The sequence below is a fragment of the Pholis gunnellus genome (genome assembly GCF_910591455.1).
Source record: "Pholis gunnellus genome assembly, chromosome: 20".
In the NCBI taxonomy this organism is placed as follows: Eukaryota; Metazoa; Chordata; class Actinopteri; order Perciformes; family Pholidae; genus Pholis; species Pholis gunnellus.
The window spans coordinates 16,105,013-16,393,370 of NC_136547.1; the positions used below are offsets into that span (position 1 = coordinate 16,105,013).

Sequence of the window (288,358 nt, forward strand, 5' to 3'; positions counted from 1 at the left end):
TAAAACGTAGATAAGATAATTGATGTCTTTTGGTTAGAAGCAGTGATTGCTTTGTCCTTATTCAGTGTAGGCAATGGCTTGAAACAGGACATTCAGTGTGAACAGCTGTTACAATATGGTTCTTCAAACATTTCACGCCTATTTCAAACAAACTGCAGTTGGTTTTTAAATAAATGAAAGAATTAACTGTTAGTGTGTTTTTTCCTAGAATATTGTCTGTAATGTTCATCAGCCCCCCCCCCCCCCCCCCCCCCCACCCCTTCACAATAAAGGCCACACATCCCTCATTTTCTTTCCACTCCTACTTTAGAAAATAGCACATTAGGCTGTCTCCAGATTGATGATGAATGTCAAGAAAAGAAAGTTAATTTGCTCTGAACTCCCAATGTTCAAAGTACACAGTCAGTCTGGCAACATGTTGAGCCCTCATGTTCATGACCAGCCAAAGTGTTTATAAAACACACATTCAAAAGAAAAGCAAAAAAAAAAAGTATTTTTGACACTGTAGGATAAACGAATGGCTCAAATATAGGATAGAGGCAGTTTGTGCGGTTGAGAAATCCGATGACATAAAGTTCTCACTGGTCTTATTGGGAAACCACATTAATGGGTGCGGTGACAGCGGGTAGAGTTTGACATTAGAGTGACATTCAACCACTGGTAATTTAAAACAGCGTGGCTCCAGTGATGTGGCTTAAAAGTTAAAAAGTTACACAACAATTTGTAGTAGCTTAATTGGAGAGCAGAATATAGTATTTTCTTTAATACAAAGACAAGTATCAGACTGTTCCGAAGCTCTTAGGATGCAATCTGGAAAAGAGATGAATCATTTGACTAACCCTAGTCCCGAAGAAGTCGCACAGCAGATACAAATGAGAAAATGTAAATGCAGCCTATGTGAATTCACCACGGGCACCCTCTTTATCTCCCTCCCTGGCCCTGGTGCACACTTTCAAAAGTGTGCAACCCAAATGAGCTCTGTCTTCTTTCAGTCGTCGCCTAAATTAAAGCAGCCACAACTAAGGGCTGAACGCCAAAGCTTTGCAGTGGCAGCACCGTGTTTAACACAAGTTCCATTAAAAAAGAGCCCATTACTACTACTGAAGGAAACGATGCCCGGGGCCTCTCTAAAGTGTTGCGAAAACCTCATTGATAATTAAATGTTGGTTACCCCCGGTATGCATCGCTCCCGCACTTTGCTTACCAATCAAACCTCCGCCCACCACCACTGCTGCCATTCGCTCTCTCTCCTCAGTGTTTATCAAGGAATCATACAGCTCTCTAATAGGTGCCAATTAGAACCAATGGGGGCTCTGGGGTTAATTATTCCCAACACATTATTTGATTGAGCGTATTTAGAGCAGTACAGTGCAGGGGGAACATGGTGAGAGGGGTAACAGTAGATAACGCCTTAGTCTGTGTTGATGTACACTTACAGACAGTGACAGACGTGCGCGCACACACACACACACACACACACACACAAATCCTGTTCCTAAGCAGCTGGAATAACTTCCTTCCTCTTCCTGTACCATGAAGTATTCTTAATTTGACTCTGTGTTGTACAACAGTGCTCTGTGTCTTGTGTAAAACAATATAAAAATGGCGGAAGGGGTTGAAGTTGCACCTCTCTTGTTCCAAAACCGCTGCCAATTGATTAGATTAGCATCCTCACATCATTCAAAGTCCTCGCTCACAACGGCCTCGTGTTGGTCTCTCAAGGTAGCGTGAGAATACAGACAGCAGGATAAAAGAGGCGACTTGTTAATAATTTGTATCGCTGAATAATCTCACTCACACAAATGAGAAATGCCCCCAAATGTATTAGATTTAACTGCTGAAGCAAACAAACCAAAACAACAACCAGTGAAAAATCGTTATGCAGGTTCTTTCAAGTGCAACGCAGAGTGTATCGCCATCAATAATACAATAATATGTGAAGAGGGAGAAACAAATGTGGATTCAAGCGGCTCTCCTTGAACAGTAAACACTGGCAGGAGAAGAAAGTAAAGAAAGAGCAAGACAACAAAAAAAAAAAATAGGAATATACACAAATGAGCTGTAGGTATCTGATTTATGCTGGGCAAATAGATAATAATCATTATGCCCAAATAGTGCCTCTCCTCAGTCACACAGCAAAGAAGCAAAGACATAAAAGTAAGTTGAGAATAAAGCGTTTGACAGGTTGCTAATGGATAGCTGTAGGCCCATCTGTTTCACTGCAAATAGAGAAATGGTGGGGTTTTGATTTGGGTGTTGAAACTGTTACCACTGTCACTGTAAACAATAATTGTCAAACATATTTACCTCGCAATCGCTTTAGCAGATGTTCCGCTTTTTGTTTCAAGCGGCTTTTTTGTGTGTTGTATCTCCCCTCTGCAGACACACCACATGCCCCGCCGCCACCACCACCACCACTGCTGCACCCCCAACTGGAATATTGAGCAGGTATTTGCGAAAAAGGTGCTCCAGGGCACGGAGTGCGAGGGATTGGGTGGGGTGGGTGTGGGTCGGCGGCGAGGGGGGAGGTGAACGGAGAGGGGGAGGAGGGAAAAGGGAGAGAGAAGGAGGGAGGAAGAGATTATCTGGGCCCTTCATCAGTGGTTCAGCCCCCCCCCCCCACCTCCTCCTCCTCCTCCTCCCGCTCCTGCCCATCGTGGAGCCCTGAGGGCCCGTGGAGGCGGCCCCCATGCCTTGCAGCCCTGCAACCTCTTTATCACTCTAATCTGTTAATTGTAGGCGCTCAATTGGCACATGGTGGCTTTTTATTAGAGCCTCCCGACATTAACTAGACAGAGAATGTAGAAAGGCTGGTGTGGCCCTCGTCTTTTCTGTTTTACTCACCATTTAAACCAGAAGTATACTATACCTAGCATTTAGCAGGACTCATGGAGGTCTCACTGTCTTCACACTTAGACTTTTAAAATTGGATCTATAATAAATAGAATAGACGTTTGAATAAACTATGAAAAACAGCAACGGAACAATAGCTTATCTCATAAATTGCAATTTGACCCCTCGATGTCTTTCCCTCACAATGGAGGCTTGGCTCCTTAAAAGGAGAATGCATGCAGAGATGACCCTTTACTGCAGGCAAGTGATCAGCAGATCTGATCTCAGGTGTTCAGCTCTCCCCCCTCTGCTCCTCCTGCTGTCTTTGTGCAGCTTGTTACAGTGAGCGGCCCCCCCCCCCCCCCAGTCCAAGGAGACTCTGAGGGAGGACCGGTGGAAGGCCAGAGGTCTTCCTCCTGTCCCGTCCAGGCTTGTCTGTGGCGACTGCTCTTTTTAACCCCCCCCCATCCATTCAATTCCTCTGCCTCCTCCTTTGTTTGTCAGACATGTGCGTTTTATCACTGAGACGACTGAGACCTCCACAGGTTTATTTAAAAAATAAAAGGGGTGGGGGATTTGCTCAGGCTGTCCAGGTGACACAGACGTGAATGCACTCATCACACACACATTCAATGCTTTCTGTGGCCCAAACAGCTTGTGTTTGTTGTGAAAAGACTGATTAGGAAAAAGACCCCTCTCTGCTGGCGCTCCCAAGGCCTCACAAAAGGTCAACAGCAGCTAAATTCTGATAAATCAGCATGGGGTTTTTTTTCTGTGCAAACATCAATCTCAATATCAGCATTCGACCAAAAAGCGCCTGATAAATAGCTGTGACTAATTTAAAGTACAGTCGAATGGTGTTCCATAAAAGACGGAATTTTTTTAATTCAAATGAATGAAATGTTTTACGTAGATTATGTGACGGGAACCAAATGATTTGCAAAGACGTTGAAATTCAAAAGGCGTTTTACATGTTTCTGAAAGATCACGGCTCAGGAGTTGGTATTTTCCAGTTTCAAAGGTTTGCATAACGTGCCAGGCTATTGATGCTTTAAAATGTTTGATGTAAAAGTAACAAACGAGGGGGGGGGGGGGATATACTTTCAACGAAGTTTTATCCCTTGAATCCCACAGAGAAAAGCAGGCCCACAACTTGGTGACAGAACAATGGAGTGAGCGATTTATGGCTGGCTATTAACAACTCCTGCTTTCAGGCCTCCATACTGCAAACAGGTGTTTTATGAGTCCGCCTGCTGTTTATTTCCACCAACTTTCAGAGTTTCCATTTTGACTCCCGACCGAGGGTTCAAAAACCTTAAACAGCTCACTGGATGACAGCACCAAATCACATGGTTTGGTCTCATTTATGAGATTATACACTGGTCCCTTTGCAGCTGAACGATGAATATTTTCTTTGTCATGACTGATCGCTGACTGACCCTCTTTTAATCAGTTCTTCACCACAGAGGCAGAATAATTAGTGCGTAAAGAAGTGCAGCCGCATCAAAACTGCCATGAAGGTCACACACTGCATGACACTGCCTCAATGGCGAAAGTTTTCATTTTGATTTAACCTTTATTTAACCAGCCAAGTCCTTGGAAACAAATTCTTATTTACAATGGCGGCCTGGCAAAAGGCAGAGCATCTTGAAGGAAAAAGAAATATCTAAAAGTAAACAAAAACTGCAGCACACATCTAAACATTTTCAACACACCCAGGACTAGCATACAATCACAACAAGCAGTACATGTGACAACAAGCATTTCCTAAATGTCTTGCAGTCTCGCACACAAGCATCGGGCAGGTAGCTCGCAGACAGCAGCATCGGGCAAAATACAACAACAGGACAAGATACACCAGCAGGGAGACAAAGAGAACAGCAATATGTATGGGACAACAGCAAGCAGCAGACAGACAAAGGTGAGGGAATATTAGTGGGCTGGGAAAAGCTTTTGGTTCATTGGGTTCTTTGTGTCTGTTTTAGAAGAAGACGAAACACCAGGAGAATCGATTTGCGACTGAGCATGTGTTAGCGTTTGCACTTGTACAGTATGTTCGAGCATACTGTAGCATACTGTATTTTTTTTTGTCCACACATGAATGCGTCTGTGTTTGACTTTGTGCTTCTCTTAGAGGAATGACTTGTGTGTTTGAGCGAGAAAGCTTATCAAGAAGTCTTTGCCGTCGCTTTTTATCTTGATTCTGTGGCCTGGTCACAAGGACTCCATGCGGCAGACAACAGAGGGTATGATACAGAACTAAACACAGCATGAATCAGTCTATTTTGGGTCAATAGAGCCACAAAGTGCATCTGCAGAATCGGTCTGTGCCCTGAACACTCCCCACTCACAGCTGCTCATACTCTGCAAAGTTAAGGATATTGTCATTAATTTGTGGATTGACGTCGAAAGTCAAGGTACATTTACATTTTAGGTTATGTTTGAGTGTCCCAAGGTATCACTTTTTTTTGTAAAATGGAGGAGAAATCTGTGTGAAATGAGAGGGAGGTTGTCAAGCGTTTCCTGAATGGATACATTCTCAGGTTACGGCAGAAGACAGGGACTAACTCTGCCATCCAGCATGGAGTGAAACTAATCTAATTCACTTTGAGGAATGTAAGTGGGCCAATGCATACAAGGTGTGAGGCGACAGCCTGTAAACAAAACTCTCCAAGGGTTTAATTAGAAACTGAAACACATACAATATACCTTTTGAAAAGCTAAATATAACCTAAAATTACTACCTTGGCTACTTTAGCAAATGTCTGCGATTTCACTGTAATGTCTATGTAGGTTAAGACAGGTCTTAACAATACAATATGTCCCGCAGGCTTGTTGACTGATTGACTTGTAAGCCAGGATTCGTGCTGCGGGAAGAGAGAACTATTTTGCTCTATGTCTAGTTGCTTAAAAGTGTCTATGCATGCTCTCATTGTAATATTCTCCACAGGTGTAACAGTTTACAAAGAGGAGAAACATCAATCTTGAGAGTTGGAACACATGCTACTTGTAAAAATCCCTTTGTTCCTTTGGGACTCCTCTCGCAGAAACAAAAAAACATATATATTCTGGTGGAGGAAAAACAGCACTGAAGCATTACAGCAAGTATAAAGTGCCTGTATGTGTGTTTGACAGGCTTAAACTAATTGTCTGTGTAGTGAACCATTAGCTGTTTCCTGTTGTGTTGACAGCTTTGTCATTGGCGGTCAAACTTTGCAGTGGGCTGAACATGCCACGCTGTAGACCGCACTCCAGTTAAATAGCTTTTATTGGGTGACTTTTCGCCAGGCTAAATGGGGATACGCTTTATTCGCAGTGTTTGGGGAGAGCCCGAGGTGTGTACGGCCAACATAAGTGGAAAGGCTTTGCAACTTAAAGGAGCCCTTACCTTCCGGCACTGTTTTATTACAACTACTGTTTACATCTCCCAATACATCCTAAGTATTTCCATTATTAAGTTTGGACAAATCATTTGCCTGGGGTTCAAGGTAGTATGCCATTGAAACATGATCCTACTGTTGATCTTATTACTGCCAAACCAAACAAGCAGAAATCAATTTCAGCAGGAAAGGTAAAGGAAGAAGAAAAAAAAAGAGGAAATTAGATCAAAACGATCGGGGGTGATGGTTGCAGCTGTGGGTGCAGGAAAGGGGTTGGGCTAGGAGGTATATATATATGCCACCAGTGTTTGTTCACTGCCCAAACAAGTCGACAAATAGTGAGTGGTAATTTCTAAAGCATTAAAATATTGTACCTCTCTACAGAGCTGCTTCCCCACCTCCTGCCCCGGAGGTGAAATCAGACACCTTGGATTACAGTTTTTTTTCCCGTATTCATCACATACTGTGCTTGGTTGTAAAGACTCACTCCACACTGTGAGAAAGTGTGTTCCAGCTGCTTTGGTACTAACGAAGCCTCGGGTCTGATTACTTGACAGTTTAAAGGTTTTTATACACCGGGTTTTCATTTCATAAATTGACTTAATGGAGTGTTAATGAAAATGCAGATGCTGTTTCTCTAGACTGTACATCCTGTATTTATTATTTGTTATTGGGGAAGAACGTGCGAAGAGTTAATTAAACGCGGAATTGATGTCCTGTGACCAAATATTGCAGATTATACTAACATATTTGAGTGCAGCGTTCACTCTATACCTTCTAAGGAGGTACAATTTGGAGCTCAAAGTCTAGTCCTTGCTGCTTTTATTCATAATCAGCCTACGAAACCAAGACAGGGTTCAGTGCAGTGCTGAGTTCCACTAGACACTAGTGCATTGGTCCATCCCAGTAGAACTCACCCCTGGAGAAGAATAGGTGAGGGAAGCAGGTGATAAATAAGCCCTGGGAGGAAATGCAGAGGTTCTAGCAGCAGGCCACTTGGAACCCCTATAAAACAGCCACATACTGTACATGGTCTCTCTGCTACATTCCTCTCATTTGGGTGGCACGACAACGCGATAACGTCGTCAATACCAGATGAATGATGTCATGGAAAAGTTAGCCATGTTTCGCAGCTTCTACCGACACCCCGTCCTCCGTCACCTCTCCCCTTTCATTGCTCCGCCTCCTTGTTTGTCCACGCATGGGATGACCGTTCACAAATACACCCACTAACTGCATGCGCAATGTTTGTGTGCAAATATGCATGCACGCTAATGCAATCAAGCTTGTGTGCTCAAATGCGAATGCACACAAACACATACACATACAAAGAGTGAAGATTCCGGTGTAGTCTTGAAATGGTAATAATTAATAGACATGAGATTTTAAAGAAAGTTAACTGTGCTTGCACCTATATTTACAATGTGTGTGTGTGTTTGTGCAGACATTGGCGGTGGATATGGTTGCGACTATGATCTGACTAGGATGAACGTGAACAGACAAGTCCATGTGAGAATTCCATCGCAGACCCCTTTCTAAGCTTCTGATATTAATATTACAAAATAAACGCGGCAATTTGCATTCTGCTTTCACATGGTTAAACCCACGGTGCAGGGCCTGCTACTAACATATGGCATATTCCTTAAAGATCATACATATTTCAAATATGTTAATATGGCGCAGAATATATGCAGTACGAGGTTACAAAACGCACATTAGAAAGCCATGAATTAATCTCATGAAAGATGCAAACCTGTCTAATTATTCTTTGGGACAATCATCAATTGCAAAACAGCCTTTTGCATTTAAAAAGGGAGAACAAATAGGGGGAACTGCTGGCATTAGCATTTTTGTATTAAGCGCTGCAGTGTTTTTAGCACTGGTCAGTCGTGCAGGCTGCTTGAAGCGAACGATAATCCTGGGGACTTTCGCCCTCTTACATCATGTAGCAGAGACAGTAATGAGTGAAGAAGCTCTTTCTCCCTGTATGCAAATCCTTGGGAATGTGCAGGGGCCCTTATTGTTACACGCAGATGATTTTCCAGCTTTGCTGCTTTAAATAGCTCCGCGAGTGGGCCAAGGTTCACTAGCATACTCCTAAACATGCACAGACACAATTGTGAACATGAGTGCACACACATACACAGAGAGTTACTAGAGTGTGAGCACCATTGCATGCTTTCACTGTGTCTCTGTCTGTCTCATTTCCATCAAGTTTAGCCAAAAATGTTTGAACACAGGACAGCAGGCCGTAAAACAGGTGCAACAATCAAAGATAAATACAGAATGCTAAAAACAGGATACGTTCAGCACCATGCTAACGACTCAAATGCTGTTCCAAGGATAAAACAATCAGAACTGATGTTGAAATGAATTGTCAAACGCATGCACTGAATAGCAAAGCTCTGTGTGCTGTGGCAACACTAATTGCCTGTTATCTTTGCAGAAAGCTAAAGCCTGGCTTTGATTACATACTCTGTTCTATAAGCGCGCCACTGTGGAATTGTCAAGGCAGTCAACCTGTTTGTCTGAATCTGTCACTCACGGCGGTCAGTAGAGATGATGGCATGTCAGCGGAGGCTCCACCAGAAAAACAACAATAAAAAAACTCCTCTTGTGTTCACACCTAACACGTCCATAAAGCAGGAATGTACCTTTACTTTTTGACAACACACAACTTTCAGGCATTGAGGCCTCACTGTTTATTACACCGCTAAATAAAACATAGCACCGACTTGTCAAGCTAATGTATCTCTCTACGCTCAAGTCAAAACATATTTATCTTAAAACTTTAAAGGAGCTTGGCCTTAAAGACAGCGCTCTCACCACTCCTTTACCGCTCACAAATCTAAGAGAAGACAGCATTTCTTTGATGCTAGACAACCCAAACAGCAAACATAATACTGTCTGCAAAGTGTGAATATTTGTATCTTTTTTTTCTTCTTCCTCTTCTCTCTTTTTTTCCCTGCGTGCCCTGCTGTCTGCCTGTGTTGTTTTGAAGCGGTGAATAGATTTAAAAGATGCAGGATGACAAGACAAAGAGCTGGGGAATAGCCCCCGGGCTCTTGTGCTTTAAGTCATGCCATTTCCTTGCATGGCAGGCAGCCCTAAATAAGTTACTTATAAGCATTTATTGATGCACAAGTGTGGCATCTGTTCCTAGGCTGCGGTTCTGGATGTAATTAGCTCAGAACCTTACGCACTTCAATCAAGCGACACATTAAGAGATACAACTCCCCCACACCCCCTCCCCTTCGATGTTTCTTCCTCATTCCCTCTTTCAATCTCTCTCGCTTGGGTGTTTTACTCATTCACACTGCGCGGAATCCTCCATGCACAGTAATTACTCCACGATAACCTCCATCATCATTATCGTTATCCTTTCCAGCATTCAGCCAGCATTGTGGGGATTGCTTAACTGTAAAGCCAGAGAGGTGCTGCTGTGGTGAGGGGACTCGTTTTGATGACATCATCGCCGATAAAGGGACACCAAACAATCAAATAGGCACATGAAATCAGTCTCTGGTTCAGGCGTGAGCTATTTCACAGAGCCAGTTTTGAAACGACCCCTGAAATTCTTTTAATAGGGTTTGTTTCACTGTGTAGGGATCGCTTTGTTGCCTTGTGTGTGCACACACAGACATACCGTGGTGTGTGTTTGTCTCTGTGTGTCCATGTGCATGTACTTAGGCACGGCGCAAAGAGGAATTAAATTTGATTAATTTCAGACGGATTTTGAAAATATAAACTATTCATTTTGTTGCATAGAACACAAGAGAAGGTTTAAACCTAGCCCAGGGGTAGAGCCTTTGTGTTGAGTCTTCTTTGATATTACTGAAGGCTTTTTATTGAGCTCTTGACATGATAGATAAACCATACAGTGGATTGAATGGCCTTCCTCTGCAGCACCCAGTAAATGCCATTTGCCATTAACAATGCTGCAGTGGGGTACATAAACCATTAATATAACCTTTATGACCATGCGGTCTAACTGAGCATGTCTCCTATATGCAGCTCCTCTTCTGATGGACGTGTTAGCTGAGGCCTCCTTTCAATACCACTAAAAGAAGAATTTAATTGCACCAAACAGATGAGATGACAGACATTAGCTTTTTAAAGGCTGTCGTAAAAGGGAGACGGGATGAAAAACATAAGAACGTGCACACCTATCTCCTGCAAACTCAGCTAATAAAAACTGTACCTCACCGTGGAGGAATAAAAAAAAAGAAGCTCTATGTGGTCTGACAAAGCCAGCAACCAGTAACAAGGAGTCTATAACCTGCTGTGTGGGTTTAATTGAAGGGACAGGACGAGTGCCTCTTCCAGGCCAGGGGTGTGGAGAGGGTGGAGAGTGACAGGCGATCAGTCACAAGATGAGTGGGCCCAGTATGGAGACCTGTGGGGTGCCACAGACCCTCAGCCACTCCAGCAGGGCCTGACCATTGATCATCACTGGGGGCCTATCGAGGAAGGGATGTGACTAAAGCAGGCAGGCGTGGAACAATGGTCCATAGTTTGGCCGACGTGCTTAAGCAGCTGGGCGTCAGTGCCTTTAATAGAAGGGGTAGACTCCCTCTATATGGTCCACAAAGCATTGTCTGTTTCCCCCCTCAGACAGAAAAGGTGGTTTTCTGCGAGGGGCTGGACCCACTATCATGTGGTGGCTTTTTACCCCTCAGCCAGCAGTCTCCATCAGCTGAATGGACTTTGTGGCTGACATGGTCTATATGTTTGTGTGTGGATGGAGGGGGGAAGCTACAAAGGAAGAAAGCAGCCCATTGAGTCACATAGCAAGGGGGGAACACACACAGCATATCACAAGGGAGCATCTGGTAGGAGGAATGTGTACATGATGTCAAATGATATTCCAAAGATAGGCCTCCCTTCATAAAAAACGGTGAGGGTGATAAAGGGCAGCCCTGACAAGAAGAGTCAAGAGCAAGAGAATCTTGTTTGTGTTGCCTTGTCGGAGAGTTTTCTTAATGGGGTTCGTTGGCAACGCAGCGGAAGATTCGGGAGGTCTTGCCGTCTCGTGACACATGAGTAGGAATGTTTCCATGACCAAGTAAACTGTCTGACTCAAATTGTGTGGTTGGCTAGAAGAACCGACCAGACAATAGTGTCTTCCCCTCCCATTCCCTTCAACTTCCACACCAAGTATGTCTGTCTGGAAAGATAAACAAGTTTTGAAGAGCATGCGTGCAAATCCACCTTGATCCGTCCCCTGAATGCACACTTACCGTCAGTGTAAGCCAAGGCATGTCCAGGCACATGGGAGCAATTACGAATCCTGCAAACACCTGCCATAATGCTCTGCAGTTTGACTACGGCTACCAAATCACCACCTGTCTATGCACAGGTATCAGGAAAGATAAGACCTTACAACAGAACATGTGTGTATCTGTTATTGGGGAACAGAGGTTACCCCATAGGTTGAAGAACCTAAGTCAAATCCTGCACAGCGCTGCATTAAAGATTAATGACATTTTATGAGATATTTCATTGGAGAATTAGACATTGGATCATTAGAAAGGACCATGTTCCCAAACCCCCCAAAAATGGGCTGTGGTCCCAGCCACCCAGCCACCCAAACACAGAGCTTCAGAAAGACCAACTGGAAGCGGGAAATAGATGCTCAAGCAGCCATTTATCATGAGCTTGTCAGATCTTGACCTTCTTACCATTGGCAGGCAGATGTCGCCCAGCATTCGTACGCACTCTGTCTCTGCATTCAGAATAAACCCAATCAGTTGTTATGTACACACACATTCACACACATAAACACACAATTGTGTATGTCGGTGGGGACAGAGCCTGGGTAGGGTGGTTGTGAGCAAGTCACGGGGGAACACTCAGCTCAGCTCTGAAACCCCTCGCTGGTTGACCTACCCACCTATCTTTTAGCCTCTCTCTCTCCGTCCCTTGGGGTCTGGCGGACGGAGATCTTCCCAAGGGGGTCCTCCTTTAAGCCACCTGACTATTACCTGTGGACTGAGCTGTCACAGTTAGCTACCTGCACAGGGGAGATACAGCACACACACATTAATGCACGTACACACACACACAAACACAGACACACACTCTGGTTGTGACACCCTGAGGGAGAGTTGTGGCAGGGGGGGAATGAGACTACCAGGGGACCCAGCAGCTCTGGGGAATGAGAGCATGCCATCAGTCAGGAGCTGGCCATGTGCTGGCTGCAACATAAGCAAGATATGGGAAGCAAACAAACGTACATACAATACTTTGTCAGTAATTAGCATTGGGTATGAGACACAATGATAACGGTGGCAACAAACAAAACAGAAAAAAGGTCAGTTGATAAACTAATAGCTGAATAATGTTTTTAATGCCAGCGAATCAGTTAATGTTATGTGAGATTAAGTAAGCAGATCACGAGCAATGAAAATGTCACAGATTATGTGATATCAGAGGAAGTTGCAAGAATACCCTAGTTGTGTATACAAGTTTAGTTTGTCTGATATGTATACAAAGTGTATGAAATGGAAGGATCACATGGAAAGGGCAATGAAAGAAAAGGGCACTTTTAATTAGTCCCTTTGTTGCAAAAACAAAGGCTGGTTTTGACTTAGTTTACATCATAAATCCATTGAAATCCATTTCCAGTCCATTCATTTCTGCAGGTTTTCTGTGTAACAAGAAAGGCGTTGCTCACAACAAAGACTTTTTCCGGGACATTTAGGTAAATTTGCCACAGGTTGGTCTTGAAACCCTAACCCTCACCCTATCCATCATCGTCAATGCGCCACACATCACAGCCCTTTCGCCCCTTGTCCTATACTGAGAGTGTCAATGAAACAACCGCTTGGGAGCTAATTTGATAATGCTAATCATTTCTTCCTGCACCCTTTCATTTAGACTCATTTACCTTGTTTACCAGCCTTCATCACCTTGTATTTGCTGACAACAAGGGCTCTGCTAACGTCTCTGCAGCTCCTCACCCCCTCAACCCCCATCCTAAAAAGATGTGACATGGGGCACGTGAGGTCATAAAAAAGCCCAAGTGAATCATTAGCTCGGTTTGGTGCCAGCCAGCTAACTCATTAGCTATGTCGATGATCTGCCCTCCAGACAGAATGTCCTTTATTTTAAATACATCAGAAATCCACCATCCTGCTAGTTTTTTTTATGATAATTGCATCTCATGGCTTGCTATAACCTCACTGGACACTTTTATCCATAGTCCTGCTGAGCTACCTTTGGCCTGGCTGTGGCAAAGTGGCAGTTGAGATCTTTTGTCCCAACTTGGAACGCCCCAGATGTGCCGGCTTTGGCTATCAACGGAAGTCAGACGTCCCAGGGCCACTGTAACTTTATTAAGCACAATGCCAACCCTATGTAGCGCCCAAGACAGGAGGGAGGTGAGGTGGACAAAGCACACCATTGTGGGTGAGGTTGGAGGACTGGTGTGGAGAACCACATGCTCCTTTCCCACACTTATCAGTTGGGGCCAGCATCCGAAAATAACAGCTGATGGCTAATAACAGCAAGAGACAGCAGGAATTAACAGTTTTGATAAAGAGAGCATGCCACTGTTGTCTGTATTTAAATCCTATTATTACTCAATAATATTCTATACTTTTTTCCTTGTGACATGTGTTTTTCATAGACTCCTGACAGATTGACGGAAGTGAATAGAGTCACTTATTTCTATGGTTTGATCATTCTTTTTTTGGAGCCTTACCCTAACTGTAACCCCTACTTCCCTAATCCTTACCCTAACCTTAAACTAAGCCTTCACTCTAAAATGTAATGAGGTTATGGGGTTGTGCATCTTGTACCCATACGGAAGGCGAGCCTCCACAATGTGAATCTGTTAACAGAATCATGTCCCCACAACACAAGTACTACACACCCCCGCACGTACTTCTGCACAAACACACACACACACACACACACACACACACACACACACACACACACACACACACACACACACACACACACACACACACTCACATCATTTTTAGACAGCTGATAATTCTGTACAACAGATAATGGTTCAATTGATCACATTGCACTGTACATTCCGGCATCAGTTTGGTTTAAAATGCCTCCCATTTAGTGGCATTTTAGTCTGCTGATATTTGTTTTGGCACAGTACATTTGCACAGAAACAAATTGTCTTCCCTGAGCTGAAAGGTTGTACCCTGGCGCAAAGCACTGACCAGCGGGGTCTCTAGACAGAGAAGGAGAGAGAGAGACGCAGAAAACAATCTTCTGCTTGTTTCTGCTTTACCTCTTCTGACATGACCTGACCCCTCCATCGATCTCCTCTCCGCACAATGGGCTTCCTCCTGAAGAGCAGACCGTGTGTGTGTGTGTGCGAGTATGTGTGTGTGTCCTCTTTCCTGGCAACATATTTTTTTTCTAACCAGCATGCCCAGAATTCTCCAGGACAAGTCTCCAAGGTATTTTCCAAAAAGGCTGATTCTGATGTTCGTAAAATGTTGCAATAGCTTGGAAGTTGTACTAACGTGCTGATATACGTTCTATACTTTACTGAAACTGAACATGTAAAAAGATGGAGACGCACATATATTTATTTGAAATATAGTGACTTTTCTATTTTTTATTCCAGTGATCAGCAGTCATCACCTGAGGTGTTTGTGTTTCTTTTCTGTGATTTTCAGGAACATTTACCAGCAGAGAGAGCAGGTTTCTGTTTATGCTTGTCAACATCAATGACAAAATGCAAGTTGAATCATCTCACCACACACACACACACACATACTCACGCAGGCTTGTATGCATATAAACACTGCCCACTCATCTTATCTTACACTGCTTGTTAGAAGTAAATACAGTACAGTGAGTAAACCAGGACCCCTGCCAAAAATGAGAAAATCAAAATGAAAATAAAGAGAGGAAGAAGAAGAAATTAAATTGAGCGAGAGCGAGGAGAAAGGGATGGAGAGGGAGCTGTTTGGGCCTAGAAAGTGACTTGAGATAAAAATAACTAGTCACACGACACAGAACAGATCTGGGCGCTGCTTCTCTTGCCCCAGGGCTCGGCCTGCCCAGCCACCACTGCCAGGAGAGAGAGAGAGAGAGAGAGAGAGGAGGGTGAAAGAGGGGAGGGATGGAGAGGTGATGGCAAAAAAAAAATGAAAGAGAGGGTTTGGGGGATGGATGGGTGAGGGATTGGATATAGTGAACAGGGGAGACGGTGGTGGTAAAGGGCAACAATCCGTAAAGCTCACAGAGGGAGGTAGAAAAAGTGGAAAATGTTCCGGGGCGACTGGAAGGGTAGCGGGAGTGTGCGAGTACTGGAGGACAGGAAGTGAGAATGACAGAGAAAATGAATGGTTGAACAGCAGAGAAAAGAGGTAAAGGACAAGAGAGTGCGAGAGAGCAAGAAACAGAGAGATAGAAATAATGAAAGAAAGAAAAGGGAAGTTGTGTTTGATGTATAGTCAGTCCTCCTGAATATGCTGCAGGCAAAATAAAAAATCTTTTGTGATTAATTGAAAAAAGGGGGCTATTATCAACTGACTGCACAAAAGCCAGTACATACAGTAATATGAATACTAAATGAGCACCATACAATGCGATGCAAATAGCTGGCAAGGGAGTTAAAAAACACGGTAGGGCTGTTCAAAGCTCTTAATGTGTGTTCAGCTGACTTAATGTATTATGTATGGCTCTTTCCCTTTGTCTTTGGGAGAGATATTTAATTATTTTCCTTGTACTTTGATCACATCGATAACATGGGGAAGTCCGTGGGTCAACTTCTGGTTTCTTAAAACAAATTCTGGCTTGTGGGAGCACATTTGCACAGACTCAAACCGACTAACACTGGTCATTGGCCGGTAAGACTTCTGCTGCCACTCAAATATAATGGGGTTGAATGGTATTTGGGTGCTTAAATCGTCTCAAAATGACATTTGAAAAACTCTTACATCTCTTTCCAAAAAAAATGTTGTCGTTACACGTGATAACACATGCCAAACATTCTTGGTTAATACAATTAGTATAGAAGCTATAGTTTATAGTACAACTGCCAATGATCTGAAAACCCTGCCAAATAAAACTAAAACTCTCTTGTCTGGAGTGAGTGGGAAAATATGCTTTTTGGTATTTGAAGTGACCCTTTATATTGAGAAAATCCTATCCAAATAAACCTTCAACAACTCCAACAGCACAGTCTCTGGCAGTTGTCTTTGCCTCTGCTAATGTACTGTAAATCGTGTGAACCAGCAGACGGTGTCGACCTGATGAATGGTCCAAACAGCCTCGTCACTGAGGGGGATCCTGTTTTAAAGTCCACGGCGAACAAACAGCTGGAGCGAAACGTCGTCAGTCCCGCCTCTGCAACTATACGTAAAAACTTGTATTTTTCTCTTTGTCAATGTGCAACTGACTGACAACAGCGTGTTTCCATCCTGGCACCATATGCCCTCCATGCTGCTTAACAACCTCGTCAGTGGAGTCTGCAAAGGACCATAAAAAATAGGCGACCACGGATAACGCCTGATGGCCATTCTTGGCATCAGGAGGGGGGTCCCCTCCTCCTGAAGCAGGGCTAATTAACCAACAGGCTTATCTAATGATACCCCTATCTCTCTCTTTCCGTCTCTTTCTCTCTCTCTCTCTCAGCCTCGGCCCCCCTTTGACACTTCTCCCTGCACACTACATTGTTTTCTATTATTATTCAAGCACTGATGCCTCTGTAAGTAGTAAAAAGCCTGTTGACCATTCAGTGGCCAGTGGAGAGGAGAGCTGGGCCTGTGGGTAATTAAAAGTTCCCCAGGTCTCTGGCCCTCAGGGGTTAAAAGGAGGGGAGGAGCTGTGGGTTTGAGGGGCTGAAACAGGGGCCCTCAGTGCTAGTAATGTACGCTCTTTTGGGTATAGCTGCACCAGCAGACCTGAGAATCAATCTGATTAGTATACGAAGCCCCATTCAATCTGTCCCCAACCCTAAATTCACCACCTGCTAAATTCTGATGTTCAGTTTATGTGTTTATAGTTTGTATATAAGAAGAACTGGATCGTTAGCATGAATAGTGATGACCACTGAGGCTGCACATAAAACCGTGCCCTACCTGCAGAAAATGTATGGAAAAAAGAGCAAAACTGAAACAAAACATCAAGGATGTGCGCATGGAAGATATCCACACAATAAAATGAAACAACAAAGCAAAACATTACAGATCTCACGGATTATCAGTTTTGCACCCCCTGGTTCTTGCAGGCTTTTGGCTAATGTGCGTATCACTTATCTTTTAAACCCTGATATTGTTAATCTGGCTGTGGCTCTAATATGAAAATTAAATATTTTTGTTTTGGATCTTTCATTTAGACAATTAGCTTTGTATTTCTTTGTTTTTCTTTTTTGTGTGTACCGACATTATGTGACATCTGAGCGTCTCTTATCTCAGTTAGTTTCATATTTACAATATGAATATATTGTTCACTATTTTCATTTTTTGAACAATATCCTCAACATCACTCACCAAACTCCAACACACAACACAGGGAAGTCATTGTGGAGCTATAAGGAGTGTGGCCACAGAGACCCTCTTCTCCGATCGATCAGCTGATTAACCCTCATTACTGATTGGCTCTGAGCTGATTGCGTCCCATCAAGAAATCCCCTCTAGCCTCAAGGCTTGTGTGTGTGTGTGTGTGTGTGTGTGTGTTTTTGTTAGGATATATGATGGGGGCTGTCACAGCTCACTCGATTACTTGGAGGTGAGGAGGAGAATAGAGGGGGAGGGTTTGACCATCACAACACACACATAAATGCACACTCTATCCAGGGTCAAAGAGGTGTAAACGGAGGCCCGGAAATCATATTACAGGAGATTTTTTTATTTTTGTTTGCAACAATCTCCATTGGCCGGCCTTTCCTCCGTCTCTTTCTTCCCGCCCTCCTTCCCCTCCTCCTTTTTTAGGAGGCAGATTTAAGCTGGGTCAAGCAGAAACGCTAGCCCAGTTTCCGCTGCTATGGCCGATAAGGCATTGTACCTTGGCCCAGTAAACAATGGGATGCCATCTGTCCATTAGTGAGAGCACAGCGTCAGGAGAGAGCGAGGGACAGAGAGAGAGCGAGAGAGAGAGAGAGAGAGCGAGAGAGAGAGGACCCATTAGTGGGTCCAATGTGAGCAGCTTGAAACACATGAATGGGAAGGCTCCTCAGCGAGGGGTCAAGCAAGTTGCTGCTGTAACATTTGGATGATGAAGAATGAGGAGATTTTTCCATTAAAAGTTGTTGATGCTTTTGGCTGCGATTCCTTCATACGCTTACTTTGATGACGCGCTACCAATGGAAAGAAAACTAGCCTCATCTTGAAATTCACAGGTCTGGTTGTCGTGGAAAACATCTTTGATTCATCACATCCTTTATGAGGGTCCCAAAATAACTTTGATATCAAGATCTAATACAACATTTGCTAAAATCCATTCAAAAATAGGAATTCACAACATTACAACCATGTGGGCCTCTGAGGCTTACTCAGCTAAAGAGGTGAACACAAATATAGCCTGGGGGCGATGCGTGTCCGCCTCCAGCCATGACCCCAAAGACACCACTGCAAAATATCCCCAGAGGGTAAATTATGTCTATATATAATTCATGGAAAATGAAAGTCAAAGATCTTCCATCACAATAATACCAGATATATCAAAAAGAAGTCTCACAGTATTCTAATGTGAGAAATTACCATCAGTCATGTGTTTCTTTGTCTTTTGTGATGGATACATTGCTTGTATGGGGTCAAGGGCCTCTTTGTGTTGGAGTGCATGCTGTAAACTGACTGAATGGGTGCCAACTGTAAATTACATGAAATCATAGTTACACAAAAAGGCTGTTGGCTGGTGTAATAAACCACTATCCACTAAACCACTAATTCACACATATACAGGTAAAAGGTGTGTTCTTTTGTTACAGTGCTCTGCACTTTATCAACATTTCTCATATTTCTGTAAAATAACTTAAATGTAGAAATCTGTGTAAAATATGGGTTTTCCCCATAATAATGTGAAGACTCATCTTTAGAGCCCGATCACAGGCCTCTCCGTCTTCTTTTCCCCCTTCTCTGTCTCCCTCTGTCTGTACCCATCGTCTGTCTTCCTCTTCTTTTCTATCCACAACCCTTTTCTCTCTCACACACACACCCAGGGACCGACTAGAGGTGGTAGCTTTACAGCTTCTCATCAGAGCGAAGGAGTAACGGGAGCAAATGTCTGCTCTTTAGATGACACTGTGCGGCGCCGTCCTGACACTCTAGGGACGCTGTGGAAGTGCGGCAAAGGAACCGACAACTGTCGTGTGTGAGACTTTGAGAAAGTGTAGTGTGCCGTCTTGGGTGTGCAAGTAGATTCGTGCATGTCGCAGATGTCTTTAAGTATGTTGGTGTGTTTTCACACACATGCATGAACTTGGACATTTGTGCATAGGTATAAAGGTGTGTGCATGTGCCTACTTGTGCCTTGGACTGACAGTGGGGGTGGGGGCCCGCAGCGCACACACACACATCTCAGTTCCCTCCCTTAGGCAAAGAAGCTCTTCCAGAGTGTTTTCACAAAACAATCCATTTCTCGCTTAGGTTGTAACTCTCCCCAAAAAAGTGTTGTTTTCTGATGCTAAAATTTGACAGGGTGTAGTACATGCTTGAATCATGGCACACGTCGACAAGGCAGCAGTTGTGAACGAGCAGACCTGTGTTAATGACAAGCTGTGGGGCACTTTAGAGGAGCATACACGCTCCACACATGGTAGAGTTTAATAAAAGCTAGGGTTCAACGGCCAGAGGTCACATCACTTTTTATCCATTTTAAAGAACAATGCAATTTGAATGGAAAACAAATAAAGGAGTTTTAAAATTGGAGATATGTGGAGTAAAAATGTAATGATGTGCTGTGGACTTTGTGACTAAAAGGCCAGCACCTTATTTTCACCTGTCAATGGAAAGCAACACAAGTCATGCTAGTTACTCAAGCAGGATGAGTAGATGTTCGGAGAGAAAGAGAGAAAAAAGGGGGATGAATATCTGTTGAAAGTGAGGCTGAGATAGACAGACCGACAGTGAAGGGGGGGAGTGTGTGGAGGGGGGGGCGCAGAGAGCCTGAGGGAGGATGGGGAAGGAGGGGGAAGTGGAGGGCTACCTGCTGCGAAACTTCAAAGTCCAAGCTGTCACCTACATTATTTGACCTTTCACCCCCTACAAACCCCATCATCATATTATTGTCCCAGTGTGTTCTATGTCTGAACCACTTTCTGCCAAAAGGCGGGTGTAGAAATGTGTTTGAGGAAAATGAAATTGTACCAAAGAAAAAAACTAGAGGACAGGAAGAGGACAGAATTGGGGATCTGACGGTTTGCCTCATCCCTCTATAGATTTACATTTCTTTATCTCTTTTTCCTCTCTCTCTCTCAGTCTGGGCTTTTCTTTTGCTCTATTTTCTCTCCCTCTCTCAATCTCCTTCTATCTATCTTCTAGTGACGGTGGTAAAGAGAAGATGCCTTAAAATGATTAGAGTTAAATAAACGGTGGTTGGGCCTCAGGGCCTGGAGGCAGAGCTGATGTGAAATCAGATGCTATCAGCCAGGTTAAGCCTGGCTCACCTGGCTCTGCAACAACAAGATGAATAACTGCCACGCACGCCGCTAAATTATCAGGATTTACATACATTTCTTTTTAAAACCGGGACAGGGACCGGCAACCCAGAAAGTGTGAGAAAAATGATGCAGCTCAGAGTTCAACTCCTCCCAGAGAAACAGAAAGAAAAACAGCCAGTGAAGAGCTGTGCCTTTGCTCAGATTCTAACCTCGCACCTTCACGCATACCCTCTCATAGGTAGAAAATACACCGTCGGTGCTCATCTGACCAAGCTTTCGGCCGGCTTATCAGTGCCAACCGCATGCGGACAGATTACCATAATTGAAAACAATCAATCTGCTGCAAAGCTCTATTTTTCTCAAGCTCAGTTTGACGAAGAGATATTAAGAGATTGCCGATAAACGGAGCAACAAAGGCCACGCAGAGCCCTTCAGACGTCTGGGTACATTAGGATACTGCAAAGGCAACTAAAGCGTTCCCCATATCAACTGTGAGCAAGTGCATTTTTATGATGCAGACTGGAAAAAAAGCGACGCATTCTTACGTGCACCGCAAAGGATGAACACACACTGAACCTCTCGTGGTTCAAAACAGTTACTTGCGCAAACAAACAGGCATCCACTTCGACAGCTTTGAAATCCGTCACAAAACCACAAGAGTTGTTCCGTTTACGCTTCTGTTTAATCTCAGTTTCTGTAAGAAGGTAATCACTGGTGATGTCTGACGTCATGCCTGCTTTGTAATCTATCTACTGTGTGTGTGCGTGTGTGTGTGTCTTTGTATGTCTGAGGTCATGCCTGAATAGCTATCTATCTTTTTGTGTTACGGTGCCTTAGGGGAGATACTGAAATCTGATAAGCCAAGCAGGAGCGTAAATACCTGGCTACTTTAACATCAGTGCAAGGAGGACACACCTTGTTGTGTTTGTGGTGTGTGTGTGTGTGTGTGTGCATGAGTGTTGATCTGTATAATTTCAGTCTGCGTCAGTAGCACTTTGCCCCAACATTGGTGCATGCAAGGTGTGGGTGTTTATAAGCATGTGAGAGATTTGACCTGATTCTGTAGCTATCGTCTTTCGTTCTTCAGTTGATACTCATCAGCGACCCCACAACGGCACACCTGCCAACCAGCAGTGTGTGAACAGTATCCCTCCGCAACATATCAATTCTGCCTCTTATTACACTGCAACCATGTTCTCAGTGTAACCAACTTACAGTTTTAAAGTCTCCGTTTCCGCTTTGCAAAGCACAAACAGAGCAAAAACCTTTCAGCACAGCTCACGACGAAGCTTCGCCGAGCCCGGCGTCAAAGGAAAACAACCATGGACGCAGAGGGTTGCAAGCTTCGAAAACGCGCTACGGCGTGGTGTTTGCACGTAGGTGGCGGTCAACAACTCTGCCTCTGTGAAGACACTTCACCTCCAAACTGCTCCGGCAGATCTGCTCTGCGGTGGATAGGACATGACTGGGTGTACTGGGCAGCTCTGAGGTGGGAGTTTGAGTGCAATCTTTCCTCAGGCTATTGCTATGAATGAAATAAAAAAACGCTTATACAAACAAATTTGTAGTTATTGCTGACAATACATACTGGTATTTCATTCTCTTTTATATGTTTGAAAATGCAGGCTGTTTGGGCGGACCTGCACGAGCACACGTGTCTCTGTACGTGCACATGCCGTGACACACGAACACGGGCAGCTAAGAGTGTACGTCTAGGCGTGTGAATGAAGGTGTGTGTGTGTGTGTGTCTGATTGTGTGTCCAGGAAGTAAAATCCAGTACCTTTTGTTTATCCCCTGCTAAGTGTCTAAATCCAGGGGAGCAGGCTCGGGCAAGGTCTCCCGTCTTAAGACGTTCAATCATCATTGGCCGCTTTGATGTGTGACCCCTGCTCCTAATGCTGGAAGAGGAGAAAATAGGCGCTCGGTGAGTTCAGCGAGTGTGTCACAATAAAGTGAATATAAATACGTGCATCTACTCACTTATACACCCATGTAGATACAAACACATGCTCGTACGATCCCATGGACGCATGTGCAAGCAATCACATGTATACACTCACACACACACACACGGCTCTGTCTGCCGTACTCTTGACAGAATCACGTTTTTATATCTTCAGTCAGGTGGTTTATCGGCCTGAGAATAATCTGGGAGGCTAATTCTGTTAAATCACGAACACGAGCCATGAGGGCAATTAGACATGTTGTGTAACTGGTCAAATCCCCTTAAATGAAAAATTCTAGCTTTTAAAAAACAAAGATGGTGAGCAAAAACCTCGACTGAAATGTGCTGAGGTTGCCCCTTTGACTCTCTGTCCTTTAGAATCAGTTCTACCTGAACGTCTTAATGGCTCTCTCCAATCCAGTCTTACCTGGTTCTCTGACCCCTCTAAGGTCAAAAAGTCAGATGACTGCTGCATGAAAGAAAGAGGAAAAAGAACAGGAATTATCCTCTAAACCCTCTGCAAGACTCTTTCAAAGCTGCAGTCATCAGTGTCTATCCAACAACTAAATACTTCCATTCTTCTCTAAGACGTGCAGATGCAGTTTGGGTTTGGAGACATTAAGTTAGTGCTGAGGAGGAGGATCTGTGTTTCTTTCTTTACCTGACTAAGGTAAATGGGTCCAGAGTATTACCGCAGCACTTGAGCGTGCGATGATGCTGATCCACTCAGAATGTGAACCCGTGACCCCGACCTGCACCTCTCACACCCAAAAGCAGCATCCTCCCTATCGAGCCTATCCCATGACACATTCATGCGCTAAAGCCGCGCTATAATCTACCTTGGCGCGGTCTTAGACAATAACGATGTCTAAAAGCGTTTTGTGCCGAGCCGCCCTCCATCTCCAGTCATCAACTTTTTTTTTTCTTTTTTTTTTTGCAGTTGACGGCTTTGAAGGGCCTACCTAATCACCCGCCCGCCCCCACCTCACCCTTTCTGGACCGAACCATGTGCGTGCCAAGTGTGCCTCTCTTTGCCGTTGCAAGCTGTGTCTTTGTATCAGCATTACTGAGGATTTAGGAAAGAACTCTGGGATGCCAGCGCACTTGATCTGTTACGGAAACACATGTGGATAGTCCATGTGGCAAAGAGACACCGCTGACTTTTGTTTACATCTCTGGCGATGCCGTGAGGAACAATGAGGATCTATTAAAACCACATTGTCGATATATGCGAATGTCTGGCATGAATCTGGGGAGGATATTTTCAATACTTACTCTGTGTTTGCTTTTTACCCCGCATCTTTTTTTTTTTTTTTTTTTTAATGATTCCCATGTCTGGCCCCACATAAAGCACTGAAACTACTTTTCTGTTGAAAACCTTAACTGCACAGTACTATTTAAGGGCATTTAGTGGTTTGTGGGAACTGACTCTAAATTGCAAAAACATTTGCACGGCAATACTCCCTCGCCTCAGAAAGTAGTTTCTAGATCAGGGTTTTATTGTGTTTGTTGATGACTGCCGTCTTTTTATGTGTTTTGCTCCATTGCTTCACTCCCTGCCCATTTTGGAGGAAAAAACAAAGGGAGGGGGGAGAAAAAAAGCATTCCACTTGTTAATACGCTGATCTCACCAGCAATCGATTGAGATGTGTTTGTCACTGTTACGGCGGATTGAATGGCCCAAAAAGGAACATAGAGGCAGTAAAAGCAAGGAGAGTTTAATCTGAACTTGTGAATGACAATATTGATTTGCCTTTTATTTTTTGACAGGACAGGATAGCGACTCAGAATCAAAGGTAATGGGGATTGCAGCTGTCACAATACGCGGTTTATCTTGTCTCCTATGCCTTTCACTCCTTTCCATGTCTTTGTCTGTATCTGCTTTTTCTTCCGTCTGAGGTGTGATACATTTTCGATAGCACATTTAGTCTTGTCGAGAGGAGAGAGTACATATGAAGGAAGACTTAGGAACTGTTCAATATCATGTGTCACATGTGGAGTTTGTGTGCGCAAGAGAGATACAAATGGCAGTCAAGACAACGTTTTGTTCATCCGAAGTAACAGTGTAATAATTCAGATATAAGACAGCATCGACTAAATATCTACTGTACATTCCCTGGCTTGTCGTACTTTAGATCTAGTACAAGTGCATCACAATAATCAATAAAAATAAAATGTCCCCCAAGTCTACGTTAACAGGCATTATCTTTAATTCGAAAGCACAAAGAGCTCAGTGCAGCCTGCACCAGAAGGAAGCTCATCGCTGTGAGTGAGCGTGGAGGTATTTGCCTTTAGAGGGCCTTGTGGACACATTAAGGCCTATTTACATGTCCATAACGCCAACAGAGAACCCCATCTCTGCACTTAGGCTCAGTGGAGCGGTAGTTTTAAATATTGCAGGGAAGCAGAGCATTGAACGTTGCCTCACTCTTTTACAGAACAAGTAATGAGTCCCCTACAATAGCTTGTTTTGGATGATTTAAAACACTATATTAACCATCGGCATGAGGTTTCTTTGCAAATCTACTCTTGACAGGACTTATTGCACCCGGATAGCAACTTGTAAATATATATTTGCGCCTATTGGCCTTTTGAACACAACCGTCTCCAAGACATTTTGAAAATGTGTTTAACAGGAATAAAAGACTAACCTGTGATGTGCTTAATTGACCTCAGCGTGGAATCTCTATCTCTTGTTTGCACAATTATGCAAAGTGATGGCCTTTCTTGACCATTCGCTGAGCCCCTCCCCTGTCGCTTTTTAGAAAAATGTTCCCTTTTTCTTTCCCTTTTGTCCCGACCACCACAATTAAGGGCCACGGCTCTGAATAACAAAACAGGGGGCCCCTCCTTGCAAGGTAGCCTTAGGTTGTGTTTACACTCCAGGACATCAAAGGCATTGCTGAACTTTTCCAAGCCCCTCCTGCTCAGGTAGTAATCCCAAAGTATAATCTCTTTAAAAACTGTAAAAGCCATTAGAGTGACACCATCTAAATCCTCACAGAAAGAGAGCGAGAGGGTAAGAAAGTGAACTTTGTGGGCCTCTAAATTGTGACAGAAGCCTATCAAGTGGCTTTATCTACGTGGCGAGGAAGTAGAAAGATTGCATGTTTACGCTCAAAATTTCCTGGGACATATTTGCAATAATTGCCTAGATGGATGGTTGCTTCTTGAGCAAACATGCTATAGGTGGTTTAAACAACATAATGTGTGTTTAAAGAAGAGATGTAATGGTGTTAATTTGGCCTAACTGACTCTAAAACAACAGCCAAGCCAGTAAAACAAACAAAGCTCTTTAGCTGCCCTGCCTTTAGGGGGGGTTACAAACATAATTCAAACTCAAATAAATATTGTTAAATGTTCGCCACCAACCATCCCATGCTAGTAACTGCTGCTGCAACTTTAGGATCTTATTAGTTACGTGTTTATCTTTGTTATCTTACAACGCAACAATAAAAAGTTATTACCATACGGTAATAACTAACTATTACCATAGTTACAACCCCCCCCCCCTCCCCGTCACCTCTCTTCTCCCTTCTCCATCTCACTTTTTTTCACTGTTTTCTCTCCTTCTCTTCTTCTATCTCCCTTTTCCTCCTCTCCTTACTGGCACATGTACTCAACCTCACCTTTACCACACATTTCCTCTCGATTACACCATGCAGACAAATATACAGCACATCCACTCACACACACACACACACACACACACACACACACACACACAGACACTGTCCAATCATCCACTCCACATGCAGCGAGCAACTTTCTCAAAGCCATAAATCCTGAGGTGAAGAAATATTCCATTTCTACGGCCCCTTGCTGTGTATAGTCCCCTGGCCCGGGCTCTGCCGTGCCATATCACAATCAATTCCATAAGCTAAACTGGGGTGTAAGGTGCTGTATGAAGGTCAGACAACCCACTTTGACTGCCATCTGAGCGTGAAGCACTTACCCTCCACACCATGTCCAAGCTCGCTGCCAAGTGAAACCTTAATATACCACCTTCCAGCACCGTAACTCTCTCTATAGCACAGGTTTTTGAATGCCAGATACTGAAAGCAGATACTCTGTGCATTTATGTACCGATTTTCATTTTGTGTATCATTAAATTTGACCTTTTTAATGCCAAACAATTACAGGATCCAGCAGAATTTTATTCTCATCAGGGTGAAAGCGCCTTCCACCGCAGCAGACTAATGAAATGATTTTAGGTGGGTTAGCAGCTGCTTTAGGCAGGGTGACCCACCCCATTTATTCAATCGTAAGGGAAACTCTGGGATACATTATTGCCTTTAGATGGGGAATTAATTTACAAAAGACATTGTTGAATAATAAATGACTGGATGAAATGTGGATAGAAAATTATATTTCATTGCAGGTTTTCAAACTTTGTATGCAGCTGTGGTCAAGAAGGAAAACTCAACAGGTCAGAAGTGTGCAATTTAAACTAACTGATTGCAACAATAAGAGAAAGGTCACTACTGGTCTGAAGCATATGCTTTCTCTTTTATCTGTTTTTATTATCCCTCCTCATTTTTGCCGTCTTACCACTGTTGTTACGTCCCCTTTGACCCTCAGCCTCTCTGCCTACCTGTCTGCTTCTATATCCCACCGTGTCCCAGCCTGGTTACCCTGCACAGCGCAACTGTATGTGATGGCGAGACGCACTGTTTACCTTCACGTTCTTGATTAAACACGGCCAGAGAAAAAGAGAGTATTTCATTTAATGAGCGTGACGAACGCAAAGGTGTTCTCGTAAATCATCACATGGTTTACAAACTCAATAAGTAAGGGCTTCCTGCCTCAGCCAGCTAGGCCAGCGTGCACCTAAATTATTAACGAAGCTGGGGGCCCCCAGAGGCACAACTTTGATGATGTTATAAACAGGGGAGAGGACAAGGTGCCTTCTCAGCAAAAGATTATAGGACCTCCCAGCCCCCCCCCCCCACCCCTGAATCCCCGACCCCCACGCTCTCACTCCTAATTACCTACCTCCATTGGTGAGATGGTGGGGGAGGCGGGGGAAGCATCTAAATAAACTTGACACATTCCTTTCCTCCACATTGCTCTGTAAACTAATTGAGACTGTACAGTGCGCTGGTGCTTGTGCATGCAACACAAGTCAAACTGTCTGCACTTGTGTTAAGGAATAAAAATTGCATCTACATTATTATTTTCATAACTGTCATATCTGTAGATCATGGATATGTTCATGATAAGTGTGTTCCTGTAGATTCTGGTCTATTCAGGAAACCAGGATGATCACACCAAGTTCCTCTGCCAGGATTTACCCCCCCCCCCCCCCTTCATAGGATAAATTTGTCTCTGGGCAATACTCCATTTTTAAATCTGTTCATCAAGCCTTGATGATAGCTGATGCAGCTTTTCTTTAGGTTTAGGTCTGGGGAAATGCTGGAAGAGGATTGGGAGAGGAGAAGGTGTAGATAGAGAGGAGAAAGGCGTTGGGTCAGGAAATACGCTGACGCAAGTTAAGGTAATGAAATAATGTGAGACAAGCTGGCAGACTTTACTGTACGGAGAGACGGTGATAGAAATAGACAGAGAACATGGAAAACAAATGGGGGTAAGCAATAAAAGAAAGAGAAAGAGAAATTGGAAACCTAAAAGCAACTTATCAAAAACACTTGATGCACGGTGATATCCAAATTGCTGTTTTTGTTTTATTACAGAAATCCCATCCAGCACGCACAAGGACAGAAATGTGTGTGAAATTATGAAATACTGCATCCGTTCATTTCTTGTATTATCCTCCCAAATAAGGCCTACCATCATAGGCCCGGCTGTACCGTGCCACTGTTAGTAAACTAAAAAAATAAAAAAACAGCAGCGAAGTCTCTGGTGAGAATGAGACAAGGAAGTATGATTTCCCGAGTGAAAATATGCTCCAAATTAAGAACCAAAAAGAGGTCCCCGGTGTCTTTGCTCTGAATCTGATAGCAAGTCAGATGAATTTGTCATTAAGCAGATAATAAAGGCAACGGTTTCAATATGAGTGTTGATCTATTTTTGTGTCGTAGTGGAGAGAGAGAGAGAGATGGAGAGAGGATACAATATCCATGTCAATTATGAACATAACATCATTATAGCTTGTTGGTAAAGATAGTTTGGATACACTTAACCACATCTTTACATGGCCCAGGATCAAGTTGCACCAAATCCCATTAGTTTATCTCCCCAACTCAGCCTTGGTTCTAAATGTATATGGACTCTAATGTAGGAAATTGAGGAAATCAAGGTCTGTATTGCAAATCTCTATTCCGAACAGAACAAATGTACGTTGCATTTGGTTGTTTGTTGGGAAATAACCAGCTGAGATGGATGATTCAGATTCAAAGTAAATCACAGCACTTGATGACATAATAATCTGACACTGAACATTGTTGGTTCATGAGTGTAAAAGGATCCACGGGTGGAATTTACCTTGAAGGCAGCAAAGCATCAATCACACTGAAACAGACTCAGGTTTCATTGTGCGTTTCCATTTCAAAACTGTGCAGAAGTGCTTAATACAAAAACACTTTTAAATTAAATCTGGAGCAACCAAAAAAAAGAGGTTTGTCTTCAGTGGAAATAAACTGCAAATATATCAACAGATGTCTTTGATAATGTTAATGACTCATATTTTCACTCTCTCCTCCTGCGACCCTCTTGCTGTTCTGCTGTGCTCTTTCAATGTCCTCTTTCACATGATTAGGCCCTAAAACTGGTTAGTGTTGGGATAGCAACTAGTGAATACAGAAACACAACATGCGTGCACCCGAATAAGGAGAACAAACATGAGATTCCGTGTGTCAAAATGACACTGACGCATGAAAGGCGATTTGTTTATTCTAAAACTCTCTCATATGTGACATTTTAAGTCCAAAAACCGGGAGCGAGTGCAGGCCCTTCGTTCAAACACCGCTGACATTTTCTCCTTTTCGTCCTCCATCTGTGGGGCATCAGTCGTCGCTTGACACAGAGCCATCTGTGATGGGGATTCAGCCACCACGCACCGAGCCTTTGGAAAACGCACAGAGCGTGCTTTCATACGTTTCCCACTACAGTCAAGCAGAAAATTGAGAAAATCGTGTCAAAGACGAGCGAGCTTCCCAACCTCTGGTCTTGAACTGTGGCCGAGCAGGGGAGGCAGCGTCGGGGAGTCATGGTCACACACGCGGCCTGATCGCTGCATCGCTCTGGAACGCCAAAAAAGCACAGACGCCCCAAGGGGGTTTGATGGCATACGCGAGTCTCTGTCTTGCTGTCCTTCCCCTCTCCTTTCTTCTTCAAAATACACGTGGTTCTTGCATAATGGCATCAGATCAGATGACTGTCGGCGAAGTAAACATCTCCCTCGCTCTGGTACTTTGCGTGTTGCCTCGTCTTCATGCTTTCTCGCTCTTCAGAATTTCTCTCGGCAAACTGCGTTGACTCCATCCCCTCCTGTGGTTTATATGCTTTAATCCGAATTGAACAATCGAGCTCTCTGTGTGCATATGTGTGCAAATGAGTTTGTGTTTTCACATTTGGGGTGTCCGAGTACCTTTTTAGGAAGAGTCTCCAGCTCTAGCTCACATAATAGAATACTCTACATTCATCACTAGTGGTCATAATGATCATTGGTATGACAGATAATGAGATATTTTGAGAAAGACTGGGGGATTGGAGCAGAGGGGGTTGACTGATCAACGGCACCGTTGTCCTACATTAACACTTGTTTCGGGGTTTCGGGGGGGGGGGTGCACATTACAGAAGTTATGCTTGACCCCGAGACGTGTATCCTCAACTCAAGACACACAATCAGACTACAATAAGTCATCTGTTAAATCCCCAAATTAGGCTGATGACGCAGATGCCAAAGAATGCATACTGAGAGGGAAGTGATGTCACCGCTGCCTACTAAAACTGTATCTGTTCAAATCAAATTAGATCTGCGGCGCCCTGGCACATGAAATTACCCAGAATACCACCAAAGACGCCATGATTTGAGATCTGCAAGAATAAACGGAGTGCTAACAAAGTCTCTTACACTGGCAACAAGACTTCCTGTCTGAACGGAGCGGCAGATGGTTTCCTTCATCATTGTCTGGGTCTGAACAACTGTACATGCCATGGATATGATGAGATCGCTTTAAAAACAGAATCCAACGAAAAGTGGCGGGGGTGTTTCCTCGTCTGTAGATGAAAGGGACTGTGCTTTCACTCAAAATGTGTCGAATCTAACCACATTTTCTTCATAATGACAAGATGGATTTTTATCATATATTCCGTACGTATTATCAAAAGACAACAAAGACAACAGTTTGAACATTGACATTGATTGAACAAACAAATATCTCATCATGTCCTGCTACAAAAAGCCAGTGACATCAAACAGATAAGTCGAATCCCTCCCTCAATCATCTATAGCTCAATGCATTGATCAGATGTCAGTGGGGTTGACTCGACTTCCCAGCAGTGACACTGTGTACCTAGGACAGGGTTAGGTGTGGGGGCGCCACGGCCATAATTAGCTTGCCATCCAGGGGAAAGTTAATATTTCTCAAGTTGAAGTGAAGCTTATTGGTTTCCTGGACAGGCTGTAATGGATAACCCAGCGTGTTTGTGAGGCCAGCATGCACAAACACACATGCACACAGCAGCACACAGATGAAAACACACACACACACACGTCCACTCCCCGGGAGGCCCTGCAGTCAGACGGACAGTGACACACAAATCTATCCCCATTCCCCTCATGACAGACCCGGCCGGCTGGCTGAGCAGTTGCCTGATCAATAGTCATCAGTGACCTCGTCCTCGTGGTCGTCACTTAAACCAAAACTATAAGACACAAACTCAGCAAACACTCTACGAATGTGTGTTCGGCACACAATACGCACAGTTATGCATGCGCATGTTTCACAATCTACAGTTGCTCGTGTGCTTCCTCAGGTGTCATGCATAAATCTAATGAAATAAAATGTGTGGGCTTGCGTGCGTTTGCAAATCACAAGTATTGCTAAATATGCATTTTCACAGGAAAACTAACAGGGTGTCAAAATACAGTAATCAATCGTTTTCTTGGGTCACTGATCAATTGTCACATATGCCAATCAAAATCTAATTATTCAAATTTACAGTTATTGCATGGACAGTCAGGCACGCATGTACGGCACCAACTGCTCAGTCAACCAGAGATTCCATATGATTTGCTTCACATTGAGACTGTTGGATTTTTTGAGGCAATCCTATATGTAAAGACTATTTTTTGAATCCAGACTTAAGGTAATACTCGTATTACCCATAATCTTGTCACTCTACACCTGCCTTTGCAGTAACTGAAATAGAAGATAATCTTATTTAATTAATTAACATTACCAATTAATTTGTTTCACTGGATTGGATTTAACCATTGTACAAATTCCTTACGTGACAAAATAAAAATAAAAATTGTCAAAAAATGCTGCTATGTATGTGTATGTAAGTATGTTTTTTCAATATGTATCAAGTGAACTGTTACATGTGAATATATTAATGGGAAAATAGAAATAAATACTCCCAATTTCATTTCGAAACCAAACACGTAGCTGATCGAAATCAACAGGCAGCTGGGACCCAGGGAGCTGGCGGTGCCACCACAACAAGAACAACAAACAAACGTTTGCTGATAAATAAAACATATTCAATCAAAGCATAAATGCTAATGAAACGAGGACCTGCAATCGCATGAGCTGAGAGTGTGAGAGCTCTGGCACACACAAAGTGTGAGAGAGAGGTGTTAATTGCTGTGCTAATTAGGTCCTGATTGCATTGCTCTTGTTTTGCACTTGCAGGTGATTAAAATTTCAACAGAGCACATTATTTGGCACCGTTAACAGGTGCCAAGCTCAGCACACAACACAAACACAGAAACACACTGTCACGCAAATACATAAACACACACGTGGTCACACACATAGATGCACTGATACAGTGACGAGCATGTGCACGCATGCACGCACATAGACACAAATGCTGTAAAGGGTCATTACTAGTTCTGCTCCTTGTTTCTCTAAACTGCTAACTCCAAACCAAAGTCATTTATTTATTTTATTGAGGATCAGACACGGATTTTAAGTGAAAAAAATATCTTCCAAAACACAAAGACAAGTGAGAAAGCACATGCAGGAAATGCTACACATGCTCTCTTTCTGGGCAAAATGACTGTTGTAACAGATATTTTTGTTCATTTATAGCATTTTGTTCTTTGTAGCTGACCATACGGTTCACATTGAATTTGTCCCAAATTGTCATGGGCCACATTGTCCTCTTTTATCCTTTAGGAAAGTTGCTCATAGCCGTTATGCATTTCTCCTCTGAATTGTAATGGATTTGACCTTGGATATGAAGCTTTCATTGCAGATTCCACATGAAAAACAAATTCACCAATGTCACAAACCGGACTGCACGGCCATGACAGAAGAGGGAGAGCCACACAATCGAGCCATTTAACAAATTATTTATTAACTAAACAGTGGCGTGTGGAGTTCAACGGTGTTCAACGGTGTAAGTGCATGAGTGGAAAAGTGTGTATGCAATATTGTATGGTGTAGAAACACAAACGTTAATGTCAACCAAAAAACAAATGGGTGTCTCAGGGAGGAGAAAAAAAAACCCACTGAGCTCAGAGAGGCTTTTTAAAAGGGTGCGATGGCACACGGGGCCCATGTGTTACCAGTGTAGCTGATGAGCTCAGGTGTTTCCACTCATGTTGATGACCCTCTGCCACAGCCACCTCCAATACCTGCAAGGAAAGCAGCCACCAAAACAAAATAACTGGCAGACAGGGAGGAGAGGGTAATTAAATGTAATTTATAAATACAGCCACATTGTAGTAGTGACCAGTCATATCTGCATCGTTTATTGCCTCAACAGTCGATAACCTATGGCCATCACAAGAGCCGGGTTGAAAAAAGAGGGCATTTGTCTTTAACAAGCAATTATCATTGTGCATAGTTATTATAAATTCCAGTTACTGTTGTGCTTAAGTGCTACATATTCCCATGCAAATTTGCATTTAGTCAAATAACCCCAAACCAATTTACACTGGGTGAACCCGCGGCCTTTGAGGCCCTGAAGAATAATGCAAAAAGTAAAAACAGTCCAACATGATTATGTTGCATGTTAGGAAGCTGGGATGTACTGTTCACTTTCACCATAGTGGGTAGCAGGAGGTAGTCGATCAGCGACTGGCTGGCTGGCTGGCTGGCTGGCTGGTTGACAAGTATGGGTAGGAACTGCTGTTGGGACTACTGTTAGTAAAATGACAGCGAGCGGAGAGCGTGTGATGTGTTCTGTTCCAGAACAGTTGAGCGGCTGTCCCCATTGAGGCATCAGTGTGTGTGTGTGTGTGTGTGTGTGTGTGTGTGTGTGTGTGTGTCCCTATATTGACGCGGGGCCTGGGAAAATCTGCATCTGTTACTTGAATAGGATTGCAGGGAGATCTGAGCTGTCAGAGTGACAGGCTAGCGTCTCCCCTTTCTCTATGATGCGTCATCTATCCATCTATCTATCTATCTATCTACCTACCTACCTAGCTACCCATCCATCGGTCCATCTATCCATCTATCTACACAGACATAAAGGCAGCAGCGTGAGCAGATAGACAGACAAGCTGCAAGGCAGACGGACAGACAACGTGACTTAATGAATGACATTTGTTTGTTTTAAAGGACTTAGCCTAAAGCAGCAACCTTCATCACTGGTGACAGAAGAGTTACTCACATATGAAACCTACCAGGAGGCACAAATCCCTGAACTTCAGAGGCATTTTGTTTTAGTCATCATATGTCAGTGCATGTAACGTCCTTCATAACTCAACCCTTAAGAGTGAAACCACGTTGGAGAAACTTTAATAGAAAATCTCTGCTGCCTCAGATGCGGTGGGATTATTGCCATTATGAATATTGATTGTGATATAATCCAATACGTTAGACAAACGTTCAATACCCAGACATTGTGTAGCTGGAGCAAGGACATGAAATTCATGGCACTGAGAGTATTACAATAAATATAACATTTTGCTAATCAGTCCTAATTACTTAATGTGAAGCCTGTTATTGGGGAATCGATGAAGAAGACAGCGCTAAGTGTATGGAATTCACTCAGTCACGCAATTGTATTCTGCTGAGTAATGTGAATGGATCAATCTCCTTTCCATTTGTAGCATAACGTCTTTTGACAGTAGACGTTTTGGTTATGTAAATGCGTTTGGTATATTACTGTAACAGACAAAGAAAATGTGCTTTTTTTGGTTGTTTTTTTTCATTATGTAACACTAATATAATGTGATGACTTAGGCCGCAAATTGATCATTAGCTTGGGGGCTAGCAATACCCTTTGCCTTTAACGAGCAATGCTAGCAATAGTAACAACACTGAGTTTATTGAGAACCTTTTCCCCTAAAGGTAAAGTGTAGTACAGACATTAATGGCAAGACTAAATACATACAAAGCCAATGGAAATGCGCACATGAACATCCTCCACTTTATCGTAAAATTGCGAGTTTATGTACCGTAGTATTGTATCGACGCATACAAAATGTAAAATTGATATATTCTGAATGAAAACTGGCCAATCCTTGAGTGTTACAAATACCGGATATTCTGAAACATGTTGAATAGGAAAATGAATGTTTGAAGCATGGGATTACTCAGACTAAGTTCATGGCAAGTGATTGCCAGTTTATGCCTCTGTCACTGCCTCCAAGTCATGGCATACAACATCTGAGTCTCAGGGCTTAAACTAGTTATAGTGGCGCAAAAAGCCTCCTTTATCTTATTGTAAAATATGTAACCCCCAAGTCTCTCTCTCTCTCTCTCTCTCTCTCACACTCACACACACACTCACACTCACACACACACACACACACACACACTGCCCGAGGTCCTAACCAGCTGCTTTGTCTTCCAGAGGGGCCACAGTACAGGACCAGGACACCTGTCATTCTCCCACGACTGAGAGAGGCAGACGGAAAGAGTGCGAGAGAGAGATTTGTGTTTTGCCTTGGCAACAAACACTGTTGTATTTCATGCCAATAAAGAACGGAACGACCAGAACTGAACTGTGCGTATATGCACACATGCAGTTAAAACAAACAAGTCTTGCTTCGGGGATGGGATGCCATGTATGTAGGCTATAGCGGTACCATTCATTCTACTTATCGAGGGTTTTCTTTCAGTTCATTCTCAAATGCTGTTAAATGAAACCGAAGAGCCACTTTGAAATGTCGCTGAAAACAAAATCTTTTGTTGCAGGAATCTAACCGGGCCAAGTGCACCAGGCCATTTCTCGGGCTGTCTGAGGCCCAGCAAAAGCTCACAACGGTACAAAAATCAAGTCAATCTCCTCCAGAACATCATTTGCAAAGGGGTACACCTAAAAGTCAGATGGTGAGTGCATCATACAGTGAACATACCATGGCTGCACACAATATCTGAGCAGATTGGTTATGCTGCAGCTTCTAAGAAAAGCAGACTAACCACTACCCATGTCTTTTAGAAGAAACATTATTTCTGGTTTTACACAAAGCGACATGTGGGCAGATAAAATAAAGTTTTGCTACCAAATGAAACACTGTGATGTAGAAAGTTTCTGTTCCTGAATGGTCATTATATGTCTGTGTATTGCTTGTGTTGCTCAAAGAAATGGAAGAAGCTATGGGAAATAGCTGCCCTATTTTTGCCCCAGAAACTTTTAACTGCTGATAGAGATCAATGGCACTGGTGATGATATAAATTCTGAACTGCCAGTTGGTATTGATCTGGCTGTAATGCGTTTGGCTCTCAGGATGGCTGATGGAGCCAGCAAAGAACTTCAGAAAAAAAAAAAAAATGAAATAAAGATTAATGTTATAGGCCTACATATCTATGGTTTTGATAAAGAACTCTCCAAGCCCAATTTACATGGCTTCAGGAAATATGGGCTCCAGAGGTGTGTGACCCTTTCTAAAGAAAAAATTAGCTACATGTTCAGGATTAGGAGTCTGGATTAGGAGATTAGGATTAGGCCTGGATTAGGAGTTTGTGCTTGGAAAAAGTTCAAACCGTGTGCAGGTGTACCAGAAACAGGAAGAATAAAAATGTCATTTTGTAGGTCTACTGCTGATTATATTTGTTATTCCAGGTGGAGGGGGCACGATGGGAAAACACAAACAAACACAGTACTTTCATCCAGCAGACCTCTGTTCGTGTCCTGTTCCAAACTAAAAGCAAAGCGTTGACATTTCGTCACGTAAACCTGACTGACTGTCACTGACTGGATTGTCACTCACTAGTCACTTGAGTTGTTTGTAAGTCCTACGCTCTTTACCTCAACCTAAGAGCTACTGTTGCCTAAAAACAAAGTCTATTTTGAAAATACACTATGCATGTCACGAGTAGAAACTGACACGCCATCCCTGCCAAGTCCAAAATTGATGCTAGAGGAGTGCCTAGAACATAATAGTTTGAAGCTATACAGTATATATGACGAGTTGGGAGTGAGAATGTGTTGTGCTCTTCCATCAGTCAACCTCCACTGGGCACTCAGGTACTGGAAAAGGGTTGGGGTCATCATGTAGGACACAGACAAAATACCTCGGGAGAGGAGTAGCTAGAAGGAGTTTTGGCCCCACAGACTGGACCGCCACCACCATACTCCCTTTACAAATTAGCATTGTGTCATTTGGTAACATTACCCCCCTCACATAAACTGTTACATCCCACCCATAGGTCAATATTTCTAGTGTTGTGGGCAAGTAATGGGAACCTATCACCAGCTAAAATGGTACACAGCATTGTCTAATTATGGCTCCTCGGCAGAACACGGGGCTTTTATCTGCAATCGGATAAGTTAATTGGCGGCAATTACCCCACCATTGCCTCACAATGCAGATGTAGAAACTGTAGAACAGGGCCTGCACCTGGCTATTCTCAAGAGTTGAGGATGTCAACTTCCCAGCACGCACACACACACACACACACACACCTGAAAACACACCTGAACTGTCAGCGCTGAGGTAATCATCACCGTCACAACCCCCTCCCTCCAGCTCTCTCGTCTTCTGTTCGACTTCTAAAACTTATCCAGTCATTATCCAGCATTTGATATTCACTGTCTTCTATTCAACGTAACAGGTTGAGTTTCCCCTAATTGGGGCTGAATAATACCGAGACGATTTACGAGCGCTTTTCCCCCCTTGTGTCACGGCCACTGCAGCACAGATTCTGGTTTCATTCCGCCAGTGGTTTTTGAAGGTATCATTTCTCTTGACTGGAAAAGGCCCCTGTTGAGTTGTCAGGCCCATTGCTCAAGGTGCGCCCAGGGTTTCAGTAGGGCCCGTGCTGACACATTCATAAATATGACACCTTGTTTTGTCCTTCTGGCGTCTTTTTGGTTGGCGATGGCCTTTGAATTGGAAACAGGTAAGCTAATAGGGCTGCGTCTGATGCATGGGAACCGTGGGCTTTGGGAGAAGGCAGGGTGGCCCCGGGCGACACATGACAGGCAGATAATGACTGTATAGCTGTCAAGTCAAGGATACCTGTCTGCCGGTAAATACAGATTTGCCTTTTTGACATCATTCTTCCACCTCCTGGAAGATCAACTGAATGCAGCTTTCAGACTATTTCAGACTAGACTATCAGACGCGTTCACATTCACACACACACACACACACACACACACACACACGCACACACACACACTCGTATACACATGCATGTTCCTGCACACACAAGCAAACGCACATATACATGCTGACAAACACACACGCTCACACTCACAAATGCAAGCAGAAACAGGAACAAAGGCACTTTAAATGTATGCGCACATAATTGTGATTTTCTGCACCGTCCGACGTACCAACGTAATGCTGTATGTTAGGGAATGCACGGAGCGAGTTAATATGATTCTATTGTAGTCAGGCATGGAAGATAGAGAGAATGTGCATGTGTGAGTGTGTGTGTGTGTGTATGTGTGTGTGTGTGTGTGTGTGTGTGTGTCCATGCATGAGTGTGTGTGACTGGCAGGCCGGCTGAGGCCTGTGTTTTGCGCGTCGCCCCGGGGAATGCAGGTGAAAGCAATCTTGGTCCGTGAAAGCCGACGAGATGCGCCTTTCCGCACCCAGAGAGCTGGCGAGCTGATTTCTTTTTGATAGGCTAAAGCCCTGACACCACCCCCCCCCCCCCCCCCCCGCCCCCCCCAACCTCAACCCCCCACCCAACCCCTACATCACCATCAAGCAAGGCCACGGCCCTGGTCGTTCACATTTCAGCTATCTCTCCGTTAGCCGTAATATATTCTATAGTGCACGTGTAACGCTATTCACTCCCATAAACTGAACGTACTATATACCGCCTATTTCTGTCTTTCCCATGAACCGCACCAGTTTGTGTGAGCACTTTACTGCTCACGCACAACATAATCTCTTTCACTCCCCGTCTCCCTCCACGGCTGCCCAGAAGCCAGAGCAGCCAAACCGTTTGGTGCATGGCTGAAATGACGAAACGAAGCCTAAATATACCTCATTTGTTTACTATTCAGTTACATTCCCTGCATGCAGAATGATTAGGGACAAATCGTGCTGGGTTTTAATCAAGAGGTATTTATGGCTTGATGTGTGCGCTGGGATGGAGTGTACATTGGGCCTAATCTCATAATAGACCAATTGTATTAATTCTGCCTATGGATCCAGCACTGGCTGTAATACAAAACACAAGTCTCTCCAGTGAGCAGTGGGCAGCTCTCCATGATAACGTGAATGGAACTTATCTTGCTGGGTTTGGTCTTATGGGATTTATGATTATGAATTAATGCTGATCTGTTTAGTATTTAGTACCGTAAGCAGAGCTTTGGATAAATGATTATAGCTGTAATCAAGTTGGGGATATCGTGTCTGAATGTGTGGTCCGTGGGTACTCCATATTCAAACTGGTAATTTGGTAATCCAGTGTAGTCTGTATGTTTTGTGAGCTGTGTGTGTGTCGTTGTGTAGCCTCTCTCTCACACAAACGCACATACAAACAGACATGGGCAGTTTTGGTCACACACACACACACACACACATACACAGATACAGAGAAAGGCACTCTCATGCACACACACACACACACACACATACCGTGTACATCCCCAGGGGTGAAGAACACTGACACTTATGACAGTTTATTATACAGTGACACGGCCAGTGAGCGGGGCTAAACAGATTACAATCTGTCTGAATGCTGCCAGTATTCACACAGCTGCTAAAGGCCCACTCTTGAATCCAATGAATCCCAAAATAAAGAATAAAGGGTTGCCCCACCACCAACATGATGGTTTTCTAGATTCAACCGTTAATTTATATCATTTTAAAATCCTAAACTTGAAATAGTATTTATTAACATGTAAATACCTAGTGACTTGGGGGCGTTGAAGCTGTAGAACTGCATTTTTGAAATATTATTTGTAAAACAAATTTAAAAAAATTGAAGCGCAATTTATACTTCAAACAGAGGCTTTAATACAGTTTATTAAGAGGGACAACCTCGCACTCTTCTTTCTTACAGCCAGGGCAGTCAGTCAGTCAGTCAGTCAGTCAGTCATCGTGCTGGCCAGCCAGTCATACGATATCAACCTCTCTAGCCGGCCCGCTAGCTAAAATGGAAATGCGTGTTAGAGCCAGCAGTTGGAGATTGTAGAGGGACTTAGCCTTCACACCGTTGAGATAAAGTAGCAGGCCTGAGCCTCGCCTGGTGAAATGACACATCCCCCCACCTTCCCTTTCCTGTACAATTGCCATAATATTGTGTTTCTATGCCGGGCCTGTAACCTTTGATTAAATTAGTCCAGTATTGCCTGGGTCCTTTTCTAAACTGTAGGCACTGGAGAGCTACTTAACGGACCCTGTCCCTCGGAGGGAAGAAACTGCTTGAGCTTACAAGTGTACGGCCACAGAAATATCAAACCCCTCTCACTCAAATCTCTCTCTCTCTTTCTATCCCTCCCTCTCTCCTTTCTCCCCCTTTCGCTCTACATTTACACCCTTTTGCCCTCTCTCCTCGAGTTTCCTGAAGTGTCTTTCCTCCCTGTGTGTATATGTTTGTGCGAGTGTGCGTCTGTAAGTCGATCCATCATGCTCTGTCACTCTCCAGGTGAGCCACGTATTATGGGATGTCAAAGAGGGAGCCGCAAAATGACATTTTGTTGTTGTTATTTTTCAAATCTATGAACTATTGGTACGGCAGAGTGAATGACAGCATAAATGAACAGATCAGAATTGCATTTTGTTCAAGGAAGTGGGATTAATGTGGGGAGAAGGCAAAAGAGACATGGCATTGGTCAAACGTCAATCAGTTGTGGGCCTCGGTTAAATGAAATGGCACTTCTGCTCCACAGTCAGGGTGTTATTTACTGTACAGAGGCAGCAAACCTTTGCTCAGGGCCCCCGTATTTTCCTCTCTGATGTGTACGACTTCATAAATTATAGAATGTTTTTTTTCCATTAGTCTTTCACAAATCCCATCACATAGTTGAAAGGAATTTGGAAAACTTTTTCCCCCATTTGTTTTCGAAGCACGGTGCCCTCTTTCTGTTTTGTGCCATAAGCCTCACTTTGTGCTGTACAGCAAATCATGTACAAACTGGAACCATACAGCACCAGCTTAAATATCCAGACAAAAATCACTGCAAAAAAGAGTTCAATTCAAATTGAAATGAAATTTAAGACAGTAACTTACTTGATTTGCCTAAAGAGGGGACTTTACAGAAAACATTTGCATTTCAACAGGATCGCAACAAACATCAGTTCACCACTTTGATTCATTCTTTAAAATACCGTTGAGGGTTTGTGTTAATCTGTGTACAGTTTCAGTCAAATGTTACTCCTGTGAATTCTTCACAAAGTTGACAAATGGGCAAATCTCCCATTCATGAGTTAGAAACTAATACTGACACAAAAATCAGACATCCTGCATCAACCTACAATTTGGCTCGCAGTAATCTTCTCCTGATTGACTTTGAGCTTTTTTCTCTCTTTTTGACCAGGAACGAAAGCTCATGTCTGTCATTGCGGTTACCTTCCCACAGTTATCTCGCTGCTTATTCCTTTCCGGAGGCCAGTTGATACAGGAAGCAATCACTTGTCAAAAACCCTCCGAATGACTGTACTGTGTGTTAAAAGGGTGTGTGTGTGTGCGCAGAAAATGTATTTGTGCATCTCTGATTAGTGTTTTTATATGTATGTGTGATTAAGGGGGGTGCGGTGAAATCCAAAACTCAGACAGGATGCGCAAACAAATGACTTGCAGCCAGTGCTGTTGTCTCCAAGTGTAATGAATCACCCTGTCAAGCTTTGGTGGAGTATGGCTCTGAGTGGTGAGAGGATCCACTCATTTGAAGCGTGAGAACGGGGCGGAAGCATACAGAGGTGAATTACAAGTTAATCAGAAACTGCAATGCAGGATATCTCGGGGAGCCGTATATGCCACAGTAAGATCCTTACCATCTGAAAAGCGTGACATCCAGTCTTGCAAAATGATTGAAAGCACAAATGTCTTCAGTTGACACATTCAGAGATAATCATTTTATGGGCTGCATACCCATATTGAATGATAGACTGAAAAAAATGATCGCCTGCAACCTTGTATCTGGATTTTTCTGATAACTCTAACAACCTTGGTAAACCATTGAATATGTATTCTGATACATCAAACATGCAGAACATGTTGTTCTTTCTTCAACATCTAAAAATTTTAAGGATTCAACATTTCCACAAACCCTGCAATGCACTAGTCTCACTCGTGACATAACTCAAAACGCATCCTCCTACAACGGTTCATATGACACCCAAGGAAAAGTTACTCCAAATGTTTTGTGCGTTTTTCTACGATAGCCGGCAACGCGTGTGAATACTTAAATAATCACGCAAGTGTCGTTATTGAAGTATGCACCTTAGGCGACAAAAACATCAACATTGCCTTCTCGTGTAACATGGCTGTTGGGCCCATCCACTTCCCCTCCCGGCCACCCGTCCAGTATGTGATTTAGTGGTGTTTACACTTCCTTGTTCAAGATAACGTGGCTAACATACGAAAAATATTCCTGGGGTATCTACGAATTACGGCACTTTTGTTTTTCAAAGATGTTGCTACGAATGCTGGATGAGACCAGCCTGCATAACTCCCGCTACTGTTTGTGCTACGCAGGTGTGTGCACGTGTGTGTATGTACACCAGGGACTGGATGGAGTGAGATGGAGCACCACCCGCCTTCAGATCCCTAATGGAAGGTCTATGCACCTGGGTCTACACACACACACACACACACACACTGCTCCCACGTCATATTTCATGTCAGTGGGCATTTGATTGTAGACATGGGATACCACAACATGACAAGGTGGAGCCGGCTTTTTCTACAAGGTGACATCACAGCACATAAGGAGCTCTGCTGTGTTAGTGTGTGTCCATGTGCATCTGCGTCTGTCTCCATGCCCACACTTTTCACACATGTCAACACACAAAAGCCACATGGGAGGCCATTGAGAGCTGCAGCAGCTGTGGAATATGTTATTCAAATGGTGTGTTGCTGTTTGTGTGCGTGCGTGTGTGTGTGTGTGTGTGTGTGTGTGTGTGTGTGTGCGTGTGCTTGTGTGTCACGGTATTAATATGTGTGTGTGTGTGTTCGCGTGTTATCATCTCTGCTTGCAGGAATAAACGGCACTGATGTGTCTCTGCGGGGAGCTTATAGAGAATCACTTACCTCTCTGCTCTTGCTGTAGCGTAGCAATGAGTGACTCAGTTCCTCACTCTGCATAGTATTAGGACAGGACAGGAATCACATAGCTAAAAGAATAATGATGGCGGTTATGCCTCAGATAGTAAATACAGGGGAGTGATGTGACAAGTGGAGGTGGTGAGGATGGCCAAGGCCTTATTTTCAATTTGCCCCTCCAGGACACCGTACAGTCAGAACCTGAATCTAGAGTAATGTAAACTGTTCTTCCAGTTTCTCCACTGTCTGGACGGATAGTTTAAATTACACTGGTTAAATTTGACATCATGCATATATGGTGAGTAGATCTGATGAAATGAAGATTTTTTTTGTCTTTCTTTTAGGTGGCTAATACGTTTTGCTGCTGAGCCTGTCTACAGCAGCTTTGCTCCCATGTCGGCACTCCTGCCTGTTTCTCCAGACTAGGGGCGTGCCGACAACAATCTACGGTTGGAAATACACTGACTCATAAGACCCGACTCCAAATAATCTGAACTAGCCCTTTAATCTGCTGTAAACAATGAACCGCCTTTGACATTCAAACAGATATTGCACAAACACCAGCACCTAAAAAAGTAGGGTGGCATACTTTTCATTAGTTTTGCCCTTAAAAAGGCTTTAGTTTGCACCGGCCTGGTTTGCTTCGTATTCATATGGGATGTGTGTGTGCATGGGTTCCCAGCCCTCAGTGTGTGTGTGTGTGTGTGTGTTAATGTTTGTGTGTGCATGGTTGGCTCCCTAGCCTGTGTCTAGCCTTTGCGGCACGGGCCAGGGCTCTGCGGCTGCCCCGGGGCCACCATTGTCCCCGGTCTCCACAGCCCAGTGGCCACAGATGTTCCCCGTTTGATACCGTGCTCCTCGCACATACTCCCCACTCCCCAAGATGTGTGGGTGGCCAAGCGGGGTGCCCTGTTGCGTGCGAGTGTCGCACGCCATTGGACGCCTGGTGCCTACACGTGACACAGAAAGGGGGAAGCCATCGCGTCTACAGTTTTAATCCTGCCACCATGCATAATGGAACAGAAGTAGCCCCAAGTGGAGAGGGAAGCTTTGCATGAGGAGGTGTTCATAAAAGGATCACGGGAAAACGGGGTGCAAGAGGATAGAAGGAGAGCAAATAGCACGCTGAGATGTTGTTCAAAGCACCTCGAGGAAAAGAAAAAGACTTTGGAAGACAACTGACATCTCTCCCCAGTTGTGCTTTCCGTATCGTGTGTGTGTGCATTGCATGTAATGCATGAGGAGGGATTGATCTGGTGGCTCAGTGCGACAAACAGGCCGTTCAAATTAACGACAGATGCAACAACGAATGTCAAGAGAACCTTGGCATCACAGCTGAAGAAGAAACTGTTACGCCTGCTTTCTAAGCACAACACATGCATGTAGATGTATTTTCCACTTCCTCTGTACCGGCATCTAAAGATCAGTGAGCTTCTGTTCTGGGTGTATGCTCAGATGACAACTTTTTTAATTTTGAATCATCAAGTTTTACCAAGTATATATGCAAAGGTTTCAGCAATGCCTTATTTTCTACTGTTGGCGTTAAGGGAGGAGTGCGCATTTTTTGTTTAATTCATCATTGTCAGTGTTTCATCGCAGAATTACGAATTCTCACAGGTTCCTTGTCACAATCTTACAACCGTGACAAAAGTATCACCTTTCAACACTGCTACATAAAAGTAGCCGATTTCTTTGGGTTGAGTTGTGCTGAAAAAGAAAACACAGATAAGACATGTAATGCAAATCATACAGTCACTCCGGAGGCACATTGTTTCAGTTTGACCTTATCTCTGCAACAGTCTTTAACCGGCCGGCTTGCTCACAAACTGAACTGTTTGTCTTGGAGTTTCAGTTTTCCAGTTAAACAACGGACAAACGCGGTTTGCTGATGTACCATGACAGGAATATTAAAAAAAACCACACAGTACTTCTTTCAAAGTACAGACTCAGTTCAAAACATCTTATAGAAAGACAGGTGACTTTAGTTCAGTGTCCTGGCAAGCAATAAACCCATCACCGGCTAGGCTTTGTCTGAATGTGTCAGACGTGAAACATGCCACAGTTTGGTTATATAACAGTGTTCAATAAACCTGTCACGTCAAAATTAAGATGCATTCCAAAAAGAACTGAACTGACAAATGGAGTGTAAATTGACGAGAGGCCTTAAAATGAGTTACACTGCCGATGATTCAAAAGGTTCGAAGAACGACCACAAAAATCTGCAGCGATGTCTCTGATGATGTAATTATTGTAGTTTATGTCTCTTAGTAGCAGCATTGGCAAAAGAAATTAATAAATGCTGTGGAACTTACAGTGAGATGGCCGTTTCATTTGCGATCTGCGGGAAATGAGAACTGATAATGCACAGAGACGAACGCAGACAGAAACACAAGAAAGAACAAGTTGGATAGAGAGGAGAGAGACGCCATTTTCTCCTGCTCCAAGACACAGCTCAGTCTTAATCAAAATCCCACACAGGAAGAACACTTGAGTAGCTTAATCAAAGATCAGCCTGCTCGGTATTAATAATAGAGCAGAGTGCTGAAATGGAGTTTTACTTATTCAAGACTGCACTTATTCGCCTCATATACCTTTAGAGTATATTAGGCTCTGGGTGTGGCAGGAGGGGGGACTGGAGCTAATAGAGCCAGTAGAGGCCTGTACAGTAGGCAGCCTCCCAGCCATACAGACTGCAATGTATAGTTTAGCATGCTGCGTGTATAATATATGACAATGCTAACTAGCATTCTTTTTTTTGCTTTCCTTAATCTTAGCCAAAGTGCTTTTGTTGCTTCACCCTAACCACACTCACTGGACCCAGTCTCCGGTGTTAAAGCTTGGTGCACTTGTGCAGTGTGGTGTGCATGCGGTACTAAAAAGCAGCACTTCCCAGTTTAACGAAAGTTGCCTGTAAACATATTCCAGGCAGCATGTACATCTCGGTCCTACATCGGAATTAAACAAAGCAGAAAAATGCAAATGTCATTTCGACAAACCTCTGTCCCGACAGCCGTGCAAAGCAAACGCAAGGCCGAACAATCGCTGTTATATGAATACTGTATAGAAGAAGGTGATATGTAAGCTGTCATTACATGATAGTATAGAAGGCTTCAGCTGTAATAGGCACCTGGCTCGCATGCAGGCATGTTCTCTTGCAGGCAAGCCCAGTACGAAGTATTTCTGGCAATAAAACTGCAGGCCGCAATTAGCTTTCATAATGATTGACAGGTGTGTATGTCACCTGCGCAGGTACTGTAGCTGGCAAAAAGCAGCTGTTTTCACACACTCTCCCTCTTTCATAACTCATGCTATCAGATAATCTGTACATCTTCAGGTTAACCCCCACCTTCACCCCACTCCTAATTCCCTCTCAACTGCTCCCGGAGAAAACAGAGGACACTTCGCAACATCACACCTGCCTTCCCCAAGGGCAACATGGCTTGGGAAAATATCTGAGGTAGGCTTGACTTTCTCTCTCTCTCTCTCTCTCTCTCTCTCTCTCTCTCTCTCTCTCTCTCTCTCTCTCTCTCGTGCTCTCTCTGCTCGCTACTCTATAGGTGGTATGTGTTTTTGGAATGTAACTCGTCCCGAGGTCAACCCCGGCATCCTGGAAACTACTTTGTTTTAAAGATCTCACGACAAATTTTCCCAGCCAATAGTCTGACGCAAAGTATCGGATGTTGAAAATAACAGACTTGCCCTCCAAATTGACGCTATTTTTAAGAGGGTGACCTACATCTTGTCTGGGTCAAATAGGAACACTTTGTATATATAGCACGCTGTTTCAAATCAAAACAGGGTTTTCTGGTGCGTTTTTAAGATAATCTGTCAGACGTGGCTTTGAGATATGCAACCGTCTTATTTTAAATCGCAATCCTGCATTTTCCTTGAAGGTTATTTTCGATAACTTGAAGTTGTGAACATGAGGCTTTACCTCTTAAGGCCTATAATTCCTTTGAGACAAAAGACAAAACGGAGGAATTTTAAGAGGCAATCAAATATGGTCTGTAAAGCCATGTCTGGTCATGTCACTTCAGGACTCAGATCTAGCACGCTAAAGACAAAACATGCAAGCGTTACATCGGATTATTGAAGAGAACCTGAGCAGACAATAGCCTGTACAGATACAGTGAGACGGAGATTCTTGCAGTGACAGCAACAATGGACATGTGTGGCGTGGAGATAGGCAGGCGTCAGCTAATTAGCTCAGTGGGAACCCCCTATTGTCTTGGTTTCGGGACGACAGCACTTCAATGGCACCTCACTTGTAGATTGGTGCGCTGCAGCCCGGGTTCCATGTGGCTGGGCTATTGTTGAGCTAAATGCTATTAACTTTTAAGCCGTGCGACACATAAAAGTGAAGCTGGTGTAAATTACAATTCCCCTGCACATAATCCACTTGCTGATGGTAGACATTACAGCGGCCTTGTGTCTTGACAACAGATTACGGCGACGGCTTTACCCTACACCGCTCGCAAACAGGAGAAGCCACAGGATTTCTGTTTTTATCCGCCCCATCCCTTCTTCATCTTCTTTCTCTCCCTCCCTTTCGTAACTCCCTCCTTTTCTGTCCTCCCGTTCTCCCATTGATCCCTCGGTGGTATTCAGTATCTGCCAATGGTGCATGCCTGCAGGGGGGCCACCAAATCCATTATCAGGTATAGGACAACAGTTTCCACACTGTTTCGCTCACACTGTATACTACATGGAGGGAGGGCAGGAGGGAGAAAAGACAGGGAGGAGAAGATGGGGGGAGCTTGGGGTCTGCAATATCTTTTCAAAACAGATTATGAGCCAATGGAAAGATAAATTATACAACTGTTACCATAAACAAGTGTATTTTACACCACATTTTTGCTACAGTGGCATCCCGCACAGAGCTTAAATACTCACAAATACCCAGCAGGGATTCACATACATCCTCTATACCGCAATGTTCTCACCACTCTTTCAGGCGTAGGTTAATTACAAGTGTGGTACAGAGTCATATATTAGAAACATGTCTGCACAAAACGTTGAATAAGGTCAAATTACTTCAAAGGTGCGTGATTTATTTTGACACCTGAGCAACTCAAAGTGTTACCTGCTTGACTACAGACAGATGAAGATTAGATGAAGCATAAGCATAAAGTATGTCAAGTGAGTCACTTTTTGCTTGCCAATAAAAACATGTTATAAGACATTCTTTTTTGAAGAATCTTTGATGATAAAACAAGGTAGATCATACAAATAGTTCCTGACTTAATTACTCTAGTCTACTCTATCCAGGTGTGTGTGTGTGTGTGTGTGTGTGTGTGTGTGTGTGTGTGTGTGTGTGTGTGTGTGTGTGTGTGTGTGTGTCTCTGGGGGACAAGCCAGACTTCTGCTAATCTCAAGAAATATCTCTTCACCCAGGTGGAAAGCTACATTATAGTTTGATGCTGGGTTGTGCTTGTTGAGACTGGACCAGATACTGGGGACACTGAAACACCACTGGCAACTGGCAGCATTTTCTAGTTCTCACACACACACACACGCACGCACACATACGGTTACACTGTGGCCTAACCAAGGGGCCATTGCAGCAGTAGCGATGGCCAGTGTGCCAGTTTGAGCGTGAGTGTGTCTAATTCCCGGCTAATGCTGCCTACCCCCCAGGTCCACCGTCCTTGGCTGCCTGCCACTCTCTCAGTACTCACTGTGCTCCTTTAAAAGCCTTTCAAGGAAAAGGACAGGGGCATGAAGCAAGTTAAATAATACAAATAAAAAAGACGATGGAAAGAGAATGACAAAAGTCCACTCTTTTTTTTTCAATATAGATATGAGACAGGTATACTATCGGAGCAATGTTTAAGGCAACATTGCTTTAGGGGGGCAGAAAGTGGAGAATGTGGCAGATGGGTTTTTATATTATCATGTTAAACTTTAAGGAATAAAAAAAACCGTGAAAGTTCCTTAGTCGTAGATGTTAGTAAAATTAGAAACGACTTTGCTTAAGGATACTGGCCGCCGACCGGGAAAAGCAGCGAACTAAAAATAAATATAAGAAATCTATGACAAGCAGAATTCTCAGCTGATTTCCAATAAATGTGCTTTGGAGCAGTCTTAGCAGGGAAAGTGCTCCACATCTCTGTCATAGAAAATAGAAAGTCAGCCCCCCCCCCCCCCCCCCCCCCCCCTTGTATGTAGCCAGTAGGGACATTTCAACTTTCAAGCATGAGGTCTAACCTGAATTGTACCACCTCTGACCCCTAACCTTTGACCTCTTCTTCCATTTACCTCCACCCACTCTCTTTCATGACCGACACACAACATCAAAGTATTACAGAATCTTTCAGAAATCCCGTCCGCTTTACTCTGCACCTATCTATGCTTTACCTTCACGTTGCAGGTAGGCTTTGGCCCCTGAGTGCATACATGCACACATTTGTATGAATGGCCTTCAGGGCCTGTGGCTTAGTGACATTGTGCTGGAGGCTCTCCCTTTTGAAACCCGATGCCTGGAGCAGAAGCTCACAGATAGTCGGGTTGAGTCAGCCTGAGGGCGTATTGCCGTCCACAGCGGGGTGAACCAACCAGTCGGGCCTGTGTGTCTTGTTGCTATGTTGTGTTTTGCTGTGTGAGTGCCTGTCTTCTTGACTCCTAGCTCTCATATAGCCACCCCTCTGTCCGGACGGAACGTGCACACACACACAATGAGCTTGCACACACATGCATATGCACAGGATATTTCTGTACACATACACCGTACACACACACATACACAATCCAGATGATGTATTCTTTTACTTGCATCTGGCCCGGTGTTAACAAGACGTGTCCAGGAGCACACCTATCAAAGTGTGTCATCTACGGCACCCAAGGCCTTTTCGAGTGCCTCGCTCTCCTCCCTCTTTTTCACTGGTTTTGTTCTCTCGAGAAATCCAGAGTAAATATGCCCTCCACACTATTTGAAACATATTGTCATCACATTCACCCCCCAGATATGCATTTGAAGCAAAGAACCACAGGCATTTTTTTAAGGAGATGCCAAAACATAAGTGCTGCGCTTCAGGTAATGGAATAAGAGGGATATTTTTAGAGCAGTGAGATCCTCGGTGGAATTTCAACACTTGACTCATTCATTTTTTTTCTCTCTTTTCCTCTAATTTGAAAGTGTATTATTTACTATTTGGATATCGGTCGCCTAAACACACTGTCTACAAAGACAGCAGTACTTTGTTGTTTTTTAAAGCGACAAGCTAATTTATCCATGATCAATGTAGTTGGGCAGAGCAAAGCGAATGTAGTCCTTTTTAGACTTTGGGTCAGATTTCCATTATTTAAGAAACTCTGAAGTGTCAACATATGAGACACCTCATATTCCAATAATCCCTTATTATCTATGGTGAGATTTTGAGCTTATAATATCATGTTGTATGTCACAGGCTACTTGGTTATTGTTAGTGTGGTAGGAAAAACTAAAGAAATCTACACATTATGTTAGTATTTCATAATTTTATATTTTTAACAGTTTTACATTTTTCCACCTGATTTCTGCAATAAAAAAGTAGAAACCTATTCTGTCAGGAGTGTTGACAGATCAACAAACTATTCTGATCTAACATGTTGATACTGTCCATGGGACAGGAGGAATTATGATGATTCTGGAAAAAATGGGATGATATCAAGATTCATTCCCAATCATTATACTAACATCCCTGAGCATAAGTCATGTCTTGAAGATAAAATACTAGAGTCGTATATTTAAAGGTTAATGGCCATGGGTGTTCATGTGCATGTGCATGTGCATGTGCATGCGCGCTTGTGTGTGTGTGCGTATATATGAATTTGTGCAAATGTCTGCTGACGAGCACATATCAGGCAAGACAGATGAGGTTGACAGATGTGAGTGTATTCGTGCATGATTGTGTGCGGGAGGAGGAGGAGGAAGAGGGGGATTCATGTGTGCATGATGGAAAAATGTCGAATAGACATGGGAGCACAATGACTGCTCTTTGAGTTTCATCCTTCTCCTCATCACTGCCTTCATCCATCCTTCCCCCCCACTTTCCTAAAGGCACAAACTCTGCCAGTTGTCACCTTAGAGTATTGCAGGCCCTGTTGAAGCACTCCACTCCTCGGGAGGAGAATGTCAGCCCAGGCTCGGGGCAGTTTTGACAAACAGAGTATATATTGATACATGATAAAGTATGCTAGAAATCACCCGACTGCTGAGGGCTACTATAGTTTTAATATCATCATTTGAATTAACAAGCATTCTGTGGAGAAATAATGAGCTTTCATTATTCAGAACATCATCCTTACCCCGGCGGAGACTCGCAGGGCTATTAGTGCTTGAGAACTTAATGAAAAGAAGATAAAGAAGGTTTGAGATAAAAGTTTGAATGGCCACACTCGGTAACCAGAGTTAAAATTTAATGCGGTCCCAGTGGATGACGGATGAGCTTCTTATCTGGGGCCTGGGGAACGGGTAGACAGGGGATCCGCTTTGGAAGGTGCCATTCTGGGGAAGGTGAAGAATGTGCACCCCTCCTGCTTTTTCTGACAGGCCCAGTGTGGTGTGCCAACCCGGGTGGACCCCCCACCTCTCACTCCCTACCCCACTGCTCAGTGATTCATGACAACTAATAGATAGTTGTATGTCCCCTTCACTGAAAAGAGCACTTTTAGATTTAGGACCCAAAACATTGTTCCTTTGCCGAAATTATACCCCATTAAATTAACTTTGGATTTGATTGCAAAATATGTCTGACTATCGTTGTGCCCAAAGTTAAGTCTGCTTCACTTCCCTTCTATAAGCTACGGCTACAGTGTATTACATAATTAATGATTAGTTATCAACAAGAAAAGATAATTGATGCCCACAGGAGTTGATAGTTTAAGTGAAGACACATCAGCAAAGACTAGAAAAAAGTAAAATATTTCAACAAATGAAAAAGTCTTCTCATCTGTTCTATCTCATTTTTCACAACTACAATCTCATTAATACATTCAAGACTGCCTTAGGATAAAATATCGTCATTCAGCCAACCCTGTGGTGACGCCTTTCCTCCAAAACAAGTGGCGTGTGCTTCATTCCTTCAGTGTGCTTTGGCTGCAGTACATTACATAACACATCAATATTTTTATAAAATAATAAAGTGTATTATTACAAATTTGACTACCATCTGGTGGATGATGTGTTGGTAGGGCAACACACAGGTGCAACAGTACAGTAAGACACTTGTAAACACACAAAACACATTGAGAAATACACACACACACACCCACACACGGGAAGAAAAAAAAAAGACAGCAGCAACCACTCCTGGAGTCCCTCCGCTTGATGCTGTGTTTGTCCCAAGGGCCTTAAGGGAAGTATGTTTGCTTGCTGAACCATTGTGAAGTCTCCAACAGACATGTCTAGCTTGCTGCTGCGCTGGGCTGTAGTGTGCTGCTCACTGCTGGAGGAGATCTCTGTGAATGGGAGGGGAATGCATTGATTTGATGAATGAGTGCATATTTGTGGGAGTACTGGTGGCCAATGTGCAGTCTGGTGCGAGGAGTTGTTTTTGTGGCTAGAACTTGACAACAAAGCCTTTAGCTCTAAACGCAGACTGCAAGAATCACAGTTCAGTGAAATGCTTGCACAGATGTGATTTTCTCACATTGTCTTTATCTTGAGGATAAGAGTCTCTCAGTTTGGCATTTCTAACATTTTTGGCATGCATTAGATATTTAATATATTATGTGTTTTCATGTTTTTGTGCTTCCAAATCGTTGAAATAATTGATCGAGCTGTTAATTAAACATTGGGACTGACACATGCCTCAAATATGGAAGAGAAAATAAAACCAGTGTCTAATGCAGACACAATTTGGATTTTACAGCATCTTCCCTTAAACTCAAGTGACTGAACCCGAAGTATTTCAGGCTGTGTTTCCATTTAGCAGTGTGCTGCACCTTGTCCCGTTCCCATACATCAAAACACTTACATATGCTGCCAATGTGCTTTTCAGTTTATAAAACTCTTAACTTGGCCAATATAATCTTTTTAAAATAACCAATTAATACTTCTACTAGGACAATAAAGTTTGACATCAAACCTAGGTGTTTTATGGGGAAAAAGGTAAATATCATTTGAATGTGTCTTACACCACAACTTTTACTATTCCGAGCCATGATGTGGTTCCCACTTCAAAGAAACTGCTTAATTTTTTAAGTTCCCATAAAGGTTCCTTATCCATAATGGCAACCCCATTTATGGTGGCTATATAACTTTAATTAAACACACCCATGTGTCGGCTGGTACGAGTACTTAACACGGAACAGCAACAATATGACCTGGTAAAAGACATGTGAGGGAGAAGCGGGAGGCTGGGACCTCTCAAGGGTTTCATGCTGGTTTCCCAAAAACACTGGAGCAGTGAGAGAGAAAGGTTAATGCCAGTCAAATTTGGAATCCAAGTTTTTTTTAATGTGTTTTTTGGCTTCCCTGAACAATATATATAAGAATATATTGTTACAAATATCAGTCAGTTTACGAATCCATGTTATTCCAATGGCTATGGCTGTTATTAGCACTAAGAGCATAAACGGTGGCGTCCTTTAAGGAAAATAGTGTGATAATTCATGATTCAGATTTTATGCTTTTACCGAAACAAAGAGAGGAATTGATGTGTAACAGAAAACTTGTATCTTGCAGCTAATATTTGACTAGCATTGACAATTAACTTTGTTGTCCTCCAAGGCTGATAGCCTATGATACAAGGGTCTGCACTGTATATTGCTAGTATTGGTGTTTTGCAGTAGATATTTAATCCTGGTGTTCACATCTGTACATTTTAATAAGTCCTGGTTGTCAGATCTACATTAATACATATCTAGCCTCCTGCTATAAAACGAGTTTCACAAGGGTTAAATGTGACACAAAACAGCAGACCTGTATTAAACGTACTTCGCAATCTAAAGGAATTTATAGGGGGCACAATACTGCTAGATTTACAGATTATCTCAGCCTCTTTCATTTAGTTCTATTGCATCATTTTTATGGGACGGGGCAGGGATAGCTGGAGGGTAAGGCTGGGGGATGAAGAGGAGCGTGGTATAAGTCCTGTGCAAGTATCCACATGCCTAGAAAGCAGGCAAGCATCATAAAAAAAAATGGCTCGCTAATCATTTCAATACAGCACCGAGGCTTGGCAAGGAGGGTGTCTTTATGCACCCAATGCATGACAACATGCAACCTGAAGGGACACTGGGACATGAGATAGGATAAAAGAGAGGAGTGAGGTGGAAGGAAGCAAACGAGCGAGAAAGAGAATAAGTTTGGACAGTTTGCGTTCAGATCCACCAGGGAAGGAAAGACAAAGGGGAGTCTGAGCGATGGAGTGATGTAACAGCATCAGAGACAATTGAGAAGAAGGCAGTGTGTTTTTACAAGGTGAGCGTGCCTGAGACGTCGAGACACCTCATTTAGATAACTGGAGTAGTGAGTCGCTGTCATCTCAAGGGGAATCTTGCTCCTAATTTCCCCTGGAATCACAAACAGCTGTTGTTTAAACTAGATCACATCACTGTCACATGGCTGCGGGGGCCTGGAGTAGTAGCGCTGCCGCTACTCCCGACTGTCACCACCCGATAGCCATTTTTAACGCTGATCCCTTTCAGGTACTTTAATGTTCCCGCCGCCTCGTGAGACAGTGGGGGTGGAGAGCGTTCTCTATTTCTTTAATAAGCTCTGACCTGAGCCCAAAAGGACGCGTAAGCCTGCGGTCCGAGTCCTGCTAATAAAGATGGGATCTGTTTTGTCGTCTTTATCCTTTTTCCTTTTCCTTCCCGACCCAGGATGTATGGGCCCCGTCTCTCTCCTTTCTTTCCCAGGATCCCACGCTCGCGCCATGTGTTGTTGCTGATCGCAAACATATGGTTTAATTTCTGCAGACGGCAGGCAGACATAACAGCAAAACACAGTCAGACAAACTGTGATGATATTTTTTCTACATTCTTTTTTTTAAGAATGTACCCCAAAAATACTATTTTAATTACATAAAACGTGAAATATGATACTATTGTTTGTACTTGTACACGTAGCTCTGCAGCATTTGAACTCAGCAATAACAACACTGACTCTGGTAAATCATGACTCAAGATACCAGGCATGTGTTACTCCCCACAAGGAATTTTATAGGGATTCCATTATGCTATCTTTACACATTGCCTTCGCTGAGGTTGGCTGACTATAGTGAACACCTATCATCATAGTCAGTAACTTCTCTCTGCAGATGTTCACCAAGTCGTGAAACTGGTATTGAGAGTGATCTTCAGCCTTGTGCTTTACTTGGACAAGACATGGTCTCACTTAGTGTTGTGTGTTGTACAGATTGTAAAGCACTTTGAGGCAAGTTTTTGTGGCTTTTTTTATATTGGGCCATATAAATAGAATTTACATCACTCTACTCTTTCTAGAAGCTGAATATATATAGAGAGGTCACGTCTGATATCATAGCTGATTATGTTGATAGTGCTCGTACAGATTAAGCATTAGTTTATAATGGTCGGTTTTAGTTTTTAGTTTTTATTATGCCTAAAAGGGCACATCTGTTTTTTGGCCTCAAGTCTGATCTGAAGTTGGAAGGTTAATTTCCCAGGACTACCACAGGTTGAAACCTGAAATGTCAATTGAAACAAAAGTAATCAAATGTCCTTAACTTCCACGCACATCGAAAACGTTGTCCCTGTGGAGATCTGTCTGACTTACCTCAGCCAAGTAACAGTAACCGTTCTAACAACTGTGTCCTCTAAATAATACTCCACATAATTAGGGTGTACTCTAGCTAGCCTAAAGGCTTTACTGGAAGCATGGCTTGTATTTACACATCTGACAGTTGAGAGAGAGCAAGACAGATGCAAAGAGACAGACACAATGCAAGTGTGCGTGTGTAGGTGTGTGTGTGTGTGTGTGTGTGAGAGATGGCAGCACGCGGGAGAGACCACGCTTCAGAAGACAGACACGAGCGTAAAGAAGCAGAAATGTAAATGAGCGCTTCCATCCATCCAAGGCCGCGCACAAAAGCTTTTACACATGTGAACTTTAAATACCACCCACCCAGCTCTCTCCCATTGCCCGTCCGTCTTAAGAAAGGGCAGCGGACTGAACTCTTTATTCATTGATTATATGATTATACTGCTTTAGAGCACAACTACGTCGTCCTCCAGCAAGTCTCACGAGGAGTTCTTTTTCGGGACTGTGATGGACTGTGTGTGGGTTAGTGCGAGTGGGTGTGTTGTTTCACATGTATGTTTGTTCAGCTTCTGTTCGTTTCACACATGTCGTAATTCATCAGTATTGCGTGTAACGGGATCAAGTACTTCTTTTCCACTTTATACAAAGTCACTATGTTGTGTTTTATTCTGGCAGCCCACTAGCTGATATCTTAAACCTTATATTATTCAGGGGACAATTTCCGTCTTTGAATTTCAACCCCTGAAATGACAAACACTCTGTTGTTGTGTGTTGCTCATCGCCTCCCCATTGTGTGGGATCTCCCCGCCGCGCTGTTCACAACATAGGAGACAAATCATCAGGTGAGTCAGAGGGAGCAGCATTCCTTCATCAACAGTTCCACTGTGAGCCTGAGAGTTACCACACAGTTAGACCCACAGATATCAACACACACACACACACACACACACACATTCTCTCTGCAGGTGTTCCATAAATTAAGTGCATGAGTAACTGTCTAGAAGAGGGAGAGAAAAAAAGTGGACCAAAGAGACATAAATTGCCAGCACTCACTCATAAACAGATGTCTGAAGGTCTCACTCACAAATACACTCCTACATACTTATGCAGCAGGGATGTGTTTTTATAGTTAAACGTGTGTGTGTGTGTAGGTGTGTGTGTGTGTGTGTGTATGTGTGTTTGTGTTGTATGTGTGTATGGTACAGTACAAAATATGGTGAATACACTTATTCAGTTCTATTTTAAGATCACCCAGAATTGCATACAGGTTATGTCCTGTATAAATAATTATCTAGGTCACTATCTATCATGGCACGACACATTTAGGAGTTCAGTATCTTGCTACAAGCATAACAAAAATATGTTTTTCATTCAGTTTCCCCCATCTCAGTTTTAGTTTTTCTTGAACCGGTGGCCTTACTCACCTGTTCATTTCTACCCATCTGCATGGAAGGCTATTTGTGCGTCTTTATGTAAGAGGGCTCATGCACGCTCCAGCGCATGGCTCTGTTCTGAGGAGGCCCGTCTATGCCAGTGACACAGAATTAATACAGAAAATCGCTTGCCGGCTGCAGTCACTGTGGAATGTGGCAGAAGGCAGTGGCAACTTGACAGTCCGGTTCTGCATCGGCGTGTGACGAGCCAGACCAAAAGGTCAGAGACTTCAAAGCCTGGAAGCAGCTTCCGAACAGAGCTCCGCACCTCTGACAGCGACATAATATTTGTGTATGAGTGTACCTGCGTGTGTGTGTGTGTGTGCGTCATGAAGCGGAATTTTGATTTGTGGGTTTTAGTGAAGGGCCTGCCAAAAAGAACAGGTGCTTTATGTTGATGGGTCAACAGTAAAAACACTCAAGTGTTACTGTAAGGGGGTCGGTTAGTGAAACAGGCTTGAGGACAGGATGCTGTGACAAGAATAGTATTCAGTAGTGAGTTTTTCCATCATGTGAGCAGTCATTTTGTCAAAGCTGCTATCCCAATCTTTGCATGTGCATATTTGATTTTGGATCGAAAACTCAGAGGGAGGAAGAATGAGAGCTATGGTGTACTTGACATCCGGTGACCTTCTGCAGGTTTGGCGTGCACTTGCTCTTGGGAAACTTGATTGAAAGACTCAAAGGAATGTGAATCTGTGAGTGTGCGTGGGTTTGTATACGTAAATACTCATGGCTGCAGCCAAGGAAGCTATTCTTTGCTGGCGGATGCAATCGATACAAACACATCTGCACTGACTTGCTTTGTCTCAAAACTCTGCAAAGTCACATTTAACTTGGGCGCGCACTTTTTTTTTTGGAGGACTCTGAGAAATTAATTTGTAAGCCTGACACAAATAAACAGCTCATGCATAAATATGCCCATAACTTTTAGACAAAAGGAGAACAGCTCTATCTTCGTTGCAAGGGGGGATTTCTTTCCTTATCAAAGCAACACAGGGCAAGATTAAAGAGTCAAAATCCTCCCCACGTGTGTGTGTGTGTGTGTGTGTGTCGTGTGTATATTCGCTCCTGCATGCCTGCCTCCGGACGTTCTCTATCCTTCTCCTCCCTCCCTCTCGTCCCTCTCCCTGTAGCATTAGGAGCTAGCTGCCAGGCTCTCCTCTTTAGCATCCATCCATCCCTCCATCCTTGCCCCTGGAGGAGTCTGCATTAATCAGTCCCTTTTTCGACGGAGGGCCTGCTACAGTAGCTGCTGTGTTTCCTCCCATTTGTTACAATGCAGATGTGGCCTACAGTGAAGCCACATCAATCCTTATACAGTGGAATTACACGGCCAATCAATAACATTCAATAACAACAGGCCATTTGCCCATCGGGCTGTCCACTCTTTCATCCCACCCACTGACAATGGCCTCTAGTTTCTGTGCGCACTGCATTGGTTACAGATTAGACTTGGAAAATAACCCTAAATACAAACAAAACAAAGCAAAGCACTTTTTCTGTCACTATTTTGCAAAAGAACAGCACGGATCTATCTGTATGGAAGTTGCTGTAGTGGAGAGATGTCATCTGAAAAAAGCTGAAAACCTGTACACCCATGATAAGTGATTCAAATTAAATATCAGCAAGGGAAATGATGACATTATGAAAGGTAAATAATGAAATTTAAACATATTGAAACTCTGATCAATCTTACTATACATGCAACAGCATTGGAAAGAAACGTTTCAATCCATTCTGCAATGATAAGACACACAAAGGTCTTATGGGTTTTTAAGGTACTGAATTGTTTAGAAGACATGCAGGAGCTTCAAACTGTAAGTTCATCAAAATTGTTTGGATAATGCTCTTAATTGTGTGCTAGTTTGTGACATTTCCCGTAGCATCAGGTGCAAGCCAGATGCAGCAACATCAGGCTTCAGTGGAGCAGTGACAGTGTTAGGTTTACAGATCACATTTAGATTTTAGATGGTAGTTTTGTTCTGTAGCAGTCAAGGTACTGCCTAATGTTGCCTTCAGCACATGTAGCTGAATGTGAAACTAAAGCAAACTAAATTATCTTATAACAAAGTAGCACACATATAATGGAGCTCTTTTGAAATAAATCATCAGTGTTGATTTGCTTCAACTGTTGAAAAAATACATATACACAAGAGTTTGACATCATTTTATCACCAACCGGATATCATTCAATATATCACTTTCACTTTTAACTCAAGTCATCAAAACAAACATGTAAAATATTATTAATATTGCACTCATATGTAGATTCACAAGCTTCCTAATACTAGCCTGCTACTCTCTGCTACACTGGGTCCAAATCAAGCTGTCAGCGAGCGTGCCAGCGTGTCCAGAGGGCGTCGCCACACATACGGTACTGAGCTACGAACAGACACCGCTTCATGCAACGGGTTGACAGTGGCTGCCAAAGGCCAGAGAGGAGAGGAGCATGGAGGGTAGGCGGAGGGAAAATGTGGGACAGAGAGATGCAAAGAGAAGGTGAGGAAAAGAGAAAAAGGAAAAGGGAAAGTGGGAAAGGGGAATGGGTGTACAGAGGAGAGGGAGTAAGAGAGAGGATGAGAGAGTAGGTGGAAGATGGCAGGAGGGCAGCATGCAGATTGCCCAGGACCTGACTGGCATATTCTTGGACGGCTAACAGACGGAGAAAAAGAGAGAGGAGGGAGGGGTTGGGGAGCCGGGGAAAGTTAGGGCCCTCAGGATGTTCTGTCCCACTGCCAGCCCCAGAAGTGTGGCTGGGAGATAGCAGGCCCACGTGTAGTGGTGCACCATGCACACAGACATACACACACATGCACTGACAGTGAAAAGGAGGGGATGGAGCAATGCATGTATCAAGATGGATAAGAGAAATTCTGCTGAAGAGATAGGATATACTGTAAGAAAAACAACAACAGAGACCCGGAAACGAAATGAAAGAGAAAAGAAGTAACAGAAACAATGTTCGTGTCTCTTGGAAGAGTTTTCAAGGCCTGCTAAGTAGCTGATTGACTGCATAAGCAAATGAAAAAAAACTCAGTGTAAATTTATTGTAGTGAGGTGAGCATGCAGCGTCATTACCTAGAATTTAGTAAACCCAAACCCCATCCTTTCACAGAGACCAATATGTAGCTGCATTTTCAGTCAGGTCAGCTCTCTTTCTCGGCTTTACTTTCTCCATCTGTATCCTCCACTCTCATTGGCAATGTAGAGTGGAGGAGCTTGAGGCCATGTGTGCAGGTTTCGGGCCAATTATAGGGATTCTCATCAGTGCCGGGTTGCCTTTTTGCTGCAGGCTCAGAGCACACAGACCAGCCGAGGGTCCACATGGGTCAGCCCTGTACCCCTCACATCTCCACACAATGAGCATACCTGGGAGATGCAGTGCTGCTGGTTTTGGCAGATCTGAAATATAAAAAAAAAAAAAAGTACAAAAAAAAATATGTTACTACTTTGCAACATAGGACAAAATGTTATATTAGAATTCAACCATTGTCAAAGACTGTGCAAACAGAAGCAGCATCAAAATTAAACTAGAAATGATGCTGATACAGCTAAATAAATACTGTAGCCTTTTGGTATATCCAGCCATATTCATATCACAATCAATCACAGGCTTGTCCAGTGAAACTGGACTGTTAAACAAATCTGGGTAAAATAAATAAATAGAAATAGTGGCAGGGATCTCTCGAAAATTTAAATTTAGGAATGATAACACTAACATGCAGCTGTTGAAACACAGGAAAACAGGCTGACAAGGAAACAGGCTGTTCCTTTTAGCCTTGAAGGGGAAATACGGATACCTGAGTGAAGCGTAACATCTGCAGACGAAGTGATCAAAGCTCTGACGCCCATGAAGGCACCAGTCCAGTAATGTCAGAACTGCTTGTTGTTGGGCTTCTTACCACTAGTGTAAGATATGCCTACTGTCACTGCTGCAATGGTATTTCCACATCCACAAAAGAGATGCTGTACGCAAACCCAAAAGCACGTCAGCTATCTGGCTCACATTGAAAACAATTAACATACAGGCAGGTTTGATTGTTAAATGGTAATAAAATGTAGTTTGCAAACTTTTTTACGTGTTCGGTTACTTGTACATTGTCGTCTTTGCCGTGCCACAGCGGGGACTAACTAAGTCGTTTGACTATGCTCGTGATGATGAAACACTAGATGAGAACAGTGAAAATGCACAACAAAACTTCAGATGTCACAGTGAGCGGCTTACGGCTTCTTCTCCAGCTTTGAAAAGTGAGTTGTGACCAGCCGCCAGGTAGAAGGAGTAACGCAAATATTAATAAATTGACGCAAAGCTAAAGTGATACTGGTAATTCCCGGTATAACAATATTACATTGATTTCTTCATAGAACTGAGAAACTTAATTGCAGAAATGTACCTAAAGTGCGGGCTCTTAATCCACTTCATCAGGTTGGGTGATAACTTCCTCAATTTACCTGCGGGTTAACAAGGGGGGTACTACACCAGAGCTATAACAACAGCAACAACAGCAGCACTTCAAATATACACTTTATTCAGCCATAATTACCAGCTTGGAGGGAAATTCGGCTGAGAAACTGGATTAAGCATGACTGAATCTTCTTAAGTGGTTATAAAATCAAAGCACACTGAATGTTTGCCCCATACACATTGGCTTCGGGATGAAAGGCTTGGCTGGGGTTCGTGAACCAGCGCCGACACCAGGAAGCTTGTTTTTTTTTTTTGGACAAATGATCTGCTTTTATACTACCAGAACTTTGAACAGTGCTGGCCTGTGTTGTTTGCTGCTGAAACAGAATCTCAAACATGGCCTGGAACTGTGTGTCTCGGAGAACGACCCAAACTTGTGGCCTGTTTGGCGCGGTCGCAGCCCTGAAAGTGGATTGCGCTGGTGCTGTGGATTAGCAGAAGGCAGCAGCAGGCAGCGTGTGTACTTGTGTGTGTGTGTGTGTGTGTGTGTGTGTGAAACAAGTATGTGTGCGTGTCTGTGTGTTGGCGCTGGAGGCTAGCGTGTGGTGAGGAGGGAGATTCGCACCTCCATGCACGCTGCTGAAAACCTGCTAACCGTTGCATTTACAACTCTCAGTATGGTGAGGTAAACACATTTTTAGTGAACCCCCTCCGCCCCCTCCTCCTGACGATTTTTAAAGGAAAAGCAGCAAAGACATATCCAAAATAGCAATGCTCCAGAGGAGGGATTGTGTTTGCCCCTAAAACAAACATTTTGGATTGCCAAATGATGCTTGTCATCCAAATGCAAACATTCCCTGATACCATCGCATGGACTTAAGCCTTTTGACAAAATGGAAATGAAATCATGTGAGGTCACCGTCCCCACAGAAACCTGCACCGAAATAAAAGTTACCCACCGAGAACTTGCTAATCCTTTAAACACTAATTTAAGTGCTCTCGGTTTTATTAAAACCATATCTAAATACTCTTGGGTATTTTTTTTTCTCCTGACAGGAGAAAAATGAATATCAGACCCAGATTTCTATCCCACAATGCATTTGGGGTTGTAAGTTGAAGAGGAGGAAAGGCAGACAGAGGAAGCTTTAAATCTGTGTCAAAAAGAAAGACATTAGGCCTGTGCAAGATGTTCATTTAGGAAACCTGGTGTGAAGGTAGGTACGTCGGTGGCCCATTAATTACAATAATCACATCGTAGGTGTTAGAATAATTCATTAACTCAGATTTAGTTAAGGCTTCATTTAATAAGTCCTTGTTGGTCAGGAGAAAAGAGACAGGAGAGAGGAAGGTGGGAGGGAGACAGAGATAGAAAGAAAGAAAGGGAGGGGAAGCTGGAGAGAGAGATACAGGGTGCCTATTAAACCACAAGGCCTGGATTGTCAATTTGTGCTTGAGCGTTCCACTGGGGGAACTTTTCCATCCTTTTTAAGAGATATATCATTTTATAAAAGACCAAAGGGAGGGAAAAGGAGACAAAAACTGGGGGGGGGGATGGAAGATAGTGGTGGTGGTACAATGGAGGGATGGATGGAGGGAGTTACGGAGGAGGGGTGGTTGGTTAGGGAATCAGTTTTGCCTACTATATTTAACTGACCCATAAATCTGTTTTTAAATTCCCCTCCATTTAAAAAACGCCCAGAAGAACTGCAGAAAAGACAAGGCGAGTGAAGGGAGGAAGGGAGGGTTTTTCTTTTTCGCGCCGGCTGTTAAGTACCACAATCCATGCATAGCCGACGCTACATTTATCCTAACAATGTAATTGGTCCAGCTCCCTTGGCTGGTGGCTCAGTTACTGGCCCTCCCTCAGGCCCCCCAATGTGTGTGTTTAGGTGCGTGTGTGTGTGTGTGTGTGTGTGTGTGTGTGTATGCGTGCGCAACAAGGCCCTCCCTTCAGCCCTCAAATGAAACAAAATCCCTGCCTTCCATTGAGACAGAGACTCACTGGGGGGCATGGCGGCTAGGCTAACATAGCTAATGCTAACATAAACTAAACACACCTGCTAACAACCTCACTGCAGGGCTATGTGTGTGTGTGTGTGTGTGTGTGTGTGTGGGCAGCCGGTTGGGAGTGGGGTTGTGGATTGCACCATCGGCAACAGATGAAAAGCAAAGGAGGCGGACTCACACAAATACAAGCGCATACACACACACACACACACATACACATATAACCCAACGCCCCCCAACCACCCTCCTCTCTTTTTTGGTGTTTCTCTCTGACACACACACATACAGTACACACACAGACAGACACACACACACACACACACACACACACACACACACACACACAGACAGCCGCACACGCTCTCTGCATTGAGCCTTGGTGCAATTACGAGGAAGAGGACAAAAGCTTCACAGACAGAAGCAACATAAGGGTCGGCTTGCTGTTTCACCTGGAGCTAAATATCTAAAGCGGAGGGGAGTCAGAGAGGAGAGGGAGGTGTGGGAGATGAGGGAGAGCAGGGGGAGGAGGAGAGGGAGAAGCATGGGGGAGGACAGGGTAGGGGGACAAGCGGGGAAGAGTCGAGGAGAAGGGTGAAGAGAGGGGAGAGCAGGTGCTTTTCGGCAACTATTGTAAGGTTGGATAGAACATTTTTACAGTTTTGTCGATCGTTGTCTGATCATCACTTTCGATCATTTTCCTTTCATTTTTAACTTGAGATTGCTCAGGCGCAGGATATTTTTTTTTTAGAGATCACAGACATGGCTGAATTGTTTTGGAGGTTACAGCTCAAATGAGGGGAGCTAGATAAAAGTAAGAGTGGAAAAATGGTTAAAAATGAGATGATGAGAAAGGAGGAGGATAAGGATAGCTGTTGGGGTAGGGGGTGAGGAAGAAGAGGGAGGTGAGAATGTGGAAGAAGGGAGAGTTGGGGGAGGTAAGGTGGGGGTGAGGGAAGAGGAGGAGACAGGAGCCGCATAATGAAGCGCTGGGCTAATTTGGAGAACTCCAGCTGGCTGAAGCCAGAGGCCCTGAGCTTCCAGAACATCTGAAGCACCTTAATGCTGCACACACACACACACACACACACACACACACACTGCAACTCATATACAAACGCGCATGTAACATCATTGGAGCTGTTCAAACATGCACACTTTATACACTGAACATCACACACTCTCTTTGACCTGAACCTGTTTTGCAATTTAACCTCAGCCACACAAACACACACACGGACCTTATACGCTACAAACACCATAAAACATCAATACATTGGTATGGTGTGGCTCTGTGTATGCCTGTGGTGATGTTTGGGTTGGGGATTAATAAGGTCGAAGACTCTAACATTTTCCATACAAATCCCTATTTTTGAATAGCTTACTGTCAGATAAAGTGCACATGCTTTTTCCAACTGTTGTATTTGTGATCGTGCCGAGCTTTGTAGAACCGAAGAATAAACTTTCAATTTAAATTCCTTGTAATTCCACACAAACAGGCCATCGTTTTATGCTGCTTCTAATGCATGTGTGTGTAACATGCCAAGAAAATAAGCCAGTGATGGCTAGTAAGCAAGCATATTAGATCCACTGGATTTATGATAAAGGCTACACGGTTATAACACAGGAGGGTGATGCCTTCTGTGTGTTTTACATCGTCAATACAGACGTCAATTATGTTGTTCTGGGAACACCTTTCAAACAGTGTCAGGTCCCACTCCACACGCTGTTGGTCCCCTGATGAAGAGAGTTGCCAACTGCCACTGTTTGCCTTCATCATATTATCAACCACATTGTGAATCTTTGAGCAGAACCCGATTGGCTGAAATGTTGGAGTGAAATTCCTTTTCTCTCAGGCTACATCACGGTAATGGCTTAAAACACAGCTGGATTAGAGCCTCTCTGGTTTACAACCATAAGGTTTCCCATCTGCAAACAATGCCCAACTATGTTTTGTTGCCCTCCTCCATTTGGTTAACCTCAAGCCTTTATGGTTACCTACGGGTGGCTCGGGGTGATGGCATTTGACTTGAGACTAGAGCCAAAGTGAAATGCTGACTAATCTGTAACATCTGGCAAATTTTATGAGAGAAGAGAGGGAGAAAATGATGCCAGGTTGGCAGGTGGAGGAATGAGGAGCACTCATAATCCATTTATATAGCCACACACACACACACACACACACATGTACACACAAGACTTTCCATTGCCAAGGTGTGGCGGATACCAATGCCAAGCAGCGCGTCTCTGCACTTTAATGGAATTTTACGACCCAGAAAGTTAACCAACACACAATCAGGCGCTTGTCTCCATTATCACATTGAAATACACCAACAAACATACTCTTTCTTGACCACAGTCCTTGTCTATGTCACCTGCACACACACACACACACACACACACAAACAAATACACACAACAAAAATGTGTGAGGCGTCGATTAGTGAGAGCCAGGCCTTCACTCCCAAAGCACCGTGAGCATCAGACCTGGGGAGCTGTCAGCAACTCCTACACTCTAATAAAATGCTACTCAGAGTTGGCCTACAGCACAGGTCCGCTCAGTTAAAACCCAGAGGCCATTCTAAAAAGTACAAACAGACCCACAAATCAATGCACAACAGTAATTACTGTTGAAAGTAGCACACAATAACTAATTTGCTGTAATAATAGGACCATCTCTTCCATTTCAACCATTTCAAGTGTTGTGAAAGAGTAAATCACCATTATACACAGTTGTTGAGCAGTGTTAAGGTGGCCTGTGAGTGCTCAGGGATCATTTGGAGATGTTTGTACAGATCAGACAACAAACTCCAGGTCTGCAAAAATAAATGCAGAAGTGCAGTAATCTTGCATTATTTCTAAAGGTCAGCAGGGAGTGAGTCCTCTGATTGCAAAACAACGTATATAAGTATATAGGAAATTGACCCTTCTTCTCACTTGATGTATTAGTTCAGTAAACAAGTGTTTATGGTCTCAATCTCTAGTTTCAAGTTGTCTTCAATACAGCATGATGTTCATTTAGTAGATCATGGTCCCATTTAGAGTAAAACAGACGCTGGTTATGCATTGGGGTGTGACTGCCTTGGGATTGACATGTCACTACCAAGGCGTTGTCCGGTCTGGGAGTTGTCCATGTTGTCGTCTTACAACTTTAACCCTTTCACAGTGTGTTTTCAGTTTATCAAAGTGAAATATCGTATTCAGCGTTCTGTTGCACTTAGCTGGCTGCAGCCTCTTGTGTCGCAAAAAGCCAAGATATGGGAACAGCCAAAATGCCGAACTTGCTACACAATGAGCATACAATTTTCTTTATAGCTTTTAGATAAATAAGTTTGAATGTGCAGTTGGAGTTTATGCTCTTAGATTAGGGTTGCATCAAGGTTCCCACACACACATGCAGCCATGTACATGCTCTTCTTCAGCAGAGACCCTCTACCTTTACCAACACACTGAATTACTCTGATAATCACTAGAAAAATGAAACCGTTATGACACACAATAGAACATAAAAAGGGAAAGAAACACATGCAAGACACATTAACACAGAGTTTACTCCATGTTCTAAGCTGTACCATGTAGCAATCACACGTGTGGTGCGCACCGGGGCGAGAGGAACAGCAACAAATTGGATTTCCCAAGGATGATGGTGTGATGAAAGATTGTGTGTTTTTCTCATCTACCGCCAGTGCTGTTAGAGAGCAGCATGATTAAATAAAACCTTGCCCAAGTTTCAATAAACGCATTATAACAATTGCATTTCCTTGACAAAGATTTAGGGACTGGTGTGATGCGATTGGATTACTGGGGAACATTGAGCTTTTTTAATGCTGTTTTTGCCCTGCCTTAAGTTGAACGTACACCTCCACTTGAGCAAGTTTACGGGATTTCTCTCCTCTCAACATGTGGTTAGGGACACTTTGATGAAGATGATGGAGGTGGCTTTTGCTCAACCCTCCCTCTTCCCAGTCTTTATGCAATGGAGAAAAAAAAATGTCCAAGCTTCTGCCTTTTTACAGCAGTGGTAGATATGTAAGTGCCTTCATCTAATGTTGGTGGTGAGTGCATGGTTTTTAAAATAATTCCTCTTAGGAACTTTTCTTTCAGCATTGTTGCTCAATTGTGTATGTTGCCAAATGCAGAGAAACCAGGCTCACTCGGTGCTATGGATTTTGTTTTTTGAATTCCCATACTGCGTGGTGCTGGAACACTGCCGCACAATTGCTTGCGAGGCCATACTCACATACTCAATACTGCCAAACATGAATTATTTAACCAAATAGTAAAGACAGATCTGAGTCATAGCAGACCTAAAGCCGCATAGAGAGAAGTCTGATACGCTGATGACTAACAGGTGGAGGTGACGCATCACTGGAGAGCGAGAACATGAGAGCAAGTCAAATCAAAGGTGGAGACTAGTTTGTGTGTGTGGGTGTGTGTGTGTGCGTGCGTGTATGTCATCCATCACGGTGGGAAGATTGCACAAATGCGCATCTTCATTCGCATTCGCAGTTCAACTGTCAAGTCTTTTCAATGATTTAACCTTCAGTGTCAAGTGACACATATAAGCATACTCAGGTATGGCCCAACGCTACCCATCTGTGATTCTGGCAGGTGGCAACAAGCCGGTTAATGGCGCCACACCTTTTTTTTTGTCCACCCCGCATCACTCACACCCTCCACACACACTCACACACAAACAGATCACACACCTATACAGAGGGCTCGTTGGAACACAGTATGAAAAGTTTCATGCTCAGCTGCATATATGTTGCTCTCTGCAGATATTAAATCCTGTATCGATGACTGCGCATGTGTTGAGCTGTAGCATTTCTATAAATCCTGCATGTTTTATTTAACTGTTCACACTGAGTTGACATACAACAGGGTCGTAGTAGGAGAAGAAGAAGAAGACATAATATTTTCATTCCTTTTTTTTAAACACACACATAGAGTTTACAGTAGATGACAATGTTTCCTTAACATGTTGCGCCCCTGTCATCTCAAGTGCCAATAAATCACCCAACAACACTAACACGCACTCGAACATATTGACTTTATAAGTGCAAATATAGTGTCGGGCAAAATGCCCATATTGCTGACTCTTTGCAAACAAAGGTAACTGTACAATTAGCTTAAATCGCATTCACCTTTCTGTCACGTGAAGTGCAATTACAATGGTTAACCAAATCCAAAAAGTAATTCTGAGATACATGACTTACTTCCACAGTCAATTCAATCACCCCCCCCCTTATTGTGATGACTGTGTCTGTGAAACTGACTTGAACTCAGAGTGTCAAAATAACCCCAAGGTTCTGTATTAATATCCATCAACGGCCTGGCGCAAGCTGGCACCTCTCCTTGATCACCAAAGCCTTGTCAGCACGCTCGCATCGCGCTCTTTACTCATTCAATCAAGGGGAACTGTTGGATGCCGACTGACGAAGTGATGTGGCATTGACAGCCAGGCACACAGAAAAACACAAGGATGATAACAAGAAGGACGGAGAGATGGGTGTAGAAATGGATGGATGGCGAGTGGACAGTTTCTTAGCCCAAAACACAGTGTCGTTAATGGTGCAACATACGGACTGATGGGCAGTTGACCAGCCAAATACAGCAGATGCTGAAAGGCCAATAAAGGGTTCAACAAAAGACCAGATGACGGCGCTAAAAGAAGACCTTCTCTGTTACCCAATCCCCAAGGAATTATTTGGAAACATGCCTGCCAAGCTGACAGGAGCACAGTTAATAATCTGAATAAAACGCTTTGCTTCTACGTCTAAAACTGACTTGCTAAAAAAAAAAAAAAACAGATATGCAACTGTTATTATCATTATTTCAACAGGCAAATATATGACATTATGGAATGTCATAAAAAAAGTGACATTGAGTAATGACAAAAACATGCAACAATATGCCACTGTGGCAAAGTGTTCTGTGTCAAATTCATTCCCAACTAAAGTGACATGCAGGTTCCCCAACGCAAAATAAAAATAGAAAGCCGAACAGCATTATAATGAGAAGAAATTGTTTTATTAATGTTTCCCCCTCTTCTCTGCCTTTACTCTCCGTTAGAGGCATCCGGCGTTCTCCACAGCATAGCTCACAGAGTTTCTCCCTGCTCGCACTCTCTCCTTGGAGGGAAAGTCAAAAGGTTTTTCATTTATCTCAGACCGAAGACGAAGCACAAAACATAACTCCCCTGAGAGACCCACGAGGAAACTGTGAACACCTTGCCCCAAATATCTGATCTTGGAGGAGCAGAAAATAGCATGCACGTATTTGTTTGCCGGGACGAAGACTTCCCTCATTCCCCAGACGCTGTGTTGTCATTGAACATGCTGCCGCTGTGTGTTAGGCATATAAAAATACATTTTGATTTCTATTGGGGAAATAAAACACCTCCCAGGAACAAAAGATAATTGTATTGATTTGTTGAGCTTGTGGAGTAGTTCAAAAAAGTGTCTGTTGGTAATGTTGAGCACCGAGACTGTGAATGTGTATTGTTATGAGTGCACGCAAGTGTGCGTGCATTTGCTGGCTTGTGTATCTGGATTGCGTCAGTTTGTGTTCGTTGTATTGACAGAGCTCTCACCCATGCTGCAAACAAAGAGGATCATTGGGCTTCTTAACTTGAGTTTGAGAAGAAGCTTAAAAAGTCCCAAAAACTAAGATGAAAGATGCAGACTTGCAGGCAAAAAGTTTTGAACACATTCGGTAGGAGTTGTTTGTGTAAATGTGTAATAATGGTGCAAATATGGATTGTGTGACAGAGAGTGAGAAGGCATGTAGCTTAAAGTCATAGGATGGCCTCCCTGTTGTTTGGTTCATTTGAAGTCGATTTAGTGTTGATAAAGCGTTCTGCGTTTTCAATGCAATCCAGTGAACAAGTGCACAGCAGGGGACTTCAACGACAATACATACCGTGGTTGCGTTTGGTCTTTTATTACGGAATAAAATGGCATTTCATGGTCGCCTTCACCGTAAAGCATTTCAGGGCTGCGTCTGAACAAAGCCAGTGACGACAGTTAATCAGGCTCACTAAGAGGAACCGGAAATGTCAGTTATGGCTGATGGCTCAGGGAAACATTTCCTCATCTATAGGCAAGCTACTCTCTCCCTCTGCTCGCTCTCACTCTCTCTGTAGCTTGAAGCTGTGCTAAATCGGATAGATTTGTGCATTGATAAAGGCAGCTACTCGACTGGAACAGTGTGAATGTCCGTAGAAGAGCCAAATAGCAAAACAGTATTACGCTCTATTTGCCTTTATCGTATGTGCACATACACGCATGCAATAACAGTAATTCAATAATGATTATGAATGCATATTGATGCATATTACAACTTAGTGCTGTACTTTTTTAAAATGTATTTTTATATTTATTACCCGCTTTATTTGTAAGTACATTTGTTAGGTATGTCCATATGCATATGTATGTGATATTACTTTCACATAATTGTATTTACATGATCACATGGAATGGCTGCAGTAATCATTTTTCTTTGGACCCCGGGAAGAAGAAGCTGTTGTGCTGGTAAAACCATAAGCTTTATTTCACTCCTTTGTTTGTCCATCTTTGTGCAAGCGACATAAAAAGCAAGAAAAGTGAGAAACTGTCTTTGCCTTTTGCCTGGAAGGGTGTATTCTGCAGAGGCAATGGCAGGCTCTGGCTGTGTCCAGTGAACACAATGTGCAGTCTAGCACAGTCGTCTCAGATGTGGCAGTTATGTAGTCAGTCCTCTCAGACACCTACGGGTGCACTCACACCTAACCTGTTTGATCTGGTTAAAACAAACTCAGGTCCGTTTGCCTGATTAGTTCAGTTTGTTTGGACTACGGGAAAGGAGTAGACAGGATGTGATGATAGTATTTGTGTGATTTTAGGATGACTACTAATAAATCCACGTGATGATCACAACATCTGTTCAGGATCATTGATCTGTTAAAGGCCATGTCTATAAACTGATGTGCTTGTGTTTGAGACTGTGTACTTTGTCAGTTCATTAAGTCCATTAAAAAGTGTGTGACATTGATCCCACTGTAATAAGCACCTCATCATTACGCTACAAGAAGCCTCCTTTATGTCCGGTCTCTACCTGTTTGTCATTATTCATAATATGGGTTTGATTTGCTGTCTAATAATACTAATACTGCTTTTAATCACTTATTTATTCATGAGGTCTTTGTGACACCAAAGAACATAAATATGTCAGAAGCATTAAATTGTCACCGTAATTTTATTTCCCCAAGTGGCTCCTGATGATCGCCAAAACTATCCGATCAACGAGTTACTGTCAGTCCGTAAAACATCATGTTTACTCCTTTTGGTTTCATTCGGGTAAAGAGTCATTGTGAACCAGAACTAAAATGCGACAATGTATCTTTTTTTTTTCCTCCGGATCAAATAAACCGAACTACAGGTGTGAAAGCACCTGAAGGATTCTGAAAGCATTCCTGATTCCAACCCCAAGCCAGCCCATTACAGTCTTGAAAGAGATGTCAGATGTCTGCAAACATCAATTTGCAGCCGCAAAAAACATTTAGACACAGATGGTAATAGAATAATTGCTGCAGAGGAGATGTGTAAAATCCTTCTCAAGCGCTTTTGAAGGAGACCCCCATGTTGTCCGGCCTTAGGGGGCAGACTGCTAACCTCTTCCCAGAGACGGTGACCCGCAGACGGTTAGGGGAGCAATAAGACTGGGCCTGCAAGCTCAGGTTAGTGGGAGGGATTCAGGGAGCCGACACTGCCATATTAATGCCAAACCCACATTCATATGAAACAAGCAGAGGACTTGAGCCCAGATACATCATTTAGTGCACAACCACATGTGAACACAAAAGCTATACAGTCCTAATCAAGAAAAAAACATTACGCTTTGTATACCTGAACACCAACACACCTAGGACAGAGATTCTCACTTATAGTCTGCACACTTAGCAAACAAAACAACTTACTCCTTCACCTCACACACACACACACACACTCAGTGAGGGCGAGAAAGTTTCAATCTGGTTATCAGCCCTGGTCTCTTGGCTACAGGGCTTGTGGGATACCCCTGCTTCTTGGCAGTCATTTCTAACACAAGCCGGAAAAACAGGCTTTGGGTTTTTTGTGTGTGCGTGTCCGTGCTTCTGAGTCATTTTTGTTTTCACATGAGTGCGAGTGTGTTTTTGTAAGGCTTGTGCATTTTATCAGGGCTTTTGTTTGAGTGATAACTTGTGTCTGCATGCCTCTGCGTGCATGCACATTTCCTCGTGTGTGCAGATTGTAGCGGGCAAAAACAGAGCTATAAATAGATGGATAAATTAGAAATATGTGAGGACACGACAATCAGTTGGACAATAAGAAAAGACGGATCCAGCTCCAACTTGACATGCATGGTTTCTAAAAAATGGATCCACTCCTTCTGACGTTTTGTACATGCAACAAAAGGATTTCAAAATGTTTTTATGCAGGACTTTTTTTGGTTGTTACTTCATTTTTAATCGAAGGCAAAAAATACATTTTAGATTTTTATGTGAATGCATCAATGATAGAAGGGCAGAGTCTAAATTTTAAACATGTTCTATTCTTTCATTTTATTTGGGCTAAATTGCCTCAGGGGCAAAAAAAAATCAAAAAATCTTTAACATTTCATATCGTGTTACTCAGACACTGTCTTCACACTGTACAAAGAGCTTTCATATCTGAGTTATTCTAATTCTGTGTTTCAATATCAGTCGCTTTTCGGCAACTTTGAGAACGTGCATTGTATATTCCTAATACTACAGAAAAGGCAGAGTTCAATTTGTGCCATCAGACCACAATAACACAATTTAAATGATCAGGGTCATGATATCATTTCTGAGGCAAAGTTTAAAAGAAGGATTCTTCCGTTTACATCTCACTTACACGCTTTCCTAAGAAATACCACATGCACTTCTAACTGCTGTTTTTACTGCCTCCTGTCTGGGCTTTCAGGTCACCTCTTACCTTTAATTACCTCCATCTGTCCATCCCTGCATCCCTCCATCCATATATTCATTCTTCCAATTCTACCTTTTGGCTCCTTCGTGGGAATGGTTAAAGTACGAAAGACCAGCTTTTTTTTTTTACATTTGTTGCAGCTCTCTGGTGTTGAGTTACAACTTTTTTTTGAAGCACAAAAGGCCTGTGTGCGGCCTCAACCACTTTGGGTGAGTTTTGACTTCCTCACAATGTGTTAAAATGTTGATAACATAAGTACTGGCTTTTTGTAAACCTTATCACCAGGGAATCCAAATGTGCGATATATTTTCTGGTTAGGGCATGTACATGTACGGCTTTGTATCGATACATTCGGCATCGCCGGTAGAAAAAGATTGCTGTGAACTGTGGGATTTGAAGGTTGAGTTGTTATCACAGGTTAACGATTCTGATCCAAATATACAGTTTTTGTCTCTGTCGTGTATCTAACCAAAATATTTGTTTGCTTCCTGTTTACTCCCTCTGTCTGTCTCCCTCTCTCTCATCCACGTCATGTCTCGTCTCTCTCTCTCTCTCATAATCCACGCTGTCATCAACAGATTCAGATTTAAGCTTGCATTTCCTCCTAGAGGCCACTGGAGATGAAACGTAGCTGCTAGTTTGGCTCATAAATGTCTCACTAAGTGCTGATGTGCCAGGAGCCCTCCTTAACTGGTTGACTGTTGCCTTAGCAGCCTTCTTTGCAATACCAACACACACCCTCTACCGTTTTCAGTGCATTTCCACACATGACTTGTACCCCCTTAATCCCCCCCCAAAAAAAGCAGATGTGTTGGTTTCAGATTTGATTTATCTCGAGATAATATCATTGGCATGCATGATGTTAAAGGAAGGGTGAGGTAACCTTCCTGCCAGCCAGCCAGCCAGCCAGAGCGCTAACATTGCTGAAAGGCAAAGAGAGGAGACTTACTAATCCCCACCTGCTTGTCAGGAGATTTTCAGTTACCTGCTAAGGCAGCCAGGCACTGGAAGAAATCTTGGAACTGAGTCAATGTGATCATGTGCGTGTGTGTGTGTGTATGTTTGCATGTGCATGAACAAGCTAGTGAGTAGAAAAGAAACAACTGAGGGTGCATGTGACACGGCCTGAATAAAAATGGCCTGTGTGCTTGAGAGCAATGGTGTGTGTTTGTGAGCGTGCAAAGAAAACAAACGAAAATATCTTAAAGGAGAGACTTTTTGGGTGCATGAGATCTGGTATTAGACAGAAACGGCCACACATAAAGCTCACAATACAGACATACTCTGCAGCTGTGCATCTGAGCAACACTCATGCTGACTCACCTGTAGTTCTGCACGATAAAAATACATCACATCCTTTCCCTGTAATAAAAAAAAAAAATGTCAACACTGAGCGGGCTCCAAGAAAGCCGTTGAAGACAAGCGCAAAACAGTAGTAAGAGCATTATTATTTTGCGAAACAATCGTCAACCACCATTAGAAGTTGGAGTTGGTGTGAAGATCCTGTCTTTTTAGACATCCTGTGTCCTTCTTTCTGCCGCTATAATGTTTACTGGGCAAGCAGAAGGGTATAGACACAGGCGCACAGGTGGGAACTGATGCCGAGTAGAAGAAGAATAGCTGTTGCGCACATCACTAAATAAAGGCTTATTTACATGACTGTGTGCCTATATTTACCACCTTCATTGTCCAAACTCGAAAGCACTCAATTAAGATTTTGTTGTAAAATATGGTTAGAGAATTATTGCAAACAGCTCTGTGCCGCTGCCCTCCTCCCCTTTAATAAACCAGGTTAGTCTTCTTCTTGACTCAAGTTGTTTAATGACCATAGCTAATGCCGCTGTGCTCTCCCCTCTCTTTGTCTTGTCTGTGTAGCCAGCCTAATCGCTGCTGACAGTCAGCTTTGCTCTTTTATTAGCTCTGCGTCGCTTGCAATCAGTGACAGTGAAGTCAGGCAGCAGGAAGGGCTTGTGTGAACTCAACACCCACTCGGACTCGATGTTTAGATTTGCACACACACACACACACAAATGTGTATGTGCATTTTCACAAATAAACTTGCACTCTTCCTAAGCCGTGTCAACAAACACCTGACCTCCTCAAGCGCGTGTATACATGCACGCACTTTGACTCACATGCATAAATTCACAAATGCAAACGCAGAAAACGCATGTCGGCACGTGCACACGTTTATACGCACACATCAAAAATAATGGAACAACCTCGACTGGGCAGCCACTGGCCTCACTGTATGTGGGTCAGGCCCATGCAAAGCTGTATTGATTTTTTGGGCCGTGTGTCTGACCGTGTGCCACCACGTTAAAAAGGGCTGACTGCTTATATGACAGCTAGCGAGCATATCTAAAAACACACACACACACACACACACACGCACACACACACACACACACTCACTCACAGGCGAGAGGTTCCACAGTTTGCTAACCTCTTCTTGTCAGTGCCCCGCGAATTGGCAGACAATGGACTTGTTTGATAAAGAGGAGGGCTGACATTCGAACGGGCAATTTGTGAGCGACGGGGCGGGAGAGAGGGATGGGGGCGGGAAGGGAGGGTCAGGAATTTGCCTCACTCCCTTTAAAGAATGTAGCGTCACCCATATGTCCGTCTGCCCTGGTGCATACTCGGTGGAGTGGAAGGGCAGGGATGCGAGAGTGCTCGCTCCCTTTTTCTTTCTCTCTCTCTCTATTTCCAGTCTACTTTGCAGGGCTGACAAGCCTTTCTCCCCACTCTGGTGCAGAGCTAATGCTGTTTTGTCTATTGCATTAAACCATGCAGCGGCCATTTAGGACACTATGTAGGCCACGGCAAGGGAGTGAGGGATGGCTTTAAAACCAGAGCCATCCGTAGTTGAGGTCAGAGCAGCGCATAACTCAGTCGCAGTGAAATATTTCTCAACATTTTAAAAGCTGAAATGTCGCTCATCCTGAATGGCCGGCACCCATCCCTCCTTCCAGTAAACGCGCCGCACGCTCCATTTAAGTGCTTTTGAACGAGCCCTTATTAATCCCCCTAACTGCAGGTTTGCACCTCATATTTACCACAGCTGACCTTTTGACCTTAGCCACTGGCTAACATCTAATGTTGAAAATTGGCTAATTTGTGAAATGGCAGAATTTGGGGGTAAAGACCACTTAGAGCTAATGGCTGGCTCATCTGAATATAAGCGCCATGCTTAGGGGAGGGCAAGCGCAGGGCAGCAGTGCTACCAGTGTTGGTGAGGTGTATTTGCGAGAATTGCCCATCCGAAGGAAGCCAGATATTTCTCCCCGGAACATCAATCTGAATAGCTAAGACTTTCACTGCCTCCATTATCTCACCATTCGTTATCCTTGTATGCTGTAGGCTTTTTCTCAATTACAGCCATTTATGGTTTCTGGAGTAATTACATCAAACTCAAGTCAGTTACCTGTAAGGTGTGTTCTACTGTAAATTAATTTGGAAGTTTCTGTCTTACTTCCTTTTCATTTGGTAGTAATGGGCTGTACTTGTTCTTATGCAAGACAACCAGAGGGCTGAATGAATTCTGAGGCAGGAAACTGACCTCATGAGGGAGGGAGACAGAATTTCAAGAGTTCAGAGCTATTTCCATTAAAGCCGGGAGACAGAACATGATATGTGACAAACGATGCCAGACAAGCATTTTGTGCCAAGCCGGTACATGCATGCAGAAAAGCTTACACATAGATTATTGCTGTTTGACTCTCTGTCATGTACCAAAAAGTTCAACACATCATTAATATAATAATTTAGCTGTAAACAGTCGAATATTTTATTTTATACGTTACATCTTTTTAGTTGAAGTGTACTAGATTGTTTTTGTAACCCATAAGTTAAACATGTATACGGTACAGTTTCATGTAATGGATTCTGCAGCTTACAATTTGTATTAAAGTCTGATCCTATTAAACTGTTTTGGTTGCCAAATAAAGACATTTTCATAAAGCAATTAGAAAATACATACGAAGAGTTACTTACATGTAAAACATGCATGTAAAATTAACGTTTTTTGACTTGATTTTGCTTTTTTTTTAACTCGATCAGGCAATGATGTGTTTTCCTGCACGATGGAAATAGTTACAAGCAAATAGCAAATTGTTGAAATTATTTTTCAATTGATGCAACATATTTTCTCTGAAATTACACAAGGAGTGTGCATGATTCCAGCAATACCTGAGAAAACTAATTTGTTCCTCTACTCCCTGTAATTTGAGTATTGGATGTTTCGCTATCTCTGTTACCTTCAGCATATTTAGCCAGCCCTTCATTTGCACTCGTCGTTAAGGCTAACAGCTTATTCAGCCTGTTTATGGATGGCCCCTCAGAGCTAAATTAATAGAAGAGGCTTTGGGGACCAGAGAGGAAAGTCATAAGCAAGACTGTAATGCTCATTTGCAACGTAGAGGCTAATTACCAATTTGCCACTCTCCAATCTTGTTTCATAATACGTTCACGGCTCAACTTCTTCTGTGTTTCGGTGCCTGCGAGCAATGTATGACTTTTATACAACAGAGGATGCTTTGCTTCTGTCTTTATAACTTCATGTGCTGGAGATATGGAGCTCTTAGACTTGCCCCACGCAGGCCCACATCTAACACTCGCTCATGTGAGAATGGTGCTGTGATTGCCTTCAGCTTTGACTGCGTTCTCTATTTTTTTTTTTTTTTTCATGTCTCGCAGAGAAACAGAGAGATAGAGAGGACAACAACATTGACGAGAGAGCGCATTTGAACGCCAGTCATCACTCTAAGATACCCCCCCAATGATGAAGCTGCAAAAGGAGCTTTATTGAGATTCAGAAAAGAATTGAGGAAAAAAAAAACTCGGAATTCTGTAAATCTAAACAATACACTATGAAACCTTGACTATATTGTACAGCATACATGAAGAAAGGGTGCAAATATGATTATGTCATGTAATCTAAATCATTATTTACAAAAAGCAGTTATTATGTCTTCAGGAATAATAAGTACTAACAACTGAAAAAGCAGTAAAGGCCTGCAACTGCTTTGAAACAGTTACATAACCGCCCCCCTTTTTTTAATGCTCCTCTTGAGTGTTTCCTTGTTTGTATAAAACACAGACAGAAACAAAATCTAATGCAATGTGCAGGATTTACACTATATCAACAAATCCTTTGGAAAGTGTGATCTCTGACAGATGTTGTACTAAAATGTGGAATAAGACGCAAGCAATTAAAGACTCATGCTGACATCATGCATCACCTGGATTGACATTGACTTTGCCTTTCATGTGTATTTCATGTCTGGTTTAAACAACTTCCTGTTAATGCTGTTCATCTCACAGCAAATAAAGTCAGTGGATTATCTGGCTTTAAGAACCGCATTCTTAAAAATCCAACAATGAGTTTAGGGTGTGAACGTTCAACACTTGCGCTCAGTTTTATGTGTACTATAAAAGAGAGTAATGAATAATATGTGTGAATACTAGACAATTATATTGTCAAACGGGGCCTTTTCACACCTTGTTTGGTCCGGACATTCTGACTTTTCAGTTTGATCAGCCTCTCTCTTTATCCCTGAAGTGAATAGAGATAATCTCATGAACCCTACAATGCCAAAACAAAGATTCATTGGTAAACTTGAAAAAAAAGTATTTGTTGGTACTTGTCGGTAAGAACAACCACGCCAGGAGTTCACAGGTATATGCCGTGTTCTGGATGTGTACTTTATTCTGAAATAAAATAAGATAAGAAAACTAAAAGAAATATGACAAAAATACAGTGGAAAATATTCCTTCTCTTCAGAATTACTATATTGTTACCAACCTAATGGACTGTAGCAGGTTTTAGTGAGTGTCACAGTCCCTCATCAAGTTCCTGATAATGTGTAAGGAAATGCTGCAACTGTCGTTGGGCACTTTGAGCCACATTTACAACAATCTTTTAAATGATTTCAGGTTTAGCCTACAGCTTGAATTTATGGAACCTTGGTGAGTATTTATACTGTTTTGCCCAAAACAAATAGCCTATTTAGCAAATGCTAAAGGCAATAATTTGATTGCCTAAAGCTCATTTAATTAATTCTGGGAAAACTGCAAAAAACTGCACTACACCTGTTCACCATATTGTGTAACAATACAAGGACAGTGGATTATTTGTGGGAGATAGCATTTGGCAAAAACTACAGACAGTCCTATACGGTTTTCACTGATGCGTTAGATCTTCTGCTGACAAACGTTAATTCGAAACATAGCCTAAATGTTGAAATATGAAATATCCAGTGAGTTGAATGAGGCAAACACAGAACTACAGTGTTACCTCAGTTAACTTCTACATCATAATGTGTCCTTCCTTTGCCTGTGCGTTAATATGTCAGAGCACACACAGTAGTAAACTTAGTGTTGAATCATTAACTGTAGGAAATAGATCATTAAAAGTTCAAAAGAGATCCAGGTTAAACTCACAGAGTGAACATTACACCCTTTAAAAAACTTAAAAGGAACGCGGCAGAGGACACAGTCTATGAATAGTCCAATGAGCTCGCTACTGCCCTAAGGGTCAACGTTGCATGTCCATTGAAGGCCGGCTGAGTGGAGTTGGTCATTGAAGGCATTTACATTTCAAACATTCTCCTAGATATTAAGACAGATGTGTGGGTTAGCCAGTGAGCTGGGAGATCAGGGTTGATCTCATTTCAGGCTGTTATAGCAGGAATCCAACAAGGACAAACAGGCTTACATTCTTGTGACTCATCAGTAAATGAGAATTTTTTTTGTAAACAAGCCCATAAAACCTATCTTTAGTGTTTACTATATTTTAATGCTTACATCCTGAAAGTAAGCACAACATATTGAAAGTTGTTTTCCCCACTGTTGTACATGAGCTGAAACTCTAAATCATTGTTGGATATACAGTAGTTGTTACTGATCACACTGATGCTGCAATGAATAACAGCTTTATCAAAAAGTACCAGTAAAAAAAAAAATAGACTACGTAGCTGCTTCACAGTAAATGATGTCAAGGCATATGTTTTGCCTTTGGCAGTATCAAATGTTTTGCAGTCAGAAAATGAGAGTGCAGAGTGACAGGAAGTGTAAGGGCAAAAAGACAACAAGTGTAACCGGCAAAACACCGTAAACCAAAATCCATATTGCCAACTAGGAATTAAAAATTAACTGCAAACTATATTATACTTATATTCCTGGACTACTTTATTGCCTTTATACAAGCCCTGTAAATAAATTAGTCAAGTATTCAATGCATTATTAAGAAACACAGCTTGAATATCCTGGAAACAATTTGATTTGGCTGCAAAATTACATCCTCAAATTTAGATTCGTAAGACTTTCCCTCTCTAAAGCATTTAAAAATCGAATTTGCCTAAAATAGTCGCGCAAAAGGATCGCGCGCGACTAAGCTACGCGACCGCCCTTTTGTTAGTTATATCAGGGGAAAATTACTTATTAGATCATTTTAACATTTATTAACATCATTTTAGTCATCTAAAGTGGTTATTTGCATAACACACACACACACACACACATTCAAATGACTAGGAAATAAATGATTGTATTTTCCTTTAAATACTTGGCAGTTGTAGTTTTACGTTTGTGTAATAATCAGCTTAGAGCCAGTGTTAGGAAGTTTAAGCAGATCATAATTCCCTCCATAATATCTATTTAGCTGTACTTACTGTGCACACATTTATTCAAACAACTGTATTTACTCAAGTTTCTATTCTAGCTGCTATTGAATGCAGCTTGAACACATAATCACGTAATCGTGTCGATGCAACCTCAGTTAATGTTGGCTGTTTGCTCTGTTGTAAGCTGGACTGTGTGCTAGGGAGAGACCCTGTGCTGTTGGCAGACGAGCAGGTCACTGCGGTCTTACTCCGAGCAGCATGCATGGGAATGAATTACAATATATTTACCGTCTAAGTTAGTTTCTCTTCGTGTTTATTTTTTTTCCTCCTTCGCAGCTTATTTTGGCACTGCTTTTCTAACAAATTGCAAGCTTTATGTCGTCTTCACTCGCGCAGAACAACTTCCACACCAATGACATGATGTGTGCGCGTGTGTCGCTGTGACGTTACTGTCTGGGCCGCTGTGTGCCAAGGTACAACTATTTAGTATCAGCGGTTCCTCAAGCAGCAATGCACAAGCCAAAACTAGAAACCAGAGAACGTTTGAATTAACCTCTCACCCATGACTCACCTGCCTTGTGGCACAGAGTTTCTGAGGTAAAAGTCCCACTCACTCTTTTCTGTACACAATGTTATGTCACTGACAGCTGGGGCACTATTAAGACGATGGGTATGGAATTCCAGTTACACAAAAAAATCAACTACCGCTTTACTGTATGCATGGAAATGTAAAGATAAGATGTTGTATACAGAAGCTACAGATTATGCTGTTGAGAAATCTGCAGTTTAAATCCCGGATTCAGGGTCGATTTCGGATGACTATAGCCTCTATGGCACCATTTTTTTTTGTCATTTTAAGTTACTAAGTAACAGTAAAATCCGAACCAGCAGCTCTTCTTACTTTACAACTGATGAATGGCAAAGTTTAGTTTGCAGATCAAGTTGTTCACCATCATCAAGTCAATGTGGTCACTGGTCAGAAAATGACAGAATTTACTTCAAGAAGACACACGGCCAGGTTTTTATAAACTTCAACTGCAACTTCTGCCGCTATTACAGAAATAAACTGAACATGTCATTACACCACCTCTAGGGAATTCAAACTGTTAAGTAGTTAGGGGCGCCTATAATCACCCCGCTTTTCAGCAAATGACAGGCATGAAACACAGGCTTCATTGTCAAGTCGAAGAAGACGAACAGAGCTGCAAACTAATTGAATTAAGTTGGCTGGAAAAACACTTACTCCAACTGTAAACTTTTATTTAAAGGAGAGAAATTGCAGATCAAATTCCATCTTATATACAGCCTTATTCTTGAAAAATGTCTCAAACCCAGTGGACACACATGTTTGAGGCTTTGGTGCTGTTTTAGCAGTCCGAATAAGAAAACTATGTATATATATATTGTAAGCATTACCAGAATATAAATCAATGTATGAGCTCAACAAAGCATCAGAATGCCAGTCAATATCTCCCAGTTTTACATATTTCTTTTCATGTGTCATGAGTCACCAAAGTGTGGTTCCTGCAATAGATAGAGTCAAACTCATCCGTCCGCTCATGTAGTTTAATGCCTCAGACTGCACTTAATATCTTGTCCTATACGTTCCGACCCTTTGAGCCACTGTCGCTCCACTCCGCCTGTGGCCTCTTGATCTTTCAAAATGGATCACACGACCTTCACTGTGCGATGACATCACCGCGCATTCGCAATGAATGACAAACGCGAGACAAGAAAGTGTATTTATAGTGCAAAGTTTCATTCCGACAATTGTCTAATTACCTCAAGCGGTTCATGGGTGGAACTCATCAAAGGGGCAGATTCACTGCCTGTCACAAGGCGCATAATAAATCCTAGTCATAGAGGAGTCACACTCACTGGCATGCAAGATGCCCCTTGTTGGTCAGCAGGATGTTTCTCAATCCCCCCCCCCCCTACTCTCAATTTCTCTGAGATCATGCCTTAATGATGACCCTAGGCCCACTTTTAATCACTATTTGCGTTGCCCTTTTAACAATTATTCCACTCCTCTGCACAATGTAACTCGAGAAGCATGAGATGGATTCCTGTGATTGTTAAACGCCTAATAGACACAATCTTTAGGGGGGGGCCGCATTCTGTTCATTTTCCTCACCAGATATGATGCACTGAAAGGAAATGTAGAAATATTGGCTCTTATGAATTTTCCTCTACGCCTTTCTGACGCTGTAGAAGGCGAGCTGACTTCCACAGCACTTGCTCCCAAGTTTGATTGAAGCAAAGTTGAGGCTCCGCATAGAAGCCTTTTTCTCTTCTTGAATGTCACTCACTCCCACTCTTACGAGGCCGCGCGAACTCTGTGGTCAAAGAGAAAGCAAAGCAAGTGCGATAGAAATAACTTTAACCAAAAAAAAGTCAAACTAAATGACACCGACTCCTGATTGGAAGACCAGAATCCAGAACGCTTGACGCGGTAGTTCTTCCCACAGAACTACACTAGTGTGTTAGTAACACACAGGAACACACCTGATGCTGTTATTAGCAATCGTTTTAATGACGCGTCAATTGTACAATTGTACTCTTGAAAAGAATGGCAGATGTTGATCTAAATATGCAAATGAATAAATGACTTTTGATTTGACCTTTGCCCTTTTGAAATAAAATCTTAAGATTCAACACAGACTCACTCTCTGAACTCAGAGATTTCTATGCTCACTATGTTTCTAGTGCTGCGGCACCGCATTCATGTTTGAGTAATCCACATGTGAATAATAAAGTAGCCTTCAAGGTTTATGTATTTTCCCCTTCACAGGCGGTGTTATTAATAGCCTCATCTTTCTTGCCGCCTTAAATACAGGATGAAATATTTTGACATGTTCATAGCAGAGGGAGGGAGGTCCAGGCCAAATAAACATTTGTTTTAATTAATCACTAGATTGTGAATTAAAAGGTAGCTTTTACAGCCCACTGGCTTTTCTCTTTCAGTTCTGACATCACCTTGAGTCAGAAGTCTGCCCCCGTTAGTCACATCTGTATCTATTTAAGGAAAATCTTTACGGAGATAAATTATTATTTTTTTTTTGGAGCAACGAAGGATGAATCTCCTGTGTTTTCTTTGACCTTGTGAACAAACTACAAAAAGTGGAGCAATCGATCGCTCCCCTCTGAAGATGCCGCAATATTGTATTTTGGAATGAACAGTGAAAAAAAGAAAAAAGAAGAAAGAAATAGAAGTCAAGCCAGATGAACAGCTGTATTGAGATAAACCATCACCCCATATGCTGAGGAAAAACAATCTCTGCACATTATGGAGAGCGAAGATGAAAAAAAAAAAAAAATACACTTAATCAACTAACATTGATATTACTTCTGGCAATTAGGAGCATGCTGGTAATGATATGAGTTTTCAGCTGTAAATAATTATGCTGCCTGCGGGCCATACTTTAATTCTCGGCTGTATCTATAAACAATAATCAAACCAACAGCAGCGGGCTAAAAGTTTGAGATTTGCGCTTTGCAGAGCAGCGGCGGAGGAGCTTATTGGAGCCCTGTGGTGATGCCAGCAGTCAGGGTCACCTTCAGGTGCTCTCTCATCTGTACACCAGCGCGCTAATGCGCAGCTCTATTGATCAGCATGTATGCGTCGACACACAACAACACACAACAACACACACACACACACACACACACATGCAGGTACACACAAAGCACACAGATATGAGCTCACATTGAGTAGCATGGACATAGACAGAGGGTTACATGCATGATGCTTCATAAGCACTTACACACATGCTGTATATACATACACATCAGGGTACTGGGATGGTAGAGATACGCTTTGAGCAATGCATTCATGTATGAATGTATTTATTCATTTATTTTAGGGCTGTCCTGTTTTAGTTGATTAGTCGACTAATGTGTTGTTTTGGTCTTAAGATTTCTTTAGTCGATTAGTCGTTTTTTATGCTTTTTTTTTAATGCTGAATGACTTTAATAAGTCATGAACTTCCAAGAATCTTATGAGCACAATTTTTTGGTAAACAGAATATTTAGAGGGGAGCTTTTGCATGTTTCTTTGTGGAGGAATTCAGCTCTACAGATCTGTCAATCAAATCAACTAATCGATTAGTTGACACAGTCCTATGAGTGTTAATTGACGAACTTCTTAAATTGAGGATAGCCCAAATAAATATCAATATACGTATATGCGCTGTTGGTTTGCGTGGTTGCATTTTGTGATCTACCAAAAAAATAACACTGCTACAATTGCTAAACTTTCAAGAAAGTAACTTTAACGTTGCTTCTTCATAGCTGTGAGGCAATGCAAGTCGCATGTGCCAAAGTTAAAGCTAAACATGCCTGTTTACTGTGCGGCTGCTGCTAGCATGTGACAGTTTAGAAAGAGTAAAGACAGAAAATAAACTTATAATACAAGAGTGAGACTTGACAGCAAACTACTCACTGTCAAACGGGAAGCGACAGCCCGCTGATGTACAAGGACTAAGACGAAGTGCATAATTAAGGAAACGTATGAAAGCCGGCACTGGGCCTGAGATTAATTAGGAGCGTGTCGATAGCCTCATCAATATCCGATTAACTAATGACACATGGCCCAACGAGGGCTATCGATCGGCTCCGAGTCTGCTGTGTTAATAGGTTGAAGCCGACATTCAATGGGAGAGCTGACAGAACACTGCGAGGAGAGTTTCGCAGCGCGCGGGACTCGGGGCCCGGAAAACGTCCCCTCAGTCATAAGCAGTCGAGTCACAGCCGCGTAACGCGTTCTCACGGGATTCCAGTGATTGCTGTGACCACAACTGAACTTAAATCCGGCTTTGCCAGAATTCCCATCCTTTTTAGTGATAATTAAAAATGACCCCAAAGGATCCCCCTACCCAAAAAAAAAAAAAAAAAGGGACTCAATCTAGATTAATGGGGATAGAATGGCCAACATCATAAGTTAGCCCCTTTATGATAATGATTGTAATGATAATAATGAACACGTGGATGAAGGATGAACAATCCCCTGTCCTGGAGTTGAATCCCTATACAGGTTAATTAGGTAAGATAACATCATTAGCCACTCTCATGCCTGCACGGAGAATTAATTGGATAAAATGGAGATTTAGGTCTACATTTAATCGCATATACGATCAACGACAGCTTAGCCATGTAATGGGAGGTCCAAATCGGTGGGCATCTTATTTAGATCACATTTTAGCAGCTTAATGAGCAAAAAAAATAAAATAAAGATCCCAGTGGTTTGTAACATAGATGCGGAAAAGATCCCCTTCGCATGCACCGTATTGATTAAAATGTGCATTAATGAGGTATTATTGTGCCTTGTTAACTCCTGATTGTTTTCAGCGGCGCGGGATAATCAAGGAGACATCGTAACATGGGTCACTTGAACGGAACAGAATTCACAGCACCAATCACAAACTTGACACAAAACAATAACTTCATCTTTCAAAGCGAGGACTATTCATTTCCATTACGCACGAGCAATCTCTCTCCCTCAGTGGAAAAGGCCACCAATGGCCTGATGGCTTTGCAGTCATAAATAAAGCCCAGTCTGGCTTGTTTGTTCGGAGGGGATGAATTAGGTGTAGTCCATGATCTGTTCTAAGGGGGACATTAGTGTTAATGTGCCGGATGCCGAACGTGAGCGGGCCAATCCGCCGGGCGTTCTGCACCTATACTTCACAGCCGCTGCAAAAGCTTGCTGGGTTGTCTTTGGCTGGGGAAATTCGTTTGTCTGCAGTTCACTCTAAATAATGCAGTTTGGGGGGGGGGGGGGGGGGGGGGGGGGAATTGTCATATCCTGCATAATGGATGTTTACAAAGCAGTGTGAGTACTTTACCTTCAGTTTGGGGGAGTTCATCGTGATAGGCGTAATATGTCTGGCTCATGGTGAGCATCTCTTTGAAGGGAAGCTATCCCACGCTCCCCATTAATAATGGAGGCGCATTTAAAACACCAAAGCAGTGATGCCTTCTGGGAGAAGAGATTGACACGGATGAAACTTTATCTTGGCACAACTCAACGGTTATAGTTTTGGTCAGATATCTCGCCTTCCCCCGGATACACACACACTTCCTGCTTGTATCCATAAAGTACCATTTTCCTTTTGCTCAAGTTAATGTAGAACATACGGCGTATCTAACAGATACTCGGGTAGAAACCTGAGCTCTAAATGACGTACTGTATAAATTTTTGAGGTGTATAATCTAATTCAGACTGTCTCTTGTGCTTTCTGTTTCAGTGAGTGAAAGTGAACATGAGGCGGTTACCTGAGACGACGAGTACGTGTGTGTGTGTGTGTGTGTGTGTGTGTTGTTAGGGACCGCGTCGTCATCACCTTGACGACTGAGGTGTAGCTGACCATGAAGAGGAAGAATTCGGGCCTCACAAGGTAAAACGCCATTTGATTCTTAACAAAAACAACATGCATGTGTACAGTTACTAATATAATGTGCCAGTTATTGGAAATAAATGTGTTGCTGCTAAGCCAGCAGGACGAAGTTACATTCTGAAGTGTACTTAGAAAGGCATTACCTGAGCAATGTACCCTTTATTCCCATAAATACAATGTAAAAGACTTGCATGAATTCACTCATAAATACTCCACTGCTGTTCCCTTCACAGTGCACTGCTGATAAAAGCATTTGTTGAGGACATTTAGAGCGAATACGCATGCAAAACGTCTCCACTGCCCAGCGAAGTAGAAAGAGTCTGCCCTTTTTCTACCCCTTATCGTCAGCTGTGTGAACTCTGTGTCTTCAGGGAGACTGGCTGTTGTCAAACATTAAGAAAAGGCCTCTGTCCACAAGCAAATAAAATAGTCTTTGGTGTGCGCGGTGGCCCCGTCCCTCTGTGACTATTGAATTACTTATCCATGTTGGTGGGGAAGAAAAAGAATGTCAAGCAAAGATTTCAGGTCGCACTATGCCATAGAAAAGAGGAAGTGCCTCGTCTGGTGCAACACAGACCCCACTGTCATTCTGGATTAAGGGTCGATTGAGCTTAGCTGACTAGATGACAGAGGAGATGGTCATTCTCAGGGCAGGAGAGGGCGATGGGGTAAAAAAAAATATAGTCGCAGGTCAAATATAGTGGCATGTTGTTTTGGGGGACCAATGTACACACTTGCTTTCTTTATAACTATTGTGTTTTTTGGAAAGTAGGTCAGTTTTTTGGTTCCCACTGTCATTATTTGTAGACTCTGTAGGGATTTTAAATAACTTCATCATTCATTATACTCATTTAGAAGGATGAGGGGGTTTCACAGAAAACCCTAAAACTGGTTTGTGCAGAAAGTAGTTCTACAAAAAGTCATGTACAGGCATATTGCTGAGATAACAGCAATCAATTGACGGCGGTTTTGTCTTTCTGCGGTTAAACTCTAACCACAGACGCTTATTCCCGGCATGTTGCTCAAACATCAAACGAGGAAACAGTGCTGTGGCGTATATACGGGTCAGAAACAAATACATTTGCAAGGAAAACCCTGTATTTTGCTGCATGCCGGCTGGGGTTGGCAGTGCGTATACTTGCATGGGTGTATTGTTCAGTAAGTCTGTGAGCGAGTTTTACACAGCAGTGAACTCAAACACGGCTCTCTTTGGATCGGTACTAACTGACGTCCAGCAAAGTCCATCATACTGTGCAGGACTTTAGGGGTTTGTTGCACGTACTGTAAAAAAAAAATCTGCATACGACTTTTTGACAGAAGGCCTGAACCTCGTGCTGAAAAGTGAGTCAGACGTTTATGTGGTTAACAATGATGTTGGCAATCTCATTGGTTAGGGAGCCAGTATTTGGCAGGAGGCGTGCAGTTTTAACAACTTATGTACTTATTTTTTCTCACAGCATCACGATTTTACAGCCTGTATAAAACATTCACACACACACACATGCTCACACACACGCTCACACACACATGCTCACACATCCCTATTAATAACGAATTAAAAACAGGAATTTAAAGCCGTCTTTAATTCAATAAAATACACATGTAAAGGAAATGCTGCAAAGTACCTCTTTATCTAAAAGTATTGTCCTTCTTTTGTGTCGCTGGTGATAAGCGCCATTGGACACAAATAGACACAGCTGGAAATACAGCTCAGGCATTTTTAGTCTCCACAGTTGTTTACACAATCAAGTTTCTCCGTGGGCCGCGATAAGGTGCGTGGATATCCTGTGGTCTTTGCCTAGTTAATGTGTACGGACCGCACACTGGCTCTGCTTTCACTGAGTTATTACGCCGAGTGTAATTTGAAACAATTACAAAAACACTGGCCCACTTGTTACAACACTCATTTTCCCCTCACATATACAAACCACAGATTCAATAGCTTTACATGTTTTTCAATCACACCCAGTGGAGCAGTGTTCAGTGTGAAAAAGTATAGCGTTTCATCGTAGCTCGCATGGTATGGGATAATCTTTCACATTTTGCCTGGGGTTTGTTTTGCTATTTCAGCAGAAACTTGTGCAAGCCATGTGAATTACCATTGGAAAAAGACGATCAAAATACCAAATGATATTGTATCGGATGTAAATGAATAAACTATTTGAATAATCAGGGCAAATAATTTGTTATCTGTGATAATAAATGGTGTTTATTGTCCTTTTTATTCTCCGAGATGCATTGCAGAGATAACAGGTTTAAACACAGAAGCAGGGGAGAGATAGTGTAACGCTGCATGGAAGGAAGGATTTAGTGCTGCACAGTAAGCTATTGAGAGAGCTGTAACTATAATGACATGAACTAACTTTGAATTGTAAGGCAAATTTGAAGTTTGGGTTGTATGTCAATAACATATTCTCCTCACGTGCAGCTCGGATTATCGTATTTATCGTAAATGTTCTGTAAATGTTTTGCAGGCCGTGCCATTGTTCAGCGGTCCGGGTCAGCCAGCGATGATCTTTTGCAGTGTGTGGAGATGGACACCTTCAGCAGCGTGAGTACAGTTTTCACTTCTGGCCACCCCTCATAGCACTGCGTAGCTGAACGCAAGGGAGGTCAGGCCTCGTACCTCCGTCTCTCTCACTGAAGGTGCTGGTGCAGTCTGACCATTGACATTCAGCATTCCTCTGCGCTGCCTCTGGGTTCTCAATGGGGGATTGAAGGGTGCAGAGGCCAGAGCCTGGTTCTCAAGGGGAAAAACAAAAAGGCTCTTGAAAATCCCAAGGAGTTCCCATGATCCCAGGAAAGACCTTGATCCGACCTGTGTTAGATTTCCATTCCAAGGATTAGGGCACACAAAACGGTACATATTTGGCTGATATATTTTATCTTTTGCTCTGGATTTCGGACAATGAACTGCAACGTTTTTTCCTCGGCACATAATGAGAATTTGTGCAAGTTTCACAGTTTTTATTTTTCATAATCATTCCTCGTTCATGGTCTTCACTGACATTTTTAAGTCGGTGCAGAAGCCTGTAGTGACATTTTATGGTGGAAAGTTTTTCAAAGTCATTTTTTTCAAGGTTCTTTTCCAGTAACATACATAATCTGTTAGCATCAAAGGAGCACACATGCATAAATAATTGACTAATTCACTTAAAGGGGGCCAGCGTAGATTAATTAAGCTTGAATACTAATTATGTTTTCTGTCTACAACAACTGACGCAGTTGTTGTTTAATAAGAAACTGTATGGTGGGTCACAATTACCGTGCACATATAAGGCTTTTCCATAAATTAAGAGGGCGTCACATTTTAAGGGTAGAACTGGCTTTGTGTGCCTTTTGAAACAAAACGCTGACCTTATCTGCAGGGATTTAAATAAGGACGCTTTGTAGATGTTTTCATTATTCCTGTGACATTTTATTGATATGGTCATTGCTATTATGTTGATAGATAAAACAAGACTTTATAAACATGGAAACAAAATCCACTTTTATGTCTATTGATTTAGCAAGGCAGTCAGTCTCATCCTTATTATGTCATTTATCATTTTATTACCACCCCATTATGACATTTAGTCACACGTATATTTACATTAAGCCAACATGATTCTACTCACTTGCACATTCATTTACATTCAAATTCTCATCAATGCCACTCTGCTGGCAGAATAGCCTGAGAACAAACACAAACCTAACATTATAGATGTTTTGTTTTTGTTTTAAGGGAGAGACAAAACATGTGCAGGGGTCTCTATGTGAAGCTCTTAAAACTCTTTGTCATTTCCAGAAACACTCATGCCCTTGACTCCTATGCCTAGCGCACAGGGTGCTTGTCCAGAAAGCGAAAGCTGCAAGTCGCTCTGTGAAGACGAGGCAAGCAGCGCGCACGGGGACGGAGGAAGACGGCTCAAAGCTGGGGCCTTGTTTACAGCTGCGTGGGGGAAAGAAAACAGGCAGACGTAAATGAGGGCTGACGGTTTCATGAAGCACAATTGGTTGACGGCAGATTCAATGTGACTGGGCTGAACTGGGCGATGATCCGTACAGTATGCAAAATTCACTTTCTAGCTGGTCTGTGCCCACCAGCCCCTAGCAGCGAGCGGTCTTCCCCAAGCCCTTCTAGCTATGCCTTTGAATGCAACAAGAACTGAACAAGGCATTGTTGTGCTCAATTCCTTTTGACAACAATCACATTTAAAAAAAAAAAAAGAAAGAAAGAGAAAAAAGAAGTCATGATTTTTATTTATTTTTGACACCAGTTATAAATGATTTCTTCTCTCTCATGTTGACGGCAAAATAAGCAGTTTGTGTGTCGCACAGTGAAATGAAGAAAGTGTGACGGCTTAAGGGGGCACGCATGGATGCTGTCAGATGACACCAGAATGAACTCAGGGGGCTATTGCGTTACTCTATATGTATGTTGTAATGTACCCACAGTTCTTGGCACTGGATTTTGGCGCAGCACCGTGAATTTAACATTAATGTCGACAGGGAATGGGCCCCGTTTACACTGCTGCTATCACAGTGGCATTACACTGCCATCCTTACCTCTGACAATCCAGTTTCTCTGATCCTCTTCTTTTTTTCTCCTCAGGATTGAATTGTTGTTTATCTTTTCAGAAATGCAGCATCTGCATGTTCCATCCGGTTATGGCACATTAAACAACAGTCCGTGTATTACAAGGAGCATGCTGTCAATGTCAGTGGGGTCTAGGGAACGAGATGAGAACCAGGCATTTCTCTTAGCTCTCTAGACGGAGAGGCTCACATGGCGCTGTGTGGATTAGATTTTTAGTGACAATGACCCAAAGCTTTAGGCCTGGGGTGTATGTACTGTACTCCTTCTGTGTACTTTCACTTGTGTGTTTACTTGTATGTTTTTTTTCCCCCCCCCACCACTGTAACTGAACTTAAGGCAAGAATACATTCATAGTAATCAGAGGACCTATTGGCATTTGCAGGACATGGAGCTCATTTACTCTGCACAGTGAGAAACATGTGCACTGTTAGAAATGAGACCAAAACAAAAACTGCGCCTCGAGGAGAACTCGTGTGAACTGATATCAACGCTACATAAGCGAAAGAATAAAAGGACTGTAACAACTTTTAAAGAGAAACATCTCAAGTAATATTCTTGAACATTTGTATGTGAAATTGGAGGTTGAACTATACATATGTACAGGCAGCTATTCATAGCGTTTTTAAAGTGGAAGATGATATTCTAGATTATTATGTTCACTAATTGCGGCGGTAAACAAAATACATTTGAATAGCCTAAGACAAAACTTAATGTGATTTCTCCTTTGATCTCTCTAAGTGCCTTTAGTCCTCAGGGCAAGAGCAATAATTTACCAAATAAGGAGTGTTCTCCTCCTTCATTGTTCTAATTTGATGATTAATTACTTTGGCAAAATCATGTATCCACTCCGACTATAGCCTAGACAGTATGTGCAGTAAACATCGCATTTATTAAGGAGGAACATTATTTTAAAAGCATTCTTTATGGTTTTTCAATAACAGTCAAACTTTAAGTAACATTTAATGAATGCAAATGTCATGTAGCTTATTTAAATAACAGCTTCAGTTTACAACACAATAACGTTAAACTGGCCTGGTATCACACAGAGCAAATGGTGATTGTTTGCAGTTTTTTCTTTTTAATTAGTAAAATTACCTGATTCATTTTCCCATAATTGTTTCAGGGAGTTTCTCAATTTGCATATGCACCCAAACAATATTTGTCTTGCAGAAAGGTGTGTCTGCTGAAATGAAAATAAGAAAGTGAAGGAAAACACAGGGACACAATCACCACTGATGTCGAATTTGCCCTGTCTCACACGCCGCATGTGAAACTCAGAAAAACTGATTGGTACCCAGTCGAAATGAAAATGGTTTTTAAATAAGTTACAATTAGATAAGCATTAATCTCAGTGGTATAAATGAATGTCTTGCTGTAGGGCTTGTTGAATGTAAAAACAGATTTACAAAAACTCCTCTTACCAGATTGGTCTGGAAGTAGTCCTTCTCCATTTTAATTGCTCTGTCATTTAGAGTTGAAATAAGCCCCCCCCCCCCCCACCCCCCCCCACCCATTCTGCCCCTTGATTTTGCCTTTGAAATTAAATATTGTATACAAATACATGCTGTTCATGGGCATGAGCACAGTTCATCATTGAAATCTGCATAAAACGATGCTTAAAAAGCTCCATACGCTTTGAGCAACAGAGCTCTTTCATATGGCGCATTCTTATGTAAACATATCCATAACAAAAACAACTACTTATGCCTTTTTACCTCAGCTTTCTTATTGTTCGGCTTGTCCCCAGAAATGAGAGAAATGTGGGTCTGCAGAGTTTGTTTCCACGTACTCTTGATTTTCAAAGGAACCCATACTTGCTTTCATACATTCCTCCTTTTTCTTTCCATTCATGCCAATTTAGACCACCTACAAGTCAAAATAGTGTCGACTTTGCATATATGTGTATATATATATGTGTGTGTGTACATAGATGGACAGAGCGATAGATGAATCACCTTTATGTTGCATTTGTTTTAATCATGCTTTAAACATGAATTCTATATTGAAATGACTATACTCAAAATCTTCCAAGCTGTACGGCACACAAGGAGGCCTGACATGGTGTTACTTAAAGACTATTTTTGTCTCTCCTTTGAGATTTTTTAGCTTGAGTTCATGTGAATGGAAGTAATGAGAAGTGTGCCTGGATTTCCATACTCATTTGCACACCAAGACTGTGTACTCTCGTGCAGCCTGTGCAAAAATGCATAATTCTCCAGGAGAGAGTGTTGTTGCCCATTCATTGTAGGAACAGGGAGGAAGTATTTTAATGTGACCTTCATTACACATTCATGTCAACTTTTCTTATCTATTTATGATTAAATTCTTTTCCACTCCTGTTGTTCAATTAGTGCTTGACCCCTTTAGCGGCGATGTAAATTAAATGACATTTTAGTGTCGTCCCATATTTAAAATACTGCGTTAGTTGCGGATCATAAATGATGATCTTCATTCTGCAGCTAATTTATTCATTTAACAATTTCCCTCCAGAAGTTACAGCAGAAGGCTCTGCAGCAACCTAAGCAGAAGAAATCCAAGTCGGCTGAATTTCTGATGGGTGAGTCCTGCTTGATGAGTTATTGCTCATAATTTGTGTAAGGATTAATTAACTAATTACAGACAAATGGCTTTGGGCTAAATTTTGCTCTTGCTTGTCAGGGCGCAATTTGTAATTATTTTAATCATTTCTTCTTCTTCTCTTTTTTTTTTTCCTCCTCCTTTGCAGGATTCTGATTTAATTTTAACCTAATTGTGTTTTAGTGTCATTCTAGGAGGATGCGCTTGAACATTTTGGGGCAGACAAATCACCAATAGAAACATTTTTGTTGCCAATAAATGTGCTTTGTTATTTTTTTACGAGTCACTTTGACCTAACGGTTGTATTGCCCCTTCGTGTCAGTGTTTGTATTTGTATTTATGTTCTTACTTATTTTGTCAGGGAGAGCGGAGAGAGTGGCTCTGGTGGGCATAGAAAACCCAGCCTTCGATGGAGGAGGAAGCACCGAGCTCTCTGTTCCTCCTGTTTGGCTGGGGAGAGAAATTCGAGGTGACAGGCCAGATAGCACCCTTGCAGCTCACCCAAAAAAAATGGAGCTGCAAGCCCCTGCCAAAGAAAGAGGTGAAGCTTCATTTTTCATTAGCCTCAAATTTGTTGACAGTAGTTGTGTTCCTGATCTAACCTTTTCTCTCGCTCCCTCTTTCTTCTCCTCTTTCTCTCTCTGCCTCTCTCCATTCGTGGGGCCCTTGGTCCCTGCATTCCAAAGCAAGCGTGTCCTAACAAGCAACCCTCGTATAACTTCTTCCTCCGCTGGAGAACGCTACAGTAGTGGGTGTTCTATCTCTATCTAGAAGTACCCTCGACACAATCAGCCTTGACTCCCACTCTCGGCTACATGCCTTGTGGTGGGCTGGAGTCATAGGAGAGTGCATTTACATACGCTACTACGCTACCAAGCCGATCCGCTGTCTGTGTGGTGTACTCACAACGCCCCCGAAACACGGCTTAAGGCCAATCAGGCATACGAATATGCCCCCTTATAATTCAGTATGTCAGGGAGAACTCTTGAGGAATGGGATGGTAAATTAGGATGCGTTCAAGGTTGCGAGCGTGCCAGTTTTCTCAGAGATGAGTCACATGTAAGATTCTTGATTTTAATGTGGTTTATTTTGCTTTTGCTGTGCATGGCGAGTAAATTTTATCAATTATTGTCACAACGTTTTTAATGCACAAGAGGTAGGATTGCACTCCACCGTGGTGCGTGGAACTGTCCGTCATGGAAGCCAAAAGATATTTTATCTCAGGTCCAGAAAGTCAGACCATAAACGTATGATATAGGAGACTAATGTTAAATCTAAACCAGTAATTTAAACGTCTTTTTCATTGGCTGAAGATACTGGCTTTAGCAAAGCGATCAAACATTCCAGTCATCATCTTTGTTTCTGTTTTGTTTATATATGAGGTACTTTTCCATAGTCTGTGTATTATCTACAGTCAAGCACGCTTCCTTTTCATATTGTTGTTGGAAAACCGCACTGAAAGTGAAACTTTACTGTATTGTTTAAGTCTCGTGGCTTTGAAGAGAACACAGATTCACTTTGAGTTCAGTTTCCCGTCGGAAAGGGCTGCCTGACGGCAAGATTAAGTGGTAGCATGCTATTAAACATTAAACATTTAACATTAAATTATTGTTTTTTTCTTTAGTTTACACTGATTTTGGATAAGTACCTCATACGACCCCACTTCAAAAGATTGAAACTATCCCTTTAATGAAGGAATACGGTTCATCAAATCAAGAAAACACAACTAAGCCTAATTCTATAAAGTTAGTTTTATTGGGGAAACAGGATCCACCGTCTCTCTGTGCAGCGACACCGACTCTCTCCAAACATATATTGACAAGCTGATGCTGATGAAGGAAGTCACTGATTTTCCTCTCTTCTTTTTTGTTCTATTAATTGGAAATGCTAATTAGGCCACTCACCATACCCTTAAAGCATACAAAATGAACTTAACCATATGGCAGTTTAATGATATTGGAACTCAGGAAAATATGAAATATTTCACATCAGCACAGTCACTACATGAATATGTTTTTGTTATTAAAAGGGCTCTGTCAAGTCCACGGACACCCTCTTATTACATGCATGTCTCAAAGGGCATTTTATATATATATATATATCACACGCTATGTGTTTATAACTTCATTTCTTTGTGGTAATTACAGTGACTATATGATTTACACAAACAAACTATAAATCTCCAGCACAAAATGAGCAACACTTCTTCTTCAGAGTGAATATGCAGCACAGTTCAGTGACTCGTGTGCCTTTTTATTGGAAGATCACAAAGGCAGATTGTTCCATGTTTGTGACACTTCTATTTGGCCTTAACCAAAATCCCACATCGTCTCTCGTTCTCCGTTAGCAGTAACTCTGGCTGCCAAGAGGTTCTAGTTACTGATAATGTGCATATGAGAACAGAGAATTGAAATTTTCATTAGAGAGACGAACTGGAGGACAGCCAGACTATTTAGGTAAATCACAGATATGATTCAAAAGGCGATCCACGAAGCCACCGCCATTATGCAAATTTGTGTTTGAAAAAAGGGTTTCATAACCTCAGAGCTATTTGCAGAGAAATTGTTCAAACTCTTTGTTAACGATGTAGAGGGATTTAACATGTGAATTTCACAGTCAATTTATGGCGCCGTCGAGGTGTCATGCGGCTCCTCCTTTTTTAATAATTTCTTTCACTCTTGACTCTTTAACTTAGAGTAAAGACAGTGTGTGGAAACCTCCTGCAAGATATTTAATATGAGCACCGAATAATCCCAGTGAGCTTGATTTCGGGTAGTGGCCTAGTGGGCCAGTGGTGCGGCTGTGCAAACACGCTTACTCACATTTTTATGCACACAAGCGCCGATACCCACAGACTTCTATAAAGGCGATCCTTGTGTGGAATATATGACATGATTTAATGCACCATGCATTTTTTTTTTTTTTTTTGCCGCACAACCTGAGAAATACAAGTAAAGCAATTTAGATTGGAGTGAAATATTCAAGGCCTGTAATGAGAATGATTTGGGGTTAAGAAAGCTGCTTGGTGGGGTGTACCCTTAATAGAAAGAGCCCTGGAGCCATTGGATTCCCATAAACTCTGCAGAGCAGACTTGATACCCATAGGTCAATGATTGCTAATAAGAAGTCAATGAGACATGGGCTCAGGTTATTTTCCTTTGGATCTGCTCCTCCAAACTTGCCCGGTCCTCTGGGCCGCTGACCTCGGAGTATTTAGAAGGTATTGTCTTTGAAATTCCAGGTACTTTTGAGCTTGTAGACTTTCTCATTAGTTCCTTTTGAACACGGCAAACATATGGCAGTTGTATTTAAGAGATTGCCTGCCGTGACCTTTTGCGGCATGCTAATTAGGCCCCAGAGCACCGCAGGCCGCTCAAGAGTCGCACTGAGAAACCCAGCAGTCTCTTACCCAGTCCTCTCCTTCTGCCTCTGTACTCCCCGTCTCATCACGGCTCTGCCTTATCTGGTAGCAGCCGCTGCCCCTGCCCTTCGACAGTGTGGGTTTCAAAATTAACATTTCGCTTCATGTGCTTCTAATAACCACTAACCTGAACCTGTTCAACTCCCCCCCCCCCCCCCCCCCCCCCCTCCACCCTTGCCAACTCCCAACCCCTCTTTCTTTCGCCTCTCCCACTTTCCATAGGAAATAAATGTGCCCAAAATTACTTTGACCCGCCGTCGGCTGAGCAGACGGACCCAAGGCGTTGCAGGATGGCTGGGGTCAGCGCTGAAGATGAGCTGGAATTAAGTATGTCATTCTCCGTCATAATGGTTCTCCTCGGTTCATTAAAGCGAGGTGAGAGAGATCACTGGTAGCAGGCCGCCAATTGTGACGGCAGGACAGTCGCTGTAAATACACCGAGCGATGGCATCGCCAGATTGGCTGCCCGACTCGCTGTCATTGACGAAGGTCACGTATCATTGGTCAGCTTTCATTTCACCAATGATTCTTTTTTTTTTTCTTTCCCCTGTCAAATGACACACGCAGAGCCACATCAATAGTTTGCAGCCCCCTCCTAAAGCAGGCCTATTAAAAACGAGCTCTTGGGAGCCAAGTAATATGCATGTTATAATGAAACATGGCTATTAATGGAGAAGCCATTTCACCTGTATCTTTTGGATATCACTGCCGTGTAATATCAAAGGATTCGCCAAACCAAATCTCATCACATGATGAAAGGCCGGCTAACAGGCATGTTAATGCTCCTATTTCATTACCCCTCTGCATACACTTGATTTTCACCCCTCTCCAGCCACGGCTAATGTCTCCGGTTTGCATGTTAAGGTGTGGTTTAGATTGACTTGTCTGATAAGTGGAAAGTAATTTTAAAGCACACAAATGCATGTCATTTTCCCGGCACCTTTTGAGGGTGTACTCATTTTATAATTGTTTTGACTTGTAGCAATATTGAATGCTGATGAAAACAGACTGTATCAAAGAATGTCTGCATTGCTGGATGAGGAGGATACCTTCATAAATATACCTGGTATGTACCCACATATAACTGTACTCCTGTATCTTGGTAATTAGGACACAGCTGATTGGTTGCCAACAATACACATTTTTACAACTTTAACTCCGAACAATTACTTTACCTTTTATATTGCGTTAGTTTAATGTAGAACAATTGCTTTACTTTTGCATTACTTAAATGAAGATTTTTTTTTTACTTTTTGGGTCATATAATGTTCATTACATTCCTTGTGAGCACTGTTTACCTAAATCTCCTGATTTAGAAAAATGTATCTGATTTCAACATTTTTCCATATCTGGTCACATGTGTAACTGCTGGTTAATGCTGTTAAGATTTTGTGTATCAATTCACTTTCCTAACTTCAAAACCAGATGTACATTTTAATTTGCATGGCGATGTATTGATACAACTTCACGTTTTAACATCATGAAACAAAATTGCAAAAGTCCCCATTTGAAACAGTGACAGTCCCAGTGAGACAGAAGTTAGAGCAGCTTCGTCTCCTCTACTGTGATGTATCTCACAGCGAAACTAAATATTTTAGCGGTGTACATTTACAAGAGGGATTTAAATCAAATCCTTTGCATTATATTTGGTAACTAAAAATGGGCGTGCTTTAGCGTGATACGGAGCGACAGAGAACTGTTGGTTTGCCACACATGCGCACACACACACACACACACACTCACTCAACTGTTGTTAGATGCAGGAGGAGGACGAGGGAGAGATGAAAAGTGCACATAAGGTGAAGTTTTTTTTTTTTTTATGACCATTGTGGCTAGCCAGTTGCCCAAAGTAAACGCCCCTGAGTGCAGGATGAGTCATCAAACATTTGACACCGTAACAGAAACCAAAAGACGTTCTAACTTCCATTTTAAGTGGGACTTTAAAGGCTCAAGACAGTGAAATCATAAACAACCCAGACAAAAATGTGATGCTACCAGCACTAAAAGCAGCACTAACGTAGAACAAAGAATAAGACTAGAAATGGACCGTCACTTGTAGTCAGCTTTCCAAGCACAGCCATTGTCTCACAGTAGGCGTGCCTTTTCTCATTAGCTCAGTTTTATTTAAATATGTAGCCAACCAGGCAACATTGAGGTGGTTTAAGCTCAGCATTGTTCTGGCTTGAAGACAGTCGCACCAGATCCTGTTGACATGACGCACATCTCCCTTGTAATTCCAGCGCACAAGTGATGGGTTTAGGCCCGCTTCAACACGGTAGAATTTAGCCGGCTTGTATTATTTGCCATTGTCTTGGATTTAGCTGTACCACCGAGATTAGCAGCCCCGTCCATTGTCTTGGAATGTTCATGAAATCCCACTGAAAAAGTAAAGAGGATCTTGGATTAACAGTTCCTCCATGCAATAGGCTGAGAGTCTGGGAAGAGAAGAGAGAGAGGGAGAGAGAGAGAGAGAGAGAGCTCCTACTTCTGTACCGTTGGAGTCCGACTGCGGTGACTGCCAGTAAGCACTTCACCGAGCTACAATAGGCTTCATGACAATCACCTTATGCTGTTGTATGGATGCCTCCCACCGGTGTAGGCCCCATGTCTTCTTTGCAGCCGCACAGCCAGCGCAGTGTATGTCAGCACTGATCCTGACATTTTGTGACTGCTTCTCAGGCTTTTGTCTTCGCTTCTATAGCCCGCCATAAAGCACCATGCACATTTCACAAGAAAGAGCATGAATACGACAAAGTATTAATGAAATGGACAGTGGCCAGTGCTGTAGACATTTTCTCAAAAAAGAAATTCCTCGAGAAATCCCTTCTGTCTGTCTGAGATCTTCAGTTCTTCCTTTTTTTTTTATCTTGATACATTTTATTGCCTTGGCTTGGAGATGAAAGAACACAGAATGGTATTCTATTCATTCTAGTTCTCGGTAAGACGTTGGGCATTGATATCAGTTTCTATGTGGAAAGCATTAGTCAGTGATAACGGCTTTGGCTGTTGTGTATATTGGACTGCACACGTTGAATACACTGATGCTCAAAAGAATACCTCTTGCTTTCTACCGAGGCGGTGCGGCAAAACTGAAAAGACACAAAGCAAGCAGGTTAGCTGCTGTAAATGATGCTTCCCTGCTTTCAGTAATGAATTTTAGGTTGCTAACTAAAAACTAGTTCACATATGGTGCAGAAGACAAACTTTCTTTCAATGTATAGGCCCGTTGTTCACAATTTAACTAGCTTTACAGCTATAAGCAACACAAACACCACATCTTCCTTTTCATTCCTTGCCGAGTAAAGCCTCAGTTCAGCCCCATGTATCCTATTCTACATCTGCTCTTAAGATTAACAAACCTTCCTTGTATTTGGTCAAATGTTTTTGCATGAGTTCGATTAAATGTTAGGAGATATTTCTATCTAAAAACCACAGACTTTGCTTGAATAAACAACCGCGATAATATTAGCAAAAGAATAGCCAAGCAGGCTAATGTGGTTCTTGTGCAAAGCCCTTGCAGAGCTAAGGTCTTGTCTCCAATATGAATATGTCAAGATCAGGATTCAAGGCTTGAATATGATACTTTGGTTTTGTGAATGTTCATATTGTATTCATGCGAGTTGCTGTTTCAGAGTACACCACTGTCCACCTGAATAAATGTCTGTATATACATGTGTGTCTGTTTCTGGATGTGGTAAGTATGCACATCCATCAGTATGTGTATGCATGTGTGCGTGTGTGTGTGTGTGTGTGTGTGTCTGTGGATGCCCACTGATGCGTATCTCTCCAGGTACGCTGCCTGCCTCCAGGGATGAGGAGGTGTTGGAGGTGAAGGCGGGTGATCCGGTGCTTCAGCGGCGACTGCTGCTCCACGGTGGTGGTGATGCCTCGGGCTCCAGGCCCTCCCAGGCCCATACCATTGCCAAAACCCAGGCTGGGGCGAGTAGCGCTGGGCTGGGAGGAGAGGCTGGACTCAAAGCGGGGAGGACGGTAATGGGCAGAGAAAGCACTGTAAAAAGTAATGCTATGCTTTTATTTATGTTTTATATATTGTTTCTTATTATCTTAATATCACACTATTAAGTTTAGTATGATAATAACATGTATTTCCTTTGAACGTTCATAAAGCGAGCAGGAAATCATTCCAGGAAGTTGTGTACATTTTCATGCAATTCTTTGTCTCTGGACTCTATTTTATTCCCTCAGATTTTATTGGTGGACATGATAAGACACACAACATTATACTCCAAGACTTCCGCATAATGCTGCAGTTGCATTATATATTTTTTTGATAAATATTATAAGGTTTGTGATGCCACTGTATTATTTCTTGCAGCGAGCACAGCTGAGGAGGTGATCCCCCACTACGCCCAGCAGCTAAGGGAGCGTGTGCGGCCTGACATGATCACGCTTGGCAGCCTTTCACTGCAGCAGGTCAGGGCTACAAAGAGGAATATCTGTGTCATCATCCCATATTCACCAGCACATCAGCCATGTCCATTATGCTGTGTATCAGTGGCTTTGGCTAATGGACATTGTGTGTGTGTGTGTGTGTGTGTGTGTGCGTGCATGTGTGCGTGTACATTTATCCATTTTGTCTGTTCACATGCCTATGTGTATATGTGTATATGTGTATGTGGGTGTGTTACGTACTCTGCTTACTCATTTTCTTTATTTTTTCCTTCCACATTTGGTCCGCTTTTTGTCCCCAACCTTTTTTTTTCCCCCCACCACCGCTACTTTTGTAAAAGTTCTGCATTTCATTTTCAGTGCACATGGTCCCAATCTCAGCTGAATGCACTCATTTGAAATTGCCTTTTGTAGAACACGCATTCATTCAAGGTTAGATAACTCATTCATCGTCAGCTCAGAATGTGCGCACGGATTTCAACTGTATAATCTATGCTACATAGGATATCCTCACACAATTAACTTATTTGTGGAGACAGTTTTGTTCTGTCTTTGAACTTTGTTGTGCATTATTATGCATATTTGTCTCTGACAGTAGCTGATTTCCTTCTTTCTTTACCCGTCTTACAGTCTTTTCAGGAAAAATAGAGCGTGACTACTTTTTATCTCCCAACTGGGGAGTAGGGATATAGTGAACTAGCGTTAAGATCTGAAGCTCCTTTCAGAACAAGTGTTTGTATTCCCGTCAGTCAGAAAGGAAATGGGAGAGGACAACAAGAACATGGGCTTTCCATTGTGTTGGCAAATGATTGCGAGGAAACCCGACAAATTAACGCATTCGTTAAAAGAATGCAGAACTTCGATCCACAGTATTTTTAGTTATAATCTCGCTTGAAAAGAGAGTAGGAGTATCAAATTATATGAATAGAAAGTAAACATAATTGGGGGGAAAAAATGGTTCAACAATGTCTCACCATCACTTGGAAGCCACAGCAACAGTTGACTCATCCTCCCCGACTGGATAATAGTAGCGTCTACTGTGTACTGTATCAGTATTGGGATCAGTGTTATCTTATTCTGCCATAATATGTATGCGCTCTCCTACTGTTTCCACACCCACCTCCCATTGAAAGCACATTATCCACCAGAGATTTCACATCTATTTTAAAAATAATAGCGTTTTTCTTCTTTCTCTATTCTGTCGTACAAAGCCTCTACAGGGCGAGACGCTGTCACTTAGCAGTGTCAATGCGTCTGAATGGGGAGTGCGAATGTGCTGACTGAATGTAAAACCGGCAGAAATACTCATCAAACGCTACATGTCTTTAGGGCCTGGCTCAGTATCGATTGCCTGCAGATTGCATTACAGTTGCTCCTTGTGCTTAATTCTGCCATTATGGTTGCACTGCACTGTTTCATAAAGCGGCATCCAAAGAAAGTGTGCACGTGTGTTTACACGGATTTTCAGCGAGCGGCTCAGAAGGGACCACTGAAGAGGAGGGAGTGGGCAAAGAGAAAGAAGAGACTGATGGCCTTCTTCGCTGGGAATGTTCAGGTAAAGGCCTGTGTACTGTTTATATGCTGTGTGAAGGAGTCGTTGCTTTTTTTTAGTTAAAAGGCATAATAGGCCCACAGGATATTAACTTCGGGACTGTGTGCTGTTTAGAGATAATTTCACAAGCTCAACATATTCCTCCAATCGTTTTCTTTCTTGTTACATTTCTCCATAACATTACCCGCCAAAAATTCTTATTCCTGAGTGCTCATTTTTTAACAATATTTCATTACAATTAGTCACAAATTAATAATATCTTACATTGTAATTTAGAGTGATGTGGTGTTTACACGAAATTGTCAATTAGCTGATGATGTTAATGACGCTTACCACATAAACAGTGTTTGTTAACATATCCACTTTAATATTTAAAGGCGCCTCATTCACAAAGAGAGTGTGACGAGGCAGCGAGAGAAGCCCCACAGCCCCGGCTGAGCACACCGCTGCAGTGGTAAAGTCCAGCCCATTTTCACATTTCTCTCCAAATGTACAATTGATGTCACATGACTGTAATCTTTAATTGTGCGAAAAGCATTTGCGATTCCACGGACATTCGCGAAAGGAATGTAATTCGTACGTCCTCTGCATGGCTTCTCCTGTTGACGGGCATTGCATTGTGGGTAGCGTGTCTCGAGGTGACAGAAATCTGTCCATGTCATTGGGCCTGGAGGCGCATCAATTCTCGGTCCCTCCACTTTCGTCGGAGATCACACGTCAAATCTCGTAGCGGGGGCGCCTCGGGCGATCGGCTTAGCATGTTTAAGTTTTTAGCAATTACGGACTACCATGCCGGCTGACATGATAAAATCAAGGAACTACTGTACACATCAGTATCTTCTCTTGTGTTTGGTTGTTTTATGGGTGGGTGGTAGTCGGACACCAGCCCTGTCAGATTAATGTGGTTCGGAGTTTAGCGCGATGACCTCCTCTCGACAGCCTTGAACCCTGTAAATTCCTTCTGATATCAATGGTGGGTGGCTATTAGACATGGGAGACTTTCTATGCATCACCTAGGGCTACATCTGCCTGAAATTTAATGAGAAATGATTTCACTTTTTCTCTCTCCCTACGCCTATGAAAGGGAAGAAAAAAAAATAAAGAGGAGAGACGGGGAGCTGACTTGTGGTTTTTGTAACAAATGTGTAATTCATTTGTTTCCACTGTTTCTGATTTAATGGAGGTCGAGTAATTGCATTAGGAAGCACATTGTGCCTTGTTGTGAACTGATGAAAGCACATGTAATACTTTTGATAGGCGAACAGTAAGGAGGGAGAGAGGGAGGGAAAGGAAAGAAAGACCCAGTGCCTGCCTTTGATGCCGAGCATTTATTTGCTGAATTATCCTTCCTTTTTACAAGCATCTTATCCCCAGTCACAGGCAGGCCAGGGCCCCTGTGATATTGCTTTATTTTGAGGAATTAAGAGAGGTGGCGAGGACACAGAGCGAAGCAACCGCTTATTACATTACCACTGATAAGATTGAATGGCAGAGAGAGAGAGAAAGAAAGAGAGAGAGAGGGACCCAGTGGAAAGTGTTTTGTTGTGTTGTTATTAGATTGAGCCTCTGTTAGCTACAGAGTGGAACAACAGAGAGTCCAAAATGCAGGTGGCTGTTAACAGGGTTAGCTTCTTGTATTCTTGTGTGTTGTATACGTGTGTGTGTGTGTGTGTGTGTGCATGTAGCAGCAGAACCACTGAAAACCCGTCACTCAGAGCGCTGGGGGAAGGCCAAGAGGAAGCGATGGCCAAATACGGGCAGATGACAGAGCTCCCAGAATCCTCTTCTTCAGCATCACGGCCCCCGTGGCAGGTAAGCTCCGCTAGCCGCTCAACACTGTGGACGGAGTAGCACACATTCGTTGGAAAGAGAAAGCACACAAACAGGAAGTGACATACCTTTTAAATCTCTAAGCGGCTTGTTTCACGGGAGGAGACACAAGAGGAACGTATTGATCCCAAAAGTGTTTACAAAATCTTAAAATACATGCAGGGTTGTTTGTTGAAAAACATGTCCAATGATGTAATAATGTGAAATCATGTGATGAATGGGGAAATAATACCGCATATTTTCTACTTTTGTATATTCCTGCATGCTATTCATTACACTAATGGGTAGTATATGTGCACATACCCACACAAAGGCACATTCACATGCAGGCACCATACAGATGCTAACTATTCAGCCTCACAAAGATTTTTGTTTTTTTTCCTGCCTGCTTTGTGTGGATGTTGTCTGTGGTTTTAGGAATCTAAGTAGGAGGAAAAGGGAGTCTTTGGAGATGAAAAAGGGGGAACAGAGGGAGAGGAGAGAACAGAGAACCAAGTGGGAAAAGAGAGAAGGAAGCTGCAGCTTTAGCGGTAGCATCACCAGCTGTGGGAGGAGTGTGCTGTTGTGTTGCATCTGGGGATGAGGCTGCCATGCCACCGTGCTGGCTTAAAGATGTAATGAATCTTCAGTCGGGGGCTTTCCTTCCAGGGTGACAACTGGCTTTGAGGAAGGTTGTAAATGCAGGGGAGATTGTGGTATAATTCCTCAGACTGGCGTTTGTGCCCCCCAGTCACCATTCGATTATCTCCCAAATTGCTGTGTTTCACTGAGATAAAGATTTTTTATGGCTTGCTGACTTGAAACAACCGGCACAGGCAGAATAGGGGGCAAAGAGGGAGAGGGGAAGAGAGAAAGCGAGAGAGAGAGAGAGAGAGAGAGAGAGAAAGCAATGGCCAAACCTGCCACGCATAGTAATTTCCTTTGGTAAATGACAAAATCTTTGTTTATATGACATTTCCCTAAAATTACTGCAGCGAGATGAATCTGAAATATAAAATGTCACATTTGGCATGCAAAACTATGAAAATATATTTCTGTGCAAAATTCATGGAGGCATTTAATTTAGAACGTGTTTAATAACTAAGGCAGCCTGCATCAGTAATCCTGCCCGGAGGTCCCAAAAAGATTGTCATATTTATTCTCTCCTTTCTTCACCCCCCTCCTTCATTCCGAAGCCAAAAAATTTTAAGGGTAAATGTTCATTGTTAATTAAGATTTACTAATTAAAATGAAAATAATTAACGAGAAAGCTTAATCTCTGAATATTAGCCCATACTTAGAAAGAAAGGAAGTTTTTGTATGTGGCATTTCCTGTCTCTATTAAGAGTGCATTTTGTGTGATCAGTCAATGTGTGGAAAGCCCTGAAAAGATGTTTCAGCGAAAGGACGGCTGCTTGCCAGCAAAACCACGGAGGATCCCTCGCTAGAGCCTTTGATCTCATCTGTAGGAGTGCTGTAATGTTATGGCACTTTAGGCACAACTCAGGCTTGGGGCAAACAAACCACCTCTGATATGGAAAATTGGCTCACTTCACCTTTTACCTTCGCCTTGCTGTCTTGACTGTCTCTCACGTCGCCTGTTCGTGCATGTGGGCCGGATAATAACAATACCTCATAAAAAACATACATAGTGGAAATTTGACACCGGTTTGATGTTATTGTTTTTTTTTGTTTTTTTTGCTTATTTTTGTCCTTTCTCATCTTCCTCCTCTTCCCTTTTTCAGTCCTCATGCACACATCTCTTTCCAGTGTGGGGACTTGGAGGCCTCCATCACCTCCCCCCCAAATGTGAGATGTGTGGGCTAAACCGCTTTGCCACCAATTATACTAATTTCACTTCTGCCTAAATTGTTTTTGTTGTTTTGGTATGCAAAGATGCGCACAGTGGGGAGATTGAGGGGCATTACTGCAGGGCTCAGCACACACCTTCCCCCCCCTCCTTCACAGACTAGCAGAGCAATGGGCACCGCCAGCCGGTGTTAGGTTATTATGTGAAGTGTGCGAAGAAGGATAGGGATAGTCTCAGTTTTTTGGTGACAACACGGCACACAGTATACTGTAAAACATGTATGAATATGAGTGTGTGTGTGTGCACATGTAGCCCTGAGTGCTACTATGTCATTGATTACAATTGAGGGCTTTAATTGCCAGACACTCAGAACTAGCCCTAGGGAGATGGTCAACACGGTGTAAATTTGAGTACATAAAATGAATGCGCATTAAGTTGAAAATGAATGGGCATTAAGAGAAGCAACTTAGATGATTAGAGAAGAAGAAATACCGGCATTTAAGAAAGGAAAGGATAGGGCAGGACAGCATAGGATGGAATAGAATAACATCAGATATAATGGGATAGGATTGGAAGGATGGGATGGGATGGAATGGATAGGATATGGTGGGAAAAGATGCGATAGGGTGGGATGGGATGGGATTGACAATATAGGATGGGAAAAGAAAGGACAGGATAAGATGGGATAGGGTGAGGTAGGATTGGGCAGTATAGAATAGGATGGGATAGGATACAATAGGAGAGGGTGGGACAGGATAGGATTGGATAGGATAAGCTCGGATTGAATGGGATAGGAGAAGAAAGGGAAGGATAGGAAAGGTTTGGTCGGGATAAAAATCTGATAGGATTTTGTAATTTGCTGTACACAAGTGGAACTTTTGGGTTTGATGAAAGCGGTGGAATCAAGGTGAAGCATTCATCAAAAGCAATCACATTCTGGGGAACATTAATATCCATATAGACAATAGCACGGCAATCTGCCCGGTAGTATTTGGTGAACAAATGGATGGACAAAAAAAAGCAGCATCGCTTTTGAAGTTTAAAAACATCTAAATGGTGATGAAGACCAAGTGGCTCTGTTTAAGCCAGATTGACTTTTCATTCAGTGCTGTTCAACAAATGCCATAGGGGACAAAAGACTGAATTTGTATTTCTATTGTTCTCCGATTATGTTTCATCAAAAATAAATAAAAAAATAACTTAACTGTCTCACCAGCTTACCCTATTACTCATCCTAAGCCCTAAAAAAGAGGCACATGTCACCAAAACAAACAAGCAAATAAACAACAAGTGGGCTGATGTAGCCTGAAGGTTAGTGGGATGAGCGTGCTACCAGAAGGTTGGCGTTTTGAAAACCATCCTGCCCATGAATGGGCAGCGTGGCCAGGGGAAAATAAATGCCACTCTCAACTTTCGATAACAAGGAATGCTGATGTGCCCTTGAAGCAAGGCACTTAGCCCCTAAATGGTTGAATGGAGATCACCAGATGAAAGCCTGCAGCTGTACTGGCCATGTCTTACATATATGACTGCTTGACTGCAATTGGGCGAAAACACTTCAGTTGTTCAGCAAACATACATGAAGTAAAAAAAAACAAAAAGAAAAAAGATGACTCCCCCAAAAAATGGGGGAATTACATCATCACATTTAGATGTTGTGCTACGACAAGAACCAAGCCTTCCTCTACTGTGGCCATGCTGTCTTATCTCCAGATGTGCATCCTGATTTTCTATTTATTGTTTGGTGTCGTGGCCTGCATGCAGCAAGGTCATGCTGTTTCTCTCACTTCCCTCCGTTACCAAATGACATGCAATTTGTGTAAATAGAGTAGTGCAGGGATGAGTCCTAAAACCTTGAAAGGATTTGGCATGTTTGCACCTCCGGGACTTTGGAATAGATTTTTTTATTAGATGCCCGAAATAAGATCTGTGATTAATACAAGCCAAAGAGATTTTAACAATTTGTTCTAAGACATAAAATATGTAAATCCCCCACCTGGGAATTTTTAAGTTTTTGCGTGTCTTAAATAAGGTTAACAAGTAGTGTAATAAGACAACTGAATGTCACTCTTGAGCACTAGTCGGCTAGTCAGCGTAGCGGTGGTCACGTGAAGTCATGCGATCATGGTGTTGCTCTTTTAATATAATGCAGTCCAGTACAACTACAACCTCAATAAGGAATATACAATTACATCAATTTAAGTCTTTACAAAGTCGAGGTCTGTAAACGTTATTTACATAGCAAACAGTAGTTACACATGTAGATTAGATGACATATTTGCTGACAGCATTTACAACGTTGGCCAATACGGTAGCGTCACACTGTCAACAAATTGTTTGTTTTAGAGGCAGGTTGACTAATTACTGCTAGTTGATGATTTAGTGGTAAATTCCAAAAGCAAACAGACAAACCGTCTTTTAGCTTGACACAGTTGATTATCAATTACACCCTGGTTACCAACAAACACTTGACTGAATGGTCTTACTGTAATTATAAGTGTCAACCTCTAATATTGGGTATAATTGTGGAGTTGACAATGCAACATCTCTACTTTGTTCTGTGAGGTATGAAAGCTTTACAAAATAAGAGCGTTAATACATATAATTGAGATCAATAAGTGTAATATGTACAGTACATTTACAGTTCTACTATGTGTCCGTCATAATATGTAATTGATAAGATACTGTAGTAAAATCGTATGTTCTGCACTTTGTGTCTTGTAGGTGACCCAGAGCACAACCCCGCAGCCTGTGGAGGTGTGTGTGTGCTGCCTAAGAGCCACCAGAGACAAGCTGCCAAGGGGCCTCTACGCTGTCAGTGTGGCCCTTCACAGCCGTCTAGGGGGCCCAGCTCTGGCCTGGTGCAGTCAGAAAGAGCAGCAACAGTGGGCGGTGTCCACCGAGCCGATCGAGCATCGGGGGCGCTTCTGGGACACCGACCTGCAACTCAACCAGAGCCTATTCATGGTGAGGAGATGTTGGACAGAAGCACAACATGAGTGGCGATGATATCCAGAAATCTGAAAAAGTCCACAAGGCATCCAAAATAGGAGTAAATACATTCATATGGATTTATTGAACATTTAAGATAAATGTGTCAAGAGTCATAACTTCAGTTTGTGTTCAGCTTTGTTTAAATGTTGGATTGTGGCAAAACATAAATGGTGTACTTCTAGAAAAAACTAAACATTTACTATAAACTCCAAATGTTTTGTTTGCAGTCAGCATTGACATTCACAGTTAAGGTTGCAGATTTGAAAGAGAACATGCAAGAGACGCTCTATTGACACTAATGTGTTTTTATTCAACGAGGACAGGACAGAATCAGGCTGTGATTTGTGACTGTGCATTTCATTTAATAAGAATCCCCTAATTCATGTGATGCGTGGGGAAGCTGCTTTGAATATTCCTTTTATTTCCAGCGAAATATTAGAATAAATATAAAACATCTCCTTATCTGAAAGCAATTTTGACATTAAGGGAACCTGAATTAAATCACGCTAAATTCCAATGACATGGACGAAGCCTTTGATGTGAAATTCAATGGAAGATTTTTTTTGTAAAACGCAATCTTAAAAACCAACAGTCCCCTCAGATAAAAGCAAAGAATAGAACATGCTTTGCTAATATGACAGAACTCGCCACAGTGCGTTTTTAGTTTTTGTATTTACCACAGTAATTCCAAATTCCTCTTTCGGTTTCGCTTGGTTTCATCAGTTGCAGTGAAGATTGAAAGGGTTATGAGAAGTTATATTGCTGTAAAAGACGGCATATGAAAATATGCCACACACAGCCTCTGGGTCTTTCTCCGGGGATCTCCATATGAATAAAACAACAACTTTTCAAACATGACATTTAATCCATGCATGTAAATCAAACCCAGGATCAATTATTCATTTATATAAGGAAGTAATGTTCTATTGGAATGAAAATGTACAAATGCAGTGAAAAATTTAGTTTCTTCTCTGCATGTATTTGAGCGTCTGTAATATGGTCGAGCCGGATAAAAGAAGAAATGGAAAAGTTAGGCAGTATTGACTAAAACCAGTATTAAAAAGCTCAACTTCCATTTCCAATGTATGGTCAAAAGACTAAACGTGTTTTCACATTTGCTTCTTCTGGTGAAACAACACAGCAGATTACATTTGATGCACATTTCACAACCACTTTGTTAAACCTCCTGATATGAGGGAAAACATCCTCTATAGAGGCTGTACTAATCTTCAAAACCTACATACTCCTTTTGGATGCTTGATATTGACCAGTGGATTAGAGATCCCTGTTCATGTGTATTCAATGACGATGTGTGCACAGTGCGTAAGATTCACAAGAGAAACCTTAAAACAGAAGCCACTAAATCCAGTGTGTCCCCCCCCCCCCCCCCCCCCCCTCCCCATATAGTTTTGTACAGGCTGAGAAAGGGCTTCTTCAGTGTTCTGATGGCAACTCTAAAGGCCTTAGCCGGAGCATTTAGCACATGTGGACACTGCCAATGTGCTAGTGGGCGTATTCACTCAGCGAGAGCATCCTGATAATATTGTCTGCAGCTCCCGTCAAACATAAAGGACGGGGGTAAAAACTGGCATAAACTGAATGCGGACCTGGGATCTGATTCAGAGGTAAAAAAGGTTTAAGTACGGCATGGTAAATGCCTCGTGTCACTCTTCCTTAACTCCTCTCCTCCCCAAACCCTCGGCTGTGCTTTATAGACAAACCTGTTGTTGTTGTTGTTGTTGTTGTTGTCCCCATTGATAGTCTCAGACAAATCTGATCAGCGTTTCCACCACTATCAGGATTGGCTTGGATGTTTTCTCTCTCTCTCTCTCTCTCCCTCCCTCTTGCCCACACTGTAGCGTGCGATTTTAGGAGTGCTTGCAGTGCCTTCTAAGAGGAAATGAGGAATTAGTGATGGTAAGAGGAAGCCAGGAGCTTATTTTCCTTTCCTCCCTCTCTCTCCTTCTTTTTTTTTTTTTTCAATCACCCTTTGCTTTGTGCGTCTGGGTTTGGATTTAGACAGAAACAGTGCAGTTCAGTTGGAGATGTCTTGGATTTGCTGGCAAGTGGGAGCACACAAGAGGAGTCGGGCCCACGGTCTTTGTGCACCGAATGGGAATAGGCATAAGATTCCACATTTTATTATTGAAGGGGGAAGAAGAGGGACTGAGGAAGAAAATTGAAAAAAAGATAAAAGGTTAGAGGAAGTGATTTTGGAGGTCTTTGATATATATATATATATATATATTTTTTATTAAAATCTTTTGTTTCTCTTTTTACGAATGAGAAGACATCAGTCTGTTTTGAATCAAACAGGCTACTTCTGACGGTTTAAGCAGCTCCGCTAGCTAACACAGGAAGTGAGAAGACCTCTGAAGCACATCATCCAGCCTCACAAACCTCACAGCAACGCTTCCCACATACACATATATGCAAACAAGCGCACGTCTCCCTCACACATATGCACTCGCACACACAAATTACTATTTATGCAGGTCATATTTCTTACAGCAAATGAATAATATGAAATATCCTCAATATCCATAATCCGTGATATTATGCCATAAATTTGTGTCCTGAGTCAGACACTACTCCCCATCATTTCACAGGTGCATACCAAAAGCAGATTATCAGGGGTGGGTGGGAGGGATACACATGATTTATGTGTTAAAACAAGTCCCCTGCGTTTCCCATTACAACTAATAAAGGGATAAAATATTTCCACCCAGTGATGGATGAAGTGGCACACACCTCACTGTCAGTTCATTTTTTAAGCAAACCCACCGTTCTCTGGGTAAATAAGAATGTTTGCCATCGACTGCTAACCGCTAACGCTTCTTGCCTCATGCGAGATACCCTTAATATCATCAGTTTGATTGATGGCGGCCTCACTGCATCGGATCTGCAGCAACCGTCAGCTCAGAGACTACCACGGCAATCTCAAGTTCTCCTCCACCCTGCATTTGATGCCGACAGCCTTTATCACTCCCAACATCTCCTTTTTCGGCAATTTGCCGAGTCGGACGGGTAAGAATGGCAGTTAAGAAGGTTCCTGAAAAGAAACTGGAAAAAAAAGTTAAAAGAGGATTCAAGTCTAGGATGTAGATTAAGTGCCTCCCTGAGGGCTCCTGTCCTGTTTGTTACTCTCTGTGTGTCTGTTTGTCATTGGCCTCCTGGTTGTGAGCAAGTCCATGCCTGTTTAGTACTGTAGTATTGTCTGTGCCAATGTGTCGATGTGTCTGCATATGTGTGTATCAGTGTGTGCGCCTGTAGGCATGTGTGTTCCGGTGAGTGGAATTGTGAATTGTTGCGCCTTCCTGTGCCTGCAGATCCTACCTGCAGCCCGTGAGGTCGTCCCCTCCATGGTCCTGGTCTTCCAACTGATCGCGCTACCGGGAGACAGCAGCCACGTCAGCTCTGTGCTGGCTTGGGGGGCGTTTCCTGTTTGCGGGCCGAGCCTCGGCCTTGTCCAGGGCAGGTGCGTCAGTGGCAGATCAAAGTTAGCTGATGGACCTCAAGGAGTTTGTGTATATGTACATAAGTATTATAGGTCGCTAAACTACAATGCCTCTCAGCAAAACATCACATGGAGTGACACGAAATTATAGTAACCACAACCGGTTATGTGTCATTGACCCAGGTTCAAAACCCCTCTGCTCAGGGGGGAGCCGAACACACAACTGGACCAGTTCAAAAAGATTGAAGCCGTCATCTCCTCTGATCTAGACCACTGGCTGTGCAACCTGTACTTTCAGGTGTGTGTGTGTGTGTGCAATGACGGAAACATGTGCATGCACATATCTGTTGTTTTTGTTCATGTTATATTCATAATTGTGTGCAGGTATGGGTATATATGCTTGTGTGTGTTTTCCCTCACTCTGACCCTCCCCTTTTATTCGGGAGGCAGGTTGGCAGATCTGGGTAGATGGGGGTTGGATTTTTGGGGTTTTCTATGATAAAAGCAATTGGAAATTGGCCCCAGAGAGCAAACAAGAACCACATCTTTACCCAACAATTCCGGATGCATTTGAGCTGATGCATTGATTAGATTAGTAAACATCTTAATTGAATTAAAAGCCAGAACAAAGCTCTCTGGCTCGGGTTGGTCTCTTTATTTGTCCCTTCGACTGTGACATGTTGTTCGTATTACTGCATTATCATCACTGCTTTCATTTCCGAGGGATGAAAATAGAGGTATTTGTGTACATCTTTGCAATAGGATGTGCAGTATTTGTACTAGGCCCATTTATGGTCTTAATTAAATTATTTTATGCCATGATGGCCCACTATGACAAACGCTAATAGTTAGCTACGTCTGCAGTTTGATCACGAACACCCGTAGTGTAATTACACACACGTGCTGTTTTCCCCAAAAGCAATGGTGATGCAATGGAATGATATGAACATGACTGCTGATTACATTAACTTGAGGTTACATTAATGTTCACTGATCACTGAGACGTCAAACAAACGGACAGACCCCCCCCCCCCCTCTTGTTTGTGGTGTTTCAGGTAAAGAGGCTCCCTTCCGGAACGTCTGGGGGACCAGAGCGCTGCATCACCCTATCAATACCCCCACCTAACCCCCGCCTCGTGTCCCACCCTGAGGTGCATCGTGACCAACCGCAAGGCCAACTGCCACTCCAGCCCCGGCTCACTACTCGGCCCATTCATCCCCAGTCCCAGTTATACCCTCAACAGCAGCCGCATGCGGGCCCCAGCAGCAGAGCAGGCGAGCCCGCTGTGGTGCATTCTCACCGGGGGTCTCCTCTCCACCTGTCAGCTGATTCCGCTTGCTCTTCCTCATCTCTGCCAGGTAGGGGTCCAATGTTAAAACCCCCGACTATGCCACAGTGGGGAGAAAATGTCACCCTAATGTCACAAGCACTGGGATGAGAAGAATGGCAGGCCTCACTTACAGCAGTCCTCCACTGAGGTGAATGTGCTCCAGGGTAGGGTTGGGTGTAGAGACAGTGGGCCAAGTTTGACAGACAGAAGTTCAATCAAACAAAGGTTGTTTTTTTTAGTTGGATTAAATGCAAAAATCCAACAGATGCACTGTAGTCTTAAGTGCGAGTTAAAGCAAATGTTTAAGCAGCAAGCATAACACTGATAGGCTTCTAACGCATTCCGATAAAGCATTTTGATAATACTTAAAAAAGTAAACATACCCTCCTTGGCAGGATGACATGGGAAGCATTATATAAACTAATAAAATGACAGTATCCGTACATTTAGATTTGAAGTTTCTTGTGTTTCTTTAATTGTTAAAAAGAAACGATGAATGAATGAATATCCGCTGCAACACAAAACACATAACACTCACATGCTGAAAACAAGTTTTTTTAAATGAGCGGTGGGTACTTGTACTACTTTTGAACTTTTCTTAGCAGTTAGATGTTAAAATAGTACATTATAGAAATATTAGCGGTCACTGAGTCTCACATTCACACCGTACGGCATTATTTGTATCCGTTTATTGTCTAACTAAGCTAAACTAAACAAAGCATTTTGACCTGGCAGACACATGTTCTATTTCTTTATCATTACATATACGTAGAAGTTCTGGCTTTAACAGACTACTTTTTTGAATATCATAATGCATACATAAGATATTCTGATGTCTGAGTCCCATTATCCATCATGAAAGCATTTTAGATAGCAGCGACTGCTTCTTGGCTCGGTGGTTAGTGTTGCTTCTCAGCAAGAATGCTCTTTCTTGTGTGAAGCTTGCATGTTCTTTCCTCGCTTGTGCTACTTTCCTCCGGGTGCTGTCGTTTCTTCCTGCAGTCCGAAGATATGCAGGTCAGGTTTATTTGAGACATTCCCAAGTGTGACTATGATTATGTTTCCGTGTTTTATGTCTGTGATGGACTGGCGCTGCTTTGCTTTTCTTTCCATACGCCTGATATGATCCTGGGTGTGTATACGTGTGTCCATCAGATGCACCGATGAACTGTTCTCATGTGGTTGCCCTGCTGCTTTTCTGGTGTTCCAGGCAAGGTCACACCGCAATTGTAACCACATCTAGAGGTGACTAATGACCTCCTGTTAATAGCAATGAGAGTCCACTTCCAGATTTAAAAAAAAAAAAACTATTCTTGTTTCCCACCTCAGTAATCCAACATCCTGGCCTTTGCCAGGAATCAAATCCAGGCTCATTTGGTATTGATCTACTACAAAGGCAACTGGCTAGCTTCTTTGTTATTAATACATCCCCCCCTTTTTTTTTCTTTCTTTTTTTTTTGCACGCACAGCTCATCTTTATTTAACAGTCCTCAAAAGTTTCTGGGGTGCTCTGCTTTAAACATCACACAGGCTTTTTAATTACAAATGAGTTGTGACAGGTCTGCTGGGTAGCACCCTGGCCCATTTTAAACGTGATGCCGGCTGACAGCTTGGCAGTGTTCTCCCAGCACTGAAACATGTGGAAGAAATTGGTCTTTTACATTTCACAGCTTGTCGCTTCCTCCGCCTACTGACCTGTGACCCCCCACAGAGATCCTAACGCCCACAAGGGAAGTGTCCCCAACGAACTGACTGCCTTTCCAGAGAGAGAAAGAGAGAGAGAGAGAGAGAGAGAGGGAGGCACTCAGTATGGGAGATTTATGTTCTGCCACACAAGGCAAAAGGTACCAGGTCTCTTCAACAAACACGGCTGCGTACCTTGGCTCACACACACAGACATGGACTTCAGCACACACACACACATTCTCGCAGCTAGCCGAGAAGGTTGCTTGGGAAGTGAACCCGATCCGTAAGTGAAATAACGGATCAAAAGGTGTCCTGCACAACACCTCATCCACGCCGATCCCTAAGCCGACCTGACGTTTGCGCCTCATTTGCATACAGATCTGTTCATTTTGCATTACCTCTGGAGCGAATTATGGCCTTCAGATGGCGAGATTACGTCAAGGTTGAAGGGAGCGATCGGACGGACAACTTTTAACCCAGCTAAAAAAAATGGAAATCCAATTCAGCGAGGAGAAGAACAAATTATCCCCTTCCTCAGTCCTCTGTCAAGTCTGGGAGTTTCAGACATTTCCTTCCCATTTCATGCCTCTCTGTTTCTGATGTGTGCTGTGTGGAGATCACTTTCTCCGCGCGTGTGACGCCTGGATTTTCCTCATTACCCGTTTGTCTCAGAATCGGGACAAGTATTTGGAGACCTCTTGTCACTGCGATAACGTACACACAGCAGAGCTTGACAGTGAGACTGGAAGTTTATATTCCTGAGGCCTTAAGTTAATTAATCCCCGTTGAAAAATCAGTTTGTGGTGAGGTGTCTATTACAGAACCAAACCTGACATCACAATCCAAGATAAAAAAAGTTTTGATCAAGAAATCTGAAGGTTGCTTTTCTGCTTTAGTGCTGTTGTGTTTGCGTCGACATTGTTGTCTTTGTGAATAATGTTTGATTGGATGATAATTATCCTGATTTACCTCAGTAGAGTGTGTTTGGGGTTTTAACGTAGAGATAAGCTAAAGGCACACAGGGTTAAGTGACCTTTCACATTAACTGAATGATCCAGTTACATTGGGTTTGTTTGAACCCAACTGACTAATTAAATTAGCTTCTTGTTTCATGATCGCTTTTAGTGGATCACTGTGAGCACGCCGAGGAGTCTGCCATAACTGAATGGCTGCTTCAGTTCCCTGCCTTTTTTCCAGGACTCCTCATCTAATGTCCTCTTTGGAGCGCTGCCCTGCACATTCAGGATGCGCTCCCCTCCGGGCCGGTCCCAGTCATCAGAGTTTCTAACCGCAACGTTACATCATACCGTCCCAATCAGTCGCACTCCGCATCCCGCCGATTAATTCAACAATGTCCGGATTCCAAATGGATGGATTCAACCTTTTGAATCCCGTTTGCAGAGATGCTCATGTAAACCCTCACAGTGGTTGCAGTAAACAAGCCTAAAGGATTGCATGTGGGGAGCAAATACAGAGCATGTGGGACAAACAGACCCAAAGGTGACAGTGTCTTGCCTCCAAAGCACACTGAAAGTTCCCAGAAAAAGACGAAGACAAGACAGAACGTGGTCACGACAGATTTAACTTTCAACAGCAACAGAACGTCACCGGGCAGCGTGAAAGAGTCTTAAAAATGGCACATTTGTACATACCAGTATACATTGAGCGTCTGTTATTGCCATTGCAATGCTGTGGATTACAAGAAAATAACCTCTTGTGTGAAGCGACACCGAGTCCTCAGCGTATCCTAGCAACCTTAACACGAGATCCGGACATGGACTCGGGGGTAATCCGTGAGTCGATGACCTCCGATCCCTCTGTAACTTCGGACCAGTCGACAGGCAATTAGGGGCCTAGGTGAGCAAGAACCGCCATCCCAGCCTGGTTGCATCTCACCGGTAACACAGCGGTGGGGTCTCGACAGTGTTGCGGCCCTCAGGCTTTTCTTCTTTCCTCGGCCTGTTTTTTTTTTCTGTGTGCGAGCAGGAGAGAAAAGAGGTGTGTTGAGTTATGCAGTTGCGAGGTACACTCATTTGTATTTCTACCCTGGAAAATGTTTGTGCATGTATGCAAGTGTCTACATATTAATATCTTTGTTTGTACGCCTTCCTGTGTGTGGGTGCGTCAATGCAGTGCACTGGATGAATGTGTGTGTGTGTGTGTGTGTGTGTCTGCTGGTCTTAACACAGCTCAGAGCACGGGGGGGGGGATAACAAGGAGTTTGTTGTTGGCCTTGAGTGCCCGGAGAGGCTGGAGTTGTGGCAGCTCCAGCGCTCTGAGTTCACAGACGTAGCCCTTAGCTGTCGAAGCTGTCGATGCTGCCTCCGCGCTCATTCTGGTTCCACGGCGTCTGCGCATTAGCAAGTGGGGCCTTGTGTAATGAGTGTGTGTGTGTGTGTGATTGTGTGTGAATGTGCAGTCAAAGAAAGCATCTTTATCCACCTCAGTTCAGTTCTGTGAGTCCACGGCTGCTGTTGTTGTTGCTAATAGAGATTGTGATGTGTGTGTGTGTGTGTGTGTGTGTGTGTGTGTGTGTGTGTAAAAGCAGCTGGCTTTGCTCGGTCTCATACTGTTTAAACAGCAACGCAAACATACTTTGCTGAAATGTGCTCAAGTGCACATATTAGCGATAAACTGTTAAAACCATGCACTACAACTTAAAATGAACAATAGCTGATTTGGATGTTTTTAAAAGTTAGATCTGCCACATGTACTGTATTCTTCTTTCTGCTTGAAAACTGTGGTAAATGCAAAACTGACAAAGTTCCAACATTTCATATATTTGATACAAAGGGTCTCTGACATTCCCATCTTTGACATTTCTTCATTGGCAGTCATTTTTCAATGCACTTTGAAAAGTGTGTAAAAAATATTTTCTCTCGGCATTAAGATATGATTAATGTTCAAACAAAAATATTTGACTGATGTGAGATTATTGGAATCTTGGCACAACAGTGATTTTACAGTTATGTAACGTCATGGAAATGTAGAAATATAAATTATTTTATCCCTTGACGAGAACAAATATAACCTTATTACCTTGTAACTGTAGGCACTCCACCTGTTTACCAGCAAAGCGCTGGTAATTAAAATCTACATCTGTGTTAGGATGAAATCTGATTTCAGACTCGCTTAAAAATAGCAGTGAGCAGACTCTTCCTGCCATTTAAGCTGTCAGAAGGATTCCTGATGTGTCGCCTATATTTAAGTTATTATCACTGATATATTTAATCCCGCAGCGAGAAAAAAAAATTATCATCGCAGAGGTTTCCATATGCATCATATAGATGTGACTGGTTCGACGGGGGAAAAAAAAGTTTCACATAGTGAGATTTTTACATGTATCAAGCTAAGGTTTACTTAATTACATCCTCCAGGCAATGCAGGAACCCTTTTTTAAATTCTGTGAATGTTAATATGCTAAATAATGCAGATCTCCAACTCTTCAAGCATGAGACACACATCTGGCGGCTTACCATTTAAATTACAGCAAAAAAAAAAAAAGAGTGAGACAGATAGAGAGAGAGGAGAAAAAAAGAGGGTAAGGATGAAAAAATACTTTAAAAGTAATTTTATAAAGAAGAGAAGAATGGGTGAAAATGTATTACAACCAAAGTTAATTTCTTTTTCGATTTTTCATCATTTCTAATTGCATACATTAGAGCGTTGAGGCTGGGAAGGTTCAGCTCTGGGATTGTGTGAGACAGAGATGATGTGCAGTGGGAGCCCTATAAGTCAACACTCCTGCTTCTCTCTTTAAAGAGTCAAATCAGAGTCACCGGAATACCGAAACACCTTGTACCTCAGACTACCTGCCTCACAGTAGAACAATAAGACAAAGGCAGCAACACTTCCAGTGTGTTCACAAAGACTATTTCATGTCTTGGTACTGCAAAGAACACATTTTTACAACAACAGGTATTCTTCTTATTTTAAGTCTCATTACAAACCTGGACACTTTTTTTTTTTGTAATGAAACCGTACTTTTTAACTTATATTATATTATATTGTATTATGGTGTATTCAATTAATTTATATGATTCAGAATGCTTTTTTTTTTGTCAATTTCCCTTATTATATATTTTTTTAATATTTCATCAGCAGTTCAAGTGTATACCCGTAATCATTTGGATTCCGTAATATAAATACCACTCAACCACCCTTGATCCTCACTATGATTGCCAGATGTGGTTTGCAAAGGAAAACAAACATGAACCTTTCTTTCTTTTTCACACTCACTGCACATTATTTCTTTTTTTTTTGGGGGGGGGGGGATGCAGGGAAGAATTCCTCCTCGGGAGCCATTTCTGGAAACACGGGAGAGAAGAGTGATCCATGCAGGGAGAAAGCCGAGGGTGGGACTCACTACAAGGTAACGTTGGGATTCAAGGGAAAGTGTTGCCTCCCTTGCAATGATCACCCTCTCCGCTTTCCCCTTCCTTTCCCTTTTCCTCTCTGCACCCCTACACACACCTCCCCGGCTTATTATCTGAGATTTGTCAAAATACATTTCACACTAACAGGTATTTTTCAGCCTTCAAAGCCAGTTTTGATCTGCTTGACAAGCCAAAGCAGCTCAAATTCTGTGAAATCAGCAACGCCAGCCAGGGCCTCTCTCTTTTTTTTTTTTTTTTCTTCTTCTCCAAGCCGCTCTAAACACGCCTCTTCCTGTGCTACAGAGGACTTAAGCTAAATTAATCAAAGCCTGCATGTTACCTGCCATACTTTGAAGTGGTAATTGCAAAATGACTTTGTGTGCTGATCCGGCATTGCTGCCTCCCGGTCCGCCCCGCCATTGTGCCTCGGCTGCGGCCTTTTGTTGTTGTAATGTTATTGTTGAGGTAGTGAGAAGCCTATGAACGACATCAAGCCTCCGTCTGTCACACACACACCCACACACACACACACACACACAGACATATATATACACATCCTTCACTCCCGCCTGAGCTCTATCCCTTCGAGTCTTTATTCTTACTAACTTCCCTCCACTGATGTACAAGAGGCTCTCCAGACCACCATTAATCAGTGATGACCTGTTAAATAAATGAGTTTGTTGATATGAGGTTTTATTTCTCCGCAGCCTCTGTAGACTGTGTTTTTCTTTTCCCTTCTCCTCTTGGCCTTTAAAACCTTGCTAACTCTGTCAAATGTCGTGGTGTGGAACCCAGTTGTCTAATGATTAAGTGGAGTGATCTCCAACCTGCACCAGCCTGGGAGCGCAGGGGATCAGATTTCAACCCTTCAACCTGCAGTGCAAGCCTAATTAAAATGAATTTTCTCCAGGCGACCACTTTGCCCACAGGGCAGGAATCCAGCTATATACGGAATCTGCTCTTAAGGTATTGCATTAAATTTATTGTGGGGAGACACCGGAGAACATTGTGGTTTATATATCTCCTGCATTTCTTTTCCTCTGTGCTTTCTTTCCCGCTCCTTTCCACCTTTTTATTGTGATCATCACTCTGGAATCCAAGCTTGCTTTGGCAAAGATTGCCCTATGAAAACGGATGGAGCTTTTATGGGGCCCTGCCCATTTACTACTTCCTGGGCCCAGTTCATCTCGGAGGGAGAGAGAGAGAGAGAGAGAGAGAAAGAGAAAGAGATGGAGGAGAGGAAAACATGAAAAAAATGGAGGGAGGCAGAGTGAGACAGGGGCGGAAGAAAGGGAGAGGTTGCTTATTCCAACTGTGGATCTCATTAACATACATCAGTGAGTATTTCACAACTTCAAGCAGAAAGGCACTAAGCCCACCCAAGGGCAACACAGGCAGGGCTGACAGGGCCAGGGAAAGCAAGCCGTTAACATGTTGGCGGCTTAACAAATAATATCTGCTCCCAAGTACCTTGGTGAAATATTTAAAACCCCACTTCCTAACTCCATTTGACTGTGTTTATGACGATAAAGGTAAACGACTTGTGTGGAAAAAAACAGTGCCAGCTGCTCAAATATCACATATTTAATGCCGCCGTCACTGTACGCACGTTTCCCCAAATGAACTCGACTTGAATGATGGCCTGCCGTGTGCGATTTTGCCGTCATTCACGTCTCATGTCAATTGAGGCGCGGCTGAGATATAGGAGAGGCTCCTAAAGTGCCGCGCACACTGTCACTGTCACCGTGTGCATCCCCCAAGATAAATTCAGAGGCCTGTTTCCTGCTTTGATTACAAATGACATCCGCATGTGTTCTCCCCGATTCCTGCTCCTCACAGAAGAAGCCAATCAAGAAGACAAATAGCTGCGGCCCCAGCATGAGCGGCGGCAGCGCACCGCCTCGGCAGGCAGACAAACAGAAGATGCAGCCTTCAACGGAGAACCTCTCCACGGAGGAGATGGAGGAGTATACATTCTCCCTACAGTAGGTCTCACCACTCATTATCCCGCCTCAGTCTTTGTGAAATTCGAAACGTTGGGAAAAAAAATAAATAAAAAGAGAGAAGAAAAACGCGAGTGACAACGGGTTCCTGTGCCTCACAGACACAGTGATGTGCACGGCGTGAACCAGACAGACGCTGACAACAGAATGTGCTTACTACAACACCTCCTGTATGGATGTAGTTACAGTAGCCAAGTGTCATTCAGAGTTTGCATCTGCTAGTGCTTTAATCGTGCATAGGTCATCTTTAATTAGTTACCATAAATAAGTCACAGGCAAAGTCATTTATGTGAGAGCTTTGCAAGAGCGCGGGGAATTTCTAACGTCAATAAGAGCTTACATTGATGCATCATATCTCCAAACTCAAATACAGAAAAATGTCTTATTATATGATCACATTTTCATTTTGTCATTTGCAGTTTTGAGACAATAAAAAAAAATATCTGTCTTATTCACACTAATTTGGTTTGTAACAATATTACATTTAGCCTGTTACGTCACTATGTGTTTTTTATTTGTTTCCTCTGCACAACAAAATGCAACAAAGGAAGTTTGGGAAAATTTGTTTTCCTCTCTGCCGTGGCTTACAGCATTTGATTTTAATGAGAAAAACTGGGGATGTATTAAATACAAACAAAGCAGGAAGAAAAGCATTTCAAACACCTTGGCCAAACGCGTTAAAACGCAACAAGGTGCACCACCGCGTATGCCCACGAAGCATCAAAATAGGCTAAAAGCGAAATTGCTTATTTCAACAAAAAAGTCACAGGTATTTGTTTTTATTTGAACGTCAAATAAATTAAGGGGAGGGGATTACCACACACACTACTACACTAGGGGGGAGAGAGAGAGAGAGAGAGAGAGAGAGAGATGTAGAGAGAGGGAGCCTGTGTGTGTGTGTGTGTGTGTGAGGGAGACAGAAAGAGAGCTCTCCCTGGAGATTTAAAAGTACCCATGTTTCCTCATTTCTGGGAGTTGGTAATTTATAGCTGCTGGTCACATATTAAACAAGATCAGAGACTACTCCCTGACATCTTCTGAACATACTGGGGGAATTCAAATGATTACCAGCGTATCCTGCCAACAAATGACGACACTGGGACTATCTTGAGGGAGAGTGAATACAAAACGAACACAGAAACCCAGGCAGGCTGCACACAAAGGGACACAATTAAATGGTTTTCACGATTATTCATAGTGCCGCTTTTTACCTCTGAGCAGTCGCCGGGCTCCGTGAGATGAGACATTTCCGTCAGTTATAGGTACGGATTGTATTGAGTCGGAGCCCTGGCGGTTCCCTGGTGCCCTGTGAAGGTGCTGCTGCTATTGATTTTATCTTTTACAAGCACACACATTACAGTATCTCTGAGCTGAGGGCTGCTTTTTTTTTGCCCTCGCCTAATCAGAACATTAGAAAGATACGGTGCCAGTTTTGGCTTTCACAGGGAAGTTAAAGACACTGCGGTCTCAAAGTCAGACCCTCACCCGTCTCTCCCACTGTGCCGTTTGACTTCTTCTGGGATTCTCTACATTACCTGAGGACTGACAGAGACGCAGACGAAAGGAATTGTTACGGATTTTTTTTATTTTATTTGCCGTAATGATGTCATCTCCATCTCCTCTGGCACCGCTCTGTTTGTATCTTCGTGTGTTTGCATGCACTTGTGCACGTGTGTGGGAGTGTGTTCGTGTTTGCGTGTACATCATCTCTTGACTGTGTCTGTGCACAGTGTGTGTGTGAGCGCAAAGGAATGCCTGCGTATACATGCATTTCATGTGGGATCAGGATTCATTCTGCAGTGATTGAGGGATATTACTGCCATCTATTGAGCCACAAGAGATTGAGCTCATTGAAATTTTCATAGGGCGTCACAGTACAAATGGGCAAATCGGATGCACATGCATTATTAAGCAAACACTTAGTAACAGTAAGATTCGGATAGTCTCGGAATCACACAAAATATTTAACACAATGCATCCAGAACGTCACAGTCAGGAGCACTTTATTCACTAAGTAGAATGAATGGGATGAAATGTATTGGAATGAAGCAGGCCGGGGTGTTACAGAGCTCCACAGCATGTACAGTACCCATACTCACTGCATTACAGCATTACATCTCATGTATGTAGCTGCAGGTGTGACCTCAAAGTCTAACTTTATGCTAAGAACGCAACCAAACCGTCTGAAAATAAAAAAATGAAATATTGTTACTAATATTGTTATTGTTAACTAACTGTTTATTTGCATCAAATGACATTAGTCATTAGCCAGTCACATACAAGTTGGCACAATTTATAATAATGACACCTTTTTTCTGGCTTCAGAACAAATAAGAAGTACATCTTTTAAGGCAGTTTAGGTTTCTCCATTATGAGTATTTTTACTTGTATTTAATTTCAAGTTTTTGTTTCAGTGGGGCCAGGATCAACTTCATATTTTGAGTTAGAGTATTGATTATGTTCTTTTTTTAAAAATTATTTTAACTAAAGCTCCTGGTTGAACCTCAAAAGCTCATCTATCCCCCTAAAAAGAACTGCATGATATATGGAATCATAATAACCGTAAACCATAAATTACAATTTCAAAGACAACACGGAACACTTTTTACTGCAGGTATTGACAATGCAAGTCAATTCCGGGCAAATAAAAAAAAAAAAAAAAAAGGAAAGAAAGCCAGGAATGATTCTTCTAAGTTCACATGCTATCTGCTATCTGTTTGAACACGCATAAAAGGCTCCTGCCGACCTTCCATCTTATTTGATGTCTACAAATGTAATCTTAACCACCTTTTTTTTCTCACAGAATAGCACTGAGCAAAATCAAAGCACCTGATTCAATACAGCTGTTGTAATTCGATAGGGCCAATTTAATGCTTTTGGATTGTGCGGCAACAACTTCTCGAAAAGGTAAACACACCCCGACTAAATTAATTTCACAGCTTAGAGAGTACTTTAGCAGTACTTTACACTAAGTGTACTCAGCACAGTGATGGGTTACTGTTGCTAGCTTGCATTTAAGCTTTACAAACATTCAGCATTTTCAAAAAGAATTACTTGTAACCTAACAATCACTTATCGGTTGTTGTTTTTAGGAAAACATGTCGCTTCTATTGGTTGTTGCTTCTACAAAGTTTGATTTTCATGCATCCATGATTATTGCCAATTAGCTTTGTGTCTCACCAATGTCACCCAACTATTTTTTTTTTTCTTTCTCTGGTTTTGAGGAGAGAAACCTGTTTTAATCAAAGTCATTCTCACATAGCAATTAGATCTAATTAGTCCAATTATCAAGATTCTAATTACATTGAAATATACCCCCTAAATCTCATATCAATTATAGTATGTGTGACTTGTCCTGATCAGGAGACATGAAGAGAGAAAGTGACAGAGTAAAGACAAGGCTGTATGGGAGGTAGAATGAAAAAAAAGAGCATCCACATCCTCCAGAGGCTAAATGACTGCAGAACTAAATCCATCTGTCCCAAAAGCTTTTATTCCAAAAGACTCTATGGCCTTTTGGGGATAAATGTCACTTAACCTTTATTCATTTTTTTCCCTCCATATTCAGAACTATTTTGTTACCGGCAATGATGTTATGATTAGTTACATCCTAGTGATGAGTCAAAATAAATACAGTTTTAGCATTTAGCTTTAGAGCTAAATATCAAACACTATTATTAAAGGTGGAAATAATTATCACCTGCATTCAAAACTGGCCCGACCTGTGGTTGCACAGTCCCTCATGTGCCAACGTGTGGCAGGCAGCAGTACACAATGACACACACACACACACACACACAAACGCGCACAGACCTGCACAGTATGTTACGGCGCTGTAGGTGCACCGGCAAAACACGCGTGCACACGCACACACACGCACACACACGCACAGCCTGTTCTTGTTGTGGAGTCAGAGGGAACACACTGACCTAATTTCCCCCCAGTTAGCTCGCCTCGTTGGGGACCAACAATCCTCTCCGCCCGTTTCCCCCAACCGAGCCTATCAGAGCACTCACTCACTGAGTGTCTCTGTCGCTATCTTCCTGTGCCCTCCATCTGTTTTAGTCTGCACGCCGTACATGCTCAAGTGTAAGGTTAGCAGTAAAGTCTGCCGTTACATTGTTCACGGCTGCTCAGCTACACGGTATCGTGTGCGGAAGACGATGATAACACGCACCCTGCAGTGTCACTCCTCTTCTGAAGAAGAGCCATTTGCTATCATGGAGAGGGAGAGAGAGAGAGATCGGCCTCCAGTAACGGACAGAGAAAGAGAGAAAAAAAAACACCTGAAATAACAGCTAGTTCCAGGCTGTCAATCCGGAGCATACTGCTCCGAATCACTACTCAGTGCAAGGGTCAATCAATTCTGATGTAATGCTGGTGGGAGAGGTGGGTGGAGATGGCAGCGCGGTTCACCCCTGGGTCTCCAGTGCTTTCCTGTGCTGAAGGGGGCAGGAATGCGTCTCTGTGTGTGTGTGTGTGTGTGCATGCGCAAGTGCATGTGTGAAAGAGAGGGCCCCTGGCTACCGCGGCCCGAGTGCACATGTTAGGGTTTTTCTGCAGCCAGACGCGCCCTGGGTCACTTCGGATCTCACAGACACACACACGCACCCATACACAACCTACGTGCTGCTTCCTTTATGGAAATCGGAGCTGTCAGCTCTGTGACAGGCTAATGTTGCAATATGATTGGTTAATCTGCAGTGATGTGGCTGTCAGTCAGAGCTGACTGTAGTCCCATTGGTGGTCTGGGTCAAATGTATGCCTTTCCCACAGACACGGAAGAGAAAGTAAGTGTGTGTGTGTGTGGGTGGGGGGGGGGGGGTGCATTTGAGTGATTGCTTGCGATTTGTGCATTATTGTGTGTGTGTGTGTGTGTGTGAGAAAGAGAGGTAGACCAGAGGTGACACTTCCCTCACGCTCTTCTTTCTGTCATCTGTAATCACTGGATCAACAAACAACTCCCCAAGATCTTAAAAGTGGATTTGTGCATGCAGATACATGTAAGCTAATGCACTGTAGCGCAAACATGCACTAATGCACTCTGCCCTGTGCAAATAAATATGAACTTTTAGATACACACCGCTGACTGGCAGCTCTAATAATATAACTGACAAGCCGTAGATGTGGACGCAATCAGAATTTGATTCTCACATTTGTGTGTGTATATGAGCATGATGTCATCCGCACCTAAGCTATTGCCCCTTCAGAACCAGACCATGCTTGATTGAATATTGCACTGACGCCACGGTTAACATTTTGCGTTTGTCTCGCACTTTGTTTGTCGTGAGGCACACACACATACAGTATATGACATAAGAGTGACTCTGTTAAAAACACACTGCCCGGCACCAACATGTGGCCCCTTCACGCTGTGTTCCCAGCCTCATCAGAAGTCAACTGGTTTAACACGACTGATGCCTAATCTGCTCTGTGATGCTTGGTGGCATTTCAAGTCATGTCTTTGCACAGAACAACTTTCTTCTCTGTCCATCAGCCACTTAATTGCTCTCTCCGTGCACACATATAACACATGGTTAGTCTCTCTGGCTCGTAATTATTTCCTCTCTCCCGATGGTTCTTTCTTTACCTCGCTTTCTCTTAATTTACTCCGTCTTTGCCTTGCCGTCCTCTCCTCATTCTCTCTCCGTCTCTCTATCTCTCTGGTGACAGTGTCCTGCAGTTATGAGGCAAGGTCAGAGAAGTGAAATCCATTTAAATACTGATGCAACTCTCCGGAGGCCCATGCTCAAGCCTCCACAGCACTCTTCTCTGTACGTCTCACCCAAGTTGATGAATGGATGTATTACACATCTACTGGCACCATGTTTTGAGTATTTTTCTCATTAAACCCCACCAAAAAAAGGTTTATAGAGGGAAAAACAACCTGTTCGTCATTGTTGAGGACTGTGGTGGTAGCTGTAGTAGCTGTGTGTGTGTGTGTGTGTGTGTGTAACGGATGCCTGGGAAGTCCCTGTGTGTTTGTTGATCCCGGGTGCATCTGCATTTGAAATGTTTCCACCCTCGTTTATGGCGCACCAAGGGACCTGCCATTTCCATGTTTTAATCCCCTCTCGTGCTAAGTCAGGCGCTCCATAAAAACGGCACATGTTGCACGACGGTGAAACCGCTACCCCATGTACACTGAAACTATTCCAAGGTGTGTGAGGAGGCCAAAACACATTCTTGCACATTCAGCAGGGATTTGTTTGGCCGGTGCAGGAGTCGCACAACTGGATTATCGCTCACCAAATTTGTGTTCTTGAATGGTGCTTTAGCTAGCTGCTTTAAAAAATTAATAAAATGTGATACCTTTTCTCTACATTTAAAATATAAGTCTGTCCACACTGCCTTTTTGTTTTACATAATATCTCAATCAGTACGAGAACGCAAAAACAACTGGAAAGGCTTGCCAATAGGTGGCGATAAAGGCTTCCTCGAATACCAGAGAAGAAGATTCTGAGCATGCTCAGTGAGTTTCTTTTCCTTTTGGCGATGTTAACAAATAGTAAAGCGATAGCTAAATATTTTTTTATGTAGTAACATTTGTTGCATGGTAAAAACAAAATGTTAGTCAAAATCTACACCTTTAAACAATGCAGTGTATTGGACTGGTGACAGCTCGCCTGGCTCTGTCCAACAGTAACGAAATCCTCCCATCCGCACCTCTAAGCTATTGAATTAACACATTTGTTGAATCCATTCAAAAGAAGTATAAATGAGGGGGTCATGTGCCGGACTATTTCGTGATTCAGTACTTCCTGTCTTATCTTTGTCGTGAGGTTGCCAACAACTAGATTCCAGGAAGTTACAGGTAAGGGAATGGTTGCAACAATCACATGCCAAATTATTGATCATAAGCAAAGAGTAGTAATTTAGTATTTTTATCTGAGTCGATTACATATAGCGGATCATTTTCATGGTCATTACCTGACAATGTCATCCTCCAGCATGCACAACCCCAAGTTTTGGTTGCCCACATAAAATGCCCCACATGCTACCACTCAATTACCACCATGGCACTGACGTGAACGTTTCTTTCCAGTCCACTTAGATCCTCCATCGCATTGTAAAAAAATGAGCTGCCAACTATTAGTCAAACATGGATTCCTAATTTAGTGGAACATTTCTTTTTTTCACTGCTTCTGAACATGCTCTCCTCCGCTCCCTGTCAGCTGCAAATAATTCTGATAATTTGGTGGTGCGTGGTTTTTTTGTTTTTTTATTACATGACTGACTCCAGTTCTGCAGCTGAGTCACTACTCCAGAATTCTCTTTTGACTGCACCCTGAATACCTGCCATTGTGGTCCCATTTTGTCAATGAAAGTCATTTATATGTATTCTTGCTTTGCCAGAGTCTCTGTAAAGAGCGGTGCTTATAAAGCCCCCAAATGGTAAGGTAATTGTCCTTGGAACAAATAAAATTACAAGAGAGAGACAGAGCATGCACAAAGTTAAATCTGAAGCATTTTTTTGTGTCTTTTTGCGTCTTTTTTTTTCCAGTATAAATAAAACTTCTCACAAGATGATATAAAAAAGGACTCAATTATCTAAAAGCCTTGCAGGCATATACTGCTGCTTTGTTCAACTTGTTTTTATGCACACACACATTCAAGGTGCTTTGGAAAACGATACCAGCTTAGCAACCAATGATTATCATTTAATACATCTTGTGGGAGCGGGTTTCTTTGTGATTTCCACTTTGTGAGGTTTCATAGCTTCCTGTATTATATTTGCCCCACCTGTGCAAAGCCCCGCTAACATGCCAATCATTACGTAAGCTTATGTGCTTCTGCGTAAATGCAATAAATAGGCCGTTAAAGTTTCTACTGTGGGAATTACTGTAGCATCTGTACATGATTTATAAACTTGGATTGGCATTCATAGTGTGCATTTGTTCATGTTTATGCAACACCGAGTTAACTAGAAAGGTGCAATCAGCAGAGTGCAGATCTCCGCCAGGTGTGTCGACCACTGCTGTAGTGTTTGACTTTGAGCTGTCACTAAAACTTATTTTCTATTGATTGATCTATTGGCTATTTTTGGACTATTCCAAACGATTCATTTTACTTTCAATATCTCCATTTTATTTCATTTTGACAAACAATATGTCGTTGAATAATGTAGCACAAGAAACAATTTAAACTAAGGTTTCTAAATTAAAGTGCAAAGCTGTAGGTTGATGTCGAGATGTGTTACTGTACGTGCAAAGAATACGCTCCCCGTATTCGTACAGTTTGGAGTGTGGGGAAGCCTAATATAAAATGATTCTCTCATGGGTGCAGTATTTGATATGAGATTTTCAAAATATGGTTTTATGAGTATTTAGCAGCTACAAGAACAAAAGATTAAAGAAAACAAGGGTTGGTTTAGAATATTGATAGCGACGCTTTTTCAGACTAAGCCCTAGTTTGATTAAATGAATACAACCCACAAATGGCCAAACGCCCGGTCTAGACTGCAAGGGAATCGGCCCGTGATTTTCACTCGCACGTCTCACACAACAGATACGCTCTCATTTCAATCAATTCACATGTCTGCACCATCACCTGTTTGACAATACGTGTGCAAACCTGAGGTTTTGCCCAATAAAAAGACACAGACTTTTGTCTCTGGCCGCAGAGCAGGCAGCGATGAACACAGCAGTGTGTACTTTTGTTAGCTGATAGCCAAACACAGAGCCTAAAACAATGCAACTGAGCAAACCCCACTGTGTCTGACCTGCAGCTCCTACCGGTCGGGGGGGTGGGGGTGGTCAAGAGTAGTGAGTGACGAGTCAGCAGTCAATCAATGTGCGTATCGAACAGGCAACAAAAGGCATTTTGAGAAAGTTTGAGTCACTACGACCACGAGAGGTCCTTGAGCATGCAGCCATAAATGACAACATATTATGCAGTTGCATAATGCAGTTGACAAAAAAGTTGCAAATTAAGTTTCACATGATTTATCTTTTTCTTTTTCAACAACAAAAGTCCTTATAGCGCCTCAGAAAGGAGCTAGCTGTGTAACCTACAGAGGACAGATGACTGATACTGTCACAATCCAAAACAAATGCATCATTAGTGTTCTTCAAAAGCGAAATGTAAACAAAGATGTGGTATCTTCAGGTCTATCTCTTGACACCTAAGATAATTCCATAATCACCAAAACACTCGTGCATCTGGGCCACTGAGGAAACAATCACGTTATCCGTCAATCTTTTAAGTCTATTTTCACACTATTTCTTTCCCCAACAGCAAACCATTCTTAGACTATGTGGGAAAGGATTTGGGGTTTTAGTGCATTTATAAACAATGCCGGTGGCCCCAAATAAGAAAGTGACAGAAAATAACGTAATCCTCAAAATAAAGGGATAAGTCCAATACTTAAAGTGGCCTTAGACTAGAGGGTTTAAGCCATCAGGGCAATGCAAAGGGGTTCTGAGGGTTACCTTCGCTCTCCTCAGCCCTGGAGCCTCCTCAGCATAAATCTGCTCTTTAAAATGTAACACCCAACTGTACTCTCCTCTCATCAACCCCTCCATCTCTCATTACTCACAGCGTCTTAGAGGTTTAATACGTGTCTGTGCTCGCTATTCACGTTGCGCTATTTTTAAAAGCACACTTCCCTTTGTTGTCATGCCGCACAACACCAAGGGACACAGCCTGGGAAAACCAGTCCAGGAGATGATTCTTGCTCCAGTGGTTGACAGATATATGCTAGTTAAATCTGATTTACAGGCTTTGGCACTCTGTGGCAAGGTTTAAGGAGAACGATGAGTCCTTTTGCGACGTGCTTTGATGACATGGGAATGAACAACAGACATATCAAGACTGAGATAATGAGGGAACATCTTCTGGCCCAGATTTCCCCGGATCATATACTACAATTAAAATACAGTGTTATGTGCCAATGCATGCCTGTTGAAATGGTTAGTATCATCTCTGGGCCGCTACGCCACATGCTATCACTCGTTCGGAGGACAAGCTGTGAAACATCCTTCCTTCCTGCAAGATTAAAAACAAAGCCCACACCTCCACCCCCTTCCTTGCCTTACCCTCTTTTTCTGTATTGTACTTTTGTAATTGGAGGTGCCATAATTAAATCAATTCAGTGGCGATAACAGATTTCACATCACGTTACCGGTTTCCTTTGGAAGAGAAGCCGCTACATGAAGACGGCTAAAAATATTCCTCTTTCATGCATCATCAATATCTTCATTATATGAAAGATGGGCGTCAGGTTGTATTTGCTGTTTTCCTTTAATGTCACTTGACAGGGTAGCATCTTGCCTGTGTCTGTGACACACTGCTTTTTTTTTTTTTTTGGTGTACTCTGTAATTCCACTTTCGCAGACACGCAGGAAGCAGTTTTCGTACCACCACACAGTGAAGCGCGTCGTGAGAAGAGCTTGGAACAGAATGGAGGAGCCTTTGTCAAAATCATAATGGAGAGGCAGAGACACGCATTCGCTCGAACATTATCATCCTTTGGTTTGCGTCACACTTCAAAATCTTGTATAAACGCACACTTGACGCCAGAATACAGTCAAAGCAAAACTTATTTTTGTTGCAGTGACCTCAAAGCCGACATATTTATGTTCGCAATATCGTCTGTAATTCAAAAGTGTCACGTGTGGCTTATTTATCTAAATCTTCAGGGTAGTACATTTTTTCAAGTTATCTTTATTGCCAGTGTCATTCATCAATGTGGAGGATGTAGCATCACGTTACAGAGAGCTGACACTTTGTCCTTTTACCACAGACTGCTGCTCTCATCTAACATGAATAGTAGAGTAAAGAAACCACAGTAAACAAGGCCATCAGATGATTTCATTTACATGTAATGAAAAAGCAATAGATGCCACGAATTCTTCCCACATCCCTGCTGCATATATTATCTTGAATGAACAGCATCTCACTGACCTCACACAGGAAGTCTACAGTGTACATCCAGTGGGACGCTTGGAACGCATGCTGTACTTTACAATCTCAACCTGTAACTGACTTTTATGCCAGATGTTTATCCTCTCTGCTCGAGTTTACTTCAGCCTGAGCTATGAATATTTAGCAGCCCAAACTGTTGACTGAGCGTTTTTCTGAATGAATCTCGAGTTCTCCCACGTGTACCGTGCGCTTCGCCGCCGCTCTCGTGTGCATCCACTGAGGAACTCGATAACTTCAAATAATTTAACACTTCAGAGAGTGTACCCACCTCACAGGAACAGGAAAGATGATCTCTTTTGTTTTAAATGCGGCTGTGTGACGGTTCTCACTTCAGCAGCAACACAAGCAAAAGACAGCGCAGCGCTGCACTTTGATGTAAGTCTAGCCTAATTATTTGGTAAGGGGAGGGGGCGGGGGGATGGGGGGATGTAATACAATTGATTCTGTTTTTTTTCTCATTTTTGGTCTTTAGGCAGTGTACCATTTTCCCTAGATACACACTACAAAGTGAATTCCAACTGTGCTCTGGGACACGGTGGTGAGACACAGGGATGTCCACAGGCAAAGGCCTCAAGTCACACTCTGTGATGCTAACCATAGCTACCTACTTTAGCCTGCGTCTAATTACTGCCAGCCAGACGATTGGCGTCATCAACGTCTGCTTGTGTTGACATGTTCAACCTATAATAAATAGATTTCTGTGCACTTTGTAACTGTACACACTCATTTACTGTACACTCAGACACACACTGTACAGTGTTGTACATTGCTGTGTATGGAGTGTTTTATGCTAGGCTGTTACCAGCCCATTGTAACATATTTTGAATATTTCTCTCCTCTCCACTGTTCCATCTGTGCCCTCTATTTGAAAGGGAATAGTTGAGCAGGCCTGACAAAGGGCGGCACAAAGGAGGCAGAGGTGCTGAGGGAAGCCGAGCACTGCTGGAAGGGATTTCTATTTGTGTTTGTGTGTGCACGTGTGAATGCGTGTCAATTTGAATACTACTATTACCCTACCGACTTCTTATGGCATGCATATGATGATCGCAAACAAATGCTTTTGAATACTACACGTAACGCACAGACAAGTATACGTATTTGCACTGTGAACTGCAGCATATGCTTGTGAACATAACATCTAGTGTGGAAACTCACCTTTATATTTGTTACTGTTGAGGTCTACAGGCTGCGAAGCTGGAAAATGAAAAGGAGAGAAGAAACTTTGCACAGTTAGAGGACAACACTGATACACAATATTGCGTTTATACAGCTATTTAAATATCTGTTGTATTATTTTTGTCAGAAGAAAAGAAAAATACATAAAATGTGTCACGTATAGTGCATCTGATCCTCCTCTGTCTGAAAACAGATCAGCACCGACTGGATCCGGCTGCCGCCCGTCACGCCTGTCCGAGCGAGCCCGTCTGGCCCTCCGCATGCTGCCGTCCGAGCTGGGCCTGCCGTTGCCGCGGCAACAACAGTCGCATAGTAGCTGGCGTTGCTCCGCTCGGCAGCTCGGCCTCATTATGCTGCTGCTGGCTTTGATGTGGTTTGTGAGGCTCTACCTGCATTACTGCAGCCAGTGGCTCTACCTCCAGGCCATAGCAGTTCCTGTCAACAAGTGAGTTTGCTTGCTTTGATATCACCCCGCACGCACGCACACGCGCACACACACACACACACACACACACACGCACACATTTGTGCGTGAGGGTGGGGGGGGGGATTGGATATACTCGCATAGAGCAGGACTACATGAGCACACGCATCGCTGCTGACATAAATCCTTTTACGTGGAGGCCAGGTACATACATAGATAACTGAAGCAAATTGCGGATGCTCACATGTGCACTCACCCACGACACATTCATGCAAGCTCAGAAGCACACACACACACACACACACATGCAAAGTACGTTTGTGAAATGGGATGTGGAGGGGTTAAGGAGCAGAGGAGAGAACGAGGATGTGCAGTGTGAGTGTGTTGGCAAACATGCACACACACACACACACTGGATACGCCCAAATCATCTGTTTGGAATCCCCCCATTAACATTTTAACAAGACTCTCTCAATATTAACAAACCATTTGCTGGGGGAGTTTGTTGGTTTCACCGCACGGTTTTAAGTCCCAAAAGGCTACATTATTTGGAAGGAATTTATTGTTATTATTTGGTACACAGTATTGATAATAAACAGCAATAAGATACCACAGTACTGTTAAATCACATCTCAATGGCATATGGTGCTGATTTAATTCATCACAATAAAACAAGCTGGCTGCAAACATGCATACAACCCGGTTTTTATTACAATAACATGGGGGTGCAAGCATCACGCATTAAATCATGGAAAGTGATAGAGAGAGGCTGAGGGAGTAGAAAAAAAAACAAACGTGGCAGAATAAAAACAAAGGATGGACTGAGGGGGTGGATAGGAGGTGAAAAAAAAAAAAAATGCGAAAGCAGAGGGGGTCAACGTCGGATGACAACTTCCACATGTCCAAATCTGCTGCTCTTCCTCCGAGCACTTCTCTCTCCATGCAATGGCCAGTGAGAGAGAGAGAGAGAGAGAGAGAGAGAGAGAGAGAGAGGCCAAGTGACAGTCAGAGTGGCTAGTGTGATGACAGGCCTCCCTCCCTTCTTGTTTTTATCTCACTCTGTTTTTTCCTCCTCTCTCACTCGTTCTCTCTCTGTCTCTCTTTGCCTTCTTCTTCCTCACCCTCGGACATCAGTGGACAGGAAAGTGTGCCCAGGGGCCCCAATGTTGCTTCAGTCACCCATGAGCTCTCCTTTCCTCCTTTCTTTTTTGTTTTTTTAATATACTGACATAAGTAATACAACAGTCTATAATTACTCTTGTACTAGTCCTGTGTTGGCTTAACTAAAGTAAAGGCCTGTCAGTGATGTATATCATTAGATATTATATTATTGGCCTTTTATTGCTTATGCGTCAATATCTAAGCGGAATTTTTGCTGCTGGCTCAGGTAGGGCCAACATTCTTTTTTTGTAGTTCAGTGTACTTTATTACAATGTAGAATACAATGTATTTTCATTATAGGTTTTTCAGATTTCTTTCGTAGTGAAGTGGAAGTGGCATAAAATTAAAATGCTCACATAAAGAACTTGTAACCTGTTGTCTTTGAGTAAATGTTAGTAGTCTTAGTTTCCACAACCGATCAAGATCCACATTGCCTGACAACAGCACTCTGCATGCTTAGACCATTACATAAGTACCTGTACATGCAGGTTTGAAATTTCAAATATCACATTTGAAGAGACACCGAATTTGATTTAATATGGAATGATGCTGCCAATGTCAAAACGCTGTTAGAATTTATTGGACTGGAAAGTTTTATTGTGTTATATCAAGATTCCCTATAAATGAAATATTCCCCTGTCATTCTTTGAATGAGATTTATCAGTGCAATTTATCTGGAATATATAACTCTACAGTGTTAAAAATAACAGTGAACTCTTCTGTCTGTACCGGTCATTCAGTGAGGTAACCTCAACAAGGTGCTCTAAAAGGACTTTTGTAGGATCGAATCTGTGCGTTAGGCGTTTTTTCGCAGATAAAACACCAGTGGGACCTCCACTGTCAGATTAATGGACAGTATCTGAGAGAAGCTTGACTCTTGGAGCAAATCAGATGGAAATTAATGAGCAAAAACTGGACCTCTCCCCTCCCAACACTGGCTCTACCTCCTCCTGACTGATGGGAAGATTAAGAAACTCATGAGGCTTGCAGTAAATGGGGAGTCAAACTTACAACAGGAGACTGAGAAAAGCTCTCTCAAGTAACGGCACAGGTGTCAACACTGTTACTTGTGGCTTCTGTCAATTTTTGATATACGTAATTTTTTTCGTTTTTTTGTTTAATTTATGTATCGATATATACAGATTGTCTTATATTTGTTTTCTTACATTTCACATGTGACCAGTAAGGCAACACATGCTCGTAAAACAGAAAATTCCAATGTTAATTGTCATCAGACTAATTAACTATGATTGAATCAACCACAACCAATACAACGCAGTGTGTGAACCGCTGGAACCAGTTGCCCTTAAGCTGCAAAGCGTCACAAACGCAAATATACACTAGATGCATATTGACACATACACATATTTCACACTCACACACCCACATCACAGCACATCACCCACCTCCGTTTCCTTCCTCCTCCTCCCCCCCCCACCACCACCAGATTCCAGTTCCACGCACACACGGTGGACCTCGTTTACCAGAGTTCTCTGCTCCACACCCGGGAGGAGCTGGCGATGGTGGTGGTGGGTCCCCTGACCTTGAACGCAGTAACGTTCCTGCTGGTTCTGATCAGATGTGGCTGTCAACAAATATTTGGCTCACTCCCTTCCTTCACGTCAAAGTTTATCATGGCTCAGGGAGTGTGGACAGTCCTCGACCCCCTGGCAGTCTTTGCAGTGGACGCCGTCCTCGGGGTAAGTCACTTAAAAATAACTTGGACACTTGTGCACTTTAAATAGGAGTTCACTTTATCTTGGCAAAGTGACTTTAGATTACAAAAAAAGGGGGGGGGGGGAGGGGGAGAGGGTGAGAAAGAACATGTGCAAGGTTAGATGGGTGTCTTTTTTTGTTAGTGGCTTATATCTAGTCAGCGAGGAAGACTGAAATGATTTGGACGGTTCACAGTCGACCAGAGGTGATATCTAAATCAAATCATAGCTAAATGGCATCGTTACGGCGTCTGACCAAAATAACTCTTTATATGCTGTGCTAATTACTAACAAATGAATCTAAACCTTTGTCAAATTTCTGATTTTAAAAAGTCAGCCATTTAGGTGAAAGTCCTTGATCTGTCATGAGATCTTCCTTTGATCAATCTCTGTCCTGGGCGAGAACTTCCCAATAGTGTAAACGTCCAGCCCTTTTTAACAGTTATAGATGTTTGTTTGTTTTTTCTTTCAATCTCTGTCTCCTCAGCGTCTCGCCTACAGCCCAGACACACCGGTGGGTGACGCAGCCAAGCTTTACTGGCACTTCTATCGGGTTGACCAATCAGGTGCAGCAGGAGTGATCATCACTCTCTTCCTCTACGCAGTCCTCTTCCTGCTCTCCATAACCGTCCTCTCCATTAACATCCTCAGGTGAGACACACAGGAAGACGATGACCTGATCCAGTTCCTGTCTTTTGGGCAAACTGAGAATATATTTGCTGACCATGATGAATGACCACCTTGCATCGGTCGGGCACAGCCTTTGAGAAACCTTTGTCAATGGCAGAAATTGTCACCAAATCGAATGTAAAATATATTCAACCGTTAGAAGAGAAGTAAAAGAGCATTATTTTAAGACCCAAAAGGGATTAGGTTGCTGTCTTTGTTCACTCTATATGACAACAAAGCTACCTGCTGTGACCCGAATCTTCTGGAAGAAATTAAATGCACCAAATTTGGCTCTTGCTGTAAGAGCAACCAACATAATGCCAATGCATGTCAGTACTTGGGTTTACATTGAGGCAAAACAGAGCGGTGAGCATGTTAAATACAATCCATTCTGGTTCCAGTGGTTCCGGTTTCTTCTTTAAACTATATTGCTCATTCAACCCTAACTTTGAGCTCTGTGTCTAACCTTCCTGATGTCCAAAAAGCAGCTCTAGCTGGGAGTAATCATTTGGGTATTTTTGAATTGACGCAGCCTGTAGTGACGAAAAAAAACAATAAAAGGGGAAAACCATTGCTGAAAACAACTCCAGCCCTTACCAGCCTACTACTCCCAAGCACCGGTTCATAAATGACTGTAAACCTCTCACCCCCGCAGCCTCGTGCCATGTTCCACCCAATCTACCAAGTCCTCCCCTCCTCTGTCCACAGAAAAGCACATAAAAAAAAAGAAAAAAACATAAAATGAAAACAAATGTTGATCTAATCCATTTTGATTTTTTAGTCGCATGGAATTACTTATGCGGCTATGCATCAACCTCACACATCTACACACGCACACACACACACAGAGTTACCAGACACAAACCCAGAAATACACGCGCCACACAGTTTGCCTTTTTTGAGCACACCATACTCTGCAATTGGTTGGAAAACCGCAAGCGTTTCTAATCCAAAAGTTAGATGTGTTTTAATATAGCGTGAATATGCATATAACCCCCTTACATTATCCGATTAGGCTGAATGTTTTGCATGGCTGATATCATTGCAGGTTTCATACATATTGAAATGGACTGCATCTACATGGTGGTGCACACACGTACTCTATTTCACTGCACTGGGTGTTCCACTCATGTCTTGCAGATTGAGGTCACACATTTTGGTTTGTATTATGTTTTAGCACCTCAGCCTGTTTTAACACATTATTTCTACTAAGCTCTTGTGTCCTTTTTATAGAGCTGTTAGATGATTCCAAACAACTGTGGTCACTAACTGTTGAGTCACATATTGCTTTTTTCTCCCTCTGTTTTAGAAAATGACAGGAGGTTGGCACTGCATTGCAATGGGAGGGCGGACTTAAACATGCACAGCAGAACCCCCGATTCTAAATTCAGAGCTTTAAGGATGACTATTGCACTTTTTAAATAATAGAAGGACATCCTTTTTTCCAGGATGGAAGGAAGAAAAAGCAAAAGGGTGGATGATAAATTACTGAATAATGTAACTCAGTGTTCGTCCAAGGTGTGTTCTCCCACCCTCATATGAGACCAAATCCCATTAACGGCTCAAAATGTAAGAAAACCCTTATTGAATTAATCAGTTTGAGATTGGCGGCCGAGGAGAGGGTGCCATCTAATTTCAGTAAGCGGGACGCTTATCGGGCTCCAGCTAAATGGACAATATTAAAACAGCAGCCGGGAATAATGACTTCTGCCACTCAACCGCCACACGGGTTTGTATTGAATGTAGGCCACGAGGCTGAAGCAAGGCTGATAATTTTATGGGTTACAGTTTCCTATTGGCTGCAAGGAAGGGGCTCTGACACAGAGCGTGACCTATTTCTAAAGAAATCCCCCAGGCTATATGTATAGATAGAATGGACTGTTATCCTTTTATAATTACATTTTAGGCAGCCTTTATTCACTGGCTGCAAATATACACATCATTGATGTGTTTTGCTTCTCTGTCCTCTTTGAAACTTCATAAACACAAAGTGAGTGACGTTACCTTGATATTGGTGTCGTTACATTCCAACGATTACGAGGTTCAAAACCAAAAGAAAAAAAATACTCGATTTGCATTCCCTTACATAATGTCTGTCACGTTTATAAATGTACATAAAGCAGACAGTTTTAGCATGGACTCAGAGGTAAGGGGGCGGTAAGACCCCATAGCTATACAGTAGCCAAATCACTCAATGATCATCATCAAAAATGCACTGATTGGCTATAATGTCTTGTGAAATTCATGTGTATTGGCATGCGATTGGGAGGTTGGCCACTCTTTTACTTTTTTGCAATAAAAGAGTAATAATACACAACATATTCATTGATTTGATTTGATTTAGTCAAAGACAGAAAACACTGCATGAATCTAGAACTTCATTTGTTTAATGTACTTACGCTTCCCATGCTAAAATACCCTTCCCTTTTTTATGCCGCCATGGTCATGTCATGATGAATATTCCGTTAGAATATATTCCGTGAGTTTAACACGTGTCCTTAAGGTGACCCCGACACCGAAGAGGAGCTGATGAGAGCCTTACCATCCAGGTCGAACCTCAGATGTAAGTAACACATACTTACATTCAGGGCACTTCCAACACCAAGGAAATGAGCCTCGTTTTGAAGCACCGAGATGCAAAGATGGAGAATTCCTCCCAGAGAGAGACCGCATAAATGAATGAGAAGCAAGATTCAAGTGTAGGATGAAAATGAACACATGCTATTCCTGTGTCTGAGGTCAAGATTCTACAAACAGCCCTCTCCCAAGAGCGATGGGGAATGATGCTGAGTTCAAAGCTCCGTACCAGCTTCTTGTATAAATCCCCGTCTCCTTGATGTTGGTTTTATTTGAGAGTTGATTACCCTCTGACAGACTAGAATCTCTATGGAAGGGCACAAGGTCTGCCGGTTTTGATGGTCAGCCAAGGCATTTGTATACAGACATGGTGATTCTTTTTAGGCCTTGGCTGCATGCACCCTTCTGTGCAAAGGAAAACTAACACTTTGGTGATGTGCGCTCATCTGGAGGTATGAATCGATATGCCTTCTGCTGTGCCGAACGTTTTCTTGTGACTCAAGCCGGTCTCTCCAGACACATCTGCAACCAGCACGTCCACTGCTTCTGCCATCTTTGAAGCTCGGCATTAACACTGAAGAATATCCCAGGATCTGACTCCCACACAGTAACAGATGCACAACCACGCAGACCCACAGCCAAACACAGACATCGCTGCAGCTTGTGTTAACAAAGTGCTTCCCACTCACAGGCCAATTTGTTTGATTCCTTTTGCTCTTTCATTGTGTTTGTATTGATGTATTAGACTTTTGTAGAGCGTCACACTGCAAACATGCTTTGTGAAATCAATGGAAGATTCATGTTGTGTACCAGCTAGTTGGGACCGTTGGGATTTGACCAGTTACATAAAAGCCGGCCATTATAAAAAAAGGAGGACATGTTTAACATGAAGGTTTTCTTGCTTTGCCATTTGACCCCATGCGACCTTTACAGGGCAAAGACAGTGATTCAGGATGGCGTCACCCCTGCTACCACTTCCCCCCACATCCTCCTCATTTCTTCTCTCACACCACACCTTCCAGATTCCACAACGATGGTCGCATGCTGGACGTCTTTCAGCGGCTCACAGCCGGGGACGGGACGTACTTCCTGCCTCAAGACCTGGAGCTGTCCAATCAGGAGCTGAGCTACGTTGTGAAGAAGGCGGAGCAGTGGAGAGGCTTTAATGGGGAGAGGCGCAAGGTAAGCGTCTCGCCACTCTGCAGCCTCTAGAAAATGGTCTCCCTCTCAAACCCCTGCCGTTTAATTGGGCTAATTGATGTTTTTCCCGATCAAGAGAATGAGCCCAAAAGGTCACTGATACTTGTCCGTTAGATTGGACTGTGTATAGCCGAGGAATTACAGTTAGGTCTCTGCCATGTTGCGGCGCTGAAGGAAAGACTGGCCGTGGGATCGTGAGTGCGATACTTAACGGAACATTTAACGGCAGCCGTGATGGCATCGCACGGTTCATCAACACCACGTCCAGTCCGGCCACTTAAACAAAGATATTACGTCCGAGAGGATGTATAGGATAGGCTCATTTTATATCATTACATTTTCTTTAGTTACATTTCAGAAAGCTGAGAATTCATCTCAGAGGTCTTTAGCTTCATTCTAATTAGTACAAGATAATTACCAAAACAGAAACTCGTCTAGCGGGCTGCCTGATTAGTCGGTGGAAACCAATTTCCGAAGATATTTCATTAAAGAAAGACTGCTCAATCAACACACACATACTGGGGCGCATGGGCATATGCTATGCCGGGCATTCTCTTAAACGTGGACAACTTGGTGTCATGGGGAATGCAGGCCCCTAGTTTGCATAAATCCCATGTCCCCATGAAATTACTATTGCTTGGCAGAGGCAGTCGCATGTGTGACAGCCCAGCGTAGGTCGATGGTGATGACACAGGGAAGGGCAGTGTATTAGCACCGAGCCTACACCCGATGTGAAATCTTTGCATAGTGATTGAAAATGTGACTTGTTGAGATAAGGGAAATGGAACACAGCGATCAAACTGCAGCCCCCTTTAATTTATTCCGCAGGATTTGTTAGTGGCACGCATCGCTCGGTGTTCGCAAGGGTGTTCATTAACACCCTTGCTCTTTGCTCGCACAAGTTTATGTGGCTGTAAAGTGGTAAAATGGAAGCAGAATCTACAGTCGATTCTCGGTTTTTAAACTGGCCGTTTAAGAACTTATCAATCATTTTTGGCATACCGGGGGAGTAAAAACTGTCCTGACTAATCCAAAACATGTTTTGTGAGAGTTAAGGTAGTTCATGTTTGTATGATTGTGAAAATCGAATCACCAGAATATGTACTTCCTCTGTGGAACCCCCGCATCGACAAAGTAGTCCGCACTTTGAAGGTCTACTCCCCACAGTGTGAACGGCAGCAATCTGCATCTCAGCAAACACAATTAGAAGCAGACACTTCACAGAAAACTCCCCTGGTAGCGGTTGACATTATTCAATACCTGATTACCATTAATAAATAGTGTATCTCTTGGAATGTGTCACACAAATGAAAATAATGATTGCAGTTCATCAGTCGGTGTCTATACAACGAGTTAGTTTTGATCAGTGTTGATCTGCCGCTTTATTGAGCACTATGACGGCAGATCGTCGACATCTTAAAAATGCTAGAATAGCGACCGTCATTTTGCCTAAACATAGTACCAGTAGTTGACCTCCTGAAATAGACAGAAGATGAATAGTGTTGGTCACATCCATCTTACTGTCTTACAATCTAATATGACACTCACAAGATAAGATGTGTGTTATCTGTAACTCACTACATACATAAAGTGTTCAACTGCTTTTTTTTAACACCTGTCTGGTGAGCCTTAACACACTGCAACCCTGGCTGCCAGAGGTGACTACACTACTGCTAATGGGATGGTGATGGACCTGTTTCTTGGGAGAAAATTGAACCTCCCAATGTTTGGAGACTTTGAAGGGAATTACACCCCCAAAGTTTGTGATTAAGAAAATGCTTCATTTAGCCACTGATGGCCTCTTGCTGTGGTGGCACTGCTAAATCATCCTCGCATTACTGCAAATCTCCCTCCAAAGCAACAATTACAGCATACTTCATATTGTCCCTAATTTGCCGTTATTAAACTGCTAAAATGCTATCACGTTAACACATTCTCCAGCATGATGAAAATTTAGGGTTATTGCATTTTATGATTTTTACATTACTCAAGCTGGCCATTTTTCATCAAAATAAGATGGGCCGTGCCATTATTTCATAATTATTGTAACACTTTCTCCTGTGAAAAGGGTCACTTTCCTAACTCAGCAAAGACATATCCCTATTAGACTAATCTGCCTACATGCAAATTTTTGTCATTTTCCCCTCATTAACTATTTATCATAGACAGGAAAAAAATATATTCATGAAGGCGTGCAAAGGAGCAGCCCGACAGAGCTGAAGCTAATATTTTGCAACTCTAATGATTTTTTGCATCCTTAATTAGATAGAATAAGGTTGATATGATTAGGTCAGGATGTAGTGTTTTTCATTAAAAATACATTTCAGAAACTGTATTCCAAATGTGCCCTTGCAATTAAATAATGAATCCGACGCATTCCTTATTACGGACCCAATTAATATCGGAGGCAAGGGCGTAATTTTAATAACGGTAGGCCACGAGGCCTTCATTAGCGGAGTGAGAGGAAGGAGGAATGAGGAGAAGCAAAACAAGGTACTCACAGGAGCAGCAGCAGCAGGCTGATATTGAGCCAATTTTAGAAAGTTATTGAACAGTATGCTCTTGAAAGGAAAAAGAATGACATTTTCAACAAATCAGATCTGGGCCAAGCAGGAACTGCAAATGCTTCTTGTTTGTTTTAGACTAATTTGATGCCAGTTGTATGTCAGGTGCCAGACAGGGCAACTGCCAAATGGAAAAATGATTTTGAGAGAATCACGAGTGAAAAGTATTTGAAGGTTAATTTAGCAGTTTGAGGCTGCAGTCATTTTAGAACCTCTTCTCTTGCACCCTTTAGAGGCATTTCAGCTGCACTGGATCACAGTTAGTAATTTGTTGCTTGACTGTGCATCAGTCAGGAAACCTTTAATGGAAACAAGTTAGAAATCTGTCAGCCAGTTAGCACTTTGCTTGACCGGCCAACCCTCTTTTTACCCGAAATATCAGGGACGCGTGTACCTTAACTGTCACCACTGGTCACATCACGTGTAGACTCAACTACACGTGATGTGACTGAAATCACAGGCTATTTATGGAAACGGGCTATAAAATGTGGCTTTGATGAAGGAAATGCATTTGTAGTGTGCAGGGCATCAGAGGTTTCCCAAAGTCATGTGCGATTTCATGACCTAACCACTGATAGTACAAGTCAGGAACACCAAACAGAGTAAGGTTGAAGCAAGTAAAACGAAATGAAAGATGATTATAATCAATTAAGTGAAAACGAGTTTTCCGGATGTGCTGTGCTGTAACTCAGAAGTCAGCAAAAAGAGTCTGTATCTCCCTCCAGCACTGAAAAAAAAGAAAAAAAGAACCCACGTTCAATAACCAACTTGCAAATGGCTTATTATCAAACTTGTAATTTTCACAAGGCAGTAATAAAACATAATCTAATTTAACTTTCTCACCAATTACCTTTAGATTCATCCATGCCATATGATCATTTGAGTTGCTTCAAGGTTTAAATATGACTCTCGGGTGAATGAGTCAAGGATCTATCTACCTGTGTGTTCTTTAATTTGATCCCAGGAAGGAAGGAAAAAGAACGAGTTTCCGTCAAAGCTCATTAGCCTCAAGTGTTGTGGATAACAGCTGAGAGAGGAGGCATTAGCTCACACACCAATTATGGCATTTTTCATAATTGAAATTCTTTAAGACTTGCCTCACACTTTGATTCCCCACTGCTATTTACATAGAGCAGAAGTCACACCTTTTTACATACTTTATGTGTAGTTGTTCCATTTTTACTTTACTTTTTTATTTTTTATTATTCATGTAATGTTTAGGGTTCTACCGAATAATGTTGACATTTAAATTCTAAATCAACATTTAAATTCTGGACAGCTTATTTTTTTTTGCATGTCTTCATTCTTTTTAAATCCGGTCTTTCTGCACAGATGAAGGACACATATGCTACATGCACTAATACTATTGGTAGAGTAATCTATTTGTATACTTAGATTCCAGAAGTGATGCATGTTGGGTGGGTTCGGGCTGGCGGTTGACTGACTAAAAGTACCTTGCATACAACAATCCACCTTCTCTTCCCCTCTCTCTGTTACTCGCTCTCTCTCAAACACACACAAACACACACACACACACAGCGAGCTCCGCAGCGCTCAGTCTGCACCTACATATATTCATGTGACGAAACTGACAAGCTTAAAAAAAACAACTACTAACTCATTTATTCCGATGAATCACTATCTTCAAATTAAGTAAAGTGTACAGTTTTTTTTTTTAAGGGTGATGACGTCATACAATATGATGACATACATTCAAAGCCTCATTCCAATTCCTCAATCCAAGCTTTGAAAGAAAAAAGAAGTGTTATACATGTATAATATATGTCCTTATATCTTCCTTTATAGTTGAGTGGGTTGTCACTGTGCAGCTATAGTACAATCAAAAGCAAAGTAAACGTCTTGGCATTCACTTTTCACCCAGTACCGTTTCTTTTCTGCTGCTCTGGTTTAGCATTGAGACCAACAAAACCTTCGGAATAAGCCAATAAGAAGTTGTCATATTTTGTTAGGAAACTGCAATCGGCACTGCAGATTAGTCAACCAGAGGGCAATTCATACAAAATGAAACAAACAAACAGAAGCCTTCACTTTCCGACTGCTTTTGATGCTATCGTGCTCTGAGCTAGTGAGCGTGCTAGCGTGCTCCACATCATACTAGTGGTGCAGTAATGAGCCCCATTAATTATGTAAAGGCAGTGATGCAGATGGACCTAATTAATTGTCTCCCGTCACCCCGTTGATTACTGTACCTGGAAGGGAGGTGTTAATTTCTGTAATACTTAAGCAGGTACGCAAACTGTTTTGTCAGAGCCACAGCTATGACAATGACAGAGTGGAGCGCCGGCTCACCCGCTGCAAAGCTCTTTTCCTCTTATATCACCGAAAAGGAAAGTTTCCCGGTGGTGGTGGTGGTGGTGGTGACATTGTGATAATTGAAGGAGAGAGGGAGAGATTAAAAGAAGTGGGGAAGGAGGGGGTGGTGGTGGGGTTGTGCGGTGGCCCTGGAGATGTTTTCGCAACCTGATTGCATCAACATTTGCGTACCTTCGCGCCGTTTGTCTCCGTATGTCTAGGTAATGGGTTACCGGCGGGCGAGTTTGGGAACACCCAAGGTGCTTTGCAACAGCAGCGTGGTTGGTGGGGAGTAAACCTGTTGAGAGTCAAGCAGCACAGATTGGAGTGGTAATGATAACCCGAGTCTGGGAGGCTGGCTGTTAATCATGTCAGATGTGTTCTCCATTTTAATGTATGCAGCAGCGTCACGATGGTGCCATCTAACCAGAGAGATACCGGGGTCATCCCTTTTCCTACCAATTACCATGTGACAGGAAATAGCATGTGTTACTTTAATCTTATTGCACAAGTTAATTCAGAAATATTCTATATGGCCTTGCCTTTCAAAATATTATGATGTATAGCTATACAGCATAAACTTGCAAAACACTAAATAGACCTTATTTACCATAATTTCATTGCTATCATAGTCAGCATGGCCTCTTAACTCTCTGCAGTAAATCAGTTGAAACTCTATTTACAAGACAACAATGCCGTGTAGCACTTCACCTGCTTTATTCATCAGTCTTGCTGTGCCAATGGTACAGTAAAGTGCGGATGAGGTCACCCGAGATGCAAATCTAAACTCATGCAAAGGAAGAGGAGGCTTTAGAGAGGAAGGCGGACAGAGGGAGCAGTAGGCCGTGACATGGTACACAGGAACCGCTGTCACACAACAATAGAGCCCTCAGCTCCTCAACAGGAACCCATAACAGCAACACAGGAACACCGGGAGAGGAGAGGAGGAGCTGAGTGCTTCAGGAGGGGTCGTCTAGAGTCAGAGGGCAACTATTGGTCTATGGTGTGTGTGTGTGTATGTGTGTGTGTGTGTGTGTGCGTGTGTATAAACATGGGATCACCGGAGTCCTACCAACCCCCCTAATAACCTCTACCAAAGAGCAATTTGGTCAGTGTGTGCGTGCATGTGTGTGCATTCGTGTGCTTAGCCGCCTGTGTATGCGTTCAAGCCTGTGCATGGTGTGCATTTACACAGTATGCCTGTGCATGTGCGTCTACCATCATGCACATTTTGGAAGTGTGAGCACATGCATGCAAAGCCTTCTGCGAGCCCGCATGTGCGTGTCACATTAGAGTGGCTTCTTCAATTACAGCGGATGGGTTTTTCTTTTCTTTTTTTCTTTCTTTCAGTGGACAGCACTGAGGGCCCCGATGGCCCGAGGCGATAGCAAAGCAGGCAGGCAAGGACAGGAGCGACGTAGCAGCAAGCACAGCATCCACAGTCTGAGCATTAGGGAGCTCAATATGAGATATGACTGCAAAGGCTACATGCCTGTGTTCATGAAAAGGTCACGGACTTTGCTGGGCAGTAATGTGTGAAGGCGGTACATAGCGGTTAAAAAAGGAGGGGGGGGGGGGGGGGGGGGGGGGGGAGACAGATAAAGATCAGACACGTGTACCCTCTCACCTCCTTCCCAGTTCACACATATAAGATTTTATGGTAACAAATTACTTAAAGAACAACTTTTCACACAACAGTTCTTTTAAGGGCTCTTTGTGCACATTTAACATGAACCCACCTCTTCCTTAAATGAGCTACGGGTGCTGCGCTTTCCTCCATTAGTCCGTCCTTGTGCACTTTGCCCAATGTCTGCACCTTCGTTTTCTCTAAGGTTTATCAAATGTAAGTATTTATTGTATATGAGTCGTTTTATTACAGTGTGTGTACTTTGCCAGGTGTTTATGTGTCTGTCTGTATGTCTGTAGACAGATGTCCCCGCGAAAGCGTCTCCTTGGTTTCAAGATGCTGTCATTAAACTTTACAGGTGTGTAGGTGAGATCAAAATGAAGGCTGCTTTTAGAGATGGGTGTGGTCTCAGCAAGAGCACTGGAAGTAGGGAGGTATAAGTGTGGGAGGAGTCATTGGCCCTCCCACTTTACAACCGTGGCCTGATTTGGCATTACTGCTGTAGTTTGAGGTGTTTCTTAAAAAGGAATTTGTTGTTTGAGGTTTGTAAATAGAGATGCAATGATCCATTTTTGTTCTTACTTCTGATCTTATTCCAACACCTGCATTAGGATATCTGCTGATACCCATATCATTCGGATATCTTTTTGCATACAAATTTGCATTGCAATTTTGCATTTAATTTCAATGTATTCCAAAGCGATTTATTGGAACTATAGATTAAATAGGCATCACATAGAAACAGGTGTGGGAGTGCAAATTGTTATGGCAAATCCTGTCATGTTTTGCCAGCAATGATCAACTACGGGTAGATTCATCGAGTTCAAAAGTAACAGGAATTTCAAAGAGAAGTCAAATGGAAAATTTATAAACTCCTTCACAAGGTTTTCAAAGTGAATATTTGAAATAAAAGTGCAAGAACTGTGTGGAGAAATAAATATCTAACCATCAAAAAAAAACTATTAAATAAGTTAAAAACAAGAATGTGCGTGAGTGCTTCTTAAAAGTGCTTTGTTACAAAATAGTGTGTGGTGTAACCAGATGTTTTAATACAGACAAAATCATTTCTGATCAAGTAATAAAAGGCGAGGCCAGAGGTCTGTTCATGTCGGATGTTGAACGACACGAAAAATCATCACTATGATAAAACAAACGGCATTCTGCCTTTAAAGCCCAAAATAAGAGGGAGGTCATCCTGTAATCAGGGTTAATTATTCTGGTCAGTATGGTTATTCTAGTTCTGTGAACACAGGCAGAGCCCACAAATCTCACAAGGTGATGCACTCTCTTTCCTCACAATCACCCCACTATAATGTCTCCTCCCATTTCTAAACAGGCCAACAGTTCCAGCAGCACAGAGAGAGAGAGAGAGAGAGAGAAAGTGTTCCAGTATGAACTCGTCGGTGTGAACAGTTTAATTACAGGGAGTGTCAGCCCCATTGCTTAATGTGTCCCTCACAATTAATCCAGGGAGAGGATGTCATTATCTACCAAAGCCTGGGCCTGGGCAGGCTTTTCTGTCAGAAGGGAAAGAGGGAGTGAGGGAGTGAGGGAGTGAAAAAGAAAAAGGAAGAGCCTTTGGTTAGCAGCCTATATGGTCAACCCCTGTCTCACACAAATGGATCAAGCTAAGATTCTTGGAGGCTGTATTTCAAAACATTGTGTTCTTCGTATGTTTCGGACACTCGCCTCTTGTGACTCCGTTAGCGAGGAAGAGATTTTTTTCCTTCCAATGTCTTCATAATACGAACTTCGCCCGTCAGCTGTCAAAACATTTCCAGCTGGAGGAGGTTAAATTGATGGCAGGTTTTCACCACTTTTGAGATGCTTCTCCGTCTTTCCTTTCTTCCTCTCATCCTCCACCTCCCCTCCTTCCTCCTCTGTCCTACAGAGTCCCGGCTTGTTCCCTTGCCAGCCCGTGATGTGAAACAGAAGGCAACAAATTGGGACCGTTGAAGAGTGAGAAAGGAGTTACAACACATGGAACAAACATGAATAGGAGTTATGTCTGTTCCAGAGGTTTTGTCACCAAACCACCTGATATAAAATGTGGATGAACCAAAAGGTTTCATTGATTAGTGTTACACGTGTTGACCAATAGGATGTAAGTATTATTGTGGAAGAGAATTATGTCAGCTGGAGAAATGTTACAAGGGATGCACCACATGAAAATCCTACTTTGCGTGCACACATCGGCAATTTTTGCACGTACCGCTCGCTCAAACACACATACGAAGATGCATTTTCAGCCTCTGACTCCACAGAGGTTTTACAGCTTGAACTTGACAGATCTGATTCTTTGTGACTGTCCGTCGTCAGTCACTTCTTTCCCCCTTTCTCCCTTCCTCTCCTTTTAAAGAGTTTGACCTTGGCCGCTTCCTGCGGCCCGGAGGGGATGAGGAAGGTCTGGTGATTGTGACAGGTGTCGCATCTTAACAGACCCAAATGACATCCCGAGGAGAAATAGACATTTGGAGATTTTTTTTTTCACAAGGGTTTCACTCATAACCTTAAAGAGACAGTGTGTGCGTGCATGTGCACATGTGTGTGTGTGTGTGTGTGTGCAGCGTACCACTGATTCTCCAGCTCTCATTTCGGTTATTGGCTTATCACCTCCAGCCTCCGAGGCCTGATTAGGTTGAAGCTACTCCAAAGTCAAATTTTGGATATCAAAGGCAATGCTCAACTTTGACATCTGTCTGCAGCATCTTAATATGAAGCCTGGGCTCCTGAAATGTTGAGAATTGAGCTCAACGTCTGAAAGTACATGTACCAGTGAGAAAGGAAAAAAAATGTGTTTTCAAGGATTTACCAGAAGGGGGCTTGTCTACAAACACTGTATTGTTTGGTTTAAGGTATCAACAAATACTAAAAAGTAGGACCTGTATGGTTTTTGTGTGATTGGTTTCTGGTTGCAGGCTACTATTGAGCTACAGTATTTGCAAATATAAGTTTCAATAGAGGCATTTGACTTAATGTGCATGGCTGCTGCATATGCTTCATTTATTCTTAAATGAATCCTTTATTCCATCTTCTTGCTAATATCTTAACTTGCGCAAAAGTGTAGTCACTTCATTTTGTGTGCATCTGGCTCATGTGTGCTCGTGCGGCAGGGTTGAGGTTACATACTTGCAGGTTGAGTCATTCGTTTAATCATGTTTTAATCATCATTGTATATTATCCCTGAGCGCACATCATTTCCTTTGTTAAATTAAAGTTGCAGGTAAACTTTAACGTGCTCCAGAACAAACCTGGAAAAGTGATCTCCTTCGGGCCCGGGGTGAGTCAGACATGGTGTGGAAGTAGAATGGGTGACTATCGGAGTTGTTTACTGTCGGCTGGGAGAAGGCTTTATTTTTCTGCAAAGAGATTAGTAACAGTGAATTATGCATATCTTATTTTCTGGATTATCTCAGGCACTCAGAGATATTATCTCACCGGATAATCTCTTTTAAAGTTGTTCAGTTCTGACTGTAAATATAGTCATTGTTGCTTGTTTATCTTTTCTCGAAGTCCAATTTGGTCTCTGCCACTTTTGGATGGAGTGTGTTGTTGCACACGACCGTGATTACTCAAGTTGAAATATTTATAGTCAATGATCTTTGCTTTAATACGCACGGTAATGAGAGGAGGGTGGATGAAAGCCACTGTAGCGTACTAGCCATTTTATCACTCTGTGTGTGTGTGTACATATGTGTGTGTCCCTGCATGCAAATGTGAATGGGTGGCCTGTCTTGTCCAGTGGTGCGGTTAACCAGACGCAGACCTTTGCTTCAGCCAAATCAGGCCCAACGCAGACAGTGTGCATCCATGCCATTTTCAAGCTGCTCCAATTATATCTGCCGACCGTCCACATATTGGCCAAATTTACAATAATAGCATATCTATTTCCATTCTAATGGCTGACATTGCTTGGCCTATCCATGCATGTATGTCGTGGTCTTTTATGCTTTGTGGTTCGGTCTGTTCCCAGCCATGTGCAATGTGCTGTAGCCTGTCCTGACCTTGTATGTGTTGCATGAAGCCAGTGGGTGTGCATCTGTGTGTGTGCGTGCGTATGTGCACATTAATATCTCTGTGAATGAGCATGTGCATTTGCACAGTGTGACCCCTGACGTACGAAGCCTGTGTGCCTATTATTTCAAAATTGGCGCGTGAACCCAGTGCACGTGTGCGTGTGTCCATGAGCTCGGAGTGGCACTTGTGTTTTATGTGTGTATGTGTGTGTGTGTGTGTGTGTGTGTGTGCGCCTACATGCAGTCTGTGAACCCAGTGCTCAGCAAACAGGCCTTGAGCCCAGGCCAGCTCTGACAGACAGGGTGGTGGTAGTGGGGGTGGATGTGGAGGGATTGTACCTCTATAGCTTAGAGAGCCTCTGCACAGTACACACTCCTCACCCCCATTTCCCCTCCCTCCCTCCCTCCCTCCCTCCCTGCCTCCCTCCCCCCACTCCCTGCTGCCTAGCCCCAAGCGCCCGCAGGCACTGGAGATGCACGCATGCGTTGCCTCGCACTGTGTGAGGCTTTTGTCTGCTTGTGAGCGTGAATGTGTGTGTGTTAACATGTAGATGAGCGCGTGTGTGTGTGTGTGTGTATGTGTGTGTGTGCGTGTGGATGAGGATCTGTGGACAAAAGAAGCAACCATGTCTACCTCTTCTCTCACTTGGCAATAATCATTGATGCTCCTCTCTTCTCTATCTGTTCTAGTGTGCCCACTTTATGTTCATGTTATGACTGCTTTCTGTTTTGGATTGCACAGAAAAATCGGTGTCAAACGGAAAACGCCTAAAAATGTTACAGTGACAAAATATATACAACGGATGGAAAAAGATAGGCCACAGAAATCAACGGTCCGGTTTGAATTAAGATACACTAGCTTCCATGCGGTGGTTGATGGAGTTGTTATGAGCATAAATGCCATTTCTATCAGGCATACAACTCAGAATGCTGATCTATTATCACAAAAGAATATTTGGTTCAACAATCCAGCATCCCGAAACAGTTTCCATTGTCCTGAGATTGTTTTTGATTTACTTGATACAGAAGAATGCTCCTTTCCCTCTTAATCTTAAACCAGTCATTAATGAAAAAACATCATGGACACCGTTAGGCCTCATCCATTGCTGTGTGAGTTGACTACCTGGTTCCTCCACGTTTGTGTGAGGCAAGCCTGACACTTTTGTGACTCAGATTTGGTTAATCTTTGGCTACAACATCAAAAAGTATTAACGGAAGATTGGCTAATAAGCAGGTGACTCGTCACCTTATAAAACATTCAAAGGATCTGTGTGAATCAAAATGATTCTTCCTACATAGGATGCTCTACTTAAGATCTAGAGTCATTATAGCCCGATAGTACCAGCGTATAAATCCAAGTCCAAAAACAGATAGCACCATCCAAACACCCATGCCCAAACTCAGCCTTCCTTCACTTCCTTACTCTAAATCCAGCCTCCTCCAGGTATTAGTACTTTGCCGCATTCAGCCCTCTCCTCACTACAGCTATGAATCTGTCCTCAGCCACAGCACGAGCAGCACATCCAGCTCCATTGCCGATACCACCGGCCACAGCCCCATCCCAAGTACCAGGTGCAGAACCAACACCATCCTACATCCCCCCCCACTCAACGGACCTCCAATCTCGTCCCTAGTCTCGGTCCCAACCGTAGTCCCAGCCACAACAGGGGCTTCCATGTGCGACTGACACATAAATAACCAAGCCTGTCCGCCACCCAGGCAAATTCAAATGCACCTGTCAAAGTGATGAAGCACCCGCCCGCAGGGAAGCATTGTTTACATTTTCACTCCAGTCTTCGCAAAAGTGAGATTCTAATTATTTTCACACTGTAAATTAAAGCCAAGTGGGACAGAACTACAAACCAGAATGATCATGGAAGTGGTAGGAGGAGAAAGCCCCAGCCGGTAAAGGGTTGGAAACTGAAGAGAGTGTGTGGAGGGATGGTCAGCAGCTTTTCTTCTTTTTTTTTTAAAGAGGAGAGATAGCTAGAGAGACAGAGAGGGGAGAAAAGGGAGGCATTCACACAGGCAGTGCAGCAAGTCTCACTTCTGTTGTGCTCATTACAGACAGGGTCTGGAGAACTTCAACCAACTGGAATACATTATGCCCTCACATTTCATACATAATAATGTGCCAAAAATGTGCTGCATTATTTTTCATACCAGTGGACACAGAGAGAGAGAGAAAGACGGAGAGAGAGAGAGAGAGAGAGGTAGAGAGACGGAGAGAGGGGAAAGATTTAATTAGTCCATGGGAACATGCAAATGGAAGGTAAAATTAGACAGAGGAAGGGAGACCTGGGGAAGAGAGAGTGCACGAATGGTAATGATGGCTATCTAGTTTGGATCAATCATTAAAGGATCGGGGGACTGACAGGCCTGTTCGTGCCCACGCCTTAGGCTCCTGTCCTGGACAGTCGCCAGCCTGGCTCAGTCTGCCTGGCCATAGAGACTTCTCCTTCTCTCCTCCCTTCAGTTCAGTCACACACACACACACACACACATGTACATACAGTGTGTGCTCATACATCACACACACACACACACTAATGCATTCAAACACACATGTATACTCACACTCCCAATAAAAGCTTAATATTTAATGCCTATGGATAGCTCACTCTGGGGCCTTGTTAGTTTGTGTTTATTAATCAGCGATGCGTCCCCCCTTCTGGTAGTCTTCTCAAAATGGTGGATTAAAGCGCGCGTGAGTTAAATAGGGGTGAGTTTGCTCGCTAGGCATGTGATTGTTTTCGCATTTTGACACAGTGTTTTGATTACCGTTTGAAGACGGGCAAAGTTTTCCACATGGGGTCAAGTTTTTTGGAAAGCTGTGGTTGTCAGCGGGGACGTGCCGGACGGCGGAAATGTCCTCTTTTTAATAATGGTCAACTCTAGACACCGTGTTTATGTCCGACATGTAACACGATGGAGGAAAATGTCAGACATTGATATTTGTGACAGTCAAGGACGTGTGAGACACGTATATAAAATGCGCTGAACCTACCCCAGACACAGCTATTACTAGACCAGTCTGTCACCCAATGAAAAATGACTATTTAATTCCCAGAAACTGTCTGCCCTCTTTTTTAGCTGTTAGTTGCAAGCTAAAATCCTAATTTAGGTATGAATATGGGTCACTTTTTTTTGAATATATAACACAAAAGAATATCCTGTTTAAAATGTAGTGCATTTATCCTTTTGTCTCTGAGGCAGTGTTGGCCTCAAACTAACAAAACAGCAAAGGAATTCCAAATCCATCTCATGACCGACATGTGCACACACTTGAATACAAATGATTGACAGGTCAGTCAAATGTTATTACAAGTCACAGTGCATTTTTAGAAATAAAAGCTATCCACAGACGCCTCTATTTAAGTATTGATTGCTTTTATTCCTGCATTCATATGAGGTATGTTATGATTTGGTTGGTGTGAAATCGCATCCTCTCCCAGAAAGACAGGCAGACTATATTTGTGAACCGTGGAGCCATGTCTGCAGCTGTGCCATCTCCACTTCCTGTGCCCCTGTCCCTCCCTCCCCATTATTCATGTGCATTTGCGGTAATGTCTACAAATCCTGAAATTTATGTCCCTGCTGGAAAACATGGTTTGCCGTTTATAGTCCCCCTCTAAAAGAAATAAGGCCCGTCTCTCCTGATGCAAGTCAAGGGACTGATGCAGACTCTATCAGATTTATAAATACAGACCCCAACAATAAATCCCGGCTTGATTGGGTTTGAATTGGGTTAGCTCACTTGAATGCTATCTGCTTAACCCACAGCTGGCCTGTCTGCTCCATGCAGGCATTGGACCTAAATCAGTCACTTAGTGCTATCAAATGGAACAATGGTGGAGTGGAGAGAGCACTCAAGCTAGGGCTAGAAGCCAGGCTAGCACCATAACGCAACACAACAGACCAGAACAGAGTAGTGTAGAGCAGACAGGCCCTCTAATGCTCTTTCCTTTTTTGTGTCTCAGCAATGATGCATCCTGAGAGCCATGGTGCATTGCATGAAATGGCATCACCCAAACCGAACACACAAACACCTTTTCAAGCTTTTGTCTAGTCTTGTCAACTGGATTTCACGTGCTAATTAGCGTAGGATGGTGGCATGGCTAACATTGAAGAAAAAAAAAAATCTATTTTCATGCAAGCCAAAATACATACACATGCACAGCACACTGGGGTATTTAAGCAGGTGTGTGTAACCAAAGTGACTTTGAGTACAGAGGCTGAATACGTGGTGTTTCTATCACCACTGTACAGCTTGGTTTATGAAATCCAGGACTGGGGCCTTAACCGGGTCATAGGCACACTTCCTGTGACCAGCACAGCGGGAAAGAATGTTTTCTTTAACTCAGTTCTCTCCACATTTGTCACTTTAAATGTTTATGATGTCTGACTTTACCATGAACAAGCTGAGAATCTCCATATAGGAAGACATCTAGGATTTTCTGCACACTCCTATTTGTGTTTCCTCAAGAAGAAAAAAACCCAGCAAATCAACGTACACACTATCCAAACAGAGTGATTGCTGCCTAGCAGAGGTGCTGATTACTTAAGGAATTCAGGTAATCAGTTTCCCCCAGTGTGAGCCGAGGCCAAGCTAGAGGCAAGGCGCAGTTGAGGCGATTTCACTAATGAGCGTCTTAATTAGCGTTGAAGAGATGCATCCCCGCGTCCCCCCTTACACACATGCACACACACCTTCTTTAAATGTTCTCAGCTGCTCCCCTCTCTCTCTCTCTCTCTCTTACTCTCTCTGCACTCGTGACTCTTTGACATTTTGACAATGAGGTCCTTTCTACTCATGGGGCTGCCTGGTTTGCAGTTTATGCAATGTCTCTAATTACGAGTGGGGTAATGGCTCCCACTGTTTTCTCGGTGAAGTGCCTAGAGTTGTGTTTGGCTAACCGTTTGTAAGTGTGGGTTGACAGCGATACACCACCAAATTAAACCTCTCCTTCAGCTTGACCCTGCTACTCACGGCCCCCTGAATGAGTTTGCCTTTTTCCTTTCTCTGTATTTTTAGACGAATCATAATTACGCAGCCAATTAGAGGGTCACCTTGAATTTTAGAAACTACTTGAAAAATGTCCTCTTTATTGCTCCAACTTTCTGTGTGTGTGTCTGTATGTGTGTGTGTGTGTGTGTGTGTGTGTGTGAGAGATCGTGTGACTTAGTGGGTGTGTGTGCATGAGGTTTTCACTGTTCCGAGTCTGTGGTGTAAAGGTTAAAGTTTGCATTGTGGCCCATGTGGCTGCCTATAGCACATGCAGGTACACATGCAAACACACACTCATGAAAAGTCTTTTACACACACACACACAAGTGAAACCATGCTCTCACTCCATTGAAACCACTGTATGTGAGGCATTAAAACAGGGAACTACCTGTGCCTGGCAGTCTGGAGCATGAATTGGGATTTACGTCGGGCACAAAGCAGTTTTGTCATATTGTCATTATATTTACTCCCGGAGCATATGGATTTACAACTCTGTGTTTTAGTAAGTACGACGATGCGTAAGCTCTACCGTGATGCATGTATCAGCACACATTCAAGCGTTCACTGGCAGACACTATCGGAGAGGGAGAGAGAGCTTCCATGATCTTCACACATGGATGACTTCGAGTTACATGACCTATATAACATGTTACACGCTCCGCTTGCTCCCCGTGTCTCACCCTAATACAGAAGGGCAGCGCATTACAGGTGTGTAAGCTTCCAACACACACACACACACACACACACACACACACAAAGAGTCATAAACAAGCCAGCCAGCTGGATTATACATATGTATGCATGATCACAAAACACAACCTGTCTCTTTACCTGCCACAGATCAGGCCCCATAGGACTCATGCACTGCTAGGAATTAGCGTGCTGATGTACTGTACGCGAGTGGTGCTTATCTGGTGGCTGCAGTTGTATGTAATTAAATTGAACATCTCAGCAGTTTACGAGGTGAGGTTCAGGCTGATTTTAACATGATGTACATGGGTTTTCTCAATGAAATTAAGATACTGACACTTATATTTGTGTAGGATTTTGACCGACTGTATATTTTTCACTCACACTCGACATACACTGTTTCATCCCTCTTGCTTAAGTTATCCAATTCTATTTCAAAGCATTTCTTTAATATCCTCTCCGATTTAACAAAACTTGTCAATGCAATACTATTCAGCAGCCCACCTCGAAGCCTTGAGTATCAGAGCTTTCCACAATCCTTTTGGACAAACCAACAACAAAGAGTTTTCAGTGCCTGCTCTCAATATATCGTTATCTCCCTTTGTGTGTGTGTGTGTGTGCGCTTTTAGGTGGCAGTCTATGACTATATCTGGACAGTGGAAGACCCATTGGCAGGCGCTGCAGCTCCTACCGACCTCCCAAGGGAGGGTGCAGCTCTACCCGAGGGCGAGACCAGCACCCAAGTGGCAGTCTACACCCTCTACCTAAGTGGGCTGAAACAAAGATACAGGCACTTCCTCCGACAACCGGATGGGGCTATCATTGAGGTGGGATATGAACATCTTGTCTACAAAACATTTTGACGATATACTTTCATTCATTGCAATATGAAAAGGGTACTTTTAGAAGTACACTGTATGAATTATCTGGCCACATATAACATTAGATAGAGCACATATCAGCTGCACAATCCTCTAAACTAGTTGTTTTCGTAAAAGAAAATAAGCTTTAATTTCTATCTGCGTCTGGATCTGCGTCAAGCTGAGTTTTGTACGAGGCCCTTCTCTAACTGAAGTTTGCATCTTAAGATAAAGACAAATGAAGAGTGGAGGACAAAGAAAGAGAGAGGAAAGGGGTGGAGAAATGAGTTGGAGGTTCAGAGAACACTCCCTCCTTTCCTCTCTCCTCTCTCCTCCGTCCTCCTTTCGAAGAAGGGGAGGGCAGAAATGGATGCATAAAGTAGTTCCTTATTCTGCTTTCAGAACAATAAAAAAGACAACAGTACAGCTCTGTGGGCTGAAAGGGTGAACAACCATGACAGATTAGATTTTCTTTCCTCGGGTAAAACCAGATTTGGAAATGATTTCTTCTTTTCAAACCAAAAATGTCAGGATTTGCCCTGAGAAACAAATCAAGACTCAGTTCATCATGTGAATGCAACTGTTACTTACTACAACTAAGTCAACAAAACTCACCTTTTTCTCCGTCTCTTCTGCCAGTAACAACCATGTACAATCTATAAGGCACATTAAAGATCCCAGCGCCTCATTCTACGTAACATTCTATGCGCCGTGCGTTGTAATTATTGCCACATTTATTACGCTCCTCGTCCTTCAAGCACCTGCAAGACTGGCAGGTCAGAAACACTCGGATCCACCGATTGTTGCCTCATTAAAAGTAGCGCTTTGTGGCTCCTGCTGCAGTAGCAAGACGTCATTCCTTTCCTCAATCATTCTGTCAGTCGCCCAAGAGCAACCTGGTTCATCCCAGCAAAATTAATATTTTGATGTTTGAATGTCAGAGGAGTGAGGAAGGAGGGGGGTTATAGGCGCTAACAATTAGCTCTGAGGCTCTTTTGCGTTCTAATGGTTCTCCGTCATAATTTGAGTGATGGCGAGCTTATGTGAGTAAACACACAGCATGGTATATTTATTACTGGTGTCGCACTGTCTGGGTGTGTGTGTGTGCACATGTAGCCTCTAGACCTGTGCATAGCAGATGAGACATCTGGGTGGATTGTTCATAGCCAAACAGCACACAGTCATTGACACAGACAAACAGCACACAGATCTTCACTTCTTGTGGAAAAAAGACCTGTTATATGAAAATATACAAAATTGCAGACGGCTGACGCAAATTCAGTACACGCATAACCCCGACACCCGAAACATTACCTAACTGCGAGTAAAAGGATGAATTCCTGCCATTTCTGCTATCCAAAATCATTACCGCTGTGCTGACTCTCTATTCTTTAAACTGTGAAGGGAGTTTCAGAGAGGCCACCTTAAGTGAAAGATAGGTGTTACTGTCCTTGGAAAAAACACACACACACACACACACTCTATCGCTCTGTTGCTCTCTTTTCTCACACACACTGTGTCCCTTGGGTGTTGCTGTCTGTTCCATGCAACTTAACAGGCAGGGACCTCCAGTAGCAAGAGATGCCGATGGCATCCTCTTTCACCCGCTGGTAGTGGGGAGCGATAACACCGATGCGCAGCATCGCCGAGAGAGCACTATGCCATTCCCCTTCGCCTCGCAGCGCGGACCCCCACTTTACATATTCAAAACTAATCCTCTCCTGAATATATAGACTGTTTTTTTTTTATGTATAGAGCAAGATCCAGGAATCACCAAAGGGCATCCCCAGCACTCGGAAGAACACTTGAGCTGATTTTATTAGTGCTTTATATAATTCTGGCAGCGGTACGCACAACTGCGACAGGGTGCTGTGTACAAACTGGCCTTCAGATGTAAGGTGACAGCTCCTCGGAGAGAAATAACAGCCGTGCAGGCACTTCTACAAAAATTAAATAGATAAAAAAAAAAAATATAGAATGAAATAGAAAAATGCTCTACAACTGCATGCGATGCAGTGACCATAGTGATGCAGAGAAGTTGCTCTCTGTTTTTTATTTATGACATTTTAAAGCAATTTTATGGGTTTCCCTGAATAGGCTTATTACTATATTCACTTATCCAATAGCATGTTTCATGGTGATGTATTTACACTGCTATGTTACTCGACTAAGTATTATATACCATGAATCCAATTCATTTTGGCAATAAAAAAAGAATGAAATTTGTTTTACTTTCAGCCAGATATGCTGATGTATGTGTGCATATAAAAGCCGGTGTGGAAATGTCAAATACACCTTTCAGTATCATTACTTTTTTGCCAACATGTCAATTTAGAACATGTAGCCTACTATGCACAGATTTCTTTTCTCCTGCTTATCATTATTAGTAGTAGTATCTACAATATGTTCATTGTTTTCTATATTCTGTTGTGAAATATTGATTTTGTCTGCGTAGATGACAGTTGAAATAGGAGGACGACAGTGACAAAAAGACGTCATTCTACTGTGTATCAACGTGACTCCTCTCTCCCGGTTAAGTAAAAAAGACTAATCCTACTTAAGGAGTCTGTTTCCATTTACTGAGGAAATATTGACAGACGGCTCATTTCCTTTAAAGAGCTCTGTTGTCTCAGTGTCCTGGCCGCCAGTTCCCCCGAAGGACTCGCTCCTCCCTTAGACTAACATGACCATAGCTCAAGGGGCCAGCTGCTCTGCAAAATACACGCAAATTTACATCCAAAATGTGTCTAAACGAACACATTAAAAAAGGCAAGTCCTGGAAGAAGTGCCCCTGAGCTATAGACACTCTTAGACACTGTTTGAACGTAACGGAACAGCGAGGTGTGCCCTGTTTGATTTGCTGGAGAGTGAGAAACTGAGCAAGAGTCATGAGAAACTAAATATTTCTGTTGTTTATTCAGCCATTATTGAAGCAGCAATGTTGACTGAAAGTTTTTTTTTTTGGGTCTTTCGGTGCATCGTTAGCAAGAAGTAGGAGCGCCGTGGAAGGAGTTGTGGCTGTGTAGTAAAAGATATAACGATAATGAAGTCTTTATTGACTTGCATATTGAATTCTGTTTAAAGAAAGTTAATATTAATGATCCATCATATGCTCCCATTCAGCGCGTTGCCCAGGGCAGGTGTTTGTAATATTGACCATGTTGAAGGAATCTTCTCGCTGATTCACAACAATACAAAAAGTTAAAGCTACGTTCCCATCAGTGTGCTCCAATAAAAGACATTAAAGGTAAAGTGAGGTGTAGCTTTTCAAACACTCATTACCTATAAACAGATGTTCCCCAGCTGCCAACTCGCAAAACGCACTGCTGACAACAACTGTTAGGGCCGAAATTATGCAGGGAAATGCATCTATATAACCTAGGACCTTCAGAGAAGGCCTCATAACCACTCTGTCTGAGGAAACAAGATGGCTGATGTAGAAATTAATGCAGGCAAAGTCATTATCTTCCCTCCTAAAACCACAGTGGGTTTATGTCCCCCTGTGTCGTTTTTTCTCCGGGGCTAGCATTTAAGTGTCGATGGACTTATAAAAAGATAGGACAAGCCAACTGTGCCCCTTTTGTCTCCTTTCCTCCATCTGGGAGGCAGCAGCATATGCAAGAACTGGCTCAGCTTCTGTAAAACTTCCATTAAAGATGCACAACTAAGGCTCTGCCAGCTTGAATATTACCTCTCTCCGCAAATTATTTATGGCTCGGAAAAAACGCTGATGATGAGCATCTCCAGCGACTTGTATAAATAAAAACACTATTCTCTGCAATTTCAGCTGTGTTTAGTTTTTTTTCTCCCTTTTTTGGAGGGGGGGGGGGGGATGTGCTTAACCATTTGCAGAAACAAAAAGTATGCAGTTTATTCACATAGTAAGGTTTTAAGTGTATGGTATTTCATTATCATAACCTCAGCAGGGAGGACTGTGTTGTATTATGCATGTTTTGTATAATTAAGGAGAGGATATCCCCTTATAGTTTGTAGATTTTTATAATAACGGCGACAAAGCTGATAATTGCGATGATAATAATGACGGTTGGTGATGATCAGAGGAAGGTGAAGCACAGAGGGTTGTGCTTTCATGAGGGACACCTCATCACCATGATATGCCATCAAATCTCTCATTAACAAGGAGCCTTTGTCTTGTCTTTGCATGACTCAGCCCACCGCCTCGTCTGCACGTGGCCACGACTCTTCCTCGCGACCAATATTGACCTAATTTATTATGCGGAGAATATGAAGAAGTTAACCTTTTGGAGAAAGAAAAAAAATAAAACACCTTGCAGCAACATTAATTGACAAACCGCATCAATTCTCCCTCCTACCCCTCTTTTGTAATTACTCTGCTGCACATTTGATTGCCGCTGCGGAGCTGAGGACCCACGCTTCATTTGCCGTGAGGTCATCGGCAGCCCTCAGAAATATGAATATGATTTATACAGGAAGTGAGTGTGCTCTCTATGCGTTGTGAGTGATGTCTTTTCTGCGTGTGTGTGTGTGTGTGTGTGTGTGGTTACGAGAGACACAGAGAGGGAAAGAGAGAGAGGGGGGAATGTCCTTGGCTTCATACTGTATGTTGCATGAGGAGATTAATGCCTCCCTGGCAGCCATATCTGCTTAGCAGGAGGACTTCTCCAAAGTACATTGCATGCAATTATCTGGCAGGTTTATACTAGTTTTAGATAAAGAAGCACTCTGTGGCACATTTTTCAAGTTTGCTCAATCGCTGCTCTATCTTTGTAATTTGCAACTTTAGAAAAGTGCCAGCCTACCTTTTGACTACTTGATGCTGTTATAGAGCTGTTTAATGTCTGCTCATTAGTTATTTGAATGTATTTCCTTATATATTTATAGTTTAATCTTTCATTTTATCACGGCTTGTACCAGTGAGATTTAAGTTGTGTTTCATATCACTGTACATACAGTAAGTAGGCCAACCCAGAGTTGTGGGAGCTGTTTCCCCTCTGGGACTGGAGGTAGTGTGTCATATAAAGTCTCCATTTCTGCTTCTCCTCCCAAGTTCACTCTTAAGCACCAGGACAGAGGTAGAGACTATGCATGACAACACTACTCGCAGGCCTCGAGGAAAATAGCAGTTCTCCTGCCAATCTCAGTCACTGTCATCCAAGTTCAACCTGTGCTTTGAGATGCTTGATGCATACGGCCCCCTTGGGTGTCCGGAAAACAGTCCATGCACTGTTCATTTGTTGCTTAGCTTCCGTTCATGTTGCCTTGCTGACTCCCGCGGCCCGTGCGTATTTTTTTTTTCTCTGAAGGTGATTGGTGACGTGGAAGGGTCGGACAGCGCAACCAGGATGGTGCCCTGCCCGGGTGAGGCCTCGGCCATTCAGAGAGAGGACAAGGAAGGCACGAGCAACCCGCACCAGCTACGGAAACGGAAGAAAGTATTTGGCCGTGAGTGTTACATTTGAGAGCACACAAAGTACACATTCAATAGTCCTTGTCACCTCATCTCTCACACAAACACACACACACGTGACCCTTTTACTTGTGTAAACCTTGTTCCTACCTGCTGTTTGTTCAGCAGAATTTGCACAGTTTCATCCGGTGTTTTCCTTCCATCAGGGTCCAACCGCGTTGAGCCGGTAGGAGGAAGTGGGTGTGGCTCCAGTTTTGCACTGCAAGACCTCAACCAATGAAACCAAAGCAAAGCAAGAAATAGTTGGACCCTAAACTAATGTAAGTCATCTTATCAACCGTCTGTTTGACTCGAGGCCTCTGCAATGTACTGCAGTAGTTGTGACATTTCTTGAATCATTTTTTGCTTTTTGTATAGTTGTAGGATTTAAATATCAAAAACTTTAATTTAAATTTGCTCTATTGCTGCCATCAGCTGGAAAATGTGGTACAAAAGATCTCATAAACTTTTTTCAAAAACTTTCCTGGGAACAACACCTTTTTTCAGCCTCGTTGAAGGTGGACTCATCAGAATAACAGCAACCAAAAACAGTATTGTTAATTATTTTGTTCTGGCATCCCCCAGCAAGTAAACACAAATAGTATTTGTGAACTAGTTTGTAACCTAATAAACAATGTCCGGCAACACTTCAGCAGTGAATGCAGGTCGTTGGGTGTTCAGCGCTGTCTCAACACATTGAAAAATGAAGATTCTAAAATTCACTAATCAGAAGACGAGTGATAAAATATCAATATTGTCCTCACATTAAGCAGGATAATATTCAGGCCAGCTTGATTTGTATTGAATATGTGTCTGCTAGCCGGTGCTCAGCGTAATGAAGTGGCTCACAAATCAGGCCATAATGGCTGCCTACTTACACATATTGCTTAATTAAAGGTTGTGAGCTTATTAGCATGTGTCTCTGGCACAGGGCGCAGGGAGATGGGAATCGGGACTGATGTCGTTGAGGGCCAGGCTTTAAAGGTTTTATAGATGGCTAACCTATCATACTAAAGCCATAGCCCCCACCCCTTCCCTAAGATCGGATCTTAATAACCTGTCATTTTCATTGACGATGATTCGCCTTTATGGGCGGCCATTACAGATCAAGTTCTTGGTCTTGTTGGACGGCGATAGCGACCATTCGCGCCCGTCATTATCAGAACACACACCTTACTTTGGCCTTGAAGTTGCTTTTCACCTCCATGTTTTAAACCATCCCAGCCATGGCCCGGGGGGGGGGGGGGGGACGACGACGACACACACAGTGCATGTGGACACACATTCTCTCTCTCACACCTACCGCCTCTGTTTCTGATCATCAGCCTCCCCAGCCTGAAACATTTAGATAAATTAGACGACACGGCTCTAGATTTATCAGTCCATCTGCGGTACAAAATGCGGAAAGCACAACATGTAGGCATAATTACACCGGGGTTTCACTGATTGTTTGTGTCCACTGTGTGCCAACGCTCAACAGATAATGACGTTTTGTTTAATTTGGTGTATTTTCAGCATTGGCAGGACGTGTTAGTCGCTGGTGTTGCTTCCTGTCCTTCTGTCTGCCTTTGACACTAGCCAGAACCTATAGAGCTAATGCGTTCCAATTAGAGATCACTCCATTAACAGTGACAGTGCTACACCCCCCAATTCAATCAGCCCCCTAATGAACATTAGGCAGAGACGCTGGCTCTCAGAGATGACAGGAAGCTCTTCTCTCTCTCTCTCTCTCTCTCTCTCTCTATTTGTCCTACTTTACTACCTATCCCTCTCCCTATCCGTATTTTTCTTATCCTCTTACCCAACTCTCCTGTTCTTTTTCTGTTTTCAATAGTACAGTGTATGTGCAACACGATGTTGGCCTCAGAAGCAAAATCAACACAGCTGAAACGCATACAAATAGCTCTGGTTTGTTTTGATATGTTAATAAATCTGTAATATTTGATGATTTTTTTTTTTTAATATACTCCTGCTTTTTCTCTTGTTTGATGTTTTCTGAGAGTATCACCAACTTTTCACTTCATCATCAAAACAATGCCCTCTGCAATAGTCTCCAACTGGGGCCAGACGGTGCAGATACAGTGGGGGCAAAGGTATTCCAACGGTTCAAATATTTGATTGTTAATGACAAACACCATTTCACCACAATTTAAATTTCAAATTGATCCCTGGGAGCAATTATTTCTGGGGGAGAGAAACACGCCGCTAGGTCTCTGCTCCGCACATTTGCTGATTTAAGTTAAAAGAAAAACCTTTTTGCAGAGCTATCATAAGGGAGCTGCAACTTTTTGAAGTAAGTGCCTGCATCTGCTTAGAGCCAACCCAACCTGGGGACGTTGCTGGAGAGTGTGAAAATAGGGGGGAAAAATAAAACATAAAAAGAAAAAAAAATAACACTTTGTCTAATTCTATATTTATGTAGCCCTCAGCTTGAGGTGTTCACATAAAACAGTTTGTATTCAGAAGTGCTGCGGTGATCGTTATGCTGCACGTTGAGATCGGCGACTCTTCTGGCACGGTTGGCGGGTACAGCTCAGCCTGATTCATTTGAATTAAAGTTACCAACTAAATAAAAGGAATTCAAATTCCCACTTTTGCTGCTTTGTGGGTTTTTTTTTTTTTCTTTCCAGACCTTTTCTGATTGTTTTTTTTTTTTAAGGCAAATACTAATGCATTTCTTTTGATGAAGAACTTTGTACATTTACTGTGTTTGCATATACTTCTACTCACCCAACTTTATTTGTGGCATCTTTTTGTTTGATGTTGAAATGTAATTATGTCTTGTACGGAGTGGAGGGGCTTGCTGTTCTGATGTTGTTTGATCAGAGAAAGCAGAATAATATCCATCAGGGAAGTCTGATAATTAAATGTGTGCAACCTAATGTATGTCTACTAGACTTCTTTATTTTTCTGAAAAAATCTCAACCGCTGTTTTAACATACATTATTTAAAAATGTCAAAAAATAAAGACTTTGACTTGTGATTTTCAACTTTTGACTGTACATATATGTGTGTTTTAGGGCTCTCTTCATTCTACCAGCTTTTATTATTAATAATAATTTACACAAAGAAAACTCACCTCAGATTTAAGATTAGACCGAGTTACACGAGAGAGCCGGTCTCATCAGCTCAGCAACACATGACATGAATTTGAGTCGGGCCCCGACTCTGCGTAACCTGCAACACCAGTACTACGGTGGCATTCATGTCACTGTGGTAGAACAATAATATGCAAACCAGATTTACATTCCAGACCTCTTGTCAGGTTTTTCTGCCCAAACTGTATTCTTCTCCACTGACCCCGAACATGATTTCCTGGTGCTTAAGCCGTGGAAAACACACACGGTCGGGGTGTGCGGAGATGTCAACATCGTGCCATATTTCTGTGGCATCTGGATAGATCATGTGCCTCTCTGCACACATATTTATTTATTTCTCCTCTTCCAGAGCAGTGTCAGGGAGGCAGATGTCCTGCTCACAGGGAGAAAAAAAAAATAATTTGCGGTGGAAAAAAAACAGGGTGGGGAGGTGGAGGGGAAAAATATATGAATATGCAAATCTTGTCACAGTGTGGAACCTTGTAATGAGTGGGAAATGTTGTCGCCATCTTTCATTATGCAGAGGTCATTGCTTAATGCCAGGCAGCTGGGCCCAGCTTCTTCTCTCTGCACTCCCCCAACACCCCCAACCTCTCCTGTCATCTCACAGCAACTTGAACCAAACTACAGCCTGGCACGAACAGACACAGAGGTCACAGACACACATGCAGACACACACACACACACACACACACACACACACACACATCTCCATGCAAAAAACACCTGCATATTGCTGTTGGAAGAAAAGCCCTCAGTTTTGTTGATTCTTATCGTCACTTGATGAAATTTAAAAAGATTGTCTTAGCTCTGATGTAAATATATACTTCACACATCACTAGTCACAGGATGGATGTTCAGTAGCACATTGCGCACACAAGCTCACTGGCTCTGACAAAAATGAGAAAGTGAGAAAAAGGAAAAAAGAAATGGACTCGCATCAATCCTCCCGGTAGAACTTGTATGGATGGTTGTGTGAGAGTTCTTTTGCTGTTGTTGAGAGCTCAAAAGTAGGCACAGCCATCATTTTGTAGTTGTTGTTGTTCCTTTCCTTTTGATCAACCCGTTCGTGTTTCGTAGATCGCTGAGACAGCTCGCTGCTGTTCTGTCTCCTCTCGCAACAGCTTTCGTGAGAATTTCCGCTGGCGTCTGCCCGACAGTGAGCTATGGGGATAATCACTAGGTAAACTCCGTCTCCCTCTCTCTCATGCACTCTTCAAATAATCCCGGGTTTGAATGCTAAAAATGTAATGAACTTCACGGTTCATTGTGTTTGACATTGCTTAATTAATGGGTGCATTTAAAGTACATAGGGCCCCAGTAATTGATTTATATGCATGATTTGCACATACAGCTGTTGGTTCCTGTAGGAGACTCATCACTCAAAAAGAGGCCGTGCTGATGATAATATCAGGATGTTCTGTCGGCCAATCCAGCCTTGAGAAAAGAAGACCGTCCTTTGGGATTAACAAGAACTACTTACAATTTTGATTTGGGCATTTTCATATACTATTTAGAACCAAACATTTATACTAGACTCGGCCCGGCAACTTTTTTTTGATATGGAAACCAGTTGACCATTATTGAGATCCTATTTTCATCCGGCTATGCCTGATGATGATGAGGGTTGGGCACAGATAGCTTCCTGCCTCACAGAGCAGCTAAACCTCCTCACACCAGCACCGTGTTTCGGCTTGGCTGTCTCTCTCTCTCTCTCAGTCGGTCTATCTGCCTGCTCGCTCTCCACACAGACAGCTTGTGTTACTGCACCGGTCAGGGCCGAGCTGGACACGGGCATCCCCAACAGGAATGCCAAGAGTCTGTCTATGGATCTGTGACATAAAAACACATCATGCATTTGATTTCGATCTGACTCGAAACACACATTCCTCCTCTTGAACAAGTCTTCTTTATCTGATTTATTCATAGAGTAGAAGCACTGTGTGCAGATCTGTTGCTCATGCATTGTGCAAGGTGCTGGAGAGCCAAACCAGTGGCTACTGCAGCCATGAATACGTGCATCCAACTCTGCTGAATATTCATTATGTAACCAGACGCTGGTTACAGGCAGTATGGAAGGATCATGATGCAGGTTGTTTTGGCTCATTTCATCCCTATTTTTGGAAGACATTCTGTATTATAGTCGTCAATAAACTCTTTAAAACTCTCTCGGCTTAATCACTTAAAGTAAAAGTTGAGTAGTCTTTGTATTGATTATCGCTAATGTTAAATGGGTCTGTGATAAGATGGTGGTAATTTATGTAGAAGCTGGAACTTTAATTCAGTTTTCAGGAAGGCCGGGCCCTATATAGTGTAGACATAAAGTTCCAAACATTAGAGCCATGCCCTGTTAATGGTGACTTTATTAAAATGAACAGTTTTTGTTTTATTTGCTGCAAACAGAAGTACTTTCTACCAAAGAAATAGTCGCGCTGTGAGCACCACAAATGAAATTCCATTCATCTCTGTTGTATTGTGGTGGCTCGGGGGGGGAAAAAAAAGTTGATAAATGGATCTCAAAACCTGGATTAATAATAGCAAAACTTCCTGCATGACGAGTTACACGCAGAGAATCCTTTTTTTTTTTGTCATCTGGGTGAACGGACGCTTCAAAACACCAATCTAGACAATTACAGTGTGGACCTAATTATTGTTGAAAGCTCCAGTTTTTGTTCTTAATGCTGAGCCACCACCTTTACAGTGTTAGCATTTAGCCTTCATTGATCGTGTCCTTTATGCTTAGTTCAGGCATACGCGGTGTGGTTATAATTATTGTTTTCTGTAGAGATTCTGGAGGTCGCTGGCCCCTAACCATTATTTGGTTTTGGACAGACCCTCTGTGGAGCTCAGATCAATCTCTCACCTAGAGAACATTCTAGCATATTTCTATCACCAGCATATTGATTTTTCCATGAGCAGGCCCCCGTTGTGTGTGTGAGGTGTTTTCATGCACGGCACATAGGGGATGCAGCCTGCAGCGTGCACAAACACACACGCTTGCATGCTCTGTACATGGGCCGACACAAACAAATAGACACACACACACACACACACACACACAGGCACACACATGCTTTTTCATATATTCATTTCTGTAGACACCCATAGGCATTTCTTTGTGTAAAATGCACGCATCGGCATATTTAGTGGCTTCAGATCTCAAACACACACTCACACACTCATACACTCCTTGTTAAAGCAGACACCAAGTGAACCATGTCCTCTCTGGGGCCAAGTGTCTCGCTTTCTTTATTACACACACTAATCAATACGGACTGGCCTGGTGTGGAGGCCTGCCATCTTTCCGTCTTCCTCTGCAGCCTCCTTCTCTCCCTCGTCATCCCTCCTTCCCATCACTCATCTCTCCCATTCCTTCTCTTTCATTCATCTAACTTTCTGTCTCTCCATCCCTGAATTCCATCCATCCGTCCATGCATCCATCATCGCATATCCCTTCACCTTACGCTCCAACCATCACTCCATCCTTATGATTGTTTTGGTCCTTGGCATCTCTTTGATTCCGAGGGAAAAGACAGCTAAAGACAGCAAGTAAAGGGATAAAAGAAAGAAAGAAAGAGAGAGAGAGTGTGTGTGTGTGTGTGTGTGAGGCAGCGTCATTGTCATCTATAACATGGCCGGACAGGGGCGGGTGATTTGGATTTAAATAATGTATTAGATTTTCTGAGCTACCATCCACAATGCCTCACACCACTATGAAACATAATAACTTAAAGGTACGCCCGTGTGTGTGTTTGTGTGTGAAGGTGAAAGAGAGAGAGAGAGAGAGAGAGAGAGAGAGAGAGAGAGAGAGAGAAAGAGAGAGAGAGGCACACTATATGAAATTGCATGTCTTTTAGATGCAAATTGAGTTGCGTGTAAAATGGTTTGATGCAGACGGATCGGTGCAAATTGTATTCCTGCTGTTGTTTGGCAATAAAAAAAAAGAGTCTTTTATTGTCCAAGTGCGTTACAAACACACACACAAAGTCGGGCTCGGAGTGGAATTGGAGCTTTGGCAACGGTGATTTGAGACAAAAGACGTGGCCCGGCAAAGCTGGGGAATAAAAGATTGTGCTGGAATTTGTCTAAAGCCAGTAATCATTCTGGCGCCGAAGAGGAGTACTATATCAGAGCGCCAAATCAATATCACATTACTTTGAGTATGGGAGTATATACAAGACTCATCAAATTGATTATTTTTGATGCTACAATAGCGGTTTCATTTGCCCAGGCCCTCGACAACGACTACTGTTCAATTACTGGGGCTGGTGTGTGAATTGAAAAAAAAGAAAAAAGAAAGAAATACAACAAGACAAATGGATATTTATTTGACTAAAATAAAGCCTTGCCTGGAATAGAAATGAGGAATGGTATGTCACAGTCAAGCTCTGGTTAAAAGATGACTTGTTTCGTCGGACATTGAAATTTCATGAATATATTTTTCCGAGGGCCCTGGAAAAACAGAATTCATCATGAAGTTTGAACAGGCCATAATGTCACAGCAAAGATTAGTCAAGTTCCTAATGTGTTGTGCATGTAAGTGTGGTATTGTTAAACATACGCTCCCCCCCCGACTTGGTGGTTTGTAGACAGACTGCGGTGGCTTATGTTGTCTTAAAAAAAAAAAAAAAATTTTTTAAAAGCATCATCAAAACTGCATACTTTACATTTTAAAGGGATAGTTTGGGTGTTGAATGAGGTACTTTTCCGTGGTCAGTGTGTTACCAACAGTAGATGGCGTTCGGCACGCCCCCCGGTTTTTGAGAAGCTTCCACAAAACACTGAGAAAAACGTAACATCTACAATTGAGCAGTGAATCATTTTTAAATGATCTAAAAACAAACTACTCTCTGTCCAGGTCAGACTAGTCGCACCCTAAAAAGTTGTCTCTTTAAGTCACATCAGTCCAACTGTTGCTAAGAACGGCCTCCACCAACACTCCTTCTCCTAATGACTTTCAGTCTTCAATATGGGGCCATCAGGAGAGACAAGGCGCAGCGGCTCCTTGGATGATTAAAAAGTCATTTCCTTAACTGTCCTCCAAGGATTTGCGAGCTTTTTTTTTTTTTTTTTTTTGGTTCGAAAACATTAAATTGCTCCAATCAAGCATAAACGTCTCCTGCTTGTGGTGTAATTTGTACTGCTGTTCGCGTGGTGGGCGCTTATTTGTCATCCTTTTCCTTTGGCGCTTTTCCCAACCGCCTTGATCAACAATTAATGGTTGAAATTGCTTCCTTGTTACTTATGGCTGTGGAGACAGATGCAGCAATGTGAAAAAAAACAGAAAAAAGAAAGATAGTTTAATTGAACAGCAAAAATGTGTTAAGATTGGTTCAACTTTATTCATACAGTATTGAACTCATTTCTACTTGTCCTTTTACGTTTTCTAATGGCTTTATAGTGCACTCTCACAGCGTGATGCATTCTCCTATTACAGAAATAGTATCACAACAGCAGTAGTCCACTCTTTCTTTCCTGTCCACTCTATTCTATTCCTCTCTACCTCTGTGCTCTTCTGTCTCTCTCCCCCACTCTGTTCTTTTTTACACAATGACCTTTAGTGCTCTTTCCTTCATTGCGGGGACAGGCCCGGGCCTGGCATCTGATAGAATCAATATTCTATTATGATAGTGCGTGGAGCGTGTGGGGCTTTACAACTCCGCTGTAATAGTCTCTCTATTTCATCCCGTGGCAGCCATGGCCTGAGGGATCATCCAGGCCTCTCCAGGCTCTATGCTCCCAGCATCGCCCCATTTCCATTAACGTCGCAGGGCCTCTGCCGACCAGGGGACAATCTGTGTGACCGATGGATGGGGTTGAGAAAGAGCCCAACCCGGGTGCAATGTATGTCAATAGACTGTGTAATGGCCAGACCTGGGTGAAATGTTAGTTAAATGTCTTTCCAGTTTTAAAAGAAACAGGAGGGGATACTGGTGCTATTTCTCTTATTTTATCTCGGTGCTCTTTCCACGATTAAAGCTCCCCGGAGGTGGAATCAAACTAAATCAAGTGAAAACATTATACGACCGATAGGTGGGAAATATCTAACCCCAATGTAGATGTTAACTCACTGGACATGTTTTGATAAATTGTCACAACCAAATGAAAGTGTCTCTGCTCCTGGTGATTATTTTTTTTGTTGCTTTCTCAGACAGATTTGGACCTTACTGCCACGCTGCCCCCTGCATCACGCTCCAGCTTGTAAAACAGTTGTTGATTAGAAGAGTGTACTAGCATGGAGGGAGTGCTAAAGTGAAATGTTAAGCTATTAGAGATCATGGCACCAGGCAGACCCCCATAAAAGATTCATGCCATTCCAGCTGCCTCTGTCGAATAATTAACTAACGTGGGTATTTTACTCAGCCTAACGCAGCTACGGTTTAAAAATCCTTGCATTTAAATGTCATTTGGGCGTGGAGTTTAGATGTGAATTCTTAATCCCGGGCAATAAACATTACGAGGTTAACAGGGCGCGCTGAAGATGGCAAAGCAGTGTCGTCCTGGGAGGCTTCCATCAAACCTGCGTTAGAATCCATTTCGCTCTAAAATGTCAGCGTCCGCAGTAAAATACATTGCAGTTTCTGCCGAGGAGTTGCTGGAATGCATAATATTTGTAAAGTCACAGAAGTCAAGAACAGGCCCTTTAAAGCTTACGGTCAGTGCAGAAGTGCCCCTTTGCAGTCATTTGAAATGCCCTCTCACTCCCACCTTTTGGAGAATACCTGCAGTTTTCCTCCTCCCTCAGTCCCTTTTATTCCTGATGCATGTCTTTCTCTCCTGCAGAAGGGTTGTCCCTGACAGCATTCATGTTCCTCATCCCCCTAAACTCCGCCCCGGCCTCTCCATTTGATTGAGAGTTGGGGCGACTTGAGGTGCGTGATGAGGCCCCGCTCGCCTCATATTCATCATGATGTAACCGTGAGCAACCCGGATCTAAATTACCTTCGTCTGGCATCATTCCAGCACATGCTATAAATGAGGTAATCGTCCTTGACTATAAAATTTGCATTTTCAAGACTTAATTGCTATCATTACATTTTTTGCGTAATTCTATTAATTTAACAGAATGGGGGATCAGAGGCTTTTTATGGTTATAATTTGCAGTAAAACAATGCATTCGCAAAGTAGAAAAAAAAAAAAAAAGTCTTGAGTAGAAAAAGGGTGAGCGAAGGATCAGGACCACTCTGGCCTCTCATCATGAATTTCCATTATCCCTTTGCATTTATAAAATGGTGAAAAAAAAATACTGACAAAAAAAAACTTCCACTAAAATGCAGTCGGACACAAGGATGTTTGTGGAGGCCAGCATGAAAAGCTCTCTCGGGTTGAAGACAAGAAATGCATCAATTACGTCCCGTCTTCACATTGTGTGGGCTAACTGAAGCTTGTGTCTTAATAATAATGTCGGGTCAGGCTCTATTTCTGCAACGCTTTTTTTTTTTAATATCGCCTGCCTCCTTTGTGTATGTATGTACACAATGTCAGCTGCGCTCAGTACTGCCGTCCCCAGATAGTATGGCGGAGAGCACGGCGGATGACACGGAACAACGGAGCCATCAACTCCCATTTATGCTTCCTGCGATGACCTTGCCACAGACGTCTACGAGGTTCAGAAGTGCGCCAAGCTAAGTGCCAGCAACATTCTGCAACCCGCTGCACTTCCTCGCACTCTGCTGACCTTAAAAGTGTGGCCTCAATGTGTGTGTGTGTGTGTGTGGGGGGGGGGGGGGGGGGGTGAGGCTGAAAACACACACAAGCTTTCTGCTCTTCTTTATCTTTTGCACTTCTGTTTCGATGCCCTACTTTAATCATACCGCAATTGTATGAACGTTTTGGATTTCGCGATGTAGATTTTCTGCGGAGGCTACGAATCGACTACAGCAGCTTTGCATAATTGTTTCAGTGGTGTTTCTTTAGTCGGATCGAGCCAGGAAACGGCAACACTGAGAGGAGAAAAGACTCCAGCAGGTACTTCTTATATAATATTTCACTTTCTTTAAAAAAAAAACTACAGACTGACGCTTTACACATACAGCTGTAACTTGACCCATGCACCATGTTTACATGGTATATATATGAACCTGTTATATGCACGAGGCCAATGGTCACGTTATGATAGCCGATTATTATTCCTCAAGCTGGTACACATGTATTGGGGCATGTGGCACAACTTTAGTGATCAATAAATAGTGGGTTGACGCAATGAATACATTTAATGTATTTATCTTCTTAAAATGCATCAGTAGCTCAATAAATGAATAGATGCCCCTGAAGGCATTACGTGGCTCTGTAGCCTTTAGTGTGTAACCATTTGACAACAATGCATCCAAAAGAATAAAGAGTCGGCTCAGGAGATGAATGGATCTTTTTATCAGGGCTTTACCTCGAACGGGTGTCCCGACACCAACTGCCTTTTAGTCCCCGTGAACGTCATCATGCTCCGGCTACACGGCAAAAAAAATTATGCTAAATTAGGAAGCTATTTATGATTCCAATCCTGAGTGATTTACATTAAATATTATAACATTTAATTCCACAATTGTCTGAATAAAGTGCAAAGGTCAGTGTTTATGCCAACAGTACAGCATGTTGCTGTTTCAGAACAAAATAATCAATATTTGTGAAATGGACAACAGTTTCCTGAAGCAATTCAGGAGAGTAGGAGTACACGAGGATGGCGCGCCTTTCTTCCAGGTCCCCCCTCCTCCCTTTCTCTCTTCTTCCTATGTACCTCATGCTGACTTCTGCCGACACTGACCAGGTGGCGTCGTCACAACGGGTTTCCATGGAGCCCTCAAACAGGAAGCAGGTAAGGCCTGACACTCCGGCCTCGATGCCTAACGTAGCGGCGGAGGAACACTGAGCTCTGTTTTTGATCATGTCAAGCGACATCAGCTCAAGCTCCGGCGTGAGGCGAGGAAGACCGTTTCCGTCTTCGGTCTCTGTTTCAGCAACTCGGGTGTAAGTGTGTGTGTGAGTGTTGCATCTCCATTGCAGACGTGGTTGGGAGAAGCTGTCAGGCGCTTACGTACCGTATATACCTGAGCACTACTGACAGGGACACTTTAGTGTGTGTGTGTGCGTGTGTGTGTGTGTGTGTGTATGAAAGAGAAGAGGGGTGACTCACATCTGGACAATGCTTCATGGCTGAGGTACAGTTAAGAGCTCGAGCCTCAGTCTAGTCGACAAATGTTAAAACACTCGGCAAACGGCACAGCATGCGGGATCATTTCTTTTGTTTTAAAGTTATTGTTTTCTACCTACAAGATCAATTTGTGTATAAAATGCAATACAAACTTGGGCTTGTTTCAATCCCCATATGAAGCAGGGGCTTGTAACGTTATATAGTAATATGAAAAAGATAAAAGTAAAAGTTCAGTTCAGTGCCATAGCCTTGCAGGCAAAAAAAAAAGAACTGAAAAAGAGAGTGTTCCATCACAATCAAGGCCTCCATAAGGCACGGCTGAATCTTCGACGTTGTTTGAGTTTGGATTTGAAATTCTCAATCGTGTGTTGAGAGGTACAACCGTTCACAACCGCGGTGATAATCTCCATCTGTCAGCGCACTAAGCTGGCTGCATTAAAACGTCCTATCTCCAGTGATTTGGTTTATTTTGTGACATTTGTCAATAACGGGTCAACACTCTCCAACGTCAACACTCCGCGCTGTGTGAGCAACCACCATTAGTCACTCCTGGCCTGTGGCCAATTCAAGCTGTTTGCCCAAGATTAAGTTCTAAACAGGAAATAATTCTGAGAAAATAGAGAAATCTTGAGTTGATACAAGTGGCAAGGCAGCATTGTTTTGATGATCAAGTGTTGAGTGTGAGCCAACACGTTGAATCATTTTGTGCTTGGAAAGGTGAGGAGTACTCATTCTCCCCTACTGTGCAGCTCTACGTGTGTTACTCCTGTGTGTGTGAATGTGAAGCGTGGCGTTGAAGAGGAGGACGACTTTTAAAAAACGTAATAATACAACTTTTAAAAACTTAATAATAAATGAGTTTCAGGTCTGTTAATGCCAAAATCAAGAGCTCATTCGACGTGGCGAAAAACCAGCTCTTTGCATACTGAAACAAGAGGGGCATTTTGTTGATGAAGCACTGTACTTGACATTCATCTGTTGTGCAAATTAACATTTAATAGCCATACACATTTGAATATGTTCTTTCTTGACACACTGAGAGGCCCGCGACGTCGACTACATACACAAGCTGAGGAGAACGAGAGATGGGTTTTGGCCGCGAGCGATTTTGCCCACCGCAAGCGACATTAATTGTTTTTTTGCGAAAACTAACTGCGGCGCCCATTCTTCAACATTGTTTCTTGTTTTGTTTCCTCCTGTAAACAAATCTGCCTCGCAATTTGTTCATCATAACGCGACGTTGGACGGCGGAAAGGAACATTTTTTCGTGCCCCGCAGTTACCGACCTTGAAAAATGGCTAAATAAAAGGACCAGTGGGGGGGATAATATAGGCAGAAAATTGTCAGTTTTATGACTTAAAAAGAGATGTTTGTTGAGTTATTGTTGCACAGCTGACCTGCAGAGACTGCCAACATGTGTCTCTGTGAAATACAGGAGTGCTTTTTCTCCAGCCAAGTCACTGACACCGTCTTTGACTACTGGCGGACACACACAAACATGAGACTGACAGCTATTAAAAGCCCGTGCACACACACATCCGCATTTTCCATGGATGGCGTTATACCATAACTGGCAACCCTGTTATTTGGCGGAGCCTGTGCTTCAGCTCAGCAACGTGACACCATCTGTCTTCTAGTTGCTGTTTGTTTGGTGCTGCTTGACTTCAGCTTGAGAGGAAGCCACGCTGCCACTCCTCAGGTGGTGCACACAATGTTTTAGAGGAGTTGACGTGGGGCGTGCAAAAGCTGGCAATAAGCCAAGGTGATGTCATCAACAGTGTTTTGCCTCCGAGAAGAGGCCCCGGCGATGTGTTGCTCCAAACCTGATAGCTCTCTCTTCTTCAGGTGTGACAGATGTGACAAGCGTGTGGGAGCAGTATTTAGCGCTTGCAGATCAGGAAGAGTTAGACTCAGCGAACCCGTCTCCTCCTGGTCAGGATCAGGTGCTGTCCTTGGGGATGAGACTTGTGGAAACACTGATACCAGCCCTGACCCTGTTTTAAGTGGTGTGTGTGTGTGTGTGTGCGTGCGTCGGCACCAGATCGGGGGCATCTCCTCCTGATTGAGACTGATGCGTGCCGATTGGTTGCAGCACTCGGCAATGTCAGGTGAAATTAGCGGCCGTCAATGAAAGACCCTCAGACCTGGGGGATTCATTAGGGACAACCTCCCCCACGTCAACGCACTGACAGTCCTTCACACTTACACCCTTGACACAAACACACACACACACACAGCAGACGCACGCCATTCCCGTCTGATTCCAAAGCTCCAAATAATGACTCCCAGCTAAGAGTCTCCCCGAGTCTTAAAGAGTGGACATTCATGTGTGTGTTTGTGTTTATCGGTGCATGTGTGTGTGTGATCACGGCCATTCTAGCAAACACAATGCCAACCACAAACCAAGTATCTTCTTCTATAATCCAACCAGCTTGCTGTCTGGTCTAAAAAATGTTTTTCCATCTGACCAAACATACATACAAAAATCCACCAGTCATGAAATTGGCATCTATGTTCTCACTTGAAGAAATGATCATACGAACTCATGATAACTCTTAAAATGTGTTGTGTTCACACATTTGCTTAACTGTGTTTTCACTTTGCCCCCTTTACTCTTACAGGTAGCCTATAGCCAGCGGTGGCATGTGGCATTGCACGGTCCAGCCCAGTAATATGCTAAGGGTCGGTGTATTAACACATTATTTGCATGGGAGGGGAAGCCTGCTGTCTCCAGCTGGACACAGCGCTCATGCTACCTGTGAGTTTGGCCTTATCCCAGATTTGCTCTGGCAGGTGCGAAACTGCTTTCAACTGGCCAAGACGACTCAGTCACCCTCCTTTTCCCACCATTTTCATTCCCATTCACTTTCCTAACTTCCTTCTTTCCTTCTTTTTTCAGTCCTGAATTCCCTCCATAGATCTCCCCTTTCTTACACATTATAAATATCATTCTTTTTGGAAAAGTGTCAAAGCCATATATATATATATCCGAATGTTCCCAAACTTGCTGTGGCAAATTTCATGACATTTCTAGTTTATCATAATTATTTTTTCGATAGGATGAAAGGGAGTGTGTGTGTGTGTGTTCAACCACACACAGAAGAAGTAAATCAGTGGAATCGTTTGATACAGGCTTTCCTACCAATGTGTACATCTGCATGCCTGATCAAAGCCGGAGACTTTGAACACTGGTCCATTTGCCCTCATGAGTACTTTCTTAATACAGTGCTTCCCAGTTTAGGAGCATGTAGCTGCAACACAGAAGCTCCGCTCATTAGAATTAGAGACATTAGTTACGACCAAAGGAACTCTATTTCACGCACATCTCCCCGACGGACTAAATGAAGCTTTGCAAATCCTCCACAGCTTTTAATAGCTGCCACTAATATTACAGGTCACAACTGATTGCACCCTCAGACTCAGATTTGGCTGATCAAACACAGGCTGAGATTATCAGTGTTATTTACGCTTGTGTATCACTCTGGCATAAACACGCACTTATGGAAATGCGATCCCTCTACGGTAATGCACTTTATAATGATTTATGCTAGAACGATTCATGTAAAATGTGGCAGCACAAGCCGCATCAGCCCGCAATCCAATGTTGTTGTTTTTTTTTTCTACCCGGCATTTTTCTTTTTGAGACATTTCACTTGTAAATGTGTACATTCACATACATCACTGGAGTCACCGAGCCTCAGTTTGTGTTTCGGAAAAACACAAGAGCGGTCTGCACCCAAAGCGCGATGGTTCCACCTTTACAAATCAATTATAAAGTCTCGAGTAAATAAAACGATGCACGTCTAATTACCCAACAATCCAGAAGCTTTTCGGGGGCCTGGCCAAGAAGAAATGAAGCTAACACATGTATTACCAAACGCACAAACATATACACAAACGCAAACATGCATCCACACCTGCGCACACACCTTTAAAACCCACAACTCAAATAAACACGGAGTCACAGGTACTCAATGTATCGACCAATTCAAATAAGGGATTAGTATGTTGACTGCATGTGTGTGTGTGTGTGTGGGCACTGGTGCCACGCACGCACCCAGGCAGGCCTCACATTGCCCACAGCTACTCGGTAAGGATTCCCGATAAGGAGAATTAGTCAAAACTTGGGAGCTGCCAGTCAGCGCCAATTAAACTTTAATCTTAGGCTGAAACAGGCACAAATAAATTAAACCCTTGTGAGCGGCAATGTGCGCTCTCCTGATAATAGGGGATTGAAGTCGTCTCGGAGCGAGGCTGCATGTTCCCCAGCTCAGCCACGGCAGGCAGCGGTGCAGGGGGAACAGTGGTTAGGCTGCTGACAGAGTGAACTGAAGGGAACTCTGGAAGTTGACAGAAACAGACACTGATGCAAACATAAAGGCAAAGAAACACATCAATAGAATCATCGATGCTGGACAGCAGAAAAAAGCACTTGATTCTCCTTTTTTTTTTCCCCTCATCTCGCTAGCTAGTTTAATTAAAAAGGTTTTGTGCTGTTAACATGCCTGACGAGTTAAATCACGATAAGAATGTAGTTGAAAGGTGTGAGTACAATTTCAAATAATGCTTTTTCTGTGGTTGACGCTGAACACAATAGGCTTTGGCTTCCATATATATAGTCAGACTTGCCGATACCATGCATTCACATTGTAAATGAATCTATGCAAATATCAATACAGTTCCCTTTTCCATGATCCATGGCTAAATAAAATATATTTTACTAGAAATACCACCCAGGCATGCAATTGACCTCCGTAGGACAGTTTTTGGTAGTACACTCTGCATAAACCCAGCATATTTATTGTAAATGTCTTTGGACAATCTGGGGGCGGGATCATATTGGACCTTGCAGTGTGTGTTGGAATTTGATAACCAAACCATGCATGACGCTCCCAGTACCAAGTGGAAATGATATTTTCAATCATGCTCAGGCATGGAAAGCAGAGCACCAGTATCAACCAATATAGTATGTATAATAAAGAACGATCTACCCTTCATATCAGCCAGAGGAAATACTTTTAATGTTGCAATATTCAAAAGTATGGTTGTCTCCACGCGCGCTGTGTAGAGGGGGATATTTCATTAATGTTTTTTAATGAATTAGCGCCCTTATCTCTATTTCCTGTGCCCGACCTGTGCTAGCCTGGTGTTTAATTTCAAAGTAATTTTCTTGCTATATGAGCGTGCCGTTTATGTATTAATGTCATGGGCCTCGTCAGCCAACGTCATGATTTATTCCAGAGCAGCGGTCACATACATCCTAATATATCTTAAAAATAAGCCCCAGAGAAATGCTGTAATGAGAAAACAATAACATTAACAATATTAGCAACAATAATGAAAATAATTGCCGCTGAAGCAACAATGGTAATCACACATAGAGAAATACCTCTGTGTTTGACCGAATCGTACACAATTATCATGCATGTGTATATAATATAATTAATTCTATGTCTGAGCCTCTTAGCCTGAGGCGATCAGCATAGAATCAGTTTTGTATGTATAATAGATCAGAGTGCAGTTCATGAATAAAACAAACGTGGGGAGTGTGCAGCAGTGACTGTGAATGTTTGTCTTTGGACAGCAGAATCAAAGTGAACATGTAATATTGTGATAATCCATACTTGATGAATTCAAGGGGCTGACTTGCCTTAGCTAAGTTCAGCTAATTTCCAGACATGGCTTGCCTCCGTAATTGAGTTTCCAATAACATTATGATTATTCCAGCCCACATGATAATTGAATTCAAGGTATTTTTTTCTTTACATTGCAATATTGTAGACGTGTGATTATTATGCATTTGCATGTAGATTTCAGTGCCTTCCTGAAACTCATCACTTTCCTCCTAACTGGATTTCCTATATTGTAGCATACATTTGGCTCATAACAAATGACGGGATCCCCTCTCGTTATGAGCACAGAGTCAATTATTCCGAAAAGTTCATTTTTATATCAATTTTACCCCACGTAATGATATTGCAAAGACGATTCCTCCCCCCTCAAAAAAGTCTCCAGAAATCTACCCGGCGCCGACCTGTTTGTCATTCTTATTATGCCAGAAAAGTGAATATTTTTACTGTTGAACTCATCAAATTCACATCACTGCCAACACTCCTCCCGCGCTTCCAGTTTGATCCTGCTTAAGAAATGCTATCAAACTTAGACACCATGGCCCCAGTGCTCATCTGTTGCATAATGTAGACTGTATAGGCAGATGTGGCGCGGGTGTGAATGTAATTTTCATTAGGCTGACAGAGCCTCCGCAGATTCAAGCCCGTGCCGGGGTACAGTAGGGGCACAAAGCGGAGCGAGGAGCCGACTGCTGAATATTGGAGTACTGCGGCGTTCTTTTCACAATGCACCAAATCCCCTTTCCTCACAGCTCTAGGTGAACTAGTTGGCATCTTCTGTATCCCTGCATAAAATACATTTTTTTGACAATCCAACACTGAGAACTCGATGCATTCATACATGCATAGCAACATAAGTTAAGACAACCCCCCCAACCCCCCGCCTCACAAGCCCCCCTCAAAGATTGAAATGATTTACCATGAAGCCCTGCTTCTAAGTCTGCCTCAGACTTGCCCTAAAACGAATAAAAAAAGAGCTTTTTGAATGTGAACATCATCGGCACAGACATTGCGAGTTTACATCGCAGGAAGTGGCTGGTGTTTCAGCGTTAGCGTAGCATCGGGCGCTCGGTCTTGTGCTTGAGTTGTGCTAGCTGTCACATTGGGGGATGACTGGGCAACTTGTCGATGCTCTGAGCTACTGGGCACACATGGAAGGCTGTGAATGGAAGCTCTATCCATTCTCATCATTTAGAGTAGCCACAGGGCCCGCACAGTGAGGATGGCACCAGCCAAGACATTATGCCAGAGTTTAGCTGTTGTTTTGCATAAATGTTGAATCATGCCAGCGTCCTTTTAGAGTGTAACAACAGCCTGCATTGATATTGATTTAATGCTCACTAATATTTAAACTGCCCTCAGGAATCAATGCTGTTGAACATGATTTAATATGGCCTACTAGTACAGATATTAATACGACCACATTACGCTGAAAATCGATTGTTTGGTGTTTAGTTTGACGTCTTAAGAATGTTGGTAAAACAGACTTCAAGTCGTATGAGTTTTATTTCACATTAAAATGTCATTGGCTTAAACATGTTAAAACTTACACAGTAATTAATGACATTATTAATTGATGGAAAATTAACCAATGCTCTATTTGAGTGTTCATTATTAAATTAAAAACAAAAAAGTGTTTCTTAATGTTTATAATGGTTGTAATATAATCTGTGCATTTGTATTTATTTATTTGTTGTTGTCAAAGCTTCTACATCATGTTGGTACTGAACTGTATCCTCAGTGATGAGGAAGGGCCAAAGCAAAGCCAGAAATAAGTAGGAAAGAAAGGTTGCAACAACTTTTAACAAAACATGACACGCGAATGAGGGCTGAGTCCTCATTTACATATGCTGACATTTTACAGAGAATATTTCAACGTAAGGCTGAGCTGTAATGAACTCCTGCCAGGGAGCAGTCAAGGAATAATGTTTCCATAAAGGTAACCTGTCCACAGCTCCTCCAGGAGAAAGATGTGGAGGAGGAAAAGAGACATTTTTCCCCCTCTCTCTCTCTCTCTCTCTCTCCCTCTTCCTCTTCGTTGGGTGTTTGGTAACAATGGGGTATTTCTCTTTCAGCGCGCTTCATCCATCTTGGCCGATACTGATTTAGTGTATTTTTCCACCCTTTTTACAGGCTAATTGCACACAGCCACGGTGAATTTGTTAGTGGTGACACCTTGCCTACCCATTGGGAATGCATCTCATTACCGGACGCAATGTCCAGGAACATCAGATATTATTAGCTGTCATTAATCTGCCATATATAGTGAAGGGGGAGAATGGGGGGCGGGCGAGAAGGGCAACAAAGGACACAATGAGACAAATATGATGGGCTGGCGAGGCCTGCGTGGTAAGGTCAAAGTTCACAAAGGTTAGCAAGAACCCAGGTGGACAAAGGGAGGTGGAGATTGTGAAAGATGATACTACAAAGACTAGACACCCCAAACAAAAGACAGATTGTTTTTAGTCTTAACAGATGAATAAGTAGACAGTACAATGAGATTTGCTTTGGTTTGCAACACTCGCAACCAAATTCTCAAACGCATGAGACGGAAATGGAAGAGATAGACTTGAGCTTAGCTGCAGATCTGCACTGAAACCTATGGACAGGATGATAAAAGGCTCTAAATGTAATACCCTCACACACATTAAATACTCTTTACTTGTGTTTTCAGGCTTAAAAAAGAAAGACATTTATTGCTCACATCTGTTATACTCACAACCTAAATACCAGTTGTAAAAATGTGTAATATTTAAAATGATCTTAATGAGAATGATGAGGGAAAAGGATCACTCTGCAAGTGTTTAAAGAATCACTTTGTTTATATTTATTTCACTTTGGTCTGATCAGTCGCAGAAATATAAATATATTTGGCCCAGTCGTTTTACTTTAGCTTTTATTTACATTTTATCATATTTAAATATTTAAGTCAATAATATTTAAATCAGTGTGTCTTTTATCCGTATTTAAAATGATCTTTCCTTATTTCATTTAAGCGGCTATGGACCTGCTTTGATGAAAGTCCTACAGTATGCACAGTGAATACTGTTTTTGTAAACAGATCAACTATCGGGTGTGTTTTTGTCATGTTTCAAACTGTGTTTTGTTCTCAAATCCCATTTGACTCAAATGAATATGACAACCTTAAACTAGATTTTCAGAGGAAATTCATTCTCTTTCAATGCGGACTGATTGTTGCCCAAAAGAGTGTGATTTATTTTCACACATATGTTTAATTTGATACAGCATCTTTGGCTGTTTTTCCTGCACAGCCCCGCCTGAAGACTGCTACATGCATACTAGATAGGATTACACCTTCTAAGCAGATTTCGTTGTGGAAGGGTTAACACAGATCCCCCTGCTTTGCTGAACAAACAGGACACCATCTGAAGACACAGGAACTAACTGGGCTCTCATTAAGAGATTTTTTCTTCTCTGGTGTGTGTGTGTGTGTGTGTGGGGGGGGGGGGGGGGGGGTTCTGTCCTGCTTTTTGTAGAAGAGGCACGTTGCGGCCTCCTGCCGCGTCGCCTGGCTCTTTGAGTGAGATGGAGTATATGGCCTAATGACTAAAAGTTCCTCTATAAAAAGTATACAGCGCAGCTCCCTGCAAATTGAGTTTCCTCTTTGTGCCAATTGAGGGTGGTTTATATAGGCTGCGGGGAGTTCCTTTGAACTCTCATTCCAAAAACTCCAGATTCCTGGGTCAATCCCCCCCCCCCCCTCCCCCCGTCACTCCTTTCCTTCTTTTCTCCCACCAATGGTTGAGATAGAGGAAGAGGAGGCTGCCGTCTCAGACGCACAAATTCATGCCACATTGCACATAACGGTTTCTCCAGAAGGAACAAGAGAGAAAAGAAAACACGTCTCAAAATGAGGTTAAGGTGGCATGAAGCAGGTGTTTCTCCTCTCCTTTATTGGTAATAAATGAGTTTGTAAATTGGACTTTATTAGATTAAACTTTCTAATGGTGTTTACATAAGGCCAAGGTAGCATAAAGTCATTAGACATCGTAGCACTTTCTTTTATTTAAAGTGGCATCTTTATAGAAGGCCAATCAGGATGCCTTTGTTTCTTTCCTTGAGAATTTGATAAGACCCTAATTGTTCTATCGTTCGTGGATGAAGTCTGTAAAGTTACAGACTTCAGGGATATGACAGGAAATGCAAAATCTTGACAAAGGTAGAAGAGTTGTATTTTTTCTTTAGTTAAGAACTGCGTTGTTTGTCTGAACCCTTTACTAAATTGTCCAGGTATGTTGAGCCCTGTTGGGAGAGTAGATTCTAATTCATAACATGTTTATCATAATAATGTCAAGTACTTCATTTCTTAATTCCCCCCCCCCCCCTAAAAAATAAAAACAGGTCCCCTTGTTAAACTTTTCACTCATAAATGCTCTTGTTTTTAATGAAAAAAAACAATAACTACAAATTAAGAAGGTCTACTTGCAAATAAGAATTTGCCAAGAGGTACTTGCTGTCTGTCTTTTGTCCTCAGCTATCTTTATTGCCAAAAGCGAATGTTGGCGGCATCCCATGTGGAAGCAATGGGGGCCTGGATGCCCAGGACTCAGCCAAGTGGCAGCGATTGTTTTCCATGTCGGGGGCATGAAAGCTGGGCTCATTCTACACTAATCGAAACCCCCAAAAAGGTCTCAGTATAAATCCTGAGACTTCTTCTTCTTCTCCTTCTCCTTCCTCTTTTCCCCCACCCCACCATCTTCACAATTATGCACACACATTGCCATAAATCTAATGCGCTTTCATGATCAGTGGGAGCGGAGTACATAAAACGTGTTTCCCGGATTTGCATACAAACATACTTATTCTAAATCCCCCTCAGAAGTTGTAAATGATTGTCTTTTCCTGAAATACATCTCAGCAAATTGTATTTGGGCATGTTTATGAATCCTATTATGGCATGGGTTTTATCATATTTTGTGGACAGTGATGGCTTCTCAGCATAGCTGTTAAGAAGAGGGAGAGAGAGGCCTTGGGCGATAGACTTTGTCATTTGTTTCAGATGGGCGCTGGATTCCCCTTCATTGCTCCATGACAGGTTCACGGTACCAAGATGGATCTCTGCTAAGTCCTTGCAAGAGGAGTAATTCAGTAACTACTGTCTACTGGGTGAAAGTGGCTGCATTCAGTGTTCATTTCGGTCTTTGATGCAACACGTTTGAATGCGTTATTTGGATCTTAACATGATGCAGTAACAGCAGCAGAATCTCTCTTTGATTTTGGCCTTTTCAATACTCAATTATTTTTTTTGCACCACTATAAACACAGTGACATAATGGAGTGGAATGTTGCATAATAAGGCCACACCAGAGCAGTATTTATCAAGAACTGGAAAGCAGCTGGGCAGGGTAGAGGAGGACTTTGTTAGCAGTGCCTGTGAGGCCTGGGCTGCCAACGAGATTATAATACCTCTATGTGCCGCGCCTCCCTGTAGCAACTAAACAGCCAAGGATGGCATATACACTATCTGGAAGTAAAAAAAAAACAGGTGGTAATAGTCTCACCTAGATTATAGTCGGGGAATCTTCTCATTTTTCTGGTTCTAATTTCACACGTGAGTCAGTCGAGTGCATTTTGAGAAATAGACATATTTATCTCTATCATTTTCTTCCTTATTTTGCCTGTAGGACCAGCTGAGCTCGCAAACTCTTGTCAGAATCAGCCATCAATTGGTGAGACAAGCTGCTGAGTGGGAAGGTCATAAACATTTCAAGAGTTATAAAACTTTCATTAAGTTCTCACGATAACGCGCCAGTGAATGACCCTCTTGCTCTCTCCCTCTCTTTTTTGTCTGGGTGGCGTTGAAGAGGGGAATGATTGTGAACAAGCGGCCTCTTTGTGGCGGAGGGAGCCTTTTTCAAACTGTCTCGGCCTCTTGACTCGTCCTAAGCCAGAGATCAGAGCTTGGAAAGTGGCAAAACAAAGGGCCGATTTAATGAGATTGTAAAACAGGCCGAGGAAAAGGAGGGGGTTACCAAATAGCCAGACTGCCAGCTCTGGTCCATTTCAAAAGGTCTTTTCAGGCTCTCCTCTAAGCCGTCTCAATATGAGCAAGAGGAAAAAAAAATCAAAGCACTCGAAATGCTCTGACAGATTTTGACATGAGGAAGATGTGGATATTGGTCTGCTGTTTTCCACACAAAGGGGTTGCATTCCTGAAAAACAATGTGTTCCTCATTTCACATGTTGGAAAAGTATTTTTTTCCCTCTTAGGATTAAAATTATTTTTGATTTAAATCATTAAAATGAAATGTGTATTGTATTAAAAAAAAAAAAATACTGACAGTCAAATCTCAATTACTGCAATTTTACTCCAACTGATAATCAATCTAAATGAAAAACAAATTAAACGATGATGACTAAAAATAGATAAATCCATAAAATCAATTACTTCTTAAACAAACTTTGCCTCAGATTCATGTACTTGGCAAAGGAATAATTTGAGAGATAAAAAAAACTTAGCTGAGGTCTGGGTTGTGATCTTGGAAAAAATAAATAAAATAAACCTCCCAATTATGATAGTGATAAGGCGGGACTTCTGGTTGTTTACACACACACATACCCTATAAATAGTACTGGCACACATCACAAAGGGAACAACATTCCCATTATTGTCCCCTTCTGAGTTGCTCTTTCTAAGCAACGCCAGCGTCACGTTTATCGCGATACATCTGTCACGTATCTTCTCCCCCCAAAAAATCCTCTGTGGAATTGAACCATTTAACCCGTCCTCAGTTGTTAGAGGGAGGGAGGGAGGGAGGGAGGGATGGAAGGAGGGGCAGGGGAGAAGAGGAATGAAAACAAGCCAGAGTTGAGGAGATAACCATCAGGGTCCTTAACCCATTATCTGGCCCCTGTCCACTGTTGAGTGTCAGGAGTCACACCCAGGTCCAAGTTAGCCTGGAGCTGTTGACCTGATGGTCTCCGCTGACATTTCCATTCAAATGAATGGCTCTTTGCTGCATGCTAGGAAGTGTCCAGTTTGACCTTTACCTGCCCCAAGATCCCCTCCCTTATTAACTGGGCTGTGGCCCTCAGTCTAACCTGTATGCTTACCACCCCCCCCCCGTGAGGCTCTGAAGGCTGAGCCGTCTTCAGTAATAATGGAGAACAAATGAAGCCAGCCAGTCCTAATGGTGGTGGTTTTTAATGACACTGAGCTTTTGTGCTCTTCTCATTTAGACAAGGAGTGAGAGATGAGGAGGGGAAAAAAAAACGCTGCAGCACTGCGTCAGTAAAACTGCAGCAAGCGGCGTGCTCTCGTTTTAAGGTTATAGGACACAGTTAAGTTCCTTCCGTGGCACAGGCAGTCATGTCAGTAATGGGCTCGTCGGGGTATCGCGCCGTACACAGCTGCTTCTTTTATGTTCTTTAATTTGCTCGGAGGAGAAAATAAAGCGTGTGAGTGTGTCTTTAAGGAGGCCCGTGGACCTGAGAGACCAAATACCAAAAGGACCTTCATAGGTGCACTGTAGTTAACCAATGTAATTAGCGGGAACACAAGTAATCAGTCCAGGGAAGTGTGTCATTAAATGGCATCCCCCCATGATTAATTTGCCACTCGTAACGACAAAATGAACCTTCTCGGTGTCCTTAATGACCCTGGTTAATCTTTTAAAGAACCAGGGAGGAGAGGAGACAGCCAAAGAGAGATAGGGAGAGAGAAACTGACAGGGAGGGGGACTACATGTAGATATCAGCTGCTCACGTCAATAGAAGTGTTTGCAGTTATGTAGGTTTTCCACCATTACCAGGCTAAGTGAGTTAAGTAGCAACAGACACACAAACAGATACAGCACAACATGATCCTTTCTATAGGATTAATCCCTTTTTAGAGCTATTAAAGAACAGAGGCAGCACATGGCGCCAAGCATCTGACACCATGCTCTCTAAAGTGGAGGTGGCGAGGAGATTAGTGCAAGGAAAAGAGCCCCTATTATACGCCCTGTTGCATTATTAAAGACACTTCTACGTAATTCATTCTTCAGTGGAGTACATATTTGTCTTGGTAATTTTTCTTAAGCCTTGATAAGGCAGAATTAACCATTTGAATTAATCATGGGAGTGAATGCTTTGATACCAGGCCGGGGCCCTTGCGTCCAGCCAGCTGCACAGGCCGGGGCCCGCCTGCTTAACACCAGAAGTGCCAAGCATATGCTAGTTGAGAGGAGGAGGGCAGATAGGGAGGCCTGGGTGGGCAGGGAGGAGGTCCCTGTGGAGCCCTTCACAATGAAACACAATATCCTCCTCCTCAGACGCGTGCAATGACTTAAACACTCCATTGTATTAAATATGAATGAGGTTCCCCATTGTCCGGGTGCGGGCGAGCGGGGAGACAGTGTTGTCGATTAGCCACATGATTAAGCAGACGACACGGTAGGGGCCACAGAGGTAAATAAAGGCCGCCTTCTGTCATTTCCTCATCCCCAAGGGGCCCCCGTTGATGGCTCCTCACAAAACTTAGCGCGGTTAAAGCCAATTGACGGAAAAAGTGATAATGTATGACTGTGAAAACAGCTGAGTGATAGAAGGGAGGGAAGGGGAGTGAGGGAGGAAGATTAGCAAGCCAGGAAGTGGATGTGAAGGAAGGAGAGAGAAGGTGAGGAGAAAGGAAGAAGGAAAAGTATCGAAAGAGATGTAGAGACGTATATGAATGAAGAGAATAGGAATGAGGAAAGAAGAAGAGGGTGATGAAATATTACAGAAAGAGGAGGGAGCCAGAGAGAGAGGGGCAACAGAGGGTTGGGAGCTGCAATAAGCAGCGCCTTCGATTAAACAGGCAGGATAATTCAGTCATGCTCCATGTCAGGTGTTTATTATCACATTGTAGTATTTGCATGTGAAAAAGACACTAGCGTTGGCTTCGCCCGGCCCTCTTTCCCGCCTTATGATTGGCTGACAGGGCATCTGCGCTATACTGTTGCAAATCCCCCCCCCCCCCCCCGTTAGGAGTGCATGAACCCAGTCACGGCTATTCACTGTGGGCCCAATATGTCAAACGGTTATTATAAGCAGCATTAGCCAAGAAAACAAATAGAGGCAGAGAGGCTCATAATGAAAGGGAATAGATTGTTTTAATCAGTTCTCCTCATTAATCAATTTGGAGCAATATGTCAAAGACACAATCCCAGTTGATATTACTGACAAGGCACACAAAGTATTGTTCTGTGCAGATTGTAATCACTTGGAATCATTGCAGTTTCATTTTGTCTTTAATTGTAATTTTTTTTTTAACATTTTGCTCATTTATTTATTCATTCATTTACCGACTAATATTTTTTAAATTTTCAGTTTACATTGTAAATTAATTGATATAAAGGAATAAGAAAAAAAAAACTGATGACTATTAACACAACCTAATTTAGACAAGAAAGGAAAAGAGCAAATTCCATAATTTAGGCTTTTTCAGATTTCCCTCTGTACTCATTTCCTACTCTTAGCCGTCCTCACCTTGAATCCCCCTGTGGTTGAAAAGATGCCTTTTGGGGGAGTTCCATCACATTGCTGTAACTATGATCTCTCCCACTTTAATGATGCCAAGCATCTAACCTTAGCCAGCTCTCCTGCCAGTGTTCCACCCTCCCCCTACACCCACCCACCCCACCAGCCCCCTCCTATTCCATCGTGGGACATTCAGGTAACTAATCTGCCTTTAAATATGTCTTGAAGGAAGCGCGGCTAATTAGTATCGGAATTTACTGCCTTCACTTTTATTGACTTGTCCTACTTCTCCGATAATTAACTAATGAGTAAAGTAATGAGCTATGTCGTTCAGTCGTGCTGTTCAATTAGAGTGTGGAATCAATTATTGAAAATAGTTTCTGATGCCAACGCCGCCCGGTATGGTGAGCGAGAGTGCATGCAAAGAGGGGGCAGTACTTATCGGAACAAAATGGAAGAATTTTAGTGTTGATTGAACGACCACAGCCTTGACTTCCACCTTGTCAAAGAGAGCACAGAATACAATAGCCGTAGTCCTCTTTCAATCATAACCTAAGCAGCAGCCAGTGGAGCTGGGACGAGGTCTCCCAGTAAACAATGTGTCATTGAGGTATTTCCGAGCTCAACAAAAACATGGGTTCATTATAGAAAATTAATTAGAGTAACACACTCCCGAGCGTTTTTGGCTGATAATGAACTCTCTATCTTGTCAGGCCAATTTAGTCTGACGCTCTTTGATAATTATGTTTACATCAAAATCAATGCCCCTTGTGATGAAATATGTTAGAATTTATCATGTGGTTTGATATTATAAGGGAAAATGTTTTCAAAGTTTGAGTTTGGTATTGGTGAAAGAAGCTACGTTTAAAGGCCCTGAACAATGGCGTCCTACATGAACAAAACATCTTTGTTTTGGTCATTTTACATCAGAATTTCCATATTTTTCGAGGCGTGGCTCAGGTAGAAAAAGGTGTTGTCACACATGTTCATACCCTTAACAAAGTTAAACAATACTTAAATCAAAATACAATGGCTTTTGTGGGGTTGTTTGCTTATATTGCCAGCACCTCCAATCAAATTTGATCAAACCACAACCACACAGTCCCGACGAAGCAGATTAGGTTTTTGAGTGTTAAAATGTACGAATTAACTTTATCTTAAATTGTTGTTAATTAAGTCATGAAGATGACTCATACTCTTCACTTTACTTGCACTTTATGGGATGCAAAACGAGCCTGGGAAAGGAAACCAGCATCAGTTAAGTAATTTTATGAGAGAATTAAAAGCACTTGTGGGGTCATGCCAGTACTGGTTGGTGTAACTGGAGAGGTGGAAACATGAATAAAGATAGTTGGAGGAGCTCCCAGTTTCTTCATGGCTGAGTCATTGTTATTAAGAAATGTCCACATGAAGGTACATGCACAGTGTGGCTTATGCAGCATCAATGACAGCGGTGCATGTAAGTTTGTATACCTGTGTGTGTGTGTGTGTGTGTGTGTGTGTGTGTGTGTGTGTGTATTCTCAATCACCTACCCTTCATCCAGTAAGCTCCCACAAACTGCTGCTGATAATTGAAGCATTAAACACACCTGTATTTTTGTGCTCGGTAAATAATTAATTTGACGATGAGAGGCAGTAAAATCAGTAATTATTAATCTTGTTTTGCACAACATTAGACGTGTAGGGTTTTATTGAATTCAGACAAAAAGGAGAGCACAAGCATGTAAAGAGGGAGAGGGGGGGGGGGCTAAAGTCCTGCAATGAGAGAACGGGGGGGGGGCATGAGAATCCCACCGCAGTGTGTTTTGGCGGTATCAATATTCTATTAATATTCACAATGCCAGAGGTCCCGGCTGGTATGCCAGTCAGTGCTGAGCCGATGTGACAGGCTCCCAGAAAGACGCTAAAGCCAAGGACATTAAATTCCCCCTGACAGCAACCTTGGAGACCGTCCCAGGCACGCGTCGCTTTGACTGCGGTAAATCAGAGAAATAAACTCAAAAGAACATAATGGAGTCGGCTCTCATCATTATTATGACAAGCAGGTTTATTTAGTCTACAGTTGGCTCTCCTTCTGCCTCTATGTGCGAGTGTGTGTGTGTGTGCACGTGTGTGTGTGTGTGTGTGTGTGTTTGTGACAGTTGACAGTCACCCCTGGTTTGTCTTGCTGAGCTCCAACAAGACAAACCAGGGGTGACTGTCAACTGTCAAAAAATCCTGTAAGCCAAAGCTGCTGTTGGACTGTACATGAAGTTAACCCAGAAGATTAGAATGAAATCCCTTCTAATTCTGTGAGAAAACCACACTCACAAACAGCAACTACATACTATAGCAAAAGGCATTAAGTGACTACACCTGAACTGTTTACTCACGGATTAAGAAAGCATATGTAGTTCACCACATTTTACATATTCAGCATGGGCACTCAATGACAACTGTAAGCCAAATGTGGCTACCCAAGTTGTTTATTTATTCTAACTCTCTTTGACAATTGAGAAGTCCATTTAGTATTTGGTGATATTTTTAGATTTAAAATCTACAAGTTAAAGATACTATTGTTGTATTTTATATTACTATATGTAAGTATGTAGATTATGTGCTATATGATTTCAGAGATGGGGGATAACCCTCAGACCTCCCTGCCAACTACATACTGTATTTGTTCTTCTGATTACATCCAAAAAATGAGAAATAAAACAACAGCTTATGGCACCACAGACAGCCTGAAGCGAGCTATCTGGGGGCCCTCTATCATCCTCGTCTTCCATTCCCCCTCTTTTATAGAAGCCTTGGCCAAACCTTATCATCATTGCTCCCATTTGAATAGTATTACAGACACGCCGGCCAGGGGAGATGGAGATGTCATAAAAAATGTTATTGATTTTTTTTTTTGCTTGTTGTCGTCATACATTAATATCACCAAACAACTGTACAGCTCCTGTTTAAGCGTGGCTTTTGTGGAACGTGTTGCAGTCTTTCTTCTTTTCCTCCCCCCCCTCAATATGTCGTAACAGATTCTGGTGACGTTATCTTTCCGGTACAGCGTGACTGATCCTTCTGCATCTTGTCACAGGCTTCTCAGAGAAAGGCCTTTTTGACATGCACAGCAGGATTCGGCGTGGCATGATGAACATTAAGACTTTTACTGTGGGTGACCTCCCAGTCCTAACCAAGAACTGTGGTACTGTGACACTGTACGTGTGCTCTACGCGTGGCCGTGTGTGCATGCATTTGTCGTGCCCGTGCGTGTCCTGATGTGTGTGTGCGCGTGTAGGCCTGTATGTGTGTGGAAGCTGTGATGTTTCGTTAATGACAGATTCACACCTTCCCGAGACAGCACCAATGTCCACACGCTTAGGCCGTTGTCCCCATTCCCCCTATGCCTTCTTCTCTTCAACTCACCGTGGCGTGAGCAGGTGACAAGCTCTCTGAAGGTGTTAGTGTGTGTGTGTGTGTGTGTTTACCTTTAACTCTAGTCACACACATTCTGTCAGGTGTCACTCACGTGGACTGGTTAGACACTGAGGTGAGAGTGGAAGGACTGCAGCGTGTGTTGGTGTGTGTGAAAGGTGATTAGTGTGTACATGTATACGGACAAAGCACTACATTTGAGGGTTGTGTGTTCATTTGTGTGCTCAACAAGTGAGTGTGTGTGTGTGTGCAAACGTTCGTGCAGGTCAGATGGCATGGCTCGGTCACAGCTTCTTGTCTTTACTTTTGCCAGTGAGCACCAAACCGCACGCAAGTCCACGCAACCCAACAAATATACTGCGGCACTTGCATTATTGTAAACACACAAGGAACAATCTCTCATACCCTGCACATTACAAGCAACCTCCTCCACCCTCTGCACCCCCCCCCCCCCCCACCTCTAAACAAAACTCAGCAAAACATCGTGACACAAAGTGGCACCAACGGAGGAAGTCAGCACAAAAAAAAATCGGAAGGGGTCAGCATATGTCCAGTCAGCGTACGACACCTCGTAAGACAACTGTCCCAACCAAGCAGATTGGGTCTCTCCTACTTCGGCGTGGTGTGGCGTGGCGTGCAGCCGTGTGTGTATGCATGTGATGCACTTTACTGTGCAATATGTGTGTGTGTGTGTGTGTGTGCACGCTCACCCATGTCACGTACAATACCACACAAGTGAAGATGGGGCAGAATAGCAGGAGAGCTGCATGAGCAGATTTGGGTGTTGCCCCCAGGGTGTGTACTGTAGTCTCCATAAGTAGTGACATGACAGGCCTTGGACACGTATTTTTGGGGGCTTCATTATACTTCGGGTCTAGGTAATGAGGTTAGAAGGCTGGATTTGTATCTTTAACTAGAAGCTTAATTCAGAGAAGAAGCTCTGGACTAAGTTTTAAAGACTGAGTTAGTGTTAGCGATGCATCTTGCATCAAATGTTGTAGAGCTAGAAACTTGAACTAAGAGCAGGGGGCATTTTGAATAAAGTGACAAGACCAAAGCTGACCTGAAGGATGAGCTACATTTCGTCCTTTGTGCCTTATATTGTGTGTGTATTTCTAATCTATTCTGTGATCCTGGCTATTATTCAAAGGCTTGCAAAAATAAACTTTTTTAACCCGAGTTCCTTTTTGCGCTGTGACACTGTGTTTTTGTATCTATTTAAAAAATATATATTTATTTACCGTTCATTGTGCGTACGACAATATTATAGGAGTGCAATAATAAATTAAGGGGCTCTCTTCAGAGATGATTGGCAAAATATGGCTAACATAGCTAAAAAAATTAAATCAACATTCTTCTACCATGTTAACAAAAATATAAAGGTAACTGAGGTTATTGTGTTATTTTATCAAGTTTGTAATTTAGTTTGTACCTGCTCTCTGTAGCAGCTAATACAAATGCCAAGACCAGATGAAATTCCTCTTACTTGGTATTTGTTGTTTTACTAATAATGATTAATATTGGTTGATTGATTATTCTAGATGTTTGCTACATCTATAGACTTGTGATAGTGTTTTAGTTCAATTCAATCGTTTTTCTTGTTTTGAATATCTAGTTTTCCCGTAGTTAGTTTTAAGTTTTAGTTTTGCTTGTGAATTGAGTACCTGCTGTTAAAAAGGCACAGGACCAGCATGCACCTGGGTGGGCCTATTGTTATTTTTTACAATGCCAAGAAAGGCAGCGATAGCAATGATTTCTTTGTTATTTCGTTTGCATGCTTGTTTTTGGGAGAAATGATTCATAAGAAACACACAAACATCACATGGGCGATGGACTCTTTTGCCTGCGTATACCACACACCCACGGTGTGTCAGTGGCCCCGGATTTTTCTGACAAATGGCCACCACAATCATCTCTGTCAGTGGCACAGTGAAAACATAACAAAACATCGATGACTGCAGCACACTACAGTCATGGATATTGTTCCCTATTTGTTGTTTGTGTTCTCCGCCACAGCCACTGATCCATCCAAAGTTAATCACTCCAAACAGCATTACAATTAGTGCAGTTTTGGAGTCAAACATCCATCTCCTGGTCTATCTATCACCGTTTTTTTCTGTAGGTGGTAATATTCCCCAATTAAAGCATTATTGTAGCCTACTTCATCAAGGGCTAAAGTAATCAAGATTAATCTCAGTGAGCTGACACACGCTGTTTGCTAAGGAACACACAGAACAATTGCTCTGGGCGAGCATCATTAGGAAATGCAATAAAATTAGGCAAACTGATTATATTTCAGAACTGGGGAGCAAAATAAAAACACAATTTGGGGAGGGCTTCAATTATGGCGGCTGCACTTGCTTGTTTGAACATCAGCTATTAAATCACTTTACAGTCGAACTGCTCGGGCCCAAGTTGTGTGTTTGCTTATGCATGTATATGTGTTTTTTGTATACCTCTCTGCATTATGACATATGCATGTGCATAGTTTTGATCATGTTTGCGGGTTTCTGTGTCGGTGGGAGGGAAGGTTGACGTTGATGGGGGTGTAGCCACACAGGCTTCCAGCCTGCTATTGACACCAACTTGGTCTTAGCCAACGGCTGCTGCAGCAACCATTTTAGGCTCTGTTGTCAATTGGTATCTAATAGGGGTTAAGTGTTTTGAAATCTGTCTTTTGAGGGAGAAAAAAAAAAACACACCGGAAGGCAAGTTTTCATTTAATTATAGCTCAGATGGGAGATAGAATATACTGAATGTGCTGTGTACAGAGTGGCTGGCATGTGTTTTCAAAAGATGTGTATGTGATTGCCACACTGCATTTGCATCTGTGAAATGTTGTAGGTAAAGCACATGTGCTTTGTTTATTTATCTGCTCCTGTCTTCAAAAGCTTGCTGGTGAGGTATACCCGGGCAATCTATTTATGTCATTCATGGCCACTCAGTAGTGAACAATACTCTGAAACACACACTGTGATTTGCCGGTTAGCAGTGAAACCGTTTTAAATGCTTATTAATCTTGCCTGAGGCCAAACTCTTCCTCCTCTCCCCAAAATGAGAAAATGAATGAAAATACATGGAAATATGAAAAATACCTTATCTTATCACCGTGTGGAGGTAATATTGTGTGATCCCTCGCCGAAATAGCACAGAACATTCCATGAATATATTTTGAAATATTCCCTTCCCCTGCATTTGAATTGATGTAGAGCAGGCCGCATATGCATTCATGTCGTCTGTCCCGTGTCACGCATCAGCCAGATCAAAACATTTTCCCAATCAACTCTGACAAGAAGGGCCACTATTCATTCATTTAGATTGCATAAAGGAATGAAACAAAATGGCCTTATTGTTCAGCGATAGGTCCCCGTCTCTCTCCCACAGCTCATATTACTGTACCTCGACATAGATAGAGGCTGAGCTGAACTGACTAACGGAAGCGATAGCAGGCAAAATAGAGGTACAATATGTCTCTTACAACAATTAAGAGGATTTGGATTTGTTTGTAACTGTACAGAAACATATCATGGAAGTGTGAAACAGTAAGTGGAACTAGTTGTAAGTTTTTCTGTAGCGCGAAAAAGTTAACACAGGGATGATATTGTACACTTAGTTAGCTTTGACGCTGTCTTGAATATGGTAACAATATGGGATCAATTTGAAATTTGCAGGCCACATATGGCTGAGAACTCACCAAATCAATACAATAACACTCACATATGCTACAATGTGATATTCATTGTTCTGAAAACATAATCAATATGCTCATAAAAAATCAGGACGACCTTTTGCCGCTCTGTGACCCTCTTGCTTCTGATTAACCTTGTTCACATTGCGCCGCTGACCTGTGCTTATAGACCATATGAATTATAAATGCGCTTCATTATCATAGTCCAGTCGTTATGGGATATCTTACCCTGTATGTCAGTCTTTCACTTTTGTCCCATGTTCCGCCCTCAGTGTTTTAACAGGGTTATCATAAGCAATTCGTCCTCTTTCTCTCTCTCTCTCTCTCTCTCTCTCCCTCCTTTCTCTTCTTCCTTTTTTGCATATTGCCAGACCTCCGAGGATGGGGCAACAGAGGAAGGAGGCGAGAAGGAGAGAAATAGTTAACAAACTGCAAATGATTGATGGGCTAATTTCAAGTCCTGAATAAAGCAGTTTCCTAAGTCTGTTGATTCTCCATTTATTAGGTAATAGAAACATTTATCAAAAAGTCCCGTTTTTTTGCTTAAGCAATAATTGCATTTTTAAGCTCTCATTAGGCCTTCCATGCATGCCTAATCCAATTGAATAAATACAGTGTTGGAGTGAAGAATTAATACTCTTCCCATAGTAAACTGAAAGTTGGTGATTTTGCAGCTTGACTCCCGTTCAAATGGAATAGTGCAGCGAAAAAGACTTGAGGTAAAAGTATAACTTATGTTCCAGCGCACCAAAGCCCTTCCAGTGGCTTACTTCAATATTTACTGCTCGTATCGTTTTCCTTGTTGCAGTGGTCAGGGCACAAGCTTACTTTTCACTGATGGGGGGGTGAACTAACTATTATTTAGTGTACCCGACTTTGCAGACTGGCATTAATCTACTGTACAGAATCTAAATTTGTGTTGTACATCACAGCAAATATAAAATTGATACAACCCAGCAAACATTGGCAGGCCTAAAATGAACTCCACCGAGTTCACTTTTGAGAGGACATTTGTAGTAGACCATGGACTATAAATGTGTGTATTTGTGGAAATGGAACGTGGACATATTTGTGATAATAATTCATATACAGTTAAGGAGCCCCATAATTAAAAATCAAACATTTTATTGTCCATCAAGATGTGCCTTTCATGAGAGTGCTATTAAAGAAGCACATAATCTCTTTTTTGAAAGTTAGTTTCATTTATGTTTGTGATTATATGTCTCATGAGCTTTATTGGATTTGTTTAGTGCTGGATCTCTCGGGTAGCTGCATTGTACACGGTGTGGATGGGGTTTACACTGGCTGTATTGCCTGGTGCGGGACAGAGGTTTTCTCCACTTTATTTCCTATTATTTTCTATCTATAGCCTGCTGTAGCTTTAGCCCTTTGCGTATGTAGCCACATCAAAACAGCAGTCATGTCTTGTTACCTGGCAACAGTCCCACTAGCTAAGGCTCCTGTTCCAGCAGGGAGAGCCAGTTTTAATCACCTAGCAAATTTCCTGCACTGGAAACAGACAGGGCCTCAGCTTAATCTTGTTAGCACGATGAGGCCGTTTTCAGATATCATTGCTAATCAAATCATCCCAAAGGCTTTGAGCCCGGGGTTTTTTTTTTTTTGATGGGAGACGAGGTTGTAGTGGTGGTGGTGGTGGCGGCGGTGGCGCTGGTGGTGGTGGATGTAGCAGATGTGGGTGTGGATGGAGGGGGGAGGGGAGGAAGCGGGTATCTGTGTGTGTTTGTGTGAATGTATATGTGCATTCATAGGATAGGGGGGGGGGTGGTATGTGGCTTGCAAAACATACCAAGGTGTAGAAAAGAAGGGATACGAACAATTGACTTTTAATGATCACCATCATCTGCATTACTTACACTAACACCATATACCCTTGTATATACTGTAAGTACATGCATGCTCATCATGGAAACCAACATCCCCCTCTCCGGTTTCCCCTCCAAACTCCTTTGGTCGTGAGCTCTCACTTCAATTTGAAAGGCTCCTCTACTTCTCCCAGTAGATAACCTGCATTTCTTTTTAATAGCCCAGAGCCACTCGCCAGCACCCAGAGAGACTCCCCAACCCAGGGCCCAGGAGAGCCCGCACAACAGAGAGAAAAAGAGAACAAAGCCAACCTGCAAAGTCTTAAAAAGTTAAAAGTGTACTTTGATAGCCTCGGCCTACCTATTGCGGCGGCGCTGATCCGACCCCAGGGAGACTGACAGCACCGCAGAGAAAGAGGGAATACAGAGGAGAAGGGGAAGAAGAAGTGGGCCACGGCAACCCCAAACTCTTCTCTTCTTCTATTTTCCATATCTACACGAGCACGCACACAATAGTTTGATTCAGTATATGCCGAGATGATGGTTTTGCAACTGTTTTCAGGCAAGTGCATAGGAATAAAACCAGAACTACTTTCTGCATTAGCATAACTATCTTTGAAGAGTACAGTGAAGTGAGTGAGACACAGGAGCTGTAAGATACTGTACACTGTGCAAAACACAACATTTAAATGTAGTGATTGTGCCGAGGGATTTGCACTCGTCACAACTTGAATTTCCTTTTACAAATCTCCCAGAGCACATTGGTATTGTGTAGTGAAGCAAGCATATGCTTTATTTTGTGTGCATGTGGGTTGCAGTGGAATATCTTAAATTCTTGGTTAAAAATCAGATAGCATGATAATACTTTTATCCGCATTTTAAGTTTGAGCACTTTCCTAAAAGTCAGAGTAGGCAGTTAGATTACAGCCATTGTACTTTCCAAACCTCTGTCTTTCCCGATTAAACTTGTATGGAACTGTTCCGATAATATGCTCCTTGATTTTGTTATAGAGCCTAAAAGTGCCTTCGAATCTTCAGATTTTGCGCTTTGAAAGTTGAGTTAAAAAGCAAAAAGATGAACTTGAACGTACTTTAGAGCGTTGCTGCTATCTTGAAAGGAACATCAGGGAGATATTATATATTTATACATTTAATTTAACAATTTATTTTAGTCACTTAGATAATGAATCAAGGTACTCCACTTCACTATGCAGTTTATTGTATAGGAGTTATTCAGATTTTTTAATTTGTATCACACCAAAAGACCCAGGAGTTGTTATGTATAGGAAGCCATTGGGAAAAGGTCTTTGACTCAATTCGAGTCCATAATCCGGTATGTAATATATTGCAATTCCCTCTCCCTTACAGTATAGCCATGGCTAACCTCAGTTGGCGCCTCTCAAGGCCGAAATTTAGATTTCACAGGGGGACACAGTTACTAGTACAAGTAAAAATCCTCAAAAGTGCTTTAGTTTCTCAGATAGCCCTACCTGAGCTAAAGCAAAACACAACCATGTTCTTTCAAGGCTTATATGCATACTTCTCCTTTGAAGGGTTAGAAACTGAGGAATATGATTCCATTATAAGCAAACCTATTGCTATTACCATCCATTTATGATACAATTTATAAAGATATACTCACGCAGTCTCCATGTTTTGGCCAGGTTTAATGTTTACATGATGACTGATTACTGGGAATTTTAACTCACACACTTCTTTTTTCCATATAGCCATGTTCCGAATAAAACAAATCTACACAAAAACATTGAAATAGTAATAAACTAAAAAGTAAAGCCGGTCCTAAAAAGTCATAGCATACTATATTGAAAAAAAGTCATAGTTTAGTGTGTGGAAGATAGTCATAGTATATAGCATGTCGAAGAAAGTCATGAAAAAGTCAGTAACGTGTGTCAAAAAAAGTCGCATTATATTATGTTAAAAAAAGGCATCGCATAGCATGTCGAAAAAAGTCATACTATAGCATGTCGGAGAAAGTAAAGAAATAGTCATGGGAATATCATGGGAATATTTGTCAAAAAAGTAGAGAAAAAGTCATAAAATAGACATGCGATATCTGTCCTTTACACACTGCGAGTGAAGCAGCCCGTCACTGAAGAAGCTCTTCATAGAGTAGCCTGCATTGTCATTTTAAATAGAATGAATGGGGTGAAGTGTCTAATGTGCTTTTTGTGGCCCATCTTCAATGTGATTTCGCCATGCCCGCCAGTAATGTCGGTAATGTCCACTGTCGCATTAAAATTATGTAGCTTAGGGAAAGTGGAATTGAATTATCTGTGCACCACGGTTGTCTTTTCCTAAATCCTTATGAATTCGAATTCGAATCTTTCCTTGACCTCATGACGTTATCCATTGTGTTCAAGGAAAAGTGGTTAAGAATAGACATTAGAAGTTTTTTTTTTCTTTTCACTTTTCGACCCAGTCTCTGTGCCAGTTCGTCTTTGTCCCCTGTGTCAAGCGTTCCAGCAATTGTCCTTGTGTTAGTGTTCCTGATTTTCTCCTGGTCTCTGTCTGATTCTCTCAAACTCGTTTTGTCTCATCGTTGCTTGTATTGCTCGCCTGATTACCTGCTGGATCTCCTGTGTACCAAACCTGTTCCTGATAAGTAAAGACTGTTTTACTGCACCGTATCCTGCTCTCTGGGCCGTGCTTTTGAGTCCTGTTTCCCTGTTGTTCCACGAGTCGTAAAGTCATAGTGTAGTATGTTCAAAAATATACATGTAGAAAATGTCAAAAAATGCAATAGTATAGAACGTCCAGAAAAGTGATAGTATAATATGTCAGAAAAGTGATAGTAAAGTATGTTGTAAAAGTCATAATAAAATATCTTGAAAAAATAATAGTATATGTTGAAAAAAATCCTAAAAAGGTAATAGTATAGTATGTTGGAAAAAGTCATGGAAGAGTCATAAAATGACAAAAAAGTAATAGTATAGCATGCCGAACATTTTTCAGAAAACAGTCAAGATATATTAGGTTGAAAATGTAATAAAAAAGTCAGAATACAGGATGTCCTAAGAATTCCAAATGAATTCATAGTATTATATGTTGAAAAATGTCATCAAAGATTCAGGGAATGTATGTCAAAAAAAGAAAAAAAAAGTCAGAGAATAGTTTGTCGAAAAAAGTCATAAAAAGTCCTAGCATAGAATGTCAAAAAAGTCATAGTTTTGAATGTCGAAAAAAGTAATTCTATGGCATGTTAACAAAATAAATAAAATAAATCATAGTATAGTGTGTAAAAAAAAAGGCATAAAAAAGACAGTCAGTCTTAGTGGCCAATCGTATCACATAACAGATATGCTTGCTGACAACTGTTGTAGCCTATGAATTGGCCACCTTAGGCAACCTCAGGGCCTGAAAAGCGATGCCAATGTGGAAGTGCTTTAAACTTGCATTCTTTCTAATCGCCAGCAAGGGGTGGCTCCTATGGTTGCGCAAATAAATCAGATTAAGTGGAAGTCCATCAGATAATGGTCCTACTTCTGTAAACATGAGTTTATGGTCTCAATCTCTAGTTTCAAGTCTTCTTCAATGCAACATGATGTTCTTTTTGTAAATTATTTTCCCATTTACTCTCTGCAATAAGCTGACCTGTGTCAAGATGCTGCCAGCTGCTTTATGAATAGAAAATAGCTTCTTTGAGAATGACATGATCCATTAAAAAGCAGTGCTTAAAAGTGCTATTAATAATATGTTAACTACTACTACTAACACATATTATCATATAAATACAGTATGCAGTATACACCATGGGATGATAAAATAATAATCCCTTTTTTAAGAAATATTGACTGATGAATTTCAATCATGAAATGATCAGCCTCATTTCATCATCTCATTACAGGGATGACTGATGAATCACTTTCCCTCCAATACAACATAAAGTCTAATGTTTTTTAATGAATCTTTTCAGATGTCATCAAACCTCCATGTGGAGAATCATCATTTATGGTTTGTCATGAATCACCAATTAGAGAAACTCCCACACTAAGGTCTCATAATTGCTAAGGGAGGACTTACCATCAAATGTGGCAATTTATTGCCCACAGTGATGAAATTAACTGCCCTCACTAAACCTGTTGTTGGGACCTTAAATCATTGACCTTAAGTGTCAGAAACCCCTCTTTGATGAGTGTCAGTGGTGACAGCAAGCTTGGAGCATTCCTCCTTTACAATAGCAGGGGATGGATAGAACTGGTGTGTATGGATACAATCCCTCTCACACACACATACACCCCCCCACACACAAACCGCCTCCTCCTCTATGTTATTAAATTTGCCTGTTAATTTTCTCTAAGGGTTTGGTGTAATTAATGGACCAGTTTAGAACGGCCAACGAGACCAAGCCGCCGTCACTGTCCTTGTCCCTGCGGTCAGTCAGAAAGGGCCACTCCAGAGGCCCACTTGGGTCCCCTCAGCGCGGGCGCCAGGCCCTGTCAGTCACTTGCCCACCCTGGGACATGGGGCCTGTCCATCAGGAATGGAGTGATGGAAAGATGGAGGCAGGGAGGACAGTATGGCTGGCTATGACCGTGTGATTGTTGTGGTTATGCTCATTACTGCCCATTTACATTTCATCAGCAGGCTAGCTAGCCCTGCGTTGTTAGCACCGCCGACTCATTAGCACCAAGGGGGAGGGGTACAAGGAGGGAGGGAGGAAGAGTGAGGTGTGCAAAGGCCTCAGGCAACCAGGATCTGAAATACACCAGAAAAAGAGCAGAGAGAGAGAGGCAGCTAGGCAGGGAGAGAGAGGTCAGCCATTGTGCCTGTCTGATCAGATAAAACAGAAAGGAAAAGAGAAGGATTTTAAATCAATATGTAATAATGTCCAGTGCTGTCTATGGTCCTGCCCTTTCCTGGATGAGTAAGAACATGAAAGTCCCTGTTAGTGTCTGGCTGCATTTACGCACAAACAGATGATCTTTATGGTGCACATCTCTTCTCCCCATGCCCATCTGTAGAAATACGATATCACGCTCCAATGAAAACTGTGTATCTCTAAATCTGGTGGTTTTGAATGTTTCAAATAAACTTAATGATTACGTTTCTCTTTTGGGTTAAGTGAATGCTTAAGAAAAAAAGAAAAAAGAAAAATATTATCACAAAGCTGAAAAGGGGCTTATCTTACTGTAGCTAATGAAAAGTTAACAATGGCTCAGGAACAAATTGTCCAAGAACAATGAATACATAAACAAATATGCCTTTGATGTATGTCCAAGCAACAATGACGAGGTCACGTCTATGGCAAAAACATTAAAATATGATTTCATGCTTGTGTAAATGTATTATTAGATGTCATTTTAGGCCTCAGACCTGACAGAAACATTCATCAAATGTTTGAAAGAGAGACACATTTAACAGAACCCAGATATCGTACACGACCTTTGACCTTCTAACTTTGTGAGTGACTCTATACAAATACAATTTAGAAATCTATAGGTCTCAAACCATGCACTGACTGACATTCTATAAAATCGATGTCTGATTGTTTCATCAGATGTAATTTGGGGTTTTTAGGTTAGGGTGTCTCTGTGTATACACCATGCACAGATAACACATGATGGAAAAAGAGGTTTTAACTCCATCTGGTCAAAACGTCAGCATGAATAATATTTTAAAAAATCCATGAACAGTGCATGTACAAAATGTTTGTTTTTCAAGAAGCGAAGTGTTTTGCTCTTTTCCAGTGTCCAGTCTGAACCAGTCACCCTGCATACACCAGAGACTTGGCTGGGTGGGGTGGGGGTCAGAAATTCCTCTTAACTACAGACACCATAGAGAGAGAGAGAGAGAGAGAGAGAGAGAGAAAAACAGTGACAGAAAGTGAGGGGGGGGGGGGGGCAGGGAGAGACTAACGGGATATGAGATTAAATACAGTATGTCTGCCCTCTTCTGGTCACCGCTGCCACCATTCAAACTGACAGTCGCCACTGGGGGGGAGGGGATCGGGGGGGGGGGGGGGGAGGTCTGAGAGGGGAGGAGGAGAAGATGCAAGAGGAATAGAAATGTAGAGAGGGAGGTGATGAAAAGCAAGAGGCAGATGGGGGAGAGATGAGGAGGAGAGAAGGCACACTGAAGAACTTACTGTACTGGAGCGTAGCTGACCTATAAAACAGATTATATATTTGTCTAAAAATAACACAAAAATCATGAAGCAATTTTCTTATCTTGTGAAACCATCATCATAACAATTAAAGTTGTTTGTTTGTGCTGTGGTTATTAGCCTATTCCCTTGTCATATCCCCACGGAAATTAGGATTTCATATTATGGACCTCATTTACTGTTAATATTAATCTAATATCATATGAAATGACATTTCCAAGTGACTAAAAACTCCATGATATTCAAAATGTAATTAAACAGTGCTGCCATATCCTCCTATTTTCATGATTATTAAACCAATGGCGTGATTACGGGGAAAAAAAGAAAATAACAAAATGGAAATGGTTTGCCACTGTTTCTTGACTGACAGCATTGTTTCTAATCTCATTAGCGACAGGAAATTGACTGCAAATGATGAGTGCACATTCCTAATATTGCTAATTTACTTTAGCACGCCGGGTGTTTCTTCGGCACCCGGTGTGTATTTGTTAGCCATAATTGCAAAGGCTCTGACAAAAGGACAGCCATGTGAATGACACATACACTGGGTGTGTATGTGCCTATGAGTGTGTGTGTGTGTATCCATGTGTGGGGAGGTTTGCGTATGTGTCCGAGAGTGGTTGTGTGTGTTTGCGCAGGAGCAGCTCATGAGTCTGTGTGTGTGTGTGTGAAGTAAACAAACTCAGGTTTATACATACATTTGTGCTTGTGTGTGTGCATGTGTGTGTGTGTGTGTCCTCTTGGGGCCCACCCCTGCCTCTAGGTGCTATTGGGGCAGGTGTGTAGCCAACAGGCAGCAGTGAAGGCTAGTTAGCCAACTCAGAGGTGAGAGGTTTAGTCTTAGAAGAGCTAGTTAGTGGTAGGCAGGATTAAGGTCTTTATGTCAATAGCAGATGACTCCTCATTCTTTTGCGCTGGCTCAGGTTTGTTTGGAAAAATTCAAAAATTGGTCCCACTGAGGTACATACATTGTGTGGTTCTATCGAGGCCTTGGGCACCAATCTGAGGCAATGTTACAACAATTCTTCTTTTCTCAGACTATAGGACGTCTCCACTTTATCAGAAAGTTAGCCTCAGTTAGAATTGCACTTATTGCAATCACTATAATAATCACATTATTATCGAATCAAACTAAACCTCTTTTAGGCCGACGTTTTCAAACTGCAATAATAGTGCTGAAATAGACTAACTGAAAAGGCACTTTGCTTTGTTTCTTCATCTCCATGTATGAACTTGTAATATCGTTTTCATTCATGCCAGTTTCACAGTAATGTCTCTTTGGCCAGAGTAAAAGAGATGTCAAGCCCATTGTGACATATGAGTAAATAAAGATTAGAAAAAAAGTGAAAATATCGATTTGGTACAGGGTTTATTTCTGAGAGTGCAGTAACGTGTCTGATGTGATAGCAAGTTGCTGTGCCAGGGAGTACCAGCGGGTCTGCGTTTGTGTCGGTCCATGGTTTACTATGTTTTTGATACTGTGCCAGTCTGTGTGTTCGTGTGCCAGTGAATGAGTGCATCCACCTGCTTTTGTGTTTATCTGTCTGTTTGCGTGTTCATATGTGTACTCTACATGTCTGGCCGATTGTGCATGTGCCTGCTCGCCTTTGTGCATGTATTTGTGCTTGCCCGCCTCTCTCTCTCTCTGTATGAGTGTGTGTTTCCCCTGGGCTTTCAGGGTAAGCCTTCGCGGCCTTGTGCTCCTCATCAGACTCTGTGTCTCGGGGCATGGCTGTAGGGTGGGCCTCCACCGTGGGGACCCTGGGACCGATGGGGGACAATCACTGCTGCTTCATAGCTGCGAGGAAGGAGACAGACAGATACTGCATGGATGAAAAGAGAAAAAAAGAACATGAATTCTGTTTGCTCTACCGTTTTTCCCTTTTTTTTTTGTACTCCTCTATATCCTTTTTTTAGCTAATCCTTCCTTCCTCTACATAAGAATCTGCAAGGAGTTTCACAAGATATCAGATTTCACAAGATTGTGTTCTGTGTGTGTGTGTGTGTGTGTCTTATTATATGTGTATTTTTTAGGGATTCTTCTGTCAACACTTCCTCATCTCCCCAGTCACATGATCTGGGTCTGTCACAGAGCAGAGAAGGCTTTTTCCTGTGAGAGAGCTCCGGAAAGTTAACCTTCCAAAAATAAAAAAAAGAGCAAGCCAACATTTACCACTAAAACAAAGACAAGGATGGGGAGGATCACTTTACATATTGTTGTTACCTGCAATATAAATTGGATTACTCTATTATTGCCTGCGAAAAAATAATCTGCACTACGATATGAAGTTTACAATAAATTATTGTTCACTTCATAGACGGGGATTGGAATATTTCAATAGTGATTACACAGTTTATGATGATTGCAATTATGTTTGTGCAATCTTTAATTTCCAATTTTTTTCTTGAGCGGCGCTAAGCACAGGATGTGGCGACAGTGCCCTTGCAAAATAGAAAGCGCAGTTAGCCGAAAGGAGGGCGAAGGCTGCGTGAGGTAAGTGGCCAACAGTCTACATCTGGTGAGTCAGGCTATTCCAGGTGTGATAAATGACATCTCCACACTGTGTATTGATCCCAACCGGTAGATAGGAGCCACTTGTTTTGTCTCAAAAACTAAACAATCAAGTTTAAATATTTTATTAATTATTCATCGTACGGCTTTACAGTCATGATTGAAGGTTTGGATATAATTGTTGAACTAGAACTAAATGCAATATTTCTAAAAACAATTTGAAAAATTCACAATTTCACCTCTTCATCACTAATAGTGTCTTCACTGTTGTTTTAAAACAAATAATCTACAGGCGGTTTCTCTTACTCTCTGGCATGAGAAACGACCGTTGTTGCTAATGATGTTCTATGCAAACAATGTAATAAGGCAGGTTAATCACGCCGGCATGATTTTCTATTAGCTTTGTTTACTCAGTCTGCGAGGACTTCGGGGGCTGGTTTCATCTCAATAACAAAGGATCAGACTCAATGCTCTGACATTTGTTCGTGAAATCCACGATGGGAGCCGGAGACAAACTATGATAAACTGCAGCGGAGGTTCCTGCTCTGCCGAGAGCACCCCGTGCCAGTGACAGGCCCCAAGGTTTGAGATTCTGATCGTATACAAACATCTTGCCAAAAAAGTGTTACGTAACAGCATAGGTAAAAATCGAAATGAGTAAAGTGTTGTCCTGAAACGACTGCGTTGAAACCAAATATGGGAAATGATTGCTCTGCATTATACGAGCTGTCATAAACTAAAAGATGACTTTCGTCTATAACATGACATTCACTCTCATTCCATGACCTCATTTAATCATCTGCCTTCTCAGTGTCTGTCTTTTGTTATGTGTTGGACGCAGCATTTGTTGTCGCTCTTTGACTTTTGAAAGTGTTTCCAAAAGTAACACAATTACAAAGCGCTGCTCTCTGACACATGACAGCTTCAACCGCACACTCGTCAATTCTTCTTTACGCCGCGCCCTGCCGCCTTCACAAAGGATTCCATATCTTAAACCGGTGACTTCACCTGGATCGGATTACCTGCTGCCTTCCTTCGGTGAGAAGAAAATTAGATTCCACCTTTGACCTCTGCGTTCTCTTGACAGGTGTCGCACACGTCAGCGCTAGGTAAGGTTCAACCTCATGCATAGTTCTGTGTCTTTTAGTTCCAGAGACAAGGACCGTAGTCTAAGCTGCAGCAAAACAGGTTCAGAGGCATGCACAACTCGCACAGAGCGGTACATTTAGAGTAATGGATGACGGTAAGAAGATTTTAATACCAAACGTTTGCAAACGTATACGTTTAATTCTGTACTTCCCCTGCTTCACCTCTTTATGCTAAGCTAAGCTAACGGCTGTGCTGGCGGTAGCCTGATATTTAACAGACAAATATGAGACATGAGAGTGGTATCGATCCTCGACCTCTTGGCAAAAAAAGAAACTATTGCTTTAAAGACTGGTTATAGGGATTAAATATAGAAATTGAACACACTTGTGAATGTGACCAGTATGAACCTGATATCATTACCACTGAGTGACACAGCATGTTTTCCTCCATAGTCGGTCTTGTCAGGGAGAGAGGGGATGAAAGTGTGTGGGTGTGGGCACGCATGCATGTGAGTGGGAACGTAGGGGTGGGGGGGGGGGGGGGGGGTGGGGGGTGGGGGGGGTGGGGGGGGGGGGGGGGGGGGGGGTTGGTGTGGCGGAGGGGTCAGCAAGATTGAAGAACTCAAAAGACAAAAGGGTGTGTCATGTGTCATAACTGCGATCACTCATCTGCTTTTTGTCGTTGGAAAAGAGACAGCAGAGACAGAGACGGACAAACCGACAGAAGGAGAAAGAGAGAGAGAGCGAGAGAGAAGAAGGGGTGATCAAAAGGATTGCAGTCATAATGATGAGGCCTCTGACTGGACGGACGTTGTCTCCATCCAGTTTGCTCTCATCAACGTCAGCGCTCCCCTGACAGACGCCTTACACTCCTACACTCCTGTCTGCCCACACACACATACACACACATTTTGACATCACACCGACGCCTGTCTGCATCAGCTAACACAGAGCTAATGTTTTGACATCACACCGACGCCTGTCTGCATCAGCTAACACAGAGCTAATGATGGCTAACATACATTTTCAATTGTTGTCCGGTGATTGATTTCTAATCTGTCACGCCAATATAATACTCCTGTAAGTAAACGCTGAACTGTTTTGAACTGTCTTTTAAAAAATGTACCTAATTCCTCAATCTCTGAACTTTTTTTGTCAGACAAGATGACCGTAACCAGATCTGTGTGTGGGGATGACACAACACAGTGTCTTTCACCTGATCCTCAGATCCATGTCAATAGGGACGAGCTCTGGAAATCCCCGTCACCCTATACCGTCGTCTATACCTGCGGCAACATCTCTACAGCCACTGCCACATCCCTACAGTCACACACACACACACACACACACACTTCTTAGTGAAAGCAATGGTTAAGGATTCGGAGTGGTATCTGCATTTCTAATCACAAAATATTACTTAGATTGTATGCTAAATTGCACCCGAGACATGACATGGTATTTGGATTCACTGTACTTTGTGTTGAAGGGGAAAGCGCGTACACTGTAATAGGTCATCAGCAAGACAACACTACCTTACATATCTGTAATACTGACACATTTTTCTAAACCCCTCCGAGCCTCCATAAGCATTGAATTGCTATTGTGTTTTATCAACCAGAAATATGTTGTGGAGTCCTCACAGTATCAACTCAACCTGCTTGGATTCGGGCTGTTTAACTTCAACAGCTTTTCACGAGGAGATTTTCCAGCTCTGATAGACACCGTCAATAAAGTGCACTCCCATAATGAAGTGCTGTTTAACCATTCATAGCTTCAAGTGGGAAGCATAACATCCCACGGGTCGCTTTCACTCTTAAACCACAATAATGGCACTTTCATTTAACCCCTTAATATATGTTAATCCAGGGATGTCAATGGGTTCTCTTAACACTCATGCAGAGGCCGTCGGGGGCCGAGAGGCCGGCGAGGATTGAGCTGAACACAGACAAAGGCTGGCTTGAAAGACGGCCCTGATATTTGATTTAATAAGAGAGCCTTCCTTAAAACAAAGGCACATTGTTGGCTCTTGGCTCCGTGTGCTATTATTGGTGTGTGCGTGTGTATGTGATGGAGCGGGGGTTGCATGTATGACTGCATGTGTGTGTGTGTGTGTGTGAGTCTGTGAGTTTTATCCACCCACTTGCTGTTCTGCCCAGGCCCACTGTTTGTTTCACTTCTCCTGGCTGGGTTGCCAGTTTGGGAGACTCCATGCCTCAAACGGCCAGCAGAAGGGTTTAAAGATAGGGTGGGGAGAGGGAAAGTGATGAATATGTAGGGCTCATTGAAATGAAAATCCCAGCAGTCCCTGGAGACCAGAGCTTAGGAGTCATTGCCGAAGCCCGGAGGGATCTCCATCTGGTTTTACCTTTAGCTTCTTCTATCTATCTATCTATCTATCTATCTATCTACTGTATAGATACCCTCTATATATGTGTGAGATGGCAGAGGTCGGTTTATATGTCACACACCTAGTGCTGTGCAGGTATGTAAATATATGCATATACTGTGTGTGTATGTGTGTGCACATTTACTGTATTTGTCTTATAGAGGCCTGAGTGGTGCCTGGCTATGACAGAAGCAGACCGCGAATCAGGAGTAAATCAGGACCGGGGGGCATGCCGGCTTCATTGAGGGGGAAGTGAGACATATTCACTGAGACCAAATCAGCCTCAATCTGGCCTCAGAGAACCCTTTATATCACTGACCCAACAACCAACCAATGGTGCCATTTTACTCGAAATGGCACCATACAACAAACCTCATGCTGTATTTAAGAAGACTGAGCGATTGAGACCATAAACTCATGTATACAATGTTTAGTGTTTACTAAAAAAAAAAAAGTCTATGAGAAAATGACCATACTTCATAGACTTCTTTAAAATCAAACTTCTTTTTGCAACCGGAGGAGCTGCGCCTTGCTGGCTATTGGAAAGAATGCAAGTTTAAGGCTAAAGTCATTGGCTTCACTTTTCAGACCCGGAGGTTGCCGCCTCACTACATTTGTCTCACGGACTGTCTGTAAAAAAAATAATTTTTAAATGATGTCACCCAGGCATGATGAAATGACGAGGAAACAGCCGATATAAGAGGCTTTAGATTAACTGTATATTCAGGATTTCCTAAACACCTTCAATAATACCTGCTTTCCCTGAAAAGTGTGGAGGTGTTTGCAAGAGCAGCATGGTTGCTTTGGACTGATATCTTTGTTCCTCCTCTCCTAAAACCGACGCACAGTTTGGAAGAAGGCAGACATGATACATACAGGCCGACGGATTGAGTTGTAAAGGATACATTTTGCTTTCAAAAGCAAACGGAGGGATGCATGGGTATGTTGAGACATACTGTGCAGGCTCATTGTACAGCTTAGTACTTGTTTGACTGCCAACTGAACAGGTTCTGCAGTTTCCATCCAGCTGCTTTTGAGTTTTCTTGGCACCAAAGTATCAATGTATCCCATCAAAACAATAATAGCCCACATCCTTAGAAGTCCTTCACTTCTCTTTGATGGCAAAATGCAGTGTTTGCTTTCTAAGATCTCATCACCGCCTTAGTTTTGTAATGAAATTAAATTAACACGCTCATCTTTCGGAGGTTGTGTCTGGTTAGCAGAAGTTTTAAACGTGGGTGGGGTAGTTGTGTGTGAACAACACATATGAGAAAAATATTTTCCTTTTAAAATCAGATTGAATAAAACTTACATCTGAAAAAAAAACAGTCACATTGTCAATTTAAAAAAATAAGATTTATATTTTGGTGGGATCTTCTCAGATGAAAACCGGATATCACTCTCAAGACGTACGTTGCTGTAGCTAATGAGAAAAACATTAATTTGAATTAGATAACACAATAAAGTGAATAACCAGCTGAGAAGTGTGTAAGTCTGTGAAAACCGTTGGTTTGTTATAAAAATAATTATGAAAACGATGCTATAAGTCAGCATGATTGCTGTGGGACTTTGATAACCACAGATCACTTAAAATGTTGACATGTAGGTATTTACCACTCCGATGCTAAAGGGCGCAGCACATCTCAGCGCCAGTTTGTCGTTTCAGTTGGGCACCGTGGGTTTTTTCAGTGAGCCAGGGGGCATGTGGCAAATCTGAAGGGTCTTGTGTTCGCCGGGCTACCTCTCTGCCAGACACAGGCCATCCCAGGTCACCGCCACTCCACAACTAATCTGTGTCATCACCACCACATTCGCCCACTTTCCTGACAACGTGTTACAGCCCCACACCCCGATTTGTCCTCAGCATTCTAACCCCCCCCCCCCCCCCCCCCCCCGCCGCCTCCTTGCTCCTCTAAATCCCCACTCACTTTTTCCTTTCATCCATTCTCTCTCCCTGTTTTATGTTTTATACTCCTCCTCACCCTCCTTTATTTTTGTAACCCACTTCACTATTTCATTCTCCTCCTAAACCTCCTCTTCCTTTTTTTTTTCTCTCTTTCTACAGTATCTCATCCCTCTTCCTGTTCTCATTACTCACCCCTTTTCCTAATGCTCTTGCTATGCTTCCTCCTTCTCTACTCTATCCCTCCCATTCTCCAGCACTCTCCTCACATCAGAAAGTGTTGGATTTTGACATCTGCCTGCAGGAGCAGTGACCCATGAAGTAATTAGAGGAGGAATCTCGCCTTCTCTTTCTCCCTCCCCTTCCTCCCCTCCATCTTCTCCGCTCTCTGTCTGCTCTGAGCTGAGGATCATATAAAAAAGCTGGTTATGTTTACTCCCTGATCCATCTAATTTCTGTAACGAGGGCCGAGCGGGCCTCATCTCCTTACCGCGCCACGCTTAAGCCAAGGCGTTGGGCTGGAGAGGCGCCTCAGGCCCCCGCAGGGCACAGTGGAGCCTCAACCACACCGCTCAGCCGCGAAGACGAGACTGGGACCTAACCGGATTAACTCCAAACCAGCACAGGTAGAGGGACCCTGCTTCAAACACACACACACACACACACACACACACACACACACACACACACACAGAAACATGCATACATGTGCACACGGAGCGAGATGCAACTTTACACCATTAAATGTATCATCAAAAAAAAGTGCTGGGATGAGACATCTATGTGATTATATGTGTGTGTGTATTTGTTTGTGCGGGTGTTATGTGTGTGCTACAGAGAAAATAAATAAAGTAAAAACTTCAGCTGCTGCAATATGAGATGAGAGAACACAATTATGAATTGCTCCGGAGCTTACGGCCACTCCGGTGATAACTCTCAAGTGCTGTGGTATCAAATTGCTAGAGCATAGAAATCCCCCCCCACCCCCCCCCCCACCCCCCCACCCCCCCCCCCCCCACACCACCCCCTTCCAAACACATACACATACACACACACCCCCAACCACAATTGAAAATATTTGCCCGTGGATTGCAAATGTAATATGTAGGGTAAGGGTTGATGTATAATGCAACAAAGTGAAGTCTGAAGGCCATTCCAAAACATGACAGGCTTGGATGTCAAATGTTTTGCTGGGCATCATTAGAGTGTTTTTCCATGTCCTAATTCACAGATTATTTATTTATAAAGTCTTGAGGGATTCTACTGGTTAGTTTGTGTCAGTGCTGCTGTTAAACATGGTTCGGTACGCCTCACATGTCAGTGTATTGTCCAGAACACAGTGTTTATGGCCATAAAAGAAAAGGGGGGAAAAAAGAAGAGGATCCATCCTAGATCCATCAGCACTATTCATGTAACCACTTATTGCTTTATATACTTTTTATTCATGTTGTTTGGGGTTTAGATAGTCGAGGTAAAAGCATGCTCAGATCCAGAATTAACAAAACCTAATTCACAAACTACAACCCTTTAACACAAACTTTGGTTCTCACCAACCCTCATCACTACGGACGCCTGGTCAGGTCCGCTTGATGTCACTTTTAAATGAGCTGAGTACCCGTTGGTGACACTTGGGTTCAGGCAACAAAACTACTTGGTTAGGTTTAGTAAAAAAACGTAGTTTGGGTTAAAATAAGTTATTTACGTGACGTAAGTTAAGTGCTATGAAATGTACTAAGTCAACATTTCTCCTGGGTGAAAGTCCTGTGTTTGTTCGACACATAAAAGTTACATGAAAGCCCACTGTGTCCCATTGAGAACCTAGAGTCTGCCTTATGAGTCGGTTTCAGAGGGCTGTGACAAAACATTGGTATTTAAAGCTCTGGGAATGAGACAGGGCTGAAGGACAGTACAATTAAAAATTATATATGTACACATTTACACATTTACATTTCTGTTTTTTACCAGACTTTAATGGATACCATTTCCCAGAATCCCAAAACAATGGACGGTGAAAAGCCACCAGTTTTGGCGGCCAAACACTACAGATGTTTTTGGAAAGCTTATATAAGAGAAGATAGGAGCAGAGAGGCCTCTCTGGCAAAAGTTATTAAATAATCATTGATTACAGGTGCTACTCTTATAGCCACTACTGCTATTAAACAACATTACCAGTCACAGTGTCTCCACCCATTTCCATCATCACACGGTGTTCTGTTTCTTCCCGCTGTGGTCCAGAAACACTTTACGAACCCCTGGCATAGCTAGCACGAGTGTGTGTCTCAGTCTGTCCTTTCCTGTGCCCGTCCCCCTGACAGCTTCAGGCCAAAGACACTGGCCAGAGCAAGGCCACTCTAACCCAATTGGACCATCAATTACTACTGATTAGCCTGAAACTAGCATCTGTCTCAGGAAGCATTTAACCAATATATTCTCCATAGTGGCATACGGCAACAGAATTAACTGTCATATGTCAATGTGGTTTAATCGGGTTATTACATTTTTGACATGTTCAAAAGCTTGTGACTTGGCTAATGGAATGGTGGACAGAATCCAACAGGGCACCTGTCTGCCGCACCGCTACATGTCTGTTGGGGTTGTTTTTTTTGCAGTAAGGATGCTGTAATCAAATGACAGCTAAATCTATAAATAGTAGCATTTTCTGACACCAAAGACATGAGAAAAATAAAAGCAAATAAGATTTAGCAGTTACCCACAGTGCCTCCTGAAGGAAAAGTCAGGTCTTTATTGAATAACAAAACTTGCAGTACCAAATTGTTGGATTGTATTTACCCCGTAAAGCAGGGAGCTGGGAGGATACCCAGGAGAATAGGTGTCAGTCAAGCCTATGGAGTTGGTTACACAATCTGTCAATGTGATTTTGTGTGCATGTGTGCAACTGTGTGTGTGTGTGTGTGTGTGTGTGTGTGTGTGTGTGTGTGTGCATGCGTGCTGCTGCGTGTTCGTGAGTGTGTATGCATGCACATGTTGGTAAAACAATCTGTCAGTGTTTTGACAGCCATGTCACACGCCGGGGATCAGTCTCGGGGGATCCTGCGATGAGAACTCCTGATTACCCCTCTATGCACGATTCCTATATTTAACCCCGGCAACCGTGACTTACATGTAGCACGGATGACTTGCTTTGCAGGGGGAAATTGTTTTGGCAGCAGGTGCGGAGGGTCGTACGGGGCATGCAAAAAAAAAAGTTTTCAAGGTGACACAAGGCCCAGTGGTGTAGCAATGAGTTCCTTTGCCATCTGTCTATCATTAAGGTACGTCGTTTGGAAACGGCATCGCTCTGCCACAGCACAATGAGTAAGTCACTTAGTCAAACAAAGCGTTTCAAAAGAAAGCTTTTGTGAGATATTGAAGCTCAAATCAAGTGTTGTTTTTTTCATTCAGTTTCTCGCGGAGAGGCTTTGAATATAAATGTAATGCTACAAGAGCTGAGATCTATATTAATATGGCAGTCGGGATGTTTTTATTCCAGTTAATCATGCAGGTATCTTTACAGAACTTTCTTCTTTTTTTTTTTTAACTGCAAGCTGAGCTGCCCAGTATCGCTACAGTCTTATAATAAGCCAATGAGCAGTTTCCCTGTAGCTATTGGAGGTCAAGTGCCTTGCTCAAGGGTATCTCTTTAGTAATTGTTGAGGGAGGCGAGCGCATTTCTTAACCTGCAAGTTGGGAACCGAAATGGGCCAGGGGCCGCTTTCTCGTGGGTGCCCTGACGACAAGAGCGCTGGTGAGTTTTATCGAGGCTCGGGCCCACGATGAGTATAAATTTCCTCAAATTTCAGTTACGGCCAGAGAGCTTTCCCGATGTAGAGTATTAATGGTTCAGTTGGGGATGCACAGAGTAATATAAAACCCTATGTGCTGCAGAAAAAAAACACTGTAGTGGTTTTCTCTTGTGTGTGTTAATGGCAGTGGCAGGGTGACATAACATAACTCTTGATTTATAAGGCTATTTGAAATGCCATCGCTTGCGGGGCTGTACCCATAGAGCGGGCAGGGAGGATCGCTGACAGCTCACTGACTACAGGATGGTGAGACAGAGACGCCTGGTGTGTCTGTCTGTTGAGCTCTCCCTCCTTATCTTCCCGTCGACCATCTTTTGTTCTGTCTCATCTGTTTTGTACAATCTTCGGCACGTCGCTCATCGTGCGCTCCTACTTGCTTTTCATGCACAGTTCTTTTATCCATTGTGGTGGCAAAGGGTCGTAGCACCGTGGGACTTTTACAGCTGCACTCCTCAGCACCCATTAAGTTCAAAAGACACACTGCCACGGTGATGGGAACCTTTACACTAGGTGGAAACTAATACTTTTGGTCACCGAAGACGTTAAAGCTCTTGAGGGGGGGGAAAATAAATTGTGGGCAGCTAAATAGCGATATCCTTTCAGATCACCTGCTCGCCTGTCAGCTACAGGGCATTTTTGGGAAATTTTGTAATGTATAATCCTGACCGTAGGTTGATTGAATGTGACATGTTCATATAAGCAATTTGGGTATTGTGAGCTGAATGCACTAAGTAACGGCTGAAATGAGGGTGGGGTTGGGGGTGTAGGTCGAGGTCAAAGTCTGTTGGTGTGTGCAGGTATGAGAGTAATGCATTTAGAGACACACACCTGTTTAGCCCCCAGGACTAAAACGTGGTGGAGACAAGAGTGAAAGCAATCCTTTAAGACCATTTCAAATGCTCTATAATTATCAGTGTGTGTGCTCGTGTCACTGAAAGTGTGCGTTCGTGTTTGCCTGTGAACTGAGTTGCGTGCGTACTTCTACAGAAGGCTGCAGTGAAAAGATGGACGGGGGATTTTTTAAGGGCGACACTTGAGAAGTTGCACTGTGGGACGCCAAATCTCTGAAGCAGCTAAGACAAAGGCCCAGGTGGAGTCACCCATTGTCATGGACATAAGTGTACATATACGATACCTGTACGTAAGCATGTTCACATTACCGGAGACATTTTGGAAACAAACTGGTGTAAGGCGATCGCTGAAAAATAGTAGGGAACACAATATGAGGCACAAGCAGGTTGGACTGGGTGGGAACTAAAGTAGCGTCAGTGCTTGGTTGGGGAATTCCTGCATGAAAGCAGATCCCTACACTGTCAAACAGGCTTGGGTGTTTGTGTATGTAGGTATGTTTGAAGAATGTTGCCACCGTACGTTGTCATTGTTGATGGGGAAACTGATCGCCGCGTTAACTAGCAAGGGAATATCAGCAAAGGAAAACAGATAGGAGTATCATTGCATTAGGAATGTGGCTCCTGAAAGAAAACCCACAAGAGCACCGTGTAATGATACTGTTTCACCACAGCTATTTCATTTCTGACACAACATCACTAAGTCAGCTTGGGAAGATGTCAGGCGGTCAGCATGCTTCCCACAGCCTCCCAGGTTGCTTCAAAACCTTAAGTATTAGCAATTCATGCAGTTCTTTATTACTATCAATTACCAATAGTCATTATTTTATCATATTTATAGAGATGAATTATTTAGTATTCTAATTGTGTTTTTAAAGGTATTTATTACTACATATTTGAGTCACCCAATTGTGTCTGTTTTGGTGTAATTATGTCATATTGTTCAAATACAAAAAAAAACAAGTGTGGGGTAAAGACATTTATCTGTTATAATCTATTGTCATTATTGTCAATATCATCATTATTTTTAACTTCCAATGCATATCTCGAAAATCAATAAAATTTGATCACAAAAAATCAGCCAAACTAAAAATCAACACCGTCAGTCTGAAAATATACTCATGATTGGCATGGGGCTTCAAGTCCCCTCGGTCATTTTACAATCTCTGTTATGCTGAAAAGTGAATGTTCCACTGTTGACACAATAAAAAAAACACAGAGCTGCATTGTTAAGCGTATTTGTTATTACAATTACTCGTGTTCTGGTGGTTTTCTAGCAATCTTCCAATACAAGCATACGTGGGGAAACAGCACCACTGTTGGTCGTATTGGTTAGAGATGTTTGTAATGTACAAACATGAATAAAATGGCCTGGACCAAATACTTTGGTTAAAGTAGCAACCTGTGGGAACAAAGAGTGTGTAGCCTGTAACTGTGACTCATGCAGACTCTGCCATTGCTGTGGTTAGGCTAACTGCTCTGACCCCAGCATCAGTCACCATCAGCCCACAGACAGGCTCTCATTTTACCGTCTGAGGAATTTACCATCCTATTCAATTCTGGAGCTGCTGTAAAACTATACTGCTGTAATCCAAATCAACAGTAATCCTGAATTATCTACGTGAAAAATAATGTAAGCTGTTGATAAAAAAAACAAAAAACATTCATCTTTTCATATATGCATGTGCCATATTTTTAGCATTATTCCGGGCCCCGGCTGAGTATTTAATTATTGTTTGAACTGGGAGCCACAGCCAAATCACAGTGATGAAAACAAATCCCTCCACAGCCAAACATTGTTAGGGATTTTAAAATTGTGTTGTCTTACTGAAAACTCTGTTAACGGATTAAGAAGAGAAGTGCAATCCAAACACATCCTGGATAAATACGGTAAATCCATGCCAATTACTTGCAACGTCCTAATGTTAGCGTCTGCCATGAGTCACTGCTGTCTGGGAGGTCATTTTTCAGTCAGATTAGCAGTCATCTCATGAATGTGTGTTTTCCCAGTGATTAAGTCCTTTAGCTTTTGACTTTATGGACTTAATGAAACCTACATGATCCTTCCTGATTAACGTGAACTTACACCATTAAACCTATTCTTCTCTGTGTGTGTTTGTGTCTTTCGAACTACCAGGAACCCAAATAACGTCAGCTCTGACTTCTCAGCTTGTGGCCCTCCCAAATCTACTTGCATCCAAACATCTCTCCCCCTTCGTGTTTTTTTCTTTAAACACACGGCCCTGTTATCACCCTTGCTTCCTCTTCCCTCCTTCCCTCACCCTCCTTTATTTTTCAAAGCATGAGAACGGGGCTGGGGCGATTAAGGAATCCTAGCCCCGGCTAATCACCCCGGACTGGAGCACTTCCGCCGTGCTGATTACCGAGGAAACCATTAAGGAGAAGAAAGTGGCTGGATCTTTCATCCTGGTCGGCCAGGCTCAGGGGAGGTCAGAGAGGGGTGTGTTTGATAGGCCATTTACCCTTCCTGTTCTTATTATTCCAGCATTTCCTCTATCTGGACTCAACACGACTGCAGCAAGCGTGGACCCCGGGCCCGTCTTGCCCTCCCTCCCAAAGGGCTGTAATCATTGCCATACTGGTGTCCTGGACTCACTGGTACGTATGCATGACACTACGTTGATTCACAGACGCACGTAAATGCACACATGCAGCCCTCATCACACATTCCGCTCACTTTCACACCCTCACACGCACATTATACTGGTAAGTTGAGTTCACTACAGCTTCCCACCCCCCTCCTCCTCCTCCTCCTCCTCCATCAGTACAAGGTCTAGTTGAGCAGCAGTGACCCTGGAAGAAACAGAGTACACACATATACAAGTAGCTCCCCGTTCCCTCTCATTTTCCTCTCATTTTCCAACCCCTTCCCAAAAAAACAAAACCAGCGTATTTGCGCGCACCAGGGCCTCATGGGTACTGTCACAGATGGTGCTAATGACGTATGCCCCAGCAGAGGCAGCGCCCTCGTTCGCGCTAGACTGGTGACATATGCTCAGTCGCAGGGCCATCAGCGGAGGACGGCAGCCCCCAGTGTCCGAGAGACATCCCCGTAACCCCTCTACGACGGCGACACAATGACAGAGACAGACCCTAAACAAACAGAGAGCCCGGCTCGGCCTCTTTCTCTCTTCATTGTATTTCAATCTGTTTCTTTCTCAGCCCCCCCCCCCGCCCCCCATCTCCTCCTCCCACTGTGTGTTCCTGTCTCTCCCTGTTACTTCTCCCTCCCCTTATGTTGTTCATCCCTCCTCTGCCTTTTACCCTAATGTCCCCACTGAGTCTGACTTGATGGATGACCCTTTGCTTTGGCGATTAGGGTCCCCGTGGGGGCCCCTTCCCCTCCTCCGTAGGAATCCGGGTATGGCGGAGTGACAGAGCAAGTTCAGGCCGCCGCCTGCCTCTGAATGTAAGCACGTGCGTAGCAGATATCAGGGGGATTTGTATAGAAGGGTGACAGGACGCATCAGCAAAGTAGAGTATCATGGTCGGTATTGCCCACAGCACTAGCTTGTCTCTGTGTCCTGTGGTCTTCCTTCCTCCACCCAAGCTGCTTGTGCCCATACTGTCGCAGAGGGACTGAGATGAGACCAGATGTGTTGCAGTGTTCTGATTTTATTCCTCCTCCAGGCTTTGCAGGCTTTTAGTATCTACTAAAAAGTCATATAAAACAAGAGTAAAAAGATGAAATTTGAAAATTAGATTAGATTATTACATTTGGTGCTAAATTACATAATCTCCTATTATTTTTAGGGAGTTTTCATGCATTTCAATACAGTATATTGTTACAGTGTCCAAATGTGATACCGATACACAGACACTTCGACAAAAAGCCCCAGAATGGGGGAATTCCTTGAACATGAGGGTGACCAAAAAGAGCACTGGTTGCCATTAACCTGTAACCCAACCGTCTCAGTATTACTGTAAATCCACACTGATGCACCATGGGTATGAATAACCCTCTAGAGGCTTTTTGTACTGTATAGTGATGCCACACCAACCTTTTGTACGACAGCATTCCTTCAAAAAGTTGTAAAAATGCTAAAGGGTAGCTGTGGACAAATTACAGCGCAGCCCTTGGGAAAAACAATGTGGAATCGGTCGAAAGTGTTGGAGGAAAAACACTGTGTCATGTTTCGGTAACCAAGAAGATGTAACCATAGACAGCTTTTGTTCAAGATAAAGCAGTAAGACAGTTGTCTCACCATTTGTTTAGAGGGGGCGATTAGTTGATGAGCTCATGCCGAGATTCACTTTTCCATGTAAATGCCTCAGCTGTAGGACGGATGCATCATTTTAACTCAACAATAAAATATAGATAATCATCAATAGATCAGTTGCCTACATTATTTATTCAGTCAAACATGATGTGTAGCACCTATCATACTGGTTTGGGCTGTTCAGATTGCAGATGACTGGCAAGCCGTAAATAAGACAGAACAAGTGTGGACGGTGAAAACAACAGAAACGACAAAAACAATTCAACAACTTCACAATGTCACAGTTTAATAAGACGAATTCAAGTGAGACAATTTGAGGATAAAAAAGGAATAAAAAACGTTATAGTATTAAAACTGATTGAAATAAAACTAGATACATAAAATATAATAAAATCATACAACTTAAATATAATAAAATGAGTGTTATTGTTGAGTCTGCACTTTAGTTGCACTGACAAGAAACAGAATGTGACTTACTGTAAGAATGAAAATCCACATTCAACAACAAACAACAAATGAGTGCCGTTTGGAAATCAATTAATTTATCTGGAGTCGATGGATTTATGGATATGAACTTTGCAAGTTGAAACATACACTGGAACACTTCTTCTGTAATTGGTAAAATCCCTTTGCAAACAGAGACATTCAACTTTTCACTGTGGTACATGTGCTTCTATCCAGACTTAAAATAAATATACAATCTAAAGCACATGGACAAACAGGAATTGTGTACTTTCTGCTCCCAGAGGTTTTTTTTTTTTTTTCTGTAGCTTTGTAGCTTTGTCATTAGTTTTTGTTTACTTCGGAGAGAAAAGAGAGGGTTTACTCACAGCACAACATATTTAGAGGGCTAAATCAAGGAACGCAACATTCTTTAGAAATCAAGCTTCATAAGCACATTTAAATACATTAATTAATCAAAGATCGTTTTCTATTTATATTGGAAAACCCCATATTGTACAAACAATCCACATCAATCAAGATATTATAAAGACAAATAGTAATGAAGTGGTTAAAATGTGCCTTTACAATGAGTGCCAAGTAGCCTCATTCCTTATGTAACCTGCAGTATAGTCGCCACTTCTGCTCAATAGTAATATGAGAGAAAGCAGCATTTCATATCAGGCCAATATTTAGGTTGTAAATTAGGCCTACTAACGTCCTTTTCTCTTGACAGATCCTTATTATTGACTCCTTGTGAAAAAAGTATTTAGATCCCTTAATTAAGTATAAGTATCTGTAACACAATGTAGAAGAAAATGCACTTTATTGCACGTAAAAGCCTGGCTTTCAATTTTCTACTGAAGAAATCAATCAAAATGTTATCTTAAATGTCGGATGGTTTTAAATATTTGGGGCTTGAGGAGATATTTAAATAAAACCACCTGAGAAGTTCAGAGTTGCAATGTTGTTTTGGTCACAAAACCAGTGGTTTAATCTTCAACAATACAATGTATCTCTGTGTTTGAACAAATGTCCACAATAAGAGGAATGTCAGTGGAGCAAGACAAGAAACTCTCTTGGCCTTTAAACTACTGTCATGAAGACATTTATATTTCATTTTCTCCAAACAAAGGCGGCATCACATTCTGAGTGTTTGCTCATGTTTAAAAGCACAGAACATTTGAATTCCCAATCTGCATAAAATTATTTAAAAAAAAAAAGAAGAAATCTAAATTCCGCGGGCAGTATCAAATACCGCCCTGGTGGTCTTAAGCGGTCATCATCCTTAAAGATAATGGACACCATGTGAGGAACCCCTGGTCCCACAGACAAAGTAGTGGGCTGCATGAAAAAGAGGAAAGAAGAGGTAGCATATTTACGTTTCCCAAAGAACTCACATCCGGAGATAATCTGCAGTATCCTTAGATAATCTTTAGTAGTTTATATGCACCGGCTGAGCTGTAATTAATGGCAGGGAAGTTATGCCATGGTGACCCAGGGATGTTTGTCCTATCACAGTATAGGCTGATCATTAGCACAAGCTGGAACCACAGTCACATCTCCTGCTTCTGAGAGTGTAGCAGGAAACATATCAGCAGACGGTGCTCACCGGGACTACTTTTTAATCGAACAAAAAGACAAAGACAAAAAACAATGTCAGGTGGTGTTAATAGCTCTTGTCAACAAATTATGTTTCCCATGTAAACATCATTTTAATTTTGAGTTGAATCTCGCTAAGCAGACTTGTAGTATAGCCTGCCTGTGATATCTCAGTACAAAGTATAAGCAGGACTAGAAATATGCAGTTATTTAGCAATTGAAATGTTGCTTTGGAAAATAGGATTAACTTGAACTGAATTTCTAACAAATACCTGCTTGTGTGTCAAGATTTTATTTTGAGCTAAAACCTTTCTTGTGATGGAATCATAGTGCTAAAGGTTCCTGACTGAAACAAAGCTGGTATGCAGCCAAACCTTAAATGTTAACCTGAACCTTTTGGCTGGTAATATCATTGTTGAAGTATTGAGATATGTAACTTTTTTTTCTTTCATTGGAGGACATTTATTTTTTATTTTTATACCGTATATTTGCTTTTTAAAAATAACAATGTGTCTATTTCTTTATTCCTGAGACAAAAAAAAAATAACTCACAATATCAGAATTAAGAGATAGAATTGCAACAATACAAAGACAAATAAATAAGTAAAGCAAATCAAATACTCACAGAAATAGAACCCAAACAAAGACAGAAATATCTGATAAATCATACAGTCTATCAACCTACAAAGCAAGGGAGGTGTAATGTTGGCCTCCAACCCATGAGCAACAAAACCATATTATCCCAACCACTCCATTATCACAATCCTTTAGCGATTCATAACCAAATTATCACAGACTTCTCTGAACCGTCTGATGATGTGATGATGAGTATGTGTCCTGTTTTTTTTTATGTCACTAAGCTGCAAAACTTCCAACAAGAATGTGAACCAGACAAGTAAAATCCAGACTGGATGAGCGGTACGTTCATCCTCACACTGTGAGATGTGTGGGAACTCACTGCCGCCGCAGCAGCTCTCTTGTCATGCCGGCTCCAGTGTCTGGCCTTGTCATTTTTCACCCGACCGCCGACACCGCCATGGAAGAAGAGAGGATGTGTGTGTGTGTGTGTGTGTGCTTGTGTGAAAAGCACACCTGGCAGAGAAGGAGACCTATAACCCCACCCCTCCACCGACTGACCTGAAACCCCCTTCTTCTATCTCCCTTCCCCACCTCCTCTCTCACTCCGCCCTCCATCCCACCTTCTTTCCTTCCCTCCTTCCCAAGCCCCCGAGGGGAGAGATGGATCGGTGTCTGGCGGTGGTGATGTCACTCTTGGCAACCTGAGGTTTGAGGGTTCAGAAGAGTGAACCGGAGGAACTATCTCACTTTGTTTACAATGCATGCAGACATGCAGCATATGAAAGCTGAAACAGTTTCTGTATACAGGTCAGGTATTGTATACAGCTTGTGGTCAACTCCTTCTATCATTTGCTTTGTCTTCAAATGTATGTTATTTCAAAGAGACGGTTTTGCACCTCATGTAGAAAAAGCTTGCAGTTTGTATGGGGTTTCTTTTCTTCATTTACTTGAACAGTAGGGATGATGAGAGGAGCATAGTGGAAAAAAATACAGGCAAACAAAACTTAATGAAGACCAGGAAGGACACATGTTTCCAGAGGTGGGGATTAAACTTTTGAGAATCAAACCTGCCAGCCGAGCCAAAATGTCCCTATAAGAGCCAGAGTAGAAGAAACGCCTATCAAGTCAAATAAAATAGCATGAGACAATTCAGGGGGTCAAGTAGTATCAGACTATTAGAAGAAAGCACAAAGTCTATATATTGTTTTACATGTTTTATAAGTAGATCTTGAAAAGCAAACAGCAATGTTGATTGTTAATCGGTTCAAGATATCTCAAAGTATGCACCCTCCCAGAGAGGAGTCCTAAAGAGATACCTTATGTGGTTTACATGTAAACTCCCTATATGTAAACACAGACATGAAGACAAATAGCCCCACAATGCCCAAGATGCTTTATGTGGCTGGATTCGTTTTTGAGGATTTATGCCTCAAAAAACAGTCGAGCGAAGACACGCACGAGAAGACAGCAGAGCACATGTCATGAAAGTCAGTCTGGATGAAAAGACTTGTCTCTCTTTCCTCAGTCAAGTCGTCACACTGTGCGGTCATGCTGCAGAAGTTTATGGATTTCAAAAAGTCTTGACATTGTCCCATCAATTACAGGGCACTGATGTCATCGGCCTATCTGAGTCTCTGGGAATACTTTCAATATATGCAGTCAAAGTCAGAGCAGTCAAAACATATTCCAGGCACATCTTTGACGCCCTCACTTTTTTTTTTTTCCAGAGAACTGTCAGTAGCTCTCCTCGACATGAATGTATCAGCATTCATGTGTATGTGTGTGTGTGTGTGTGTGACAGACTGAGTGTGCACATGCCTGTGTGTGCACGCGCAGTGATTAACACTCCCTTCTTGATGTCAGATAAAAGGATGAAAAATGGTATGGTGTCAAGAGAAAAAAGGGCGTCTCCCTCACCAGTTGTAGCTTTAGTTATCTGATCAATACCATGCAATTACAGAGATTTATGTCGCCCAACATTCCAGGGCGAGTTCGTCTCACAGCCACCTGTGGAAATATGATCTGTTTTTTAACTCATCTAACACTGGGAGAGGAGAGAAGAGGTGAGCTTCAGCAGTCATTTCCAGTCAAGTATCCACTATAAATACATCTAACCACACTCATCCTTCAGGAAATAGCAAAACAAAACCACTTTACGGTATGCCAACCAGTATGCATTCCCCAAACAACATACTATTATAGTTTGATTGATAGGGTATAACTTTGCCTTCTGTTTGGGTCAGGTTTGATGGGTTCCTCAAACCCTATTATTTCAAGTGAGACTTAAGTGGGTCTGGAAACGTCTATGTCCTGTTGGCCATCTCCAAATATTGACACATTTTCCAATGCTGACAGTAAACAGAGCCTAAGTGTACTTTGACACTAATATCCAGGTAATACATTGTTGGAGGCCACCATCTTGTGTCGTAAGATCGTCGTATTTACCTGCAAATATAGCGAACAACAGAATGGCTCCTGGGCTCCTAGGCCAAACATTTACATAAATGTGCATTTGTATTACGACATCTATTTGAGTTTTTGATAAGAAGACATTTTGGAACAATAGCTATCGGTCTAGTGATTTTTCCTATGTTTATTTTGGCTAAGAATATAGAATACATATTACGTAATGTAATATGCACTTAGCTGCCTTGGCTGGATTTAGTAGCTTTATTGAGCCTATTTGGTTCTCCAAAAAAAAAAAAAAAAAATAAGGATCATAGGGTCGAACTCCAAAATGCTAGGTTCTACGCTTCCCCTTGTTCTTGGTATTATTTTCTCTGATTTTGGGACACTGCTTCTCAAGCCACAAAAGGTATTATACAAAATGTTTTCATAAGACAGAGTAGTACTTCCTGTGGCAAGCAAACTAATCCTCATTCATAAATGCCTCTTGAGACACACAGTAATTTTGCATCGCTGGTTGTTGAATAAGTCCAGTACAATCGTGGAGGCATAATAACAAACTCTATAGAAGATAGAAATCTAAGACTTCCAGGTCTTCTACTATACTGTTGAAATGCATGCAATCGTCTAAACAGCTCATGATAGTCTGAGGATACACGTTGTCTCTGGTCAGTCCTAATGTCTCCTGGGCTCCTGCTTTAAGGCTTATCCACTGAGGCGCTCTTTGCTCCGTACGGGGCAACGGTGATTCTGGTTCCACTACATGGGCTCTGTAGGAAACCACATGGTTGTAAAGCTCAGAATCAGAGATCTGGCCGTGAGGGTCTCTAACACTCGCAGCTCCAGTGGAGGATGGACCGATGTCCATTTGAACATTTCTATTATTTTTTTCTCCTTCCTTGTGTTCTCCCTCGCTGACTTTGTCTGCTTTCTTCTTTTTTCCATTATCTTTCTTTCCTTCCTTCTTCATAATGACTCATACAGTGGGAATGAGCAGAACTCCTCAGCCCCCACCAGCCCTCATCCAACCCCATTTTACAGACAACCTTCATGGCAGTGTTATCTCGGAAATTTCAAATTCGGACTGCATTCTGCTCCTGCAGAGGGCCAAAGCATCCCAGCGCTCAGACCGTGAGTCTAAAATGCATTGTTTTGCTCTGACATGCGGTTAGTAATTCAGTCCAGATAGGTCCTGTCAAAGAAGGTTTGCTGTGTAATTACCTGAAGTGCTCAAGTTTGATCAGATACGTTTGCAAAAGGTCAAAGCACCAGCCTTTGCTTCAGTTCCAAAGGGGAATTACAGTCGTAGTACTTTGACTTCCAGTAAACAAGGTGATCTGTCAAACGTTTAAAGAATCCATCTTCACACCAATAAAACAAAACCTTCCGTCTCACTGAGTCCAACCTGTTTTTCATGCCTTTCTAGAACTATATATAGAGAATAACATGACTGAAGTCACCAACAAATCTGGGGACCAAAGGTTATGCGTTTTTGGTAATCTTTCTTTCTTTTGCTTTGAAATGAGTGTCATGTGTTTATTTGTGCGGTTTCAAAAGCTCTGCTGTCGTGCATGAAGAAAAATGTCTGAGAGAATCACGCTGACCTGGAGCCTGTCTCAGATCTCGAAAGTGGAAATTTTCACCGTAATAAATTACCAATGCTGACACGCTAAAAGGCTTTGTGGGTCCGTCATATTCAAACATTTCATCAGACAATGGCATCGATACATGATGACACAGCTTAGGTCAAATCATTCCAGACCTGGTAACTGTATCTCTTATTTTCTCTCCCCACAGAGCTTCTTAACTGGATTTACTGCAATGTGATACAGGAGCAAGTATTGAGTGTGGAGATGGTGGTTTGTGTGCGTGTGTGTGTGTGTGTGTGTGTACACATGTCAATGTTTTTGTGTTTGCTTGAGTGTATTTGTGCGTGCATGTCTGTGTGCTCATACATTTGTGCATCTATGGACACACTAGTGTGTTTGGGTAAGAGATCAGATGTTTTCCTGGTCCATCTCTGGGACGGTGGAGGAGCAGAGGACGCTGGGATATGCCCGGCCTGAGGGGATCCTCTTGTGTGCTGAATGGAATTGAGGAATGCCACCATAGACAAACACGCTGCGAGCTATGAAACAACCGCCGTACAACTGAAATCAACACTGTGCGTCCCTGCTATCCAACACAAAAGGGAAGTCAATCCAAGAAACTAAAGGAGAGAGTGAGGGAGAAAGGGAGGGAAAGAAAAGAAAAACAAACATTGCGAGGGTGCCTCAGCGTAGCCCAAAGGGGTTTCAATGTAATGTCACAGCAATGCTTAATATGGAGCGCAGCATGTAATGAGTTGATGTAATAATAACACATGCATTTATTTTTTATTTAACAAGGTCTACCCATAGTCTTCAAGACACATGTGTGGTGAAGCCCATATCACCAAGCAGCCGAGAAACCCATGCAGTGTTGTTTCTTCACATGCTAGTAAAAGGTACGAAAGGCAAGAAACGTCGTGGCATGCCTACATTCACTTACTTGTCCAAATTTAATGCAAACTAATAGATATCCATTTCTTTTTTAGTAAGTGATAGAGGAGCCTGCCTAGGGAACGGTCAGTTCCCACCATTTTGGAGTTTCCCAAAGCAGGCCAAATTTCAAACCCTTATCATAAATATCTCTGATTCTCATATTTATTCCTTATTACATTAAATATCCGTAGACATCTTTCACACCCTAATAATGCTGAAGGCAACATTTTAGTTTTAAACGATTTGGAATAATTCCCGATGGAGGGTTAATATATCTGTTTTAGATGATGAAAAGCCCAAGCACTCCAGAAGTTCTTGTATGATTCCGCAGAGAAGCTAAGTATGGCTTATAGACTTGTTGCATATATAGACAGCAAAGACCTTGGATAATAGCACCGGAGGATCTCCTCGGTTTGGGGTCTTCTCCCAGGTTGTTTGCCATGTTTGCTTTGTGTAGAACACCCACAATTCAACAAGCCTCCTGCTCAGCAAGGGGTTTATGAGGTGAGGGAGCTTTTTCTTTTCCGCATTCAGACGCATATCATTAACATACCCGTGTGTGTGCGGATCCACAACAATGGTCACTCATGTACTTTCTAATAATTTGGGCATGCTTGGCGGGATATTAAGCAGGCTTACGGGCATGTGAGACGAAGCGATTTGAACTTGTGTTGTGATAGAAGGCGTGCATGTGTGCGGGAACGTAATTGATTTATTTATTTTTTTTACGACAACGATGCAAAGCAAGTGTGAGATTTTCTTCTGTACAGTAATGCGGCTTTGGAGAGATACGGGGAGCCATTGTAGGATGAAGGTGGGGGAAGGTAGCTTCTCATACGTGGCGGGCCCTCGCAATCCTTCCAAACCTTCCAAGAACGTTGATAAGCAGATCCCCGGAATGAAATCTTCCCCAACACCCGGCTGGATCTGCCTCTAATCGTTTTATTTACAGTCACTATAAAAGACGCCTCCCTTTTAATGGCGCAGTGAAATAATAGGCAGACGAGGAACAATCGGTACAGTCCTAAGCGCATTCCCCCCTTCCATTTTCACATTAGGCTAATCGAGGCGAGGGGAATGGTATAAAGACATCAGTTGGATGAAACGAGTGTAATTGGAGAATAATGTAGTTAGTTTGCTCTAATCTTCTGCATAATATTAAAATGTTCTCAATGCACCCCAGCTGCAAGCAATCACCCCGCTCTGAGAGGAAACCTGGGTGACGACGTTTGGAGTGAAGAAGGATTGTTTCGAGTGCGAGATTGAGGAAGCGATATATGAGAGAGCAGGAAAAGGAAAGCGGGAGAAACAACTTGGAGCTTCAGTAGGACGTCCAAGAAACTGTCTGTGAAGGTCTGTGCCTGGATAAACTGAGCCTTCCTCTATCTTTTTCCTGTCATGGAAAAGCAATCTTTGCACCCTGCTGACGGCTGGCTAATTTGTACTGGGGGCTTGTTGGTTGCCAAGACCGGTTATGGTGTTGTTGAAATCAGGAACAGTAGGGACCAAAACTGTCAGCATGGGCTTCAGAGGTTCATTTTCTCCATGCTGAGTACAGCCTGGAACAGCCTGACTGTTTTTTTTTTTGCTGCCAAAAAGCATCCTACAGTACACCAGCTCACAATGGAACCAGAGTGTTGTGAGCACTCAGATGCATTTCAAGAATTAACAAGTTTTTCCAGTGACTGGGGTACAATGACTTGCTTTGTGTACACAGAGAACCGCTATTTGAAATGATTAAAGATCTCTCATCGAGGAGTGAAAACATCTTCGGCTACATCTATTAAATTCTGTCCAGCTTTAATGGCTTTGAGATTGGAAATTGAGAGGTCATCAGTCACTCGGTTCAATTTGGTCTCTTATACCTCTTTACTTTTAAAAAATGACTGTTGCCTCAAACGCCTCCAACTCCGAGCCAAAGAGGCTAAATGAAGTCTTGATCATCCCTCCCTATACAATTAGGGCTGAAAGGAAGTTATAGTGTGAGTAGCAGTAGCCTCACAGTGGAATTAAGGGTGAAGTGTATTAGTCCCCTTTTGGCTTAGCCTTGTCTGTGATTTCAAGGCAAAAAAAAAAAAAACTCGCTCTGAGGCGGCTCCTTAACTGGTGTTATTGTGCAAGAAAATTGTCATTAGACAGTGGAACAAATAACCTCGAAACGTCATGGGTGTCTTCGCTAGGGATCTAAAACAACAACAAAGAATTAATCAAATTAAAAGGAAGCCTTGTTATGCGATTTCAATTTAATTTCCACAACCAAGCCCTCTATTTAGTGTTTGACAAAACCTAAAAAAGGGCAAGTCACAGTTTAGGGGCTCAGTAACAGTTTTATATTAGTGAAGAATTATCAATCCTTTAAGCTAATTTGGATAAGTTGGGGAGCCATAAAGTGGGCTATGAAAATGGAGTAGCCTATTTGTTAAGCTCCCACCCCCTTCCACACTCTTTTTATGCCACCGGGGCACTAATGCACTTTTGTTTTCCCTTGTTGATCATCTGCTATTTAAGGCACATTAAATCCTGCAAATTAATATAAATCTATAAAAGCTATTAGTGATTTCCACCCCAAATCAGGCACCCACACAGACCTGTCTATGAGGCCTTGAGTCGGTCCTAAACAATCATCACAAAGATGTAAAGTCTCTGTCATCGACTCAATGAAAAAAAAAAAAAAACTACGGTGGACTTTTTTACAGTGTTGTTTTCGAGACACCGTAACTTTTAGCACTCTGCCTATTCTTCATTTCTCCTTTGCCTCTCCTATTGTCCCGACTACTCTCTGTTTGTTCATCTTCTGAGACCTTCCTCTGCAGCCTCTTCTCCACTTTCTCCTAAATCCTCTCCTCTGTTCCTCATAGCCAAGCAGTTTAGGCAAGTGCCATATGCCCTGATTAAAGCTAGCGGCAGGCCAAGGAGCACAGGGAGGCTGTTTTGTCATTAGCCCCTCGCGCGGCTGAGGTGGAAACTCATTTAGCCCCATGCTGGACCTTCATTATGATAGACTTGTATCAGATGGCATCTCTGGCTGGGATCTCTGGCTCCTGGCTAACGGATGGGGAGATGCTGTGGCTTCGGCCCCTCTCCAGCCCCAGCAGGGAAAGAGAACGGGCTTTAAATGGGGATAGGGCTGGAAGAGAATGGTTGCGGCTGTGTAATGGGAAGCGAATGGGGGTTAAGGCAGGGTGGAACGGCCTAAGAAGAGGAGAGGATCAGGTCAAGCCTGAGGTTAAAGGTTATGGGTCCTTGAAAAGGGGCATTTACAAGTATGTAGAAGGTTGAGACAGAAAGAAAAGAGTATTGTTGTATTTATTCGTGTTAGAGGAAGTCTACATTAACGACTGCATTTGGCATTTGCTGGCACTTTTATTGCCTGACTAATATTAGTGACACAACATGCAAAAAGGTGAGGAGACTGGGTTGAGGTAATGGAGAGGATTGTAAGGAGATTAGGTTAGAAAAGAGAAATGAGTTGAGGCTTTTGGTCAAAAACTGGTAGAGCGCACATCAGAGTGACTGCATGGTGTTGTCACTTGTTAGCAATTAATTGCAAATTAATCATTCTTACCATTTTAGGGTCTGTTGACAACAGGGACAGAGGTTCGTAATAAGAAAAGCCTGTTTCTGATAAGACACAGAGAACACAAACTGAAAACACATGTTTGTGTTTGATTCATAAACAATCGAAAAAACCACTGAATTTGGACTGGAGCATATGTCTGCCTCCAAATCTTGTCTTAAAATGTAACGTGTACAGTTTTGCATGTTGCACCCACCTCCTAATGATCAGTGTGTCCACTTCTCTGTTGTCGTATATGTCTGAAGACTTATAGATCTTTGATTATATGTATTACTTCCGTGCTACTCGTCTGTATGAATGTATGGTGGAGGCATTTGGATGGGTGGAGGAGAGATGTGAGTTTGGGGGGGTCTTGAGAGGCTAAGGCTGGGCGTGCAGCAGAGGAATGTGAGCTGATGGGGCTGGAGGGAGCTGAGGCTGATGCTGTATGGAGAGAATAGATACAGGCCTGAGGGTCCTGATTCAGGGTTACTAACATGGCTTGGTGTGAAGACAGAGAGGTATGAGGTGGGGAGAGCAGAAAAAAGACAGCTGGGCCTCGAGGAGAAGGCGGTTGACGGGGCTCTGGTCCTGCAATGGGGCCGTGGTAGGATCTGGGTCTTGCTCAGCCTGGTGCCTCTCTGGCAGATGCTGCAGCAGACTGGATGAGGGGACCACCACTGACAGACTGCTGGCGGGTAGAGCTGTGTGTTCCTGGTAGACCGAAACCACCTCTCTGTCTGTTTGCCTCTCCGTGCCTTAGTCTCCCTGAATCCACCCCTCCCTCTCTCTCCATCTTTCTCTGTCTCCAGTTCTTCGTCTTTCTCCTCTTTTTATTGTACCCGCTACCATCCCTGCTTACAGCTGCAACTCCTACACACAAATCCACGCACACACACACACACACAGCAAAAGCATGCTGACACACACAAAAAGCGGCGCTACATGGAGTGCAAAAATTATCAGCTCCAAATGTTGCAAAGCAAATGGCTGAAACAAATGTCTCTCTATTTGCTGACAGTTGTGCTACCTCCTGTAATAAAAAGTCAATGAACCAAGGGCAGTCAATATATTCCAATAACAAAGGCCGAGAGATTTGTCATTTTCTCACTCTCTGCTTTTTTTTTCTGCTTTTTTTTGTGATGAAAACATGCCTTTCTTCCTTATGAGAACAATTGGGGGGGTGGGGGGTGGGAGAGTCACACACAAATACAGTCACACCGTCTCTTAAACAAAAAAAAAAAAGGGAGAAATCTAGGGGGAAGAAATGCCCGCACCCCCCCCACCAGACGCAACCTGAAGAGAAGGCATCTGACTGTGACAAACCAAATACGCTCTGTAATAGAATTTTCCGTCTCTGCAAAACTGATAAGGAAGAGAAAACATAACAACAGCGAGTGGCACATATCTGAAGGAGGTGATTTCAAAGAACAACACCAAGGCACTCCAGATGCCTCCTCGCTGAGTTCTTACATAAATATGCCGTTAAGCAATATGATGTATTATTATTACCTGAAAACATGCTATGAGCCCGGGTAGGCAGCATATGAGCCAAGCGCCTTAGCTCCCCAAAGGAGATTGTCTCGACACCACATATCAGCTTGTGCTATTGGATTCCCTGACTTTTAACTGGGTTAACCCACTTCCTGGTGAATACAAATTCAATTTTAACTGCCGCAGTTTTTTATTTGCCATCCGTGCCCCCCCCCACCCTTTCCCTTTTCACTTGCCTTGCTCTCAATAGACTGGAATAACCAAGTAGAAACAATTTTCCTCTATTGAGTATACACAAGCTATAAAATTAAAATGAAGTGCTATTACATGTGTGCAAAGAGAAAGGAGAGCGCGGGGGGGGGGGGGGGGGGGGGGGGGGGGGGGACTGGAAATCTCCTCAGCGAGAGAGAGTGATCCCTCTAGTTTATTTTATTCCTTCCATCTATCTATCCGTGGTGTGCCATCCGTGGTGCTAGATGTTGATCTTGCATGCTCTGTTTCCTGGCTCTGGATGGAGCAGCCATTTGTAATAGATACACACTCACCTTTAACCGCACAGTTCCTGGGGGGATTTTTTTTTTTTACACTTTAACAAAATGCATTTTTCAAAGTTTACCCCATGAAAATACTGAAAATATTGCCTTCTATTACATTGCTAAATAAAGAGCAAATTGTCTGTGACTTGAACGAAACCTGATTAATCAATCAAGTCGACAACCTACCGTTACTTACTTTTTCATCGTTGTCTCGTAAATCTTTATGCGCCACATAAGATTATTTCCTTTGTGCTAATGTCTGCCCAAATGCACTCAGATAATCTGGTATGTTTTACTGTATGTATGAACATGCATAAACTGTATTTAAATGCATGATTGAAACAAGAGGTGTAAAAAACAGAAGGAACACAGAGCGACTCCGCAAAAAACGGAAAGATTGTAAAAACAGCCAAACAGCAAGATACTTGAGAGGACCTTGAGGTTCTCACATGCACCTTATGAGCACTCTTTTAGGCACAATGAGGGTCCTCGAAGCATCACCACAACGTTTTTTTTTTTTTAAAGAGCGCAGGCCTGTGTGACTGTCTTCTGAATGGGCTAATGGCTTTCCTCAAGCAAAGGGAGGGAGAGCAGGGCCTAAACAAAGCCAGATGAGGGAGTCAGGAAGCCTTTCAGGACTTCATTAGCTCTTCTCTCTGAGAGGGGAGGTTAAGAGCCCGGCAAGCTGGTACTGTTTAGCTGCTTAACGTCAACAGGAATGCTCACGCAGCTGGCCCTGTAGACCCACCGACGAGCGCACACAGGACACAGCAATGTGAAGCAAACACACACACACACACACACACACACACACACACACACACACACACACGTGCAGATGTGTGCCCTCAGTCTCAGAACATACTTCATGCACACGTGTAGACAGATAGACGACCACAGATACAGTGCAGGTACACGCACATGCACGGACCCCATGTAGCCCCCGGTTCAGAGAACACACCACTAAACACTGGCTGGTTAGCATGAGAAAAAAGGCCACACAGGGACTCAAACAGTCCCTCCCCTTGGTACAATCACACTGTTGCTACGGGCACCAACCACACACACACACACACACACACACACACACACACACACACACACACACACACACACACACACTGTACTATATGGACCTTAGACCTTTCTTCCCTTTTGAAGTACGATGACATGTTTATTTCATTGAATTGATATTCTGCTCTGTTTTGCTGATGTTATGCTCCACAGACTATGGACAATGAAATACATCCCATATTGGTGCTTCAACATGTATCATTTATAATTTGCACAATTTGTCCAGCATGTAACCAGGACAAGAATATAACGTGTACTAATGCAAAGTCTTTCCATTTTCATCTGTTGATTTTGAAGCGTCAGTAATATAATATGTATTAATTAATCAGAAGCACCTTACTGTAAATAAGCCGAAGCTTTGCAATGGTAAGTGAAGCACTGCTGTAATTCAAAATAACTTGAATGGACAGTCTGAGTAGCAAGAATTATTAATTTCTCTCTGAATGACCTGGTCAAGCCTTTAACCCTGTCAGTGGAAAGTCACATGTGCCTGAACACTCTGCCTTGGTACATGGGAGAATGATACACTCTGCAAACTGTTGATAACAATTCAAACAAATATTTTAAAACATAAATATTTGTAATCGATTGGACGAACCTGTGGGTCGTCCAAGCATTTGACCAAAAGTTAAGCTTAAGCTCTGCTTGGATCCATTTTATGTGAAGAAACTGCATGCGTGTGTGTGTGTGTCTGTCTTTATACAGTCCATATGTGTGTGTGTGTGTGTGTGTGAGAGTGAGTGAGTGAGTGTGTGTGCTTTTCACAGGTATTGTGTTGCAACTGGTCGCCTGCCCCTGAAACACTGAGCAAGAAAGAGAGGAGAAAAGGCCAGATGATCAGATAGATATCATAGCTGTAGACACGTGTAGCTGAGACTTGATGAGTAAGGTAGAGAGAAGTGTATTTGTGTGTGTGCATGAGTGTGTGTATGTGTGTATTTGTGTGTGTGTGAGGGCGAGGGAGGGAAGGGTGAAAGGGAAGCTGATGAATATCAAATGAACAGAGAAGAGGTCTGTAAGTTGAGCCTTGCATCTTTTCGCCTGCTTTGTATGTATGGATATGCATATGTGTGTGTGGTTTTGTGTGTGTGTGTGTGTGTGCGTGTGCGTGCGTATGTGTGTGTGTAAGGGCAGGGGTTGGGGGGTGCTTTGTTGTTCTCTTGATACTGTGTGTAAGGGGAGGAAAAGAGGTGTGCGTTTTGGTGTGTGTGTCTGCGTGTGTGTGTGTGTGTGTAAGTGTGTGAGGGCTGTGTTCAAGCACCACCTAGTGCTCGAGTGTGGCACCTCACCTGTGAAGGAAAGCACAACACCCCAACTGCTGCAACCAGGAGTTCAAGCTTGAAACAATCGTTCTTATCAGATGATACATATTATGAGCGTAAATATGTCCGATAATTAGATCTCATTCATTAAGAAATGTTTGAACTGTGCACAGAAATGTATATTGTGGTAAGAATATCGAAATGAAGGAACAGGTTCGGGTTATAAATGATCTGTCGGAATTTAAAGTATTGCAAAGATATGCATGAGCATATGATGCAACTAAACAGATAATGTGTTAAAATATCAATATGTTAATATTATACCATTAAGTCATGTGTTCATTATAATGCAATAGAAACATTAATGATGTGACAAGGCCCCTTGGAGAGGAAAATACTACGGAAATTGCTCCCACTAACACCTTCTGACTATTGTAAGATTTGGAGGCTATTGTGAGACGGAGATAATGTCACAGTCGATTCTTCACTCATCTGACAATCACCACCAGCCACCAGATAAGAGGCACGAGGAGCGCCCGGGATAATTACGGCACACATGGCTTAGCAAACTCCCCCCCCCCCCCCCCCCCCCCCCCCCCCCCCCCCTTATTCCGCGCGCTCATTTCAATGTGCCCTTGAATACAGTGTACTGTCAACACACATCCATCGCAGTCGGCTTACTCTAACTTAGCGCCACAGCCCCATCAAGCCCTTCCAAACAGGCTGGTGACAGTGATGTGAGGCTGTCGTGCTGGATCAAGGTAATTCAGGCTGAGCCGCCGCACCCCCCCCCCACCACCCCACCCCCGTTGTCAGTCGAGCACGCCGTGACCCTCGGGCCTTCAGATTCAGCTCCCCAGACCTGTTTATTTTTATCACAACAATGAAAATTAGCATGATGCTGAACGCCTATGCACACTGCACGCCTCCAAGGCTGTTTGCGCGTGCATGTATATATATATATGTGTGTGTGTGTGTGTCTGTGTATTTATGTGATCTGGCTGTGTGTGTGAGTGGGCTGGAGTGACAGTGTCACCTTCTTATCACGGGGCCAGTGTTGTGTAGACAGGGAGATTTAGCTGAGAGATTGAGGGGGCTCGGTGGTTACTACTGTGTGCTCTGACAGGTATCACTAATACAAGGATTATCAAAACAAAGATTCCATAAAACTGTCAGAATGAGCGAAGTGTCCCATGGCGGTTTTGCAGAAGAAACGTCAAAATTACTGATCACACACAGTTTCTTTGCGCCTTATCTCATTTGGTTTTAACGTCAAACTGATTTCATTCACCTTTCAGATATGCATCGTGGACTGAGTTTGTTTTTTAAAAAGTTTGCTGTTCGCATCCACAGCTTGGACAGTTTTGATGGATGTGTCCGCCGTAACACTTAAACAAAAAGACTATACAAGAAAATGTATTTTTCCTTATAATTCAAAATGAAGGCTTTTCATTTTGTTATTGTTTTTTTGAATACAATATCAGTGACAGAGTTTTCATCACAGAAATATAATCTTACCGAACAATTAAGCCTAATTAGAACTTAAAAGAACCTAAAATTGATTTGTTGTACTGTGTCTATTTTACAATCCTCTGTAATACAATTAAATTGAATTGCTTCAGTGAACTGTGAGATATGTTTTTTCTGGCTTATTACACACTGGTGTTTTACCCAGCTTCTGTTTTTGTTCACACTCATTTTGTTCAGTTCTTACATTTCCTGACTGAAATCGCTGAAATCTCAATGTTACGTCATTATTTTCTTGGGGTTTTGTTTACATGTCACAAAATAACACACACACGCTGGGCCTAGCATGACTGGAGGGACACTGACGTCACACAGTTTTAAACATTTAGTCTTCGTAGGGGCTGAGAAATACTTCACTAGTCAGTCTGGCTGGGCGGATGGAGCTGAGACAGATGTTTAACGCTTTTCCTGCCTACACACACACACACACACACACCCACAGACACACAGACAAAACCATACTGGCCCTGCACACAGCTGTGCATGAGCTCATAGGAGCATGCTCTATCTCTCATTCCACAACACACACACACACACGCACACACACACACACACAAACTCCAGTGGAAGCATTTTCCAGTGTGACTGACAGCGGTGATGGAGGTGAAGATAAGCCTGATTAATTGGGAGGATGGGTGGGAGTGGGAGGCAACACAGAGGCTACGCTGCAGTGCTTCAGTGAAGCCTCTGTGGCATCGCGTGCCACCGCTCAGATGATTTGTCAACACTGCTGAAGGACATTTATTGACTGCACCCATGGTCTCCATTTTGCAAAGCGGTATTTTGTCATTGCTGAAAAATGGCCCTCCTGAATCCACTTTGACACTCATCTCTGAAGTTTTCTTCTTGCCTTTCTTTATGCTATCCCCTGTGTAACGTAAGAGAAGAGTATGATGATTCAGAGCATCAGACAGCGAAAGGTCAACGCAACAGACTGTCCTCATGATGAAAGACAAATGTGCCTTTTGCTCATAATACATGGAAACAATGTCTCAAACGAGCCTCCTGCCCTCCCATTCCTCTCTCTCTCTCTCTCTCTCTCTCTCTCTCTCTCTCTCTCTCTCTCTCTCTCTCTCTCTCTCTCTCTCTCTATCTCTCTCTCTCCGTGATAGAGCTTGACATTAATGCCACACTCCTGGTGAACCTCAATGGGACCAATTAGGCTTCAGTTGGACAAGGCTGACGTTGCACTGAATCGTAGCCACAAGTTAAAAACAGTATTTAAACGAAAACAATGTACATTGATTAAAAAGAAATGTGCTGTATTATTTGTAAAATCTAAGCACTTGGGATTTAGGCATGCTTTTTCTCACAAAGCGTTTGCAAATTGCATTACCCAAAAAGCACATTTCAAGCTAAGATACGTTCTTCCCAAGACCTGATGGAAAATAAAGTGATGCCCGAAGTCTAATTGAACAATATTGTTATTTTGAGCATAAGTGTACCTACAATGTAATAAAACTGTACTCTGCAGTTGGCCATTTACTAATAAAGCAATACAGAGGACTCTAAATTCTCATGGGTAATAAAACCTATTGTCTTCTTATTCAATATTAAATTGATAAACCTTTTAATGATCCAAAGTTGATATTGGTTTTTATTCTGCAGCTTGTAAAGTCCTACATTTTCCTGCAAGTCAGAATAGTCATTTACAGTCTGTCTCAAGAGGTGAGGTTGGGATGGCGTCCAATGGTTGTACAGGGTATTGGGTATGCTTTATGGCTCTCTATTGAATAGCTTCAAAGACATATCGTGATTGATAAAAAACAAAAGCCAAGAAGAGGACATGTCAGCCTCAACACAATCATGAAAGAGATTGTGTAGCATGCTACTTGTTTTGAGCTGAGATGATGACCTCACACTAACGGAATTCCTTTCAGTGCTTTAAAATTGTAATTTCTGAGACGCGGTTGGTTCTATTACATGGTTGCTCTCTCTCTCCACGGTCAGCCCTATGAATTCAGAATTTTGTTAAAGCAATCTGCATTGTAGAAAACTTTTCCCTCTTCAAATATGTTCGACGAACACAACCCGGTTGTGCGGTCTCCCTGTGATGCAAGAATTCCTGGGAGCACTCATTCAACACACTGCAGGGAGGGAGACAGATATGGCAGAGCAGTGACGATCCATTCAAATATGATTAGAACAGAATTAATAGACATTGACGTTTGTGTTTGTTCCAATGTGGTGAACAGCCCAGCATTTCCTGCCAATGGGCCCATGGATGACACTAATACCTTGTAATCAAAGGAAATGTGTATAGCTCCACAACCATTACATTCAGATTTTGTCTCTCTCGTTTTCTTACTTCACTCTTGTTTGTTTCGGTGTAATGCAGATCAGTTCTGGGTTTATTTTCTACCCTCAAAGCGGAATCTTTTATTTGATTTGCGGTGGAAAAAAAATAAATAAGAAATCATCCTGGTGAAATTACATCCACATGGCAGAGGCTCTGAGCTTGCACTATATGGTTGACATTGACAACAGCCATGCCACAATGACAAAACAAGGTTAGGAACAACTGAGGAGTTGTTTTCTAAGACACTGAGCGTTAGGTGATACATAATTAAATGTAGGTCACTACTCATCAGGTTTAAAATATACAGACATTTACAGGAGTGTTTGATTCAATAATGCGTTCATATTTCTAGTACTTTGTCATGGTTTAAGATAAAAAAAAATAGCACAGCTAACTGTTGCTTAAAACAGCATTGGAAAGTGTCAAAATGTGAAATGGTATTTGAGTGATGCAATTGATTTACCTCTTAAGGTTTTAGATGTTAAAAACAGCTATTTTGCTAAATCCCTTGAATTGATGAAAACTATTATTGTCTTCGGTCAACATGCATGCAGAAAAGGTTATATATTAATATTTATTGATTTTGACATTACAAAGTTGCGAGGTGCTCCCGCTTAATCATTCATTGTGTCCTCTTCACCTCAGGATGTGGTTGACACGCCATGAAGGGATCTAGATGCGCTCTCATATCTATCACTGAGCGACTTTTCTTCCTTTCTTTCCTCTAATGCCTGTGAAGACAGTTCACCCTCAGGAGAGAGGCGGCTACGTTTTCACCTCTTCCGAAAGCGGAGGAGGGAATTAACCAGTTGAAAGGTTATGTGGTAAGTCAACATTAGCTTTACGGCTTACCTCAGTGATTGAGCCCTGTAATTATACGACACAACTCTGATCTCGTATTGGTGGAATCCTTGTCTTCCTTTATCCTTTAACTTTTGCAAAATAAACCTCTGAACTAACCTGCTTTTTATGAATACATGATGAGTAATTGTATACTGGGTCAGTCAAGTATTAAAATACAGTATTTGCATTTAGGTCTGGTCGGATGGACTGGGGTGTATTTTTGATCTTGCAACATTGTGTTTTTTTTTTTTTACTTGAGCTTTTGTATTCCCAACAATTCTTACTGTTTAACATTTAATCACAAAGAAATGACCTTAGGGTAATCTTTAAAAAAAATATATAGGGAGCCATAGTAACAGCTTAATACTCATATCCTTAATGGAGCCATTTTCTGAACTAAAGCCCCTATAATTGAAATTGTAGTGGCTTTACCTCATGACAATGCAGGGTAACTACGCAGCCTGTACAGAGCTCTTAATCCTTTAGAAAACAGTCTTGGTCTGTACTATTTCTAATATTTTCTATTAAGAACTGGGACATGATGTCCTCCCCTAACACTAATCCACAATAAATCAAGGTATTTTCTGTTCATATTTACAAAGTCACGAAATAAAAAGGTCGGAGTCCATCTGGATATAATAGAGATGGAAATGTCTTGCTTAGGACACACAGTAGGATGAGAGAAACAAGCTCTGCCATGCCATGAAAAAAAACAAAAAAACATTTGTTTATTACACTTTGTCACATGATGAAGGGACATGGGATATTCTTTCATTTCAGTGTTTACAGCAAAGTCAAAGATGGTATGCTGTGGGCTTTTTTTTCTTTATTTCCACGAGAAGATCAAGTCAAATGGGAAACTGTTAGCATACATGTGTGTATATCTGTTTATCCAGAGGGACCCCTTGTTGCCTTGACACCTAATAGTTAACCAATAACTATTTTTCTATTTTTCCTACAACGAAAGTCAAGATTCATCCAAAATCCAACAGGATCCAATCCCAGCATGCAATGAGCAAAAGGCAGGGTGCACCCTGTGCAGGTTGGGAGTTATTACTCATTCCATTGTAAATACTTGAAGGAGAGCACTGTCAAACAAAAGACAAAGCGTGATGAATTATCACCACGTATGTCATGATCATTTTGCCAATAAAAGTCAGTAAATATGGAACACGCGCCAGTAAAAAAAGTAAAGGAAAGTTTTGGGAGTGTTTGTCATGTTATTAATGAGTTGAGGCTTATTTCAGCTGATATTTGCCACGGCAGACCGTGTGCAGTCAATAGACAAACAGTCATTGTCTGTTGGAGACTTCTGCTTGTACTCCATTACCTTCTTGCTGTTGAACATAGCTCATTAAATCCCACTTTTCCATACCACTTGTCCCAGTAAATAAAGTTGTTGTTGGTGCATGCCGCCTTCGCGATCTACTCTCTCTCTCCCCTCTTTCCCTCTCTCACTCACCACGCAGTGTTCGGAGGTAATTGAAAATGTGATCCATGAAGTCACAAGTGCAATTTAACTCAAAGCCTACCCATGATAGCGCTTCCACTCGTAACAGGTCAAAGAATGAAATTAATTTTTTAAAAAGGCGACCCATGAAATTGCACTGTGATAGATGGGGTGTAAAAGCAATATTTTAATGCATTTATGGCTATAAATTTTCCATCCCCCTTGACGTGGAAACACCATTTTTGTTGAAAGATAGAGTGTTATTTGAGTTCACTTGGAGAATGAGAGGAAGTGTAGTATCATCACGGTACATTTTGAGAAAAGAAATGTGTTCGTGTGAAAGGCGAACTCTTGCAGTAGCATTTAAACCTCTTCAATCTTCACTCACGTAAATTACGTTCATTAGAATGACACTTGCACAGTGAAACGGCAACATAACGTGCAAATATATCTTGTCGTTTTGGACATATGTACATACCAACAAAATGCTATTATGGTACGCATATGATGCAGGAAGGAATTATGGAGTTTTGCCACTATTTCCACAGGTTTTCAAGTTATGTCATTTTATCGACACTGCTCCTGTATTCCATTCTAGGTTTAACATTTTGCTAAATTCGCACCATGTGCACATGCAGATTCTACATGAGGGTTAAGTTAAATGTCAGCATGTGCAGGGCAGAGGGGAATAGCAGCAATTGGTCAGTCGTTTCTGTTGGGAATAAAAAAAGGCCCAAGTACGTCAGTAAGTAAGCATGGCATATCTTAGAATAGCAGCACACATCTGAGACCATTTCAACCTCTTACATTTACATATTCTACAAAACTACATAGCAGCGTTCCAATTTTAAGAAACATTTTTGAATACAGGACCCAGCTGGTACAGTAAAGAAAGAGCCAATTTGGTCCCTAACCTCCACCCCTCAGAGAGGAGGCCAGGGCGATGTGGAGGATTCTGGAGGAAGACCGAGGTGCTGAAGGGGCAGCTGCCTTCGCTTCGGTCTGAGTCCTCTGACCCACTTTTCCCACCTTTTCCACCTCCCGCAGATTCCCCCACGCCATCTCCTCTCCCGCTTTCTCGCTCAAGATTAATGGTGTGAACCCAAACCTGCTGGCGAACTGGAGGTAAGGAAGATGTCTGAGGTGAGGGCCTGCCAGAAGTTTGGAGTGCAGGATAGGAGCGCTGTGCGGTTGTGTATGACCGTTTTTGTTCCCAAATAAATATGGCAAGTCCGTGGGGAGTGTCCTTACTGTGAAGACATCTTGTTGCAGGAGCGAGCGAGGAGCTGCATCTCATATTTCACTCTCTCTGAGCTGCCAGGTTCCGTCTTTCACTCTTTCTGTCTCTCTGCCTTGAGGGGGGGAAAAAGGCAAAATCTCAAGGCCTGAAAGTATGTGAGAAAACTTGGTTGGACAGAAGTTCAAGATGTCATAAGGGAGAAGTTGTGTTTCGACACGAAACCGTGTTTGTGCTCATCAGTAAACCTGTCAGGAGGCCGTTTGATGTCGTATTTGGGTGATGTCCTTGGGCACTGTGTTTGTTTACCTTCCATATGGATTAGCTTCATATAACATGGCCGATCCCTTGGAAGACGCAGCAAACCCATCCACAACCCCTCACGTTCACATATATTCCTTCACATAGGAAAAAGGTGCCCTCACTGGGATTGGAATGAGTGACAAGGTCCAAGAGGAATTCGTCAATATAATTACTCCGGGGGGGGGAAAAAGTTTTCTACAGAGCAGAATGTTTCTCAAATCACCCACGATACCTCCACCTGCATAATTGATAGAGTCCTCATGATTAAGCTAATGAGGCTCAGAGCTTAAGCCCTATCCAACAGCCCCTAATTACAAATATGTAATATCCCCCCTCCGCTTCAATTAGCATTAGAACAGAAGGTTAAGAATCATTCAATATTCATGCGGACGGTGAACTTCAAGGTTAAGGAGACTGGTCATTTAACCTCAGCTTTGAAATAAAAGCAATTTTCCTTAATTGTCTTTGATGAGAGCCGCTAACTATATAGCTGTGGGAGGTGCTTCATCAAGTCAGGTAAAAGCGAAATATTATTGCCTTATTACCTTATTCTAGCTTTTATACTTGGGAGGGCTTCTTCTTGTTAAAGTGCCTTAAGAATATCTCAAACATTCATACACTTTAAGATGAATTGCTGGGTTATGTTTTAGTGTTTTAGACATTTAAAGCCGCTTATAAGTGTGCTTTTGCTTGTATTTCTTTGATATCTATTGCTTTGCATATTTCTTTTTGGAATACCTGAGCCAAACAGGTGTGTGACGTAAGGTAGCCGAGTTGTCAGACTTGTGGAGGGATGGTTTCTGATTGACAACCCTGGGGGCGATAGGTGTAATGGTGCATCATGGGAAAGCTTTCTCCAGACTTGTAAGGACCTCTCTCTTATGTAATGAAGGCTCAGTGAATAAGGGATCGAATGTCAAGGTGTGCATGTGTAGAGATTTGTGTTTTAGTACATATACATACATAGACTGTATTTCTTTTACATCTGTTTTGTCTTTAAACGGTCAGGGATACATTAAACACTACAACAGAATAACGCAATTGTATGAGCTGGTGTTCTCAGTCTGAGCTTACAATTTAAGTATGATTGCAGTCATCATTTTCATATTTACTGCTGCTCTACAGCACGGAGAGACATTAGAGCTGCATGGAACGGGAGCTTTAACTTTGGTCTTGCTTGAGTCCACCTTGCCCAGAATGTGTCTGACCGTTGACTGGAGGTTTGACAGGGGACTGCATTGGCCTTGTGTCAGCAGTGGAGACCACAGAGCAGGGCCTGGGACTCAGAGACTGGGCTCGGAGCCCATAGCCCGGAGGCTGGAGGCCCACGACTGCACCCGCTGGCCTAGACCAGCACAGCCCAGCACAGCACAGCCTCGACCAGCTCTGCTCAGCCCCCTCCTCTCTGTGGCCTCCCTGCACCTTCACCAGCTGCGCTTTTCTGGCTCCAGCTGCTAGGTGTGTATGTGTGTGTGCTGCCCGCCCCTTCCACACCCCCTCTATCCCCTCCATCTCTTGCTTTTTTTTTTCCTTTTCTGGTTCTCCCTGGTTCTCTTATTTTCTCATTCCCGTTTTGTCCTCTCTGTGTGTCTGCCTCATCCTCTCTTTTTTTATCCTCTCTGCCTCTCATCCTTCCCTCCCTTGCCAGACACAGGGGTTGTAATAGTGCCCAGCAATTACTGAGTTGGCATGTGCTGCATTGTTTACTCACAGTCCTATTCCTACTGGACTTTATTAAAACACCATCTGCCGTCAGCACTGGAATGGTAGGAGAGGTGGTGGAGGAGGAAGGCAACGGGAGAAAAGCGATGCATTTGGCTTCAGAACGGAAGGAGAATGGCTGGACTCACATGGAGAGTGCCGGCTGCCACGGTGGTCTCTTGTCGGAGGGACATCGACAGTACATGAAACTGACGAGGCTAAATGAGATTTTCGGCGCAAACAAAGGGTCTGGTAATGGGAACAAACTAAGCGAGTGTGAGTTCCAGGAGATCCAAGATCCAAGTTTTTGGAGCAAATCATGCAGTCTTTTAAAGCCTCAAAAGTGCATGAAAATGGCATGAAAATGTGAAATCTGACAAACATTTTGAACAAGTAAAAAGTGTTAATCACCGCCTCTTTGTCTTTGGTGCACAATTTGGGATTTTCAGATAACGTTTAGCTCGACGCCTTCATCAAGCCTGTCGATCACACGGAGCGACTCAGGTGCTAAATAGCATGCGGGGTAATAACAGCATGACCACGCCCGCTTACGAACACACATCTCTCTCCCACACACAGATGCACATACAGAGCCATGCTGGGTAATGACATTCTGATGATTATTTCATTAGCTGTAATTTGTTATGGGACATGCCATTTCGGACGAGAGCCGGGATTGATTGGATAGCCGTTGAGAGGAGGCGGCCTGGACCCGTTACAAGCTGGATCAATTAGTCAATTATTGCAGATACTTGTGGTGTGAACAGTTGTGGTACATTGGCTGAGTGTGTTTCTGTGTGTTATCAGGTGCTGCTTTATTGTACCGTGTGTTTTACTGACTCAAAATGGGATTACCAATGATTCTGTTTTCCCTGATTTAAAAAAACACAAACACATCAGTTTTTACACTCATATTCATAAAGATGCAGGATTAATATGAATCCCAGGGATGATACACAAACAAAAGTGTGAATTCGCAAAGGCTGCGACCACGTACTCATCCACACGTCCATGTATTAATACACACACACACAATCTCAGATACACTTGACCTCCATGTGCAAGTCTTTGAATCCATTTGGAAATAGAGATTAACACAATCACACACCTTCACACACACACACACACACTTGACCTCCATGCTAAATGTTGACGCCAAATATTTGTGAACCAACCAACCGACCGAGTGAGTTAGAGCTGCATGGTCGCAGCTAATGAATTCAAGATATGGTAGTGAAAGATGTCTCCACGTTCTCCGCTAAAATAAAGCCAAACATACAGAGGACCAAATGAAACATTTAGAATTCTCGCAGACAATAGCAATCTCAAAAAGCAAGTGAAAGACTTGACCTCCAGTACTTGAAATTCGTACCAGGGACTGTAGCAATTATTGCCAGGCAATTAAGCTAATCCCACGTTGACATACTGTCCATACAGGGTAAAGTCTAGCAGCCTATACAGTTGATGTTTATTTGTGCTCCGGAAAATGTCTGTGGGGGATCAATGAGGTGGAAGACAAAAGTGCACTCGCGCAGCGTACATTTGTCTAAACATAACATACAATTACAAGGTCTTTCTGGATGTGCCGCGGTCAGTCTGCGTCACAGAACACCCTTATTATAATTGGGTGGGTGTTCTGTAGGAAAGTAAAAGGCAGCTGAGGGAAGATGATGTGAGGTTAAGGAGGGCCACTTGTTCAGGAAGCTGGGCTGTACAGCGCGGGGCCTCATTTGTACATTGTGCAGTGTAAAGCGGCCCCCGCGTCGCTGCTGATGTTCTCAACAGAGAGAATGTGGGCAGTATGAGAAACAGTGAAGAATAAAGAGAGGAGAGATATCAGATCCCATTGTGGGACAGAGCTAACCGGTTTCTGCAGAACGACATGGCAAGCCTGCAGTGTTGCAAGATAGCTAGCTAGCTCATGAAGATCACACAAGATTACACACTTGAACACATGATTGCATATCACTGCATTTAACCAAAGAGTGCCACTTTTGACATCTAATATACAGTATGCATTTCCTCCTCTATATATTTCATGAGGTAAACATATGGAAATAGTATTTTAAGTATTTTAAAAACTAATCTTTAATGGTAACTTGGCATGATCACGAAACTCTCTGTAATTCATTGTAGTTCATTTATATTGTTACATTAATGACTACCATCGTGGGAATATTGAGCTGCATTCATTAGCTGAACTGAATTACATTCATACACTGTTGAAAATACAATTTAACTGCAAATATTTACATTAAATATGAAACAGAATTAAATTATCAATATCTTTCAGTGCTCAAATCCTTGTCAGAGTGCAATTTTTTTTACAGTAGAATATAATATGACTGTAGGGGATTGACCAGAATCATGTTCTGTTTTTATTGATATGAATATATTCAGTGGAAATACTGTACGTGGACAAGAGACATTGAGGCATGGACAGCAGATAGCACACTTGCAGTTAGTTATTCATGCATTAGAGATATTGTAGATTGACAGCACAATTATGGCAGAGGGTATTACGCATCAGCAACCATGTCGTGCCCCCTGGACGGGCACATACACCACAGCACAGAGGGAAAACAGAAGGGCGTCCGAGGTGAATTCTCTATAGCTGGAAAAAAGCAGTACTCTGAATTCAAAAAGCAGCTTTCAGATAAAACCACGAGAGCAGCAGTTAAATCTGTTTCAGTATTTAGAGAGACACCATAGGCCAGTTTGAGGAAAGTGTTAATTTATCATTAAAGCGAAATGTGTCATTTTTTTGCTGCATTATTTGGTTTGTTTGTTAATCATTTTCAAAAGTACAGATTGTGGGAGGGCAGCTTAAACGTATGTGTGTGTGTGTGTGCGTGTGTGTGTGTGTGTGTGTGCCATACCACACAAGCAGACCCTCTGTGGCAGCCCTCAGCTGGCGATGTTGTCGGGGGTAGGAGGTCAAAGGTCGGACCGAGGATCATTATGGCCTGCCATCTTTCAGCCTCCCCAGACGGCAACACCCCGCTGTCAGCGGCACTGCACGACACAAAAAGATCTAATGAAGGATTATTGTCATTTAGACACAATACATGAAGCGTTCCATTAACCAATGGGAAGATGTGAGAGCTAAAGCAAATTATTTGCTGAGTGACTGCGAATTGATCTTGAAATATGGATCGTTCCATTGTACGGTGTGTTTTAGTGAAATCTTGATTGACAAACATCTGGTCACGGATTCTTTTTCAGCATTTTTTGTGAAGATCCGATCATACAATGTCATCAAAACTTTAATATATATAAATATTGACATAACGTTGGTGAAAGAGATTCAGCAAACTCATTATAGCGAAAATGAGCACCCATGCCGAGAGAGGATACGGTAAATGTACCATAAAAGGGAGGTGTCGTGCACTTGTGTACAGTAGAGTGTAGTTATCTTTAATGAGAGTGAAATCACTGTCTCTTAAAGCAACACATACTGTTTTATAGGTCACGTCAGAGCTGCGTTCAAAGCAAGCATCCACCACAACAACAGGATGGACGGCTCACCACTTCCTCCTCTGGTTTATTTTACTTCCTCTATTAACTCTAATTTATTTACTATTAGGTCGTCATGGATGTCGTGTTTGAGACCGGAAGGTAAACAAACAGGGACGCCGGCATCAACAGACACACATTTTTAACTCGTTGGTGTTGGAATTCATTTGTTTAGTTAGTTCGTTGAACCCTATTTTTTGCGGAGGGGTGTGAAATTATTAACAACAACCGATAATTTGATATAATGTTAGTGCAGCAATAACAATCCCACCATAAAAAGGGACAATAAATCAGCATCACCATGCGCACCTTCTGTCCACTGCACCGTTCCCTCTCCTAGGGAAAAAATGAATCCACCGGCCATTTGCTGTAAATGTAAACGTTTATAAGCATTCAACTTGTGCTCTGTCATAAGTCCATCCCTGGCTTTCCAGCACCACGTCAGCATTATATTTTTTTCATCAAAAAATTGGAGAGAGGCCAGCTGATGCGCTTTTTGACACATTTTTATTTAGACGCAGTTATAGTAAAGAAACTGCAATTTTAAAGCCCAGGCATTCAAAAAATAAACACAAGAATTCAATTATCACTCGGCACAGTTCATCAACCAGTGCGACAGGGAGTTAAAAGTAACAAGGCTGGGGTGTCTAGCGCTGTGTCAGCACGTCTCTATCACCTCGGTGATGGAGAGGCCAGCTGAGGATGGACTCTAGTGGCCTGGGACATGTTCCTCCTCCCCGACGCTCCATCCCCTCCCCTCCCTTCGCCCCCGCGCGCCCTGCCTCCTACAAGCACCTTTTGTGTGGGCTAAATGGGGCTGGATGCACCCCTTTAACTTTGATTTCCATTTCCCATTGTCCGCCCATTGACGGGGAGGGTGACTCCATCTGTGCCTGCCTTGCGTGGTGCCACCCTTTCAATAGGCATATGCTCCACATGTAAGAGCCCTAAACTTGCAAAAGAATGGGTGGAGGGAATAATGATATACAAGACGGGCCCCTCACTTCACAGAGTGACAGAGAGAGAGAGAGAGAGAGAGAGAGAGAGAGAGAGATTGGGGGAAGAGAGAGAGAAAATACTCCATTCATCAATTTATTGTATGGCCCTTAAAACTCTACAGCCTTTTTATGTATATTCAAGAGCGCAGAAGAGATTACACAAAAGCCCCCGCTGAACTGATGGCGTTTTAAATTGCGGTCAAGCTGCTCCGCTCGCCTCCTGAACCGCGCTCCAAAAATGTGCACGTGCGCTGTGGGTGGAGGGGGACGCAGCTTGCCCCGCCACCGGCCACAATGGAAGCCCCACAGAACAATTGATAACTGTTAGCTGAGGTGGCGCGCCGGGTCAGTTTTGACTTGGAAATGTGCAATATGCTGTGAAAACAGCCCCTTGTGCTCGCGCTCCCCCCTTCAGATCTTATCTCCACATGTGATAACACCACTTAAGATCTCATACAGTAACACACATTAAGTCATTTCCCTCTCCAAACAAGCTGAAGAGGAGAGCAGGCACCAAAAAAAAATAAAAATAGAAAGGGAAATTTGGTACTAGATTGGTATTAGTGAGTGTTTTTTCTGTTGATTTTTATCTTTAAGCCCGATTTTGATTTACATTTTCTTTTCCCATGTTAGGATTATATTTGTCTTGAAACCTAATTTAGCAGGAGAAGGAGCCTAAGACAGGGTGGGAGGAGGCGAAGCTCATGGCTTAATTTGCCTTCCCTTCCACTTCATTCATTAACTTATTCATTCATTGCCTCTTTCTCTCTGTCCATCAACCTTATCCTAATCTCTCTCTTTATCCCTCTCCTCCTACTCTTTCCTTGACACCCATGACGCTCACCGCCCCCACACTCACCCCAGCGCCATCTAACCCCATCCCTCGCCGCTCCTCCTGTTCAGTTATAAGGCTCTATCGATTACAAGCCTGTCGTACAAAACGACCTAATGGAGGGTCAGCTTTAATGTGAGGGGCTGGGGAGGGGGACGGGGGGGGGGGGGGGTCTCAGTCTTAGTAGGAGCTGCTGGGCCTTGTTTCAAACACCCCTTCTCCTTCCTTCTCCTCCTCCTGTGTCCCCTCTCCCTCCTGCTGGGCTCCACCTTGTCCCTCTTAGCCCCTTTCTATTGGTGAGCGGGGGCCATGAAAAATCAACAGCGGAGCCGTCAATCGCCCCCCCCCACACCCCCGCTCCCTTTACAAGGCCTACCGCCGGCTGCAGCGGCTGCCCATGTGCGAGGGTATTTAGTGGGGGCCTGAAAGCTGAAAGGAGAAGCGCTTGGATCAAATGCATGTGTGTGTGTGTGTGTGTGTGGGGGGGGGGGGTTGTAGAGGGAACAGAAGGAGCCCTCTCAGGAGGGGTGCTGAGGCCCCGGCTCGTTTTATAGACTCCCCTGAAAGAACGTGATTACAGATCATTATCCAATTGAAGCAGATTGATGGGCTGGGGTCAAAGTAATATAGCTCACAGTGGCTCTGCGAAAAGGGGAGGGGTGATAGGAGAGGACGGAGGGCAGCGCAGAAGTGCGGGGTGAGGTGGGGGCTGGGGGAGGGGGGGTTGCAGACAGGGTGAAGATGGTATAATGACTGGATTGTCACCACCGAGCGAGTAGGGGGGGGGCAGAGACGGAGAGGGAGGAGGAGGAAGACCCAAACTTGTCAAATGAAAGACTGGGGCTTTTCTTTTTCAGGAATGGGTTGAAGCGGTACAACAAGTGCTGATGGAGAGGAGAGAAGCTGGATTGGCCTTGTCACTCGAGAGGGCAGATAAAGAGACCTTTATGTAGAGGGGAGGCAGGATAATTTGTCCAGGGTGATTTGGCTGTGTGTCTACTTGTAAATAATGTGGTTCATTCTCTTCTTCTTTTTTTTTTTTTTAAATGAAAGAATTGAGATTGAATCAAGAGTTGTTTCATAATTTGACAGCTGTCTTTATACCAAACATTTAAATGTGTGTATTTTCACGATAAAGCTTACATTTTGAACTTTATTAACGTTTTAGTTTGAGTATGAGGACCAGAAAAACTAAAATATATATATATATATTTCTGTCTCATTTTAACAAGTTTCCAAAAGTTCTTTTAAACTAAGGCGAAGACAGTTGTTTTTTTTCTACATACAGTAAGTCAATTACTGCCGTCAGCTAATGCCCTGACCTCCTTTTTTTAACACTTTCGATAGCTTACTAGCCTGTGTACCATTTGCCTCAAACTGTTCAATTACATAATATCACGCATTACAATGCATGATGGTCCTGACCTTTACGATGCACTGGAAAAGGTAGATCTCAGATGATTACCACCGTTCAAAAGCCAAGAGCACGGATCCACCTCTCCTGCCGCTTGAACGTACATGTTTATGGCAAATCTGCAGAGCTGTTTATAGAACCTGACATGACCTCGTGCGCAATTCTGAATGAATTAAACAATAGCAGTGGCAATATTAGAATATGGTTTGCACTTTGTTGGGTGCCACAGTGTTAGTCAGATCGGATGTGTGCAGTTGTATTGCCAAAGGCAGATTGGTTTTTGATAGTCTGTAGAAGAGATTGTATCAGTTGTTTAGTCAACAGGGGTTCCTGTAGTTTTGTGAAAGTGCACTGCCACTTGAATGAGTGCAGACTGCACACGCGCACACACACACATTCGTGCACACGATATTCTCGCCAACATGCCACGACATGGTATGTCATGGCGTTTTATGTTACATCCATGAATCTGATGCATTCATTAATGGTTTGTTTGCAGGATCTTGGTTCTGTAGATGGTGCCAGTGGAGTGGAGTCTTGTGACAGGGAGCGTCTTCATCCACAATAGAGGGCTTATGGGTAATGGCTATTGCACTGAATAGCCTTTTGATATTGGCCGAGACAAAGTGTCTCTAAAACTCCCTCGCTTTCAAGATTTGAAGATGTAAAAAAAAAGAAAAAATCCCTTGAAGATTGGAGGATGTTGTGATGTTGATGATGATGTTTTAGATCAAGCTTGACATTTCATTTTTTTTTTTGGCTTGGGATATTTTAAACAAAATGGATCCTAAATGATGCAGAACTTTGGGATTTTAACCGTACTTGACAGATGCACATGCTGTCCGTGTTCGCTCGGCATGCAGGAACTGGTACACGGCAATCACGGTGAATGTGCTTTGGAAACAAATAAGGTTCACAACTTTGCTCCGTGCAGCCTTTGCCTAATTATTGGATTAAGGAAGAATGCACTCATCATCGGTGGCTGTGATGCATAACAAAAGGGGAACATAATGTACATTTAGGAGGTGCTTTTATGCACCTCCTGCTCATTTTAAGATGTGAATTCGGAAGGCAGCGCTGGGGCAAGTGCAATTACATGTGTTCAGCAAGCACACACAACAGCTTCAACACATGCATCGACAGCATGCTATGTTTTTTATGGGGAGGTTGTACTTTAATCTTTACCGTATTGTTTTCTTCTGAGTCAGAAGCTTTGATTTGTGAGGAATTTTCTGCTAGCAGAGACAGAAACACAGACAGAGAGAGGCGCGGGCTTTAAAAGCACAGGCAGCTGAAAGCCACGCTTCTTCTGATTTTCGGCAGTCCGGGAACTGACACTGAGCAGACTGACCCATGTGATTACATCCTCAGAGAGAGCGTGTGTGTGTGTGTGTGTGTGTGTGTGTGTGTTTGCATGTTCAGAGGTACCGTCTGCATGCGTGTGCCTGTGTTTTGGCTGCACACATTTTCCTCATGTGTTTGTGGAAAGATAGCGGGTGATTTTGGAGTTTGTGTGTGACTCAGCCCAGTTTGTTGGGAGAGAAGCCACACCAGGTGGATCTGATTGAAAACATGGCTGGGTGACCCGGATAAATGGGGTAAACGGTGTGTTCCATGTTCCACAGTTTCTCGTTCCCGTTGGCGACCATTTAGTGGGGGCATTAGTAATTCTCTTCAGTTGGTGCCTATCTCATCATGTCATGAAACCCTTGATTTGTGTTTGTGCTGGATATTCATACAGGCAGGGGCAAAAAAATGATCAAGAGCCAGGCATTGCTATAGGTCAGACTGTAATTGCTAAATTCTTGCGGATTAAAGCAATTGATCTTTGATTAAACCGCTCTGTTGCATCTCGCACATGTCTTTGATACTGACCTCTTTTTCCAACGTTCAACCAGAGTCGCGAATACTTCTGTAAATTACGAGCTTCACAGCTGCTGCTGCTGCCGTTAATTTACCTCAAACAAAGTGATGAAGATGGTCTCAAAGGCTGGTATTTTTCAAACATACTTAGGTTTCTGGAGGTTTTTTCTGCTTGAGACACAGAGGCCTGAAGCATCATCAAACAGCATACTGCATTCTGGATCACAGCAGCATCTACACTCTGTACAATGTGTCTCACATCGCATATGGAATTGACACATGAAAGATAAAGAATTTTACTCCGCATTCTTCAACTGCACCTCATTCTTGCTAGATTAAATAAAGTTAGAAATTAACACAAAGTTAGTCAGTGCGGTAAGTCAATTAAACCATTGCGTAAACAAGTTGTCTTTGAAGACGCCACACACTGTAGCTATAGCTCTGCGACCTGCATGCTAAACCCAGTTACAGGCAAGAGAGGAAGCCCTGACTCCCTCTGCGTTACACTTAGTCAGATAATTGGAAATGCGAGGGCATTAACTCCAACGGGATTAAGAAGGGGAATTAAATATGTTAATCCCCAAAATAGGTAAATAGCCTCAGTGATACAATAACCAATTTCTAGGGTTTTCCTCCCCCGAGGACACGTCTGCCTTTGAACGCAACACGCTCGCACACACGCGCACACACACACGCACACACTCACCGCGCACGCTCGCAAGCAAACTGCACTGGTACACACTCGCCCATAAACATGAACACACGCACACGTTGCCGGGGAGAGAGTCTCGAGTGTTCCACAAAGTTCTCCAAGGTCATGCCTGTGGTGTCGCGTGGCCCCGTGGCTGACTCTTGAACCTGTTCTCCCAGGTCTGCCTCTTTGTTCTAGAGATCATTACCTCTGTCGCTCCGCTCCCCCTCCCGAGACAGCTTTGTCGCCGTGTGTTCATCTGCCTTGTAATTATAGCACGGTCCTGGATGTCACGGTTTAGGGACCGCCTGGGTGTGAGTGAACGTGTGCGTGTCAAGGGGACCGAGCGAGCGCGTAAGACGTGCGGCTTACATTGTGCTTTTTTTTTACGCCCGAGCGTGTCAGTGCCGGAGCGTGGACAGTGGTGTTTACGAGAGCACGTCGTACGTTTCGTGTGTGCATATGTAATTTCAATCACCAAAAAAAGAAAGGGAGCTTTGAATATTGAATATAGTGCACTTTCTCTTTAAACTATTCAAGCAGAGGCATCGCCTTTGGAGATTGGCAACAGAGCTGGATTTTGATGAGCTACTGTACTACATGAAACAACTGAATAAAAAAAGTGTATATTCAAAACACTGACACATAAATCATCAGTGCCGGGGCATCAGTTGTGGGCAAAAATCAAGTTAAAGTTCCCCACTGAGTTCAAAGTACATTTTTATACACAATTAGTGGAGTACAATTTCTGTTGGAACTGAAGCGTAGCGAAGAAAGCCCAAGGTCAATTGCTGATCGCCTCTGAGAAACATTATTTTTTCTGTCTCTGTGTGTCCAAAGATGAATGTCTTTGAGGGGAAGAGAAAATAAGAAGGAGAAAAGAAAACATTAAAAGAGAGAAGTCAATCATTCAAGAATGCAAGACCGTAATGCACCACAGTCAAATTCAATAAAGTCATTATTCCTGGCTTAGCCATAGCAATAGTATTTTTCCTGGATATCCTATACCGCTTATCCCAATTCCTTTCTCCGTCGCTCTTTCTCTCACCATTCCTCTTCTTGGTTTTGGCTACAGGGCATGTAGGATGGCATCAATACTCTCATTTCGCAACATGAAACCCTCTATTTACTCCAAAGATTCATCTGTGATGGATGTCATTCTGCGACGGCTACCTCCACAAAAGGCAGAAAGCAGCTTCATCATGCCAAACCTCTGCATATTACCCCTGACATATTCTATTAGGCCGATTACACATAATGATGCCAAATAAGCAGCGAATGAAGAGCTGGGGAGTTATCGCTGCCCCCCCAACGGAAAAGAGAAGAGGAATAAAGAAAAAAGAAAATATGCTCAGCAAAGTTTCTTATCTCTTTCCAGCTGAAGGAGGAACCACACGCACACAGTCCAAGCTGCACTTATCAGTCATTAGGCATAAATGCTTGCCCAGAGAGAAATTAGATTTCTGAGGAGTTAAGAAGATAACCAGTGGCACACTCGCAAAAGAAAGGATGGAGGACTTTCAACACATTTGAGTGGAGTGTGAGACAACACAATTACAGAGTGGCTGCAAATCGGAGCGAGCAATATTACTGACGCATGTGTTTAGATGAACACAATTTGAATTGACAAGTAACACAAGATGAGTTGTCTCTAAATACAGCATATTATTACCAAATGTGTACAAAAAACTAAAGCGAACAAATTACACAGTTATTCAGTTTATTGCCCCAAAACAAGAAGGTAGTTAGCTAGTTTGTTTCTTACTGTAATAGCAGATTTGTACTTAACAGATTTCAGTGAGTTTTGGTGGAGCCATAGTCAAAGAAAAAGTGATTAGATTTGGGTGTACATTAAGAACAAATGGATAAGACACTGTACATGTTTCACCATTTTCTTATGCACTACTGCTCTTACTAGAATGAAATAAAACTCTTGTTACAAATATTTGATGTAGATCAGGATCCAAATGCGGATTGAAATTATCCAAACATTTTCCATTATTAAACACAACAATTGTATCGGATTATGCGTTATTGGCACAGATTTTTCTTTTTGAGCGCTTTCTACTTCTTTCACGGTAACGTTAGTGGGTTTCAAAGTGCGGTCCAGGGGGTGCTCTCCCCTGGTCCAGAATTTGACTACAACCTAATTCTCTAGAATTAAAGTGTGCAATGATATGTTTGCGTCTGCACTACTAAATCAAATCAGCCCTCGGAATCCCACAGTAGATATCGCTCACAATCAAAAACTACAACAGATATACTTACTGTACGTACAGTACCTAAATCTCTTGAGTGGTACTTGACCGATCTGTGAAGTGTGTCAGTGTTCTTGAAGGAGGTGTGTGCGTGTGTGTGTGTGTTTGCTGTGTCCTGCTGATAACTACAGCACTAAAACGCAAGGCCCCGGCTACAGTAACAGCACCTCGCCAATCACTCCAGGCTCAGTTGTTGCCAGTGGAACAAATTGCGGAGCATTTACCAAACTTGTATTTGGGTTAAAAAAAACAAGATCCCATGCCCCATAGATGTGGGCGAAGGGGTATTAATTTAGGGAAATGAGCACAGGGCAAATAAAGGCTGTCTGGTTGCCGTCCTAACAGGAAATGCTATGCAGGGGACCGGTGAAGGAGGTGGGGGGGAGGATGGGGGAGGGCAGGAGGGAAGGGGGGACAATTATGTCCTCATTTAATAGTCTCTTACTCTCTCTCTCTCTCTCTCTCTCTCTCTCGGCTCCCAGGCAGAGATCGGAAAGGAATGCCCAGTTTCAAAACCGCAAGTCACCTCTGAACATGGGAGCATTTGGCCTAAGTGTTTCCTGTTGCAATAAAAATGTACGTCAAGTATGTGAACCGAGGTTCCTCTGTGCTTAAAGACTGTTTGGGCACACACACTTATGTATGCACGCACGCACGCACACACACACACACACACACACACACACTCACGCACATATACTGCAACCACAGTATTTTGGTTTGGAATCCTCCGCAGCAAAAACTTGTCCATTATGAACTGTATTGCTACTGCCCAAGCACAGCCGTGTGATTAAACCAAGCATGGAGTGTGAGGCTAAATGTGTGTGTGTGTGTGTGTGTGTGTTGGAGTGGTATTGTGGAATGGATGGGGGGGGTTACTGTGTGATACAAAGCCATTGCCGTTCTGGTGCCGGGCTCGTGATAAGAGTTTGGGAAGTCGTCGCATGGTGATAGCCACAGGCACAAATGTGCAAGGGGGCTCCAAGTGCTAATTTTATTCATTTACCTCCCTCTCTGGATAATTGTTTCTGTCAACCAGCGACGGCTTGATAAAGGATTTCACGCCGCTGAAAACAGTTACACGGCTACTTTGGAAGGTGATCGCCAGAGACGATTATATTTATCACCTGCTTTAATATCCATAGTGTGGTGTAAATTGATTCTTTCTCCAAGGATTGCTGTCAGAGGGAGCAAGGTGTGAAGAGTTCTGCACCCAAATAAGACATCTGACATTTGACACATACTACTGCAAAAATCATACATGCACTGATACTATTATACTCCACTGAAATTACTGTCAAAATGTTGATTAAACAATCCGCCCGAAATGTGTCTTAGTCCTGTTTGAATGAATTCATTAATGTTTGTGATTAGATGACACATTTGCGCAAACATGCCGTCATACTTGTCTTGTCACATTATGCTGTAATACAATATCTTTAAAGGAGTGACACAAATATTAAGATTAAAATACTAACTTCACCGCCTGCATTGTAAAGTTCAGCACAATTAATGATCGAAGAACACTCTTTGTTATAATATATTATATTAATATATGTGGACAAATCTTAATCTTAACCTCTCTATATTTGTGTCTATTTTAGGGATTCAGCTAAATTTCATATATTTATAATCACGTTAACATTGGTCCTCATTGCAAACTTTTTTTTTTTTTCAAAAATTTTTATGCCGACAAATCTTTGAAAAAATAAATGCATAGTAATGTTTTCAGCGTCACACTAAAACTCTTCTAAGGATTGAAAGTAAATAATTTCCCGACGCGTGCTTCATGGAAGGAACCAACGGTCAAGTCGACACATCTTTACGAGATATCTGTCAACGGCAACTGATAGAAATCTTAACAGATAAATCAGCTTCATAGGATAAAAAAAACTTCAAGAAAAAAACAAAACACTGCAGTTATTAGAAGTCGCCTCCGACATGTCACTCACAAAGCTTTTAAATTCCACAGCACACCTTTACTTCAGTGGCTGACAGATTCCCACCCATTGAAAAGAGTGGCCTGGAAGCCTTCTTCCACCCGGAGTTCAAAAACATGTCGCTCTGCCTCCACTCGGGGAAGCCTGCTTTTATTAGACCCTTTGTGGAACATCCTTTCTTCCCCCTCATCAAAAGAAGAAAAATAAGTAAAGGCGTAGTCACATTTCCCCCCTCTTTTATTACTATTCTAATAATACTCCATATTTGTTCGGCCCTTCATCTTTTCAATGCACTCATTGAATGTGTGTGTGTGTGTGTGTGTGTGCAGAACTATAGCGAGCCAGCGCCACTTTACTGACTGTACTCTAAGCCTCAGTGGGCAAATGCACTGGACGGAGAGACGGAGAGAGGGGACTTCTCATTCTTTCCCATACCTCTGCTGCTGCAGTATGTCTGAGTGACTTTATACACGGGGTCACGTCAATGAAAAGAACCGAGTGAAATAGCACAGAGGGTGGAAGATATATAAAAAAAAACATATCTGGCTGAGATTCCAGAAATAGTTGCTTTTAAAAGGAGGTGCAGGACAGGAGGGGATTGGTGATACAGTTGCTGTGTGCGTGTGTGTGTGTGTGTACGTGTGCATGTGGTTGTTTGAACCAGTCTATGCTAAAGCAGCTCAGGCCCCACAGAGGCCTGCAGAAGGTGGTGGTGGTGGTGGTGGTGGTGGTGTCTGTGGAGGAAAAGGAGGAGGCGAGGTGGAGCGTTGGAGGGCAGTTTCCTTCGCTGACTGGAATGAATGGTATGGAGCAGTAGTGACCATTCATGCATGCACCTTTACCTCTCTCTCTCTCTCTCTCTCTCTCTCTCTCTCTCTCTCTCTCTCTCTCTCTCTCTCTCTCACTCTCTCCCTCACTCACTCGCTGTTCCCAGATTTCTTTAGAGGAAGGGTAATGAGAAAGAGAGGAAAAGGGTAGAGGAGATATACAATTTAAGAGAAAGAAAAGGGAGATAGAAAACAGGAAATCAAAAAAAAAGGATGGAGCTACGCTGCTAGGGGAAAGAGATTAAAAGAAGAAGAGAGGAGGTGTAAGACAGGCCAAAGAGAGCGACGCAGGACTCAAGTCACTGGGCCACTGGAGTTGGAGAGCAGCGCAGCGTGAAATAAGGGAGAGGAGCAGCTGAACCAGAAAGAACCCAGGCTGCTCATTACAAAAGGCCCAGGCCTGACTTCTACCCTCCACACACTGTAGCACACGCCTCTCTCACACACACACAGACACACACACACACACATACACGTGAAGGTACACAGAAAAGGGGAACTCACACACATCATAACGTATGCCATTTGGCCCAGACGTGCAATGTACTGGTACATGTGCTAAGTGACACACGTACACACACACACACACACACACACACACACACACAGGAGCCACAGACACAACAATTGAAGTCATTTCTCTGTTTGTGCACTGTAAATTTATTCCATCAACAATAAACTAAAGTTTTCTACTTCTGCTGCTAAATACATTATGCAAAGATCTAAAGAATGAATTGCAAGCGCAGTCAATACTAGTTTAACTAGCCAGGAGGTGATTATCTGGATCTCCCATTTTCTTTCTTCACGTTATCGACTCAGTGAAAATGTTACATTCGTCAAAAGTTTGGCAGGCTTTCCGAAAACCATGCAGGGAGACGGGAGAGGAGGAAGTCTCTCGTCTCATTGTGTGACCCTCCTCTCGCGTCGTGTGACAGCTGATGAAACATTTGGTGCAACTTGTTTATTTAGATTTGATTTCCTCCCCTAACATTTGAGCAGCTGCCTCTGAAGGCACGGTCCACAAACATCTCATTCAAGGGCACAAATAAGTGTGTCGCTAGACTGGATGGTATTGACTTATGAGCAGAGAGCGCAAATCTAACACCAATTATGCATCGCCGTTAATGGAGAGTGCCTTGTTTTTAATCATTTTTACATTTCAAAATAAAGATAAATTATAGCAAAGTCATTGTAAAAATATCTTTTAAAATATCCTGCAACTTGTATTTGACTAGATTTACATTTTATATTAATAGTTGATGACAGTATTGTCTGATCAAATCAAAACTGTCGTTATGTTATATTATTCAACATAGATATATAATTCATATTTGACAGTAAACACAAGCACACAAGAAATGACTCCATCTGTTTTAACAAATAAATTGACTCTGATACAGTACATTACTTCGTCAACATTACATCTCACTCTTTTATCTTTTAAACACACACACTGGAACGGAGGGCCAGTAGCGTTATTCAATCCAGCAGGGAGATGTAAATATTAAAAAGAGACATATAGAGATGTAACAAGGAATGAGATGACAATAAGCTCCTTAGATATTCCTTTACAAGTTCTCATAAGACCTTTTTTTTTTTTTTTTTTCCAATTCAAATTCAAAAGCTGTAAAGCAGTGCTGCAGAGGCTGCTGATAATCCCCCCACCTCCTCGCTCGCTGCCACATATTCTGTGAAATACTGCCATCTCTTGGTACTTCAAATGAGGGGTTTCCCTGACAGGGAGCGGAGCGTTGGTGGCTCAGACGACTGTGACTTCAATCATGTGTCAAAGGCCACTAGAGGCCAGGTCTCTGTTGAGCTCAGTAGAGATATCAAATATTTGATCCTGATTATAGGAGTCATGCGAGAAGATCACAGTGTGACAACAGACACATTATCGAAAGCGTACATGTTTTTTGCAGGTCTTCCTTAATCCTCACCCCAGCTGACTATATGTGTTCCATCTACTTCCTGGGGAAGAATGCTGCTAAAAAAAATGAAGGTGTATGATTTGTTTATGCAGAAATGTAATTAAAAAGGCAAGTAATCTATGACCAAAATTATTTGTCATAATGTAATGAAACCATAATGACTTTTTTTTTCTTCTGTCAAAGTATAACTTATGACTACACACCTTTCTTTGGTTTCCTATGTGCTATTACCTTTGCCTGACACTGAAGTGAATAAACACAGCACAAGTCTGTTTTACTGAAAAACAAAATAAAAATTGAGAAATGTGTTCGGATCAAAAGGCCGTCACTTGTCTGAGAAAATGACAACATTTCAGTTATTTTGGTTGGTCAAACCACCCCTGTATAAAAAAAGGCTCCCTTTCTCACAGTAGTTGGGAATGCATGAGTTACCCCCAGTGGTGAAATAATGCTTCCCATTTATTCAACTCAAATGCAACATTCTCAACAGTGTTGTCCTTTGAACACCACCTACAAGAACTACCTACATGTCAAAAACTCAAGTGAGGAAAGAGAACGTGCATCTCCCTAAAACAGTGACACGAATCATTTCTTAAGTGGTTGCTGTTGACTGTGCCGTACATGTTGCTGCACACACAGCAAACTGCGGTAACCAGTCGTGAAGCGGTTCAGCACGTTGCAGAACTGATTCAGCAGCTTTCCGAGCTGAGATAAAAAAAATAAATTAAAAAAAGGCTGGATTTGTGTCTGTGCGTCGAGGTTGAGACACGCAGATGAAAGTGACATCTTTTGAAAGGCGAGAGAAAAGTGTATTTCTCTCGCTGCTTCACAGTATAGTCGAGTTGTAATTCAATACTCCCCAGTCAGTGCTTTGCACGGCTTCTACAGAGGACTGTTGTGTTTCACAGAATGTATTTCCAGCATGGAACAGGTTGTTCATCACAAGGTCTGTTGATCTTAAACACACACACACACACTGAGCTGGGAACTCTGAAGTGTGAAAATAAACATTTTCACCTAACCACTAATCTTCTCTCTCTCTTTCCTCTTTGCTTCGGCTCTCTCTCTTTCTTCTTCCTCCCTCCTTCTCTCTCTCTCTCTCTCTCTCTGATCTCAGGCATTTTAACGTGAGCTTCATTTACAACTTTCATTTCAATTTGTCCCGTTAGTCCATATGTTATTGTAGCGGAACCGGCGCCAGGGCCTCTGGTTAGTGAAAATGTCAGATTCTTTGATTTGATTTTATAGGATTTCAGCAGGGACTGAAGGGGCCGTGTGGTTCTGGCCCTCTCCTGCGAGTGGACCGACTACTGTTTGCATTTAAAACATCCATCTGAGCCAGATTCCCCCGAGGATTCATTTGCTTCACAGAGGGTCAATTACTTCTCACCACCCAAATCCCCCAATACAAAAAAATCGGCTCTTTTTTTTCCCCTGCTGCAATTAGACAGATTGTTCCTGTTTAGGTTAGGTGTAGGAAGAGGGTGCCTTGCCGAGGTGGCTTCAACCGGGCACTATTTAAGCCCAATAATAATAACAAACTGATTATTTGCCAAATGGCTCTCGTGAACTGAGAGCGGTGATGGTTGACATGTTGAGTGCTTTTCACCCTGAACTTTTTTTTCTGCCGCCGACTACAACGTGAGGTCACAAATGGGCTTTGATTGAGGTTTCTATGGATACAGTAGGTCCCCGCTGACTTCTCTCTCTCTCTCTCCTAACCTCACTCTGTCTCTCTCTCTCTCTCTCTCTACCCCCTGTGCAGTGTCATTGCCGAGCGCTAAGTAAATACGTGCTCTTTATGTTCCTCGTTGCCTTTCAATATTTGGCAGCGTGGCAGCGGGGGATCAAAATGTGTGTGTCTGCTAAATGTCAGCGGGTAAAAAGGGGGCTGAGTTTAGAGCGGCACACACCGTGAAGCACCTGCTGTAAAGGAGAGCAGCGGGGGGAAGTTTCATCTCGGTTTGATCCGAAATGGAAAAGGCTACGAGCGCCACGTCGACATCAACAGCAGCCCCCACACACTGGAGTCTATTTTCTACTTAGCCCCATTCAACAGATGGTGGTAGAATACCTCACCTTGGCATTTTAATCAGACTAGAGCACCATTAAGTGTTATTACGGAGATTGTACGCCATAATCTAACGCTGCAATTGATTATCGGTTTCCTAAATATTGTTGTTTATCCCGACATTAAGGTGGATACTTGAAAAGCAATGAGTCACAATTATCATTATTTCTAACTCACCTTAACTTATCTCTAATCAGATTAGATTTTATGGAAGGCAACCCACGGAGACATCTGTGCCTTCTTAAAAGACCATCATGGCTTAATGTATTAAAAATGCAGTAATTGATAATAACGCTGGAATGTGAAATTATTGAGTTTTCTTGTCTGCAAAATGGGGGGTTGATTGTGCAAATGGGACCACATCACTCAGTGGCTTAATAACAACAGTTGCCACGGAGGGGAAGTGGGTCTGGCTGCTTTGGGGTTATACGACATCAAATAAGGTTTGGATGCTATGTGAAATGGTCTGGATGAGCGTGACCAGCCATGGGAAGTATCTTTGGCCTCCAGGGACTGAAAAATGAAAAAAAGACAGGAAGCCCTGAAGAGCCACTCCAGGCCATCTACTGCTCCTCCTCCTCCACGCCACTTGGCCTTTGTCTTTCCTTGGCATGTGTGTGTGTGTGTGTGTCTCTGTGCGTGCACCCCTTTGACTGAGTGTGTGTGTGCGTGCGTTTGTGTGTGTTTGCATCTGCATCCTGTCCTTGTTGCCTGTCCCTGGCTGCACCATTGGAGGCAGCTGATGCTATCTCATGGCATTATTGTGGCAGCCCCTGCTGCGAATAATCAAAGGCAGCTGTTTGGAAAATACCAGAGATGCCTAATAAGAAGCACTGATGGCCTGGATTCACTCTTTACCCAACAAGCCCCCCATGTCTGAAATGAAATGCATCGGATCAATTATCATTCGCCGCATGCAGACTCTATGCCTTCTTTTCAAGACATGTCATATTGTCCTTGTGCAGTTGACATTAATATAACAAAGTTTACAAAAAAAAGCCACAAAGAGAAAAATAAATCTTTTTCTCTTTGTCTGAATGTATTTTCAGCACGATTAGCTAAAGATTCCAGCCGTATGAGCCATATTCCTGGGTTTTTTTTGGGGGGGAAGAGAGAAGGAAAAGAGCTATTATTTCTATTATTTGGATAGCGCACCAAAGCAGCTTTTGGGGTTTGATTATGTTTTGTTTGAACAAGTCAGTTAATGAACAGCCAATCGCGGGACGCTGGTAGTTCTCGATGCATATCTGCTGATCTGGGAGTCCCTGCAGATCTTGGCTAAACACTGGGCAAGGCAAAAACAAATCTGTCTGTCAGTACGGGGTTAGGACTCCTAATTAGAGGTCCTGACTCTCTGTCCGCGGCTCCAAGTCAAGCGTCAGCTCTCCCTGATTGGTACAAATCTCGTTTTTCTAAGCCTCAAAGGTTCGCAGAGAGGGTCAGCGGCTCGCCGTGATGGTGATTTGCTTGTACCTTTAAAAGGCCATTGATTACGTAATTAGAAAGGGAAAAGGTTGCGGCACTGTGGACTAGGAGGAGGGGTTGAGAGGCCGAGAATCTTTGATGAGTGGTGGGAACCTTTGTGCACTGAATGTGTACTCATGATAGGGAGAGAAGTTCACTCACAGGAGTCAGGAAGTTAGTAAGAAACCAACAAGTAGGCTAGTATCGAACTAGGTAAGGTTGTTTCTTCTGAACTTAAGCTTCCTTTCTGGTGTAGCATTAAGATCCTATCAGTCTCTTGAGGTGAGCTCATACTGTGGGCAACCGCCTCACACATCATTTCTCCTTTTACTACTGACTCACGATGGAGAGAGACAATCTTAGCGAGGTACTTCTGGGAAACGCAGCCCGCTCATTTTGACACGATAACATCATCACCTTTACTGTAACAAAAGATAACTCTCGCGGTGAAAAGCATTACAGGAGGTGGGATTGTGGTCGGCAGAAACAAAAAGATGTTGTTTGGGGAAAGTTCATTTCAGATCATGGTGTCATTACGTCGGAGCGCTTGGAAGAGGGTGAACTGCGACTTGCCCCTTTTTCTGCCAATGTTATTAAGGTGGAAAGAAGAAATGAAATGGCCACGATTATCCTTGAATTAGATGTGTATTCTTAATGCTACAATGCTTTCAGAAAAGACTGTCTGTCTGTCTGTCAGTGCAGGTTATGGATGGTCTGGTCCATGAACACTCGCTGGGAGCAGAGGCCACATGCACAAAAGCAAAATAAACTGCAGGGGAAGGAAGTGGTTAACATTAACAAGGATCCAATAAGAAGATTAAATGTAAAACGCTGGCCCTGGTAATTGATGTGTTCCTAACGTGCGTGTATGTGTGTGTGTGTGCGTGCGTGTGTGCGTGCCTGTGTGGGTGTGTGTGTTGTAAATATGAGCTCTGTGTGTGGACATAATTGCTCCCAGGTCTGCAACATAACTCTATGGGTTGATTAGCAAATGTCTCTACTGTAAATAGTTGCCACTAATCATGCAACACCACGGCTATTAGCATAAATAGGGAGGGCAGAAGTGTGCACAGGAAAGAACTTGGCCTCATGTTTTTGTCCCTGCTACGAACTGTGACAGTGTAAGATGATTCGCGAAGTGTAAGAACAAATGGTTCATTTCCTTATCCACCCAGACTGTGCCTCCTGCTGCTATATATTCTGCAATGTATAGTGAAGCAGAGAGGAACAGCCCTCAGAGTACAGTTTGTTCCTTTAAACAAAGACTAACGAAACAGTAACGGCTGCTCAAATTCTCCTTAGATACTTATTGAGCCCCTCTCTCTATGAAACTTACAGTATTTTTCGAAGACACATGAATGTTTTTTTTATGACGAGTTGTTGCACTTTAGTTTAGTCCACTGATGGGAGGATGTCCAACTGTCAAGACATTGATTGGACTTAAATTGTACATACGCTGTGATGTAGTGTTGAATGGAGGTGTGAGTGATGATGTATTTTATCAGCATTCTGCTAATGCAGACCTCGTTTCCTAGTTTTTATTCATTTAACATAACATTTTTTTAATTAATAATACATTTTTCATCATGTGTTTGTTGACAAAATGTTATTGGTATTGGTTTAGCACTAATTCAATGTATGGACTGAGGTTGCCAATTTCAAATACTTTATGCCATTATCTGTGACCGCCATTTTTAAGACTCAGTTTTCACCTGGTTTTGATTTTTGCCAGCGTTTCAAAAAGCATGTAACCCACGTTTTGCATGTGTAGAATTAGCTATTGAAGTGATTTCAGTAAAAAGGGGAATATTCATTCAGTTTAAAAATAAATGGAAAATATATGGAAAACCATTAAAACACTGAAATATTCAGTATATATATATACTGTAGCTGTAGACCTGGTGGTCTAAATATGACTGGCCAATAACAAATAAGAGTGGAATATTACAGCATAGCTGACATTATCCACAAGATTTAAAAAAAAGGTGTATCTGCAGTATCATCATCTTCTCATCTTCATATACTGTAACTCACACCAGTATGATACTACCATAAACGCTGTATTGAGATCAGATTCTTGTGAGCCTGTGTGTGTGTGTTTGTATTTCGGGGATAGGATACTCTAGGATAGGGGCTGAGCTTGGGTACATTGGGTGCGATCCCTCTCCATTGCATCCCCGGATGAATGAAACCCTTCAAGTGTGAACTGTGTTCAGACTGCCGCTGCTCATTCTACGATACTGTAGCTGCTTTTGTTCATTGCAGAACTACAAAAGTACCTTACAATCAAACTGCTCCTGTCAACTGGGTTTATTAGGGTTTATCGGTTTGTCTCCAAAAAAACGCCTACATTCACAAGACTGGAAGCTTTAATGCCTCTATTGCTGCGAATAACAAATAAATTGTCTCTCCTCCAATGTAAACAAAATGCTTTTCAGGTCTCATAAGAAACCAGATAGCGTGCTATTCCATTGCTTTTAACATGCTGCCACTTTCAATGCTGTGTTTGGGTGACAGAAGCCCAAGGCGAAGTTAGAAAGCACTAAATATATGCCATTATGGTTAATAGATTGAACGAAATCCAAGACACTCAGAGATTATCTTTTGAGACGCTGTCAAACAGGGACAATGCATGCCATTGCCATCCCTATACACTCTGCTTTACTGTAAACCCATACACCTTGGTGTGGAGAAAAAGAGAGACGTAGGGAATCGGGGAAAATGAGGATAAAAATAAATATAGGATAAAGATAACCTAAGGGCAAGGCGAGTGGATTTAAGCAAGCGTTTATTCCGCTCAGCACACATTCCCTGTAAACCGTAGATCCTAAATCCCATGTCCAAAGTACGCTACAGACTGTGTGTAAGGGTATGGATAGCGTCGGAATGTTAATGGTTTTCCGATAATTACCGCTATCTGTGCGCTGTGATCCATCATACGGAGCGGTTATAAACAAAAAAATGTGCATCTGTTTATTTTCCCGTTGACAGGCGCTGCAGGATCTGTGCAAAAGGGTTGATGCTGTAGTTTCTTTCCAAATAAAACCAAGTTAATCTCTGCTTTGAACCGTGACTGGCGTCGTGCGGCACCGCATCGGTGGGTGGAGCAAGGCGCGGAGACACCGAAGCGATTCCGTAAGAACAAAATAGAAACATAGTGGTGGAATTTGTGCAAACATGAATAAACATGGGACTAATCCTCAGCTAAGATGTGGTGCAGATGCCTCTTGGTGCTTTAACTGTTTTTACAAGGCCTTGGTTCGCTGACTCACTCATTCTACATATTAAATTAAACTGAACATTTGACAGAGATGTGTATCACATGGATGAGTATACGGTTCAAATTGATAACTTCTGGCAATTATTGCCATGTTTTTGTTTGGCATATGAGGTTGATTCAATTTATTTGCTGCATTTAGCTTCGAACTGTAAATACAGAAGCAACTGCTTCAATTGATTTTTGTTGTATTTGAAAACGTGACAACTCGGCAAACCCAGTGTGCCCATCTCTCTTTATCCCCACAATCCCTCAGCTGTATGTGATTAATAATAGCCATCCACTGACGGCAGAAAAGCTGAACATGACCTATTCTCATTTATAAACCTGTCCCAAACAATAGTGTGTCTGCCGCTAGTTGCCAAGCTTAACATGTTTAACCTTTTGCACGGGATTGGCCATCTTTGCTTTCAATTCAGCGACACAATGTCAGCCTAGTAGTAATGAAGACAGGAAAATCAATCGATTGATGAATGAAAGATTAGTCTATAGACAGAAAGCTAATTAGAGCCGTTAGGCCAGAATGAAGAGTGAGCCCAGATGGATGGATCCCAGCTCCATAATCAGGATATACTTCATTTGACACCTCGAGGAGCATAATTGAAATAATGATTTTATTGATGGTTTGGACGGCAGTTTATTTCGAAGAACAAGTGTGCGCAATATACATGTGCATCATGTGTTCATAAACTGGTATTTGTTTTTCTTTTTTTTAATTACCAGAACTTTGTTGGGATTACTTCATTGGTGCCAACAACAGACATTCAAATTCAAAGCCTTTTATGCTAATGACACACATTCACGTTGGTAGCTTACAGTCGGCTGCTTCGTACTATAAACAGCATGCACTGGGGAGGATGATGTATTGTACATGCATTTGTCTTCTTCATTTACTGTGTGGTATCCAAGGAAAGCGACATGTTATGCACATAATGCAATTACATGGACACATTCAACAACAACAAAACTGCACTTTCTGCAGCACATGCTTGCGCGTATGGATTGTGCCGTACGCATTAACACCTCCCATCGCATGCACACAGTAAACACTTAATACATTAGTGTTGATTATCACACCCACCCACTGAATGGCTGCATGCATCCCATTGAAAGTGTATATTATAGCTGATCTGCAACGCAGGCCTCCTTAGCATGAGTAATTGATTTGCGAGAATTATGGCTGTACACTGTCTTTTGCCCATTCATTAATCATACATGCGTTGTTTGAGTAAAACAATGTAGTGAGTAATGATATTGATGAAGTCTCGTCTGCACGCAGTTGTCTGGGGAAATGGAAATATAAAGCTCAACAGAGCAGATGTCTCATAATACCGGAATTAAGTGATTAGAATAATCGCCTTTGTGCAAATAATCTCGAACAGCAACATCCGCTCTGCCACAGCTGATTGTGCGCTCTTGTGATGCTGAGCAAAGACAGGAACGCGTCTGTTTTGTTGCCACTTCAGCTAATTTCCCATAATCCACTCTGATAAGGCCCCATGGTCCTCATCTACCTATGCAGCATAGCGATGTGATGCACATTAGTCAATTAATAGTGTGTTAAATGACAGCGGTTCCAGTCAATTGAGTTTCTCTTGGGAACAGGGTTTGCCATTGTCCCACAATTCAAAACAGACGGAGAGATGAAGACAAAGACATTGATGCTGGAAAAAAACGTTGCTATATTTAGATGAAACTGTACAAATATGATGCATTTTTTGTCCCAGATCATTTATGTTTCCTTGTTTTAACAAATTATTTAGTGGTCTGGTATATTAAGCTGTCCCCTCTCTCTTTATAATTACGTTAAAGAGCAACCTCGGCCAACATTATTCACACCAATCCGTCCAATTTCATGCAAGTAATCTTTAAAAAGTTAGCGGTGAAGAATAAGTATGCACAACACTTCTGATATTCAAATATCCCATCCCCCAACCTCATCCACCCCCACTGCCTTTGTCAAAAGGGTTGTGGCCCACATATCAAATGGAGATCTTTAGAGCCAAGCATTCCCGCCGGAGAAAGAGAGGAAAATGGCCCCCTATTATGCGACCCACAGTCGAGGCCTTACCTCATGACAAGGGTATTAAAATGAAATAAATCAGCCATTAAGAAGCGGGCGCTCGCAATTGAAACCCTATTAATGCGGCCGGCAGAGAGAGGTAGCCCCGGTGTGATGCGACAATGGAGCACCACAGTGCCCCTTTAATTGCATTTCGGCCAGGTTTTTATTCCCCCGGTCTGGGTGGGGATGACGGGTGTACGCAGGAGTGTGTGTGTGTGTGTGTGTGTGTGTGTGGACACACACTGTCATATACTCGCACCTTGATGCACGTGTGAACACACTGATTATTACAATGAGATTTGCCTGTTAAGATCTTTTGCAACTAACTAAACGTGCAACCACGTCATAAATGTTGTCGTTTCATAACTCTAAACAGCCATTAGTGATGGTCAGCCATCAGTACCATTGTCCATGAGTTGTCGGCGGGCCAGGCCCCCATCAATGTTGCATAGGTTCCTTTCTCATTACCTTCGCTGTTAGACTAGACACTGGGTGATGGATCATGGCCCCGACTGGACCTCATTTGGGTGATGTATCGCTAGCGTTCCCCTGTGAAGTGTGTAGGTGATTATACACGGACACAAAGACAAACACAAACACTCACACGGGGTGAAAGACGACAAATCGGTCCCCCAGCAATCTGAGGTCCCCACTTACGGTGTCCTTGATATAAGCAAATGTTGAAGTGAACTATCCTCGCCGAGACACGAGTCTGGGGGCATCATATGCTGTTCTACTGCAAGGCCTCGGAAAGGAGTTATGAGCGTACGCAGGGTGGAGACATCCGACACGGTGAACATTAAATAAAGAAGAACAAAGACGACAGGAGGAATGAAACCCAGTTTCAAAACTGTGACATTTAGATTCAAAAATCAAACTTCAGTTTTGATTTACTAATAATCTGAAATATATATATATATATAAAAAAATGTGTTTACAACATGACTCTTCATTATTAATTGTGTGTTCTCCTTTCTCGCCTAGACAGGATGTGCAGTAGCAAAACAAATGAAGGCATCCATGAGAGGTGTTAGAGCTTATTTGAAATTTCGTCAGGAGTACTCCTTCACCTGTCACTGGTTATTGATATATTCATTAGAGGGCCCTATTCTCTTTCTCTGGTATCAGTTTCTCTTGACAGTAGCACTGTTGACAACATCAGTCAATGAATCACTTTACAATTATGATTGTTGATGGCCCATGACACAAACTTGGAGGGGATGTCATTATATGAACATTAAAGTGATACACAGGGATGCTGGGATGGAGGACCAAGGTGCTGCCGTCCTCCCCCCACAACCTCTGATGCCTTCATTTAAAACAAGGCCCCATCTTGTACGGCTTCATCGCTGAGGATAATGCTATTACGTCTTCATCAATGGACACACTGTAGCACTTGATAAGGTAGGGGTTGATGTACAGTAGTTTGGGTAATCACATTGATCTGTCTCGTAATAAATGTCTACATGTTGTGTGATATAAAAGCAAAGGCGTCTTATAGAGGAGGCTCGTGTTGAGCTCCTGTTAAAATGACTTAAATAATGTCTTCAGAATGATCTCCTGTACAGTTTGTGTTAATATTACACAGTCTGTGATTGATGTAGTCTAATTATTGGTCCTCAAAGTCTCCATAACACGCATAGATTCACCAAGATAATGACCATATACCGCTTAAGGTTAAAGGACAAATAGTTTGATACATTCAAGTCAGTATCCTTAACACTATAAATAAACATGTTAACAAGTTATCTCTGTCCACCTGTGGTGTTCCATTCATATGTAAAATGGAAATTATTATACTCACCTACCCCTCCCCATATACTGTAAAGAAATAATTATCTTAATACTTCAGTTAGAGTGCGGAAATATAGTTTTCTTAGGGGTAAATCATAATAATTGATCTTGTATTGTATGATTTTTTTATATAAGTACATTTTGAAAATGTCAGATTATGTTTGCTGTGCTTTATTTAAAAATATACAAAGCTGCAAAACAGTGAAACATTACCCTTTCCACTGCATCCAGTGTTCGCTTATGATTTTCCAACAACACAGCTCATAACGAGGTTAGACAGATTCACTGGCCACTAACAAAATTTGCAAGTGCTTGGCCAGTGGCCAGTGTTCATTTACCGCCTGCTAAGTACTGCACAGCACCACATCACCATGCACCCACAATGCACTGCCAGTTTGCACGTACAACCGACACAAAAATGGTAATGATTTTGTTGTTGCTACATTTATGAGTTCCCTGCTTTCCATCAACCATCTTATCTCCTTTATCTCCTTTTTTTTAGGTTACAGAATTCCCACATTTCCCATAATTAAGCAACATGCCTAGTCTTGTCACAATAAGTACGTGTAGCTAAAACCGGCAAGTAAGACAGAGAGGAGAGGTTTTTCCACTTTAGTTGCGCCCCTTCATTCAGGATGCAGCACGGCTTGAAGAGGCTGTACATCCGGGTGGACTGTATGTTTAAAGCTACCATCAGTGAGGAAATTGGTTTCTCTTCCTCTTCTGTGATCTGCATGACCACAAAATGGTGAGTGGGCCCAGAGAGAAGCTCTTTGATTCTGAGGGCCCAACATTTGGCCAGTCGCCGCTTTCCCGGGTTTCTAGTTTCCCACAATAAGCGCATGAGCTAACCAGGGTTATTCTGACCACGTGTTGAGTTTTCCAATGTGTTGACCTGAAACGCAGGACCAAACCTCTTGTTCAGAGGGGAAATCTCGATGCATGTAAACATAATCAGTGCTGTCGAAATATTCACAGGGCGAAAAAGTTGAGTTCTTTGGGTTGACATGCGATTGCTCTATGGGGTCTGCTATTGCTGCTAGTTAATGTGTACCCCTTTGAGAGATAGACTCTCATCTCCTCTCTTTCTCCCAACAGCGCACACATACACACACACACAGACACACACACACACACACAGAAACACATGTGGCTGGCCTTGTTGCCATAGCAGGCTAACGGGTTGCGGTAGCAGCAGATTTGATTGCCTGCCCGCCACTGAAGTGAAGAAGAGCAGACAGGACTAAATGAAACTCCATCCATCTTAATGAAACACAATTATTTTCCACTTATTAATCATTGAAAAATCAATATGTCTCTTCTCGGCCCAGTGTCGGCTAGATTTGTCATTTGAGGCTGAGCTGTTATGTATCATCCTCTGACGCCAGGACAGTCATGGGTTCAGTCACCTGTGTCCTTTAGGAGGGAAGGCGAGTTAGAGACGAAGAGAGAGAGAGGGACAGTGAGCTATGGACAAATACAGAGGAAGGTATTGGATGAGATGTGGAGAAGGACTGTAAAGAGCCAAAGATAGCAGAAGAGAAAGAGCGTGGGGGAAAAGAGGAATACATGAATGAAGCAGAGAACAGAGAGGGATGAAGGGCTGCTTCACTCTGTCTCTTCCTCGCTCTCTGAGACAAATGGGAACTCATTAGTGGCTGTTGGTGATTGTGTGTTTCTCCACAGATCAATTTACTAAACACATTGTTTAATGGCTCATTATTAAAGTCGTAGGCCTCGTATTGACTGGGAGACAGAATGCAAGGGTGAAAAATTGAGAGTTTGTGATTAAATATGATTTTTATTTTTTTATTTATTAAAACGTAATTGATTTAAAAGAAAATTGTTTTTGCATTTTTATTTCCCAACCTGTTGTTTAGTGTTAATTTGCCAGGGCATTGCATAACATTATTATCCAAACTGACTAGTGTACAATATATTTTCTCAGTCATAACTTATTATCATTACTTAACTGTATGCTAGAAATGACACACTGCTAATTTGTAACAGCAAATACATTTTGAAGGAAACATAACGCAGACGGGATACCTGCAAGAGCGTTCCACCTGCAAGAGCGTTTCACCTGAAATTTATTTTTTAAAAGCAGCTTGGCGAAGGCCAGAAGGTTGGCGCCAGAAGTTCAACATGGTGTACAACATATGTGCACGTTCTTGTGGGAGACAACCGCTTCATACCCCTTCCACCGCGATCAAAACCACTTTCCCTCTGCTGCCTCCCCCCCATTGAAGAGACTGAAGGGGGCGGAGTATCGCACACCATTACGAAAGGAGCTTAAGTCCCAAAATTAGGAGTCCGTAAAATGACAACATGTTTCATTTTGTTCATATTAAGGCAACTCATTGCACTTGATCAAGGTAAAGGTGGTGCATGGTCTTGGTTTAATATTGAAAAAGTCAACGGAGAATTTAAGCAGAAGACATGATGTTTACTTTATCAACATTTAATCAACGATCTTTACTAACCTTAACCAAAGTGCTTTTGTTGTCTAAACCTAACCACAGACACGGGAACTCTTTTTACGGCCCCAATCCAGCCTCATCACCTCCCTACAACTTCTATGCAGTACATGAACGAACCACTGCGTTCCCGGAGGGGAAAAAAAGCCCATCGAACATAATCCGTAACAATCTGACGACAACGGAGATAATATATTTATGTTTGTGTAGTCTGTCAGGTATTTGCTTGAGAGTTTGCGCAGTAGCAAATAGTAAAAAATTACAATATCACAAAAACAGGTATTTCTAGAATGTAGACATCATAAAAGTATATAAGTATTTCTCTATATACTGTAAGTTTTAGTATAAAAATATCAATACCACTGTCCGGAAGCATTGCATCCTGCATTTCTGAGATCCCTGCATATAAAGACGGATGTCAACATTTAGGCGATACAGATGTTTTCCCAAATACACAATTTCCCCGTCCTCCTGTCCCTGACATTTGTTGAAGTAGCTCAATAAATAAAAAGCGCTCCTACAGCTAATATTACTAAAACTACTAATAAGACCACTTGTGCGTGGACATTTGCAAGCGAGCATCTCCATCTGTCATAAGTAACTTTCTCGAACTCTTGAAACGCAAAGAAACCTTCTGTGCATCTCTCTTGTTTTTCTCCCCAGCGAAGGAATGAAATCCATCAATCTGCCATTCATCAATTTCAACGTCCGTTCTCTCCTCCTTGGCCACCACCAAACCCCAAAAGGAAAGCTTTTGGTGCCGTTTTGAAAAATCGTCCGGAGAAAAAAATGATTCCGACCGACTCAACCCTTTGTTTTCCCTCTCAATAAAGCAAGCGACAAGGCCGGCGCTTGATGTACGAGCGTCGCGGGCGCCTGGGCGTGCAGCAGAGCGCATAAGCAAAGCCATGTTTCACGGCAAACAGAGTGTTCTTTACAGTCACCGCGCCACCCGGATGAGAATATAATGTTCTACATCACATAACTGCTTCAGGTCAATACTTGATTTGCTCCAGCATGTTGTAGAGCCTCTGCTCTGGCAGGGGTCTGGGGATGTATTAGGGTCCCCAGAAACAGGACATATAGGTGGTGGGGTTTGGGGGGTGGGGTGGGGGGCTGCTTCTCAGTGTCAGAAGTGAGGTGTCGGCTGGGCAACACTCCCCTGAGTCCTTGCAATCATTTCCAGGTATGTGAGACTGCATGTGTGTGAGATTGAGACGTACTGCTGTTGAGATCCAAGCGTGCGTGCTGTATACGGGCACATCATTTCAAACTGCTGATGAGTAGACTGAAGGAAAAAGGCAAAATGTTCCCCTGTGGCAATCCCTCATGAGGGGGGGGGAAAATATTGTCTGATCACCATGCAAGCCAGGTAGAAGGACAATCAACTCCGAAGACTGAGCAACGTGCATTTCGTCATATCACTTGGTCCATTCGTGACCTCAAACGAATGCGTACCAAACTATTTGCTTACATTTGCAGGTTTCCCCCACCAGGGCAAAGGCTCATCAAACCAGGAATCACAGCTAACTCCTCCGGGAATAGATGCACTCCTGTGAGTCACCTATGAGCGTCTCTGCTATTCCGCCATATGGGGTAAGATTTGGATGCCGCCTCGGTGTCAGCCAGGGACAACAAGCCGTGAGTGTCAGGGAGCGAGCCAAATAATGGATGAGGGTGAGACCGGTTGCCAAGGTTCCTTAAAATATTAATGTTGTTGAACCGCAGTCCATCTCGACCCTGACACGGCGGTGAGAGAAAATCACTTGCCCTTTCAATGAGATAAAACACACTGTAGACACATCCGAGTCCATACGACTCTATATATAGATAGATGAATGACATCATCTCTTGTGATGACACTGGTGCTGACTGACACCTTGCTTCTGAAGATTTACTGTGGAGTTTAGGGAAAAAAAGCCCGGGGCAGCGAGTGGCTCTGCAGGATAGGGTACATGCCATGGGCTTGCGATGTTTTCAGTCTAACTCATGACTTTCGTTGCTTGTCATCCCTTTTGTCTCCCATCTTTATCACTATTACGCTATCCATGAAAACAATGAAAAATGTATATATTATAATGACATTAACTTGTTTATTTGAGTTCATATTTACTTTGAAAAATGGAGCCTTTTATATAAAAAGCTACTGAATCATCAATAACTAAAAGGATATTATGTAGCGTTCAATAATTTAGCGTAATGCTTACAACAATTTTTATAGAATAGCCTAATTGTTTTGCCATTTGTTATGTTAAATTAATGAGCCTACACTGGAACCAGTTAGCCTTCTAGAGGAAACTATTAATTTGTGGTGTTGGCCTGTGAAGCTTTTTTTTTTTTCCAAGTGGCGGGCTTGAAGCTTGCTAAACCAAGTGCGGGAGCCTGTTTTTATCGTGGCGCTAATCCAGAGCCCCTGGGTCCCCTTGCCACATTGACCAGATGAAAGGCCTTGCCCAGATGTTTACAGCCTGTGAAAGTGGCAGGGAGCTGGTGTCGGATGCTGGCACAGCGCGCCGACAGACAGAAAACAAGGCAGTAAAGCCCCACGCTGTTCGTGTGGAGGAAACCGGAGGAAAAGAAAGCGTGTCAAGGGGGAACGATGGGAGTTATAAGGCTTGAGGAGCATGCAGGTACGTGTGTTCCGGGTAAGTACGCATGCAGCACCGGGGCGCGTGTTGTAGACTACGATGCAAAGCAAATGAAGATTCTAAATCCCTACACTGCGAAATGCAATCTGCAGAACAAGGATTTTGTGAGCTGCACAAAAAATGCACCAGTGTTCAGCGAATGAGCTCAGTTGGTTCAGGTCACAGCTCGTGGAGGTGTAACCTTGACCCCAGTTTGCCAGATGGCACTCACAGTGGCATTGCCATACTTAGCACATTGACCTCTGTGACACTGCGGAGAATGTGTGCGCATGTACCTGCTTCTGTGTGTGTGTGCGCGCGTGTGTGTTTATGTGACACTGAGGAGTCTGCCCAGCCATGCCAGTATGTCTAAAGCCCAGGCCATCTGGTGCCCTCTGTCACCGTGCTTTTATTTAGCTTTCCTTGATAAAACCTTTTGAAAGACTGTATGTAGGAAGCCAGACTTTCTTTGCCAAAGTGAGGTGAAAACAGGACAGATTCCCAGCCAGATTGAGTCCTTATTTGTACACGCTATGCAGCATATTTGCAATACTTAAAGTTAATTTTGAGACGCTACAATTTGCATTAAGACTTAGAGGAACGGCAATGTCTACGCTGCACTTTACATTGTGAGCCATTAGAAGTATTCCAGCTCAAGGGGATTACTTTATGGGACGTAGCTACTGTTAAGTGGCAGCGTAAATGATGCAAATGAAGGTTTCAGGTTCTGGCAGATGGCGACACAAGTGAAAGGCCGACAAAAAAAAAAATGCCTCTAGCATGTTTACTCTTTAGGTAAGGCTCTTTTGAGATGGGTTGATCATTTTACCCCCCCACCCCCAAAAAAGAACAAAAAACGTAGAAATGTAGTTTTTGAAAGAATCAACCTAATCTCTCTGCATTCAGTTGTAAAACAATGACTCTTTTTTTGAACAACATAGCAAGAGCAGTGAAAGTATTATGTAAAAAGCGAGACTTTGGTACAGTAACCTCCCGACTTTCAGATCGGGGGTTTCATTTATGCTCTAATATACTGTTTCTAAGCAAGAATTCAAAAACCAGACAAAACAGCGTTATTAACCTCAAAGCTATTGACCTGATCTTGTGTTTGGATATTTGTGCAAAGTTTGGCCTCAGGGTCCTTTTTGTTAAGCGTGGAATTATGTAGATGTTGCCTCATTATTGCAATCATGTCTCGCGTACACCGGGATGCTCATAAACACATGAATAACTGCTCTTTTGGGTTTTGCATGACTTCAAACAAAGCAACATTCACACCTCTTGCCTCCCTTCCACCGACCCCAATTAGAAAGCCTCTTTAAATGAATGTGCCGTGTGCTGCCGGAGCCACAGTGTCTCGTGACTTAATCTGGATTGAGCCGAGCACCCTTTTATTAGGTTACGCACGGCCGCAATGTGTCTTGTCACTTTGCGGAGACAGCCGCCGATAGAATCCGTTGAACGGAATTAGATTGTCATTGATGCGTCAGTGGGATCGTGCGAACAACAGATCGATGACCGAATCACCGTGAATATGTGAAGATGCAGACGACGGATAAATGAACAAAAGGAATTCGGCGGGGGGAAAGTTTGAGGAGCTGTGCACAGCCTTCTTCTCTCCCACTCTCTCTCTCTCTCTCTCTCTTTTATACACATGTGTGAAAACGCACGCATGCACAAGCAAGCAGGTCTTTTCTCACACTTTAGCTCGGAGCGATCTCACCACGCCGAACAACACAGAGTCAGGGAGGAAGGGAGAGAGAAAGGAGCCAAACCAATTCCAATACAGCACTAATGGGCCACATCATGCCAATACAATAAATAATGGCCCTTTCAGCTCAGTCAATAGTGAGTAAATGAAAATTTAACCTTTCATTAAATGTGGTCATATTATTTCCCTCACTTGCTACCCAGCTCTATTTCCCTCTGACACTTTTTTTTGTCTATTGTGTACGAGAACCATCGGCAAATTTGATGATGTAGGACTGTACACACTGGTGTTAAGTAGTTTATTGTAATATAAAAGGTCTAGGTCATAGGTTACAGTTCATACAGTAAGGTCTATTAAACCGCAGACAGTGGAAGAGTGCTGCTTGTACTTCAAAAGAAACGTCCTATTAACAGCTGAAGCTAATTCCCATTACAGTAAAGTTTTCGTACGCAGCATACCTGCTCCTATAGTCTCTGCAGGCTGTGCAGTGGCATTATTGGGAGAGGAGGCGATAAGTCTCTAGGCATCCTGTCTGGTAGTAGATGAAAAGGCTCTCCACTGTGGCCAACCTGCCCTCTTAATTAATTAGCGCTAGCAGGAAGCGCTGGCCCACAGGGGAGAGGAGGGCCCTCCAGAGGACTGGGCAAGGTGATAATGTCCTAAAGGGGAGACCAAGTCCTGTATGCTCGGGTGGCTAGCTCATGCTTTCCAGCTCTAAATGTACAGTAGTCGATGTTTCCCATCGCGCATGTGCCCTGAATCTGCTGGGAAGGCCTCACCAAGTCTGGAAACTTCCTATAAGTGTGTGTGTGCATATATACCCTATTGTCAGAGGCCAAGGGTATTGGACGTTCAATAAGAACTTTCTATTGTACAATATCTGTGCATGGCAACTATACATATTATGTGGTTATAGCAAATAAATTGTGATTAACCAACCCAGTTGCTGCTAGACATGACTGCTAACTTGTTTTCCTAGCTGCGTTTCGACAGAAAACATAATGGCCGAATGCATTTTTGTTCCCTTGTAAGGTTGTTCTAGTGTAGGAGGTGCTGCACCTTCGTACAGCATGCTAGTCATAGGGAGGTGGTTACGGCAGGTGGTGGGTGTACAAAGATAGATCCCACATGTTCGGTTTAAGCTACAAAAGGGCTTCTTTTCCAATATAAGACCAAGCTATTTCCCTGACCTTGAATTGTGCTGTGAGTGCCCAAACAAGCAACTAAACAAACTAAACAAAAAAAGTTGAAACTGGCTACGCGCTAAACACACATTAAATTCATTGTGAGCAAACACGCATGTTGTTAATTAACAACAGTTCCTCATTACGTTGATGGAAAACATCAACAGTCCATTTCTATTTGCTGTTGTAAATCAGTAGTATGTAAACGGAATTTCTAGGTGACAGGGTTATGTTAAGATATGATTAGCATGAGGCCTCTCAAACAACCTCTTTACGGGACTATTTCAACACTTCAAATATCAATGCGCTGCAAAAAAAAAGTGCATTTAAGCTCTTTCTTTGGCTTTGAATGAATCAGGTTAGTTACAGTAAATGCACATGCGTGATGTCATAGCATGGTACGGTAGATAAACCTGCGTGTTAAGGGCGCTAATGGAAAACTTGTCACTCACTGATACTAAGTTGGAACTAGCATTAGCATGAGTTTTGTGTCTGAAATCAGAACAGGTTGGTCCAAAGAAACAGTGTAACGCGGTGATCTGCATGGAAGAAAGTCAAACATTCACATGATTCATGTCATTACTTGAGCTGTTAACACAGATCCTCATGACCCGCGTACTCTTAGCATGTGTGGTGCTGCGATTTATACTTGTTTTGTTTGTGTGTGTGTGTGTGTGTGTGTGTGTGCGTGCGCGTGCTGGAGTGCGTGTGGGCAAACTTCACTCTCTTTCTCTCTTGGTCTCCAATAATGAGCATGTGCACCTTTTCTGCCCGGGGCCTTCATACACAATTTAGCCAGAAAGCCATAGCTGATCATGATTTAGCTTTTGACACAGCTCGCCCCGAGGCGAGGGGGGGACGACGACGACTAATACAGATATCTGACTCCCAGACTGCGATGGAGGGAAGGAGAGAAAGAGAAAGTAAGAGGCCTTTTATTGACTAAATGATAAAGAGGTTGGTAATGATAAATAACAGTCATTTTATTGTAGAATTCCCAGAAAAGACACATTCTACACAATATATAAAGAGAGAAATAATAGACGGGGGAAGTTGCTCGCCGGGGTCTCGACGCGCTCGCTCCCTACAGAGCCGGCCATTGTTAAACTCCAATATTCCTCGGCTGGGGTGGAGGTCACAAATTGTGTTAGAAGGACCTGCTGCTATGAATACTACATAAGGCTAATGCAGAGTGGCAGCGTCATCCCCGTCTCTGGCACTAGAAGGAGGACCCAAGCAAGACAGCGCCAGTCTTGCCGATGGGCATCTCTCTCTCTCTCTCTCTCTCTCTCTCTCTCTCTCCCTCCCTTTCTTCCTCTCTTTTTCATCCACTCCCTTTCTGTATCTCAGCATGGTCCTTGCACTGTTTTCCCAGCACATCAGGGTGTCAGGGGAACCTGTCTCTGCTGCTTTTGCTCTCTGCCGCCTCCAAGTCTCCGGGCCTCAGCCATCACTATAAGAAAGGATGTCTAACCCTCCGAGGACAGATAAAGTCCTCTGTGTTGCTGCGTGAATGACATTACGCGCAGGGTACACGGATAAGTCGGTCGGAGGGGCAATGAACGGAGATGATATTGTCTGCGTTAACGCAATTAATGAAGAGCAATCGCTCTGTTTTAGCGTAGAGTGGAGAAAAATGCAGCTCGTGTAAACATATTATGTTCCTATTGCCTCGGACCCATGATGGATAATAGTGTGGGCTGACCATCATCACCGTCTTTTTAATATCACCCACACATTGAATGCATAATATCGTCAAGCAGTGATCCGGTTGTCCAGTGTCTGATCCAGCTGTGCTATCTGGTGGGAAGTTCCCTGCTCTGTTGGTGTGAGAGACTGGTGGCAGCTAGCGTGTGTGCGTTTGCCTCAGGATACCTCTGCAGCTCTGCAGTTCTTGAATACTGAGTGGAGAGTGGCCCAGAAATGAGCAGTCAAATCCAATTAAATTACTCAAATTAAATTGCACAATGGTTATGGAATACCTGATCGAATTACTCACATTCAGGGGATTTCGACAGCAACCAATTAGTTCAAAGTATAAAGTTCACACGCTCAAATTAACACCAAGAGAGGACAGGGCCTTTATTTGAGGGAAATGATACATCATAATTACATCACGTTGGGAAAAATCACAAATTATACAGCATGCATTTAATAAGAAAATGGAAATGGTTAATAGGTCCTGATAAGACAAATCTAGCCCTGTCAACGGCGCAACATGGCTAGGTTGGCTAAATTAAAGAGGAGAAGTTATTATTGTTTCAAAGGAGCTTAAGGGCCGATTGTTGCTCAGTCAAAACACAGGCACTCAGAACGCCCCCCCCGTGTTTTATGTTGATAAAAACCAACAGAAAAGACAGAAAGGTCGTATAAAACCTATGCAGACGGTAGTTAACTCTACCTCCTCTGGTAATTGAGATATGTTGAAGAGGCTGCTCCGACAGCTAACAAGATTTCATTTGAGTTAATTTTAGTAGTCCTTTCTTGTTAGAGTGGCCAAAATAGACACTTTATCATTTCCTCAATAATGATGGAATTCTTTAGAAACTCCTGGCTTAATTGTACGAGGGACTTCCTGACCTTTTTTTACATTTTAAATTTAGCTTCTCAAGGTGCCTTTCCAAGGTGAATCACGTGAGTAATGAGATACAAAATCAGCCCGTTAATTGACTCTCAGCACATTTAGATCTGCAGGACCAACGTATGCATTTTAAAAGGGAACCATTTTAGCTAATAAAGTTATTAATCTTGCCCGTACAGTAATTATCTCAGCAATTATGCTGTAATTGCACATGCATCAAGGCCACCTCATATAGCGGGCAGGCTTGAGCTCACATCATGTAAAGACAATCACGGAAAGTCAATGGACAGAATTGGCATTCCATTGAAATAAGCATTGTGATTTTTTGTTTTGTTTAAAATGCCACCGGGGATATGCCCATTTTTTTGACGCGTCATGCACTGTGTGTGAGGATTTAACAACACAACACCTACTTAATTCCTTAGGAGATTCTATGGCAGCCAT

General features: G+C 42.7%; 1 protein-coding gene across 1 annotated transcript; it reads left to right on the forward strand.

Annotated features, from left to right (window-relative positions):
* Positions 1 to 1,381: 1,381 nt before the first annotated feature.
* ofcc1 (orofacial cleft 1 candidate 1) lies at positions 1,382 to 166,643 on the forward strand (the record flags this gene model as incomplete). The annotated part of the gene is made up of 24 exons (XM_079181158.1): positions 1,382 to 1,393; positions 2,383 to 2,499; positions 95,113 to 95,179; positions 95,561 to 95,740; positions 98,843 to 98,947; positions 99,603 to 99,686; positions 102,411 to 102,638; positions 102,957 to 103,054; positions 104,499 to 104,585; positions 104,960 to 105,036; positions 106,268 to 106,394; positions 110,926 to 111,168; positions 114,525 to 114,673; positions 114,836 to 114,950; positions 115,708 to 116,011; positions 117,139 to 117,212; positions 123,885 to 124,030; positions 136,344 to 136,595; positions 139,183 to 139,435; positions 139,938 to 140,101; positions 143,719 to 143,878; positions 160,744 to 160,941; positions 166,260 to 166,398; positions 166,570 to 166,643. 24 exons carry the CDS (start codon positions 1,382 to 1,384, stop codon positions 166,641 to 166,643), a joined length of 3,453 nt encoding a protein of 1,150 aa, XP_079037284.1.
* Between the last annotated feature and the right edge of the window lie 121,715 nt (positions 166,644 to 288,358).